Here is a 288,358-nt window from a genome sequence, read left to right on the forward strand (position 1 = left end):
AGTTGTTCTATATAAACACCATGTTCCTCAAGAGTTGCAAGATCATGAAGGAGTGGATGAAGAACCTCTGCATAGCCATGTTCTGTCACAGTGCTGACCTTACACAAAAGTGCTAGCTGAATGGAGTGAAGAGCTGATCGATACTTGGAGTCAAGATTAGCAAGTACCCAATATACGGCACATAGTTTGTGTTTTTTCTTGGAAGTTCCCAGTGGATTAGCCACTTCAAAATCATCAATATATAGCCCAAGAGCAATCCTAAATTCTTCTACATTCAAAAGAACATTTTCTTTGAAATGAGAGCCATCTCTGAATGAGTTGTATCCTTCTGATGGATTAATCTCTCTACACAGCACCTTGTCCAAAATATCCTTATTGCTTAACAAAGCCTGTAGCATTTTCAGTATGGGGACATACATAACAGACTGACTACCTCTGTCAAGAAGAAACTCAACTGGCATTACAACTGGAAATTCTCGCAGTATATAAGATGCTCTCCTGGCAGCTGTTGATAGGGATCCTCCTTTATTGGTGTACTTCAGCAAGACATTACTTTTTGAAACTACACCTAAAATCTCGCTCACTATGGAATTATCCACATCACCAAAACGTTGACTGATTATCCTCTGGACTGCGCTTTGTACTAATGGCTGTGAAAGTAAATGAATCTGGTTGATATGCTGAATTACTTCTTGTGCAGCACTTTCAGATATGTGCAAGATTGCTTGCATTTTCAAAAAAAGTGCAGCCAGGTTACGTTCCAGTTGGATTTCCAAGTCCTGTATGTCATCTACAGACTCAAACTCACCCTCAGTGTCATCCTGTAAAGGGTTTTCCTCCTCTAATTCAGTCAGCTGATCTGGACCTTCAATGTTTGAAATTATTCCAGTTTTAAACTGTAATGTAGCACTCCCACTGTGTACTCTACTTTTATGTGCATTAAAAGTTGCATAAAGACTACTCTGAAAACTGCAGCCTTCATATGGACACAGAACTCTTTGTTTAAGTTTTAAATGGCTGCGTAAATGTTTGAAAACTTCATCTTCAGTGCAGGGCTCAATGAATTCACATAACTGGCAATGAAACGCAACTGTGGGTTTACTTGCCTGGCCAATGTCTGATTGAGAATGCCAAACAGATAAATGAACCTTGAGTGCATTAAAAGATTTGAAAACGCACAAGCAGTCCATATGAAGACATGGTATTGGTTGTTGCAGAGTAAAAACTAGGGATGCACCGATCCGATATTGGTATCGGGTATCGGCCCCGATATTGGAAAAAATAGCTGGATCGGGTATCGGTAAAATTAACCGATCCACGGGCCGATCCAGTTTTCTTTTCTTTTCTTTTCTTTTTTTCCTCCGTCGCAGCAAATCCTTCGTCATTCGTTAGCAGCATGGTGGAACGAGTTGGAGATCCTGTAGTAGTCCAGTAGGTGGCGGTATGTCGTAAAGATATGATCCGCCATTAAACAGAAGAAGAAGAACGAGCTGGAGCGTTTAACATGGAGCGAGCGAAAGAGTCGGGTGTGTGGAGGCATTTCACGGGTTATATTCTCAGGTTCAGCTGCTTTTGTATTTTGAATTCCTGCAGTACTTTGCACTTAATATACCGTATTTTCCGCACTATAAGGCGCACTTAAAAGCCTTTAATTTTCTCAAAAAACGACAGTGCGCCTTATAATCCGGAGCGCTTTATATATGAATTCATTCTGGTTGTGCTTACTGACCTCGAAGCGATTTTGTGTCGTACACGGCGCTCACGGCGCTCAAAGCCGCACCGCTTGCAGCATTACGGCTACCGTAGTCAGGAGAATCACGGAGCAATGCTCAGCAATGCAGGACGAAGGCAGAAGCATCAAACGAGGTGAAAATCATTATAAATTGGGTCATGTCGAGAGCTGTAGTTACACGAAGGGAGTTTTGGTCGGTTCTGTACGCGCCAGCATGCGGGACTTGTAGTTCGTTTAATTACGTATTTTCCATAGCGTTTTACTGAACTATCTGGCGATAAACTGTGACATTCTTGACATGTAAAATCATTTTTTATTCTGAAAAACAACATATGTATAATCCAAGGCACAAGTCGATCGGGACCAGAAAATAATTTATCTTTCGCCATAGACTGCCGTTCATATTTTTTCAAAAGATAGGTCCCATAACCCGGAAGTAGAGGGGGCGGGAGCGGCTCTCTTAATGCGCCTTATAGTCCGGTGCGCCTTATATATGAAAAAAGATCGAAAATAGCCCTTCATTGACAGAGCGCCTTATAATCCAGTGCGCCCTATAGTGCGGAAAATACGGTATGTTTTACATGTTTACAGTGTTTGGTAACTTGTTTTGATTACTGTTTTGTTTCTACTACTACATTTTATTTATTTAAATTTATTTTAAGAAGTTTGATTACATTTTATTTTCAATTTGGATGCACAATTGTTCAAATAACAAATAAATAAGTATTCAATACATTACATCTATGTTATTTTGTCTTAGTTAGGAAAGTCTGGTGCCTTTAGATTCTTCTACATGGTGGAAGGAAGGTATAAGGTGGAAGGTATGCAGTTTATATCGGTATCGGGTATCGACAGATATACAAAGCCCAGGCATCGGTATCGGTATCGGGACTGAAAAAGTCGGATCGGTGCATCCCTAGTAAAAACTCCATGTTTTAGGCGACAGTGTTTTAACAACTGTCCTCTTTTCTCTGCGGAAAAGAGGCACTGCTTACAGTTCCAATGCATCTGCAAGAATGGTCTCTCAATTTCAACTAATTAAGGTGCAGCACTGGTGGTTATAACTCCTTAAAGGAATGGCATCTCACCTCCGGTGCACTGGGTCCACGTTGAAAAAGCAGCTCTTCAGTAGCTCTTAGCACTCTGAAAAAGACAAAGAATATTGTAGTTAAAAGGATTCTGTTTATTATTATTATTATTATTATTATTATTATTGCTCCTATTATGCAGTAGTTATATCTGTCCTCACATTGGCACAGCAGTTGAGAATGGAAAAATACGAAAATGTGAAATGTAACTTTTTAATTTCATTCGACCTTAAAGGTGGTCATGTAATTAATCACCATCTCTCATCTCTGTCAGTCACCCCGTATTCCTGCTGTCTCTCTCAATCACGCACTTAATTGTACACACACACAGGCTCACAGACAGGTCGCGCTGGACCGCTGCTAAAATTTCCCCTAGCTAAATGTGCTAAATCTCGCTAATTGTACAGTGTTCAAATTACGCTAGCTAAATGCGCTAAATCGTGCTAACTGTACAATGTTCAAATGCTAAATCAAATCACGCTAGGCTAGTGTTCAAATGTGCTAAATCGGTTAATTGTACAGTGTTCAAATTACTGCAAAGCGAACACCGCTAGCGCTAACGTTTGCTAGCGCTAACAGTCGTAGCAGTAGTTAAAACACATTAATAGACAAACTTGCTGGATAACTTACCTTATTAATTTTCAAAAGTCAAGTCAGAAGGCTGCCCTCAGTGTCTCGCATTGGAGTCTCGGTATCGGTCTACCTGTGTGCTGGACTGGTGCGTTACTGAGCGGGAGAGACATGTTGCTACAGCGCATGCACACTTCTTCTTCTTCTTCTTTAAATGCGCAGTGGGAGTGTGACTCTGTTGGCCAGTTATTGTTGCGAGTGAGCTTAACTCTAAATGAAGTAATGTCCACTCTTAACATTAAGTATTTTGCGTTTTTCACCATGCAAGTGATTGTTACTTCATAAATGCCAGTTATAACTGCATATTCTTGATAACCTAGTAAAGTTAACTAAAATATGTACATCAGGGTAGCTATTGGATTTAACAGTGTACGGTCTTGGAGATGGCTTCAGCAGCTGCCTTCAGCACCTGGCCTTGCCACCAGCGATAGCGGCCCTCCCCCAGTGCTTTCGGGCAGCTGTTGAGGATGTGCTCGAGTGAGCTTCTCCCGGAGCACAGAGGATAAGCTGGAAAGTCGCCCACGCCCCAGAGATGGAGATTTGCTGGTCTGGGTAGAACATCGTACACGGCTTGAATCATGAACTTGATGCGCTGGCTGCCTGCCAGATCTCAGTCCAGGATACCTTCCTGTCCAGCGCCCCCTCCCGCCTCGTCCATGCTCCCTGCATGCCCACCATCCTGCTGGTCCGCTGCTCCTCCACTCCTGCCCAAACCTCCTTCAGGACTAGCGGGCGTTAGTCCTTTCCGTGTGCCTTCTCGTAGCGAGGCTGAGGCAAAACTCCCAACCCTGCACGCCCCGTTGCCACTGTGACCACCAAGGCCCTATGCCTCAGCCGGGACTCTGCTAACTCCAGGCCTTCCTGGGCTCTCCACTTACTACCTGTTCGGACCACGATGCCCACTGATGCCACTTACGAGTCCTGATAGAGCAAAGCCTCTCTCGTCCGAGAGGCCTTGAACTCCTTGTCAAGGCTGCTGAAAGGGAGCTGGAGTTTGTTGGTCTTCCCGTACAGTGTTGTGCTGCAGAGGATGCGAGGCAGACCTAGTCATCTGTGGAGGTAGCTGCTGATTTTCCTCTCCAGGGTTTCTACTGTCAAGAGGGCAACTTCGTACACTAGCCAAGGCCAGAGTGCTCGGGGGAAGGATGCCATGCTGGAAAATCCATGCCTTAAATCTCCCAGATAAGCCAGACTTGTTTACCGACGATAGCCATGTCTCAAGCTCCTTGATGGTAGTTTGGATAGCTGCTGTGTCCCTGAGACCTTGCCCAGGCTCTTGCGCTTCTTTCTGGTTGGCACAGCGAAACTTGCCTGTCACTTTGCCTTTCTTTAGCACCATAGTCCTGGATTTTGCTGGTTTAAAGCTCATTCTTGCCCAGGAGAAGAGCTTTTCCATTCCCTGGAGTATCCATCGCCCTCCAGGCACCGCTGCTGCGGTGACAGTGAGATCGTCCATGAAGGCTCTGATGGGGTGCTGCCAAATGCCAGACTTGGAATGAGGGCCTCTACATTCAGTTTCAGTTGCCTTGACCACCATGTTCATGGCAAGAGCGAAGAGGCTAACTGAAATAGTGCACTCAGTTATAATAACCTTTTCGAGCCGATGTTACACACCCCGAAGTAACTCTCAGCCTGAGGTTGTTGTAGTAATTCAGGATGAGGTCCTTGATCTTCCTGGGTACATGATGCCGTTCCAGGGTAATCTCCACCAGCTTGTGGGGTATGGAACCGTATGCATTGGAGAGGTCAAGCCAAAGCACAACCAGGTCTCCTTTTACCCTCCTGCACCTCCATGATCAGCTGGGTAACTACTCCAGTGTGTTCTAGGCACCCTGAAACACCAGGGATGCCACCTTTATGGACTGAGGTGTCAATGTAGGCATTCTTGAGGAGGAAGTCTGTCAGCCTTCTGGATAGGATGCTGAAGAAGATCTTCACTTTGACCTTGAACTGCTTCAGCTTGGTTGAATTGTCTTCCTTGGGTATACAGACCACATCTGCTTCCCTTCACTGGTCTGCTGCAGTTCCTCTGTGCCTAACCACTCGCAGGATCTTCCAGAGGATTCTAAGGAGCTCTGGGCAGCACTTGTATACTTTGCAGGGTACTCCACTGGGGATTGGGGCTGATCTGGCTCTGGCAGCAGTAACTACCCCCTGGACTTCCCTCCAGGTGGGCTCACGGGTGTTGAAGTCGACAGTGGGAGATGGTACGTCTAACAGGGCTCTGAGGGATCCTAGCAATTGCTCTCTATCAGGGTCACTCAGGTTATTATGCAGGAAAGTGGTCTACTTCATCCTTAGAGCAGACTAGATGGCCACTGCGCTTCTGCCCCAATAGCTGCTTGGTGAATCTGACTGGATCAGCTATGAATGCAGTTCGCTCCCTGGCTCTCCTCTGTCTCCTATTCCATTCAGCTCTGCACAGTGTCATGAGTTCCTTCCTGACGATGGTTTGGAGCTCAGCCAGTGGTGGTTTCTCCTACTCAGTTGCTGCCTTGTGCTGTGTTGCACTCTCCTACACTGCACCAAGCATTTCATTCAGCCGTGATGGATCTTTAGGCCACGCTTATTCATGCAGACCTCCCCAGTCTGCATCACATGCATCTTTCGGTTGTCGTCATTGTTAATCCATTTGCTAATGTCATAAACATCTCTCCTGTTGGGGAACTCACCCACTGAAATGCTTGGTTCCTTCACAGTGAGAAGATAAATGCCTGAGCAGGGAAAGAGTCTGCTCATATTATGGCCCACAGGGAAGTGTCCTTTAAACCTTTTCTAAAGAATCTTCTTAATGGATAAAGGATTTCCTAAACCGCTCTGCTTCCCCGTCTTTGTCCCTGTTTGCTAGTTATAAGCCCCCACCACATTCTCTAAACCCCATCAGTCAACCAGATGACCTCCAAGCTGCTGGTTCCCAGCCTCTTAGTCTCTTTCCATCTCCAGTCCTTGTGTCAGTTAGCTCCCTGCCTTTCCTAGTGTCAGATAATGCTATAGCTATCAACTCTATGAACCAGTTGCATGTCCCACTTCCTGAGTTGTCCAACCACCTGACTACTAGCTCCATGTCTACTCCAGCCTATGAGGCAGCCACCCTCTCACCTGCACCACAGGTGGTTTGAATGAGCCTGCTTGGTGTCCAGCCTGCTAGCTATGAGCCTCCCCACCATCCTGTTCCAGTTCCTAAGTCAGATAGCAATCATCCTGATAGCCCTCAACCTGACTTATTTAACTCTCTGCATCATTCCACCTCGTCCAAATCCCAGGAGTCACCTTTCAGGTGAGCTAGACCTTCAGGACATCTCCCTCTAGGAAGCCAGGCTACCGACTTCCTCTGGGCTCCACATCTACCAGTGTCCTGGTGTTAGCCTTAGAGCCAGCTAGCTTCCAGACTGCTAGCCTCCAGCCTCTCTTCAGTCAGCTAGATCAGTATCGTTGAGGAAGTTTCTTTCTTAGAGTGAACTCACAACATCAAGTGTCTTTCAGAGATGTTTATTACAATAATCCTCACATATGCATGAAGGTGTCAAGCCTCCCAGAGATAGAAAGAACCTGAAAAAGAGTTGCATTCATCACACAGTCAAGAGGACTGATGGAAACTGGTTCTCTGATTATTCCTGGTTCCACATTTACAGAACAGAACCAGAACTTTTCTTTGTCTTTAAATTGGTGGAAAATTCACGTAAAAACTATTACTGATGAGATTTGTCTTGCTGCTGAAACAACGTTAAACACGTGTTTGTGAAGTGTTTGTGGTGAAGGACTGATCTGTCCTCAGGTTTGGTAAAGCCGTCTGGTCGTCACCACAGAGCTGTTGCACCTGCAAGAAAACAGCAGCAAATGTTTGACTTGATTTTCATCAAATCATCAGAAATACCTTCATTTAGGTTTCTGAACGCAGCATCTGAGCTGAATGAGCTGCTTCACCTGGAGAAGTGGGAGGAGCGATGAGCTGTCAGTCCTGTCTGGCTGAGAGGAGCCGAGGAGGAGGAGGAGGAGGAGGAGGAGCTCTGGGTGGAGCGCTGGCTGTGGCAGAGACGCTCCCGACCACAAAAACACAAAGACTCCTCCAGAGGAGCCACAGGGATCCCCGCCAGAGCTGCGTTCTGAACCACACATTCACACACAGTCAGTCTGACTGCACAGTCTGCAGGGAGGTGCGTTTGTTTCCTCCACTGGCGCCTACCTTCATCAGCAGCCTCTGGTTCTTCATGTCCTGTTTCCATGGCATCACGTACAGTTTGGGGATCATGGGATGTCGGCCTGAGAACGTTGGGATGTGGGAGCGGGAACGTCTGGGAGGGAACATGACAGTTGGTGTGGATTTCAGATTTCAGATATTATCAAGTAGTCCAACAACAGTCTGATTATTTTCACCTCATCAACGTTTATGGTTTTCTTTATTATTTGGAATGAAACTAAATTATTTTCCATTACATCATGATTTATTCCCCAGTTCTTTATTCTTATTTCATGGGTTTAGTCTCTTTTTGAGGATTTTAATTCCTCTTTATCCATCTGTGAGTCCAGAGGAATGTTGTGTTTAATAAAATAACAGTTTTTATTTCACCTGCTCTGACTAAACTTAACATTTTATAAAAACTCAGCAGTAATTAATCAGTTAATAATGTGTGGTTCACCTTGTACTGATGCAGATTTATTTGGCTTCTGTGGTCACGTGACGACCTGACCATTCTGCTGCAGCCATCATTTATGTTTCTGTTGCCCAGTAGAGAAAGAAGTCCTGTAAACTTCTTTTAGTTCCAGGATTATTTGCAGTTCCACTAAACAAAGTGTGGTTAAATCAGAGGCTGCAGAATTCCAGCTGGAGAAGGAAACTTGATTTCTTCTCCAGACTGCTGCTGTTTGTGTTGCGCTTTGCACGTTTGCTCTTATTATCTGCCAGTGTTAATGACAGCATGTTTAAAAAGACTTTGAGATCTACTCTTAAAGCAGAACCTCAGTCGTAGGAACGTATCAAATGTTTGTGCTTTAATTAAGTCCTGGATTCAAAAGAGAAACACATCAATGTGAGAGTTTAAATGTTTAATGAGGAGAATTCATGGTTGATATGATCAAACACTCCTGCAGTGAAGTGCTCTACAGTTAACATGAATTCATGGGTTTAACTGCTCCTGTGTTGCAGCAGGATTTAGAGGATTGTGATGTGACGTTCACTGTGGCTCTATATCCTAATAATCTGGTTTCTCCACAGGCTGGGATCACCTGGAATCAAATGAGGGTTTGGATTCTCCTTGACAGAGAAGATGGCGAGCCAGCATCCATCAGACGCCACTGGACCAGATGGTCCCGCCCTTAACTCTCCATGGGTCCAGTTCTCCAGTGTGGTAGGACTGCTAAAGCCTCACTTCCTCCTCCTTGACTTTTTGTCAGACCTAAAAGCAGACTGAACTAAAAGTGACTGAATTTAGCTGAAGCAAAAAACCTTGAAGGGAAACTTGAGCGTTGTCACATTTTCTAGACATTTGGTCCCAACACACAAACTAAACTGGAATCATCTCTGAGCTTCATGTTTGACGTGTGAAGCTCAGCTGAAACGTCTTTATTGCTGCACTGAAGACTAATCCGTCCACTGATGTCAATTCATTGGAAGTAGAAAGGACCCTGTGTCTCCAGCTGCTCACTGTGTCTCTTCAAACACCTCCCACTCACTTCGATACTGGTTCAATACACTGAAGTCCTCTGAAGGAATCTGTAATGTGTCAGCTGTTTCCAGTGGAATAATCAGTAACTCTACTCACTCATGTCGCTCAGAGCTCCCTGCAGCGTCGGCCATGTTTGTTGACTGTCAGAGTCGCCGTAGAAACCCCCCCAGTGCATCATGGGGCTTGGGTAGGATTACAAGGACAGACCCTGGGAGTGAAGCTCTCAGCTGTTGGTCACAACTGGAGTCTCAGTTAGATTCTACGAGACACAACTGAAGATTTACAATAAATGCTCAGGTAGCAGCAGGCCAGTGACTTTCTCAGCATGTTACTGCATCTTATGACACAAAATGAACTCTTAGCTTGAGGAATATGTGGAATTGACAAAGTACGGAGGCAGCTTTATAGCAAATAAAACAGGTGAGGTGTCAAAAACTACAGTTCCTCTAATGTCCACCAGAGGCTGACTCCAGCAGTGAGTCAATCCCCATAGACCTCCATGTTAAAAACAGCAGAAATAAACATGTTTACAGCCTGGTACTAAAACAGTTTTGGTCTCTACAGCTAATTTATCTTTGACCATATTTGAATCAGCTGGGAGTTAGGTGGAGTCAGACAAGATGGAGACGACCAGAGACGCCACACTGAGCCTCAAAACTTCAGGAAACTTATATTTCGCCCCCTGGCGGCTGGTTGCAGTACAGGACAGTTTCTGTAACATTAACCTGAAGCTGTGAGTGCATAAACGTTAACTTTAAAGAGTCAATTAATTCAAGTTAAGATTGTTCTGCAAGATATTTACTGATATGTTCAGTAGCAACATATTTACAAGTTGCCAAAAACGTCAATTTTCAACATTTCCTCCTTGTGTTAAGAGAGAAAAATAATCATATTGACTGTTAAACATTAATAGTTTCATAGAAATTAAATTTCTAGGAGTCAGTGTTGTTGGTAGAAACTGGCAGTGGAATAAACTGACACTAAATAACTCCCATGTGACCTGAATACATAACCAACAAGTGAATTGAACCAAATCTGATCAGTGACAGCTCTTTAACACAGAATGCATCTACAATAGAACAGAAAAGAGGAATGAAAACAAACATTACAGCAAAAGTGGAAAGTTTATTTCAAAATAGAACTTTATTGTCCAAAATCAAATCAGATCAGTGAATCTATTTCTATATATTTCATATTCACACACAGTTACATTAACACACATATAATTAAATTAAATTAAACAATGGAAATGTTTGGCATGTGAAAATTAACAGAGTGAATTTCAAAATCTTTTTCATTTGTCGCCCTCTTGTGGTCAAATAGTGAACGACAGAGTCACAGACAGGACACACAGCTCTCTGCTCATCCTCACAGAACCAATTAGGTTCTTCTTTGTGTTTACTACAACCCACCATTAATGACTTCTCTTTGCCCTTTTCTGTCTCAGATGATCCGGATTTCTGTCTTCCAGCAAAGGAGTCAGCCAGTTCCTTCAGTCCATAGTTCACAAAAGGATAATCTTTTGAGGATCTTCTTTTACAAATAGGACAGTTTTTGTTTTTAGCTTGTTCCCAGAATTTCTGCAGGCAGCTTGAACAGAAGTTGTGGTTGCAGCTCAGAGACACAGGATCTCTGAAAGTCTCTGAACACGCATGGCAGCTCAGAAAACTTTCAAGAAGAGCAACTTTCTCAGCCATTTTCAAATAGTTCTTAAAGAAGACACTGACCAAAGTTAATTATCTTCAGCGTGTCTCTGATTTTCTCTCAGCCCTCCAAGTAAGTGTTGTTCAGTTCTAGATCTCACATCCTGTAACTCGTCCTGGCTTCAGCGATGTCAGGATTGTGAATGGTCTTCAAAGTGTGCTCTCAATTTTGTCTGCGTCGTTTATCGGTGTTGGGCCTGGTACTAAGGCACTCAGTATTGGGGTTTGGCTATCATGAATAATTAATAATTATCAAAAATAATTATTTATTATTTAATAATTGGATCTGAATTACTAGATCACCTCGGGGCACCACCCTTCTAGGAAGGGAAAAGATAGCCAATTAATCAAAACAGTCTCATAAATTATACTAAATTGTCAATTTGGAGTTCGGATTAATAATTAACTTAATAACTATAACCAAAATTACCATGTTAACAACTAGTTACAGTTGAAGGAATTTGGAGTTCTTGACAGTGTAGAGGTTGGCAACATTCACTCTTGTGCAATATTAAACAGACAGGTATGTTTAAAAGACATTTATTAACAAGAATAAAATTAAACATACAAGCTAACTACAGTGTACTCAATACAGGTGTGTGTGTGTGTGTGTGTGTGTGTGTGTGTGTGTGCCAAAATGGCCGCTGGTTGTGGGTGTGCCAAGATGGCCGCCGGTTGTGGGCGTGTCAAGATGGCCGCTGGGCCTTGAGGTCTTGAACACAAAGGAAACAATGGCTGCTGAGTGGGGGCACTCAGACCATGTGCTGGCCAGTAGATATGTGGAATGTGATAAGGGTTTTATGAGGTGCCAGGTTAGAGGAAGAGTGGTTAGTTAAGCATGCAAGACCCTGAGTCTATGTGTTGCATAATCTAAACTAACATCAAACCACTATACTATAAACAACTCAATAAACTCAAATATCACATTCAATCAAAGTTTAAGTTCTATGCTTTGCTTAGCTTAACTAGGCCCAGGTCATACTACCAGTTGGTGGAAAGTCAATTTCTGGTGTGTTGCTCCTGTGGCTGGCGGTTCCTGATGGAAAGCCAAACCGGGAAAAGTTGAAGTCCTTGCTGTGTTTTCCTGATGGCAAACGTTGGAGGGAAACTGGCCGCTCCTTGAAGTCCTTTGAAGTGGCTTGTTAGCAGCTCGGTGCTAACTAGCCGTGTGGCTCCTGTTGTTTGGGAGTTTAGCCTGCAAACCTTCTGTTTGTTGGCTAAAAGACCTGGTGTAGATTCCTCAGCAGGATCTCGCTTCGCTGCTGTAAGGAGAACAGGCCTGGCACCCACCTGCAGCCGAGCAGCTCGGGGTCTCCACGTGGAGGTGTGGAGTTGAAGAGGTGGAAGAGTAGAGAATAAGAGAGAGAACACTGGCAAAACAGCGCATTTTATATGACCTGATGACCTCAGAGGTCACATGCCACTGTCAGCCAGTGAACTGCTTGGTCAGTTTCACACCTGGAGGATTGTGGGAGTTCTGGTGCTTCCCTTTGTTTCCAAGACATGTGGTTAACTTGGTTATGCATGGTGACCCTTAGGAAAAAGTAGTATACTTGAAGTTTATTTTATTAAGTATACTTGAGTATAAGTATAAGTATAGTAAGTATACTACAGACCATGTACTTGTAGTGTACTAGAAAGTATACTAATTTAATACTTCTTCCGGCTAAATTGGAACGTTTTAAGTATATAAAAGTATACTTTAAGTTTACTTATAAACGTATACTTTAAGTATACTTTTATAAACTAAAATGTAGACTAGAAGTATACTACCAGTACACTAGCAGTATATAGATGAGTGTACTTGTGGTATACTAGAAAGTATACTAATTTAATACTAATTCTGGCTAAATTGGAACGTTTAAAGTATACTTGAAGTATACTTTTATAAACTAAAATGTAGACTAGAAGTATATACCTAGTACACTAGCAGTATATAGATGAGTGTACTTGTGGTATACTTAGAGTATACTTTTATAAACTAAAACATGGACTAGAAGTATATAACTAGTACACTAGTAGTATATTGAAGAGTGTACTTGTGGTATACTTAAAGTATACTTTTATAAACTAAAATGTGGATTAGAAGTATATACCTAGTACACTAGTAGTATATAGATGAGTGTACTTGTTGTATACTTGAAAGTGTACTTTTGTAAACTTAAAATGACCTTAAAAAGTATAAAGTATACTTTTATAGACTTAAAAATGTTCCAATTTAGTCCGAAGAAGTATTAAATTAGTTTACTTTCTAGTACACTACAAGTACATGGTCTGTAGTATACTTTCTATACGTATACTTATACTCAAGCATACTTAATAAAATGAACTTCAAGTATACTAGTTTTTGCTAAGGGTAAGTATGAACTTAGAATTACTGAAACTGAAAAACACAATTTTTTGGTATTTTACTTGTCATTATACTACAAGTATACTTGTAAGTTTGCTTAGCATATCACTTGTAGCATACTATTTATATACTTGAAATATACTTCTTCTAGTATTCTCTAAGTATTCTTAAAGTTAACCCATACTGTGTGTACACTAGACTGCAATGTATTTACAAAATCACAAGACAGAATGTTGAGAACAAGTTTGATATATTTATAGAACATTTCATAACATACCATACAGTGTATTTAGAAATACCTGCTTAAAGATGTGCATCTCAAAAACAAAGAGCTTCTATAAAATCAAGTCCTTCTTTGCTGAAAAATTAAAAAGTTCACATTTACATGTAAAAATGTAAACAAAACAGTGTCTCCAACTGAGAACCAAAGTCCTTCCTTGTCAAAAGACAAAGGTAAAAGAAAAGTGTACATCTTTGGAACCAAAAATAATAAATACCTTGACAGAAACAAAAACGTTACTTTTATAACTTCTGTTCAGCTACTTGCTTGGCATAGCTTATACTGTTGCATTTCTATCTTCTGATTGGTCTCACATCTTGCATGGTGATGTCAGGGAACTTGGCCTGGACATGGACTGTGAGGGAAAAAACACAAAACATTACTTCAGTGTTGTTTCTATTCACCATCCACAATTAACACAATTGTTAAAGAGGCATGAAGGATGGTTTATCAGGTGCATGTCTGAACTTAAATGCAATCAGGAAAAAAAACTCTATAGAGAGAATGCACATACATCACACCCCAATCAGCTAGACCAGGGATGGGCAACTTAAATGATGGAGGGGGCCCCAATTTTTCATCGACACTACCAGAGGGCCACATAGGGCCGCACACTTAACCATATATGATAAAACTGCCATTTTAAATATGTTTGTGTGTGTGTGTGTGTGTGTGTGTGTGTGTGTGTATACATACATACATACATATATGTATATATACATATATGTATATATACATGTGTATATATGTATGTGTGTGTGTGTGTTTATTGAAGCAAACAAAAATAACCACTTAGTTATGTTTTTTTAGTGCAAAAGGCTCATGAGAATGAAACATAAAAATCACCATCCTCTTCAAGGATGTCAGAAACCTGCAGAACATTAGACAAACTTGCAAGGACTAATTTGTGATTTTTTTACACTAAGAAAGAGTTTAACATTTTCCCTGTATACCCACTCTACCTCACCACTACCAGCAGTGGACACTGGTAAAAGTCGCTGTTGTTTGTGTACTTTTGATTTGAGGTCCGCTATGATAGCAGCCCTTGCAGCTTCAGTATACTTCTGGTATTTATCTTTGTGCAACGTGTTGTAGTGGCAACTTAAACTGAAATCTTTCATGGCAGATAACGTCTCTAAGCAGACTACGCACATAGGTTTGCTTTTAAATTCCTCTCTCCTCCGCTCTTAGCCATGGCTCAATGTCTCTTCTTCACTGGTGGAGAAGACCCAGTCGAAGTGTGTACGAGGCGGCGTCTGCATTAGAGGCCATCTATAGTGGCCAACTGTGTCGTTACAAATGATTCAGTGCCACAGAGGACACATTTTTATAATTATCAAAAATTAATCTAAAGGCCACTTTGTGTGAGGTCGCGGGCCGTGTGCGGCCCCCGGGCCACCAGTTGCCCGGCCATCCCTGATCTAGACTGAATATGACAGAGTGGTAACTGATGGAAAACAATGGGCAGCATGCCGGCGGTGACGTCACGTGCAAACAACTGGGCTATGACAAAGTGACAGATTAAATCAATGCTATCAAGGTAACTGGGAAGAAATAAAATGCAACAACTTACCACCAAACATTAAAACCTTTGCTGGGAAAAAGGCTGGACCGTCTGACTTTTCTCTGCCTTTAATATTCCACTTCACCTCCATGTCGTTTTCTCCTTCTTTCCTTGTTGAGAACGGGACCGTTGGTTTTTCTTTGGAGAACAAGATCGTTACCTGCAGCGGTGGACGCCAGTTTGAAATTAGGCTCCGATTGGCTGCCAGGTAGGGAGGCGGGAACATGGACCGGAAGTGCAAGGCGCGACCAATGGCGCGACCGTACAGTTTATGTGCGCGACACTGTGACAGCGAGAGCTGGAGAAGCTTCTGAATTAGCTCATTAGAGCTAACATGGAGAAACGTCGTAGACCTTATAAAAGATATTTGGAGGATTACACAGCAGAGATTTCAAGGACTACCAAGTACAGATGGAAAGCAAAAGTAAGTAACAGATAATGATCATGATGTCTAAGATCAGAACACAGCAGCTAGCTTGCTGCTTACAGTGCAGCAGAGCTTTATGTTCAACACAGTTGGTAGTGGTTCCATTCCATTACTTTCCACAGGCTGCTGGTGATGTGAGGTTAGCTCCAAGATTATCATGTGTCTAGCTTTACATTAAATTACCGTTTCCAGTTGCATATTTATGTTGAACTGGTTTGATATGTAAGAAAAATCATCATCAGTTGAAAATGTCAGACTAAAATATGTTTTATTTTAGTTTATTTGGGGACTATATAAATTACTAGTTGCATTAATTTATAATACGTTTAGTTGAGCAACTTTGATTGAATTCATCAATTTATAGCCTAGTTTTATATATATTTATATATATATATATATATATATATATATATATATATATATAGTACAAATATTTATAGTAATTTAAGGCGAAATGTTGAATCTGGTTTTATTTTCAAAGGTAATTGCTACCCATGCACTATGTACAGTCTCATTTGGAGGCATCTTCCCAAAACATGTTGGGATGATTTTATGTTAAAAATGCACTCAGTATACCCATGGGGAATGAAATGACTTGAGTAATAATTGACATTCATATTTGAACACCCCACCTTTCCAGGACAGGACAGAACTACAGGACAACACACAAGATGACATGAGTCGACCTATTGTTTCCCACAGAGAAGTTAGAGATGATTCAACAGTAGGAGCTCCTCCACACCTAGGCTTTTGGATACAGCCTTTCAACAGGTAAATACGCAATGACAGTTTGTCCATGTTATTACAGACATCCAATCTTGAAATATGTCAGGACATTTTCTGTTGCCACGATACATTCCCCCATGTATCTGGGTAACTTTCTTATCCTGCTTGATTGAATTTTAAGAATCTTCCCTAAACTGTGCTGTCAGCTCCTCTGGTAGGTATAATCATTACCACATGTCATATGCCACGTCACTGATTTATATAATATTCATCAGAGGGCTTCCAGTGACACCCTCAAAAAGTGTCAACAGTGCACACATGTAGTTTACTGTACATGTAGTTAGAGGTTTGCTGTAATAGTTGAGTGCATTCATACCATCTAACAGACAGTTTATCTTAACTGTGGTACATTTTGACCTATCCTCTAGTCTAACCCAGGTGTAGACGAATGACAACATTGTCAGCACAAAGCAAAAGCTACAGTAAATCACCTGCACAATTTCAGTCATCGTTTTATTAACTACATTTTTCATTCTCTTTCCTTGGTTCACATGTAGAATGATAACCAAATCAACACAGAAGAACACTGGAGTAACGATTCCAACAGTGAAGAAGATGATGATGAAGTCAACACTGAGAACCTTACCACAAGCAAACTGGATGTGGACATTTCAGACTAAAGAAGAGATACAACAGTGCAGTATGCTTCAAAGATGATATGTTTAGTTTAATTAATGACTTGGTTATTTTTAAACAAATGTCTTGACATCAAATTTCTGCTTTTTGTTCATGTGCCAAACTATGTTGTGTTTTAGTTGAGGTTCTTACTGAATCAGACAGGCCTGTATGTAAAGATTCACAGTACAAAGTACTTTATATATGAGAATAAAACAAAACAAAACTGTTAATGCTGTGTGGCCTGACATGATTAAAACTAAATGTGTTCTTGTTGAAACAGATGATGATGTGTACTTAACACCGTTGCCAAACTCTTATGAAAGGGACTAGAACTTGATCAATAAAGTCAAGTCAATGTTTCTGTTGTTGTGTATGTTTTTAAGGTACATAAAGATAATGCTAGTGAACACACATACTATTTACTGTAAACTTTTAAAGTCCAGCACTATATGATCTTGAACATGTAAGTTTCTAACAGGGGTAATACCTCAAATTGTGTAGTGGAAAAAAATGTTATTCTGCTAAATTAAATATATGATCAAGTCAATGACTTGATCTTATTCTGTACTTGGACTAAGATATACTAAGTATTAGTACTTTGCGGCAGAAAGTAGTAAAAAGTATACCAAAGTACAAGTATAAGCTTTAGTCTTAAAGTATAAGTGTAAGTCTTAGTATATATATACTTAGACTTAGACTTTTCTTTATACTTTTCAGTATAAGCCAAGTATACTTCACTATACTATTCTTAAGTATATGAAATATAGTATATAAAAAGTAAACTTCAAGTATACTACCTCAATTTTAGTATAAAATAAGTATACTTGTAGTACACTTGAATAAACTTCATTTTGCTAAGGGGAGCTTCCATAGCTCACCCCCAGGTTCAGATCCCAACATCGGTTAATTATTAACGTCTGTATAATTTTTGCTTTTATTACTTTCAGATAGAACATGTTGTGACTTGAAACCTTTGTAACCTGACTGAATGTCTCACTGGTTGGTGTCTGATTATGGCTCATCCACATCGATATATATACACACATCTCTATTTATCCATTTTGTTATTTATACTTTATTTTATTCTTGTACAATAGTTTTAATGTGTAGATATTTAAAGATTATTCTTTCATGTTTTATTACTTTATATTCTTAGCAGGATCAGTAAAATCTAATCTTTGGACTTTGCATGACAGCTTTTATTAGTCTGCACCTGCCCTTTAGTCGTTATGTACTTCCTGACTGTGTTTTTTTCAACAACTCTCAGACATGAACTGTGCTTAAAGATACAACCAATAGAAATAGTTTTTACTCAGGCAGTACTCCCTAGAACCTCATATTCAGTAAATGTGTATAAAAGGACAACTTTAAGAAGAACTGAAACAATACTTTTCACAATAAAATAATAATATTTCATTTTAAGGTCTTGTCTGATGTGCAGTGGTAGATCGTTCCACAATTTGGGAGCAGCAACAGAGAAAGCTCTGTCCCCTCTGAGCTTCCGTTTAGGCCTCAGTTCCTCTGGGAGCAGCTGATCAGCTGACCTGAGACACCGAGCAGAAGTGTAAGGATGGAGAAGCTCAGAGATGTGAGGTATGGCAAGACCATTTAAAGATTTAAAGGCAAATAAAAAGAATCTTAAAATGAACTCTAAAATGCACCGGCAGCCAGTGGAGGGAGGCCAGAATGGGAGTTATGTGCTCTCTCTTACGTTCTCCAGTTAAGAGACGAGCAGCAGCATTCTGGACCAACTAGAGACGTACGAGGAACGACTGGCTGACCGCTAAATAAAGTGCGTTACAGTAATCCAGCTGAGATGTGATGAAGGCATGGATTACTGTCTCAACGTGCTGATGTGTAAGGATGGGCTTAACTTTTGCCACCCGCCTAAGGTGAGAAAAGCTGGACTTAACCACTGCACCAATTTGTTGATCCAATTTAAAATCACTGTCCATCTTGAAGCCCAAATTTGAGACTACTGGCTTTACATAAGATGACAAGGGGCCCGAATCAACTGGTAGGGGTTGATAGGGTTGAAAGTAATCCACTCTGACTACACTTGTTCTTCATGAGCTGTAACAGTAAACATCTTCTACCAACATATCAGAATGAATTAAAGCAACAATACGTTCTCTCCAGAAAATGGACCAAGCAGACTTTTTATCTGAGGATAAACTTTTAGTTCTCTTGTAGCCTATATGTCAACTCCTGAAGTTCATCTTTAAATAAGGGGTCTGCTTGGTTCCTTCACAGTGAGAGGATAAAGGCCTGAGCAGGGAAAGAGTCTGCTCATATTATGGCCCACAGGGAAGTGTCCTTTAAACCTTTTCTAAAGAATCTTCTCAGTGGATAAAGGATTTCCTAAACCCCTCTGCTTCCCCGTTTTCATCCCTGTTTGCTAGTTATAAGCCCCCACCACATTCTCTAAACCCCATCAGTCAACCAGATGACCTCCAACCTGCTGGTTCCCAGCCTCTTAGTCTCTTTCCATCTCCAGTCCTTGTGTCAGTTAGGTCCCTGCCTTTCCTAGTGTCAGATAATGCTATAGCTATCAACTCTATGAACCAGTTGCACGTCCCAGTTCCTGAGTTGTCCAACCACCTGACTACTAGCTCCATGTCTACTCCAGCCTATGAGGCAGCCACCCTCTCACCTGCACCACAGGTGGTTTGAATGGGCCTGCTTGGTGTCCAGCCTGCTAGCTATGAGGCTCCCCACCATCCTGTTCCAGTTCCTGAGTCAGATAGCAATCATCCTGATAGCCCTCAACCTGACTTATTTAACTCTCTGCATGATTCCACCTCGTCCAAATCCCAGGAGTCACCTTTCAGGTGAACTAGACCTTCAGGACGTCTCCCTCTAGGAAGCCAGGCTACCGACTTCCTCTGGGCTCCACATCTACCAGTGTCCTGGTGTTAGCCTTAGAGCCAGCTAGCTTCCAGACTGCTAGCCTCCAGCCTCTCTTCAGTCAGCTAGCTCAGTATCGTTGAGGAAGTTTCTTTCTTAGAGTGAACTCACAACATCAAGTGTCTTTCAGAGATGTTTATTGCAATAATCCTCACATATGCATGAAGGTGTCAAGCCTCCCAGAGATAGAAAGAACCTGAAAAAGAGTTGCATTCATCACTCAGTCAAGAGGACTGATGGAAACTGGTTCTCTGATTCTTCCTGGTTCCACATTTACAGAACAGAACCAGAACTTTTCTCTGTCTTTAAACTGGTGGAAAATTCACGTAAAAACTATTATTGATGAGATTTGTCTTGCAGCTGAAACAACGTTAAACACGTGTTTGTGAAGTGTTTGTGGTGAAGGACTGATCTGTCCTCAGGTTTGGTAAAGCCGTCTGGTCGTCACCACAGAGCTGTTGTACCTGCAAGAAAATGGCAGCAAATGTTTGACTTGATTTTCATCAAATCATCGGAAATACCTTCATTTAGGTTTCTGAACGCAGCATCTGAGCTGAATGAGCTGCTTCACCTGGAGAAGTGGGAGGAGCGATGAACTGTCAGTCCTGTCTGGCTGAGAGGAGCTGAGGAGGAGGAGGAGGAGGAGGAGCTCTGGGTGGAGCGCTGGCTGTGGCAGAGACGCTCCCGACCACAAAAACACAAAGACTCCTCCAGAGGAACCACAGGGATCCCCGCCAGAGCTGCGTTCTGAACCACACATTCACACACAGTCAGTCTGACTGCACAGTCTGCAGGGAGGTGCGTTTGTTTCCTCCACTGGCGCCTACCTTCATCAGCAGCCTCTGGTTCTTCATGTCCTGTTTCCATGGCATCACGTACAGTTTGGGGATCATGGGATGTCGGCCTGAGAACGTTGGGATGTGGGAGCGGGAACGTCTGGGAGGGAACGTGACAGTTAGTGTGGATTTCAGATTTCAAATATTATCAAGTAGTCCAACAACAGTCTGATTATTCTTATTTCATGGGTTTCGTCTCTTTTTGAGGATTTTAATTCCTCTTTATCCATCCGTGAGTCCAGAGGAATGTTGTGTTTAATAAAAGAATAGTTTTTATTTCATCTGCTCTGACTAAACTTAACATTTTATTAAAACTCAGCAGTAATTAATCAGTTAATAATGTGTTGTTCACCTTGTACTGATGCAGATTTATTTGGCTTCTGTGGTCACGTGATGACCTGACCATTCTGCTGCAGCCATCATTTATGTTTCTGTTGCCCAGTAGAGAAAGAAGTCCTGTAAACTTCTTTTAGTTCCAGGATTATTTGCAGTTCCACTCAACAAAGTGTGGTTAAATCAGAGGCTGCAGAATTCCCGCTGGAGAAGGAAACTTGATTTCTTCTCCAGACTGCTGCTGTTTGTGTTACGCTTTGCACGTTTGCTCTTATTATCTGCCAGTGATAATGACAGCATGTTTGAAAAAACTTTGAGATCTACTCTTAAAGCAGAACCTCAGTCGTAGGAACGTGTCAAATGTTTGTGCTTTAATTAAGTCCTGGATTCAAAAGAGAAACACATCAATGTGAGAGTTTAAAGGTTTAATGAGGAGAATTCATGGTTGAAATGATCAAACACTCCTGCAGTGAAGTGCTCTACAGTTAACATGAATTCATGGGTTTAACTGCTCCTGTGTTGCAGCAGGATTTAGAGGATTGTGATGTGACGTTGACTGTGGCTCTATATCCTAATAATCTGGTTTCTCCACAGGCTGGGATCACCTGGAATCAAATGAGAGTTTGGATTCTCCTTGACAGAGAAGATGGCGAGCCAGCATCCATCAGACGCCACTGGACCAGACGGTCCCGTCCTTAACTCTCCATGGGTCCAGTTCTCCAGTGTGGTAGGACTGCTAAAGCCTCACTTCCTCCTCCTTGACTTTTTGTCAGACCTAAAAGCAGACTGAACTAAAAGTGACTGAATTTAGCTGAAGCAAAAAACGTTGAAGGGAAACTTGAGCGTTGTCACATTTTCCAGACATTTGGTCCCAACACACAAACTAAACTGGAATCATCTCTGAGCTTCATGTTTGACGTGTGAAGCTCAGCTGAAACGTCTTTATTGCTGCACTGAAGACTAATCCGTCCACTGACGTCAATTGATTGGAAGTAGAAAGGACCCTGTGTCTCCAGCTGCTCACTGTGTCTCTTCAAACACCTCCCACTCACTTAGATACTGGTTCAATACACTGAAGTCCTCTGAAGGAATCTGTAATGTGTCAGCTGTTTCCAGTGGAATAATCAGTAACTCTACTCACTCATGCCGCTCAGAGCTCCCTGCAGCGTCGGCCATGTTTGTTGACTGTCAGAGTTGCCGTAGAACCCCCCCCCCCCCCCCCAGTGCATCATGGGGCTTGGGTAGGATTACAAGGACAGACCCTGGGAGTGAAGCTCTCAGCTGTTGGTCACAACTGGAGTCTCAGTTAGATTCTACGAGACACGACTGAAGATTTACAATAAATGCTCAGGTAGCAGCAGGCCAGTGACTTTCTCAGCATGTTCCTGCATCTTACGACACAAAATGAACTCTTAGTTTGAAGAATATGTGGAATTGACAAAGTACAGAGGCAGCTTTTAGCAAATAAAACAGGTGAGGTGTCAAAAACTACAGTTCATCTAATGTCCACTAGAGGCTGACTCCAGCAGTGAGTCAATCCCCATAGACCTTCATGTTAAAAACAGCAGAAATAAACATGTTTACAGCCTGGTACTAAAACAGTTTTGGTCTCTACAGCTAATTTATCTTTGACCATGTTTGAATCAGCTGGGAGTTAGGTGGAGTCAGACAAGATGGAGACGACCAGAGACGCCACACTGAGCTTCAAAACATCAGGAAATATATGTATCTCCCTCTGGTGGCTGGTTGCAGTACAGGACAGTTTCTCTAACGTTAACCAGAAGCTGTGAGTGCATGAACATTAACTTTAAAAAGTCAAATAATGCAAGTTGTGATTGTTCTGCAAGATATTTACTGATATGTTCAGTAGCAATATATTTACAAGTTGTCAACAACGACGATTTTCAACATTTCCTCCTCGTGTTAAGAGAAAAAAAAATCACATTGACTGTTAAACATTCATAGTTTCATATAAATTAAATTTGTAGGAGTCAGTGTTGTTGGTAGAAACTGACAGTGGAATAAACTGAACACTAAATAACTCCCATGTGACCTGAATACATAAACAACAAGTGAATTGAACCAAATGTGACCAGTGACAGCTCTTTAACACAGAATGCATCTACAATAGAACAGGAAAGAGGAATGAAAACAAATATTACAGCAAAAGTGAAAAGTTTATTTCAAAATAGAACTTTATTGTCCAAAATCAAATCAGATCAGTGAATCTATTTCTATATATTTCATATTTACAGAATCACAGTGATTCTCGTCTCTGTAACAGTCTATGAACTAGAAAGTAAATGAACCACAATTATCACCATGATGTTTTCACACACAGTTACATTAACACACATAGAATTAAATTAAATTAAACAGTGGAAATGTTTTGCATGTGAAAATTAACAGAGTGAATTTTCAAATGAATTCCATTTGTCGCCCTCTTGTCATCAAATTTGGCTATTTTTAATGTGGATGAAAACATAAAATTTAATTTTACTTGAAACATGATGCTGACATCACTTTTTCAAAAGGCCGTTTTGGTGCCCTGCACTTTTTACCGTCCTAAAACAATGTTACTATAGTAACCAGAGACCCATCAAGCACTCGGACCAAGCGGAAAACGGCATATAATGATGTGAATATTCTTAAAAAGGTTTCATATGCACTATCAACATCACTGTCATTATATACCTTTTCCCAGTTTTGTGCCAGTAAATCATTCTTAAACATACTCATAGTTTCTGTCCTCACTCGTCTGTATTTTAGTTTGTCCTCTGGCTGATTTCTCTGGCAGTTGCTGTTATAAACTGTAAACACTGGTAGGTGGTCGCTGATGTCATTAATTAATAGTCCGCTCATTGTATTATTTTCAATATCATTGGTAAATATGTGGCACAATGGGATGTGATTCTACTAGGTCTGGTGATGTTTGGATGTAAACTCATGCTGTACATTGTATTGATAAATTCGTCGGTCATTTTGTGCTTATTATAAATTGAGCAAATCAATATCGAAGTCACCACAAATGAAAACAACTTTTTGATTAGTTTTTGAGAACATTCCCCCTATCCAGTCCTTGAATGCTTCAATACTGGAGCCTGGTGCTCTGTATATACAGCTGATTATTATATTTTTCTTTTTTTCTTCACATATTTCAATTGTTATACATTCTAATAAGTTATCAATGACAGTTGTCATATTTTCTACTACTGTATAATTCAAGTTATTATCCACATACACAGCCAGGTCCAGGATGGATTTCTGCTGCAGTTTCACAACTGAAATCTCTTCAGACAAGAAGTCCAGAGACTTCTTCATGTCATCGCCCTCCTCGGCTGTCATAGCCTTCTTTGGACCCATGTTGCTAGGTAACGCGAGGGTGCGTCTGCTGTTACCCTAGCCGCCCGCTAGCTAGTTTGTCAACTAGCCGCCTAGCTCAGTTCTTTTCCGTCCGTGTTCCGAAAATCAGCGTCGTTAAAACAGACAGTATTCAAACCAAGGGTGTCCGCAGATAGTCCGATGTCCGTGATCCAAAATCAGTAGCCAAAAAACACAGAAATAGTCCAAAACCAAGCACCAAAACACAACCAAACATTTCTCCAACACCGGAACCGGAAGTGATGTTAATGTTTTCTTCAGAGTCCAGGCTCACAAGGACTGTTTGCGACTCTCTTTATTGAGTATGTAAAGAAGTTAAATCTCTAATTAATCATGTCAATTAAGCACTTTTCAAGTCAACTCGTCCAACCAGCCCATTGATGTTTCATTTATGCAGCAATAAAGCTGTTAAATATATATATAATGTTGGTTAGTTTTCTGTAGTACCACCATATACCCACTAGATGGAAGCAAAGGACCATGTATGAAACTGAGGCTCAGGGACGTGAGAAAAAGGATTGTGTGAACTGTTATTTCAACTGTCCCTCATATTTACAATCCTCTTCTTTTTAACCAACATATGCAAATTAGTAACAAACAAATACAGTTTGAACAAAACACACTTGGACAGTTGTATTTGTAGTTTTAAAGCCTAGTCTTTTAGAGACATCAGCACAAAAACACCAGACACTCTGTTTTCTGACCTAACTACAGGAAGTTAATGACATGAGAAGAACTGACTGGACACACTGAGCATGTTTGTTAGAAGCCAAGAGAGCATCATTCAGATTACAGTATGATCAGAGGATTTACTGAACAACATGAGACTATATTCTGTTAGAATCCATTAAACATGAGCAGAATATTAAAAACATCAAGTTACATCCTAGTGATAGTTTCCCAGTGAAAACTATCACTGTTGTGTGATGATGACTTTACAGAGAAATGAACCTGGAATGATTGTCACAGAAAAACAAACATCTCTGAACATCACAGAGAAATCTCACTTTCTGATTTTGATATCAGAGGTTTTGGCAGAACCAGCTTTATTAATATGGAAATATGGGAAGAGTTTCTCAGTGAAAGTGTCTCTGTAAGTGTAGATGAGGGACATGTCTTCAGAGTTGTAGAAGGACACCTCCCCCCTGTCATAGTCCAGCTGGACTCTGATCCTCTGGAGACTCTTCTTCACTGTCACAGTCTGACCAACACAATTAGTGTATTTTCCACTGCGACGCTTTAAACACCAGATTCCATATTTTGGTGAAGCAGATCTCTCTCCCTTCCTGTCAACTGACTTTTTAGCTAAACCAACACTCCAGTGAGGATGATCTCCCACCTCCACCTCCCAGCTGTGTTTCCCTGAGCTGAAGCCCTCAGAGCCCAGAACAATGGCATACTTAGTGTTTCTCTCTGGGTTGTCAGGAAGCTGCTGCTCTGTGTCTCCACGTCTCACACTGGTCAGATCATCAGACAGATAGAGACAAGGGTATGCAGTGTTTGGGTCCAGAATGACAGGACTGAAGTGGACCTTCTCCTCCATCTTCTTCCAGACTCTGAAGGACAGGTTGCCCAGGTGTTTGGCCACATCTATCAGTGCTCCTGAGACCAGCTGTGGATCTGACAGTGAGCACTGGGCTCTGGCTCTGGTCTGAGAGTCTTTATAACTGCTGAGGAATGGCACCTGGTGTTTCTGCAGCTCTTCTTCAACAGCAGAGATACTGTCTGACAGAGAGGAGATCTGCTCCTGAATCCTCTTCATCTCTCTGCTGACAGTCTTCTCCTTCTGCTCCTCTTCCTCCCTCAGAGCTGCCAGTCTGGACTCCTCTTCCTCTCTCAGGAACTGGTGGAGCTTGTTGAACTCTGCTCTGATCTGCCTCTCTGTGGACAGCAGCTGCTTCTTGGAGTGTTGAATCACCTCATTGTATGTTTCCTCCACTTGTTTGTATTTCTTCCTCTTGTCCTGCAGAGACTTTAAGTCAGATCTCAGCTGCTCCTTCAGGTCACTGACTGCTTGTTCTATAGGAACCACTTTGTGATTCTGGTGGAGAGAAAACTCACAGACAGGACACACAGCTCTCTGCTCGTCCTCACAGAACAATTTAGGTTCTTCTTTGTGTTTACTACAAACCACCATTAATGACTTCTCTTTGCCCTTTTCTGTCTCAGATGATCCAGTTTTCTGTCTTCCAGCAAAGGAGTCAGCCAGTTCTTTCAGTGTAAAATTAATATCCGGATATTGTTTTGAGGATTTTCTTTTACAAATAGGACAGCTTTTGTTATTAGCTTGTTCCCAGAATTTCTGCAGGCAGCTTGAACAGAAGTTGTGGTTGCAGCTCAGAGACACAGGATCTCTGAAAGTCTCTGAACACACATGGCAGCTCAGAAAACTTTCAACAGCAGCAACTCTGTCAGCCATTTGTGACTGAAGTAGTTTCAATAGCAGGACTCACCAATATACAGTCTCTTCAGTTTTCCTCTTAAAATCCTCCAAATACTTGTTTTCCAGCAGAGATCGTACACCCTGTAATGGCGTCTGAGCTCGGTCTCAATCTACTTTCAGTTTCTTTTACGTCTCTCAGGTGGATTTATTACCCGTTATTAAAGCTGCAGTCTAATGGCACCATCTGCTGTCTCCAGCAGATGGTGCCATGATGTTTTACTCAGGTCAATATTCTCATTTCCTGTTTCCTTGTTCAGTCGTGTGTCACTCACATTTTAACAGAGAATCAAATCAGAATTATACAAAGTATTCAGTTCCTTCAGTTTGTAAAAACACTAAATATTAAAAATATGAGGTTTGTGCTTTAGTCAGATTAAGAACTTCCTGAACTGACGCAGAAAGTACAGCCTCTGCTGGTCCTTCTTCCTTACAGAGTCTATGTGGGAGGTCCACTTCAGGTCCCGTGAAATTGTGGACCCTAGGAACCTGAATGAGTCTACTGTAGGGACTGTCCTATTGAGGATTGTGAGAGGAGGGGTTGATGGGGGTCTCTTCCTGAAGTCCACTGTCATCTCCACAGTTTTGAGCGGGTTTAGCTCCAGGTGGTTCTGACTGCACCAGAGGACCAGCTGTTCCACTTCCCTTCTGTATGCAGACTCGTCACCGTCCCGGATGAGTCCAAGGACGTTGGTGTCGTCTGCAAACTTCAGGAGTTTCACAGAAGGGTCCCTTGAGGTGCAGTCAGTGGTGTAAAGGGAGAAGAGCAGTGGGGAGAGAACACATCCCTGGGGGGCGCCAGTGCTGAGGGACCGGGTGCTGGATGTGAAGTTACCCAGTTTCACGTGCTGCCTCCTGTCAGTCAGGAAACTGGTAATCCACAGACAGGTGGAGGGGGGCACGGTGAGCTGGGACAGTTTTTGGTGGAGCTCTGGGACGATGGTGTTGAACGCAGAGCTGAAGTCCACAAATATGACCTGTGCGTAGATCCCTGCAGAGTCTAGGTGGTGCAGGATGTAGTGAAGAGCCATGTTGACTGCATCATCCACTGACCTGTTTGCTCTATAGGAAAACTGCAGGGGGTCTAGCAGGGGATTCCTGATGTTCTTCAGATGGGCCAGCACCAGTCGTTCAAAGGATTTCATTTATTTATTTATTTAATTGTTTATTTAGATAGGGACAGTGCATATTGATGGACATCAGTACAAGTACACAATGTAAATATGCTAGAATTAGCACCATAGCTAGTTTTCATCTATTGTCCCTAGGCAGATACATAAAAAAAAAACACATAAAAGACAAGTAACAAGCATACAACACCCTCATAGTTTGAGATGCAAGGCAAAGCACTAGCAACAACAGTCAAGACAAAGTACAAGAGAACACGTGATCGTCACACATAGTGAAATGTGTGAGGCAGTTTAAAAGTGAGTGCAGCTTTGGTTTTCTAAAAGCCAGAATTTTACATGAGTTTTAAAATTAATGTATGAGGGACGGTCTCTTATTGTGGGGGGCAAGCTATTCCAATATTTATTTCCCTTTACTGACAAAACAGTTTGTCCAGATGTGGTGCGCCTAAAAGGTATTACACAGTCCCCTTTAGTAGAGGCCCTTGTACTACCACCACTCTCAATTCTCTGAAAGAAGTCATTCAGTGGGGGAGGGGCAAGATGATCTATAGCCTTATAAACAAAACAGGCATACTTAAAGTTTTTAAAATTCATTCATCTTCTATACCCGTTTAATCCTGTTAAGGGTCACGGGGGTCTGCTGGAGCCTATCCCAGCTGTCATCGGGCGAGAGGCAGGGGTACACCCTGGACAGGTCGCCAGTCCATCGCAGGGCCAACACAGAGACAGACAACCATTCACACTCACACTCACACCTACGGCCAATTTAGAATCACCAATTAACCTAATGAGCATGTCTTTGGATGGTGGGAGGAAGCCGGAGTACCCGGAGAGAACCCACGCAGACACAGGGAGAACATGCAGACTCCACACAGAAAGGCCAGCCGTCCCATGGATTCGAACCGGTGACCTTCTTGCTGTGAGGCATCAGTGCTAACCACCTCGCCACTGTGCCGCCCGTTTTTAAAATCCTCAAAACTCAATAGTTTATGCTTTTTCAGTATATTACAGTGATGAAATGATAACGCTTTATTATCAAAGATTTTAATGGCTCTCTTGAAAAGTACTTCAATAGGCTTAAGCGTTGTCATGTTAGTTAGTGACCAGTTTGTAAAACAGTACTCAATGTGTGAGAATATCATTGTGTGTAGATACATTCTGGGAGCACTTATACTGAGAGATGACCTGATTTGTTTGAAGTTCTGTAGATTGAATCTAACCTTGTTTGCCACCCTTTTTATGTGACTTTTGAATGTTAAGTTTGAATCCAATGTCACCCCCAGATATTTAAATTCCTTTACAATTTTTAGCTCCTGTCCTCTAAGAAACACATTGGACTGTGTCACCTTTGTGTTTTGTTTAGAAAATACCATGCAAACGGTCTTGCTGATGTTCAGATGGAGCCAAGACTTAGTAAGCCAGTTATCAATGTGGACCATTGCAGATGTAAGAGAAGATGAGATCTCCTGATAATTATTGCCATGTGTGTAAATTACAGCATCATCTGCATACATCTGGATGCTAATATTTTGACATACATCAGGTAAGTCATTAATGTAGAGTGAGAATAAAATTGGACCAAGTATGGAGCCTTGGGGGACCCCTACTGGACAGTCAAGAAGGGGGGATTTGGTGTTACTAACAGAGACACATTGCTTTCTGTTGGACAAGTATGAATTCATCCAGCAGAGAGCTTGTTCAGAAAAATTAAAATATGTTAATTTGGATAAAAGAATTTGATGTTTACAGTGTCAAAGGCCCTTTTCAGATCCAAGAACACAGCACCGACATAAGAGCTTTTATCCAGGGAGCATTTGATTTTTTCTGAAAAAAAGGCAATTTGCTGTTTCTGTGGAGTGATGGGCTCGAAATCCAAATTGCATAGGGTGTAATGGATTACAGCCTGTGTTTAGATGTTTAATCATTAGCTTAGCAACCCATTTTTCTGCAACCTTAGACACAACAGGTAGGAGGCTGATTGGCTGGTAATTGGCCATTTCTGATCTTTCCCCTGATTTAAAAATGGGCTGTAGGTAGGTTGTGGACCGGGGTTAAGTTCTACATCGCCAGCGAGTAGTAATATAATCGTGAGCTGAGTAAGCACAAGACGCCGGTTAGATGGCATTTCAAGTGATCTGGCGTGGGCCGTCGTGTATCCACTGATAAGAAATTTGGAGTACAACAGGTGTTGACTTCTCCGGACGGAGTTGAGAACTGTGATTTCTTTGTGGAATCGATGTTGTACAGACAGCAGGAGCAGAGTCACAGCATATAGTATTGTAAACCACTGATGGAGATGCGATGTAAATTTAGGCTTAGATGATTTAGTTGGTTTGGACAAACAGCACAAACAACACGCAGAATCTGCCAGACTGCATGCGTGTGCGCCCGTCTCGGCCATCTTGCCGGTATGGCATCTTTATATGACCACAGACGTCAGGGCAACTGGTCTGTAGTAGACTCGTGACTGGAGGTGCAGCTGTTGGTGTACAGGGAGAAGAGCAGAGGAGAAAGGACACAGCCTTGCGGGGAACCCGTGCTGATGGTACGGGAGTCTGAGATGTGTTTTCCCAGCCTCACATGCTGCCTCCTGTCAGACAGGAAGTCTGTAATCCACCTGCAGATGGAGTCAGGCACGGACAGCTGGGAGAGTTTGTCCTGTAGTAGAGACGGAACGACCGTGTTGAAGGCCGAGCTGAAATCCACAAACAGGACCCTGGCATATGATCTGGGGGAAGTCCAGGTGCTGGAGGATGAGGTGGAGGGACAGGTTGACGGCGTCATCCACAGATCTGTTTATCTGTAGGCGAACTGCAGGGGATCCAGGAATTGGTCTGTTAAATCCTTAAGGTATGAAAGCACAAGGCGCTCAAAAGACTTCATCACAACCGATGTCAGGGCAACAGGGCGGTAGTCATGGAGTCCAGTATTCCTTGGCTTTTTGGGGACTGGGATGATGGTGGAGGCCTTGAAGCAAGCTGGCATGTGACATGACTTCAGTGAGATGTTGAATATATCCGTGAACACTGAAGCTGATCAGCACAGTGCTTCAAGGTGGATGGAGACACAGCGTCTGGTCCAGCAGCCTTGCGGGGTTCTGCCTCGTAAACAGCCTCTTCACGTCCTTCTCCAGGATGGTGAGAGGTGAGATGGAGGAGGGAGGCTCTGAGCCCACCGGCTGTGAGGGAGCCTTGGCCATTGTTGTTGTCGGGGAGGAGGGGGGCACTAGTGTGAGGGCCTGTGAGGTTTCACAGATACCAGGTGTCACCGTGGGGGGGGGTGGTCGTGGTACTGTCCCATTGTCCTTCAAAGCGGCAGAAGTATTCATTCAGGTTGTTGGCCAGGCGTGAGTCGTTCACAGAGTGGGGGGGGGTTTGGGCTTGTAGTTTGTGATGTTCTTGAAGCCCTTCCAGACAGAGCTCGAGTCGCTGGCTGCAAACTGGCTCTGCAGCTTTTCTGAGTACTGCCATTTAGCTTCCCTCACTGCTTTGCTAAACTTGTACTTTGACTCTTTGAATTTCTCTCTGTCTCCACTCCTGAATGCCTTCTCCTTCTCCAACCTGAGGTGCCTGAGTTTGGCTGTGAACCAGGGTTTGTCATTGTTATAACTCACCCTGGTGCGTGTTGGAATACAGCAGTCCTCACAGAAGCTGATGTATGACGCCACTGCTTCTGTGTACTCGTCCAAACTGTTTGTTGCCGCCTTGAAAGTGTCCCAGTCAGTACAGTCCAAACATGCCCTTAAGCGGTCCACAGCTTCACTGGTACAGAGTTTAAGTTTCTGTCTGTATGCTGGAATCAGGTGGATCATGACATGGTCTGATTCTCCCAGTGGAGCATGGGGGACAGCGTGAAAGGCATCTTTGACTGTGGTGTAGCAGTGGTCCAAAGTTCTGTCTTCCCTGGTGGGACAGCTGATAAATGGTTTATATTTAGGGAGATCGTGGGAGAGATTTCCCTTGTTAAAGTCACAGAGAACAATAACTAAAGAGTCCAGGTTAGTTTTCTCCACGTGTAGAATCTGGTCGGCCAGCGCTCGCTGTGCGTCATGGACGTTGGCTGCTGGCGGAATGTAAACACCGACCAGAATGAATGAAGAAAACTCGTGGGGGGAGTAAAAGGGTTTGCAGTTTATGAAAAGTGATTCCAAGTCTGGGGAACAGTACTGCTGGATCACTGTCACGTCGGTACACCAGCTACAGTTGATGTAAAAACACAGACCTCCACCTTTCGTCTTGCCGGAGAGCTCTGTGTGGCGATCCGCTCTGAAGAGTTGGAATCCTTCCAGCTGCAGCGCAGAGTCCGGTATTAATCCACTCAGCCAGGTCTCGGTGAAGCAAAGGAATGAAGATGTAGAAAGGTCTCTGTTTTTCCCCATTCGTAGCTGGAGTTCTTCTATCTTGTTGCACAGTGAGCGCACATTAGAGAGGAAAATGCCCAGCAGCGGAGTGCGATGTCCGAGCTGACGAAGGCGCACCAGTGCGCCAGCACGCTTTCCTCTCCTGCGTCGTCGCCGGCGTATTGCGTTGGCAAAGGTGAGCGCACCTTTGACCAATATGTCCAAAATATCACCGGATGGAGCAATAAAATCCGGGAATAAGTTTGATGGTGTTGCAGTTCTGATATTTAGCAGGTCATCCCTTGTGTATGTGTTCCTCACACAACAAAAAACAGGATTAACAAGTAAAAAAGCAAAACAAAGTAGAGCGCACCATCTTGCACTTGCCGACGGAAGTTGTTGTGGAGAGAGCTGTGGAGCATGGAGGCCAGCAGGATTAGATTCATGATAGGGGCTAGTTATAATGTGCTGCCAACTCCCCAGAACCTAAACTAGTGGGTAGGTGAAGATGCTGCCTGCCCACTGTGCACTTGTGTATGTACGCTTAGCCATATTCCGACAGGTTGTAAGGTTAGTCTTTCCTAAGGACGTTACACCTGGCGTCAAAACCAGGTTCTGAAATGTTTAGCAGCTGCAAGTGAGGAAAAACGGGTGAATGTGAATTCCATGGCCGTTAACATCATGATTGTATGGGAGGGAGAAAAAGCTAGACTAGCAAGCATCAGGCATAACACAGGGCAGCTAAGAGTAGGAGGAGCCTTGGAGATGTGGACTGACTTGAGCAGCTAGTTATCCCAACCGAGATAGCTAGCACCTGGCTACAACCAGATCTGCTGTTGTGGTCTGAGCCAGACAAGGTAGTCTATTTCATTGAACTTACTGTCCCGTGGGAAGATGGAGTTGAGGAGGCTTATGAACGCAAGAGAGCAGCAGATGCAGAGCAGAATGGTTGGAGGGCCTGTGTGCGGCCGGTGGAGGTGGGTTGCTGTGGCAAAATCCACCGTTGCTCTCCTAAACAAATTGGGCATACGCGCCAAAAGCCAGAGTATGGCGGTAAGCAACATGTCCCTGGCAGCAGAGAGAGCAAGCGAATGGCTGTGAGTAATGAGGAAACATGCTAGCTGGGGAGCTTGCTAAAGGTAAGGCTGGCTGCATAACTTTAGTATTTGCAAATCATAATAGATTTGGTCGGTTGGGTCGTGGTTCAGTCCGCATCAATGGGGTGAACCCCCTACTAAAATTCCTCGAACCTGCGGAACTGGACCAAGAGTTTGTAGAAATACCAAAAAGCACACATGTTCTACAAAGTGTGCCATGTTGGATATTTACCTCTGTAAAGGGAATCTGGTTACAAGATACTACTGACTACACTACAGGAGGCAATGCACACAAAATAAACCATTGATTGTTTTATTTATTTGATGACGTTTTATTTAACATTTACGTCATCAAATTCTATCGTTGTGCACATTATAGAATACATAGAAATAACAAAACTGGCTGTCGTGCATCTAACTCCACAGTGAAACATGTCAACAAAGAGTGTGGCATATTGTTGTAAAGCTGTCAGTTAGTGGAAAACAAGGTCACTGTTTGTTTTCTGTAGTACAGCCATATGACCACTAGATGGAAGCAAAGGACGGTGTATAAACTGAGGCTCAGGGACGTGAGAAAAAGGATTGTGTGAACTGTTATTTCAACTGTCCCTCATATTTACAATCCTCTTCTTTTTAACCAACATATGCAAATTAGTAACAAACAAATACAGTTTGAACAAAACACACTTGGACAGTTGTATTTGTAGTTTTAAAGCCTAGTCTTTTAGAGACATTAGCACAAAAACACCACACACTCTGTTTTCTGACCTAATTACAGGAAGTTAATTACATGAGAAGAACTGACTGGACACACTGAGCATGTTTGTTAGAAGCCAAGAGAGCATCATTCAGATTACAGTACGATCAGAGGATTTACTGAACAACATGAGACTATATTCTGTTAGAATCCATTAAACATGAGCAGAATATCAAAAACATCAAGTTACATCCTACACAAACTAAAAACAACTAAATCATTGATGGCAACCACACCACATCATTCATTTCAGACAGTTGGATTAACAGTTTCTGTGAGCCAAGAAAATAAATCAGTTCTGCTGTAGAATAAAATAAGAACAATCAATCAGACACAATGATTTTAGATTCACTGAACCACTGAAAATCTCATTAGAACATGTTAAAGGATAAAATAACTCATCAGGAGAGGAAAAAAATCTTTCAGACAAAAGTCATGTACTTGTTCTAATCAAATCTGAACAGACTGAATTCAAAAGTGACTGTTAATGTTTTAATTGAGAACAAATGTTGAGGTCTACATTTTTTATTTTCTACATTTGAAATAATTAAAATTACAACCTACCTTCAAGCAGAATGAAAAAGTATTTCAGTGGAAACTATCACTGTTGTGTGATGATGACTTTACAGAGAAATGAACCTGGAATGATTGTCACAGAAAAATAAACATCTCTGAACATCACAGAGAAATCTCACTTTCTGATTTTGATATCAGAGGTTTTGGCAGAACCAGCTTCACCAATATTAAAATATGGGAAGAGTTTCTCAGTGAAAGTGTCTCTGTAAGTGTAGATGAGAGTCATGTCTTCAGAGTTGTAGAAGGACACCTCCCCCCTGTCATAGTCCAGCTGGACTCTGATCCTCTGGAGACTCTTCTTCACTGTCACAGTCTGACCAACAACATTAATGTATTTTCCAGTGCGATGCAACAAACACCAGATTCCATTTTCTTGTGAAGCAAATCTCTCTCCCTTCCTGTCAACTGACTCTTTAGCTAAACCAACATTCCACTCAGGATGATCTCCCACCTCCACCTCCCAGCTGTGTTTACCTGAGCTGAAGCCCTCAGAGCCCAGAACAGTGGTATACTTAGTGTTTCTCTCTGGGTTGTCAGGAAGCTGCTGCTTTGTGTCTCTATTCCTCACACTGGTCAGATCATCAGACAGATAGAGCCAGGGGCTTGCAGTGTTTGGGTCCAGAATGACAGGACTGAAGTGGACCTTCTCCTCCATCTTCTCCCAGACTCTGAAGGACAGGTTGCCCAGGTGTTTGGCCACATCTATCAGTGCTCCTGAGACCAGCTGTGGATCTGACAGTGAGCACTGGGCTCTGGCTCTGGTCTGAGTGTCTTTATAACTGCTGAGGAATGGCACCTGGTGTTTCTGCAGCTCTTCTTCAACAGCAGAGATACTGTCTGACAGAGAGGAGATCTGCTCCTGAATCCTCTTCATCTCTCTGCTGACAGTCTTCCCCTTCTGCTCCTCCTCCTCTCTCAGAGCTGCCAGTCTGGACTCCTCTTCCTCTTTCAGGAACTGGTGGAGTTTGTTGAACTCTGCTCTGATCTGCCTCTTTGTGGACAGCAGCTGCTTCTTGGAGTGTTGAATCACCTCATTGTATGTTTCCTCCACTTGTTTGTATTTGTTCCTCTTGTCCTGCAGAGACTTTAAGTCAGATTTCAGCTGCTCCTTCAGGTCACTGACTGCTTGTTCTATAGGAACCACTTTGTGATCGTGGTGGAGAGAAAACTCACAGACAGTACACACAGCTCTCTGCTCATCGTCACAGAACAATTTAGGTTCTTCTTTGTGTTTACTACAAATCACCATTAAACCGCCCTTTTCTGTCTCAGATGATCCAGATTTCTGTCTTCCAGCAAAGGAGTCAGCCAGTTTCTTCAGTCCAAAGTTCACCAAAAGAAACTCTTTTGAGGATTTTCTTTTACAAATAGGACAGTTTTTGTTTTCAGCTTTTTTCCAGAATTTCTGCAGGCAGCTTGAACAGAAGTTGTGGTTGCAGCTCAGAGACACAGGATCTCTGAAAGTCTCTGAACACACATGGCAGCTCAGAAAACTTTCAAAAAGAGCAGCTCTCTCAGCCATTTGTGACTGAAGTAGTTTCAATAGCAGGACTCACCAATATACAGTCTCTTCATTTTTCCTCTTAAAATCCTCCAAATACGTGTTTTTCCAGCAGAGTTCGTTCCCCCTGTAGTGGCGTCTGAGCTCGGTCTCAATCTACTTTAAGTTTCTTTTACGTCACTCAGGTGGATTTATTACCCGTCAGTAAATTTGTCTCCAGCAGATGATGTCATGACGTCTTCCACAGGTGAATGATCTCATTTCCTGTTCCCTTGTTCAGTCGTGTGTCGCTCACATCTTAGCATTTGAATATTTTTTGATTCTCTTCTATAAAGCATTCAGGTCCTTCAGCTCATAAAAATACTAAACATTATAAATGTGAGGTTTGTGCTTTAATCCTCCAGGGAGGAGTTCATATTTCCAGTTGTCTCAGAGTTCACAGTAAACCACTTTGACCAGTGGTGGCTCATTAATATGGGGTGCTAGGGTGCTGCCCCCATCAAACTTACAGGATAAGAAGTACAGACACAATGAACATAAATTACCCAATTAAACATAATTTTGACATCTGTCTCATACTGTGAGTCTGGCTAATGATTTTTTCAGCATCCCCATTCCACATTGGTTTTATTTGTTTGTTTTTTTTGTGTAAAAGTTCCAGGGGCGAGGCACAATGGCCAAATGAGTGTGTCTGTATGTTCTTCAACCTTTGGCTTGCATGTGACTTCATGCTGGCCTCTAATTGGTCACTTAAAGATTCTCTTCAGGGAGCAGCTTTCTGCATGTTTTTAAAGGGGAAATACTATTTTTTACAACCTGGACCTTGTTTCTGGCATAAAATATGATCATTTACTCACCCATATAAAACTATAAACTCACCCATTTACTTACCAATATAACAATATGGTGTCATTTGGAGTCCTTCTGAAGATATTTAGATCTGCGTATATCCATATAGTGGGAGTGATCGGGGCATGAAACGCATCCTCTAAATAAAGCATCATCTGCCGTGAAACTCATTTCACCAATATTTTGTTATGATACACTAGTGCTATTCCCCTTTGAATCCGGAGTTACCTGTTATCATCATCCAGGGTCTGTAGATTGACCTACTAACCTCTGACCTTGATGATGTCATCTCTGAGCGCCGCATGCACCTGCGATGGTCGGCTTGTTTACCTGTAATTTATATGAATAGTAATTGATCTACAGACCCTGGATGATGATAACAGGTAACTCTGTTAACCTGAAGCTGTGAGTGCATGAACGTTAACTTTAAAAAGTCAAATCATACAAGCTGAGGTTTACTGATATGTTCAGTAGCAACATATTTACAAGTTGCCAAAAATGACAATTTTCAACATTTCCTTCTCGTGTTAAGAGAAAAAAATAATCATATTTACTGTTAAACATTAATAGTTTCTTAGAAATTAAATTTCTAGGAGTCAGTGTTGTTGGTAGAAACTGACAGTGGAATAAACTGACACTAAATAACTCCCATGTGACCTGAATACATAAACAACAAGTGAATTGAACCAAATGTGACCAGTGACAGCTCTTTAACACAGAATGCATCTACAATAGAACAGGAAAGAGGAATGAAAACAAACATTACAGCAAAAGTGAAAAGTTTATTTCAAAATAGAACTTTATTGTCCAAAATCAAATCAGGTCAGTGAATCTATTTCTATATATTTCATATTTACAGAATCACAGTGATTCTCGTCTCTGTAACAGTCTATGAACTAGAAAGTAAATGAACCACAATTATCACCATGATGTTTTCACACACAGTTACATTAACACACATATAATTGCATTAAATTGAACAGTGGAAATGTTTTGTATGTGAAAATTAACAGAGTGAATTTTAGAATGTATTTCATTTATCGCCCTCTTGTGGTCAAACTGGGAACAACACTTATATGTTTTAAAGTGGATGAAAACATAAAATTTGAATTTGCTAGAATCAGAAGAGATCTTATTTACTTTAAGTCATGAACATTAACTAGATGCATTTGTTTATTTAAACCACTTTCGTTTTTTTCTGAATGTGACAATAAATAAGACTCAAGTGCTGAGAATCTTTTAACATTGTCTTATTCCAGGTTTGCAGGTAGATTTTAATATTTTTCACTGCTCTCTCTGAGATGAGCTCAAAGATGTGGGCTCTACAGAATCTTGCAGGAACTCACAACCAAACAGTGCAGGGAACAATTAAATAAACCAAGATAACAGAACAAAAACATGATGCTCACATTGATCATGGACTTTCTCACGTTCACGTAAAGGTACAAATGAAATGAGTAAAGTCCAGGTTATGAGATGCTTCAGGTTACCAGCTGTTAGAGATATCAGCTTACTACCAAGTACATATGTACTGTAGTCACTGCATTTTCTGATGAGACAAAGGTGATATTTAAAATATTTCTTCTAGATAAATAGTAGAAAACACCCTGATAGCAATGATATCATGTACAGAGATGACACTGAACTCATTCAGCAACCCCTCGACGAGAACTGGACCAAGAGTTGATAGAAATACCACAAAGCAACAGAATACTACATGGCATCTTGACCCCTCTCTGTTGTTATGAACCGAATTCAAAATATTAGTTGCTGGGCAAATAGACCATTTGTTCGATACTAATGACTGCCCAGACATATCTGGTCGCACCTTGTGGGAATCACATAAAGCCTACATTAGAGGTCAGATAATTTCATACACGGCACATCCCACAACAGAACTACACAAAGAGCGCACCTTATTACAAATGGAATTTAATAAACTTTCTACCCATAAAGTAGTAAGCAATCTGCTGAAAACCAAACATAAATTCTACGAGCATGGTGAGAAAGCAGGACGAATGCTTGAACATCAGCTCCGACAGACAACTAGCAATTCCCAAATTTCAGAGATTAACACTGGCCCGGGCATAACCACATCTGACCCAAGCCTTATAAACAGCCAATATGAGAACTATTAGTCAAACCTTTATTTGTCAGATGTGGACACGAATACAGCTAAATTACAATGCTTTCTGGACTCTCTTGATGCTTCCACTCTTAATCCAGACATCCAATCCTCCCTTGATCAGCCGCTCACCACCAATGAGATTCAAGCCGCAATTAACTCCATGCAGAGCAGGCGGACTCCAGGACCCGATGGGTTTCCACTTGAGTACTATAAAACATTCTCTTCCAGATTAGTCCCCTTACTTAAATCAATGTATGACGAAACGTTGGAGGCTGGCTGTTTACCACCAACTCTCACCCAAGCGACTATATCATTAATTCTAAAAAAGGATAAGAATCCACTGGACTGCTCATCTTACAGACCCATCAGTCTCCTCTGTTGTGATTATAAAATTCTGACAAAAGCCTTGACTAACCGACTGAACGATGTGATACTAACACTTATTCATCAGGATCAGACTGGCTTTATTCCAGGTCCACAGCTCTTTTTCAAACTGAGGCGGCTCTTTAATGTAATGTATTCCACCCATTCCACACAACAGCCTGATGTAATTCTGTCACTCAATGCTGAAAAGGCTTTCGATAGGGCAGAGTGGGAGTATTTACATGAGGTCATGAAGAAGTTCAGATTTGGGGAAACATTCAGAAACTGGATCAGAATATTATATAGTAGGCCTATGTCGGCTGTAAAAACATCAGGCTCAACATCAGCATATTTCCCACCATATAAAGGCACGTGTCAGGGCTGCTGTTTGTCTCCATTTCTGTTTGACTTAGCCACAGAGCCTCTTGCCATTGCAATCAGGGATGATGGGAGGATCAAGGGCATCACTAGAGGAAACACAATTCATAAGACTGCGCTGTACGCAGATGACTTGCTCCTCTTTGTTGCCGACCCAGGCCAATCTATACCTCACCTCCTGCAGTTACTACAGGAATTTGGGAGTTTCTCTGACTATAAATTAAACTTATCAAAAAGTCTACTTTTCCCCATAAATGATTTCAGCAAATCACTAGACTATGACGTGTTTCCCTTCACAATTGAACATCAGTCCTTTAAGTGCCTAGGTGTACATGTCACCAGTTCATTTAAGTCACTCAAAAAGACCAACTTTGATAATTTACTAGAACAAACTAAAAAAGATTTAGAGAGGTGGTCTTGCCTCCCCGTCTCTCTGGCGGGCCTCATTAACGCCCTCAAGATGTCAGTATTGCCTAGATTCCTGTATATGTTAGTAACAATCCCTGTCTGGCTCCCAAAACATTTCTTTATTAAACTGGATATATTTATCTCATCATTTATATGGAGCCATGCTACGCCTCGTATAAAGAAGATTTATCTGGAAAGATCTAAGTCTGAAGGAGGATTGGGTCTCCCAAACTTCCTCCATTGTTATTGGCCATCAAATATTTCCAAATTGGCATATTGGGTGACGTCGTTCTCTGACAAAAACGGGCCTACCTGGGTGATGATGGAGCTCTCATCACATCCATCGATATCCCCTATCTCTCTGCTAGCAGCTCCATTGGCAGCCCAGACAAATAGTGAGACTTTTTCTAATCCCGTTGTGTCCGTTAGAATCTGGGTACAATCTCACAAACATTTTAACCTTGATCAGATGAACAGCCTTTCTCCTCTTTCATTCAACCATCTCTTCAAACCCTCACAGATGGATCAGAATTTCGCTGGTTGGCATCAGCACAGGCTGATTTTCTTTGATGAGTTGTTTGATGAGAGCTCTTTCCTGTCCTTTGAAGCCCTAAAAGACCATAATATCCCAAGATCTCATTTCTTCAGACATCTCCAAGCACACAGTTTCACCTCCAAACATTTCCCTACTTACCCCAAGCCACCAAACAAAGATTCTGTGTATGATTTGTTAAATCTGAATCCATGGAACAAGGGTCTGATCTCCAAGGCATATAACATAACACATAATATGGACTCTCCATCACACACTAAAACGTGAAGCTTGGGAACGGGATCTGGAAATGGTGATACTGGAGGATGTCTGGGCTGAATGTATTTCCAACATTCACACTTCCTCTATATGTATAAGACACAGACTGAGACAATTCAAAGTATTCCATAGGTTACATTACTCCAATGATAGGTTAGCTAAAATATACTCATCCGTTCTCCCTACTTGTCTTAGGTGTGGCAACCAAGCATCACTGGGCCACATGTTCTGGTCTTGTCCCTCCCTAGTTGATTTCTGGTCCTCTGTTTTTGACTGTCTATCAGTTCAATGCAACACATCCCTCAAACCCAATCCACTCACTGCTATATTTGGAGTCACACCCTCAGAAATATGTACCACTAATGCACAAAAGAGACCAATAGCATTCTGCAGTCTGATAGCGTGCAGGGTGATTTTAATGAATTGGAAATCTAACAAATGCCGCCCTTTAGGAGATGGATTCAGGAGGTTCTATCTCTACTTCAGCTAGAGAAAATAAGACATACTCTGAAGGACTCTGGTGATACATACATTAGAGTGTGGTCTCCCTTTATTGAGGATGTAAAGAAGTTAAATCTCTAATTATTCATGTCAATTAAGCACTTTTCTTGTTAACTCGTCCGACCAGCCCATTGATGTTTCATTTATGCAGCATTGGATCTTTTTTCGTTTTTGTACTCAAGGTCCAAAGGGAGGGAAAATGACTTAAATAAAATTTGTTAAAAAAAACCGAAACAAAACAAAACAATGGTGGTTTATTTTCGGTAATACCACCATATACCCACTAGATGAAAGCAAAGAACCATGTATGAAACTGAGGCTCAGGGACGTGAGAAAAAGGATTGTGTGAACTGTTATTTCAACTGTCCCTCATATTTACAATCCTCTTCTTTTTAACCAACATATGCAAATTAGTAACAAACAAATACAGTTTGAACAAAACACACTTGGACAGTTGTATTTGTAGTTTTAAAGCCTAGTCTTTTAGAGACATTAGCACAAAAACACCACACACTCTGTTTTCTGACCTAATTACAGGAAGTTAATGACATGAGAAGAACTGACTGGACACACTGAGCATGTTTGTTAGAAGCCAAGAGAGCATCATTCAGATTACAGTATGATCAGAGGATTTACTGAACAACATGAGACTATATTCTGTTAGAATCCATTAAACATGAGCAGAATATCAAAAACATCAAGTTACATCCTACACAAACTAAAAACAACTAAATCATCAATGGCAACCACACCACATCATTCATTTCAGACAGTTGGATTAACAGTTTCTGTGAGCCAAGAAAATAAATCAGTTCTGCTGTAGAATAAAATAAGAACAATCAATCAGACACAATGATTTTAGATTCACTGAACCACTGAAAATCTCATTAGAACATGTTAAAGGATCAAATAACTCATCAGGAGAGGAAAAAAATCTTTCAGACAAAAGTCATGTACTTGTTCTAATCAAATCTGAACAGACTCTGAATTCAAACGGGACTGTTAATGTTTTAATTGAGAACAAATGTTGAGGTCCACATTTTTAATTTTCTACATTTGAATTAATTCATTTAAAATTACAACCTACCTTCAAGCAGAATGAAAAAGTCTTTCAGTGGAAACTATCACTGTTGTGTGATGATGACTTTACAGAGAAATGAACCTGGAATGATTGTCACAGAAAATCAAACATCTCTGAACATCACAGAGAAATCTCACTTTCTGATTTTGATATCTGAGGTTTTGGCAGAACCAGCTTTACCAATATAAAGATATGGGAAGAGTTTCTCAGTGAAAGTGTCTCTGTGAGTGCAGATGTGAGTCATGTCTTCAGAGTTGTAGAAGGACACCTCCCCCATGTCATAGTCCAGCTGGACTCTGATCCTCTGGAGACTCTTCTCCACTGTCACAGTTTTACCAGCACCATTAGCGTATTTTCCATCACCATGCCATAAACACCAGATTCCATATTTTGGTGAAGGAAATCTCCCTCCCTTCGTGTCAACTGACTCTTTAGCTAAACCAACATTCCAGACAGGATGATCTCCCACCTCCACCTCCCAGCTGTGTTTACCTGAGCTGAAGCCCTCAGAGCCCAGAACAATGTTATAGTTAATGAATCTCTCTGGATTGTCAGGAAGCAGCTGCTTTGTGTCTCCATTCCTCACACTGGTCAGATCATCAGACAGATAGAGACAGGGGCTTGCAGTGTTTGGGTCCAGAATGACAGGACTGAAGTGGACCTTCTCCTCCATCTTCTCCCAGACTCTGAAGGACAGGTTGCCCAGGTGTTTGGCCACATCTATCAGTGCTCCTGAGACCAGCTGTGGATCTGACAGTGAGCACTGGGCTCTGGCTCTGGTCTGAGTGTCCTTATAACTGCTGAGGAATGGCACCTGGTGTTTCTGCAGCTCTTCTTCAACAGCAGAGATACTGTCTGACAGAGAGGAGATCTGCTCCTGAATCCTCTTCATCTCTCTGCTGACAGTCTTCCCCTTCTGCTCCTCTTCCTCCCTCAGAGCTGCCAGTCTGGACTCCTCTTCCTCTTTCAGGAACTGGTGGAGCTTGTTGAACTCTGCTCTGATCTGCCTCTCTGTGGACAGCAGCTGCTTCTTGGAGTGTTCAATCACCTCATTGTATGTTTCCTCCACTTGTTTGTATTTGTTCCTCTTGTCCTGCAGAGACTTTAAGTCAGATTTCAGCTTCTCCTTCAGGTCACTGACTGCTTGTTCTATAGGAACCACTTTGTGATTGTGGTGGAGAGAAAACTCACAGACAGGACACACAGCTCTCTGCTCATCCTCACAGAACAATTTAGGTTCTTCTTTGTGTTTACTACAAACCACCATTAATGACTTCTCTTTGCCCTTTTCTGTCTCAGATGATCCAGATTTCTGTCTTCCAGCAAAGGAGTCAGCCAGTTCCTTCAGTGTAAAGTTCACCAAAAGAATATCTTTTGAGGATTTTCTTTTACAAATAGGACAGTTTTTGTTTTTAGCTTGTTCCCAGAATTTCTGCAGGCAGCTTGAACAGAAGTTGTGGTTGCAGCTCAGAGACACAGGATCTCTGAAAGTCTCTGAACACACATGGCAGCTCAGATAACTTTCAAAAAGAGCTCTCTCAGCCATTTGTGACTGAAGTAGTTTCAATAGCAGGTCTCACCAATATACAGTCTCTTCACTTTTCCTCTTAAAATCCTCCAAATACGTGTTTTCCAGCAGAGATCGTACACCCTGTAATGGCGTCTGAGCTCGATCTCAATATACTTTCAGTTTCTTTTACTGAAGTCATGAGAGTTACTTCCTGTCAGCAAAGCTGCAGTGTAATATTGTCTCCAGCAGATGATGCCATTGTGTCTTCCACAGGTGAATGATCTCATTTCCTGTTTCCTTGTTAAGTCGTGTGTCGCTCACATCTTAACATCTGAATCTTTTCTGATTCTCTTCTACAAAACATTCAGGTCCTTCAGCTCATAAAAATACTAAACATTATAAAGGTGAGGTTTGTGCTTTAGTCCTCCAGGGAGGAGTTCATATTTCCTGTTGCCTCAGAGCTCACAGTAAACCACTTTGACCAGTGGCGGCTCATTAATAGGGGGTGCTAGGGTGCTGCCCTCATCAAACTTACAGGGAAAAAAAAGTATGGATTCATTCATTCATTCATTTATTCATTCATTCATTCATCTTCTGTAACTGCTTATTCCCGTTAAGGGTCTCGGGGTCTGCTGGAGTCTATCCCAGCTGAGTATAGACACAATAAACATAAATTACCTAATTAAAAATAATGTTGACATCTGTTCACTCATACAGTGAGCCTGGCTAATGGTTTTTCTGCATCTCCATTCCACATTGGTTTTATTTATTTGCTTTTTGTGTAAAAGTTTCAGAGGCGAGGGACGCTGGCCAAATGAGTGTTTATGTATGTTCTTCAGCTTCTGGCTTGCTTGTGTTTTTTACAACCTGGACCTTATTTCTAGCATAAAATACAATCATTTACTCACCAATATAACTTTGGTGTCTTCTACAGAATTCACCCTCACCATTTTAAAATCGCTGCATTGGCTTCCCGTGTGCTTCAGGATTGATTTCAAGGGTCTTCCACCGCAGAGACTGTTGATGTTTTTAAAAAGAGGCTCCAGACCCACCTTTTCAATCAGACTTTTAATTGATTTCATTTATTCCTTTTAATCAGACTTTTTATCATATTTAATCTCTATTCTATACTATTTTAATTATATGCTTTAACTACATGTTTTAATTCTATGAGCTGAAATGCATTTTATCTACATTGTTCATTTTTATCCTATTTTACAGTTTTAGTCCCTCAGTTTTAGCTCCAGTGTCTCCTCATGGGGGCCTACCACACTGGGAGCTGCTTTGCTCTTCTGACGGGGGTGCTGTCCTGTGGGCGGCTCTGACCCGGGTGTCTGGAGGGCTCTGCACCTTGGTTTTGGGGCCTCCTGTCTGCCCGGGTCGGGGATGTCTCTATGGCGGTGCTCCCTGTAGTCGTGGACTGGAGGCCGTCTCAGTGTGGTCGGTCCCCAAAGGTGGCTTTCTCCTTGCTCCAGGTCTCGGTGCCCGGCCATGTCTCTGTCTAGTGTGTACAGTGTGTGTATGTGTCTCTGTGTTTTTACGGGGCTGGGAGGGTTGTCTTTTTGTCCTTGCTGTTTCTAGCGTCTGTGAAGCACTTTGTATTGCTTCTAAGTATGAAAAGTGCCATATAAATAAGATTTGATTTGATTTGATTTGGAGTTGTACAGTGGGAGTGATTGGGGCTCGAAACGCAGCCTCTAAATAACACATTATCTGCCGCGAAACTCGTGCATTTCACCAATATTTTGTTATGATACACTAGTGCTATTCCCTGTTGAGTCAGGAGTTACCTGTTATCATCATCCAGGGTCTGTAGATTGACCTACTAACCTCTGACCTATATAATCATCTCTGAGCGCCGCGCGCATCTGCGACAGTCGGTTCGTTTACCTGTAATTTATATGAATAGTAATTAATCTATAGACCCTGGATGATGATAACAGGTAACTCTGTTAACCACAAGCTGTGAGTGCATGAACGTTAACTTTAAAAAGTCAAATAATACAAGTTGAGATTGTACTGCAAGATATTTACTGATATGTTCAGCAACATATTTACAAGTTGCCAAAAACGACAATTTTCAACATTTCCTCCTCGTGTTAAGAGAGTTAGAGTTAAATAATCATATTGACTGTTAAACATTCATAGTTTCATAGAAATTCCATTTCTAGGAGTCAGTGTTGTTGGTAGAAACTGACAGTGGAATAAACTGACACTAAATAACTCCCATGTGACCTGAATACATAAACAACAAGTGAATTGAACCAAATGTGACCAGTGACAGCTCTTTAACACAGAATGCATCTACAATAGAACAGGAAAGAGGAATGAAAACAAATATTACAGCAAAAGTGAAAAGTTTATTTCAAAATAGAACTTTATTGTCCAAAATCAAATCAGATCAGTGAATCTATTTCTATATGTTTCATATTTACAGAATCACAGTGATTCTCGTCTCTGTAACAGTCTATGAACTAGAAAGTAAATGAACCACAATTATCACCATGATGTTTTCACACACAGTTACATTAACACACATAGAATTAAATTAAATTAAACTGTGGAAATGTTTTGCATGTGAAAATTAACAGTGAATTTTAAAATCTTTTTCGTTCGTCGCCCTCTTGTGGTCACATTGGGAACAACACTTCTATGTTTTTGTCATGAAGATGAAACCCTAACCCTTACTCATGTACTGAACATTAACGAGATGCATTTGTTTATTTAAACCACTTTCATTTTTTTTCTGAATGTGACAATAAATAAGACTCAAGTGCTGAGAATCTTTTAACATCGTCTTATTCCAGGTTTGCAGGTAGATTGTAATATTTTTCACTGCTCTCTCTGAGATGAGCTCAAAGATGTGGGCTCTACAGAATCTTGCAGGAACTCACAACCAAACAGTGCAGGGAACAATTAAATAAACCAAGATAACAGAACAAAAACATGATGCTCACATTGATCATGGACTTTCTCACGTTCACGTAAAGGTAAATATGAAATGAGTAAAGTCCAGGTTATGAGATGCTTCAGGTTACCGGCTGTTAGAGATATCAGCTTACTACCAAGTACATATGTACTGTAGTCACTGCATTTTCTGATGAGACAAAGGTGATATTTAAAATATTTCTTCTAGATTAGATAGTAGAAAACACCCTGATAGTAATGATATCATGTACAGAGATGACACTGAACTCATTCAGCAACCCCTTGACTAGAACTGGACCAAGAGTTGATAGAAATACCACAAAGCAACAGAATACTACTGATTCCCACTACAGGAATCAATGTACACAAAATAAACCATTTATTGTTTTATTTAATCTGTACATCATCAAATTCTATCACTGTGCACATTATAGAATCCATAAAAGTGTAGTTATTGTATTGAGTGTTGTAAAGCTCTCTGTTAGTGGAAAACAATGTCAGTTTGTTTTCTGTAGTACCACCATATACCCACTAGATGGAAGCAAAGGACCATGTATAAACTGAGGCTCAGGGACGTGAGAAAAAGGATTGTGTGAACTGTTATTTCAACTGTCCCTCATATTTACAATCCTCTTCTTTTTAACCAACATATGCAAATTAGTAACAAACAAATACAGTTTGAACAAAACACACTTGGACAGTTGTATTTGTAGTTTTAAAGCCTAGTCTTTTAGAGACATTAGCACAAAAACACCACACACTCTGTTTTCTGACCTAATTACAGGAAGTTAATGACATGAGAAGAACTGACTGGACACACTGAGCATGTTTGTTAGAAGCCAAGAGAGCATCATTCAGATTACAGTATGATCAGAGGATTTACTGAACAACATGAGACTATATTCTGTTAGAATCCATTAAACATGAGCAGAATATCAAAAACATCAAGTTACATCCTACACAAACTAAAAACAACTAAATCATTGATGGCAACCACACCACATCATTCATTTCAGACAGTTGGATTAACAGTTTCTGTGAGCCAAGAAAATAAATCAGTTCTGCTGTAGAATAAAATAAGAACAATCAATCAGACACAATGATTTTAGATTCACTGAACCACTGAAAATCTCATTAGAACATGTTAAAGGATAAAATAACTCATCAGGAGAGGAAAAAAATCTTTCAGACAAAAGTCATGTACTTGTTCTAATCAAATCTGAACAGACTCTGAATTCAAAAGTGACTGTTAATGTTTTAATTGAGAACAAATGTTGAGGTCTACATTTTTAATTTTCTACATTTGAAATAATTCATTTAAAATTACAACCTACCTTCAAGCAGAATGAAAAAGTCTTTCAGTGGAAACTATCACTGTTGTGTGACGATGACTTTACAGAGAAATGAACCTGGAATGATTGTCACAGAAAAACAAACATCTCTGAACATCACAGAGAAATCTCACTTTCTGATTTTGATATCAGAGGATTTGGCAGAAAAAGCTTTATTAATATTAAAATATGGGAAGAGTTTCTCAGTGAAAGTGTCTCTGTGAGTGTAGATGAGAGTCATGTCTTCAGAGTTGTAGAAGGACACCTCCCCCCTGTCATAGTCCAGCTGGACTCTGATCCTCTGGAGACTCTTCTCCACTGTCACAGTCTGACCAACAACATCAATGTATTTTCCATCACCATGCCATAAAGACCAGATTCCATATTTTGGTAAAGCAGATCTCTCTCCCTTCCTGTCAACTGACTCTTTAACTAAACCAACATCCCAGCCAGGATGATCTCCCACCTCCACCTCCCAGCTGTGTTTCCCTGAGCTGAAGCCCTCAGAGCCCAGAACATTGGTAAAGTTAGTGTTTCTCTCTGGATTGTCAGGAAGCTGCTGCTCTGTGTCTCCACGTCTCACACTGGTCAGATCATCTGACAGATAGAGCCGGGGGTTTGCAGTGTTTGGGTCCAGAATGACAGGACTGAAGTGGACCTTCTCCTCCATCTTCTCCCAGACTCTGAAGGACAGGTTGCCCAGGTGTTTGGCCACATCTATCAGTGCTCCTGAGACCAGCTGTGGATCTGACAGTGAGCACTGGGCTCTGGCTCTGGTCTGAGTGTCTTTATAACTGCTGAGGAATGGCACCTGGTGTTTCTGCAGCTCTTCTTCAACAGCAGAGATACTGTCTGACAGAGAGGAGATCTGCTCCTGAATCCTCTTCATCTCTCTGCTGACAGTCTTCCCCTTCTGCTCCTCTTCCTCCCTCAGAGCTGCCAGTCTGGACTCCTCTTCCTCTCTCAGGAACTGGTGGAGCTTGTTGAACTCTGCTCTGATCTGCCTCTCTGTGGACAGCAGCTGCTTCTTGGAGTGTTGAATCACCTCATTGTATGTTTCCTCCACTTGTTTGTATTTTTTCCTCTTGTCCTGCAGAGACTTTAAGTCAGATTTCAGCTGCTCCTTCAGGTCACTGACTGCTTGTTCTATAGGAACCACTTTGTGATTGTGGTGGAGAGAAAACTCACAGAACAATTTAGGTTCTTCTTCGTGTTCACTACAAACCACCATTAATGACTTCTCTTTGCCCTTTTCTGTCTCAGATGATCCAGATTTCTGTCTTCCAGCAAAGGAGTCAGCCAGTTCCTTCAGTCCAAAGTTCACCCAAGGATTCTCTTTTGAGGATTTTCTTTTACAAATAGGACAGTTTTTGTTTTTAGCTTGTTCCCAGAATTTCTGCAGGCAGCTTGAACAGAAGTTGTGGTTGCAGCTCAGAGACACAGGATCTCTGAAAGTCTCTGAACACACATGGCAGCTCAGAAAACTTTCAACAGCAGCTCTCTCAGCCATTTTCTTCGATTTCAAATAGTTCTTAAAGAAGACACTCACCAAAGTTAATTGTCTTCAGCGTGTCTCTGAGTTTCTTTCAGTCCTCCAAGTAAGTGTTGTTCAGTTCTAGATCTCACATCCTGTAACTGTGTCCTGGCTTCTGCGATGTCAGAATTGTTAATGATTTTCTACGTGTGGTCTAATTGGTTAATTATTAACGTCTGTATAATTCTGCTTTTATTACTTTCACATACAACATGTTGTGACTTGAAACCTTTGTAACCAGACTGAATGTCTCACTGGTTGGTGTCTGATTATGGCTCATCCACATCGATATATACACACATCTCTATTCATCCATTTTGTTATTTCTACTTCATTTTATTCTTGTACAACACTTTTAATGTGTAGGTATTTAAAGGTTATTCTTTCATGTTTTATTACTTTATATTACTTCTTAGCAGGATCAAAAAAATCTAATCTTTGGACTTTGCATGACAGCTTTTATTAGTCTGCTCCTCCCCTTTAGTTTTTATGTACTTCCTGACTGTGAGTGTTTTTTTTTTTCAACAACTGTCAGATATGAACTGTGCTTGAAGACGCAACCAATAGAATTAGTTTTTACTCAGTTTTCCCTAGAACCTCATATTTAGTAAATGTGTATAGAAGGACAACTTTAAGAAGAATTGAAACAATACTTTTCACAATAAAATAATAATACTTAATTTTAAGGTCTTGTCTGATGAGCAGTGGTAGATCATTCCACAATTTAGGAGCAGCAACAGAGAAAGCTCTGTCCCCTCTGAGCTTCCGTTTAGACCTCGGTACCTCTCGGAGCAGCTGATTAGCTGACCTGAGACACTGAGCAGAAGTGTAAGGATGGAGAAGCTCAGAGATGTGAGGCGGGACGAGAACATTTAAAGATTTCAAGGCAAATAAAAGAATCTTAAAATGAACTCTAAAATGCACCAGCAGTGGAGGGGTCTAAATAAGGGGTCTGCTTGGTTCCTTCACAGTGAGAGGATAAAGGCCTGAGCAGGGAAAGAGTCTGCTCATATTATGGCCCACAGGGAAGTCTCCTTTAAACCTTTTCTAAAGAATCTTCTCAGTGGATAAAGGATTTCCTAAACCCCTCTACTTCCCCGTCTTTATCCCTGTTTTCTAGTTATAAGCCCCCACCACATTCTCTAAACCCCATCAGTCAACCAGATGACCTCCAACCTGCTGGTTCCCAGCCTCTTAGTCTCTTTCCATCTCCAGTCCTTGTGTCAGTTAGCTCCCTGCCTTTCCTAGTGTCAGATAATGCTATAGCTATCAACTCTATGAACCAGTTGCACGTCCCAGTTCCTGAGTTGTCCAACCACCTGACTACTAGCTCCATGTCTACTCCAGCCTATGAGGCAGCCACCCTCTCACCTGCACCACAGGTGGTTTGAATGGGCCTGCTTGGTGTCCAGCCTGCTAGCTATGAGCCTCCCCACCATCCTGTTCCAGTTCCTGAGTCAGATAGCAATCATCCTGATAGCCCTCAACCTGACTTTTTTAACTCTCTGCATGATTCCACCTCGTCCAAATCCCAGGAGTCACCTTTCAGGTGAGCTAGACCTTCAGGACGTCTCCCTCTCGGAAGCCAGGCTACCGACTTCCTCTGGGCTCCACATCTACCAGTGTCCTGGTGTTAGCCTTAGAGCCAGCTAGCTTCCAGACTGCTAGCCTCCAGCCTCTCTTCAGTCAGCCAGCTCAGTATCGTTGAGGAAGTTTCTTTCTTAGAGTGAACTCACAACATCAAGTGTCTTTCAGAGATGTTTATTGCAATAATCCTCACATATGCATGAAGGTGTCAAGCCTCCCAGAGATAGAAAGAACCTGAAAAAGAGTTGCATTCATCACTCAGTCAAGAGGACTGATGGAAACTGGTTCTCTGATTCTTCCTGGTTCCACATTTACAGAACAGAACCAGAACTTTTCTTTGTCTTTAAATTGGTGGAAAATTCACGTAAAAACTATTATTGATGAGATTTGTCTTGCAGCTGAAACAACGTTAAACACGTGTTTGTGAAGTGTTTGTGGTGAAGGACTGATCTGTCCTCAGGTTTGGTAAAGCCGTCTGGTCGTCACCACAGAGCTGTTGTACCTGCAAGAAAACAGCAGCAAATGTTTGACTTGATTTTCAGCAACTCATCAGAAATACCTTCATTTAAGTTTCTGAACGCAGCATCTGAGCTGAATGAGCTGCTTCACCTGGAGAAGTGGGAGGAGCGATGAACTGTCAGTCCTGTCTGGCTGAGAGGAGCTGAGGAGGAGGAGGAGGAGGAGGAGCTCTGGGTGGAGCGCTGGCTGTGGCAGAGACGCTCCCGACCACAAAAACACAAAGACTCCTCCAGAGGAACCACAGGGATCCCCGCCAGAGCTGCGTTCTGAACCACACATTCACACACAGTCAGCCTGACTGCACAGTCTGCAGGGAGGTGCGTTTGTTTCCTCCACTGGCGCCTACCTTCATCAGCAGCCTCTGGTTCTTCATGTCCTGTTTCCATGGCATCACGTACAGTTTGGGGATCATGGGATGTCGGCCTGAGAACGTTGGGATGTGGGAGCGGGAACGTCTGGGAGGGAACATGACAGTTAGTGTGGATTTCAGATTTCAGATATTATGAAGTAGTCCAACAACAGTCTGATTATTTTCACCTCATCAACGTTGATTTTTTTTCTTTATTTGAAATAAAACGAAATTATTTTCCATCACATCATGATTTATTCCCCAGTTCTTTATTCTGATTTCATGGGTTTAGTCTCTTTTTGAGGATTTGAATTCCTCTTTATCCATCCGTTAGTCCAGAGGAATGTTGTGTTTAATAAAATAATAGTTTTTATTTCATCTGCTCTGACTAAACTTAACATTTTATAAAAACTCAGCAGTAATTAATCAGTTAATAATGTGTTGTTCACCTTGTACTGATGCAGATTTATTTGGCTTCTGTGGTCACGTGACGACCTGACCATTCTGCTGCAGCCATCATTTATGTTTCTGTTGCCCAGTAGAGAAAGAAGTCCTGTAAACTTCTTTTAGTTCCAGGATTATTTGCAGTTCCACTAAACAAAGTGTGGTTAAATCAGAGGCTGCAGAATTCCAGCTGGAGAAGGAATCTTGATTTCTTCTCCAGACTGCTGCTGTTTGTGTTACGCTTTGCACGTTTGCTCTTATTATCTGCCAGTGTTAATGACAGCATGTTTAAAAAGACTTTGAGATCTGCTCTTAAAGCAGAACCTCAGTCGTAGGAACGTGTCAAATGTTTGTGCTTTAATTAAGTCCTGGATTCAAAAGAGAAACACATCAATGTGAGAGTTTAAAGGTTCAATGAGGAGAATTCATGGTTGAAATGATCAAATGAGAGTTTGGATTCTCCTTGACAGAGAAGATGGCGAGCCAGCATCCATCAGACGCCACTGGACCAGATGGTCGCGCCCTTAACTCTCCATGGGTCCAGTTCTCCAGTGTGGTAGGACTGCTAAAGCCTCACTTCCTCCTCCTTGACTTTTTGTCAGACCTAAAAGCAGACTGAACTAAAAGTGACTGAATTTAGCTGAAGCAAAAAACGTTGAAGGGAAACTTGAGCGTTGTCACATTTTCCAGACATTTGGTCCCAACACACAAACTAAACTGGAATCATCTCTGAGCTTCATGTTTGACATGTGAAGCTCAGCTGAAACGTCTTTATTGCTGCACTGAATACTAATCCGTCCACTGACGTCAATTCATTGGAAGTAGAAAGGACCCTGTGTCTCCAGCTGCTCACTGTGTCTCTTCAAACACCTCCCACTCACTTAGATACTGGTTCAATACACTGAAGTCCTCTGAAGGAATCTGTAATGTGTCAGCTGTTTCCAGTGGAATAATCAGTAACTCTACTCACTCATGTCGCTCAGAGCTCCCTGCAGCGTCGGCCATGTTTGTTGACTGGTAGAGTCGCCGTAGAAACCCCCCCAGTGCATCATGGGGCTTGGGTAGGATTACAAGGACAGACCCTGGGAGTGAAGCTCTCAGCTGCTGGTCACAACTGGAGTCTCAGTTAGATTCTACGAGACACGACTGAAGATTTACAATAAATGCTCAGGTAGCAGCAGGCCAGTGACTTTCTCAGCATGTTACTGCATCTTATGACACAAAATGAACTCTTAGGTTGAAGAATATGTGGAATTGACGAAGTACGGAGGCAGCTTTTAGCAAAGAAAACAGGTGAGGTGTCAAAAACTGCAGTTCCTCTAATGTCCACTAGAGGCTGACTCCAGCAGTGAGTCAATCCCCATAGACCTCCATGTTAAAAACAGCAGAAATAAACATGTTTACAGCCTGGTACTAAAACAGTTTTGGTCTCTACAGCTAATTTATCTTTGACCATGTTTGAATCAGCTGGGAGTTAGGTGGAGTCAGACAAGATGGAGACAACCAGAGACGCCACACTGAGCTTCAAAATATCAGGAAATATATGTATCGCCCCCTGGTGGCTGGTTGCAGCACAGGACAGTTTCTGTAACGTTAACCAGAAGCTGTGAGTGCATAAACGTTAACTTTAAAAAGTCAAATAATACAAGTTGAGATTGTACCGCAAGATATTTACTGATATGTTCAGTAGCAACATTTAAAAGTTGCCAAAAACGTCAATTTTCAACATTTCCTCCTCGTTTTAAGAGAAAAAAATAATCACATTGACTGTTAAACAGAAATAGTTTCAGAGAAATTAAGTTTCTAGGAGTCAGTATTGTTGGTAGAAACTGACAGTGGAATAAACTGACACTAAATAACTCCCATGTGACCTGAACACATAAACAACAAGTGAATTGAACCAAATCTGACCAGTGACAGCTCTTTAACACAGAATGCATCTACAATAGAACAGGAAAGAGGAATGAAAACAAAGATTACAGCAAAAGTGAAAAGTTTATTTCAAAATCGTTATTTCCTCCATATGACTGTCGTTTATCTAACTTGACAATGAAACGAGTCATGAAGGAGTGTAGCATATTGTTGTAAAGCTCTCTGTTAGTGGAAAACAATGGGTACTGTTTGTTTTCTGTAGTACCACCATATACCCACTAGATAGAAGCAAAGGACCATGTATGAAACTGAGGCTCAGGGACGTGAGAAAAAGGATTTTGTGAACTGTTATTTCAACTGTCCCTCATGTTTACAATCCTCTTCTTTTTAAAATTAGTAACAAACAAATACAGTTTGAACAAAACACACTTGGACAGTTGTATTTGTAGTTTTAAAGCCTAGTCTTTTAGAGACATTAGCACAAAAACACCACACACTCTGTTTTCTGACCTAATTACAGGAAGTTAATGACATGAGAAGAACTGACTGGACACACTGAGCATGTTTGTTAGAAGCCAAGAGAGCATCATTCAGATTACAGTATGATCAGAGGATTTACTGAACAACATGAGACTATATTCTGTTAGAATCCATTAAACATGAGCAGAATATCAAAAACATCAAGTTACATCCTACACAAACTAAAAACAACTAAATCATTGATGGCAACCACACCACATCATTCATTTCAGACAGTTGGATTAACAGTTTCTGTGAGCCAAGAAAATAAATCAGTTCTGCTGTAGAATAAAATAAGAACAATCAATCAGACACAATGATTTTAGATTCACTGAACCACTGAAAATCTCATTAGAACATGATAAAGGATAAAATAACTCATCAGGAGAGGAAAAAAATCTTTCAGACAAAAGTCATGTACTTGTTCTAATCAAATCTGAACAGACTCTGAATTCAAAAGTGACTGTTAATGTTTTAATTGAGAACAAATGTTGAGGTCTATTTTTCATTTTGTACATTTGAATTAATTCATTTAAAATTACAATCTACCTTCAAGCAGAATGAAAAAGTCTTTCAGTGGAAACTATCACTGTTGTGTGATGATGACTTTACAGAGAAATGAACCTGGAATGATTGTCACAGAAAAACAAACATCTCTGAACATCACAGAGAAATCTCACTTTCTGATTTTGATATCAGAGGTTTTGGCCGAACCAGCTTCACCAATACTGAAAAATGGGAAGAGTTTCTCAGTGAAAGTGTCTCTGTGAGTGTAGATGAGAGTCATGTCTTCAGAGTTGTAGAAGGACACCTCCCCCCTGTCATAGTCCAGCTGGACTCTCATCCTCTGGAGAGGATTCTTCACTGTCACAGTCTGACCATCACCATTATAGTATTTTCCACTGCGATGCAACAAACACCAGATTCCATATTTTGGTGAATCAAATAACTCTCCCTTCCTGTCAACTGACTCTTTGGCTAAACCAACATTCCAGTCAGGATGATCTCCCACCTCCACCTCCCAGCTGTGTTTCCCTGAGCTGAAGCCCTCAGAGCCCAGAACAGTGGAATACTTAGTGTTTCTCTCTGGATTGTCAGGAAGCTGCTGCTTTGTGTCTCCACGTCTCACACTGGTCAGATCATCAGACAGATAGTGCCAGCGGCTTGCAGTGTTTGGGTCCAGAATGACAGGACTGAAGTGGACCTTCTCCTCCATCTTCTCCCAGACTCTGAAGGACAGGTTGCCCAGGTGTTTGGCCACATCTATCAGTGCTCCTGAGACCAGCTGTGGATCTGACAGTGAGCACTGGGCTCTGGCTCTGGTCTGAGTGTCTTTATAACTGCTGAGGAATGGCACCTGGTGTTTCTGCAGCTCTTCTTCAACAGCAGAGATACTGTCTGTCAGAGAGGAGATCTGCTCCTGAATCCTCTTCATCTCTCTGCTGACAGTCTTCCCCTTCTGCTCCTCTTCCTCCCTCAGAGCTGCCAGTCTGGACTCCTCTTCCTCTCTCAGGAACTGGTGGAGCTTGTTGAACTCTGCTCTGATCTGCCTCTCTGTGGACAGCAGCTGCTTCTTGGAGTGTTGAATCACCTCATTGTATGTTTCCTCCACTTGTTTGTATTTTTTCCTCTTGTCCTGCAGAGACTTTAAGTCAGATCTCAGCTGCTCCTTCAGGTCACTGACTGCTTGTTCTATAGGAACCACTTTGTGATTGTGGTGGAGAGAAAACTCACAGACAGGACACACAGCTCTCTGCTCATCCTCACAGAACAATTTAGGATCTTCTTTGTGTTTACTACAAACCACCATTAATGACTTCTCTTTGCCCTTTTCTGTCTCAGATGATCCAGATTTCTGTCTTCCAGCAAAGGAGTCAGCCAGTTCCTTCAGTCCAAAGTTCACCCCATAATGATCTTTTGAGGATTTTCTTTTACAAATAGGACAGTTTTTGTTTTTAGCTTGTTCCCAGAATTTCTGCAGGCAGCTTGAACAGAAGTTGTGGTTGCAGCTCAGAGACACAGGATCTCTGAAAGTCTCTGAACACACATGGCAGCTCAGATAACTTTCAACAGCAGCAACTCTGTCAGCCATTTGTGACTGAAGTAGTTTCAATAGCAGGACTCACCAATATACAGTCTCTTCACTTTTCCTCTTAAAATCCTCCAAATACGTGTTTTATCCAGCAGAGATCGTTCACCCTGTAATGGCGTCTGAGCTCGGTCTCAATCTACTTTCAGTTTCTTTTACCTCAGTCGTGAGAATTATTTCCTGTCATTAAAGCTGCAGTGTAATATTGTCTCCAGCAGATGGTGCCATGACGTCTTCCACAGGTGAATTATCTCATTTCCTGTTTCCTTGTTCAGTTGTGTGTCGCTCACATCTTAACATTTGAATCTTTTCTGATTCTCTTCTACAAAACATTCTGGTCCTTCAGTTCATAAAAATACTAAACATTATAAAGGTGAGGTTTGTGCTTTAGTCCTCCAGGGAGGAGTTCATATTTCCAGTTGTCTCAGAGCTCACAGTAAACCACTTTGACCAGTGGCGGCTCATTAATAAGGGGTGCTAGGGTGCTGCCCCCATCAAACTTACAGGAATAAAGTATAGACACATTCATTCATTCATTCATTCATTCATCTTCTGTAACTGCTTATTCCTGTTAAGGGTCTCGGGGTCTGCTGGAGCCTATCCCAGCTGAGTATAGACACAATAAACATAAATTACCTAATTATAAATAATGTTGACATCTGTTCACTCAGACAGTGAGTCTGGCTTATGGTTTTTCTGCATCTCCATTCCACATTGGTTTTATTTGTTTGTTTTATGTGTAAAAGTTTCAGGGGCGAGGGACGCTGGCCAAATGAGTGTGTATGTATGTTCTTCAACCTTTGGCTTGCTTGTGTTTTTTACAACCTGGACCTTGAACTCAGCTGCACGAGTGCTGACGAGGACCAGAGGGTGGGAGCACATTACACCCATTATCTGCTGCGAAACTCGTTCATTTCATCAATATTTTGTTATCGTACGCTAGTGCTATTCCCTGTTGAGTCAGGAGTTACCTGTTCTCATCATCCAGGGTCTGTAGATTGACCTACTACCCACTGCGCAAAGATACGTTCAAATAACGTCTTTTCAACGTCGTTTTTGCACGTCGAAGTTTGGTCCTCTGAAGGTGCAGACTGTTACAGCAGACGACGTGTTTTCCCGACGTCGAGTGAACGTCCGTTATTGACGTCCACAGTACCTCCATGTAGGAGCCAGTTGTAGTCCGAATGTGGTCTTCTAGACGTCGTTTCTACGTTAAACTTAAACTCATTTTAGACTACAGTCTGGTCTACAATAAATCACAATCCAATCCCGACAGTTTTTTCCCCAATCTTTATTGCAAACGTCAGTCTTAGGCAGCATAAAATGCAGGACAATTTGTGAAAAAGTGGTAAAATACAATAAATAAAATTACCTTCGGTCTGTGAATAAAAATGTAACAATAGCCTACAAATATAATACAAATAGAACAATAACATAATAATAAAAATAAAAGTAAAAAAAAGTGCCCTTATGAAGTCCTCAGTTGCCCGATTATCAAACAGGATGACTCCATCTGCACAAGTAGAAAAAGACAAATGATTAGCGATCGAAACGGCAGTTAACACCGCCAGCTTTTTTAGAATGCGTCTGTATTGCCGGAAAAAAACAACAACAAGAACAGTTATCCCAACAATGGCGGCCAGCCAAAGTCTCACACAGGAATAACTACTATCGCTCTGATAATGATAGCGACCGAACAACTGTTGTTTGCAGTGTTCCCTGCAAACATTTCGACGTCTAATAAACGCTTTAATGTGTACAATTGTTCACGTTAAAGCGTCTGTAAACGTTAGCACGGTGGTTGTGTTCAAAAGCTAACGAGCTGATGGGAAAAGATGCAATGCTAACTGTAGCAACAACTGCTTAGATTAATACGACAAAGCTAAAACTGCAAACACTATAAATGAACATAAAGTTAACTAGGCAGTATGGGTTGACCGAACTTACCTGCAATTTAGTGAACGATGATTTAGACCAGCTGTAGCCTACGGTGCAGACTCGGCCATATTGCTTCCACAGAGGAACACCTGGGCCAATCAGAGTGGCTCTTACGGTGTATGTGATGACACAATGCCTCAGCCAGTTACAGTCGCGAATTCGCACATATTTCACCCGATATGACTGAGGCGCAGAACTCAGTTAAATTTAGCCAGAGACCCTTAAATAAACCAGTAGGAAAAATACGAAAATGTAAAATAACAAAATATTATGTATACAATAAATAAATAATAAATATTTTTTAATCTCAAATCAACAATGAATATGAATATAAATTATTAATCATTCATACAGATTAATCATGTTGATAACAACAAGTTTGATATTTATTTTAAATAAAAAAAAAATACATTCGTCAATTTCCTGCACCTGTCTTAGACGTCCATATGACCTCCAGAAAAGTTATCTAGTCTGACGATCAAATGTTGAACGGCATATTGACGTCTAAATGGGGTCATGGTTAGATGTCGAAATAGCGGACCTAGTTTGCACGTCGTGTAGACGTTCAGACGGACGCAATATAGACCTGATCTGCACGTCAATCAGACGTCTAATGTTTAGTGGGAACGGACCAACCCGCTCAATGAGGCGTCTGCCTCGGTGGCACCTTCCATCAGTCCTAGCAATGTGCTTTCATCCGATTCCTCCGTTTTTGTAACCGTTAGCCGAGCCCTGACGTGTGCATCATTGGTGTACCAGGAAATCTTGCACTAACAAACGTTCCGCATTGTTTGGAATGCAAACTGCGATTAAATGCGTTAATTTTTTTAATGCGTTATTTTTTTTGTAATAAATTAATCGTAATTAACGCGTTAAAGTCCCACCCCTATCATCAACCCCTTGACTAGAACTGGACCAAGAGTTGATAGAAATACCACAAAGCAACAGAATACTACTGATTCCCACTGCAGAAAAATAAACCATTGACTGTTTTATTTAACCTGTACGTCATCAAATTCTATCATTGTGCACATTATAGAATCCATAAAATATAGTTATTTCCTCCATATGGCTGCTGTGCATCTAACTCCACAATGAAATGAGTCAACAAAGATTGTGGCATAGTGTTGTAAAGCTCTTTGTTGGTCGAAAACAATGTAACTGTTAGTTTTCTGTAGTACCACCATATACCCACTAGATGTAAGCAAAGGACCATGTATGAAACTGAGGCTCAGGGACGTGAGAAAAAGGATTGTGTGAACTGTTATTTCAACTGTCCCTCATATTTACAATCCTCTTCTTTTTAACCAACATATGCAAATTAGTAACAAACAAATACAGTTTGAACAAAACACACTTGGACAGTTGTATTTGTAGTTTTAAAGCCTTGTCTTTTAGAGACATTAGCACAAAAACACCACACACTCTGTTTTCTGACCTAATTACAGGAAGTTAATGACATGAGAAGAACTGACTGGACACACTGAGCATGTTTGTTAGAAGCCAAGAGAGCATCATTCAGATTACAGTATGATCAGAGGATTTACTGAACAACATGAGACTATGTTCTGTTAGAATCCATTAAACATGAGCAGAATATCAAAAACATCAAGTTACATCCTACACAAACTAAAAACAACTAAATCATTGATGGCAACCACACCACATCATTCATTTCAGACACTTGGATTAACAGTTTCTGTGAGCCAAGAAAATAAATCAGTTCTGCTGTAGAATAAAATAAGAACAATCAATCAGACACAATGATTTTAGATTCACTGAACCACTGAAAATCTCATTAGAACATGTTAAAGGATAAAATAACTCATCAGGAGAGGAAAAAAATCTTTCAGACAAAAGTCATGTACTTGTTCTAATCAAATCTGAACAGACTCTGAATTCAAAAGTGACTGTTAATGTTTTAATTGAGAACAAATGTTGAGGTCTACATTTTTAATTTTCTACATTTGAAATAATTCATTTAAAATTACAACCTACCTTCAAGCAGAATGAAAAAGTCTTTAAGTGGAAACTATCACTGTTGTGTGATGATGGCTTTACAGAGAAATGAACCTGGAATGATTGTCACAGAAAAACAAACATCTCTGAACATCACAGAGAAATCTCACTTTCTGATTTTGATATCAGAGGTTTTGGCAGAACCAGCTCCACCAATACTGAAAAATGGGAAGAGTTTCTCAGTGAAAGTGTCTCTGTGAGTGTAGATGAGAGTCATGTCTTCAGAGTTGTAGAAGGACACCTCCCCCCTGTCATAGTCCAGCTGGACTCTGATCCTCTGGAGACTCTTCTTCACTGTCACAGTCTGACCAACACCATTAGTGTATTCTCCATCACCATGCCATAAACACCAGACTCCATATTCTGGTGAAGCAAATCTCTTTCCCTTCCTGTCAACTGACTCTTTAACTAAACCAACATTCCAGTCAGGATGATCTCCCACCTCCACCTCCCAGCTGTGTTTCCCTGAGCTGAAGCCCTCAGAGCCCAGAACATTGGTATAGTTAGTGTTTCTCTCTGGATTGTCAGGAAGCTGCTGCTCTGTGTCTCCAAGTCTCACACTGGTCAGATCATCAGACAGATAGAGGCAGGTGTATGCAGTGTTTGGGTCCAGAATGACAGGACTGAAGTGGACCTTCTCCTCCATCTTCTCCCAGACTCTGAAGGACAGGTTGCCCAGGTGTTTGGCCACATCTATCAGTGCTCCTGAGACCAGCTGTGGATCTGACAGTGAGCACTGGGCTCTGGCTCTGGTCTGAGTGTCTTTATAACTGCTGAGGAATGGCACCTGGTGTTTCTGCAGCTCTTCTTCAACAGCAGAGATACTGTCTGACAGAGAGGAGATCTGCTCCTGAATCCTCTTCATCTCTCTGCTGACAGTCTTCCCCTTCTGCTCCTCTTCCTCCCTCAGAGCTGCCAGTCTGGACTCCTCTTCCTCTCTCAGGAACTGGTGGAGCTTGTTGAACTCTGCTCTGATCTGCCTCTCTGTGGACAGCAGCTGCTTCTTGGAGTGTTGAATCACCTCATTGTATGTTTCCTCCACTTGTTTGTATTTGTTCCTCTTGTCCTGCAGAGACTTTAAGTCAGATTTCAGCTGCTCCTTCAGGTCACTGACTGCTTGTTCTATAGGAACCACTTTGTGATTGTGGTGGAGAGAAGAGTCACAGACAGGACACACAGCTCTCTGCTCGTCCTCACAGAACAATTTAGGTTCTTCTTTGTGTTTACTACAAACCACCATTAATGACTTCTCTTTGCCCTTTTCTGCCTCAGATTTTCCAGATTTCTGTCTTCCAGCAAAGGAGTCAGCCAGTTCCTTCAGTGTAAAGTTCACCCAAGGATCATCTTTTGAGGATTTTCTTTTACAAATAGGACAGTTTTTGTTTTTAGCTTGTTCCCAGAATTTCTGCAGGCAGCTTGAACAGAAGTTGTGGTTGCAGGTCAGAGACACAGGATCTCTGAAAGTCTCTGAACACACATGGCAGCTCAGATAACTTTCAACAGCAGCAACTTTCTCAGCCATTTGTGACTGAAGTAGTTTCAATAGCAGGACTCACCAATATACAGTCTCTCCACTTTTCCTCTTAAAATCGTCCAAATACGTGTTTTCCAGCAGAGATCGTACACCCTGTAATGGCGTCTGAGCTCTGTTCAACTGTGTCAGAATCTCCTTTCATTTTCTTGTACATGACTCACAGAGGAATGTTTCCCGTCGTCTCAAAGTTGACACTAAACCTGTTTCTCCACATTTGTTCTCTGAGTTATAACAGGAAACATGTTGTGAGAGGCAGTGTAGAGAAGGAATTCTCTTATAGCCGAGGCACTCCTTAATTAAAATGTCTTTATTACAAAAATGACATGTCCTAACTGGACAACTTTAAAATGCCCACGCGTAGCGGCATGGGGCCTTCTTCTATCAGAGAATTCCTTCCTTCCTGCCTCTTAGATGTTCTACCTTGGACCGAAGAGCACCCAAATCAAACTCAAAAGGAATCGAGCACGCCATTCATCTTGAATCTGAACAGGAAACATGTTGTGCCAACATGTCAGAATCATTTAAAACAACAAGACTTTTCATTTAAGGATAAACTTTTAGTTCTCTTATAGCCTAAAAGTCTCCCACACATTCAGGACATTTATCAAAAACAGTGCCTTCACAGCTTAATCAGTAACCACTGCCACCCAAAAGACTGAAGGACAGTTTCTACCACCAGGCCGTCAGACTCCTCAACTCCCAATAAACTATTCTCTGGACACCGAACATACACCCTATCTGCTGATACACATAACGTACAACACAACTACCACTTCCACTTCCACTTGTCACCTTTATCCACTCCTCTCCTGTTGTAAATAAGCTGTAAATGTAGTCATTTTTGTGCATTTTTTTAGTAATTATCCTGTTGTTTGTTCTTACTATTTGTGCTACTTATAACTTATCCACGACATTTCATTGCACTGTTGACCTTGTGTTAATGACAAATGAACCTGAATCTGATTCAGGCATTCATATTATTTATTGCTGCTGTTCTCCTGTGTCTCTACTTTCCTTGAATTCTTCGTTTCCACTCTCATCCTCACCTCATCCCCTCATCAGCTCAGCTACCAGTTCTATGGATCCCTCTCTGCCTGACTCCTTCTGCATTTCCCCTTCTCAGCTTTAAATGCAGTTTCATCTTTGGTATGTTCTTGTACATCGTTTCATCATATATTTTAGTGACAGAGAAACGAGAGGTGTCAACATTACACTCTATTTATTTAGATAAGGCAGCCGTGGCCTACTGGTTAGCGCTTTGGGCTTGTGACCGGAGGGTTGCCGGTTCGAACCCCCGACCGGTAGAAAGCGGCTGAAGTGCCCTTGAGCAAGGCACCTAACCCCTCACTGCTCCCCGAGCGCCGCTGTAGCATGGCAGCTCACTGCTCCGGGTTAGTGTGTGCTTCACCTCACTGTGTGCTTTGTGTTCACTAATTCACGGATGGGATAAATGCAGAGACCAAATTCCTTGTATACACAAGTATACTTGGCCGATAGACACTTAATCACAAGTCAGTGTTTAACCAGGAAGAGAATCTTTGAACAGATTGACTGACACCAAACCAGCTGTTCAACATTTTTATTTTCCAGTCACTGTAGCAGGAAACACTTTCTGTCAACATGTTGACATGACTGTGTTTATTTCATCCACCTGGACTGAACAAGAGAATTCAGTTAAACGTGCATGAACAGAAAAACATTTATTAGTGTGAATTAGGGCTGGGCAATTAATTGAATTTTGATCACGATTTCGATTCTTGGTTCAAACGATCTCCAAATTAATAAAATCGAGTTGGAACGATTCTTTTGCCACTTTCCGTTGTCTGTGAGGTTTTTCCTGAAAGAGACGCGCATGCGCAATTCAGTCGCTCCCCCAGAGCATTCAACGCGGCCCCACGAGCTCTGTGTGTGTGTGTGTGTGTGCGTGTATGTGTGGTGACCTGCAACTAGGGTTGCCAACTTCCTGAAAAAAAAATAAGGGACACCTCATGGCAGGTCCGGCCGACCCGATTGTCTTCACCCTTCCTGGCGTGGTGAATCTTTTTAGCCCCTTTTTTTGTGAGTCAAACAATTTTTTTAACTCAAAAAAAGAAAATACAGAGGCACTCTGAAGTTGAAAAAGTATCAAAAAAAGCCTTTAATTTAACATGGCAAGGACTGATTAAAAGCACATGAGCCTACGCGTTGCGGCCATATTGGCCTTCATCAGGGCATTTTTTAACTATATGACTCAAACCTGAATTGAATTAGATGCATATTTTTGTGTGACATGAACACATGGAAAACTAATTATTATCCAGCAATTCCCTTTAATACAAAATAACAAAATTCACTGAATAAAATAAGTATCTCTTTTAAACAGAAACCTGTCCTGCTTAACTTAAAATAAATTAATAATAAAACAATAGATATAAAGCAGAACATTCATCCAGTAATAGTGCTAATTTGGCTGGTAAGTTTCTGAAATTACCAGCCAATCAGAATTGCCACATTTATTCCCGTGCAAAAAGACACATTATGAGAGCAACTGAACTCATTTGATCATTTCATTAACTAAAGCTTTAAATTAATCTTACAATGAAGTTGGGAATGTATATCCATCCTGTGCGGGTTCCCATAGAAACTGCGCTCAGCGTCCCGCGAAATAGATGGTCAAGTGCCTCATTTATCACTGGCCGGTATTAATTGTATGTATTATTTATCTATTTAATGTACTCATCTATCAGTTGTACTTGAAAAAAATAATTATATCTTTGTTCATAAAATGCTGCTGACATCCATTGCACTTGCTACTTTCCCATATTAAAAATAAAAAGTTCTTTACATACCATATCTGCCTCTGGCGTTGCCTGGTGGACTACAAATTGGTCTAGGGTTCCCCTAGTTTTGTTGTCCCTTATGCTTCGCATGTGCCCACCACTGGAAGCATGTTGCTTTAGATCAGTCAGTCCACCATGGGCTATGGAAAAAGTGCGCCGGCACACTGTGCAGTGCGCTTTATAGAGGTTATCGCGCACTTTTCCCACCCAGGTGTTATCTTTTTCCCAATCCTCTCTGTATTTCTGCATTCTTTTCTGCTTTTTTCTTGGAGTACAAATCGCATTGTTGCTTGAACTTGGTGTACTGCCCCTTAAATCAGTGTCGGCGTCTGTGTCACTGTCAGTGACGGTCTGTCACCCATGCTGCTTTGTTGTCTTCCGCTATCTTCTCCGCGAGCGACAGTACCTCAACCAATGGGAGGAGCGTATTCTGTATCGTCATACTCGTGTGAAATTTTTTTTTTTTTTTTTTTTTTTGCCGAAATGCCGAATAAATGCATTTTATTTTCCAACTCAAAAAGAATCGTTTGAAGAATCGTGATTTCAATCTTGACCAAAAAAATCGTGATTCTCATTTTTTCCAAAATCGACCAGCCCTAGTGTGAATTTATCTCTGTATCTTTTATTCTCTTGTTCATTTCAAGTCCAACGTCATCACTTCATTCATTGATCTATTGTATTATAAAGTCAGTAAAAGTGATCTGGTTTGTGATTATAACTCAATCCATGAATGTAGATCAAATCATTAGTGTAAAGAACAAATACTGGGTTTTATAAAATTGTTAAATAATCAGAGAAGCTCCAGTGTCATTTTATTTCCAGCAGATGGTGCCATGACGTCTTCCACAGGTGAATAACCTTCTGCTTTTCTTTTAGTGTAAATCAATTTCCTTGTTCCTCCTGTGTTGCTCATTTCTTAATATTTAATCTCTTTTTGATTTTCTTCTACTTAACAAAACATTCAGGTCCTTCAGCTCATAAAAATACTAAACATTAAAAAAGTGAGGTTTGTTCTTTAGTCCTCCAGGGAGGAGTTCATATTTCCAGTTGTCTCAAAGCTCACAGTAAACCACTCTGACTACATTTGTTCTTCATGAGCTGTAACAGGAAACATTTTCTACCAACATGTCAGAATGAATTAAAGCAACAATACGTTCTCTCCAGAAAATGGACCAAGCAGACTTTTTATCTGAGGATAAACTTTTAGTTCTCTTGTAGCCTATATGTCAACTCCTGAAGTTCATCTTTAAATAAGGGGTCTGCTTGGTTCCTTCACAGTGAGAGGATAAAGGCCTGAGTAGGGAAAGAGTCTGCTCATATTATGGCCCACAGGGAAGTGTCCTTTAAACCTTTTCTAAAGAATCTTCTCAGTGGATAAAGGATTTCCTAAACCCCTCTACTTCCCCGTCTTTATCTCTGTTTGCTAGTTATAAGCCCCCACCACATTCTCTAAACCCCATCAGTCAACCAGATGACCTCCAACCTGCTGGTTCCCAGCCTCTTAGTCTCTTTCCATCTCCAGTCCTTGTGTCAGTTAGCTCCCTGCCTTTCCTAGTGTCAGATAATGCTATAGCTATCAACTCTATGAACCAGGTGCACGTCTCAGTTCCTGAGTTGTCCAACCACCTGACTACTAGCTCCATGTCTACTCCAGCCCCCTATGAGGCAGCCACCCTCTCACCTGCACCACAGGTGGTTTGAATGGGCCTGCTTGGTGTCCAGCCTGCTAGCTATGAGCCTCCCCACCACCCTGTTCCAGTTCCTGAGTCAGATAGCAATCATCCTGATAGCCCTCAACCTGACTTATTTAACTCTCTGCATGATTCCACCTCGTCCATATCCCAGGAGTCACCTTTCAGGTGAGCTAGACCTTCAGGACGTCTCCCTCTAGGAAGCCAGGCTACCGACTTCCTCTGGGCTCCACATCTACCAGTGTCCTGGTGTTAGCCTTAGAGCCAGCTAGCTTCCAGACTGCTAGCCTCCAGCCTCTCTTCAGTCAGCTAGCTCAGTATCATTGAGGAAGTTTCTTTCTTAGAGTGAACTCACAACATCAAGTGTCTTTCAGAGATGTTTATTGCAATAATCCTCACATATGCATGAAGGTGTCAAGCCTCCCAGAGATAGAAAGAACCTGAAAAAGAGTTGCATTCATCACTCAGTCAACAGGACTGATGGAAACTGGTTCTCTGATTCTTCCTGGTTCCACATTTACAGAACAGAACCAGAAATTTTCTTTGTCTTTAAATTGATGGAAAATTCACGTAAAAACTATTATTGATGAGATTTGTCTTGCAGCTGAAAACAACGTTAAACACGTGTTTGTGAAGTGTTTGTGGTGAAGGACTGATCTGTCCTCAGGTTTGGTAAAGCCGTCTGGTCGTCACCACAGAGCTGTTGTACCTGCAAGAAAACAGCAGCAAATGTTTCACTGGATTTTCATCAAATCATCAGAAATACCTTCATTTAGGTTTCTGAACGCAGCATCTGAGCTGAATGAGCTGCTTCACCTGGAGAAGTGGGAGGAGCGATGAACTGTCAGTCCTGTCTGGCTGAGAGGAGCTGAGGAGGAGGAGGAGGAGGAGCTCTGGGTGGAGCGCTGGCTGTGGCAGAGACGCTCCCAACCACAAAAACACAAAGACTCCTCCAGAGGAACCACAGGGATCCCTGCCAGAGCTGCGTTCTGAACCACACATTCACACACAGTCAGTCTGACTGCACAGTCTGCAGGGAGGTGCGTTTGTTTCCTCCACTGGCGCCTACCTTCATCAGCAGCCTCTGGTTCTTCATGTCCTGTTTCCATGGCATCACGTACAGTTTGGGGATCATGGGATGTCGGCCTGAGAACGTTGGGATGTGGGAGCGGGAACGTCTGGGAGGGAACATGACAGTTAGTGTGGATTTCAGATTTCAGATATTATCAAATAGTCCAACAACAGTCTGATTATTCTTATTTCATGGGTTTAGTCTCTTTTTGAGGATTTTAATTCCTCTTTATTCATCCGTGAGTCCAGAGGAATGTTGTGTTTAATAAAATAATAGTTTTTATTTCATGTGCTCTGACTAAACTTCACATTTTATAAAAGCTCAGCAGTAATTAATCAGTTAATAATGTGTGGTTCACCTTGTACTGATGCAGATTTATTTGGCTTCTGTGGTCACGTGACGACCTGACCATTCTGCTGCAGCCATCATTTATGTTTCTGTTGCCCAGTAGAGAAAGAAGTCCTGTAAACTTCTTTTAGTTCCAGGATTATTTGCAGTTCCACTAAACAAAGTGTGGTTAAATCAGAGGCTGCAGAATTCCAGCTGGAGAAGGAAACTTGATTTCTTCTCCAGCCTGCTGCTGTTTGTGTTACGCTTTGCACGTTTGCTCTTATTATCTGCCAGTGTTAATGACAGCATGTTTAAAAAGACTTTGAGATCTACTCTTAAAGCAGAACCTCAGTCGTAGGAACGTGTCAAATGTTTGTGGTTTCATTAAGTCCTGGATTCAAAAGAGAAACACATCAATGTGAGAGTTTAAAGGTTTAATGAGGAGAATTCATGGTTGAAATGATCAAACACTCCTGCAGTGAAGTGCTCTACAGTTAACATGAATTCATGGGTTTAACTGCTCCTGTGTTGCAGCAGGATTTAGAGGATTGTGATGTGACGTTGACTGTGGCTCTATATCCTAATAATCTGGTTTCTCCACAGGCTGGGATCACCTGGAATCAAATGAGAGTTTGGATTCTCCTTGACAGAGAAGATGGCGAGCCAGCATCCATCAGACACCACTGGACCAGATGGTCCCGTCCTTAACTCTCCATGGGTCCAGTTCTCCAGTGTGGTAGGACTGCTAAAGCCTCACTTCCTCCTCCTTGACTTTTTGTCAGACCTAAAAGCAGACTGAACTAAAAGTGACTGAATTTAGCTGAAGCAAAAAATTTTGAAGGGAAACTTGAGTGTTGTCACATTTTCCAGACGTTTGGTCCCAACACACAAACTAAACTGGAATCATCTCTGAGCTTCATGTTTGACGTGTGAAGCTCAGCTGAAACGTCTTTATTGCTGCACTGAAGACTAATCCGTCCACTGACGTCAATTCATTGGAAGTAGAAAGGAGCCTGTGTCTCCAGCTGCTCACTGTGTCTTCAATACACTGAAGTCCTCTGAAGGAATCTGTAATGTGTCAGCTGTTTCCAGTGGAATAATCAGTAACTCTACTCACTCATGTCGCTCAGAGCTCCCTGCAGCGTCGGCCATGTTTGTTGAATGTCAGAGTCGCCGTAGAAACCCCCCCATTGCATCATGGGTCTTGGGTAGGATTATAAGGACAGACCCTGGGAGTGAAGCTCTCAGCTGTTGGTCACAACTGGAGTCTCAGTTAGATTCTACGAGACACGACTGAAGATTTACAATAAATGCTCAGGTAGCAGCAGGCCAGTGACTTTCTCAGCATGTTACTGCATCTTATGACACAAAATGAACTCTTAGCTTGAAGAATATGTGGAATTGGCAAAGTACAGAGGCAGCTTTTAGCAAATAAAACAGGTGAGGTGTCAACAACTACAGTTCCTATAATGTCCACTAGAGGCTGACTCCAGCAGTGAGTCAATCCCCATAGACCTCCATGTTAAAAACAGCAGAAATAAACATGTTTACGGCCTGGTACTAAAACAGTTTTGGTCTCTACAGCTAATTTGTCTTTGACCATGTTTGAATCAGCTGGGAGTTAGGTGGAGTCGGACAAGATGGAGACGACCAGAGACGCCACACTGAGCTTCAAAACTTCAGGAAATATATGTATTACCCTCTGGTGGCTGGTTGCAGTACAGGACAGTTTCTCTAACGTTAACCAGAAGCTGGGAGTACATGAACATTAACTTTATAGTCAAATAAAGTCAAATAATACAAGTTGTGATTGTACTGCAAGATATTTACTGATATGTTCAGTAGCAACATATTTACAAGTTGCCAAAAACGACAATTTTCAACATTTCCTCCTTGTGTTAAGAGAAAAAAGAACAATCATGTTGACTGTTAAACAGTAATAGTTTCAGATAAATCAAATTTCTAGGAGTCAGTGTTGTTGGTAGAAACTGACAGTGGAATAAACTGACACTAAATAACTCCCATGTGACCTGAATACATAAATGAATTTAACCAAATGTGACCAGTGACAGCTCTTTAACACAGAATGCATCTACAATAGAACAGGAAAGAGGAATGAAAACAAATATTACAGCAAAAGTGAAAAGTTTATTTCAAAATAGAACTTTATTGTCCAAAATCAAATCAGATCAGTGAATCTATTTCTATATATTTCATATTTACAGAATCACAGTGATTCTCGTCTCTGTAACAGTCTATGAACTAAAAGTAAATGAACCACAATTATCACCATGATGTTTTCACACACAGTTACATTAACACACATAGAATTAAATTACATTAAACAGTGGAAATGTTTTGCATGTGAAGATTAACATTGAATTTAAGAATCTATTTTATTTATCGCCCTCTTGTGATCACACTAGGAACAACACTTCTATTTTAAAGTGGATGAAAACAAATTTTAAATTTGCTAGAATCAGAAACGATCTTTTTTACTCTAAGTCATGAACATTAACTAGATGCATTTGTTTATTTAAACCACTTTCATTCTTTTCTGAATGTGACAATAAATAAGACTCAAGTGCTGAGAATCTTTTAACATGGTCTTATTCCAGGTTTGCAGGTGGATTTTAATATTTTTCACTGCTCTCTCTGAGATGAGCTCAAAGATGTGGGCTCTACAGAATCTTGCAGGAACTCACAACCAAACAGTGCAGGGAACAATTAAATAAACCAAGATAACAGAACAAAAACATGATGCTCACATTGATCATGGACTTTCTCACGTTCACGTAAAGGTAAAAATGAAATGAGTAAAGTCCAGGTTATGAGATGCTTCAGGTTACCAGCTGTTAGAGATATCAGCTTACTACCAAGTACATATGTTCTGTAGTCACTGTATTTTCTGATGAGACAAAGGTGATATTTGAAATATATCTTCTAGATTAGATAGTAGAAAACACCATGATAGCAATGATATCATGTACAGAGATGACACTGAACTCATTCATCAACCCCTTGACTAGAACTGGACCAAGAGTTGATAGAAATACCACAAAGCAACAGAATACTACATGGCACTCAATGTACACAAAATAAACCATTGACTGTTTTATTTAACCTGAACATCATCAAATTCTATCATTGTGCACATTATAGAATCCATAAAAATATTGATATTTCCTCCATATGGCTGTTGTGCAACTAACTCCATAATGAAAAGAGTCAACAAAGAGTGTGGCACATTGTTGCAAAGCTCTCAGTTGGTTGAAAACAATGTCACTGTTTGTTTTCTGTAGTACCACCATATACCCACTAGATGTAAGCAAAGGACCATGTATGAAACTGAGGCTCAGGATACATCCTACACAAACTAAAAACAACTAAATCATTGATGGCAACCACACCACATCATTCATTTCAGACAGTTGGATTAACAGTTTCTGTGAGCCAAGAAAATAAATCAGTTCTGCTGTAGAATAAAATAAGAACAATCAATCAGACACAATGATTTTAGATTCACTGAACCACTGAAAATCTCATTAGAACATGTTAAAGGATCAAATAACTCATCAGGAGAGGAAAAAAATCTTTCAGACAAAAGTCATGTACTTGTTCTAATCAAATCTGAACAGACTCTGAATTCAAAAGTGACTGTTAATGTTTTAATTGAGAACAAATGTTGAGGTCTACATTTTTAATTTTCTACATTTGAAATAATTCATTTAAAATTACAACCTACCTTCAAGCAGAATGAAAAAGTCTTTCAGTGGAAACTATCACTGTTGTGTGACGATGACTTTACAGAGAAATGAACCTGGAATGATTGTCACAGAAAAACAAACATCTCTGAACATCACAGAGAAATCTCACTTTCTCATTTTGATATCAGAGGTTTTGGCAGAACCAGTTTTACCAATACTGAAATATGGGAAGAGTTTCTCAGTGAAAGTGTCTCTGTGAGTGTAGATGAGGGACATGTCTTCAGAGTTGTAGAAGGACACCTTCCCCCTGTCATAGTCCAGCTGGACTCTGATCCTCTGGAGACTATTCTTCACTGTCACAGTTTTACCATCACCTTTCATGTATTTTCCGCTGTGATGCAACAAACACCAGATTCCTTGTTTTGGTGAAGCTAATATCTTTCCCTTCCTTTCAACTGACTCTTTAGCTAAACCAACATTCCAGACAGGATGATCTCCCACCTCCACCTCCCAGCTGTGTTTCCCTGAGCTGAAGCCCTCAGAGCCCAGAACAGTGGCAAACTTAGTGAATCTCTCTGGATTGTCAGGAAGCTGCTGCTTTGTGTCTCCATATCTCACACTGGTCAGATCATCAGACAGATAGTGCCGGGGGTTTGCAGTGTTTGGGTCCAGAATGACAGGACTGAAGTGGACCTTCTCCTCCATCTTCTCCCAGACTCTGAAGGACAGGTTGCCCAGGTGTTTGGCCACATCTATCAGTGCTCCTGAGACCAGCTGTGGATCTGACAGTGAGCACTGGGCTCTGGCTCTGGTCTGAGTGTCTTTATAACTGCTGAGGAATGGCACCTGGTGTTTCTGCAGCTCTTCTTCAACAGCAGAGATACTGTCTGACAGAGAGGAGATCTGCTCCTGAATCCTCTTCATCTCTCTGCTGACAGTCTTCCCCTTCTGCTCCTCTTCCTCCCTCAGAGCTGCCAGTCTGGACTCCTCTTCCTCTCTCAGGAACTGGTGGAGCTTGTTGAACTCTGCTCTGATCTGCCTCTCTGTGGACAGCAGCTGCTTCTTGGAGTGTTGAATCACCTCATTGTAAGTTTTCTCCACTTGTTTGTATTTGTTCCTCTTGTCCTGCAGAGACTTTAAGTCAGATTTCAGCTGCTCCTTCAGGTCACTGACTGCTTGTTCTATAGGAACCACTTTGTGATTGTGGTGGAGAGAAAACTCACAGACAGGACACACAGCTCTCTGCTCATCCTCACAGAACAATTTAGGTTCTTCTTTGTGTTTACTACAAACCACCATTAATGACTTCTCTTTGCCCTTTTCTGTCTCAGATGATCCAGATTTCTGTCTTCCAGCAAAGGAGTCAGCCAGTTCCTTCAGTGTAAAGTTCACCACAGGATGTTCTTTTGAGGATTTTCTTTTACAAATAGGACAGTTTTTGTTTTTAGCTTGTTCCCAGAATTTCTGCAGGCAGCTTGAACAGAAGTTGTGGTTGCAGCTCAGAGACACAGGATCTCTGAAAGTCTCTGAACACACATGGCAGCTCAGAAAACTTTCAAGAGCAGCTCTCTCAGCCATTTGTGACTGAAGTAGTTTCAATAGCAGGACTCACCAATATACAGTCTCTTCACTTTTCCTCTTAAAATCCTCCAAATACGTGTTTTCCAGCAGAGATCGTACACCCTGTAATGGCGTCTGAGCTCTGTCTCAATCTACTTTCAGTTTCTTTTACGTCACTCAGGTGAATTTATTACCTGTCAGTAAAGCTACAGTGTAATATTGTCTCCAGCAGATGGTGCTATGACGTCTTCCACAGGTGAATGATCTCTTTTCCTGTTTCCTTGTTCAGTTGTGTGTCGTTCACATCATCTGAATCTTTTTTTGATTCTCTTCTACAAAACATTCAGGTCCTTCAGTTCATAAAAATATTAAACATTATCAAGGTGAGGTTTGTGCTTTAGTCCTCCAGGGAGGAGTTCATACTTCCTGTTGTCTCAAAGCTCAAAGTAAACCACTTTGACCAGTGGTGGCTCATTAATAAGGGGTGCTAGGGTGCTGCCCCCATCAAACTTACAGGAAAAAAAGTATAGACACATTCATTCATTCATTCATTCATTTATCTTCTGTAACTGCTTATTCCTGTTAAGGGTCTCGGGGTCTGCTGGAGCCTATCCCAGCTGAGTATAGACACAATAAACATAAATTACCTAATTAAAAATAATGTTGACATCTGTTCACTCATACAGTGAGCCTGGCTAATGTTTTTTCAGCATCTCCATTCCACATTGGTTTTATTTGTTTGTTTTTTGTGTAAAAGTTTCAGGGGCGAGGGACGCTGGCCAAATGAGTGTGTATGAATGTTCTTCAACCTTTGGCTTGCTTGTGTTTTTACAACCTGGACCTTATTTCTAGCATAAAATACAATCATTTACTCACCAATATAACTTTGGTGTCTTCTACAGAATTCACCCTCACCATTTTAAAATCGCTGCATTGGCTTCCTGTGTGCTTCAGGATTGATTTCAAGGGTCTTCCACCGCAGAGACTGTTGATGTTTTTAAAAAGAGGCTCCAGACCCACCTTTTCAATCAGGCTTTTAATTGATTTCATTTATTCCTTTTAATCAGACTTTATATCATATTAAATCTTTATTCTATACTATTTTAATTATATGCTTTAACTACATGTTTTAATTCTATGAGCTGAAATGCATTTTATCTATATTGTTAATTTTTATCCTATTTTACAGTTTCAGTCCCTCAGTTTTTAGTTCCAGTGTCTCCTCATGGGGGCCTACCACACTGGGAGCTGCTGCTGGTCTACTGACGGATGTGCTGTCCTGTGGGCAGCTCTGACCCGGGTGTCTGGAGGGCTCTGCACCTTGGTGTATGGCCTCCTGTCTGCCCGGGTCGGGGATGTCTCTATGGCGGTGCTCCCTGTAGTCGTGGGCTGGAGGCCCTCTCAGTGTGGTCGGCCCCCAAAGGTAGCTTTCTCCTTCCTCCAGGTCTCGGTGCCCGGCCATGTCTCTTTCTAGTGTGTACAGTGTGTGTCTGTATGTCTCTGTGTTTTTACGAGGGTGGGAGAGTTGGCTTTTTGTCCTTGCTGTTTTTAGCCTCTGTGAAGCACTTTGTATTGCTTCTAAGTATGAAAAGTGCCATGTAAATAAGATTTGATTTGATTTGGAGTTGTTAGGACGATATTTAGATCAGTGTATATCCATACAGTGGGAGTGAACGGGGCACGAAACGCAGCCTCTAAATAACATTATCTGCCGTTAAACTTGTTCATTTCACCAATATTTTGTTATCGTACGCTAGTGCTATTCCCTGTTGAGTCAGGAGTTACCTGTTATCATCATCCAGGGTCTGTAGATTGACCTACTAACCTCTGACCCATATAATCATCTCTGAGCGCCGCGCGCATCTGTGACAGTCGGTTTGTTTACCTGTAATTTATATGAATAGTAATTAATCTACAGACCCTGGATGATGATAACAGGTAACTCTGTTAACCAGAAGCTGTGAGTGCATGAACGTTAACTTTAAAAAGTCAAATAATCCAACCTGAGATTGTACTGCAAGATATTTACTGATATGTTCAGTAGCAACATGTTTGCAAGTTGCCAAACATGTCAATTTTCAACATTTCCTCCTTGTGAAAAAAAAATAATCATATTGACTGTTAAACAGTAATAGTTTCAGATAAATTAAATTTCTAGGAGTCAGTGTTGTTGGTAGAAACTGACAGTGGAATAAACTGACACTAAATAACTCCCATGTGACCTGAATACATAAACAACAAGTGAATTGAACCAAATCTGACCAGTGACAGCTCTTTAACACAGAATGCATCTACAATAGAACAGGAAAGAGGAATGAAAACAAATATTACAGCAAAAGTGAAAAGTTTATTTCAAAATAGAACTTTATTGTCCAAAATCAAATCAGATCAGTGAATCTATTTCTATATATTTCATATTTACAGAATCACAGTGATTCTCGTCTCTGTAACAGTCTATGAACTAGAAAGTAAATGAACCACAATTATCACCATGATGTTTTCACACACAGTTACATTAACACACATAGAATTAAATTAAATTAAACAGTGGAAATGTTTTGCATGTGAAAATTAACTGAGTGAATTTTCACATGAATTCCATTTGTCGCCATCTTGTCATCAAATTTGGCTATTTTTAATGTGGATGAAAACATAAAATTTAATTTTACTTGAAACATGATGCTGACATCACTTTTTCAAAAGGCCGTTTTGGTCCCCTGCACTTTCTACCGTCCTAAAACAGTGTTACTATAGTAACCAGAGACCCGTCAAGCACTCGGACCAAGCGGAAAACGGCATATAATGATGTGAATATTCTTAAAAAGGTTTCATATGCACTATCAACATCACTTTCATTATATACCTTTTCCCAGTTTTGTGCCAGTAAATCATTCTTAAACATACTCATAGTTTCTGTCCTCACTCGTCTGTATTTTAGTTTTTCCTCTGGCTGATTTCTCTGGCAGTTGCTGTTATAAACTGTAAACACTGGTAGGTGGTCGCTGATGTCATTAATTAATAGTCCGCTCATTGTATTATTTTCAGTATCATTGGTAAATATGTGGCACAATGGGATGTGATTCCACTAGGTCTGGTGATGTTTGGATGTAAACTCATGCTGTACATTGTATTGATGAATTCGTCGGTCATTTTGTGCTTATTATAAATTGAGTAAATCAATATTGAAGTCACCACAAATGAAAACAACTTTTTGTTTAGTTTTTGAAAACATTTCCCCTATCCAGTCCTTGAATGCTTCAATACTGGAGCCTGGTGCTCTGTATATACAGCTGATTATTATATTTTTCTTTTTTTCTTCACATATTTCAATTGTTATACATTCTAATAAGTTATCAATGACAGTTGTCATATTTTCTACTACTGTATAATTCAAGTTATTATCCACATACACAGCCACTCCTCCTCCACTCTTGTTCTTTCTGTTTACACAGTTAAATTCATATCCCTCCAGTTCTAAATCCATTCCTTTATCTGCATTGATCCACGTTTCTGATATTGCAATTATTTTAAATGTTTTTTTAACTTGACCTAGATATTCCTTGATGTTATTGAAGTTTGCATACAGACTTCTGCTACTGAGATGGATTATAGACAGTTTGCTGTCGGTTTTAATGGTCTGATTGTACTGTTCATCTGTGTAATAGCAGCAGTTGTCGTTGATGTTTGAGAAGAAGTTATTGTCCGGGTCTATATCGTGCTCCAAGTCCAGTAAATGATGGTCAGTGTATTGAAATGTTCTCAGTTCCAGCTTTTCATGATCAGCAATCCTTTGAATTATATCCCCGTTGTCTCCAGTTGTAGATGAATGAGTTCTTTCAGACTGAGTCATGGTGATGTGTTGTATGAGTCATCACACCTTAGTCCAGATTGTGATAATCATTCGTGTTTGTCCATTTCCTCGATGTTCCTGATGACCAGTACTTTGTCTTGCTCTGGTGTCCCGTTTAGTTTAATGAATACTTTACAGTTTGATGTCCATGTGTGTTGAATTTCTCCCTGTTTTTTCATGAAGCGACGCTTTTCTGGCAATATCTGCGTTTCGTTTGGTCAGATGCTCGTTGATGAATACGTTTGATCCTTTCAGTTTCCTTCCTTGTTTTAACAGTGTGGTTTTGTGTTTTCTGTTGACAGATCTCATGATCACGGCTCGTTTGTCGCTGTCATCTCTCCGGGGCAGAGGGTGGCATGCCTCCACGTTGCTCCGGTCCATTTCAGTCCCTTTGGATTGTAGGAAGGCAGCCACCTGTTGCTCTACGGAGCTGACATCCTGCTCACCGGCCCCTTCGGACCCATGTTGCTAGGTAACGCGAGGTAGCGTCTGCTGTTACCCTAGCCGCCCGCTAGCTAGTTTGTCAACTAGCCGCCTAGCTCAGTTCTTTTCCGTCCGTGTTCCGAAAATCAGCGTCGTTAAAACAGACAGTATTCAAACCAAGGGTGTCCGCAGATAGTCCGATGTCCGTGATCCAAAATCAGTAGCCAAAAAACACAGAAATAGTCCAAAACCAAGCACCAAAACACAACCAAACATTTCTCCAACACCGGAACCGGAAGTGATGTTAATGTTTTCTTCAGAGTCCAGGCTCACAAGGACTGTTTGCGACTCTCTTTATTGAGTATGTAAAGAAGTTAAATCTCTAATTAATCATGTCAATTAAGCACTTTTCAAGTCAACTCGTCCAACCAGCCCATTGATGTTTCATTTATGCAGCAATAAAGCTGTTAAATATATATATAATGTTGGTTAGTTTTCTGTAGTACCACCATATACCCACTAGATGGAAGCAAAGGACCATGTATGAAACTGAGGCTCAGGGACGTGAGAAAAAGGATTGTGTGAACTGTTATTTCAACTGTCCCTCATATTTACAATCCTCTTCTTTTTAACCAACATATGCAAATTAGTAACAAACAAATACAGTTTGAACAAAACACACTTGGACAGTTGTATTTGTAGTTTTAAAGCCTAGTCTTTTAGAGACATTAGCACAAAAACACCACACACTCTGTTTTCTGACCTAATTACAGGAAGTTAATGACATGAGAAGAACTGACTGGACACACTGAGCATGTTTGTTAGAAGCCAAGAGAGCATCATTCAGATTACAGTATGATCAGAGGATTTACTGAACAACATGAGACTATATTCTGTTAGAATCCATTAAACATGAGCAGAATATCAAAAACATCAAGTTACATCCTACACAAACTAAAAACAACTAAATCATTGATGGCAACCACACCACATCATTCATTTCAGACACTTGGATTAACAGTTTCTGTGAGCCAAGAAAATAAATCACTTCTGCTGTAGAATAAAATAAGAACAATCAATCAGACACAATGATTTTAGATTCACTGACCCACTGAAAATCTCATTAGAACATGTTAAAGGATAAAATAACTCATCAGGAGAGGAAACAAATCTTTCAGACAAAAGTCATGTACTTGTTCTAATCAAATCTGAACAGACTCTGAATTCAAAAGTGACTGTTAATGTTTTAATTGAGAACAAATGTTGAGGTCTACATTTTTAATTTTCTACATTTGAAATAATTCATTTCAAATTACAACCTACCTTCAAGCAGAATTAAAAAGTCTTTCAGTGGAAACTATCACTGTTGTGTGATGATGACTTTACAGAGAAATGAACCTGGAATGATTGTCACAGAAAAACAAACATCTCTGAACATCACAGAGAAATCTCACTTTCTGATTTTGATATCAGAGGTTTTGGCAGAACCAGCTTTTCCAATGCCAAGATATGGGAAGAGTTTCTCAGTGAAAGTGTCTCTGTGAGTGTAGATGTGAGTCATGTCTTCAGAGTTGTAGAAGGACACCTCCCCCCTGTCATAGTCCAGCTGGACTCTGATCCTCTGGAGACTCTTCTTCACTGTCACAACCTGACCAGCACCATTAGTGTATTTTCCACTGCGATGCAACAAACACCAGATTCCATATTTTGGTGAAGCTAATAACTCTCCCTTCCTGTCAACTGACTCTTTAGCTAAACCAACATTCCAGTCAGGATGATCTCCCACCTCCACCTCCCAGCTGTGTTTCCCTGAGCTGAAGCCCTCAGAGCCCAGAACAGTGGGATACTTAGTGAATCTCTCTGGATTGTCAGGAAGCTGCTGCTTTATGTCTCCACATCTCACACTGGTCAGATCATCAGACAGATAGAGCCAGGGGCTTGCAGTGTTTGGGTCCAGAATGACAGGACTGAAGTGGACCTTCTCCTCCATCTTCTCCCAGACTCTGAAGGACAGGTTGCCCAGGTGTTTGGCCACATCTATCAGTGCTCCTGAGACCAGCTGTGGATCTGACAGTGAGCACTGGGCTCTGGCTCTGGTCTGAGTGTCTTTATAACTGCTGAGGAATGGCACCTGGTGTTTCTGCAGCTCTTCTTCAACAGCAGAGATACTGTCTGACAGAGAGGAGATCTGCTCCTGAATCCTCTTCATCTCTCTGCTGACAGTCTTCTCCTTCTGCTCCTCTTCCTCCCTCAGAGCTGCCAGTCTGGACTCCTCTTCCTCTTTCAGGAACTGGTGGAGCTTGTTGAATTCATCTCTGATCTGCCTCTCTGTGGACAGCAGCTGCTTCTTGGAGTGTTGAATCACCTCATTGTATGTTTCCTCCACTTGTTTGTATTTGTTCCTCTTGTCCTGCAGAGACTTTAAGTCAGATTTCAGCTGCTCCTTCAGGTCACTGACTGCTTGTTCTACAGGAACCACTTTGTGATTGTGGTGGAGAGAAAACTCACAGACAGGACACACAGCTCTCTGCTCATCCTCACAGAACAATCTAGGGTCTTCTTTGTGTTTACTACAAACCACCATTAATGACTTCTCTCTTCCCTTTTCTGTCTCAGATGATCCAGATTTCTGTCTTCCAGCAAAGGAGTCAGCCAGTTCCTTCAGTGTAAAGTTCACCTGAAGATCATCTTTTGAGGATTTTCTTTTACAAATAGGACAGTTTTTGTTTTTAGCTTGTTCCCAGAATTTCTGCAGGCAGCTTGAACAGAAGTTGTGGTTGCAGCTCAGAGACACAGGATCTCTGAAAGTCTCTGAACACACATGGCAGCTCAGAAAACTTTCAATAGCAGCTCTCTCAGCCATTTGTGACTGAAGTAGTTTCAATAGCAGGACTCACCAATATACAGTCTCTTAACTTTTCCTCTTAAAATCCTCCAAATACGTTTTTTCCAGCAGAGATCGTACACCCTGTAATGGCGTCTGAACTCGGTCTCAGTCTACTTTCACTTTCTTTTACCTCAGTCATGAGAATTATTTCCTGTCAGTAAAGCTGCAGTGTAATATTGTCTCCAGCAGATGGTGCCATTGTGTCTTCCACAGGTGACTCATTTCCTGTTTCCTTGTTCAGTTGTGTGTCCCTTATGTCTTAAAATTTTAATCTTTTCTGATTCTCTTCTACAAAACATTCAGGTCCTTCAGCTCATAAAAATACTAAACATTATAAAGGTGAGGTTTGTGCTTTAGTCCTCCAGGGAGGAGTTCATATTTCCAGTTGTCTCAAAGCTCACAGTAAACCACTTTGACCAGTGGCGGCTCATTAATAGGGGGTGCTGGGGTGCTGGACCCATCAAACTTACAGGAAAAAAGTATAGACACATTCATTCATTCATTCATTCATCTTCTGTACCTGCTTATTCCTGTTAAGGGTCTCGGGGTCTGCTGGAGCCTATCCCAGCTGAGTATAGACACAATAAACATAAATTACCTAATTAAAAATAATGTTGACATCTGTTCACTCAGACAGTGAGTCTGGTTAATGGTTTTTCAGGATCTCCATTCCACATTGGTTTTATTTGTTTGTTTTATGTGTAAAAGTTTCAGGGGCGAGGGACGCTGACCAAATGAGTGTGTATGTATGTTCTTCAGCTTTTGGCTTGCTTTTTTCTTTTACAACCTGGACCTTGAATTCAGCTGCACGAGTGCTGACGAGGACCAGAGGGCAGGAGCACATTACACCCATTTTAAAATCACTGCATTGTCTTCCCGTGTGCTTCAGGATTGATTTCAAGGTTCTTCCAGCACTGGCCTTTTAACTAAAAGTTAGATCCAAAACACACAGGGAGGCGGCTTTTAGTTATTGTGGCCCCCGATTGTGGAACAGCCTGCCGGAGAACCTCAATCTCTATTCTATACTATTTTTATTATATGCTTTAACTACATGTTTTAATTCTATGAGCTGAAAAACATTTTATCTATATTGATCATTTTTATCCTATTTTACAATTTTAGTCCCTCAGTCTTTAGCTCCAGTGTCTCCTCATGGGGGCTATCACACTGGGAGCTGCTGCTGGTCTACTGACGGGGGTGCTGTCCTGTGGGCGGCTCTGACCCTGGTGTGGGGCCTCCTGTCTGCCCGGGTCGGGGCTGTCTCTATGGCGGTGCTCCCTGTAGTCGTGGTCTGGAGGCCCTCTCAGTGTGGTCGACCCCCAAAGGTGGCTTTCTCCTTGCTCCAGGTCTCGGTGCCCGGCCATGTCTCTCTCTAGTGTGTACAGTGTGTGTGTGTGTGTATGTCCCTGTGTCTCTGTGTTTTTACAGGGATGGTAGGGTTGGCTTTTTGTCTTTGCTGTTTTTAGCCTCTGTGAAGCACTTTGTATTGCTTCTAAGTATGAAAAGTGCCATATAAATAAGATTTGATTTGATTTGACTTGGAGTCATTAGGATGATAGATAGATCAGCGTATATCCATACAGTCGGAGTGATCGGGGAACGAAACGCAGCCTCTAAATAACATTATCTGCTGCGAAAGTCGTTAATTTCACCAATATTGTTGTTATGATACACTAGTGCTATTCCCTGTTGAGTCAGGAGTTACCTGTTATCATCATCCAGGGTCTGTAGATTGACCTAACCTCTGACCTATATAATGATCTCTGAGTGAATAATCATATTGACTGTTAAACAGAAATAGTTTCAGAGAAATCAAATTTCTAGGAGTCAGTGTTGTTGGTAGAAACTGACAGTGGAATAAACTGACACTAAATAACTCCCATGTGACCTGAATACATAAACAACAAGTGAATTGAACCAAATGTGACCAGTGACAGCTCTTTAACACAGAATGCATCTACAATAGAACAGGAAAGAGGAATGAAAACAAACATTACAGCAAAAGTGAAAAGTTTATTTCAAAATAGAACTTTATTGTCCAAAATCAAATCGGATCAGTGAATCTATTTCTATATATTTCATATTTACAGAATCACAGTGATTCTCGTCTCTGTAACAGTCTATGAACTAGAAAGTAAATGAACCACAATTATCACCATGATGTTTAAGGATAAGAATCCACTGGACTGCTCATCTTACAGACCCATCAGTCTCCTCTGTTGTGATTATAAAATTCTGACAAAAGCCTTGACTAACTGATTGAACGATGTGATACCAACACTTATTCATCAGGATCAGACCGGCTTTATTCCAGGTCCACAGCCCTTTTTCAAACTGAGGCGGCTCTTTAATGTAATGTATTCCACCCATTCCACACAACAGCCTGAGGTAATTCTGTCACTCAGTGCTGAAAAGGCTTTCGATAGGATAGAGTGGGAGTATTTACATGAGGTCATGAAGAAGTTCAGATTTGGGGAAACATTCAGAAACTGGATCAGAATATTATATAGTAGGCCTATGTCGGCTGTAAAAACATCAGGCTCAACATCAGCATATTTCCCACCATATAAAGGCTCGTGTCAGGGCTGCTGTTTGTCTCCATTTCTGTTTGACTTAGCCACATAGCCTCTTGCCGTTGCAATCAGGGATGATGGGAGGATCAAGGGCATCACTAGAGGAAACACAATTCATAAGACTGCGCTGTACGCAGATGACTTGCTCCTCTTTGTTGCCGACTGTTACGGCCTGTGGGCTGATTTCTTTAAATTGTTTGGGTGTGTGTTGCTGCGGTGCTGTTCTCTCTCTCTCTCTAGGTGGATGCATGCCACTCCCCCAGCTCACAGAAGTTTCCAATCCCCTAATCAGTGGCCAGAGTTTAAAAGGAGAAGAGAACAGCACTCTGCTGGTTGGGACACACTCTGGTTAGGGACACAGTGTGGCATTGCTGTGGTGAGATTGTTCCTGTTTTGGCTGTTCCTGTCTTTTGATTACCTTTCAGTGGAAAGGTGTGTGTGGTGCGTGCTAAATTGTTATCATTGTGTTTTGGTTTGTTCATCCATCCTGGTTGCTAAGGTGTTAGCATAGTGTTTTGAGTTTATTTAATCATCCTGGTTCCTGTGGAAGGCCAGCGTTTTCAGTTTGTTTAACTGTGCAGTTCCTTTTGCAGGCCAGCTGCTTTGGGTTCACCCTGATTTTGTCCTTTTCTAATAAACGCCTTATTTTTGTTTGCCTATAAAACTGTCTCTTTGTCTTATCTTTCCGTGATCAATCCTGGGAACATTATCTTTTGTTACTCCCCTCATCCCCTGTAACACGGGGTCGTAACACCGACCCAAGCCAATCTATACCTCACCTCCTGCAGTTACTACAGGAATTTGGGATTTTCTCTGACTATAAATTAAACTTATCAAAAAGTCTACTTTTCCCCATAAATGATATAAGCAAATCACTAGACTATGACGAGTTTCCCTTTAAAACTGAATATCAGTCCTTTAAGTGTCTAGGTGTACATGTAACCAGTTCATTTAAGTCACTCAAAAAGACCAACTTTGATCATTTACTGGAACAAACTATAAAAGATTTAGAGAGGTGGTCGTGCCTCCCCGTCTCACTGGCGGGCCACATTAACGCCCTCAAGATGTCAGTGTTGCCTAGATTCCTGTATATGTTAGTAACAATCCCCATCTGGCTCCCAAAACATTTCTTTATGAAACTGGATAAATTTATCTCATCATTTATATGGAGCCATGCTACGCCTCGTATAAAGAAGATTTATCTGGAAAGATCTAAGTCTGAAGGAGGATTGGCTCTCCCAAACTTCCTCCATTATTATTGGCCATCAAATATTTCCAAATTGGCATATTGGGTGACGTCATTCTCTGACAAAAACAGGCCTACCTGGGTGATGATGGAGCTCTCATCACATCCATCGATATCCCCTATCTCTCTGCTAACAGCTCCATTGGCAGCCCAGACAAATAGTGAGACTTTTTCTAATCCCGTTGTGTCCAGTTCCGTTAGAATCTGGGTACAATCTCACAAACATTTTAACCTTGATCAGATGAACAGCCTTTCTCCTCTTTCATTCAACCATCTCTTCAAACCCTCACAGACGGATCAGATTCAGAATTGATGATTTGTTTGATGAGAGCTCTTTCCTGTGCTTTGAAGCCCTGAAAGACCATAATATCCCAAGATCTCATTTCTTCAGACATCTCCAAGCACACAGTTTCACCTCCAAACATTTCCCTACTTACCCCAAGCCGCCAAACAAAGATTCTGTGTATGATTTGTTAAATCTGAATCCATGGAACAAGGGTCTCATCTCCAAGGCATATAACATAACACATAATATGGACTCTCTATCACACACTAAAACGTGTGAAGCTTGGGAACGGGATCTAGAAATGGTGATACTGGAGGATGTCTGGGCTGAATGTATTTCCAACATTCACACTTCCTCTATATGTATAAGACACAGACTGAGACAATTCAAAGTATTCCATAGGTTACATTACTCCAATGATAGGTTAGCTAAAATATACTCATCCGTTCTCCCTACTTGTCCTCGGTGTGGCAACCAAGTATCACTGGGCCACATGTTCTGGTCTTGTCCCTCCCTAGTTGATTTCTGGTCCTCTGTTTTTGACTGTCTATCAGTTCAATGCAACACATCCCTCAAACCCAATCCACTCACTGCTATATTTGGAGTCACACCCTCAGAAATATGTACCACTAATGCACAAAAGAGTGCAATAGCATTCTGCAGTCTGATAGCGTGCAGGGTGATTTTAATGAACTGGAAATCTAACAAATGCTGCCCTTTAGGAGATGGATTCAGGAGGTTCTATCTCTACTTCAGCTAGAAAAAATAAGACATACTCTGAAGGACTCTTCTGATACATACATTAGAGTGTGGTCTTAGTTTTTAGTTTAGTTTATTTCGAACATGTGCGGCTAACATAACAAAGTAAACTGAAAACAAATAAATCCATTAACAATAGTCAAAACAAAAATAATAATGTGAACCCAACATGTCTGAAAAGGAGTAGGATGAAGCATATGCCTATTGAACCTACCCCTTCTCCACTACTCAATTAGTAATATTTTCTCTCCGGATATATATATTTACATTAAAAAAGAAAAGAATTAGAGAAAATAAATAATAAATAAATAAATAATTTTTGATTAAATAAACAAATACATAAATCATTGATGAAGACACTGATTGTTAAAGCTCTTCTTCCTCCCTGTGATAACCATGTGTTTGTACCACTTTATAAACTGGATCATGCTTGGACATTGCTTGAGCTCCACACCCAGTCTGTTCCACAGCCTCACTCCACAAACTGAAGGACAAAAACTTTTTAATATTGTACGTACCCGCTGATGTTTTAAGTTGAACTCACTCCCCAACTCTGTGAAAAAACAGTTTTTGAATATTTCCAGGAAGTAGATTGTTTATTGCTTTGTACATGATTTGTGCTGTTTGGAAATGAACCAGGTCAGTGAGTTTTAATGTTTTTGATTTTAAGAATAGTGAATTTGTGTGGTCTCTATAACCAGCATTATGAATTATTCTTATGGCTCTTTTCTGCAGTATGGATAGAGATCGTATTGTACATTTATATGTATTGCCCCAAACCTCTGCTCAGTATTGTAAATATGGTCAAATCAGTGAACAGTATAGAATGTGGAGTGATTTGTGGTCCAGAATGTGTTTTGCTTTGCTCAGAACTGAAAAGCTTCTTGACAGTTTGCTTTGTACATGTTTTATATGAGACTTCCAGTTTATTTTATCATCAGTTGTTACCCCAAGAAACTTGTTTTCATGTACCCTTTCAACGCCCACCCCATCTACTTGTAACTGTACTTGTGTATTCTTATTGTAATTGCCAAATAACATGAATTTTGTTTTACTTAAGTTTAACGATAATTTGTTTAATGTCAAACTACATTTTCAGTTTGCACATTTCAGTGGTGGTCCTCCCCAGTAGTTCATGTAAATCTCCCCCAGAACAAAAAATATTAGTGTCGTCTGCAAATAATACTAATTTTAATGTACTTGAAACTTTGCATATGTCATTTATGTAAAGTATAAATAGTTTTGGACCTAATACTGAGCCCTGTGGGACGCCACAAGCAATGTCCAAGCATGACGATGAATGTTCCCCCAACTTCACAAATTGTTTTCTGTTGCTTAAATAACTTCTCACCCAGTGCAGTACTAACCCCCTGATCCCGTACCGTTCAAGTTTATTGATTAATATATTGTGATTAATTGTATCAAAAGCTTTTTTGAGATCTATGAAAACTCCAACTGAATGCAGTTTGTGATCTATAGCGTTTGTGATCTCCTCAATTGATTCTGTTAATGCCAGTGATGTTGAGCTGTTTGCTCTAAATCCGTACTGACTGTCAGAAAGTAATTCATGTTTGTTTATGAATTTGTCTAATCTGTTATTGAATAGTTATTCTAGAATTTTGGAGAATTGTGGAAGTAAAGAAACTGGCCTGTAATTTGTGAAGTGGTGTTTATCCCCAGTTTTATACAGCGGCACAACTTTAGCTATTTTCATGTTGTTAGGAAATTTTCCGGTTTGGAATGATAAGTTACAGATATATGTAAGTGGTTCAGAAATCCCCTCAATGACCTTTTTTACAACTGTCATATCAATTTCATTTGAAGCAGTAGATGTTTTGTATTTACATTTATTTACCGTGTCTATTATTTATTTTCCTTCCACTGCTGTAAGGAACATTGAACTGGGATTTCTCACTATAAGGTTATCATTCCAATCCTCAGATAACAATGACTCTGGAATGTTTCTTGCCAGGTTTGGTCCAACATTTACAAAAAAATGATTAAAGCTGTTGACCACATCATCCATATTGTCCTTTTTAATATTATTATCAATAAAATATTGAGGGTAGCTCTGTTGTTTAGCACTATTTTTAATAATACTATTTAATATATCCCATATTCCTTTAATATTGCTTTTGTTATAATATAATATTCTACTATAGTATTCTTTCCTACATATCCTTATAATATTGGTTAACTTGTTTTTATATTTTTTACATTTCTTTTCTGCCTCTTTAGTTCTTTGTTTTATGAATTCTCTATATAGTGTGTTTTTCTTTTTACAGGCATTTTGTAATCCCTTCATGAACCATGGTCGATCATTGTATTTTTGTTTTCTGTAGTAACGTTTTATTGGACAATTTTTATCATATAATGATGTGAATATTCTTAAAAAGGTTTCATATGCACCATCAACATCACTTTCATTATATACCTTTTCCCAGTTTTGTGCCAGTAAATCATTCTTAAACATACTCATAGTTTCTGTCCTCACTCGTCTGTATTTTAGTTTGTCCTCTGGCTGATTCCTCTGGCAGTTGCTGTTATAAACTGTAAACACTGGTAGGTGGTCGCTGATGTCATTAATTAATAGTCCGCTCATTGTATTATTTTCAATATCATTGGTAAATATGTGGCACAATGGGATGTGATTCCACTAGGTCTGGTGATGTTTGGATGTAAACTCATGCTGTACATTGTATTGATAAATTCGTCGGTCATTTTGTGCTTATTATAAATTGAGTAAATCAATATTGAAGTCACCACAAATGAAAACAACTTTTTGATTAGTTTTTGAAAACATTTCCCCTATCCAGTCCTTGAATGCTTCAATACTGGAGCCTGGTGCTCTGTATATACAGCTGATTATTATATTTTTCTTTTTTTCTTCACATATTTCAATTGTTATACATTCTAATAAGTTATCAATGACAGTTGTCATATTTTCTACTACTGTATAATTCAAGTTATTATCCACATACACAGCCACTCCTCCTCCACTCTTGTTCTTTCTGTTTACACAGTTAAATTCATATCCCTCCAGTTCTAAATCCATTCCTTTATCTGCATTGATCCACGTTTCTGATATTGCAATTATTTTAAATGTTTTTTTAACTTGACCTAGATATTCCTTGATGTTATTGAAGTTTGCATACAGACTTCTGCTACTGAGATGGATTATAGACAGTTTGCTGTCGGTTTTAATGGTCTGATTGTACTGTTCAACTGTGTAATAGCAGCAGTTGTCGTTGATGTTTGAGAAGAAGTTATTGTCCGGGTCTATATCGTGCTCCAAGTCCAGTAAATGATGGTCAGTGTATTGAAATGTTCTCAGTTCCAGCTTTTCATGATCAGCAATCCTTTGAATTATATCCCCGTTGTCTCCAGTTGTAGATGAATGAGTTCTTTCAGACTGAGTCATGGTGATGTGTTGTATGAGTCATCACACCTTAGTCCAGATTGTGATAATCATTCGTGTTTGTCCATTTCCTCGATGTTCCTGATGACCAGTACTTTGTCTTGCTCTGGTGTCCCGTTTAGTTTAATGAATACTTTACAGTTTGATGTCCATGTGTGTTGAATTTCTCCCTGTTTTTTCATGAAGCGATGCTTTTCTGGCGATATCTGCGTTTCGTTTGGTCAGATGCTCGTTGATGAATACGTTTGATCCTTTCAGTTTCCTTCCTTGTTTTAACAGTGTGGTTTTGTGTTTCCTGTTGACAGATCTCATGATCACGGCTCGTTTGTCGCTGTCATCTCTCCGGGGCAGAGGGTGGCATGCCTCGACGTTGCTCCGGTCCATTTCAGTCCCTTTGGATTGTAGGAAGGCAGCCACCTGTTGCTCTACGGAGCTGACATCCTGCTCACCGGCCCCTTCGGACCCATGTTGCTAGGTAACGCGAGGTAGCGTCTGCTGTTACCCTAGCCGCCCGCTAGCTAGTTTGTCAACTAGCCGCCTAGCTCAGTTCTTTTCCGTCCGTGTTCCGAAAATCAGCGTCGTTAAAACAGACACTATTCAAACCAAGGGTGTCCGCAGATAGTCCGATGTCCGTGATCCAAAATCAGTAGCCAAAAAACACAGAAATAGTCCAAAACCAAGCACCAAAACACAACCAAACATTTCTCCAACACCGGAACCGGAAGTGATGTTAATGTTTTCTTCAGAGTCCAGGCTCACAAGGACTGTTTGCGACTCTCTTTATTGAGTATGTAAAGAAGTTAAATCTCTAATTAATCATGTCAATTAAGCACTTTTCAAGTCAACTCGTCCAACCAGCCCATTGATGTTTCATCTATGCAGCAATAAAGCTGTTAAATATATATATAATGTTGGTTAGTTTTCTGTAGTACCATCATATACCCACTAGATGGAAGCAAAGGACCATGTATGAAACTGAGGCTCAGGGACGTGAGAAAAAGGATTGTGTGAACTGTTATTTCAACTGTCCCTCATATTTACAATCCTCTTCTTTTTAACCAACATATGCAAATTAGTAACAAACAAATACAGTTTGAACAAAACACACTTGGACAGTTGTATTTGTAGTTTTAAAGCCTAGTCTTTTAGAGACATTAGCACAAAAACACCACACACTCTGTTTTCTGACCTAATTACAGGAAGTTAATGACATGAGAAGAACTGACTGGACACACTGAGCATGTTTGTTAGAAGCCAAGAGAGCATCATTCAGATTACAGTATGATCAGAGGATTTACTGAACAACATGAGACTATATTCTGTTAGAATCCATTAAACATGAGCAGAATATCAAAAACATCAAGTTACATCCTACACAAACTAAAAACAACTAAATCATTGATGGCAACCACACCACATCATTCATTTCAGACAGTTGGATTAACAGTTTCTGTGAGCCAAGAAAATAAATCACTTCTGCTGTAGAATAAAATAAGAACAATCAATCAGACACAATGATTTTAGATTCACTGACCCACTGAAAATCTCATTAGAACATGTTAAAGGATAAAATAACTCATCAGGAGAGGAAACAAATCTTTCAGACAAAAGTCATGTACTTGTTCTAATCAAATCTGAACAGACTCTGAATTCAAAAGTGACTGTTAATGTTTTAATTGAGAACAAATGTTGAGGTCTACATTTTTAATTTTCTACATTTGAAATAATTCATTTCAAATTACAACCTACCTTCAAGCAGAATTAAAAAGTCTTTCAGTGGAAACTATCACTGTTGTGTGATGATGACTTTACAGAGAAATGAACCTGGAATGATTGTCACAGAAAAACAAACATCTCTGAACATCACAGAGAAATCTCACTTTCTGATTTTGATATCAGAGGTTTTGGCAGAACCAGCTTTTCCAATGCCAAGATATGGGAAGAGTTTCTCAGTGAAAGTGTCTCTGTGAGTGTAGATGTGAGTCATGTCTTCAGAGTTGTAGAAGGACACCTCCCCCCTGTCATAGTCCAGCTGGACTCTGATCCTCTGGAGACTCTTCTTCACTGTCACAGTTTTACCAGCACCATTAGTGTATTTTCCACTGCGATGCAACAAACACCAGATTCCATATTTTGGTGAAGCTAATAACTCTCCCTTCCTGTCAACTGACTCTTTAGCTAAACCAACATTCCAGTCAGGATGATCTCCCACCTCCACCTCCCAGCTGTGTTTCCCTGAGCTGAAGCCCTCAGAGCCCAGAACAGTGGGATACTTAGTGAATCTCTCTGGATTGTCAGGAAGCTGCTGCTTTATGTCTCCACATCTCACACTGGTCAGATCATCAGACAGATAGAGCCAGGGGCTTGCAGTGTTTGGGTCCAGAATGACAGGACTGAAGTGGACCTTCTCCTCCATCTTCTCCCAGACTCTGAAGGACAGGTTGCCCAGGTGTTTGGCCACATCTATCAGTGCTCCTGAGACCAGCTGTGGATCTGACAGTGAGCACTGGGCTCTGGCTCTGGTCTGAGTGTCTTTATAACTGCTGAGGAATGGCACCTGGTGTTTCTGCAGCTCTTCTTCAACAGCAGAGATACTGTCTGACAGAGAGGAGATCTGCTCCTGAATCCTCTTCATCTCTCTGCTGACAGTCTTCCCCTTCTGCTCCTCTTCCTCCCTCAGAGCTGCCAGTCTGGACTCCTCTTCCTCTTTCAGGAACTGGTGGAGCTTGTTGAATTCATCTCTGATCTGCCTCTCTGTGGACAGCAGCTGCTTCTTGGAGTGTTGAATCACCTCATTGTATGTTTCCTCCACTTGTTTGTATTTGTTCCTCTTGTCCTGCAGAGACTTTAAGTCAGATTTCAGCTGCTCCTTCAGGTCACTGACTGCTTGTTCTACAGGAACCACTTTGTGATTGTGGTGGAGAGAAAACTCACAGACAGGACACACAGCTCTCTGCTCATCCTCACAGAACAATCTAGGGTCTTCTTTGTGTTTACTACAAACCACCATTAATGACTTCTCTCTTCCCTTTTCTGTCTCAGATGATCCAGATTTCTGTCTTCCAGCAAAGGAGTCAGCCAGTTCCTTCAGTGTAAAGTTCACCTGAAGATCATCTTTTGAGGATTTTCTTTTACAAATAGGACAGTTTTTGTTTTTAGCTTGTTCCCAGAATTTCTGCAGGCAGCTTGAACAGAAGTTGTGGTTGCAGCTCAGAGACACAGGATCTCTGAAAGTCTCTGAACACACATGGCAGCTCAGAAAACTTTCAATAGCAGCTCTCTCAGCCATTTGTGACTGAAGTAGTTTCAATAGCAGGACTCACCAATATACAGTCTCTTAACTTTTCCTCTTAAAATCCTCCAAATACGTTTTTTCCAGCAGAGATCGTACACCCTGTAATGGCGTCTGAACTCGGTCTCAGTCTACTTTCACTTTCTTTTACCTCAGTCATGAGAATTATTTCCTGTCAGTAAAGCTGCAGTGTAATATTGTCTCCAGCAGATGGTGCCATTGTGTCTTCCACAGGTGAATGATCTCATTTCCTGTTTCCTTGTTCAGTTGTGTGTCCCTTATGTCTTAAAATTTTAATCTTTTCTGATTCTCTTCTACAAAACATTCAGGTCCTTCAGCTCATAAAAATACTAAACATTATAAAGGTGAGGTTTGTGCTTTAGTCCTCCAGGGAGGAGTTCATATTTCCAGTTGTCTCAAAGCTCACAGTAAACCACTTTGACCAGTGGCGGCTCATTAATAGGGGGTGCTGGGGTGCTGGACCCATCAAACTTACAGGAAAAAAGTATAGACACATTCATTCATTCATTCATTCATCTTCTGTACCTGCTTATTCCTGTTAAGGGTCTCGGGGTCTGCTGGAGCCTATCCCAGCTGAGTATAGACACAATAAACATAAATTACCTAATTAAAAATAATGTTGACATCTGTTCACTCAGACAGTGAGTCTGGTTAATGGTTTTTCAGGATCTCCATTCCACATTGGTTTTATTTGTTTGTTTTATGTGTAAAAGTTTCAGGGGCGAGGGACGCTGACCAAATGAGTGTGTATGTATGTTCTTCAGCTTTTGGCTTGCTTTTTTCTTTTACAACCTGGACCTTGAATTCAGCTGCACGAGTGCTGACGAGGACCAGAGGGCAGGAGCACATTACACCCATTTTAAAATCACTGCATTGTCTTCCCGTGTGCTTCAGGATTGATTTCAAGGTTCTTCCAGCACTGGCCTTTTAACTAAAAGTTAGATCCAAAACACACAGGGAGGCGGCTTTTAGTTATTGTGGCCCCCGATTGTGGAACAGCCTGCCGGAGAACCTCAATCTCTATTCTATACTATTTTTATTATATGCTTTAACTACATGTTTTAATTCTATGAGCTGAAAAACATTTTATCTATATTGATCATTTTTATCCTATTTTACAATTTTAGTCCCTCAGTCTTTAGCTCCAGTGTCTCCTCATGGGGGCTATCACACTGGGAGCTGCTGCTGGTCTACTGACGGGGGTGCTGTCCTGTGGGCGGCTCTGACCCTGGTGTGGGGCCTCCTGTCTGCCCGGGTCGGGGCTGTCTCTATGGCGGTGCTCCCTGTAGTCGTGGTCTGGAGGCCCTCTCAGTGTGGTCGACCCCCAAAGGTGGCTTTCTCCTTGCTCCAGGTCTCGGTGCCCGGCCATGTCTCTCTCTAGTGTGTACAGTGTGTGTGTGTGTGTATGTCCCTGTGTCTCTGTGTTTTTACAGGGATGGTAGGGTTGGCTTTTTGTCTTTGCTGTTTTTAGCCTCTGTGAAGCACTTTGTATTGCTTCTAAGTATGAAAAGTGCCATATAAATAAGATTTGATTTGATTTGACTTGGAGTCATTAGGATGATAGATAGATCAGCGTATATCCATACAGTCGGAGTGATCGGGGAACGAAACGCAGCCTCTAAATAACATTATCTGCTGCGAAAGTCGTTAATTTCACCAATATTGTTGTTATGATACACTAGTGCTATTCCCTGTTGAGTCAGGAGTTACCTGTTATCATCATCCAGGGTCTGTAGATTGACCTAACCTCTGACCTATATAATGATCTCTGAGTGAATAATCATATTGACTGTTAAACAGAAATAGTTTCAGAGAAATCAAATTTCTAGGAGTCAGTGTTGTTGGTAGAAACTGACAGTGGAATAAACTGACACTAAATAACTCCCATGTGACCTGAATACATAAACAACAAGTGAATTGAACCAAATGTGACCAGTGACAGCTCTTTAACACAGAATGCATCTACAATAGAACAGGAAAGAGGAATGAAAACAAACATTACAGCAAAAGTGAAAAGTTTATTTCAAAATAGAACTTTATTGTCCAAAATCAAATCGGATCAGTGAATCTATTTCTATATATTTCATATTTACAGAATCACAGTGATTCTCGTCTCTGTAACAGTCTATGAACTAGAAAGTAAATGAACCACAATTATCACCATGATGTTTAAGGATAAGAATCCACTGGACTGCTCATCTTACAGACCCATCAGTCTCCTCTGTTGTGATTATAAAATTCTGACAAAAGCCTTGACTAACTGATTGAACGATGTGATACCAACACTTATTCATCAGGATCAGACCGGCTTTATTCCAGGTCCACAGCCCTTTTTCAAACTGAGGCGGCTCTTTAATGTAATGTATTCCACCCATTCCACACAACAGCCTGAGGTAATTCTGTCACTCAGTGCTGAAAAGGCTTTCGATAGGATAGAGTGGGAGTATTTACATGAGGTCATGAAGAAGTTCAGATTTGGGGAAACATTCAGAAACTGGATCAGAATATTATATAGTAGGCCTATGTCGGCTGTAAAAACATCAGGCTCAACATCAGCATATTTCCCACCATATAAAGGCTCGTGTCAGGGCTGCTGTTTGTCTCCATTTCTGTTTGACTTAGCCACATAGCCTCTTGCCGTTGCAATCAGGGATGATGGGAGGATCAAGGGCATCACTAGAGGAAACACAATTCATAAGACTGCGCTGTACGCAGATGACTTGCTCCTCTTTGTTGCCGACTGTTACGGCCTGTGGGCTGATTTCTTTAAATTGTTTGGGTGTGTGTTGCTGCGGTGCTGTTCTCTCTCTCTCTCTAGGTGGATGCATGCCACTCCCCCAGCTCACAGAAGTTTCCAATCCCCTAATCAGTGGCCAGAGTTTAAAAGGAGAAGAGAACAGCACTCTGCTGGTTGGGACACACTCTGGTTAGGGACACAGTGTGGCATTGCTGTGGTGAGATTGTTCCTGTTTTGGCTGTTCCTGTCTTTTGATTACCTTTCAGTGGAAAGGTGTGTGTGGTGCGTGCTAAATTGTTATCATTGTGTTTTGGTTTGTTCATCCATCCTGGTTGCTAAGGTGTTAGCATAGTGTTTTGAGTTTATTTAATCATCCTGGTTCCTGTGGAAGGCCAGCGTTTTCAGTTTGTTTAACTGTGCAGTTCCTTTTGCAGGCCAGCTGCTTTGGGTTCACCCTGATTTTGTCCTTTTCTAATAAACGCCTTATTTTTGTTTGCCTATAAAACTGTCTCTTTGTCTTATCTTTCCGTGATCAATCCTGGGAACATTATCTTTTGTTACTCCCCTCATCCCCTGTAACACGGGGTCGTAACACCGACCCAAGCCAATCTATACCTCACCTCCTGCAGTTACTACAGGAATTTGGGATTTTCTCTGACTATAAATTAAACTTATCAAAAAGTCTACTTTTCCCCATAAATGATATAAGCAAATCACTAGACTATGACGAGTTTCCCTTTAAAACTGAATATCAGTCCTTTAAGTGTCTAGGTGTACATGTAACCAGTTCATTTAAGTCACTCAAAAAGACCAACTTTGATCATTTACTGGAACAAACTATAAAAGATTTAGAGAGGTGGTCGTGCCTCCCCGTCTCACTGGCGGGCCACATTAACGCCCTCAAGATGTCAGTGTTGCCTAGATTCCTGTATATGTTAGTAACAATCCCCATCTGGCTCCCAAAACATTTCTTTATGAAACTGGATAAATTTATCTCATCATTTATATGGAGCCATGCTACGCCTCGTATAAAGAAGATTTATCTGGAAAGATCTAAGTCTGAAGGAGGATTGGCTCTCCCAAACTTCCTCCATTATTATTGGCCATCAAATATTTCCAAATTGGCATATTGGGTGACGTCATTCTCTGACAAAAACAGGCCTACCTGGGTGATGATGGAGCTCTCATCACATCCATCGATATCCCCTATCTCTCTGCTAACAGCTCCATTGGCAGCCCAGACAAATAGTGAGACTTTTTCTAATCCCGTTGTGTCCAGTTCCGTTAGAATCTGGGTACAATCTCACAAACATTTTAACCTTGATCAGATGAACAGCCTTTCTCCTCTTTCATTCAACCATCTCTTCAAACCCTCACAGACGGATCAGATTCAGAATTGATGATTTGTTTGATGAGAGCTCTTTCCTGTGCTTTGAAGCCCTGAAAGACCATAATATCCCAAGATCTCATTTCTTCAGACATCTCCAAGCACACAGTTTCACCTCCAAACATTTCCCTACTTACCCCAAGCCGCCAAACAAAGATTCTGTGTATGATTTGTTAAATCTGAATCCATGGAACAAGGGTCTCATCTCCAAGGCATATAACATAACACATAATATGGACTCTCTATCACACACTAAAACGTGTGAAGCTTGGGAACGGGATCTAGAAATGGTGATACTGGAGGATGTCTGGGCTGAATGTATTTCCAACATTCACACTTCCTCTATATGTATAAGACACAGACTGAGACAATTCAAAGTATTCCATAGGTTACATTACTCCAATGATAGGTTAGCTAAAATATACTCATCCGTTCTCCCTACTTGTCCTCGGTGTGGCAACCAAGTATCACTGGGCCACATGTTCTGGTCTTGTCCCTCCCTAGTTGATTTCTGGTCCTCTGTTTTTGACTGTCTATCAGTTCAATGCAACACATCCCTCAAACCCAATCCACTCACTGCTATATTTGGAGTCACACCCTCAGAAATATGTACCACTAATGCACAAAAGAGTGCAATAGCATTCTGCAGTCTGATAGCGTGCAGGGTGATTTTAATGAACTGGAAATCTAACAAATGCTGCCCTTTAGGAGATGGATTCAGGAGGTTCTATCTCTACTTCAGCTAGAAAAAATAAGACATACTCTGAAGGACTCTTCTGATACATACATTAGAGTGTGGTCTTAGTTTTTAGTTTAGTTTATTTCGAACATGTGCGGCTAACATAACAAAGTAAACTGAAAACAAATAAATCCATTAACAATAGTCAAAACAAAAATAATAATGTGAACCCAACATGTCTGAAAAGGAGTAGGATGAAGCATATGCCTATTGAACCTACCCCTTCTCCACTACTCAATTAGTAATATTTTCTCTCCGGATATATATATTTACATTAAAAAAGAAAAGAATTAGAGAAAATAAATAATAAATAAATAAATAATTTTTGATTAAATAAACAAATACATAAATCATTGATGAAGACACTGATTGTTAAAGCTCTTCTTCCTCCCTGTGATAACCATGTGTTTGTACCACTTTATAAACTGGATCATGCTTGGACATTGCTTGAGCTCCACACCCAGTCTGTTCCACAGCCTCACTCCACAAACTGAAGGACAAAAACTTTTTAATGTTGTGCGTACCCGCTGATGTTTTAAGTTGAACTCACTCCCCAACTCTGTGAAAAAACAATTTTTGAATATTTCCAGGAAGTAGATTGTTTATTGCTTTGTACATGATTTGTGCTGTTTGGAAATGAACCAGGTCAGTGAGTTTTAATGTTTTTGATTTTAAGAATAGTGAATTTGTGTGGTCTCTATAACCAGCATTATGAATTATTCTTATGGCTCTTTTCTGCAGTATGGATAGAGATCGTATTGTACATTTATATGTATTGCCCCAAACCTCTGCTCAGTATTGTAAATATGGTCAAATCAGTGAACAGTATAGAATGTGGAGTGATTTGTGGTCCAGAATGTGTTTTGCTTTGCTCAGAACTGAAAAGCTTCTTGACAGTTTGCTTTGTACATGTTTTATATGAGACTTCCAGTTTATTTTATCATCAGTTGTTACCCCAAGAAACTTGTTTTCATGTACCCTTTCAACGCCCACCCCATCTACTTGTAACTGTACTTGTGTATTCTTATTGTAATTGCCAAATAACATGAATTTTGTTTTACTTAAGTTTAACGATAATTTGTTTAATGTCAAACTACATTTTCAGTTTGCACATTTCAGTGGTGGTCCTCCCCAGTAGTTCATGTAAATCTCCCCCAGAACAAAAAATATTAGTGTCGTCTGCAAATAATACTAATTTTAATGTACTTGAAACTTTGCATATGTCATTTATGTAAAGTATAAATAGTTTTGGACCTAATACTGAGCCCTGTGGGACGCCACAAGCAATGTCCAAGCATGACGATGAATGTTCCCCCAACTTCACAAATTGTTTTCTGTTGCTTAAATAACTTCTCACCCAGTGCAGTACTAACCCCCTGATCCCGTACCGTTCAAGTTTATTGATTAATATATTGTGATTAATTGTATCAAAAGCTTTTTTGAGATCTATGAAAACTCCAACTGAATGCAGTTTGTGATCTATAGCGTTTGTGATCTCCTCAATTGATTCTGTTAATGCCAGTGATGTTGAGCTGTTTGCTCTAAATCCGTACTGACTGTCAGAAAGTAATTCATGTTTGTTTATGAATTTGTCTAATCTGTTATTGAATAGTTATTCTAGAATTTTGGAGAATTGTGGAAGTAAAGAAACTGGCCTGTAATTTGTGAAGTGGTGTTTATCCCCAGTTTTATACAGCGGCACAACTTTAGCTATTTTCATGTTGTTAGGAAATTTTCCGGTTTGGAATGATAAGTTACAGATGTATGTAAGTGGTTCAGAAATCCCCTCAATGACCTTTTTTACAACTGTCATATCAATTTCATTTGAAGCAGTAGATGTTTTGTATTTACATTTATTTACCGTGTCTATTATTTATTTTCCTTCCACTGCTGTAAGGAACATTGAACTGGGATTTCTCACTATAAGGTTATCATTCCAATCCTCAGATAACAATGACTCTGGAATGTTTCTTGCCAGGTTTGGTCCAACATTTACAAAAAAATGATTAAAGCTGTTGACCACATCATCCATATTGTCCTTTTTAATATTATTATCAATAAAATATTGAGGGTAGCTCTGTTGTTTAGCACTATTTTTAATAATACTATTTAATATATCCCATATTCCTTTAATATTGCTTTTGTTATAATATAATATTCTACTATAGTATTCTTTCCTACATATCCTTATAATATTGGTTAACTTGTTTTTATATTTTTTACATTTCTTTTCTGCCTCTTTAGTTCTTTGTTTTATGAATTCTCTATATAGTGTGTTTTTCTTTTTACAGGCATTTTGTAATCCCTTCATGAACCATGGTCGATCATTGTATTTTTGTTTTCTGTAGTAACGTTTTATTGGACAATTTTTATCATATAATGATGTGAATATTCTTAAAAAGGTTTCATATGCACCATCAACATCACTTTCATTATATACCTTTTCCCAGTTTTGTGCCAGTAAATCATTCTTAAACATACTCATAGTTTCTGTCCTCACTCGTCTGTATTTTAGTTTGTCCTCTGGCTGATTCCTCTGGCAGTTGCTGTTATAAACTGTAAACACTGGTAGGTGGTCGCTGATGTCATTAATTAATAGTCCGCTCATTGTATTATTTTCAATATCATTGGTAAATATGTGGCACAATGGGATGTGATTCCACTAGGTCTGGTGATGTTTGGATGTAAACTCATGCTGTACATTGTATTGATAAATTCGTCGGTCATTTTGTGCTTATTATAAATTGAGTAAATCAATATTGAAGTCACCACAAATGAAAACAACTTTTTGATTAGTTTTTGAAAACATTTCCCCTATCCAGTCCTTGAATGCTTCAATACTGGAGCCTGGTGCTCTGTATATACAGCTGATTATTATATTTTTCTTTTTTTCTTCACATATTTCAATTGTTATACATTCTAATAAGTTATCAATGACAGTTGTCATATTTTCTACTACTGTATAATTCAAGTTATTATCCACATACACAGCCACTCCTCCTCCACTCTTGTTCTTTCTGTTTACACAGTTAAATTCATATCCCTCCAGTTCTAAATCCATTCCTTTATCTGCATTGATCCACGTTTCTGATATTGCAATTATTTTAAATGTTTTTTTAACTTGACCTAGATATTCCTTGATGTTATTGAAGTTTGCATACAGACTTCTGCTACTGAGATGGATTATAGACAGTTTGCTGTCGGTTTTAATGGTCTGATTGTACTGTTCAACTGTGTAATAGCAGCAGTTGTCGTTGATGTTTGAGAAGAAGTTATTGTCCGGGTCTATATCGTGCTCCAAGTCCAGTAAATGATGGTCAGTGTATTGAAATGTTCTCAGTTCCAGCTTTTCATGATCAGCAATCCTTTGAATTATATCCCCGTTGTCTCCAGTTGTAGATGAATGAGTTCTTTCAGACTGAGTCATGGTGATGTGTTGTATGAGTCATCACACCTTAGTCCAGATTGTGATAATCATTCGTGTTTGTCCATTTCCTCGATGTTCCTGATGACCAGTACTTTGTCTTGCTCTGGTGTCCCGTTTAGTTTAATGAATACTTTACAGTTTGATGTCCATGTGTGTTGAATTTCTCCCTGTTTTTTCATGAAGCGATGCTTTTCTGGCGATATCGGCGTTTCGTTTGGTCAGATGCTCGTTGATGAATACGTTTGATCCTTTCAGTTTCCTTCCTTGTTTTAACAGTGTGGTTTTGTGTTTCCTGTTGACAGATCTCATGATCACGGCTCGTTGGTCGCTGTCATCTCTCCGGGGCAGAGGGTGGCATGCCTCGACGTTGCTCCGGTCCATTTCAGTCCCTTTGGATTGTAGGAAGGCAGCCACCTGTTGCTCTACGGAGCTGACATCCTGCTCACCGGCCCCTTCGGACCCATGTTGCTAGGTAACGCGAGGTAGCGTCTGCTGTTACCCTAGCCGCCCGCTAGCTAGTTTGTCAACTAGCCGCCTAGCTCAGTTCTTTTCCGTCCGTGTTCCGAAAATCAGCGTCGTTAAAACAGACACTATTCAAACCAAGGGTGTCCGCAGATAGTCCGATGTCCGTGATCCAAAATCAGTAGCCAAAAAACACAGAAATAGTCCAAAACCAAGCACCAAAACACAACCAAACTTTTCTCCAACACCGGAACCGGAAGTGATGTTAATGTTTTCTTCAGAGTCCAGGCTCACAAGGACTGTTTGCGACTCTCTTTATTGAGCATGTAAAGAAGTTAAATCTCTAATTAATCATGTCAATTAAGCACTTTTCAAGTCAACTCGTCCAACCAGCCCATTGATGTTTCATCTATGCAGCAATAAAGCTGTTAAATATATATATATAATGTTGGTTAGTTTTCTGTAGTACCACCATATACCCACTAGATGGAAGCAAAGGACCATGTATGAAACTGAGGCTCAGGGACGTGAGAAAAAGGATTGTGTGAACTGTTATTTCAACTGTCCCTCATATTTACAATCCTCTTCTTTTTAACCAACATGTGCAAATTAGTAACAAACAAATACAGTTTGAACAAAACACACTTGGACAGTTGTATTTGTAGTTTTAAAGCCTAGTCTTTTAGAGACATTAGCACAAAAACACCACACACTCTGTTTTCTGAGCTAATTACAGGAAGTTAATGACATGAGAAGAACTGACTGGACACACTGAGCATGTTTGTTAGAAGCCAAGAGAGCATCATTCAGATTACAGTATGATCAGAGGATTTACTGAACAACATGAGACTATATTCTGTTAGAATCCATTAAACATGAGCAGAATATCAAAAACATCAAGTTACATCCTACACAAACTAAAAACAACTAAATCATTGATGGCAACCACACCACATCATTCATTTCAGACAGTTGGATTAACAGTTTCTGTGAGCCAAGAAAATAAATCAGTTCTGCTGTAGAATAAAATAAGAACAATCAATCAGACACAATGATTTTAGATTCACTGAACCACTGAAAATCTCATTAGAACATGTTAAAGGATAAAATAACTCATCAGGAGAGGAAAAAAATCTTTCAGACAAAAGTCATGTACTTGTTCTAATCAAATCTGAACAGACTCTGAATTCAAAAGTGACTGTTAATGTTTTAATGGAGAACAAATGTTGAGGTCTACATTTTTAATTTTCTACATTTGAAATAATTCATTTAAAATTACAACCTACCTTCAATCAGAATGACAAAGTCTTTCAGTGGAAACTATCACTGTTGTGTGATGATGTCTTTACAGAGAAATGAACCTGGAATGATTGTCACAGAAAAACAAACATCTCTGAACATCACAGAGAAATCTCCCTTTCTGATTTTGATATCAGAGGTTTTGGCAGAACCAGCTTTACCAATACTGAAATATGGGAAGAGTTTCTCAGTGAAAGTGTCTCTGTAAGTGTAGATGAGAGTCATGTCTTTAGAGTTGTAGAAGGACACCTCCCCCCTGTCATAGTCCAGCTGGACTCTGATCCTCTGGAGACTCTTCTTCACTGTCACAGTCTGACCAGCACCATTAGTGTATTTTCCACTGCGATGTGATAAACACCAGATTCCATATTTTGGTGAAGCTAATAATTCTCCCTTCCTGTCAACTGACTCTTTAACTAAACCAACATTCCAGTCAGGATGATCTCCCACCTCCACCTCCCAGCTGTGTTTCCCTGAGCTGAAGCCCTCAGAGCCCAGAACAGTGGCATACTTAGTGTTTCTCTCTGGATTGTCAGGAAGCTGCTGCTTTGTGTCTCCACATCTCACACTGGTCAGATCATCAGACAGATGGAGCCAGGGGTTTGAAGTGTTTGGGTCCAGAATGACAGGACTGAAGTGGACCTTCTCCTCCATCTTCTCCCAGACTCTGAAGGACAGGTTGCCCAGGTGTTTGGCCACATCTATCAGTGCTCCTGAGACCAGCTGTGGATCTGACAGTGAGCACTGGGCTCTGGCTCTGGTCTGAGTGTCTTTATAACTGCTGAGGAATGGCACCTGGTGTTTCTGCAGCTCTTCTTCAACAGCAGAGATACTGTCTGACAGAGAGGAGATCTGCTCCTGAATCCTCTTCATCTCTCTGCTGACAGTCTTCTCCTTCTGCTCCTCTTCCTCCCTCAGAGCTGCCAGTCTGGACTCCTCTTCCTCTCTCAGGAACTGGTGGAGCTTGTTGAACTCTGCTCTGATCTGCCTCTCTGTGGACAGCAGCTGCTTCTTGGAGTGTTGAATCACCTTATTGTATGTTTCCTCCACTTGTTTGTATTTGTTCCTCTTGTCCTGCAGAGACTTTAAGTCAGATTTCAGCTGCTCCTTCAGGTCACTGACCGCTTGTTCTATAGGAACCACTTTGTGATTGTGGTGGAGAGAAAACTCACAGACAGGACACACAGCTCTCTGCTCATCCTCACAGAACAATTTAGGGTCTTCTTTGTGTTTCCTACAAACCACCATTAATGACTTCTCTTTGCCCTTTTCTGTCTCAGATGATCCAGATTTCTGTCTTCCAGCAAAGGAGTCAGCCAGTTCCTTCAGTCCAAAGTTCAACGGAGGAAAATCTTTTGAGGATCTTCTTTTACAAATAGGACAGTTTTTGTTTTGAGCTTGTTCCCAGAATTTCTGCAGGCAGCTTGAACAGAAGTTGTGGTTGCAGCTCAGAGACACAGGATCTCTGAAAGTCTCTGAACACACATGGCAGCTCAGATAACTTTCAAGAGCAGATCTCTCAGCCATTTGTGACTGAAGTAGTTTCAATAGCAGGACTCACCAATATACAGTCTCTTCACTTTTCCTCTTAAAATCGTTCAAGTTCGTGTTTTTCCAGCAGAGATCGTTACACCCTGTAATGGCGCCTGAGCTCGGTCTCAGTCTACTTTCACTTTCTTTTACTGCAGTTATGAGAATTATTTCCTGTCAGTAAAGCTGCAGTGTAATATTGTCTCCAGCAGATGGTGCCATTGTGTCTTCCACAGGTGAATGATCTCAAATTTCCGGTTTCCTTGTTCAGTCGTGTGTCCCTCAAAATTTTAATCTTTTTTGATTCTCTTCTACAAAACATTCAGGTCCTTCAGCTCATAAAAATACTAAACATTATAAAGGTGAGGTTTGTGCTTTAGTCCTCCAGGGAGGAGTTCATATTTCCTGTTGTCTCAAAGCTCACAGTAAAACACTTTGACCAGTGGCGGCTCATTAATAAGGGGTGCTAGGGTGCTGCCCTCATCAAACTTACAGGAATAAAGTATAGACACATTCATTCATTCATTCATCTTCTTTAATCGCTTATTCCTGTTAAGTGTCCTGGTGGTCTGCTGGAGCCTATCCCAGCTGAGTATAGACACAATAAACATAAATTACCTAATTATAAATAATGTTGACATCTGTTCACTCAGACAGTGAGTCTGGTTAATGGTTTTTCAGGATCTCCATTCCACATTGGTTTTATTTGTTTGTTTTATGTGTAAAAGTTTCAGGGGCGAGGGACGCTGGCCAAATGAGTGTGTATGTATGTTCTTCAGCTTTTGGCTTGCTTGTGTTTTTTACAACCTGGACCTTGAATTCAGCTGCACGAGTGCTGATGAGGACCAGAGGGCAGGAGCACATTACACCCATTTTAAAATGACTGCATTGGCTTCCCGTGTGCTTCAGGATTGATTTCAAGGGTCTTCCAGCACTGGCCTTTTAACCAAAAGTTAGATCAAAAACACACAGGGAGGCGGCTTTTAGTTATTGTGGCCCCCGATTGTGGAACAGCCTGCCGGAGAACCTCAGGGCCGCAGAGACTGTTGATGTTTTTAAAAAGAGGCTCCAGACCCACCTTTACAATCAGGCTTTTAATTGATTTCATTGATTCCCTTTAATCAGACTTTTTTTTTTGTCATATTTAATCTCTATTCTATACCATTTTAATTATACGCTTTAACTACATGTATTAATTCTATGAGCTGAAAAACATTTTATCTATAGTGATAATTTTTATCCCATTTTACAGTTTTAGTCCCTCAGTTTTAGCTCCAGTGTCTCCTCATGGAGGCCTACCACACTGGGAGTTTGTGCTGGTCTACTGACGAGGGTGCTGTCCTGTGGGCGGCTCTGACCTGGGTGTCTGGAGGGCTCTGCACCTTGGTGTGGGGCCTCCTGTCTGCCCGGGTCGGGGCTGTCTCTATGGCGGTGCTCCCTGTAGTCGTGGGCTGGAGGCCCTCTCAGTGTGGTCGGTCCCCAAAGGTGGCTTTCTCCTTGCTCCAGGTCTCGGTGCCCGGCCATGTCTCTTTCTAGTGTGTACAGTGTGTGTATGTGTCTCTGTGTTTTTACGGGGCTGGGAGGGTTGTCTTTTTGTCCTTGCTGTTTCTAGCGTCTGTGAAGCACTTTGTATTGCTTCTAAGTATGAAAAGTGCCATATAAATAAGATTTGATTTGATTTGATTTGATTTGATTTGGAGTTGTACAGTGGGAGTGATTGGGGCTCGAAACGCAGCCTCTAAATAACATTATCTGCCGCGAAACTCGTGCATTTCACCAATATTTTGTTATGATACACTAGTGCTATTCCCTGTTGAGTCAGGAGTTACCTGTTATCATCATCCAGGGTAGATTGACCTACTAACCTCTGACCTATATAATCATCTCTGAGCGCCACGCGCATCTGACGGTCGGTTTGTTTACCTGTACTTTATATGAATAGTAATTAATCTACAGACCCTGGATGATGATAACAGGTAACTCTGTTAACCAGAAGCTGTGAGTGCATGAACGTTAACTTTAAAAAGTCAAATAATACAAGTTGAGATTGTACTGCAACATATTTACTGATATGTTCAGTAACAACATATTTACAAGTTGACAAAAACAACAATTTTCAATATTTCCTCCTTTTGAAAAAAATAATCATATTGACTGTTAAACATTCATAGTTTCATAGAAATTCCATTTCTAAGAATCAGTGTTGTTGGTAGAAACTGACAGTGGGATAAACTGACACTAAATAACTCCCATGTGACCTGAATACATAAACAACAAGTGAATTGAACCAAATGTGACCAGTGACAGCTCTTTAACACAGAATGCATCTACAATAGAACAGGAAAGAGGAATGCAAACAAATATTACAGCAAAAGTGAAAAGTTTATTTCAAAATAGAACTTTATTGTTCAAAATCAAATCAGATCAGTGAATCTATTTCTATATAGTTCATATTTACAGAATCACAGTGATTCTCGTCTCTGTAACAGTCTATGAACTAGAAAGTAAATGAACCACAATTATCACCATGATGTTTTCACACACACTTACATTAACACACATATAATTAAATTAAATTAAACTGTGGAAATATTTTGCATGTGAAAACTAACAGAGTGAATTTTAAAATCTTTTTCGTTCGTCGCCCTCTTGTGGTCAAACTGGGAACAACACTTCTATGTTTTTGTCATGAAGATGAAACCCTAACCCTTACTCATGTACTGAACATTAACTAGATGCATCTGTTTATTTAAAACACTTTCATTTTTTTCTGAATGTGACAATAAATAAGACTCAAGTGCTGAGAATCTTTTAACATGGTCTTATTCCAGGTTTGCAGGTAGATTTTAATATTTTTCACTGTTCTCTCTGAGATGAGCTCAAAGATGTGGGCTCTACAGAATCTTGCAGGAACTCACAACCAAACAGTGCAGGGAACAATTAAATAAACCAGGATAACAGAACAAAAACATGATGCTCACATTGATCATGGACTTTCTCACGTTCACGTAAAGGTAGAAATGAAATGAGTAAAGTCCAGGTTATGAGATGCTTCAGGCCGTTAGAGGTATCATTTAGACTGTAGTCACTGCAGGTTGTTTTTAAGGCAGAACTCATGTCAGCGTTGTAACGTCTGCTGTCATAAATATTATATTTACAGGAACGTTGACAGTTCAGGCAGCTTCCTCCAACAGTCTCTGCAGGTTCTTCTGCACCTGGAAGAACAAAACACAAACACATGGAACATTATGTTCATTTAAATAATAAAACATGAGGTCAGTTCAGGGTTTCTTCAGAATCAAACTTAAAAACAGACTGAACCTGACTCCCCTGATGATCAGAAAATAAAACCTGGATCAGATCAGAGTCATGGATGAGGAGTAGAGGGTGTGGTGGTGGTAACCATGGTAATCTTCACTAATCATCATCAGGTGAGGGACAGAAAAACAAGATGAACCAAGATGAATCCATGTGGACAGAGACGATGGACATGTGGAGACATCTTGGTTGTCTTCATCTTCTCTTTCTCCCCGTACGTCTTTGCGTCCTCCTGTTTCTCCTCCTTTTCTTCCTCTCTTTATCTTTTTTCTTCTTCTTGTCCACATGTTTTTTGTTTTTCTGTTCCTCATTTTCTCTTCTTTTCTTCTCATCCTCCTCTTTCTCCCTCTACTCGTTCTTCTTATTCTTCTTTACATCCTTCTTCTCTTCTTCTTGTCCTCCTTCTCCTGTTTCATCTGTTTTTCTATCCCCCACTATCTTTTCCTCCTCCTTTGTCTTCATCTTCCTTTTCTCACTGTACTCCTTCCCTTTCTTCTCCTTCTCTCCATCTTCTCTGTCTCCTCCTGTTGTTCCTCCTCCTTTTTGTTTTCCTAATTTTCCTTTGTCCTCATTTTACGCCTCCTCTTTCTTCTTGCCCTTCTTCTGTCTCCTTCGTCTTCATCTTACACCACCTCTCCCCATAATCCTTTTCTCCTCCTTTTCTTCATCTCTTTCTCTTTCTTCATCTCCTCCTCCTCCTTCTCCTCCTCCTCCTCCTCCTCCTTCTGTTCTGTTTCCAGCAGATTTGTCTGTAAGGTTCTTCAGTGATCTGATCAGATGTCCTGGTGATCTCTTTGTTTACTGGTTTGTAGGAGACGACCGGCGGCTGAGAGACGAGCTCTTCTTACAGATGACGTCTCAGTGAACAGATCACTGACTATAAATGTTTGATTAACGGCAACAACAAGAGTCCTGTTTCACCTGTCACGTCCCTTCACAAGAGAGAAAACCAGCTTTTAGTTGGAGGTTGGTGCAAAAATGTTATTCTGACCACGGATGAAAAAAAAATAAAACCAGTTAGAGCATCCAGAGTGAAAAAAAATGAAGACACTCATCAACATGTGCACAACAAAACTATTAAGCTAGTCAGGAGTTTAGTCTCAAAAGATCGGTCAAGAAGCAGAGAGGGTTAGAGGACATTAAGACTAATGTGATCTATTGAAGCTGGAAGAGACATGAGGACAAACCTTCTCCAGCTTCATCAGGTTGATGGTGATGAGTTCAGAGAAAAGCTCCGTGTTGACGTCAGGAGCCCCGCTCAGGAAGTCACTACTGGGAAAACAACAACAACGACAACAACACGATAAGAAGACGTGAAAAGATTCATCACTGAAGGAATGAAACTATAGAGCAAAGACTATCTGTCTGTCTTCTGTCTCTTCATCTATCTATCTATTTATCTGTCCCTTCATCATCCATCCATTATCCACCTGTCCATCCATCCATCATCCATCCATCTCTTATCCATCCATCCATCTCTCCAACCATCCATCTCTTCATTTATCTCCATCCATCCATCCATCCATCGTCCATCCATCTTTTGATTTCTCTCCATCCATCCATCATCCATCATCCATCCATCCATCATCCATCCATCTCTCCAACCATACATTTTCCATCCATCCAACCATCCATTTTTCCATCCATCCATCCATCTCTTCATTTTTCTCCATCCATCCAGTATCGTCTCACTCCTGGTGGGTGAACTCAGCAGCAGCGCCGAGCGTCGTCAGTCTCTGTTCCAACGAGATGATCTTAAACGCCAGGTAACAGGAAGAGAGAACCAACACACACACTCTGAGAGAACACACACACACACACAAGCAGTCAGTTATTCAGAATGAATGAAGTATAAAATGACTGGTGAATGAATGGATGAATGAATAACTCACAGAAACATGTAGACAAACAGCAGAGTGTTGAGAGAGACATGTTTCAGGGTCCGGCTGTCGATCACCAGCTCTGAGCCTGGAGACAGAACAACAACATTCACACACTGGTTCTCAAAGATGGAAGACTTTAGATTTATGAGCTAATGAGCACTGTTGTTCATTTTATTGATAAATTAAAAATAAGCAGCAGATCATTTCTATTATTCTTATTTCTAAGAATGTGTCATGTGATGTTGACATTTGCTTGCATGGTGCTGCATTAAAATGTTTACACCCATCAGAATTTTCAATGTCTTTGCATGAATATGACTCAAAACATCTGTGGAGTTCTGAAAGAGAACCCAGTTTAACAAATGAACAGAAATATTATATTTGTGTATTTGTTTATTCAGGAAAATGAGGCAATATTACATATCAGAGAAGTGCTCATCTAGGATTAAAACAGAGTCCATGTGTTCAGAAGTGTCTCCATCAATGTAATGAGACTCAGGTGTGGTTCAGTTCCTGGTTTAGTTTCAATAAATCAGGGATTTGTCTCAGTCTGATCTTCACAACACATGTTTGTGGACAAAGGATCTTTCTGATGAGCTCAGAAAAAGAGTTGTTGCTGCTCATCAGGCTGGAAAAGGTTCCATCTCTAAAGAGTTTGGAACCCACAAATAATCCGTAAGAGAGCTAAGTATGCAGAGTTAGCAGCAGACACAGAGCAGAATGGCTGGAAGGCTTATGTCCGCCCGGTAGAAGTCGGCTGCCGTGGATTTGTGGCAAAGTCGGCGATTGCCCTTCCGAGCAAGCTGGGCATACGGGGGAAAAGCCAAAGGACTGTGGTATGCAACATGTCCTGGGCAGCAGAGAGAGCGAGCGAGTGGCTATGGGTACGTAGGAAGCATGCTAGCTGGGGAAGTAGCAAAAGGTAAGGATGGCTGGGTGACTTTAGTGTGTTTGCAAATCATGATAGATGTGTTCGGTTTGGTTCGTGGTTCAGTCCGCATCAACGGGGCGAACCATGGTAGATTGTTTGGCTCGTGGTTCATAAAAGGACTAGGCTAATGATTGAAATGTTTGTTGTTGATAGACATTGAATGGTGAGGAAAATGGGGTTTTGCAGTGGCAGCGTGGAGGGGGGTGACTCCAGGACGCTGGAAGTCACTGTTAAGCCTTCTCGAGGTGTCGTGGGCCTAACTTAACGAAACATCGGTGAAGGGAGGTGCCCACTTGAAAACCCCAATGACATGCTGCATACTACTGTTGTTTAGGCCAGCTTCCTGATGTCTTTATGTTGCTTGGTAGCTATGGTTAGCTGCTGAGCGGGCCATACAAGCCAGCAGTGTTTGGTTAGCTTATGTTTCACAATGTTTGAATTATCCTCTGCTGCTCTGTGGGCCTACAAGCCAACAGCATTAACTTAGTTCAGGTATATTGTAGGTTAATCGTCATATCACATGACCGTAGGTTTGGTAGGGTTTCTTAGTTGAACAGGGCCTCTAAATGTGTTTTGCCTGGGATCTTGGCACAAGGGATTGTAACATCTTATCCTGTGTATTACTGAATGTCAGAACCGCATCCCTCCATCAAACATGGGGGTGCTAATGTCCTGGTTTGGGCCTGTTCTGCTGCATCTGGACCAGGACGGCTTGTCCTCATTGATGGACCAATGAATTCTGAATTCTACCAGTGAACTCTAAAAGAAAATGTCAGGACATCTGTCCATGAGCTGAATGTGAAGAGAAACTGGGTCATGCAGCAAGACAACGAAAACCAAGAACACAAGTGGTTCTACAAAAGAACGGTTAAAGAAGAACATGATGAATGTTTAGGAACGGCCCAAGTCAAAGTCCTGACCTTAATCCAATAGAAATGTTGTGGAAGGACCTGAAGCAAGCAGTTGATGTGAGGAAACCCACCAACATCTCAGAACTGAAGTGGTTCTGTTCTGAGGAATGGGCTAAAATTCCTCCAAGCTGCTGTAGACCACTGATCAGCAGTTACCAGAAACATTTAGTGACAAGGAGGTCACAGCAGATACTGGAAACTGAAAATTTGCAGAAGTTTTGAGTCATTTTTATGCAGAAATGTAAAAAATTGAGTGTCACTGAATGTTTAAAATAATTCACATTAATGTTATTGTTGTTTCATTTTCATTAACAGCAGTGTCAGTATGCATGTCGATTCTGTCTTTTAGTCTAAATGAAAATGCAGCGTCATTAATGTGAATAAAAATAAGACTTTCCCATTAAAGACTTTATGAGAATCGTCCCACCGGCGTGGTGTGCACCGTGCTGCCTGCTGTCTGAGCTCTGCTGGTTCTTCAGTCTGTGCTGCTGGTCAGGACTTTCAGGAGTCGACACACCGTTTGTGTGCTTCAACACGTCCAGGAAGGGAGGAACGGGGAACTCTGCAAACAAGAAGACTTTTATTTTTAGTGAACTGTTTCTATTGCAGGATATTGAGTTGATACGGCCTCCTTCAGTCGGCCCTGTAAGGAAGCACAGAACAAGGAACTTCTTCTTTTTCCTCGCTGCTCTTCGAAGCCATCGCATCAGGATTCAACAGATTAAGTGATGTGCTTCTAAGAGTCGAATTTCTTCTTTTGTGTCTCCTTGTGATGCATTTAACGTGCATTATGTGTAAATATAGGGAACCCTCAGCTCTTTAAAGCAGCATCGAGCAGCAAGTTAAATCCTGTTTCAGTTCAGATTCTTTCAGCAGGTCTTTGACAGCCAGAGCTAAACATGTGACTTTGTTGATACCTGCTATCTTCTCGTACTCTGGGACCTGAGAGTCGGAGCTGCTGCTCTCCTCCATCTCCTGCCTCCTCTGCCTCACTGCTCCATCCAAGTCACTGAACTCACTCTGCAGAGATTCACAGACACAGGTTAGTTAGCGGCAGAACATCTTCTACTATGTTCTATGTTCTATAGAGCTGCTTCAATATCTTCATGTCCTTCAGAATTTTCTGCATTTCTGCATAAAAATGACTCAAAGTTTCAGCACATTTTCACCCAAGTCTTGAATGTTTCTGGTAACTGCTGATCAGTGGTCTACAGCAGCTTGGAGGAATTTTAGCCCATTCCTCAGAACAGAACCACTTCAGTTCTGAGATGTTGGTGGGTTTCCTCACATCAACTGCTTGCTTCAGGTCCTTCCACAACATTTCTATTGGATTAAGGTCAGGACTTTGACTTGGCCGTTCCTAAACATTCATCTTGTTCTTCTTTAACCGTTCTTTTGTAGAACCACTTGTGTTCTTGGTTCTCGTTGTCTTGCTGCATGACCCAGTTTCTCTTCACATTCAGCTCATGGACAGATGTCCTGACATTTTCTTTTAGAGTTCACTGGTAGAATTCAGAATTCATTGGTCCATCAATGATGACAAGCCGTCCTGGTCCAGATGCAGCAGAACAGGCCCAAACCAGGACATTAGCACCCCCATGTTTGATGGAGGGATGAGGTTCTGATGCTGGAATGATGCAGTGTTGTTTCATCTCATTTAAACCAAACTATTCTACTTTGGTCTCATCTGTCCACTAAACATTGTCCCAATAGTCTTCTGTCTTGTCCACATGATGTTTAGAAATGTTCTTCTTGGAGAGCAGTGTCTTTGTCCATCACACCATGGTTGTTCAGTGGATTCATCAACATTAACATCAGCCAATGAGAGAGAGGCCTTTAGCTGCTTAGAAGTTCCCCTGGGTTCCTCTGGGACCTCTCAGACTATTATGGAGTGATCTTTGTTGGTGGACCACTCCTGTGGAGGGAAACAGTCGTCTTCAATCTGTCTGACTGTGGATTATTTGTGGATTTTTATGCAGAAATGTAGAGCACAAAAACCTGCCACTGAAAAATTATCTGGTCTTTATATGGAACATGTGAGCTCGTGGTCATTACATGGGAAGTCGTGTACTCAAAATGTTCAAGTGATTACATCAGCAAGAGAGCGCATATCTTAATATCTTAATGACTCACCAGAGGAAAGCGAGGTGACAGCGGTGACCTCTGACCTCTGAAGCTGTTTTCAACTGAGGACGGGATGGGGCTGCTGCACGGACTCTTCTCCTGTTTATAAGACACAACTAGATACACTGTAGTAGGTTTCTTTGTTGAAAATAGTCTAAGAATCTTTATTTCATTAAAGCTGGTCGACATCAGAAAACTGTTCTTGGTATGATCAATTACATCTTATAGTCATGGTAGCCTGGAGCAGCTTTTTAATGTTTTGTATCAGGGCATTAATGTAATTTACTCAATTTATATATTAACAGAAATGTATTTGGCATATTTCTCTGGGTTGCATTTCTTCCCAAACCTTTTTATTTTACATTTTGTCAGAAAAGAACTGTTTCTGTTCTCACTCAACTGAGGACGAATGTCTTCACCTCCTGAATTTCTCTGACTTGTTAATACATATCATACAAGGTTGAGATAGTTACTTAATTGTGTTTGTGAAAAGTGGGGACGACAAAAGAATTCAACTAATATAGAATAAGTTGATGCATAGTTTAAATTACAGTTTAATCTTTTAAAGAATTGGATTAATTTAATTATAAATGTTGGGGGGAAAGCCAATGTGGCCGATGTTTTTAATTTAGTGTTCAAAATAAGCAAAGGTTTCCCTGCAAAAAAAACAAAAAAAAAGACAACAAGACTTTTGAAGCAGCCATTTTGGGAATGGTCGCCAAAAGCCTCTGGCTGCAGTGCATGGATCAATCCACCAAAACAAGAGGTTTTTCTAGGTAGTGTTGATGATGTGGGTGGTGCACAGGTCTCAGAAACTCATGGATTATATTGATTTATGTGGCGTTGGAGGTTTAAGGTCAAATGATGTGATTAAATAAAGAAGTTTAATAATGTTGGTTCAAGTGTAGCTTGAAAATTGCAAAAAACAAACTTTTCAGAATCTTGGGAAACCAGACATTGTTTGAGTTTGATTAAACAAAGACATCAACAAATGAATGTATTCTTCCTTGAAAACGACACAAATGAAACAGAAGTCTGATCTACCTCCAGATGAAGACACACCGACATCAGGAACTTGTAGGTGTTGTCTCTGGACAGCAATGACACGAATACGTACTGCAAGAACAACAAAAAGAAATAAAAAGACACGTGTCCTACATGTTTTGATCATTTTGAAATAAGTTTCTCTCTCCTCTCTCACCCTGTCGTTTGCAGTGGCGATCACCAGAGCGTTTGGCACCAGGATGGCGGTCTTGGTCTTCTTGATGTTTGTGACGGACACCACGGGGATGGCGATCTGGGACGGGACAAACAGCAGAGGGGAACAGTTGAGTCCTGCAGGAACTAGTTTACCGTGTGTTGGTACCGTTTCACTCTCACCCTGAGGTTAGTTTAACAGTTTGGACACATTAACCACATTAGCAGCAGTTTGTTCCTCTGCCCTGGGTCACAGTCCCAGATGTTGTCCACGCTGCAGCTGATGTGAAATGATCCAAACGTGTCCCGGCGGCAGCGAGGGTCTGCGTCGAGGTAAAGGTCCTCATCCATTCAAATATTTGTGCCATCTGCAGAATGCAACTGCAGGCTGCTCATGTGTGGACACGTCGTCCTGAGCAGACAAACCGCCCGCTCAATAACTGTTCACTAAACACATGTCGGCTTTGGAGGTTGGAGTCAGCTCTTCATGCAGGAGTCAGTGCAGAGGTGTTCTGTTAACGTTTTAAGGCCTCCAGGCTAATTCTGGAGATCTGAAAAGCTCAGGGGAAAATGTGCATATATAACCTTTAAACAACAAAACACTGACGTTGTTCAACCTGATTATTCACCTTTTATGTGCAAGTAGCTCCAGAAGGGCTCCTGAAACTATTGGGAACCGGTGTTGGACTGTGTTTATGGACAGGGAGCTCCACGTTGTAAAATCTAACTAAGATGAAACGTCTTCAATTAAGGCAAACCATCCTTGTTCTTTTGTCTACTAAGATAATTCTTCTTACCAGAAAGTGTTTGAGCATTAAATTCTCTCTGAACCTATTTTCCTTGTATCAACACAAATTTACTTAGTTTTAGTCTAAAATCACTAGTTTTCAGATATCTGGGGGTTCTTTGAGGCTAGATAGATTTACTTGATGATGTACACCTATCAGCCACAACATTATAACCAAAGGAGAAGTGAATAAAATTGACCCAGTTCAATGTTCTGCTGGGAAACTTCTGGACCTGGCATTCATTGGTGTGGATGTTACTTAGACATGTAGCACCCACCTAGACCAGACCAGGCACCCCCACCCCATAGCAATGACACTCCTTGATGGCAGCAAGACCCCTCAAAGACCCCTCCCACTAGCAACATTGTGTTGCCAGACACCACAGGACACCCTCAGAAGGCCCATGTCCATTCTCTGATGAGTCACCACAAGGGAGACCTACACAATATTAGGATTCATTAACAGAGTTTGTGATGGGTAACACCCACATATGTTCAACTCCTCCACCAGTCTTTTAGAACTGAAGACTTGAATTGTTTTTGCCTTACTTTTGTTTTAGAAACAACATGACCATGGACGACTGAGATCCTTTTATTATTTCAAAATGTTCTGTTAAATGTCAGATGACAGCTTCTGCTAAAGGGCGTCTTCTCCCTCCTTCCTCCTCCTCTAAGACTTTTCCTTCCTTCCATACATTTCTAACCTGTTCGGTCGGCACCAACTATTTGTTGGTCACAATCCTCGTCTGGCTTTCTCACCCAACGAATCAAACTTAGCCTCTTGAAGAATCTTTACTTTTTTTAGTTTTTTATCGAGCGTGTTTCTTTTGTTCTTTATTCCTAAATTGTGTAATCATCATCTGGAGCTCGACTATCCAAGTAAAGGTCAAACATTCCCTGTGCTCATTGTTCACCTTTGATGCTTCTTCGTTCCTTACTTCAGTTGTTCTGAAGAGTCAAAAATCTACAAAGACCTTTCAAGATGAGATGTTTCCTGCTCTAAATACTTCAGCGTTTTCTGCAGGTAAATGTGTGTCTGCTACCTTCACACAGCATCAACACAACAAAGACACTCAGTGAAGTCTCGACGTGGAGACGAGAAAAGTGAGTGAGGAACTTCTTCAGGTCGATGTCTTTCAAACACACTAATAACCCAATAATTTTTTATTTATTTTTTTTTAAATCACCTTAGTGTCTTTGCCAAACACCTTGGAGTGGAAGCAGATCCAGTGATCGGAGACAAACATCCGTCCCTGGTAGAGGATGTCTTTCTGGAGAGCGCAGGTGTAACCTGACAGACAGGTAGATGACATGGGGTCACTGAGGGCAATCTGGAACACACACTTAGAAATCTACAAGATCCAAATTATTGTTCCCAAGCATCCAAAGAGTTTATCACTGGGCTCAGGTCTGTGAGCGTTACAAGGTGGTTAACAAACAGCTCGCAGGTATCAGATGTTCAGCTCTAAATGCCTCCTTCAGTATTTAAGGTGGAGCGGACGGGTTGTGATCATTAAAGACTCACTCTGCCTGAGCTGCTCCTCTTTGCTGATCTCCTTGAATATTTTATGGTAGTGGCAGTTGCTCTTCGAAAGCTGAAACACACCAACACACACATGGATTCATCAGTGGAGCTTGGATCAGCAACAGATTCAGTATTTTTGTGCAGTCACACATATCTGAGCTTGTATCCTTGATAGCTGCTGCTGCTGCTGAATCATTCATCTCATTTGAAACTGCAAGAAAACTAAACGTAAATTATATTTCCTGCATCTTTAAAGCTCTAGAAGATGGGATGAAGGACATGAGGGATGATTAAAGCGTTAAGTTTGTATAAATAGTCCATGTACTGTCCTGTCATGTGACATTATTCTGACTGAAATAAGATGAACTCCTTAAAGTAAATAAAGTTGTCTGTTATGACAGTGAATGAACTGGGTGGATATTCAGACGTGACCCACATAAAGATAATCAAACAACCTGGAGCAGACATCAGTTACGTCAGAAACGATATCTGATGATCCTCAGCTGACGTAACGTTTCCAGGTGGAGTCAGATCAGAGGTGACGTAGTGAAAGCTCACCTGGCTGTACTGAGACTTCTTCCTCTCTATCTTGGAGTCTGAGTCAGTCTGAGTCAGCAGAGAGTGATCGAAGGTCTTCGACCTGCAGACACAAGATCAACACAGAGAGGACGGATTTAACTTATACCAATCAGCCATAACATTCTAACCTAATATTGTTTAGGTCTCCCTTGTGGTGACTCATCAGAGAATGGACATGGGCCTTCTGAGGGTGTCCTGTTGTTAGTGTGTATTTTTTAGTTGTTCCTAAAGTGTTTTTGTGTGTGTGTCTGTGTCAGGCTGCATCCTGCTGGGAATGGTTGCTGCCAGGCACCCCCACCCCAGTATGGGGTGGGGGTGCCTGGTCTGGTCTAGGTGGGTGCTACATGTCTAAGTAACATCCACACCAATGAATGCCAGGTCCAGAAGTTTCCTAGCAGAACATTGAACTGTCACAAAATGGTCGATGTTATTTACTTCTCCTGTCAGTGGTCATAATGTTGTGACTGATCGGTGTATTATACAGCCATCAAAGGTGCTACACGTCTAGATTTGGTTCATATTCAAGCAGTAATTTATTTAATGTTATCACAATGTTGCTTTTAACCAGGATTTTGTTCTAGTTCACCATCAAGGCTGAAAAATATAGATTTGTCTTGTTGTCCAATAGACTCTAGAGTTGTCTCTGGGAGTCCATGCAGCTCAAGTGCTGTTGTCAATAAAACAAAAGGACAATACAGAGAAATACGAAAAATCAAACAGGTTGTGTTTTACCTGACTAACACCGGTTTCCTCCTGGCCGTCAGCTCCTGCTCCTGATCGGCCGCCTGCAGAGACTCGCTCACCATCCTCCCATATTTGTGGCGCTCCTCCACCACGTTCTCCACGTCTGAACTATGCACAAAAAGGGAAAATGGGCGGTTACAACATTTACAAATAAGTTATATGTAATTTCACTTAAATGGTTTTATGTTTTCAAAGTGATCGTGATTAAATCGTGTAGGATCTGCAGGATAATCAACATTTAACATTTGTTAATCATGTAGTTGTGAGTCATGTAGATACAGCATTGCAAAAGCTACACCCAAAACACCTTTACCAACACCTTCCCTCAGAACATATTCACTCTTATACCTAGATGTTTTCTTCTTCACGTAATTTGATTTCTATCCTTATGAAACAGTAGAACAATAGTGTCTGAGACTGAGAAAACTTCACCAGCTCGTTACACTACAGTTGTTAGCGAGTACAAATGTTGTCGTGCAGTGGAGGTTAGAGACGTAACTTTGAAGGTTGAGAGACTTGAGCAAGCACCCAACTCCCAAACTGATCAGAGTGTGCACACGACCGTGAATTTCCCCATGTGGGATCATTCAAACACAGCAATTTAGTGAGGTGATAATCCTTTCCATTACTTTGTTATTATCATTCAACAAGCTAACTTGAAGTTGTCCAAAGTGCTGCACAAACAGAGTTACAAAAGGATGCACACAGGCAACAATTAAAAGCTGCTCTCAAACTGAATTAAACATCAACGAATAACAATGAGTTTCAAGACTAATTTCTAAAGGGGCAGTTTCTGCAGCTGTGCAACCAGAAGCAACAGAGATACGATAGAGCCATCCCATTTGGTGATTTGTGGGCAAGCACTAAAATCTTAAACTCAATCCTAAAACACAGTGAAGGGAGGTGAGTAGGTGGGGAAAGTGTTCTCATTTATTATTGGCTGATACCTGCATACAGGACAGAATGATAGACGAATAAAACTGGGTCTATATGAGGAGCCTTGCGTGCACCAGATATCTCAAGTTTAAGGTCATGCAATATTTGATTTAAGTTGGTGTCTTTCTATCTTAGTTGCAGGTAAAGTTGGGTGTCATCTGCGTATTAATGAAATGAGATGAGATGCTTCCTAAGAATGGGTGAGCATGTGTAGGAAGACTCACCCACAAGATGGGAGGTGCTGAGGAGAAGTTCTCGTTAACCTGTGCAAAACTACGTCTTATTTAACAGCAATAGATTCAAGATTCAATATGTTTATTGTCATGTCCACAGTAAAAACGGCAACGACATTTAAGGTGCTGGAAAAACAACATTAGTACACATGTCATCTCTTTGGCTGCAACTCAAAGACCAAACTCACCGATATACTATAAAATTCAAAGAATCTTGAAGAAACAGAATTAAACAGAAGCAATCGAGAAGAAAACATCTGCAGCCGGAGAGTTGGAGCAACATTCAGCCACAAACAAAAAAGATAAGCAGGGAAGTTGGTCTGGAGTCTCTCCGTTGGGAAATGGTTATTCTCCTGCAAAGATCTGCAGGGCCAATCAAATTGTTTGGGGGTGGGGCTTTATGTGGTGACATGCACAGTCATCTGATTTAGTTTATAACAAAACTAAACTTAATTTCCCGTTGACTGGAGCCCTGTCCAGTTACTGAGTCTCACCAGAGTCACATTCTACAACGTCTGTACAGTCTACATACAACCAGGATCCTACATGTCCCATAATGCAACTTATTTTTGCTCCTTTCCAATGCACGTTGTCTGTTAACCAACAAGGTCCACAAACTCTACGTTTGCCAACAATACAAACTCAGTTTTTCTGACAGCCAGTCCATTAATGAATGAATCCTGCTCCTGCTCCTAATACCACTGTATATTTGCTCTGAAGTCTAAATCGGTCTCAGACTCACTGATAATCCCTGTCTTCATGCTTTGAGGTTCCTCTGTTGGACTTCCTGACGTCCTCCTGCGACGTCTGCTGGTTCACACTCTGTTCCGTCATCAGGCTCTGAGCGTCTTCACCGACTGAACGTCCCGAGCGGGAGCTGAAAGGTGAACTGACCCTGCTGCAGCCTGTTCCTCTGCTGGCTCACCTGGCTGTGGGAGTGTCTGCTGCCCCCCCTCCTTCGCTGGTATCACATGTCACAGCCAATCAGACGGCAGGACGCTGTGGTGTGTGTGTTTGTGTGTGTGAGTTAGTAAGAGAGAGCAAAAGAGCATTCTTTGCTCCCTCTAACCTTTCTTATCTATTCATATGAGTGTGTGCAGATATTTGGCAAAAGCTGATTTCCCAGCGTGACCCAGACACGGTGAAATCTGATCCTCCTCCCAGTGAAGTGAAATCACTGCACGTGTTTAATATTTACTGCACAGATCAATTGAAGGCAGAAGACTCGTGCTGTTTTGTTGACAGTGCAAACTTAATTTGCACAGAAAAGGGGCTGGATCCCCTTCAAAACAATCTGTCAATTTAGACATCTGCAGTGAAAGCAGATGCCTCTCGGTGAAATCTGACGACCACTAAACTACAGTTCCATCCATTTGAGCCAATCTGAAGGACGGGGGCCAGAGTTTAGCAGCTTTTCAGTCCGTGTGAGAATGTTTTTAACAGCAGATGTTTAGTTCCTGTGGAAGTTCAGCCATGAATGAGGATATATGATCAGGCTATTGTCCTGTGTGTGTGTGTGTAATCTGAGTTGGCTGATATCAGCCGGGGGTTACTGGGCCACAGTAACAGTCAACAAACACAAAGTCTCTCTTTTTGTGTCAATCTAATTTTGTTTTCTTCCTGCACATCCCGTAGACACAGTTACAATCACTACCACAACACTAGTGGGCCTCATCCGGGACACCAACGACCTGCACATAGGCCCTGCTTTAACAACCGTCCTGGGAAATCCAGTCCCAAGAGGCCAGTTTTAGGCATGCGAGTTCACACCTGGTATTAACATGTGTCTCCAGGTCCGTTCTCAGTTTCTTTGTATGCAAATAATCCCTGACATCATCTGGGGCGCAGTAAAGTATTTTACCAGCTGCTGTCTCTAACGGATCTCTACCGCTGCTCCAGAACCAAGAATAGTGCTGTTTTATTTATGTGCATCATGACTTCGACTTTTTTGTTTGTTTTTTTTACTTATGGTGCTTTTTTCTTGTCAGGAGTGGAGCCAAAGCTGTTTAGCTAACTGACTCGGTCTATTCCTCCAGCCTTAATTAACCAACCACTTAACCAGTGTTAACCTACTGAGACCCTGCGTCCTCATATGGGGACATTAAGTTTTAGGTTTGCGGCAGTTTATTCTGCTTCATTTAGACCTGTCCTCATAACTAGATACTTTAGTCTGCCATCTAGTGGTAGCAAAAGGTCAATACACTAATTGGTGTAAAAACATGATAGCGGCCATTTCAGCGGATTCAAGGTTCAAAACCTCATCAAATTTTATGGTTGAAACTTGTTTATTTATGCTTATTAACTTTTCTAGTTTGATATGACACTCAGATTTAACAATTTCTGTCAATAGTAACAAGCTACAATCCTGGCAAATTAGCCAGTACTCATTTGAGGACATTGGGATTTCATTGTTTGCAATTCTGTCTTTGCACAACATTTTTGTTACACATTTTTATTGTGATATACAGTGAAATAATCCCCGTGTCCACATATGAGGACATAGTTGTTTTCAAAAACTACTTCCTGGTCAAAGATGATGCCACTAATCCCAAAAACCTTGGAGGAATTAAAAATGCATACCAAACAAAAGCTCGGATCGTATTGAAATCGGTTTGTGGTATTGAATTCCGGTCTTCGCTAATATTTGTAGCACACATGTTTTTAAGCGACTGAGTGCCCTTTAAAACATGACATTTTCAGATTTCTTACTAATGAAATGCTAAATACTGGAGGTTTTTTATTTTTTTACATTACAGTTTAATTCAAACTGTTCTAGAGATGTGATGTATTTGAATCGTTTGTGACATATACAGAGACTAAAATAGTCAATTAATAATGGCTGCAGGCGGCTGCATGTGGTGGTGTGTCAACAGACGAGATGCCCTTTGAAACGCAAACACAAACCGAATGAACCGCGGCTCAAAACATGACGTTTAATCTCACAAGATATCGCTTTCAGATCTGTCCGTGTTTTTCTGAATCCATCCTTCAAACTGGAAACAGAAGCGCCTCCTGAATGTCAGAAAAAATAAATTCCAGCTCTCTTGACATCCTCTACATCAGTTCTGTCAAATGCCTGCTAGATGTCTTCCTCTGTATTTGCATCATAGGATTTGTAAACCTGCAACTACAAACAACAACTTGTTTGTAGTTGCAGGGGGTTTTTTTGTTTTGTTTTTTTTTTTTAAAAATGGTTGGCATACTTGATCAACCAGTGATGTTTAGCACTGAAAACCTGAAAGTTCCTGGGGCTTCAGATCAACCAGGAGTTGTTGGGCAGTTAAACAATAATCCTGGAAGTAAATTCAGACCCTGAGCTCCTCAAAGGGTTCTTAGGGTTTAGATGTGGCGATGTTTAGGAGGTACATTTGTCAAAAGTCTTATAAAAGGTCCTCAAGGGAAAGTGTTTACCAGTCACTGATGTATCCGAGAGAACATGACGATGGTAAACAAGAAACGAGCGCTAGTTGCAACACGGGAAGTCGTGTATGCTAAATGTTTGGCGTTCAGGACATGGGGACGCTGCTGCTAGGCAACAGCTGATGTCTGGAAGCCACCAAAGCTAACAGTTAGCAAGCTAATGAGCGATTGAATTTATATAGGAAATGCAAAGGTGTAATGCAAGGATGAGGCTGTTGGAAATATTCGCAATGTCTTCTGACAATAACAACGTCACAACTCAAAAATGCATGGACCGAAGGCAGCAGAACAGTATTATTTTACCACTGAGTTGTAACTTGTTTATCTGTTGTACTTTTTCTTTATTTGGTGGACTCCTCATTTTTTATTTATTTTGTTCTGTTATGGACTGAGTGGACGTTTGCAACTACAAGTCTGAAAATGCAGAAACTTGTGGTGATACAGAGTTAGTTAAGTGAACTAACCTCTGCTGCAGGCTCCACGCTACGCTAGCTGCTACTAGCATGAGAAGAGCATCCAGACAGGAAGAGACTAGCGACCATGTGTTGACGTGACATTGACGACCAGTGGGTGCGACTCATACAGAGTTCCCCAAACGTTTACCTCCACCACTTTAGCTTCTACCATTAAGTCCTCCATTTTATTTTCCAGTAGAAGAAGAGCTCACTCCAGCCCATCCATATTCTAGCAACAATTTTATGTTGTACAAAAAGGTCAACCAGGGCTTAAGAACATCCACTAGCGACCAACTGATGGACGACGAGAGGGTCGCCTCATTTTATGCACCAACCAAGATGTCATCTGTCGTGGTGCACTGTGGGTAATGTAGAAGAATCTATGGCATCACAATGAGAGCAAATCTCTGGTGTTGATTTTGGATCCTTTTAGTTTCAACTTGTCCACAGTGAGTCTGACAATATCACAGAAGTGCACTGATAAATCGACGGATTGATCCTTAAAGGATAAGGCAGCACTCTCTTATAGAAAAAAGACGGTTGGAAATCCATCCATGAATATGAAACTACCAACAAGTTAATTCTGCACGGCGTGTCAGACTGGTAGTAGTCTCTTACCGGTGATATCTGGTGGCGGTCGGACCACATGCACGTGTCAGCCGGCTTCTTGTAAAGTGAAGTGGGTAGTCTGCGCTGTAGGCCTCCATCAGAGCAACAGAATCACCAAACGACACCTCAGACATATACTGCGGGACGTCCTGGGCCCCTGCAGCAGATCTGTGTCCCTCTGTACGGTGGCTCTGTTTGTTTGGTTGGTTCATGGTGTTCAGCATTCGTATAAACAATGTTCTGACCACTCTTCTTCCTTCTCCTGCTGCCCCAAATCTCTTATCTCTGGTCAGTGATTGACAAACGCATGACTTGTGTTTTGCATTTTTTTTTTTTTTTTTTTTTTTTTTTTGCTGCATCAACAAGCATTTAGAAGTAGCTCAGATATGTTTGTTTGCTGTCGTCCACAGAGTCAGACCAGAGGATGTTTCATTTGCAGAGTAGAAGTGGGTCAGGAGGCGTAAACTGGAGGCAGGTAGAAGCTGTTATCTACACCTTGACTCAAAACAAATGCACCTCAGTCTGGTTTATAAGATTATCTACAGAAACTGAAACGCATCTGTGTAATTTTGTCTGTAGGAAAAAAAATCAGACTACTGTAATTTATTGAATCTGCTTGTTTGTTTGTTTGGTCTCTTGTTTCCATTTTTAGTGGTTTTATGATCATTTAAAGTCTATTCGTGGTTATATTAAGGCTCTTTGTGGTGGTTGTGATCATTTTAAGTCAGTTCTGACTGTGTTTCAGTCTCTTTGGGTTTCAGTTTGCCCCCTTTTTTTAATTTTTGACTATTTTAAGTCATTTTACGTCTGTTTGTGGTTGTTTTTTCTCCCCCCCCCCGTTGGGCTTCTGTCCTTATCTTCCATTTTTAGTCTATTTCCTGTCCATTTGCATGTGTTCTTGATGCTTTTTGGTTGTTTAGTGGCTTTTTTTGTTCATTTTAACTCCATTTCTGATTAGCTTGTCGTTTTATTGCCTTTTCAGGTTTATTTGTGGTTGTTTTTTCTATCTCTGTGGTCATTACCAGTCATTTTATGGCTGTTTTATGTTGGAACATCATTGTTTGTTTTGTCTTTTTAGTATTTTTTTGTCTCTTTTTGCTCATTTTAAGTCCTGACAGTTTTGTAAGTCTGATTCTGGTCAGTTAACATATTTGTTTTATCATTTATTTTTCATTTCAAGTCTCTTTGTGCTTGTTTTGTAGTCATACTGGGCCTCTGTGGTCATCTTTAATGTCATAAACTTTTAGTTTGTTTTGGCTCTTTTTGCTCATCTGACCTTTTTTTTTTTTTTTTTTAATCTGTTGTATTTTGTTGTATTTTGGTCATTTTGAATCTCGTCTCCAATCATTTTGTGGTTGTTTTGTCGTCTCTCTAACCCGCCTCTGTGGTAAAAATTTAAATCGTTGTCTTTTTTTGCTCATTTTAGTTTTATGTGCTCCTTTTTACTCACTTCATTTTCATTCTTGACCATTTCTTTGCCTTTTTATGGTCTTCTCGTTTCTATTTCTAACTGGTCTGAGGGTCTCTGGGCCTCTGTGGTCATCTTGAATGGTTCTTTCTCATCTATTTGCATCCATATTTGGTCTCTTTTGGTAATTTTTTTTTTTCTTTTCAAATTTTGCTCACTGCATTTTGAAAGTTTTTAGTCTTTTATGGTGATTTTATGTCCCATTGGGGTTGTTTTGTTTCTGTTTGTGGCTGTTTTAAAGTCTGTGTGGCCTCAAATTTTAATGCTGTGCCAAATTTTAGTCTGTCTTGTCCGTTTGCATGTTTATTTGATCGCTTTTGGTCATTTTTTGTTTCTTGTTGCTCAAATTTCTGTCTGTATATAATTGTACTTTCTCGACTCTGTGGTTATTTTGCAGCTTTTTGTCAGTCGCTGCATTTCCACGCAACAGATTTGTTATTAAACGCAGAAACAAACACTAATTTATATGCACCATTGATAATGTTTTCCTGTTGTGAAGAAGCCGATGAACAACTGAGACACTTAATCCATGAAGTTAGTTCCACCTGAGCTGATGTGCAAACAGTAAAACCAACACTGCAGCGCCCTCCAGCGACCGACCAGTGACACATGTGGAAAGATATTACTGAGAAAGAGAATAAACCTCCTCTGTCCCTGTAGAATATGAAAGACAATAAACAGTGATATGCACCAACATGTAAAGGATTAAATTAACACCAGACTGTTTTGATGTGACTAAATTAATAATCTGAGTTATTTTTTTTCTTTGTCTGTTTTCTTTTCAGGTTAATATTGATTTCTGGCTGCAGCTGTGTCTGTTAGATCCTCAGCTGTCACTCAGCCTGTTTGGGTCCAGCAGCCTTGATCAGAGCTGTGCGTGTCGGCCGCTCTGCTCCACACTGCGGCTGGCTGCCGCGCTGACAACGACCTGAATGCTGATTATTGTGGAGATCGACAAAGGAAACAAGGAGAGGAGGAGATGAACCGTTTCCTGAGAGCTGGGGAGAATGGAGGGCTGCTGACGGACTGCAGGGAGCTGTCACCCAACCACACCGCCGCCTCCTCCTCCTCCTCCTCCTCCATCACCTCCTCTTCCTCCTCCTCCTCCTCAAGCGCCCCTGGCTCAGCCGACAGACACGCGGCCCTGCCCTCGCTCCAGACCCGGGGACCTGGCGGCGGCGGGTCGGAGCCGAGGAGATCCGCACTTAAACGCAGCCGAGCCGGGCGGGAGGGACGAGAGGAACCCGAGCAGGCGGCGGCGGCGGCGGCGGCGGCGGATCAGTCAGCGGCTACTGTCGCGGTGCGCGTCGGGGCGGATAAGCAGCAGCAGCAGCAGCGTCGGGAGGCTCAAGGACGCAGAGTCAGTGGAGAAGGTGTGGAGATGATTTCTACGGTGAGCAGAGACGCGGACGGAAGCGGCAACAACAGCAGCAGCAGCGTCTCCGACGTGACCGCGGCCGCTCCTTCTGCGCCATGCGCCAAAGCCAAGGAGGAGAGGAAGGGGAAGAACGTGATCCGGGGCTGGAAGAGGGAGAGGGACAGGGAGAGAGACGCCGCCGCTCCTCCTGTCCGTACCAGGAAGGAGAAGCCCGGCGATGGCTCGTCTCCTCCTCCTCCTCCTCTTCCTCCTCCTCCTCCCTCCTCCGTCTTCCTCCCGTCGTCCGCCCTGCTGCCTGAGCATCATCATCTGTGCCGCGACGGCCCCGGACACTGCCACTGCGCCGCGGCGGACTCCCGGATCGCGGCAGACAACGTGAACAACAACAACAATAACAACAATAATAACCCGAACTGTCACCGAGGCGCTCTGGATTGTGGCGCTAAAAGCGGCGGCGGCGGCGCTATTGTTGTCAGGCGGCAGCATGACGACACGCCGGCCGCCAAGAAACACAGAGGAGCCGAGAAGGTAAGCGGAGGTTTTATTGTCTGGAGGCCGGGGATGCACGGCAGCGGCAGCAGCTTCAAGGCTGCACATTCTCCACCTGCACAGCTGTGGAGGTTAACATGAAAAGGCATGAAAATCAGATCAGACAGATGCAGGTGTGGAGGCCACGGAGAAGCCTGCAGACACTGAGCAGGTAGAATGTGGGAATGATGGAGGAGGAGGAGGAGGAGGAGGAGAGCCTCAGCCTGTCTGCCACATGATATTTATTTCCTATTGTTGCACGGCTGCTGTCATTGTTCCCAGGCTCACTGTCTGTGCTGATATCCAGCATGCTGATGTGCAGAGATCAGATTTTTTTTCTCTTTAGGACAGGGGGATGAAAAAGAGGAGGAGGAGGAGGAGGAGGAGGAGGGAGGCAGCAGCAGCAGCAGCAGTGAGTCCTCCATCTCCATCCTCCTCTTCCTCCTTTCAGAACCATTTAATCCAGTCCTCGTCTCTGCTGGAGATTTGAGGCGTCCTGCTCAGGCTTTGTTTGCTTATGAAAGACTTATCACCTCAACATGAACCGTCTCAGATTGCTGAGCTTTTAACGAGCCACTCTGAGCTGCTTTTACATCTGAGGGATGGTTTAATTATTATTATTATTATTTATATATTTAAATCAAAAATCATCCACGGGAGAAGATGCAGGTGAGACGGGTGGAGAGGTGAGGGAGAAAAGATGTGTGATAAGAGAGGGAGGAATGGGAAGTGACAGCAGAGGACATGGGGTGAAAGAGTCTGAAAGACAAAAAAAAAAGAAGAAGAAGAAGAAGCAGACGGAGGACGTTCAGGAGGAGGCTGGCAGGATCAGACGAGGCAGGGAAGACGGAAGCTGTGTGGCAGACGCTGCTGACAGGAGGAAACGCTGGCCTGCTTTTGTTTATTTGTTGATCTGAAGGATTCCCGTTCAGTCTGAGGAGGCTGTAAGTCATTCAGCACCAATCTGGCCTCAGCTTCAGAGCTTCAGAGGCCTTTAGAACTCGAGACGTGGATTATTTTTTGATGTTAAAACATTTAATAGAGGCCTGTAGTTTATTCCTGCCTTTTATTTTACATTCACATTAATGCGTCTGCTGTGTCTCTGTCTAACTCGACACGCTCCACCTCTGATGTAGAGGAGGATAGAGGGTATATCAGGACAGAAAGCTTCTGCTCCCTGCAGCTTTCTAAAAAAGACTGGTACAAGTAACGACGACCTGCAGACGTAATCCCGTGGAGGACGATCGCTGCACTTTTTGCTTCTCTTAATTTACGCCAGGGTCGTTTAAGAACATCTACCACGGTGTGTCGGCTGTTTTCAGAATCCTGCAAAGAATCTTCTCTGCATGAAAAGAATACTATTCAGCATGCTGAACAAATATAAAATCGATGCACGTTTGTTTCTGAATGAAATTAAAGATGGCAGACGGATGGCTACCTGCACAGAAAGCTAGAGCTGCAACTTTTTCCTCCGGCTGATCTCTGTAGGAGGGATTCTAGAAACGTAATCAGAACATTTTCAGCTTTTAAATGTCATGCATGTCTCAAAACGTCTGGTTTCAACTCAATGCAGACTAACCTCAGTGCTCCCCAACCAGTGTTTGGGCTGCACAGCCGACTCTATCAGCTGGACGCCGGCTGAGCTGGAATCCATGGACCTGGTGCACCACCTGGCTGATCTGGTCACCTCGTTGGGGAGATGAAGCTTGAGCATGTGTGACAGGACTGATAAGATGGTGAACTATACTGAGTGAAACACTTTCATCTGGTAACGACGATGACTTGTGGTCTTGGAGCCAAAAGGTCAAGGGTCATGTGTAGAATATGAGCCGGTCTAGTGGGTCGCTCTTGGTTGCAGGATGATTCAAACGCCCGGCTAAGGAGCCCGATGCCAATGCTCGTCAGACCCTAAAAGAGATGTTGGCTGATGCTGACAGTAGAGCAGTGGCCATAGGGGTTGGAATCCTCTAAGGAATGGACATACCTGGTAGTCTGGCTTTCTCCAGACTAAGTTCAATTTTTGAACTTAGTCTGGGGAGTCTGCCATGTAATTTCTACTGCACAAGAGGCGTGAACAACGGGCATAGTTCAAATGACTCTGTACGCAATTGGATAGTCATTCACCAATCAGACCATCGATCCGGGTGACGTACTTTGCAGAGCGACGCGAAACTGGGCAAACACGTCTTTCTTTTGTATGAATTCTTCCAGTGCAAGTTTCTGTTCCGTTTTCAAAGAAAACTTGCCTTTGAAATCTTTTAAAACAGCAGCGACAGCGGCGTCGACGGATAGCTGTGCTCTGGTGGCTGCCATGTTTCATGTAAACAACAAGCTGCTTGCCGACTTTACCGTCGCTTCTCTGACGTCAGTGCGCCAGGCGGATAAGCCCGTTTGTGATTGGCTCCAGAAAAAGTGGATCGGCTGCAGGAGAAATGAATGTGTGGGTTTCCAGACTGATCTGCAGGGCGGAAAGAATCCGCCGTCAGATCAGGCTGGCGAAAGCCAGACTACATACCTGGTGGAGCTTGGGTGCGTGGGATGGGACCTGAAAGATGGATAACTTTACGTGGGCAGGGCAAAGCCAAAAGCATACGTAGTGGTCTAGTGGCTCTGATGACACATCAGTCATCTGAGCAGAGTGTTGGAGCGAAACCTAAACATCTAGTAGCTGGTAGAGTCTTGGCAAGGGTCTGCAAAGGGTAGTAAGGGAACTGCATGTTTCAACTGATTTATCACAGACAGAAAAACGTGTTTTCGTTGGTTAAGATACTAAAAAGGACTCAGGTACTCAAGTGTCTTAGTGGTGCCACCAAGGAAGCTTGTTTGGTTATTGGTTTGTTCAAAGACAAACCAAAGACTGCATCTCGACCAGGGCGCTCATGCTACTTTCAATGCAACAGAACTTTCTCCAAGCAACTAAAACATTTCCTGGGCTGATTTTCCACAGTAAACTGTGCAACAACCTGGTCCACTCCACTCCAGTACACTGCAGTGATGCAAATTTAAACTGAGCTGCTTCCGATTGTGATATTTGCAAATATGGTTGTTCTTCTATCGCAGTAGCAGCAAAGCAGATTCAAAATGCTGCTCAACCAGTTAGGAACATTCAGCCCTGCAAGCTCCACCCCCTCTCAGGTCAGGAGCATGTTAGGGGCTGAAATAACTTCCACAGAACTAAATCTAGGCTTCGTACAGACTTTGCTTTTCTAATCACAATGAGTCCTGGGTCACATTAAAGACCACCTACTCAACAGCGGATGCCCTTGCGTAAATATTAAAATATTCTGTCCTTGTTAACTAACTAAACAATAGTTAATTCCAGTTTAGATGTATTTAGTTATATTTAACGTCACTGTTTGTCTTTTTTCTTTTACTGATGGCTCTTAACATTACAGGAGGCCTGTAGGTGAGTATGTGTGTACTAAAATATGTCAGTACACCAACTTCACATTGCTGGCAGTTGATCTAAATTATAATCAACTTGTTTTCTATCACACACAAGTGATAAGCATATGTTGACAAGCCCAGACTTAAATATGCATTCACCAAAGAGGACTAACTACATTTACTTACAGTATATACATATACATATTTTTGATCGACACTGAGGAACCCCCACCCGATCTGGGGGGTGTCGGTTCCAATCGATAGAAACAGCAGAAACTGCATTTTTAATTGCATTATGGCATTTATTCACTCTTTGAGGCAAATATGAGCTTTCAGTTGTGTCCCAGTCACATTTGGATAAAATAATGCTATTTCTATAAATGTCATAGGATCTTTTTTAAAAGATATTTTATTTTCACGGACTCCTTGCAATTACACCACGGACCACTAGGAGTCCGCGGACCCCCGGTTGAGAATCTATGATCTAAAGGAAGTTAGCATGTAGCATGGCAGCTAGTTAACCTGCAGCAAACTTACAGTACAGCAGACATACGGTCTAAAACATGGTCAATACTCGTCACATGGTTCACTAATAAACACACCAACAACTAGAAACAGAACATGACTTACAGCGGATCAGAAACCTGGTGGTGGTGGTGCAGTACCACGCATAGCTACTGACTACAAATCCCATAATGCCCCATATCACAAATGATTAAACTATATCAACAGTTCCAGCCTTTCTGAAGGCGTCACTAGTAGTCACTACACAACTGCGCTGCAAATTATGTCGTTTACATAGAGATCAGATCTAAAGTGGTGGCTGGGGACGCATGTGGAGACGTATTTTAATTAATACCAAGTGTGAATGAAGGTGTTTAAAGATGGATGAATCATCCAGGACAGATGTTGATGAAAGGTCTGAATGGGGCTTGAGGTTCTGATCTCTGCTCTGAAAAGGTTCCTGGTTCCTAAGGGGAAATTATTCCAGCGGAAAATCCAGGCCTCCCGGTCGTGGAGGTGTCACTGAAGTAGGTGCTCAAGACTTTTAATAGCGTCGCCAAAGTCTCAACATACTTATACATTTTCCAATAAAATCTGAGTGATGGTTGATTGACAGGTATGAACCCTTCTTCCGTCTGATTGGATGAACGCATCGCTTGCTATGTTGTGACTGTGGTCTTTAAAGTAAAATAAAAAACATGCCAGCTGTTCAAGAAAGATCACATTTCCAAACTGAGGCTTCATCCTCAGATACTAATGTGACTCTTCGTCTCCTAACCTGGCGTTTATTTGTTCTATTCAGAGACTTTTGGAAGCGCTGAAGTTAATCTGATTAGAAAACGAGCTGAGAGTGTACGACGCGTTTAATTTAAATGGGATCAAAATTGGATTAAACAGTTCCACCCCTGCTGACGAGCACGTGGACGAGTTGTGCCGTCGCGCAGCGCTAAGATGTTACACGGAGCTTATGAGCTGCAGTCGAATGGAAGGAGATTATTACACAGAACCATATATTAAATGCAATTTACAGAGAGAAGTGGCGCTTATCGGCAGTAGACGGCTATACAGACGCTCTGAAGGGTTTATGGTGATCTCAACATTCTGGAGGATTAAATGCATTTTGTATTTTATTTCCTCGTGTGGCGCCGTTGATAATATTGTGTTTTTTTATATATGTGTATCTGTAATTATAATTGTTTATAAGGATTGTGGCTGCGTTGTCTTGTAAACCTAAAGGCTGACGGTTAATCAGTCAGTCAAGGCTCAGACGAGCAGCTTTGATTCAAGGTGTAACTACATTTATTCATTCTGGACGCGTGTCTGTATTTTTTCTGCAGTCTGAACAGTCAGGAGTATAAATATGTCAAAGTGAGAATCCCAGAGAGTTCTGTGTGATCTTTATGAATCAGTTTGACACATTTTTAGTTTGAAGGAGATTCTTCTCTGCTCACACTGAACGGGTCATCGAGCGGTCAACGTGTGAAATGTTGTCTACTGATAATTCAAAGAAGGATTCTAGGTGTGGACTAGGGCCGATGGGCGCTACTGAATCCTTGATTCGTTTTCAATTCAAAGGTTTTGATTCTAGTTTCTCATCTTTCATGCGTCTTTTGCTTTTGTCTTCAGCTCTTCTCTATCATCATACTTTTTAAATCTAATCAACTCCAGTCAGTCCTGACGGTGTTGCCTTCACACGTGGACCGATCTCGTTGCGCGATCCTGCAAAATTTGCTGTGTCAAAACCAGTTTCGTGTGATTTCTGAAGAGATGCAGGGAATGGCGTGTGTTTAAAGACTTGATCCGAGGATTTTAATGCATCGATATCAAGATAAATTTTTGAATTGGAAAATCTTTAAACCCCAGTGCAGACAGAAGGGCTGTGTTACTTTGAGCATTTCTAAAGCTGAACCTGCATGAAGCTGAACCTGCAGGTCTTCCATGCTTCATTTAAGTTCTTTATGGAGATGTTGAACTTGTCTTAAAGGACAGTTCATCTGCTGCTGCACTGAACCTTTTGCACATTGGCATGCTAATGTTTGCTAATCAACCCATCAGGTGAGGCTTCACTTTTCAGCCCTGGATGTTGTTGCTACTTTGTTCTTACAGTTGATCCTGAAGGCAGCAGAGATGTTCGCGTTCTGGATTTTGTTGCAGTTCATTAAATGATTGAGATACTTCGCAGACAAAAAGGGGTCACAAATGTCTGCACCAAATTTCATTCCAGTCCATCCAGTATCTGCTGAGATGTTTCAATATGATGCATAAGAATGCACAAGTAAAAAATGCTCAAATTTAAACTTTAATAACAGCTGAAATGATCAAGATAACAAAAATAATAATAAATAAAAATCAGGTCCAGTCTGGCTGACGGTAAAGGAAAACCGTTGTGCTGCTGCCGAGGCTCAGACTGTCATCTGCATGACAATAAGATGCACTCGAGTTTGTCTGTGAATGACAGCGGCTGCTCTGTCTGTCTGTCTGTCAGTCCTGATCCCTGCAGGCTGAATGAAGATGAAACGCTCTGCTCTCCTGTTGGATGCTTGAACTTGTCAATATATTTGTTATTTCTGCATTTTCTGTTTTTAAACCCTGTTTTTCTGCAGCTTCTGAGTCGTACTGGGTTTTACAGTTTTGCCCAGACTTGGTTTCTATGGCAACATTGACGGCTAGTTGTGATTGGGGGTGTGGTGTCGCATGTAAACAGCCTGAATAAGGTTCAGGATGGAGATAATTATGAGGGGTGTGGCACAAGTCAAAGACTATGAATCCTCCCCATCATCATACATGTAAAAATAAATCAACAGCTGGGTGCAGTGGTTGTTTGCTCTTAATCGTTCAAACGCTGCAAATATTCGCTGGCTTGGCTTGTTTTTTCCTTAGAGTTTTGCTTTTTATTTTTGGTTCACTGCAGACATTCGATGATCCTGCTTTCAGTGTTTTGTTTTTTGATGCCTTTGTTGCGGAAGTGCAACCAAATCCTGCCTTCTGAGTCTTTGAGTTTAGCTCATGACACCCACCCAGCTAGTCCAGCTGTTTAGGTAACTGTAGAAAGGTCAACCTGTAGTAGACGGAACAACTTTAATAGACCAACACGGTTTTGGCTCGTGACCTTCATCAAGGTCATAAAGCAACACGCTGTATTTTACACTCCATTTTTTTCAAATAGTGTATGAATATCTCATTTTAAATGGAAACAACCAATCATGTACATGCACATGTACATATAAGCCAGTGGGGCACACATTCATTCAACACATTCAACATTAAAACCAATAACAGGTGAAAGGAGTAACATTAATAATCTTGCAGTCCAATGTTCTGCTGAAAAATCCGGTCCTTGTATTCATGTAGATGTTAGTTAGACATGTACCAGCCACCTAGACGTTGTTTCTGACCAGGCACCCCCACCCTATAGCAACAACACCCCCTAACAGCAGCAGCCATCTGGAGCAGGATGCTTAAGAACAACTCAAAAACCTCCTCATACCCTAAACTGATCTAGTATCTATGTGGGATGCTCTGGAGCAAGCCTGATCCACACAGGCCCCTCCCCTCAATCCAAAGTTCCCAAAGACTCAACTACCAACGTCCCGGTACCAGACAAGATAGGATACCCTCAGATGGCCGTATCCTGATGCACCCAAACTTTGAACTAAGCAACATTAGGCAGATGGTTTTAATGTTTTGGCTGGTGAGTGTAGACACCAGCTAGGAAACACCATAATTGTGGGATGGGTTTATTATCATGTGTTTTCAGACCTATCATTGGACTAGACTGATGGAAAAAACGTATTTATCGTATAAATGATTTTGATAGCACGGTGGCACAGTGGGTAGCGTTGGTGCCTCACAGCAACAAGGTCGCTGGTTCAAATCCCCGGGGCGGAGGCCTTTCTGTGTGGAGTTTGCATGTTCTCCTCGTGTCTGCGTGGGTTTTCTCCGGGCACTCCGGTTTCCTCCCATCATCAAAACATGCTAGGTGTTAGGCACCGGTCAGGTTGGGCCACAGTGGCGGCGCGCGCGAGTGCAGCGGCTCAGGACTGACCCTCCATGTCTAACCATGCAATCTCGTTATATGATACTTGTATAATATAATGACAAATAAAGGCTCTTTATCTTTATTTATCTTTATATAAAAACAGGTGTTGACGTAACACTGATAACGATAACAGGCCCCAACAGCAAAAACAATTTGTGTTCGTACCAGATTCATAAACCAACACGCTGTCCCGTTCTAGACAGAGACTGTTTATATAGACTGTGCCCTCTGTGAGTGGTTCTGAAGCTCAGGGTGGCGTCTCTGGTCGCCTTCATCTTTGTCTGACTCCATCTAACTCTGAGCTGAGGCTAAAGACAGCGAGCAACCTGAGAGGACATCCAACCTGTCAATCCAAGCAGCCACGCCCATTGATTCTGCAAAACTTCAAACCTTGATATCATTTTGTTTTATAAAAATTCTCACCTAGTTGCCAAGAATGGCGAAATTATCAATAGAGACCAAAACTGTTTTAGTACCAGGCCGTAAACGTTAAAGTTTATGGGGACTGACTCATTTTTGGAGCCAGCCTCTAGTGGACATTAGTGAAACTGCGTTTTTTTGGTAGCTCTGCATTGGTTTTAGGCGTTTAGCATTGACACCTTACAGCTTAAACGGTCCTGGGTTTGAACTCTAGTCCACAGGCGGTTACAGATAATGAACCAATGAATGACAGGATGAATAGGTCGGCTTTATTTTTCAGCCGGCGTGAACACGTCAAGTCAGTCTGTAGAGATGATGCATACGAGAAAACAATTAAATTTTTGTGCTTGTTCCTGGATACTCCTGCACAACGTTGAAAGTTATCTTTGAGGATTTCAATCTAGAGGGTAAAAAAAGACATTTAATCAGATATTTCTTTAGTCATAATATCTCTTTTAAGGAGATTCTGACAGATTTTAGAGCAAAATACAGCGTCCTCCAATTCGTCAATATGGACAGGATGAAACTGAAGCAGAGCAGCTGTGCAGGTCCAACAACTTACGCCTATATGGTGTTAATGATGCTAAAAAAAAAAAAAGAAAAGAAGGAAAAGGTGTTAATTATGCTTCATTAAACAGAGAGAGCTGCAGATGCTGTATTTTTTTCACCTAATGAATAGAACAAAAGTAAAAATGACAACCTTTAAGAAGATAAATCTCACCTAGCCATCTCTTTTATGTCTATGATGATCGCTGACAGGACTTTAAGGTGGACCGTCCTTTTTATTTAGCGTGCTATCATCACACAAAGGTCACCGGGCCTCAGCGGGATTCAAACTTGCGTCACATGTGTCCAGTCTTCGCCGGAGGCTGATAATCGGCGACACTTTGATGTAGCTTATCCTTTCATTTTTCAAAGAATATTGACTGAGGCGAGGCGCCGCCAGCGTGGTCAGACAGTTATCTAACAGCCAGCCAGATGTCTCTCCGTAACACCGAACACAAGGCTCGACATGTCTGACTCTGAACTCTTGATGTGGATTTTTAAAGGAGTTAAAAAAGAAAAAAGAAACACCAGGGATCTGCTTCTTGACTGCTGAGACATGAGACTTAAATTTACAGCTGCTAAACTTTGAGCCGTGATTGGAGAAACTTTACAAGTTTGATTTAAACCGTTCTGTAACTACCTCATTCGTCACAGTACGACCTCAGAGACGCTGTTCAGATCCTGGTGGATTGGATCACATGTGCTCAGATTTGGAGGCGGTCTTTGTGACCACGTTCTTTCAGTGTGAACACACAATGTGTCCCGGCCACATTGACGGGCCGCCCACTCAGCTGACCTCCTCAATAGAAGCAGGATTTTGCTTTTAGTTTTTGTTGAGTAGAGAGAGATCCATTGTTTTGAGACAGCAACAACCTCAAATGATGCCGATATTTATTTGCATACAGAGCATTAAACTGTGATCTATAAAGTAGGGATACTAGCTAATATTGAGTACCAGCTGATCTGAGTCCCTCTCTGATCCTAAATGTCCTAGAGTTGGTCTCCTGTAGCTTCCTAAAGTCTGTCCTTGTCTTCCTTGTCTTCTCCTAGAGTTGGTCTCCTGTGTCTTCCTAAAGTCTGTCCTTGTCTTCCTTGTCTTCTCCTAGAGTTGGTCTCCTGTAGCTTCCTAAAGTCTGTCCTTGTCTTCCTTGTCTTCTCCTAGAGTCGACTGGATTCAGTCCAATAAATCTTTCAGTCAAAGTTAATGTAGTGTGGAGAGGGTAGCTGGTACCTTGTGTTCTCTACTCCAGAAATGTTCTGGTCATTCAACGCTGCCATAAACTCCCTAACCCTCTCTGGAAGATGTTTCTCCTTGACGCTGTCTCCAGGAAACTTTTCTCTTCTTTTAAACGTTCAGTGTTTGTTGTTGTTGTTTGGGTGCAGCCTTTGACTGAGTGGACTCCATGGATTCTGTTTAGATGATCAACTACTACCACCTCACCACACATCCACATTACAATAGTTACTGACTAACAGAGGACTGCCTTCATTTAACACAGAAGACTTGGATTTTTGGCAGCTTAGACGCTTGTCAACAGCCACTAAAACAGAAGAAGAAGACGATGTTGTGTATATTAGACGTGAATGTACATGGACAGGCAGTACATTGTAGTTTCTGCACTGCAGTCCAGTGAAGTGTAGCTGGGTTCTAATCCAGGCCGACTGGTTCCTTTCTGTGTGTAGTTTGCATGTTCTCCCTGTGTCTGTGTGGGTTCTCTCCAGGTTCTCCAGCTTCCTCCCACCGTCCAAAGACATGCTGGTTAGGTTCATTGGTGATTCTAAATTGGCCGTAGGTGTGAGTGTCTCTCTGTGTTAGCCCTGTGATAGACTGGTGACCTGTCCAGGGTGGACCCCACCTCTAGACCAATGACAGCTGGGATAGGCTCCAGCAGACCCCCATGTGACCTTCAACAAGACAAGCGGTAACGGAAGATGAATGAATGAATGTGTACAAGTCAACTTTAGGTGTGCTTTACAGTGTTTCTGCTTTGGTTTTGTGGCTGACAGGAGGTTATTGGTTGAAAACAGAAACCAGACGGGCAGGAGGCGTAAGGAGACGAATCTTTCGAAAATAACAACAGAGTGACCTTGAAAGTCCTTTTTCTTTCTTCTGTCTTTCTTTAAACCTACCTGCATCAGTATGCCTCAGAGCTCTGCAGGTGTGACACAAAGGTTATCCTTTAGTTTATAGTTTTACTGGGAGAGGGCCATTATACCTAGGACGTTATGAGAGCTTGTTATGAGAGGTTTTCTTTAAAATTATAGATATGGTTGAAATGAAAAATGGCTGGAAATTATCACTGATGAGCTTAAAAAGACGTATCATCAGTCAAAGCTCAGCAGTTCTGACTAAAACACCGTTAATGGTTCAGTATATCGATGTTTTTATTGAAGGAAAATTCGTCTCCATTTGTTTTGATTTGACAGATGTTTAAATAGCGGAGAAGCAAAAGTGTCAAGTGTGTGTTTTCAGAGCAGCTCACGTGGAGGCACCAGCGAGTGTCCATTAGCCACGAGCACATCAATGCCAACAGAAGGAAAAGGCTTCATGGTTTGATTGAACGCCTACAAGCTCTGCTCTGCTCAGCTCAGCTCTGCTCTGCAGGCCTGGCAGGTTTTCCTCCGCATTCACTGAAGCCTTCATTGATGCCGGAGAGACTGAAATAAGATGCATCATAATATCACCATCAGAAAAACAAACAAAAACATCTTAGAATCACCCGACGTCTTCCTCTTCTTTCATTTGATTTGCCTGCAGCTTTCCTGAAACATCTGGTTCCTTTAACACTTACAGGAAGCTCCAGCAGCTGATTGGCTCAAACTCAAGCGAGCGTCTCATATCTGTTATCGCTTCTGATAGAAACTCAGGAGAAGTATTTTGGGGATGCTGGATTATTTTTAGCCTGGGGCAGATTTGGTTCTTGGTTGGTTCAGAATATGAGTCTGGTAATGAGTCGTGTTTCAACGGCTCATTATGATTTAACTCCACGGCGCTCAGCTGACGTGTTTGATTCTCCTGTCCATCACCCGATAAAGCCCCGCCCCAAACAATATGATTTTGAAGATCTTTGCTGGTGCAGAATCAGTTCCAGAGAGACTCCAGACCAAGGTTCTGCTGCATAAACCTCTGGTTTCCAGACTCACTCTTTTTAATCTCCCAGTTAACGGTAGCTCTTCCTCGCTTCCTAGGCTCCCAGCTAACGGTAGCTCTTCCTAGCTTCCTAGTCCCCTGCTAATAGTAAGTGTTCCTACTTTCGTAGCCTCCCAGCTAAACGGTATCTCTACTTGGATTCCTAGCCTCTCAGCTAATAGCAGTGCATACCTGCTTCCTAGCCTCCCATCTAACAGCAGCTCTTCCTTGGTATGCTAGCCTCCCAGCTAATGGTATCTCTACTTAGCTTCCTACCCTCTCAGCTAATATCACCGCATACTAGCTTCCTAGCCTCCCAGCTAATAGTAGCTTTTCCTAACTTCCTAGCCTCCCAGCTAACCGTAGCTCTCCCTAGCTTTCTCATAATGAATCCGGTCTACTGCCACCTGCTGGTATGAAGAGTTATTTCCTCGTATGTACCGGCTAGTCATTGGCTATAGTCCTTGTGGTGCGTTCAAGTTCAACTTTGCGGTCCAGACACAGGCCTTTGTTAGTATTTCCGTACCTTAAGTCATTCTAAGTTTCTTTTAAAACTGTCTCATCAGTAAAAGCCTCAGTCCAGATGCTTCATGATGACGCTTCATTAGTGAAACGCTGCTCGCAGACACTTCAGCTCAGGGATATTAATTCATGCAGAATTGGTTCTAACGAGATTATTGTTAACGGTTGACTGTGCCGGGACGACGGCGGTTCAGATGTTCAGTGGCGGCAGCAGGAGTTATTACCGCAGCGAGTAATGTCCACCGCTTCCCCCCTCGGTCGGTTTAAATGCCATTAGAGCTTGTCATTCAGTCGGGAGGTAAACGTCTGTGTTGTTACGATGAGAGGCTGAAAAAAAGGGAGAGCTGGGACGAGCTGAGGAGAGAAAAGATGGCTACCGTTCACAAAAACACAAACAACAGCCTGACAATAAAGAGACAGGGAGGATTTCTGTCTGCGAACAAAAAGAAAACGAGCGTGGCTGCTCACAGGGAATTAATAGGAGGGGAGGAGGAAGGAGAGGAAAGGAAGGAAAGAGGATGAAAAGAAAAAGGAGGAGATAAGTAAGACCGACAATTGAGGAAAGATTAGGACAGGAGGACAGGCGTAGCGAGGAAGAAAATGAGAGGACAAAAAGAAGGTTAACAAGAAAAAGGAGAAAGAAGAGAAATCGTTAAAGGAAAGGGAGGATGAAAGAAGAGCAGGAAGTACAAAGGAAGAGAGGAAACAAAAGAGGAAGGATGGAAAAGAAGAAAATGGGAAGCGCAGAAAAGATGGAGGATAAAAAAAAGGATCAAAAAGATGAGAAGAGGGGATGAGTTGAGAGGAGGAAGAGGGGAAAAGGGAAGAAATACAGAGGAAGAGGTGGAGAAAGAGGTAGGACATAAAGGACAAAGGGAGGTCGGGATAAGAGAAAAGGAGGATCTGAAGACAAAAGAGGGATTAAAGGAGGAAAAGAGAAGAAGGAAGGAGGGGAAGATTTAAAAAGATGATGGGAGGAAGAAGTGGAAAGAGATGGGGGTAAAATGTGGAAGATAAATATGTAGAGATGAGAGGACAAGAAGGACAAGAAGAAGGGGGAGGGAAAGGATGTGTTAGTAAAAATGAAAGAGGAAGAAGAGTCCATTAGCTGAGCTGGATGAGGGGGCGGATGGATGGATGGATGGATGGATGGATGGATGGATGGATGGATGGTTGGATTGATTCAAATTCTTTCTTGGCATTTATAGACAGATACAGGAGCGTCTTCCTGTCGTCTGAGCCGCATAAAACAAATACGAAAAGATGGAGAGAAAAAAAGGGAAAACAGCCGTCTTTGTTTAATTATAGATTTTAGAGGCAGAATTAATGGAAAACTCAGCAGGCTCCCCTGGTACCCCTCCTCCCCCTCCTCCCTCTCCTGATTAATGTGGGTAAATTCAGCTCGGACAGCTGTTTGTGATTCAAGCTCAACACCCAGCAAAATAAATAAAAAAAATAAATAAGAAGACTCCAGTGAGTCGGAGGAGGAAACGCTAAAATCAAGTCTGTTTGCTTTTCATCCCTTCCTCCGTCACCTTTCAGCAGATCCAAGGTTTGAAACTGATTAAACTCTAACGCCTGGAGGAAGAGCCAGACTTCTGCCTCCCACACAAAAATAAATAAATAAAAAGTGTGGCTGAAAGTTGGTCTGGAGTCTCTCCGTTTGGAGATCATTACGTCGAGCCAATCAGATCGTTTGGACGCTGTGGAGTTTAATTTATTTACAAATAACTGATTGGTTGGACGACTATCCAGTTGCGTGCTGAGGTATTTTTTTCTTTCTCTGCATTGGTTAAGATCCAGATGACGTGTTAACACTAGCTAACAGTAGCTCTTCCAAGCCTTCCAGCTAATAATAGCTCTTCCTAGCTTCCTAGCCTCCCAGCTAACAGTACCTCTTCCTTCCAGTGACTTTTCAAGCTTTCTGTCCTCTCAGCTAACAGTAGCTCCTTCTAACTTCTTAACCTCCCAGCTAACAATTGCTCTTCCTTGCTTCCTAGTCTTCCAACTAATAACAGCTAGCTATCTTCTTAGCCTCCCAGCTAACAGTAGTTCTTCCTCTCCCACCCAACAGTTGCTATTGCTAGCTTCCTAGCCTCCCAGCTAGCAGTAGTTCTTCCTAGCCCCCATCTAAGAGTTGCTCTTCTTAGCTTCTTAGCCTCCCAGCTAACAGTGGCTCTTCTTTGCTCTTGGGGTCAAAGTTTGGAACATTTCCCGTAACCTTTATTGACTTATCAGTGTACAAACTGACTGTGGAGCTCGCTTATGTTTAGTGTGAGTCTGACGCATTGTGCAGAGATTCATAAAAGAACACACAGATTTAAAGACTAACCCTCCTAGCGTGGTGTAGCTGAACTGAGAGGAGATCAAACTCTGGAGTCAGGAAGTACTAAGCCTCGTGTAAAATGTCCTGTAGGCTGCTGAACAGTTCCAGACATGTTTGAGACATTCATCCGTTTATTTGTCTATTATTGGTATCATCTGTATCATCAGCCTGTCTGAAGGAAAGTGAGGAACACCAATTCTGTTCTTGCGCCGCTCCAGGGTCCATGCATATTTTAGTGTTGTTTGGGTCTTGGTGTATTTGATGCTCCTTCATGGTTTAGTTAAAGCAGTGACACTCAAATCTTTCCCTCTCTCCTTTTTTATTTCCGTAGTTTCTGTCGTCGGAAGATACTCACAAAACGAGATTATTAGCGACTCAGAGAAACAAAGGAAATGAAATCGATGTTCGCAGAAGCTGTCGAGTTTCAGTCAGGTAGGAGAGCAAAGAGACCGAAGAAGAAAAGAATTAATACGACGAGCGGCGCGGTCGAGTCACCACATGAAGTCCTCACACAAGAATGGACTGAGCTGTTGTCCAGAATGAGTCACGACAGGAGCGTTTTCTCATCTACAGTTAAGGTCAATATCGACTGGTGTCAGCCGCAGCGCTTTTCTTCCAATTTAGAAGAAACACTCTTGTTTTTTTTTATGTTACTTTTCAGACATTGGCGCACATCACTTGCCCAGAGAAGCTGCAGTCTTTATTACACCTCACATCCCAGACGGACTACTTCCTGTCGTGTTCTTGGCCTCGAGGTTGTTCATCATTGCGTTACCGTTGGCATTGCGTTCTCCAAACCCTGTGGAAAGATCGGTTTGGTCCAGCGTTGGACTGAATCTGCTTGACTGCCAGATCTGGAGCTGTTTGGGCATAAAAATCCTCCAGTTCAGTTCTGTTGCCGTGATATTTCTGTGCAGGATTTTTTAATTAAGAGACAGTGTGAGGAAGGCTGATTTGTTTGAGGCGCTGAACTCTCGAGGGAGCAGGCTTGTGTGTTTTTATTCTTGTCTTGCCGGCCGACTGTACTGTAGCTGTTGTTATTCTAGGCGTCTGAGGGAGAAAAAAAAAGAAAAAACTAAAATTAAAACGGCACAACAGAAATCACCGGGGAACGCGATTCTTCTTTTCTAGTTAATTTGCTTTGTGATTTGGTAGAAGTCGTCCCGGGTGGCCTCTAGCTGCAGCTGTGTGGGAGTTAACAGACGGTTTCTGGGAGCACGGAGGATCATCTGTCTTTTTTGCTTTACTGCTATTTTTCATGAGGAATTTGCTTTGTTTATCACTGTTTCATGTGCTGCTCCTCATAATACCTGGATTACATTACTCTGCATGAGAGAAACTAAACCTGATCCTGAAAGAGTTTCCTCGACATAATGAACGATGCCGGTAACAGAGGAGGGAGAAGCGTGAAGCGTTGCAGGAATGTGCTACTTGAAGAGAGACGCTGAGAAAACTAACGGTCCTTGAATGTAAATGTTCCTCGGGGAACAGGTAACCTTCTGATGAACTCGGTTCCCTTACATGTTTCCATCAGAGGAAAATTGGCAAGCCAGTGGTATGCTAAAAAAAAACGCTTGGTGTTCAGTTCATAGCATCAGCCACAAGAGATGAGCAGCAATGATAGGAGGAAAAAACTTAGGCCAAGTTGAACTAATCTCAACTTTGAGGACCAATGGGAACGACTGACTCAGTTGACTGACACATGACTTAAACACAGAGTTCCCCCAAACGTTTACCTGAAGGTAAGGCTTGGAACGCCAGGTGTTCCCAGATGAAGCGGTGTTGGCGTTGACAATATTTTCTTCTAGTTTTATTGGGAAATACTCAAATACTAACTGTCAGCTACAAAGAGATGGACTATGAGATATTCACATTATATGTGGGCGTGACTTATATCATGAGTACATGGCTGCTAGCTACCAAGACTAGCAGTTAGCAAGCTAATAACCGGCCAGTCAGAATCAGAATTAGAATACTTCAAGGAAATTGTTTCGTTGCCACATGGGAAGTAATTTATGGAAAATGTTTGGCCATCAGGAACATTGATTATTGAGAACGCTAAGCAACCATTGGTGTCTAGAGGTCAATGAGGCTAACAAGCAGTTACCTTACTGTAGGAAATGAAAAGGTGTAATAAATATGGGTTGAACGACTTTGGATTTTTTGAAGTCGACTAATATGTGGTGAAAGTCGAGTCAACGTCGACTAGTCGCCGACTTTCTAGTAAGAAAATAAAAATATATATAATTAAAACTCTTCTGAAAACATCAGCAAACACGTCACGACTCGTCAACTCAGAGCTTGGAGAACAAATTCCCGCTTACAAGGACGTGAATGCCACAAGATGGCGCCGTTCATGTGAAGTGTTCTCGTGAATACACAATAAGGGGTTAGGGTTAACTCTAAAACTGAATACCTGCTCCACAGTTCGCCTCTGAAGATGTATTTTTTTTTGCTAAAGAGCCAAGAAAAGTCTTTTCTCGTTAGATTGGACAGCGACCCGTGAGTAGAAGAAGCGTTGATTCTTTATCTGGGAAACCAAAAGCTGGACTCGACAAAGACCTCCTGTTTTTCTCTGTCACTTCCAGGCAGGACCCGTGGAAGTTCTCTTGAGCTGTTAAATCACTCAAGAATATCGTGCAGCGAGATATCTGTCAAACGCCTAATCTTTATTGAGCCGTAATGGCGACGCAGAAAAATCTTTCACCGCTGATTGCCGCTGCTCTCTCAGCAGAATTATTTCCCAGAGCTGTTGTAATTGGGACCATAATAGGCGGCGAAGATAAGAGAGGAGCTCTTAAAGGGCGACGTTGACATGGATTTCATTACGCGTTACCATGGCGATGTGACGGTTAAGATCACTCGTAGGCCTTGGGAACTTAGGAATAATGTGTTATTGGTTTTATGGAACGCCGCTGGAGGCCGGAAACTGTGAAGAAATGTGAAATAAAGCTCAGGGAGTTTTATTTTGTCGTGATGTGAAAATCATTAACGGCTGCCTACCTTTCATTGTTTTTCACTTTATTTATTTTTCAAATCATTCAAAAAACAACAAAATACGATTTTATTATCTGTACATATGTCTGTCTCATTAACTCTGCTGTCAGACTGGATGTGTTTTTACTTTTTTAGAAATGTTATTTTACAAAAAAGCGAAGGGAGATTTAGGCTCTTGTGTCCGATCTCTGTACAGCGTGGCTCCGTGCCCTACGCCATGTGGAGACGGATTCATTGGGTAAACTTACTGACGACTAAAAGACGACTTTGATGCAACTGAAATTATTGCATTTAACACTCGTCCTTGTGTCAGACCTGAAGTTATGTCTATATCTCAAATCTCAGGTGTTTTTGTATCGGACCATAAAATACAATGATAACAGTCTTTCCTTGTTGCAGATTGTTTTGCTAAGTAGTGTTTTGCTGTGCAGAAGTGGCAGCTAATTATCATCTGTATGTCAGTTTCTGCACAAGGTTGAAGTGTTTTTGTTTTTTAATCAGTCAGGATGGAGAGTAGTGGATGAATCTAAACAGACAGGGTGGAGAAAATAGTTTTTAAAGTGTGGGTGCAGTTGGGAGATGATTAGCTGCCATTCATTGTTAGCTAGTTAGTATCTGCAGACTGTGGAGGGAATAATGAACGCTGTGACATTTGGACAAAATGTCTCCTCTCCGATTCTCGTCTCCATTTAGCAGCAGCATCCAATATTCAGATAGTTAGATATGAGTTGGATTCACTTTGGTGATATTAAAATAACTACGCTTCATGAAATAATAATAAAATTGGTCTGAAGTTTTCTTTCTCCGATCTCTAATCTTCCCTCCAGGTGGACACCATGTTCACAGTGCCAGCTCCCCCTGCTCCGGGTCACCCGGGGGCTCCCGGCTCCTCCCTGCCCTCGGCGCCCTCCTTCTCCTCACCAGCCCTGCCCACCTCCAACCCTAAGGAGCTGGCAGTGAGGACGAGGTCCATCGGCACCAACACCCAAGAAGGAGGCGTCTCGGGGGCGCTGGACGGCGACTCTGCCTGCTTGGGACCCTGCCAGCCCGGGACCAGCGTCAACTTGGAGGGCATCGTCTGGCACGAGACGGAGGAAGGTGAGGAATACTCTGGAGACTCTGGACACTCCATATTTGAATCTAAATCACTCTGCCACCGTTTAAACTACATCATTTACAATTACAAGAGACTATTGTTAGACATCGTCATGCTCTCTGCTGCTTGAGTTGTCAGCAGGAGCTCTAGAGGCAGGTACTTTAAAATATCTATTTAAATTGAATTATTTACATGACTAAATTTGACTCAAATACAGCGATGTGTCTTTGTACATGCAGACACAAAACTGTGCAAAAGTGTAAAAGATGATACGAGATCACCTCTCAGATAACCGCTAAGCTCCACTTCTTCCTGCAGTAATGACAATAAAAAACAGGTTTGCAGACACTTTTAATTTGCTTACATTAAATCACATAAAGAATTGTTGCTGGAAGCCCAATGCTGCAGGAGTCTGGGGCTGATTTATCCTGTAGCGACCATGTGTTTGGGTCCTATGGGTTGAGGTTGATCAGTTTGGGATCTAGTGAATTTGGAGGCCAGGTCAACACCTTGTGCTGTTCTTCATGTTTTTTTTTTTTAGTTGTTCCTAAAGTGTTTTTGTGTGTGTGTCTGTGTCAGGCTGCATCCTGCTGGGGATGGCTGCTGCCATCAAGGAGTGTCATTGCTATGGGGTGGGGGTGCCTGGTCTGGTCTAGGTGGGTGCTACATGTCTAAGTAACATCCACACCAATGAATGCCAGGTCCAGAAGTTTCCCAGTAGAACTTTGAACTGTCACAAGATGGTTTAAATGTTATTCACTTCTCCTGTCAGTGGTCATAAAGATGTGGCTAATCAGTGTGTTAGTTCCGCTTAAATGTACAGCTGCACTACTTTCTATGAACTCTCTAGGTTCTGTGTTAATGAGAAACTGATGAACACATTACAGTGATTTGTTCTCCTGATAGGAACCGGTTGTATTTTTTGTTAAATCTTTCACCGTCTGAGCAGCGTTTTAGTCCTTGGAAAGTCTGAGGCTGAACGATGTTTGCTGTGAGCGTGTTGAAATAAGCTGAGAGGTTGAACAGACCGGTGAAGAAGAAATTGACTGAAGATTGCACCAGAAATACATTCTGCAAAGATGTGAAAACTCTCAGGTGTTAAACGTAGGAAAAGAAAATACTTTAGTGGGACATTGGACAGACCTCAGAGTCTCCAGCAAAAAGTTGTACTTCCCCCAAATCAAAGCCTCTGAGTTTTTGCCGTCCAGCAACCGATATCGTTAAACCTGTTCTAAATAATCTCTCAAGCGTGTCCACCAAAAAAAACGCTGAAACACGGGCAACTAGACTTGTAGAGTTTCTTGAAGACGTTTCATCCAACCAGCTTCTTCAGTTCTTCTCGGCTCAAAAGGCAAACATTGCCAAATGAAAGCGTCGCCTCGCTACAGTCTGCGTGGGTTTGAAAAACATATGTTGCAAGAGAAAGTAGATGATTCTTATTTCTGTCAGCGTGGACCTTTCAGACACTTTTATCCTTTCCAAACAAAAATAAGCCTTGCTACTTCTGAAGCGAGGCTGGAGATCCTCCTGAGAGCAGAAGTAGGGACCATAAACCCGTTCAACGCTACAAAATGACCCCGGGGGAGTTCCAGGCCTCGGATCAGACGCCCCGATGAGTCACCCTGCGATTTCGCCCGCCGCCGCTCTTTGATAGGCCGTTAACGAGAACAGCGCTGCAGCTTCTCAGTGGAGGTGTAATGTTTTACTGCAGGCTGCTAATGAGTGAATCCCATCTATCGGTGCCCATCTCGCTCTGCCAGCCGCCGGGCCTCTGAAGCTGAGCATTGAGTTTGGCCGAGAGTCGTTTGTATCCCGGCCCAGTTTTAATTAACTGGAGCTGCTCTCCCAAAATAACCAAGAAAATACAAACCGAGCGCGAGGAGGAGGAGGAGGAGGATATGTCGCAGGCCAAGAGAGGACAGAGAGGGAGTAAAGCTTCTCCTTCTTCAGACTATGTTTGTGTGAAAGGACCCTGAGAGATGAAGGAAACTGGACGGCGGATAAAACTTCATCTCTAAGAATAAACTGCAGATTATGACTGTTAATAAAAAAAATACCATAAAAGATATTTCCTCTAAAACTGCTTAAACAATAAAAAGAGTTGTTATAACTTTGTCAGATAATTAATAAACAGCAGTTCTGACAATTAAGTAATAAATCATGAGTTAGGTGATTAGGTCATCTGTAGATTAATTAAAGATGATAAATAATCATGTTGCAGTAGAAAACAATATGTCTTCATTCAGTGGCTGCGTTTACATTGACACTAGTTCTTGCTCCAATGATCAGATGAACCAAGCAACGTTGGAGACAAGGATGGATGGATGGATGGATGGATGGTTCATGGATGGATGGATGGATGGGTGGATGGATGGATGATTGATGGATGGATGGATGGATGGATGATTGATGGATGGATGGATGGATGGATGGATGGATGGATGGATGGGTGGATGGATGGATGATTGATAGATGGATGGATGGATGGATGGATGGTTCATGGATGAATGGATGATGGATGGATGAATGGTTAATGTGTGGATGGATGATGGATGGATGGATGGATGGATGGATGGCTCATGGATGGATGATTGATGGATGGATGGATGATTCATGGATGGATGGAATTAATGGATGGTGGATAGATAGATGTTCATGGATGGATGGATGGATGATTCATGGATGGATGGATGGATGGATGGATGGATGGATGATTGATGGATAGATAGATAGGTAGGTAGGTAGGTAGGGATGGATGGATAGATAGATAGATAGATAGATAGATAGATAGATAGATAGATAGATAGATAGATAGATAGACAGATAGGTAGGTAGGTGGGTAGGTAGGTAGGTAGGTAGGTAGGTAGGTAGGTAGGTAGGGATGGATGGATTTGAGCAAGTGAAGGAAGCAGAAGTATTATCATATCTGAATGAAGACAAATAAAGAGAAATAAACTGGACTTTGTTACCGTATTATGTAGAGACAGAGAAAGATGGAGGGATGGAAGGGGGAGAGAGAAGTGGAGAAAATCAAAGAACAGAACAAAAAGAGTCTAGGAGGTATTTTCAGTTTGCCGCAGGGATGGACGAAGAGGAATGAAAAGATGGAGGGTAGGAGGGAAGAGGAGGAGGAAGAGGAGGAGGAAGAGGAGGAAGGAGCAGACAGAACGCGATGCACAGTGTTTGAGTCGAAAAGAGAGAGAAAGAACGACAAAGAGATTGTTCAGGAGGCGGAGGAATAACTGGAGCCCACTGTGTTTAGTGGCGGAGGGATACGACGAGGGAGGGAGGGAGGAAGGGGAGGGAGGAAGGGGGGAGGACGCAGGTTGCATGTTAATTAAAGTGAATACTAATTGGAGAGACAGAAAGGAGAGGAGGAAGAGAGCAGCATTTCAGCTTCAGCCTTCCTCCTCCTCCTCCTCCTCCTCCTCCTCCTCCTCCCTGCAGGAGACCAGACTCTGATGAGAACTAATCAAACTGTGATTGGCTCAACTCTTAACAAAGCTGCAGAATCTGTCCGTCCGTCTGTCTGGCTGCTGAAGATGACGCCAATTACCAGTAAATAATTAGTGTTAGAAAGTGATCTCCATCCTGTGAACACATGAAACAGTCACATGTCACGACACATGGAGAAACCTTTATCTGATTAGTTTGATGAAGAGATGCTGGAGTCATTCAATGAATCCACCAATTATTTTCTTTCTTTTAATTATAATAATATATTTAAACATGAAATAATTAATGAAACATTGGGATAATATTGATCACTAAGTTCATATTCATTCAGTGCAATTAGGAAACATGTTGTTTACTACGATTCTCAATGGGGTTAAGGTCTGGACTCTGTGGTGGCCAATCCATGTGTGAACATGATGTCTCATGCTCCCTGAACCACTCTTTCACAATCTGAGCCCCATGAATCCTGGCATTGTCATCTTGGAATATGATCCATTGATGGAATAACCTGGTCATTCAGTATATTCAGGTAGTCAGCTGACCTCATTCTTTGGACACATAATGTTGCTGAACCTAGACCTGAGCAACTGCAGCAACCCCAGATCATAGCACTGCCCCCACAGGCTTGTACAGTAGACACTAGGCATGATGGGTGCATCACTTCATCTGCCTCTCTTCTTACCCTGATGCCCCCATCACTCTGGAACAGGGTAAATCTGGACTCATCAGACCACATGACCTTCTTCCATTGCTCCAGAGTCCAATCTTTATGCTCCCTAGCAAACTGAAGCCTTTTTCCAGTTAGCCTCACTGATTAGTGGTTTTCTTAAGGCTACACAGCTGTTCAGTCCCAATCTATTGAGTTCCCTTCACATTGTATGTGTGGAAATGTTCTTACTTTCACTATTAAACAGCCCTGAGTTCTACTGTTGTTTTTTTTTCCATTTGATTTCACCAAACGTTTAAGTGATCACAGATCACCATCAATCAGGATTTTCTTCCGACCACATTTCTTCCTGGAAGACGATGGTTCTCCACTATCCTTCCAGTTTTTAATAATGCGTTGGACAGTTCTTAACCCAGTTTTAGTAGTTTCTACAATCTCCTTAGATGTTTTCTCTGCTTGATGCATGCCAATGATTTGACCCTTCTCAAACAGACTAACATCTTCTCCACGACCACAGGATGTGTCTTTAGACATGGTTGTTTAAGAAATGAGAAGCTACTCATTGCATCAGTTGGGCTTAAATAATTAGTTGTCAGCTGAAAGATAATCACCAATGCAGTAATTATCCAATAGGAGACTCCTACCTGTTTGATTAGTTAAATCCGGGCAGTGTATAAATGCTGTTCTTAACATAACCTTTTCTAAATCAGCAAAGACTTCCCTGCAAACAAATCAAGGGTCTGTCCATGAAAGCATCCATTTTGGAAGTGGCTGCCAGAAGCGACTGACTGACTGCAGAGCATGGATATATCCACCAGGTGGCAGATATACAATATATGTTGTTAGCTGCAGTTTGACTAAATGTAATTATTAAAAGTTATCGAAAAATGCAATGACTAAAAATATTTTCATTTGAAGGCATAGACTAAATCCAGAATGGCTGTCGTAATTAACACTGGTTTGTTGGTGGTGCAGAGGTGCCATGCTAGCCATTAGCATTCATTAGCATCTGCTTTAGAGAGTCTTTGTTGAGAGTTGAGCTGCTGTCTTGTTGTTGTTGTCGTCTAAAAGCCAGCGTATCTTCTCTGTTGAGATGCTAGTGAACAGCGTTTGTGATGCTGTGTGCGTTCATTTTGGATCATCTTTGTTTAAAGAATTCACATTCTCCTTTTCGGCTCCAACTGCAGGCTGTATGTGTATTGTTGCAGACAGTCAGCTGCAGAGGAGACGTCAGATGATGTTTGGAAAAGGCTAGAAAGAAAATGAACAGCGAGATAATGCAAACAGTTGAGAGTAGGAATGAATAAAGGTAAACACATTCATTTTAAATTCTTTCATTAGGTTTGTTTTGGTGTTGCAGACAGTGCAGAACATTTCATTCCTCTGTGTGGGTTGGACACCAGACGTTTCAGTTCAGGGATGCTCTGATCTGATCTGTTTGCTTTAACGCCCGCGAAGCAGAAAATGGCACAAAATGGTGTTTGTGTCAAGAAGACGGACTTTGAAGGATTCTGAATGTCACCACGTTCCAACGTCTGCATCAACAGCAGCCACATTCACCGCGACAAGTGATGGGTTTCCTTTTTTTCTTTTTGGCTTCTTCCCAGAAACGAGTCAGAGTCATGTTCACTAAAAATAGAAACGCTGTCACATTTCAGACCCAGAAACGCTTCAGGGGAAAACCTTCCTCCTCCTCCTGCTGCTGCTGCTGATCCTGCACTTTACAACTTATCTTTCTAGATCTGTTTATCTGCTTCAGCCTGAGATTTAGAGATGCTGATTCTGGAGTCCAGACTGATCAGTTCTGGTTCTGTTGGTGAACACATCTTGATGTATTTATCTTGTGATTTGAACTGAACCAACAAAGTGTTTTCAGAGACCCATGCGCTGCCCTCCTTGGAAACCTCCAGTCTAAATGATTTGAAGCCAAGGAAGTTGTATAGTAGTTCTTCCTAGCTTCTTAGCCTCCCAGCTAACAGTTATTGTTCCTACCATAGCTACCCAGCTGTTGTTCTTCTTAGTTTCTGAGACTCCTAGCTAGTAGTTCTTCCTAGGTTCTCAACTAATAGCCCTTCCTAGCTTCTTAACCTCCCAGCTAACAGTAACTCTTCCCAGCTACCTAGCCTCCCAGCTAACAGTAGCTCTTCCGAGCTACCTAGCCTCCCAGCTAACAGTAGCTCTTCCGAGCTACCTAGCCTACTAGCTAACAGTAGCCCTTCCCAGCTACCTATCCTCACAGCTAACAGTAGCCCTTCCCAGCTACCTAGCCTTCCAGCTAACTCACAATAACAATGCTGCTTTGTCAAAAATGTTATGCTGCGAACCGGATGCCATGTTTCTAACAGCTGATCAGTGGTTGATTTAGTTTGTTGAGCCTCCTCTAATCTGATAAGCTTGATTTAAGACTAAACCTGAAATGCTTCTGATTATTTCCAGTAAGGTGTTCAAAGATTTAAGGGTGAAGTTGTGGACTGATCACATCCGTCCACTTCATTACCTGGAGCTTTCAGAGCTCCTGTCTGATCACATCTCCGTGGCGGCCGTCAGGCGTAATAGAAAAGCGAGGAGTCGTGTGTTGCAGTCAAACCTCGTTTCAAAGCCGTAATGCGTCTAAAATGTGATTTGCTCGGCGATGCTGCAGGCGCATGACAAAGAGGAGGTTAATGGCTTTGAAATGTCAGTCTGAGAGAGAGAGAGACGTTTATTTCAGATTAGAGTTTAAACCTTGAAGACTAAACGTTTCTTCCATGCACGATCCCGACAGGACTGTAAGACTGAAGCTTCCTCCTCCTGCAACAAACAATTTGAAACGATATGAGTCTCTTAAAAGTGCAAACTCCCTTTTTTTGTGTGTCCTTCAGGTTGTCACAGCTTTTCATTTCCAGGTCGTTAACTGCTGCTGTTTTCAGATGTAGGTTCGTCAGACTGCGCCGCGCTCATTTATCTTTTATCGTGTTGTTTTATCAGCTCTATGAAGACGTGCCGTAAAACCTCCTTTAACTTCATCTTTAACCCTTACACTGATATACAGGCCTGGTAATAAACCCAGAGGAAGAAAGAAAGTACTGACTGAGTCCTGATTGTTTCCAGGTGTGCTGGTGGTGAACGTGACGTGGAGGAAGAGAACCTACGTCGGGACTCTGCTGGACTGCACCAAACATGACTGGGCTCCTCCGAGGTAACGTCAACTTTTACTTTTTATTCTCATGTCGATGCATCGCACTGCACAAGGCCTCGAACGACAGGATTCAGGAAGTGATGTGTATTTTTAAAAGATAATCTATCGGCTGCCTCTCTGTCGACATCAGGGAGGCAGCCATCTTGTTTGAATAACCTTTATTGAGCTGCTTTCTGACACTGTGTGGTCTAACTTTAACGCCAATCAAACCTCCGACGTCAGTGAATAAAATTAAAACCAGTGACATGTTAAACTGAGACGATTCTGTCAGAGAAATGCAGAAATTCTGACATTAGACAGAAAGAAAGAAAGGAAGGAGGAAAGAAAGCAAGGATGAAAGAAAGAAAGGAGGAAAGAGAAAGAAAGGAGGAAAAAGAGAAAGAAAGGAGTAGAGAGAGAAAGAAAGAAAGAAAGAAAGAAAGAAAGAAAGAAAGAAAAAGCAAGGAGGAAAGACAGGAAGAGAGACAGAAAGAAAGAAAGAAAGAAAGGAGGAAAGAGAAAGAAAGAAAAAGCGAGGAGGAAGAGAGACAGAACGAGAGATAGTGAGAGAGAGAAAGCAATATAAATGAAAGAATGAATAAAAGGAAAATCAAAGAAAGAAAAAAGAAGGAAAGATGGAAAGACTTAGAGAGAAAGAAAGAATCAAAGATAAAACGAAAAAATATGAAAAAATACAGAGAATGAAAGGAAGAACGAAAGAAAAAGAGAATGAATGAAAGGGAAAGAAAGAAGAAAATAGAACGAAGAAAGAAAGAATGAAAGAGAATGAAGCAAATAAAGAGAAAAGAAAGAAAGAATGAGAGAAATAAAAAAATAAGGACAAAGAAAGAAGGACAGGTCCGTCTGAACAGTGTCAGGTCTGGTTCTTCCTGTTCGATGCATCATGTTTAACCAGGTTATTGTTCATGATGATTGTTTATTGGATTAACTGAACAGAGCCTCTTTATTTCTTCAAACGCTGTTAAAGTGATTCAGATAAATAATAATAATAAACCAACTGTGGGCTGTCGCTGGTTGTTTCCATCCCAACGGATGCTGAGTGCTTTTTGTAATTGCTAAGTGGAAAATGTGACCGTCGCTCCTCACTCGGCTGAAACCTCTCAATTATTGCTCCTGAATGTAAATGATTGTTGTCATGACGATTACAGCTTCATCTCAGAAACCAGGGGACGACTAAATTGCTTTTTTTTTCTCTCTCTCTTTTTCATTTGGACTCTGACGTTTGAATGTGTCTTCATTATATAATTCATCAGAATAAAACGCTTCCACTGTGATGCCTCACATTTGTGGATAAAAATACATTTCAGATTATTAACGGCGGGAAAGCATCAAAACAAACATCCTTGAAATGTCAGAGGAAATGTGCAAAATTTCACTTCCAGCTGCTTCGGTGACATTCAGAAAAAAGCAATTAGAAACATCACAGGAAGTGTTAGATCTGATCTTTATAAAATCACAGAGATGGAGGAGAAAGTCTGAAACATTAATAAGGTGCTTAATACTGGAAACTTTCCAAGGTCGGGATTTATCCTCTGAGTCCTGATAGAATGCAATGGAAAACACAGAAAGAAAGAAAGAAAGAAAGAAAGAACAAGAAAAAGAAAGAAAGAAAGAAAGGAAAAGAATGAAAGAAAGAAAGAACACGAAAAAGAATGAAAGAAAGAAAGAACACGAAAAAGAAAGAAAGAACAAGAAAAAGAATGAAAGAAAGAAAGAACAAGAAAAAGAATGAAAGAAAGAAAGAAAGAAAGAAAGAACAAGAAAAAGAATGAAAGAAAGAAAGAACAAGGAAAAGAATGAAAGAAAGAAAGAAAGAAAGAACAAGAAAAAGAATGAAAGAAAGAAAGAAAGAACAAGAAAAAGAATGAAAGAAAGAACAAGAAAAAGAATGAAAGAAAGAACAAGAAAGAAAGAACAAGAAAAAGAATGAAAGAACGAAAGAAAGTAGGAAAGTAAGTAAGATTGAAAGAAAGAAAGAGAGCCTGAAAGAAATAAAAGAACGAAAGAAAGAGAGAGAGATGAAGAAGGATGGTTTTTATTTTTCTGTGATGGAGTCATAAATTAATGGTCCAGCCTCTAACCAGGGTTTTTAATATCACTCAAAGATTTGGTGGTAGACGTCATCAGCTGACTTCAAAGCTGAAGACATGTCCCTGATGTCTGACTGGAAAGGTTCACAGGAGGCTGCACAGAAATCCAGAAATCTGGTCTCTGATGGTTGGGTTCAGGTTGGGTTCAGGTTGGGTTCAGGTTCAGGGTGACCACGGGAACAAAGACAAAAGAAAAATACTCTTGTTTTTATCAACACATATGAAACAACACGAAAGACAGGATGAGAGAAAAAAAGGTTAATAAGGGAATAAGAGTAGGATGGAAAGAAAGAAAGAGGAATCCCCTTCTAAGTTGTCTCTCCTTCTTCCTGTCCAGGTTTTGTGAGTCTCCGTCCAGTGACCCCGAGCTTCCCGGGGGCCGGGGCCGTGGGAAGAGGATGCGGATGGCCATGGCCGAGCGTTCCTGTGTTGATCCGACCCCCACTGCCAAAGTCAGGGGCCTGTCCCAGCACAGGAGCCGTGGAGGCGGTGTGGCCGGAACCGCCGCCTCCATCCACAGCAAGGGACGGAGAGGCAGCCTCAACCTCATCAACAGCAACTGCAGGGCGCCTCCTTCTTTCTTCACGGTGGAGGAGGTGAAGCCTCCCAACAGCGCCTCCTCTCTCTCCTCCGGGAAGCGAAAGAACAAACCGCCGGCCGACCTGGACCTCAGACTGGTCTCCTCGGACGACGTCAAAAATGGGAACGGGAAGAGGATTCGAGCCAAGTCCCGCAGCGCTCCGTCCACGCCGCAGGGCAAATCAGACCCCTCGTTCATGGATCCAGGAGGAGGTTGCGCCTCCTCACCGCCTCCGCCGCCCATCCTCATCGACTGCCCCCATCCAAACTGCACTAAACGCTACAAGCACATCAACGGGCTGCGCTACCACCAGACGCATGCACACCTGGAGGCCGAGGAGCCGAGGAAGCCGGAGCTGGAGCCCATGAAGGACGGGGAGAGCGAGGAACGGCTTTCGGACTGTGAGGACGGCATCGGCACCATGGCGTTTGACCTCTCGGAGACAAACAACGGCACTAATGCCAACAGCTCCTCAAAGAAACCTGCTCCTCTGTACAAGGTGACCACAGTGGGGTCTCCCAAGAACAGACGACTCCTCCTCAGCACCGACCACAGCCCCACAACCAACTCCAAAACCAGAAGAACCTCACTGCTAAAAGATGGCCTGATCGACGACCTCAGCAATCTGCCCATCATCTCCAACATGACGGTGGTTCTGGAGAACTGCATGGTCCCAGACAGGAACTCCTCGGTAGAGATGCCCAAACTGGAAGCCGAGGGTTTGATCGAAAAGAAGGGCGGCGCCTGCGATAAGGGCAAGAAGGCCAACGGGAAGGTGGAGAAGCTGTGTAAGTCCCGGACCAACCGGCCGATCGCTCCTGCCCCTGCTCCACCCAAATTGATCGCCATACCCAACACGGCGTATCCGACCGCCACGGCTGATTCTGTCACGTCGCAGTCTCCCATGGCCGCCGTGGGCCTGACGAGCAAGAGCCTCCCCCTGAAACCCATCAAACCAAAGCTGAGCATCGTCGTGGAGCCGAGCCTCATGAAAGCCACGCTGGTTCCCTGCAGCAAGGAGACCAGGAAGAAGGAAAAACGGAAGCTGAAGGACAAACACAACAAAGACGCACCGACCAGGACGCCCAACGGCGATGGCGGCGCAGTCAAAATGGAGGACGTTGGGTCTAAAATGTGCGTGAAGGAAATTTCCGGGAGCCTTCTGAAGGAGCACCTCAGTAAACAGGATGTGATGAACGGACTCACGGAGAGCCAGGAGAGCAGGATGGCCAGCATCCGCGCCGAGGCCGACAAGGTCTACACCTTCACCGACAACGCCCCGAGCCCCTCCATCGGCGGTTCGTCGCGGCTCGATGCTAGTGGTGGTTGCCTGGCGACGGGAGACGGCAGCAGCAAGAACAACAGCCCCGCCTACTCTGACATCTCGGACGCCGGCGACGACGGCGGATCCTCCGAATGCCGCTCGGACGGGCTCAGACCCAAGTCTGGTTCCTCCGCTTCCTCTGAGGTGAGCTCCACCAGCAGTAGCCACGGCAACGCTGGTAAAACCCCTCCCACGGTGCCCGCCCCTTTATCAAAAGACCCCCAGTCCCCGTACTACCACGGCTACGAGCCCTACTACCTGCAGGGGTACATGCAGTCTGACCGGCAAAACAGCAGCAGCGTTGCTTTCCACAAAACCAACGCCCACGACGGCAAAGGGAAGGACAGAAAAGAGGAAATGAAAGAGGACGATAAAAACTCCTCACACGAGTTCTCGGACTCTAAGAAAGGCGACGGCCCGCCTCAGTCTCAGCTCCAGCTGGCGATGAGTCAAACCCAGACAGCTTTGGCCCAGTCGCTTTACTACGGCCAGTACTCCCGAGGACTTTACATGGACCAGAAGCTGCTACTGGCGTCTAAGTGCTGCGACCAGACACCCAGCAGCGCCAAGCAGAGGGGACAGGGGGTGAGAGACAGTGAGGACGTCAAACACATGGTCGGTAAAGGTCCGGACGGCGCCAAAGGCTGCTGTCCCAAACCCGTCCTGTCCTACGTGGAGATGAGTGACAGAGGAGAAAGGGCGATGAAGGCGGTGCACGGCAGCCTGGTGGACCAGCACCAGGTCTCAATGAAAGACTGCGATGACATCAAGTCGCCCTCCTCTTCCTCGTCTTCGTCCCTCCACAACCCAAACAGTCAGACAGATCTGGACTCAAATGTTTCCTTTTCCAGTGTAAGTTTCTCCCTCTGTCTATAACCTGCCGCCGCCGCCGCTGATGGTGTTGTTGGTGTTGCTTTAATGAGTGTCACAAAGAGATTAACCGCACGCTGTGTACAGAACCCATAGGTGCTAATAACAAAGACCGGGAGGCTGCTTCCGTGGCGCTGTAGCTCCACTCTGACATGCTACGTCAGTGGTTGAGATCATTTAGTTGCTGTAAAGAAACAAAAGAAACCCTTTCTTATATGTACATAAGTTTTGGTTTTGATATGAGCTGCTTTTTCAGGACGATGCTTGTACAGATTTTTACCCATGTCATCCCACGATGCAGTTAACCGCTAACTCTAGCCATGCCGGGTCATGTCAAGAGGTTGTGTGAGACGAATGAAAGCTGTAACAGACGAGGTTTGGCCTAAGTTCTCATCGTGTGTGAGCTTGAGTCGTGTCGTTTGAGAGGGACGGCGCTCACGTCCCACTTCTGAATGGCCGCCTGCTGTTGAAAAACGTCGTCATCCTCCATCAGCATCACATCCCAGAGCCAGTGATAGATGCTCTGTCTATGGCTCTGTTCACACGAGTGCACAGTGTTTCCTCTATAGTGATTCAGCAGCGGTGGGCCGCCGGCCGCAAGAAATTCTCCACCCTGCTAAAAAGAAAACATTAGCATTAGCATGGCTTTCCCTTCAAAATAAAGAAAACAAAAACATTTAGGCTTATAGAAATAAAAAGGAGTTTAGTTTAAGCCCTGCAACTGGCCATATAAGCAAAAACTGGGACCGAGACGTGGACTGAAGTTGAGCTTACCCCCACCACTGTTAACAAAGAATTATAGGGGAAACACTGCAACTAGCACCAACACTTGTCCCCATCGATCTAGCCCTCAGACGGCCCGGCCTGGGCTCACCGCCTCGCTCACAGCAAATACTCAGAGCTACAGAGTCAACACGGGGAGGAGGCAGAGGAGGGTGAAGCAGACAGTGGAAAAGACTGGGGAGCTACCGTGGAGCCTGCCGGGGCCAAGATGACCTCGGGAGGGGATAGAGGAGGAGGTGTAGGTGCAGATTCTAAAAAACCCAGGGTGCACGGATCCCACGATGTCCCGCCCGCCATCGACGCGGAGGATTCAGACAGGCTGGAAGGGCTGGAGGATCCGAGCCAGGAGCCGATGGGAGGGTTCTCCGAGGAGTCCCAGAGCGCTCGGGCGGCGGTTTCTCCTCCAATTACCCCTCAGCAGCCCTACATCCAGTACCAGCACGCCTCCTATCAGCCCTACTTAGCCATGTGTGAGGGCGGCGGGGGCTCCTACAGAGGGGTGTCCCCAACCTTGGTCCACAATTACCCAGGTAAGAAAGTCTGGAATGATGACAGGTTAACGTGGCTTAGCACAAAGACTGGAAACAGAAAGACAGCTAAAGCGTCATGTGTCAGTTACTATGTTTGCAAGTTGCTCAAGCTCCCTGCAGCTTAAAAGAACAGAAATTATCTACGGGGAATGATTTCCTGATGATATCTTCACCCGTGTGTGCCAGATGTAGTCGTTAAATACAGTAGACCTTTATGAGTAATATCATTGTCCGTCAAGGTCCTCAGTCATCCAGGTGACGGTATCACCAAAAAACAAAACTGAAACAAAGACAACTTGATTTGTAGAGTTCCTTGAAGACTTTTCGTCGCTCATCCAGGATTATTTAGGACTGAAGACATGGATGAAACGTCTTCAAGAAACCCTACAAATCCAGTTTCTCTTGTTTCAACGTCTTCTTCTTTTAATAGGAACGTCTACAAGTGTTGAGCACCTGAAAATCGCAAGACTAGAGTTTGTTAACAACCAGATACTTGTTGTGGTCCAGTCTTCCTTCCCCAGAATGATACTCTCAGACTACCAGATCTGAAGAAGCTAATTCTTGGATGAGTGGCGAAACATCTTCCAGAAACCCGACAAGATTCCAGTTGCTCTTGTTTCGGCTTGGATCATACCGTGATTTTGTAAACTGAACGTGTGCATATTTCTCTGTCCTTGTGTTGCCTATGTGTGCCTCCAGGTTTCCACTACCCTCTGTACGGTAAGACGGCGGGTAGGGAGGAGTCCGAGGTCACTCCGCCCGGCAGAGGAGGAGCGGTGAGCGGCAAGCAGAGCGGCGACTCGTCCTCGTCCACGGCCATGGAGCTGCTGCAGCAGCAGAGCCATCAGTACCACGGGAAATCACCAGCTGTAAGAGACACAACTCTGACGTCTTCCACACACACAAAAACATCATGGAAGAATTAAAAGGGTTAAAAGTTAATGCTTGACATTGTAAACAGCTGTAACTTAACTAATCAAACAGGTAGGAGCCTCCTATTGGATAATTACTGCATGGGTGATTATCTTTCAGCTGACAACAAGTTATTTAAGCCCAACTGATGCAATGAGTAGCTTCTCATTTCTTCAACAACCATGTCTAAAGACACATCCTGTGGTCGTGGAGAAGATGTTAGTCTGTTTGAGAAGGGTCAAATCATTGGCATGCATCAAGCAGAGAAAACATCTAAGGAGATTGTAGAAACTACTAAAACTGGGTTAAGAACTGTCCAAGGCATTATTAAAAACTGGAAGGATAGTGGAGAACCATCGTCTTAGAGGAAGAAATGTGGTGTAGCCTTAAGAAAACCACTAATCAGTGAGGCTAACCGGAAAAACAAGGCTTCAATTTGTTAGGGAGCATAAAGATTTGGACTCTGGAGCAATGGAAGAAGGTCATGTGGTCTGATGAGTCCAGATTTACCCTGTTCCAGAGTGATGGGGGCATCAGGGTAAGAAGAGAGGCAGATGAAGTGATGCACCCATCATGCCTAGTGTCTACTGTACAAGCCTGTGGGGGCAGTGCTATGATCTGGGGTTGCTGCAGTTTAAAACTAATCATTAGTCGTCAAGGTGAGAAGTAGAAACTAAAACATTAGAGCTCTCAAATTAAAATGGCAGCTGGTATGAATTTAAATTGATCTTAACTTGGAAATGTGAGTTAATTAGACAATAAAATGAGTTTTCTTCAGTGGAGGATGTGACCTAATAAGTTGTTTTAATTTAATAAGTGATTATTAGTTATAACTTACAGCTTTTTGAGTTGAACCACAAGTTTACTCACATTTTTAAGGCACTTGAAAAGTTTTATAGTGTACAAACTACAAGTCAACGCACTTTTGAATAATCAAACAGATTTTAATGAACAGAACTGATTTTATTTCACTGCAAACCAGAGGAACGACTGAGTAACTGTCCATTAACTTTAAGGTATTTTAACCTCAGTAGAACTACGACCTCATCCTCCAGTATAAATCATCCAACCATCTCTAACATTATTTAAACTAAAGCTGAACACCAGAACCTTCCTGGGAGCAGATTTAGTGCAGGACTGTTACATTAGAATGCATTCACTAGTGTACCTAATGAACTGGCGGGTGAGTGTATTTTAAAGCTATTTAATGCAGCTACACACTGAACATCCAAAGAGTGTGACCATGTCCAGCAGCATGAATCCATTCATGTGTATATTATGTGTGTGTTTGTGTGAACGCAGCCTGGAGAGAAGGGTTCACCTGAGGGAGAGCGAGAGGCGGAGCGAGAGAGGAACCACCTGTCGTTCGCCCGACACCTCCACACGCACCATCACACACACCTGGGCATGAGCTACAACCTGATGTCAGGACAGTACGACATCTACCAAGGTATCACGCTTCCACCTGTAGAGTGATGCTCAGAGTTTTCTGTAAGGTTTTCTTTTGTTGGTGTGATTGTGTCTCTGCGTTCCTTTAGGGTTGAGTTCCAGGTCGCTGGTCTCCAGTCAGCAGGTGTCAGGACACTCCTCAACTGGTACGTTTGCAAACTTTTGATAATAAGTTTGACAGGAAACGCTGATCTCCTAATAATAACTGTGCTGATGTTGCTGGTTTCATCTCTGGTTACTGGAATAAATCCGTTCTCACTGAGCATCTGTCTGCTCCACGTTTGAGGAGTTTCCAGGAGGAACAGAAACATGGAGGTAGAAAAACAAGAGGAACCAAGATGGAATCAATGTGGACAGAGACAATGGAGACGTGGAGACATCTTCGTCGTCTTCTAAAACTCTAGACATTGAGGACTTGAGGAGGACAAGGAGGAGGACAAGGAGGAGGACAAGGAGGAGGACATGGAGGATGACATGGAGGAGGAGGACATGGAGGAGGAACAATACTTCATCTTCTTCTCTGCCTTTCTTCTAATCATCCACCTTTCCTGTTCTTGTCTCCTCCTACTACTTTTCCTCATCGTTCTCCTTGCACTGATTTCTTCTCCTCCTCCTTTTCCAGTTTCATTTAGTTCTCCTCCTCCTCCTCCTTCAGTTCTGTCTCCACCTTTTTAGCTTCAGTCAGGTTTATTTTTCTGATCTTTTGCTACAGCAGGTTTGGAGACATTCTTAGTAAATAACAATCTTTTATTCAGTCTGTTCTAAAACTTTTCCAGACTAACTTTCAGACGAGAGCGGTGTCCTCTTTTAGGGGCAAAACCTGCAGCACAATCATTCCCATTTTGACTATAATACTGACAAAACAGCTTTAGTAATACATTTATTTTTAAGTTCACAGGGATGTGGTCACTACAACAGCTGAACAAATGTACAATCCCTAAGGTTAGCCTTAGAACCTAGTTTAGTAGCAGACAGACGTGGGTTGTTTCCAATCTCAGCTTCTGAATCTACATTTGCAAGACGTCAGAATAAAGTCAGACAGAAAACGTCAGACCTGGCTCGACTTGGAAAAGCTGATCGTAGACTTAGATGTTAATCACAAACAAGGGGAATTGTTTGGTCACAGTAGCACATATAAGAAAACACTCTTGAGAACCACAAGTAAAAAGAAAAAGTTTACAAAATAAAATAAAGGGTGGAACAGTGGTGTCCTGTAGCGTTCACTGTGGGAGTGGAGCTGGATCAATCCCTCCACTGTCCCTCTATAGTCTGGTGGAGTGGATGAGATGGATTGTCCATGATGGAGAGACGTTTGTCCAGTGTCCTCCTGTGACTCACTGAGACAAACGTCTCCAACTCACTGCTAATAACACGTCCAGGCTTTCAGATCAACCTGTCAATTCTGCTGATCCTTTCTGCTGGTTCTACTAGAGTCTACTCAGGTCCTTCTTGTCCACAGCATCACCGTTGTCCCTCCTGTCCACTCTGCTGTTCACAGATCTTTATCTCGTCTTCTGGTTTAGTGTGAATCCTGCATACACAGATGTCCCGAATGTGCCTGAAACCTCCATGTCTTTATGTCCTGTGTCTCCACAGACAGCGAAGGGAAGAAGTAGGACCATGTGACCACGTCTCACATGAGGAGCAGCAGATTTATCAGACATCAATTCCATGGTGTTGAATAAGCTTCGCCTCGCTGAGAGGCAGAGAACAGACAAAAAAAAAAGAAAAAAAAACTAAATAAAACTTTCGTTTCTTACTAATGAGGACCATTAGTTTTATAAGTCATCACAGAGGAGCAGATGGGACGACAGACGGGACGGAGAGCAGGACCGGGACCTCTCTGACGGAGGAACACATCCACAACCACTGACGTCTGAAGCTTTGAGTTTTGCAGAGTTTTAAGAGAAGCAGGCGGCCGTGGTGTTCAACTTTATAAAATGCACATTTATGGTAGTGTATTATGATGACGATATGACTGAATGTACTGATGATGACTATCCCAATAATGTGGATTGTTTTTTGTTGTTTTTAAACTCCCAATGGTGGGGGCAGAAACGACACTAGGAAGCTAAAAAGTATATTCTTATCCTTATTATTCTCATTCTGATTATTGAAGTGGTCCTCCTCCCTCCATAGTGCTCACGCTACATTTGTATTACTAACCTGTACTTGAGCGTAACCATGTTGATTGTATTGTCTTTATGTGAGAGTAAACCTTCACATCGACCTGCCCAGTGCCATGTAGGAGCCCAGTGGTGTATATATCCTGTACAGATTCATGGCAGAGCACTAACATGCTTTATTGTACACTATGTCGATCTCCATCAGCCATGCAGGGGAGCAGAGGGCCCGAGCGGGGGGCGACCGGCGGCGTCACTGTTTAGCACATGTCGACATTTGAAGTCTCAGCCCCAGTTTGTACCGCGTCTTATTATTATTGGACCAAAACGTCTCAACGAGGTCTGGATGACAGAACAAGTTCCAAGCCCACAGTTTTGTTGCTCTAGAGCAGAGGGGGTCTAACGGATCTCAACGGGGTCGGACCAGTAACACAACAGTGTGCTAACCTACAAATAACAACAACTCCAAATGTTTCCCTTTGTTTTAGTGCAAAATAAGTTCATTATGAAAGTTTTTGCACTTTGCAAATCCATCCCACGGTCCAGATTAGACCCTCTGGAAGTCGGCTTTTGAAATGATTACACACCAGCAAAGATCTGATCATCTCAGCAGCGTCTAAATGAATTTACTTCCAACTAAATGTCTCGTATTTAAGTCCAGATGACTCTTTTTGGCTCTGGCTGCGTCAGGCTGGGATGCATTGGGTTTAAATTTGGTGCAGATATCACTCACATGTCTCTGACGAAGAATCAAAGTAATCTGAAATGTGTCCGTGGTCAGATCAATGGGTTTGGGCTGATTCTGTATGTAGCTCAGCGTGCATCTCTTTGCTAAATCAAGCATTCGCACAGCGGCAGTCTGACGGAGCTGCAGCTTGTAGTATTTTTTGCAAAAACAACTGTTCCGTAACTAGTTTGTTTGCAAAAATGTGCATCTTCTTGTTAAAACTCTCTGACCAGCTCCTTCTGTCTACATTAGCTAGCTAGCTCATTAGAGGTACCAGCAGTGAAACACATTTTAAGTTGTGTAAAAAAACAGCTTAGCGTTCAAGTCGTGACACTTCTGCCACAGAGGCTAACAGTTAGCGACGTAATGAGCAAATAATTTAATGTAGGACATGTACATGACTCCAAAAACGTCCAGTGACTGGCTAGGTTGCTAGCTTGCTAGTAAAAAATATTTAGCTACAGTTTACTGACCCAAGTGTTTTCCAGTTTCTTATATTTAAAAAGGATAATTTCAACGCTCAACATCTTGGCAACAGGATCTAAATCTGACCATTTAACGAACAAAAACATTTTTTCATTTCCTGCATTAAGTTACTCACTCGTTAGCTCGCTAAAGCGGTAACCACGTCAGTAAAAGCCAGGAATTTTTTCGAAATTTTGCATCAACGCGTTGGAGTTTGCATGTTCTCCCTGTGTCTGCATGGGTTCTCTCCAGGTTCTCCAGCTTCCTCCCACCGTCCAAAGACATGCTGGTTAGGTTCATTGGTGATTCTAAATTGGCCGTAGGTGTGAGTGTCTCTCTGTGTTAGCCCTGAGATAGACTGGAGACCTGTCCAGGGTGGACCCCCCCTCTAGACCAATGACAGCTGAGATAGACCCTTCACATAACAAGAGGTTACAGAAGATGAATGAATGAATGAATGTTTGGAGGAGCTAAATCTGTCCATTGAACAAACAAACATCTGTTACTTGCTCGTTAGCTCGCTGACTGTAAGTTTCCTAGCAGCGACGTTCTCACGACTCACGGCTGATGTTAACGCTTAAACATTAAACATCCATTATGACGCGTGCCATGACCGAACCACGAATGCATGAGTTAAATTTGAAGTTCAGCAATTAAACCTCAAAGTAAAAATGGTGCTGAAATCAGACGTACAAACTGGGGCTTTTCATCACAGTGTCTCCCTCTGGAGGATAATTCCAGCGTTAATTCGACCGTTTGCTCAAAATTAAATGAATCGTGATGTTTTCACATTAACATTGAGTTGTGGAACAAACATTGTTAACAGTATTTTGAAATTAATCAACTTTATCATGCTGCTCGTTACTTCGTTGAGGAAAAATCATAAAGTTTGACTGTTTCTGTTCAGATACTTGAGACAAAAATTCTATAAATCTGCAACAACAATAATGCAAAGTGGAATTATCCTTGGATTCAAGTGTACATGTGTCAGTGATGACAGTGGGGATGCGTACATGTCTGGAGTCTCACGACCTTCGACCTCTGCTCCCATGCTTCCTACAAGCCAGCTAGCTCAAAGCAGAGCCTCTGATAGACACGGCAGTCAGGGTTCACCACTGGAGCCGGACGCCAGATCTTTCCAACAAAGACTTCACAAACCAAGCGCACACGTTTCACTTTGTTGTGATTTGATTTGGCTCAGAAGGCCTCTGTCTGGCATCGTCACTGTCACTTTGCCCGAGCCACAAACCGTGTTATCGTTTGAAAATATCTGGAGCTTCTTGTTGTCTTCATCTAAAATATCTGATTGATTGTAGGACTATCCAGATGCTAGCTTAGCTTAGCAGAGCAGCAGTAGATTCTGTCCTCTGACTCTAAAGAAATTCACATTTTATTTGACCAGACTACCTGAATATATCAGCTAATTAACTCAAATAAACGATCCTTGGTTGTCGATAATGGCTGACGACACCTTGTCTATCAGCGGCTCTGCCTCACTACACAACTCCTTACCTGCATAGTATCCGTGATCATTCTATTACTTGAATATAGTGCTATGAACTCTGTTTACAAAATGCTGTCAACTTTTGGGAGACACAGTGTTGTCTTATAAAGGCTGCTTGGTATGTTCAGTTCATCCAGCTGGTGAATCCAGTCAATGACACACTGAAACCGTCTAAACATGAAACCTGCTGTTGCTTTTTTATACTGTATATGCCTTAATTCATATGTTTGGCAATCATGATTAAAGGAAGTTTATATATAATCTTTTATGTCTGTGGAGTTTTTCTTCTGAACAGTGGTCTGTGATATATATTAACTAGAAGAAAAAGTTGTAAAAGTTCTATATTATTTATAGGATTCATTTTACAGTATTTTGGCCTCAACTCTGGTAGGAATGAAAATAAACTTTTAAAATACATAAATGAATATGAGTACATATAAAGCTAGACATTAATATTTTCTTATATATCTGAGATTCCTTAGCGGAGGGATCACAATATTAGAAGACGCAGAATGATTGAAAATGTTATAAACAAGAAAAAATTTGAATTGAAGACTTTTCTTACTGTATATTTTGCATACTGTAACACAATGCGGCATTACTTTAAAGGGAACAGGACCCATAATATTACTGAAAATCAAACTAAAAGGACTAAAACAGAATGAAGTGGAAGCTGTGAGAAGAAATGTGTAGTGGAACTACTTTTGTTGGTGGATTTTATCATTTATCAGTGTCCATGTCACCTTCATTTATTATTTACTGGGATTTATTAATGTATAATGGCAAAAATGGTCAATGGATTTATATTTTTGTAGCCAGTAATTAACGGTCTAGTGGGCTGGATTGTTTTAAAAAAGTATAATCGTCTTCCAGGTGGAATAAAAACAAGTCTTAACTTTAATTTGGTGAATTCAACAGTTTCTTTTTTATTGAAGAAGAAGAAGAAGAAGTTTTATTGTCATTGTCTGGTAAAAACAATGAAATACAATTTAGCAGCTCTCAAGTTCAGCAGCTTAAGAAGCTTGAAAATAAAATGAATTACCTTATAATTAAAAATAGTTTATTAGTAGTAGTAGTAGTAGTAGTAGCATTAATAATAATATATTATTATTTATTATATGTTATTATTATTATTATTATTATTATTATTATTATTAATAATTATTGTTATTATTATTATTATTAATTTGATTATTATTATTATTATTATTGTAGTTCCGCCTCCGTCCACCAGAGGGAGCTGAGCCGCTAACCCGAGTCTGCCTCATCGTCACTTCCGCTTTTAAAACCAAAATGGGTGGCGCCAAAGCTTGACAACAAAGCGGCTGTTTGCTCCCAGTAACGGACGGTTTGTCCTCCCCCTCCTCCTCTCGGTTAAACTAAACACAAATGTTTTACGTCGTCGACACAAAGTTTAATTCCGAATTAAACGACGACGGTGTGAAAGAGAGTTTCTTAGTTTGATTTAAAATAAGTTTTCCGTTGGAGCCGTACAAATGTCAACATGGCTGCGAAGACTGACCAACTTCTCATCGTTGTGTCCATCCTGGAAGGTGAGCACTCCACTAACGGTCGTTACACACAATATAACAGCGGGTTCTTAACTAATATTTAATGTTTTCACTCCTTTATTGTCATTTAAAAGCTGGTTAATGGTTGTTAATGGTTGTCATTAGTCTCGTGTTGACGAGCTGCTCGGTAGTTGTCTGCTACTGTTCAGCTGTGTCCGTTAAAGCCTCCCTGATTTAAACTAGCCTGCTAAGCTAACAGCTAACACTGACACACAAGCTAACTAATGAAATCACTGATTATATATAGATATATACTCTATAATGGAGACAAGGCTGATGTTGGTGTTGAACACTAAACATGACTGATTTTACCTTGACATTTTACAGAATGCTTGATTATATTAATTACATTAATTTAATTTAATTTATTTATCTTTGACATGTCCTCCAGCCCCCCAACATTTAAAAAAGCATTTAAAGGATTAAAGTCCTTAAAAATGATTAAATGTTTGTTGAACAACGGTTTATGCAGAAAAAACAGAAACAAATATTAATCTGTAAAGTTTTTATCACAGTTTGTTTCTTGCATGTGGACACTTTTGTCCTCAGTTACTCAAGAGTTTACATTAAACAGTTTACTGTGAGAGAAAGAGCTGGAGAAATGAATCAATCAACGTATATTTATTACTCAGTACAACTTATCTTTTACATAAAGTGAGTTTACAGCCTTTTCTAGGAGAACAAACACTATGAACAGATTTCTGAGTTGCAGATCTTGTTCCATAATCTGTTATTTTTGCATCTTTCATTGCTTTTTTCAATCAAACACATGACACAGAAATATTCTGCAAGAAAATGAATCTTTTATACATGTGTTAAGGAAACATCTTCATCTGCCTCTACTGTGTAGAAATGTTCTGGTCATCCAACGCTGCCATAAACTCCCTAACCCTCTCTGGAAGATGTTTCTCCTTGACGCTGTCTCCAGGAAACTTTTCTCTTCTTTTAAACGTTCAGTGTTTGTTGTTGTTGTTTGGGTGCAGCCTTTGACTGAGTGGACTCCATGGATTCTGTTTAGATGATCAACTACTACCACCTCACCACACATCCACAGTACACTAGTGACTGACTGACAGAGGACGACCTTCTTGGTTAGACACAGGGTTTTGGTTCTTCTTCTTCTTGCTGCTGCTGGCCAACCACCATTAAAACAGACGGTTGGTTTATAGCTGACTGTTACGGTCAGCACGGCTCAACAGACACATAACACATTAAGGGACGCCAAACAACAATCGGAGTACCAAAAAATGTGTGTTTTATTAAATTCACAACCAAAAGCAGGGGATAAACAAACTCAAAGAACCAAAAAGGACTGTAGGTGCCGGCCAAAAGGAACAAAAGAGAGATTCGGACCCGAGGCCAGCCCACATAGGGCCGTAGGACCCCGACCTCATCCCAACTAACTTAAAGTGCTTTTAAAGTAAACCTTACAACGTGAACAAAAACCGAAAACAGGACTACCGGTCACCTACAATCCAAACTAAAATAATGAAGAAATAAACCCCCTGCTAAAGGGACAAAGAAACATGAATACTACCACCACCCGGCGCTGTCGCGACGTGCGATAGCGATGGTGAGTAGTGCCAGAATGAGTAGGTGCGAGCGAGCGCAGAGAGAGAGAGCGAGAGCCACCTCCCTCGCCTCCTTATATAGTCTCCTCCCCTACCTGGGCACAAATTATATTCAAGTGCTCAACAGGCCAGGGGAGGAGTCACCAGGAGGAGACGGGAGAGCAGCCGCACGTAACACTGACCTAAAATAAATAACTGAAAAAGACCATTTTATAAATATCTGGACTGGGCCTGATGCTGCTTTTCTCTTTTTAAAAGCTGTGTCCCTCCCTCCATCTCCCCCCTCCTCCCCCTTCTTCTTGTGAGTGTCTGTGTGTCTCTGACAGCTGCAGACGACTCATCTGTGATCATGGCCTCACTGTGGCTTATGGTTATCTACTGTTAGTGGGGGGGGGGTCTTTGAGGGGAGGGGCCTCTGTGGATCATCCCACAGATACTTGATCAGTTTGGGATCTAGTGAATCTGGAGGCCAGGTCAACACCTTGTGCTGTTCTTCATGTTTTTTTTTGAGTTGTTCCTAAAGTGTTTTTGTGTGTGTGTCTGTGTCAGGCTGCATCCTGCTGGGGATGGATGCTGCCATCAAGGAGTGTCATTGCTATGGGGTGGGGGTGCCTGGTCTGGTCTAGGTGGGGTGGGGTGGGGGTGTCTGGTCTGGTCTAGGTGGGTGCTACATGTCTAAGTAACATCCACACCAATGAATGCCAGGTCCAGAAGTTTCCCAGCAGAACATTGAACTGTCACAAGATGGTTTAAATGTTATTCACTTCTCCTGTCAGTGGTCATAATGTTGTGGCTGATCGGCGTTAATGTCAGTCATTTTCCAAGCTTCACCTGGGGCCTGTATGGTATTATTTCTGTCATTCTTTGATTGATATGATGAAGGGTTTCTGTTCTTTGTGGTTAAATCATCTTTCCTTTAATTCGCTTGTTGCTGCAGAACTTTAAGACTTTAATGAAGAATCATTTCTGTTCCAGGTCGTCACTTCCCAAAGAGTCCCCGGCTCAGTCTGGTGGTCCAGGCGAGCTTCGACGGAGAGCAGCTGGCCACGGACCCGGTAGATCACCGGGAGCAGCCGCAGTTCAGCACCGAGCTGGCGTGGGAGCTGGACCGCCGGACGCTGCACCAGCACAGGTCAGAACTGATCACTGTCTGGTCTACAAGAAAATACACATCCACTAGAACCCAATCAGTCGTGTTGCTCCTCTGCTCCTCTGCTCCTCTGCTCTAACGTCCTAACGTCCTAACGATCATGTGACGTGTCCTCAGGCTGCAGAGGACGCCCATCAAGCTCCAGTGTTTTGCTGTGGACTCTGTCAGCAAGAAGAGAGAGAGCGTCGGCTACATCGTCCTCGACCTCCGATCGGTCCAAGAGGTCAAACAGGTAAATGTTGAGACGCTCAGACCTGGTCTCACCTGGTCTCACCTGGTCTCACCTGGTCTCACCTGGTCTCACCTGTCCATCGACCTGGTCTTAATATAAACGTGTCTCCACATGCGTCCCCAGCCAGCACTTGAGATCTGATCTCAGTTTGTGTGTCTGTAAATGAGCAGCGCCATCATGTGGTCACAGCTGCTGTCTCTAATGGATCTCTACCTACCGCTGGATCAGAACCATCAACAGCTGCTGGTTGACTTGGAGACATGATCCAGATGTTGGAACCAGATGGAAAGACTCTCACATGTTAAGATCTGATTTATTTTAGAGACAAAGACTCAGATTAGACCTGAACCCTGGAAGCTTCATCCTCAGAGGAACCAGGTCACTGGTGATGAAGGAAGGAAGGAAGGAAGGAAGGAAGGAAGGGAGGAAGGGAGGGAGGGAGCAGGGTTAGGAAGGAAAGAGGAAAAGTGGGAAGGATGGAAGGAAGGAAGGAAGGAAGGGAGCAGGGTTAGGAAGGAAAGAGGAAAAGTGGGAAGGATGGAAGGAAGGAGGGAAAGATGGGAGGAGAGGGAGGTGGGAAGGAATGAATCAAGGAGGGAAGGAAGGGACGGACGTAGATTGGAAAGGAAACCAGGAAGGAAGGAAGGAGGGAAGGAAGGAAGGAAAGAGGGAAAGATGGAAGGAAGGAGGGAAAGAGGGAAGGATGGAAGGAAGGAGGGAAGGATGGAAGGAAGGAGGGAAGGATTGAAGGAAGGAAGGAGGGGAGGAAGGAAGGAGGGAAAGAGGGAGGGAAAGAGGGAAGGATGGAAGGAAGGAGGGAAGGAAGGAAGGAAGGAGGGAAGGAAGGAAGGAGGGAAAGAGGGAAGGATGGAAGGAAGGAGGGAAAGAGGGAAGGAAGGAAAGAGGGAAGGATGGAAGGAAGGAAGGAGGGAAAGAGGGAAGGATGGAAGGAAGGAGGGAAAGAGGGAAGGAGGGAAAGAGGGAAGGATGGAAGGAAGGAGGGAAAGAGGGAAGGAAGGAAGGAAGGAAGGAGGGAAAGAGGGAAGGATGGAAGGAAGGAGGGAAAGAGGGAAGGAAGGAAAGAGGGAAGGATGGAAGGAAGGAAGGACCAAAGGAAGGAAGGAAGGAATCTTCCATCCTCAGAGTAATGTCTCTCCTGAGTTGATTCTAGTTCAGATTAGTTTCTAGTTTAGTTTGGTTCAGAATCTTTTAAAAGTCTCTCATTACTAATGAACAGACATCACTGATTCATGTGATCATTTCTACTAGTGGTTGAATGAAGGAGTTAAACTCCTCTTCCTCAGATCAGCCCTGTTGAGTAGGTGGTCTTTAATGTGACCCAGGACTCATTGTGTGTTCACACTACCAAATGAAGGTGTAACCTCCAGCTCCTGTAGCTGGTCCAGAGTACTGACTGAGTCTGGTGTGTCCCAGGATCCTCGCTGGTTTCCTCTGCTGAGCAGTAAATACACCAAACAGAGACCGGCCCTGCTCCTCAACATGCTGCTGGAGAACGACACCAAGGCCACCAAGCCTTCACCTGATAGGTTCAAAGCCAGGAAGGCCCCGCCCCGACAAGGTGAGCAGCTTCCTCCGTTAGTCGTTAGGTGATATAATTTAATCTGATTAATCTGATGCTTCTAATGACTGAGCTTTAAACTGATGTGGTTCTCTACAGGCTGTCCTCTCTGTCTCTCTGGTAAGATGTCATAGATCAGAACCAGGATTTAAAAAGTCCTCCTCACACAGGACTGAGTTTAGAGTCTAGACACTAAAACTATGATGAGGACCAGGTCCAGGACCAGGTCCAGGTCCAGGTCTGATTTAACATAATCAGCCTCATCTGTCTCTTTACATCCACATGTTCCTTTACTCTCTTCTTCAGATTATATATATATATTCATGGTGTCCCTCTTTTCCTCTGTGGGACTCTGGACCTGGATGAAGTTGTAATTTACCCAGAGTCCTTTTATTTTAATTTAAAAGCAGAATTAGAGGACGACAGAGTTGGCTCTGACTATGTTTTTAGTCTAGATACTGATGAGGAAATGATCTGCTACGAGGAACGACCACAGGTCTGTAAATAAAAACTCTCTGGTCATGTTCACTGTCACTGATTGATCTGATTTAAACTGATAAAGAGTAGAAACAGTTCTGTCTGAGGAGGGTTTAGAAAAACACTGAATCAAGTGAAGTGACCTGAGTTAATGTCTTAGTCTGAACAGTAACATGTACTGTGTGTGTGTGTGTGTGTGTGTGTGTGTGTGTGTGTGTGTGTGTGTGTGTGTGTGTGTGTGTGTGTGTGTGTGTGTGTGTGTGTGTGTGTGTAGTCAACCAGCTGATCTCTGCTCCATGTGAAGGTTGTGACACCAAGTTAACGGTCGACCATTAGTCTGAACAAGATAATAACAAGTAGAGTTAATAAAGTGTAGAGCAACTGATCAGCTGATTCAGGAGAAGACATCTCTGTGTGATGGTGTGTTTCTCTTCCTAGCCTCGTAGCCTCGTAGCCTCCTAGCCTCCTAGCCTCCTAGCCTCATAGCCTCATAGCCTCCTAGCCTCCTAGCCTCATAGCCTCATAGCCTCGTAGCCTCGTAGCCTCCTAGCCTCCTAGCCTCATAGCCTCCTAGCCTCCTAGCCTCCTAGCCTCATAGCCTCCTAGCCTCCTAGCCTCCTAGCCTCATAGCCTCATAGCCTCCTGGCCTCCTAGCCTCATAGCCTCATAGCCTCCTAGCCTCGTAGCCTCGTAGCCTCATAGCCTCATGGCCTCCTAGCCTCGTAGCCTCGTAGCCTCCTAGCCTCCTAGCCTCCTAGCCTCCTAGCCTCCTAGCCTCATAGCCTCCTGGCCTCCTAGCCTCCTAGCCTCCTAACCTCGTAGCCTCGTAGCCTCATAGCCTCCTAGCCTCCTAGCCTCGTAGCCTCCTAGCCTCCTAGCCTCCTAGCCTCCTAGCCTCGTAGCCTCGTAGCCTCCTAGCCTCCTAGCCTCATAGCCTCATAGCCTCCTAGCCTCCTAGCCTCCTAGCCTCCTAGCCTCGTAGCCTCATAGCCTCCTAGCCTCCTAGCCTCGTAGCCTCATAGCCTCCTAGCCTCCTAGCCTCCTGGCCTCCTAGCCTCCTAGCCTCCTAGCCTCTCAGCTAACAGCAGCTCTTCCTAGTTTTGTGATCAGTATCCACCAATAGCTCTTCATCATCTGCTGCTTTAAAAGTGTCTAGATGTGTTCACTGCTCTGCTGTTGTTTCATGACGGATCTGTTCATGTCAGAGATTGTTCCTGGATGTGACCTCTGTTACTGACTCCTCCTCCTCCTCTCCTCCTCCTCCTCTTCTCATCCTCCTCCTCTGCTCCTCCTCCTCCTCCTCCTCCTCTGCTCCTCCTCCTCCTCCTCCTCTGCTCCTCCTCTGCTCCAGGTTCTCCTTCAGTACCTGACCTGCTCCCAGACCAGCTGGAGGCCTCACTGATCCCAGACCAGGGCTTCCATCAGGTGGGACCTGCTGATCACTGCAGAGACATGTTCGTCCTGTCCGTCACCGTGGCCTTCGCTACCAAACTAGAGCAGGTAACCTGTTCACCTGTTCTACCTGTTGGTACCTGTTGTTACCTGCTGACTCCAGGTCATGTCTCCAGGTCATGTCTCATGTCTCCAGGTCATGTCTCATGTCTCCAGGTCATGTCTCATGTCATGTCTCCAGGTCACATCCAGACGTTTCCAGCATCTGGAATCGAGTCTGATAACAGAACATGTTTCTGTTTCTCTTCTTTGCTCGTTTGTTTTCTCTGCTCCTGTTATTTTTCCACTTAGTGATAAACTCAGAGCATCAGGAGGTTACGGTCGTCTAAACATTACAGCTTCAACTATTAACGGCTCCAACAAGCATCAGAAAGTTAAATTCTTTATTTCATAGAGCACCAGAAACATTAGATGACAGCTGATGAACAGAACTACTTCTTTTTAAATGTTTGTTTTTCTGCTGCAGCTTTTAAACGTGAGAATTCACTGAGTTTATAGAAAACTTAGAGAACGATTATAGTTTGTTTAAAGTCTAGTAAATGTCCAACATCCAGGATCCAGGAAGGAGAACGCTGCTGAAAACCTCCTGACTCTAGAGCTCCCCAGTTGACTTTACGTTTTACAAACAGACTCTAGATGCAGCAGGTTTCAGATCAACATGTACGAAGGATTAGACAAGTCTGGAATAAAAAGAAGAAGAAGAAATAACTTTCCTGCAACCCTGAAAAACATTACACTGATTCAAAACATCCTCATCGACAAAAATCTTCTCAGAGAAGTTGCCCCAGACGTGTGAAGCAGTTTTAATGTTTCATCTTTTAAATTAATCTTCCTCCTGCAGCTGATCCCCAGCACGATGAAACTCTCGGCCGAGGGCTCCGACTTCTTCTTCTACTACTCTTTACTGGGGAACGACATCACCAGCGAGCCGTTCCACGACCTGCTGAGTCCCGACTTTGAGCCGGAGCGCGCCTCTGTGCGCATCCGCAGCAGCAAGCAGGTCCTCCAGGCCTTCCTGTCCCAGCAGCCCAGTCTACAGGTGAGACTCTGGCTGATGGACGGTTTATTACTCCTCACGTCCTGCGTAATGTCCCCGTCTTGTCGTCCTCCTTTAGATCCACCTCTGCTGTGGGAATCACTCTCTGGGCAGCACGGACGTCTCCCTCTCGCCGCTGGCGGCTGCTTCTGTGGACGTGGAGAACAAGGCGGCGACGGTGGAGGGAGCGTTCGTCCTACGACCTCCGAGACGCGTGAAGCAGACGCTGCCGGCTCTACCGGCCGAGCTGCAGCCGACCGTGGGAGTCGCTGTTACCCTGAGGAGGGAGGAGGTCACGCTGCAGGTACAGACACCGTCCAGAAAAATGTCTTAAAAGACAAACTGATAAACGTGTTGGACTCACAGATGATCTGTCTCCAGCCTTTAGGGAGTAAAGAAGCTCCTGGATCTCACTCTGTCTCTGCTCCTGCTGAACCTCGAAGCTCCTCTCCGCTCCGAAAACCTCCCGACTCTCCTCCACCTCCCCCTGGTCCTTCAGGTCCTCCTCTCCCTCCTCCTCCTGCCTCCCACACTGAGAGTGAAGCTGAAAGTCTCCTGGAGGAGCTTCAGCACCTTAAAGCGGAGACAGGACTGGCAGGTGGAGTAAAAACCAAACATCGTTCTCAGATCAAACGTCTTCAGAGTTAAACGTTTGTTTGCTCGTTTCCAGCTGCAGATCTGGACGTTTCTCCTCCTCTTCCTCCTGCTCCTCTACCTCCTCCTGCTCAGCTACACTCTCATCCAGAGACGTCAGCAGAAGGAGGAGCGTCGTCCGTCAGCGTCTCCGCTCCCAAAGTGTCCATCCCGTCCTCCGCCCATCACTACTGCTTCTCTCTGGACCTCCGCAGCCTGGGGAACCTCAGCTTGGTGCATCCCATCGCTGCTACTCTGAGGTGAGGCAGTTCTCCTCCTCTGGTCTAGACCTGGAGACCCAGTCCTGGTGAAGCAGTTGTCCTCCTCTGGTCTAGACCTAGAGACCCAGTCCTGGTGAGGGAGTTCTCCTCCTCTGGTCTAGACCTGGAGACCCAGTCCTGGTGAGGGAGTTCTCCTCCTCTGGTCTAGACCTGGAGACCCAGTCCTGGTGAGGGAGTTCTCCTCCTCTGGTCTAGACCTGGAGACCCAGTCCTGGTGAGGGAGTTCTCCTCCTCTGGTCTAGACCTGGAGACCCAGTCCTGGTGGAGCAGTTCTCCTCCTCTGGTCTAGACCTGGAGACCCAGTCCTGGTGAGGGAGTTCTCCTCCTCTGGTCTAGACCTGGAGACCCAGTCCTGGTGGAGCAGTTCTCCTCCTCTGGTCTAGACCTGGAGACCCAGTCCTGGTGAGGGAGTTCTCCTCCTCTGGTCTAGACCTAGAGACCCAGTCCTGGTGGAGCAGTTCTCCTCCTCTGGTCTAGACCTGGAGACCCAGTCCTGGTGAGGGAGTTCTCCTCCTCTGGTCTAGACCTAGAGACCCAGTCCTGGTGGAGCAGTTCTCCTCCTCTGGTCTAGACCTAGAGACCCAGTCCTGGTGAGGGAGTTCTCCTCCTCTGGTCTAGATCTAGAGACCCAGTCCTGGTGAGGGAGTTCTCCTCCTCTGGTCTAGACCTAGAGACCCAGTCCTGGTGAAGCAGTTCTCCTCCTCTGGTCTAGACCTAGAGACCCAGTCCTGGTGAGGGAGTTCTCCTCCTCTGGTCTGGACCTAGAGACCCAGTCCTGGTGAGGGAGTTCTCCTCCTCTGGTCTAGATCTAGAGACCCAGTCCTGGTGAAGCAGTTCTCCTCCTCTGGTCTAGACCTAGAGACCCAGTCCTGGTGAGGGAGTTCTCCTCCTCTGGTCTGGACCTAGAGACCCAGTCCTGGTGAGGGAGTTCTCCTCCTCTGGTCTAGACCTGGAGACCCAGTCCTGGTGAGGCAGTTCTCCTCCTCTGGTCTAGATCTAGAGACCCAGTCCTGGTGAGGGAGTTCTCCTCCTCTGGTCTAGACCTAGAGACCCAGTCCTGGTGAGGCAGTTCTCCTCCTCTGGTCTAGACCTAGAGACCCAGTCCTGGTGAGGAAGTTCTCCTCCTCTGGTCTAGACCTAGAGACCCAGTCCTGGTGGAGCAGTTCTCCTCCTCTGGTCTAGATCTAGAGACCCAGTCCTGGTGAAGCAGTTCTCCTCCTCTGGTCTAGACCTAGAGACCCAGTCCTGGTGAAGCAGTTCTCCTCCTCTGGTCTAGACCTAGAGACCCAGTCCTGGTGAGGGAGTTCTCCTCCTCTGGTCTAGACCTAGAGACCCAGTCCTGGTGAGGGAGTTCTCCTCCTCTGGTCTAGACCTAGAGACCCAGTCCTGGTGAGGCAGTCCTCCTCCTCTGGTCTAGATCTAGAGACCCAGTCCTGGTGGAGGAGTTCTCCTCCTCTGGTCTAGACCTAGAGACCCAGTCCTGGTGAGGGAGTTCTCCTCCTCTGGTCTAGACCTAGAGACCCAGTCCTGGTGAAGCAGTTCTCCTCCTCTGGTCTAGACCTGGAGACCCCGTCCTGGTCTTAACTCTGTGGTCTCCTGGTCCTGGTGCAGGTACTCGTACCAGTTCTTCGGCAGCGCTGCTCCCATCATTACCAACCCTCCCGTGGAGCTGCAGAGGAACATGGAGGTGTCTCTGCCTCAGTCCTACTGCGCCTTCGACTTCGCCGCCCTCCCTCAGCAGCTGCAGGACACCTTCCTCAGGTAGGACGGCGGGTTTCTGTCCCGTCAGAGTGTCTGGTGGTAACCATGGTAACGTTTACTAATCATCTAATAAATAAATGAGCATCAGGGGGAACAAGATGAACCAAGAGACGATGTCTTCCTCCTCTACTGTCCTTCTTCTTCTCCTCATCATCCCTCTTCTTTCTATCTTTCCTTTTTCTCCCTTTCCAACTTCTTTTTCTTCACCCTCTCCTTCAACTTTCCTCTTCTCCTTCTCCTCTTTCTCCCTTTTAATCTTCTTCTCCTTCTATCTCTTCGTTATTTGTCTCCATTTCCTCCTACTTCTCTTCTTCTTCTATCCTCCCTCATTCTCCCTCCTCTTCTCTTGCTTCTATTTCCCATATCATCCTCCTCCTCCTTCTTCTTCTTTTCCTCCTCAGCCTCTAACTTCTTCCTCTTGTTCTCCAGCTTCTTCTTCTATCCCTCCCTCATCCTCCTCCTTCTCCTCATCCTCCCTTATCCTTCTTCTTCTCCTCCTCCTCCCTCCTCTTCTATTGTTTCTATTTCTTCTCCCTTATCATCCTCATCCTCCCTCTTGTTCTTATTCTTGCTCCTCCTTCTTCTTCTCTTTCTTCTTTTCCTCCTCTTCCTCTAACTTCTTCCTCTTGTTCTCCACCTTCTTCTATCCTCCTCCTCCTCCTCTTCTTGTTTTATCTCCAGTAGATGTGATGCTCCTCTTCATCAGTACCCGTCTCCAGTGACTGATGTGTTGCTATAAACTCGTCTCCATGGTAACCGTCTATCTCTGATCACAGTGACTGATCAGGATGAGGTCGTAGATGTAGTTGTTGTTAACCCTGTGACCAGCAGGTGGCGCTGTGTCCGTCGGACTGAGGCTCTTTGTGCTGCAGGGTTCCTCTGGTGGTGGAGCTCTGGGACAGAGACGCGTCCAGCAGAGACCAGCTGATGGGACGAGCCTCCGTCCAGCTGTCCCGCCTGCTGAGCTCCGAGAAGAGTCGCTTCCTGTCGCCGACGGGGCAGCAGAGCTGGAGACGGACCCACCAGGACCGAGTCCCCGTGGTCCAGACCCACCGGTAGGACGCGGCTCTGACGGGACGGGTCGGCCGACGGTTGTCTTACGTGTGTCTAACAGCTGTTTGTGTGTCCGTCAGTCACATGGAGCAGGTGGCAGAGCTGAGTTACCTAGCAACGCTGGAGGACCTGGGATTGGTCAAAGCCACCGAGGTCATCGTGTCGGAGTCACAGGTGAGAAGACAAAAAGATAAACCTCCTCATCTTCCTCCTCCATCTTCTTCTCCACTTTTTTCTCTCTTCCTTATTCTAGTCATCTTCCTCACATCCCTCTTCTTCTTCTTCCTCCTCCTCCTCCTCTTCTCACTTTTTATTTTTATGATTCATTTATTCACATTTTTAATACCTTTATCTCTCTGTAGATTTATTAATGTTTCATGTTTTTATCGTCTCTTATCTCCAGGATGATCTTCCAGCCCATGGTCAGCCGTCGTCCCACCCTGCAGCCCCCAGGCCCGTGGGCCCCGTCCTGCCCCCAGCTCCTCCTCTGGGCCCCAGAGACACCCTGGAGTACCGCACGGCCCTGGAGCTGGAGCTGTGGAAGGAGGAGCAGGAGGATCTGTTTGACGATCAGGTAAAACACCAGGAGTCACTCGGTGGGACGGACGGACGGTCTCTGGGGGCCCCGGGGGGCCGTCACAAAGAGTTGTCCCGGGTTAAATAAAACTATAAATGTGTTTCAGTTGAGGAAGAAGGAGCTGAGCCACATGCAGGCGCTGGCAGAGGAGTGGAGGAAGAGAGACAGAGAGAGGGAGGCTCTGGTCAAGAAGAAGGTGAAGAATCTGAACCTGTTCATACGTTGCATGTTCTGGATTAATGTCTCCTCCTCCTCCTCCTCCTCCTCCTCCTCCTCCTCCTCTCATCTGTCTCTCCCTGTGGTTCCAGGAGGTGGAGTATAACCTGTTGGAGGAGCAGCTTCAGAAAACTCTGTCTGATCTGGAGAGGAGAGAGAAACACCTGAGTGAGGCCGAGCTGGAGGTCAGAGCTCCTCACATCATTATGTTCAGTGTTGTAGTGATAGTTATAGTTATAGTGTTTGTTTTATTCATTTATAAACGTGACTCAACGTCCTGTTGGATCATCGGTCGAGTTACTGCAGGAAATAAAAAGGAGAAATCATCTACAGGGACTTTATTTTAATTTCTTTCCAACGTTTCTTCATAAAAATGACTCAAAGCTGATCATCAGCTGATTAATGAAAGTAGACATTAGAGAAGCTGATAAACTATTTAAACATAAATATTACAGTTGGTTATTTATTTATTCAGGAGAATCAAACTTTTTTTCATATCTGTGAGTTACAGTAGTTAGTTTTCAGTATCTGCTGTGACCTTCTGGTGCAGAAACAACTAAATCATTTACTAATGAGGAGATGTTTTAACCTTTATCTCATTAAAGCTGTTGTTTTGTTGTTTTGTTTATTTGTTGCTTCATCTCATCTGGTCCTCAGACCAAGAGGCTGCAGAGGGAGCTGAGGGCCGAACACGACCTGACCCAGAGGGAGCTGCAGGAGAACAGCAGGAGGCTGCAGCTGGAGCACGACCACCGGGTGGCGCTGGAGAGGGACAAGGTCCGTCTGATGGAGGAGGAGCGAGGACGGCTGCTGCAGCAGGTGGAGACCAGGACGAGGACGAGGACGAGGACGAGGACGGTGCTCGTTGGGGTTTTTAGTGAAGACATTAATTAAAATTTGTTTTGTGTTTGTGTGGAGCAGATTGCAGACGGAGAGTCTCGGTACAAACAGCTGGAGAAAGAGTTCCAGATGTTCAGAGAACAACAGAACGTCAGACCTGAGTTCAGGCTGCAGTCAGAGATCAACCTGCTGAGTCTGGAGAAGGTTCGTTACCTTTAAATGGATTAAAAATAAATAAAGTTTAACAGCTTCAGATATTTATTTTAATTTTCTTGTGACAAAAGTTAATGAACTAAATATTTTCCATCACTTTCTTTTTCCTGCTCTGACTCTGGTCAAATTAATTTAATTATTAATTATCATTATTATGTACAGTCGGATAGCAAATAATTATTATTCTTTAAAGATCATAAATTAGTGTCATTTCTTCTCCAAAGGTTTTAGATAATTTTAATCTCTAGTCACTAATGTTTTAATGAATTAGTTGTTATTTTTAAGGTGGAGCTGGAGAGGAAGCTGGAGTCCACCACTAAGTCCAAGCTTCACTACAAGCAGCAGTGGGGGCGCGCCTTAAAGGAGCTGGCCCGCTTCAAACAGGTAACGATGATCTGTTCATTACAAACTAAAATGTTTTGATTCTAGGGTTATTATTTATTTAATTAATCTATGATCTGTAAAAGATTAAAACATGTAAAAGGAGGAAAAGAGTCATAGCTCCTGCTTCATCCAGTGACGTCTTAAAAATGACGCCACTGGATGTAAATATATGATTATAACAAAAATAAATAAAGAAATACAAAATGAAAATTATTTGAAATGAATAATGAGTAAAATAATAAAATTAAAATTAAACTAAAATAAATATGATAAAAATCACAATTGGAAAAATAAACAAAAATATTCACGTCATGGAAAAAACTAAAATTAGAAAATCTTCATATTTAAAATAAAAACTAACCAAAAAACAAAAAAAAAACGTTTGAAGAAGCTTCTTTAATCTGCAACAAGTCATGTTTATTTATTTATTTATTCATTCATGCACCATGACCTGGATAACTGAAATAATATAATAAAACATAAACTGACAGGTCTGAGACGTCTGAGCCTCAGTAAAAAACGTTCTGGTGAAAAAGTGAAAGTTTCCATTAAAACTAGATTCCTCTGTAGGTTGATAGTGGTAGTAGTAGTGGTAGTAGTAGTAGTGGTAGTAGTGGTAGTAGTAGTATTAGTAGTAGTATTAGTAGTAGTAGTATTAGTAGTAGTGCTTTAAGCAGGTGGTTGCTGAGCGCTGAGTCGTCTCTTCATATTTCACAGCAGATACTTGTAGTTTCTCAGTTTTTCAGCGTTGGGTCTCTGTAGGACTTTAATCTGCTGCTGAGACGTTTGCTGAGACGCTGCTGAGACGTTTGCTGAGACGTTGCTGAGACGTTGCTGAGACGTTGCTGAGACGTTGCTGACAGTGTTAGGACATTTAACAGCTCTGTTTAAAGACGCAGAGCGAGCAGAGGAAGCTCAGATCAGTCAGCTCACATCTCACCACGACTCCAGACTGAAATCAGAAATACTGTGAGGACGCTGACGGGCCAAGTGATAACAGATCAGTCAGTTTAGTTTAACTGGTGGTGATTCATCAGACGTTAGAGGAGAAACTGAATGAAAGGTCAAACTGTTCGTTAATAAACATGTTGGAGACAGAAACAGGAAGAGATGAAAGTTAAAGTCTCTGCTTCTAGTTTCTCATCTTTATTTCATCTGAATGTTTAAATATTTAAATATAAAAACATCTGGAATAAATAAAACAGAACAACTGATCAGCTGATCCAGCTCAGCTAGCTCCTTAGCCTCCCAGCTAATGACTCCAGACTACTGCCCCCTGCTGGTCTGGAGAGGAACTACCTGATCTCTACCTGATCACCACTGGCTCTGTGGGGCGTTCAAGTGCAACAGACGTCTGTCGGTGCTTCAGGACTCTGTGACGGTGGCGTGTGTGTCCTCACTAGTGTATAAAGACACTGGAGTGTTTGAGTATGAGATGGAGAGGGAGAGAGAGAATAGAGAGAGAGAGAGAGAGAGAATAGAGAGAGAGAGAATAGAGAGAGAATAGAGAGAGAATAGAGAGAGAGAGAGAGGGAGAGGTGTGTTTTTACACCAAAGACTAATATTTAGTTGAGGAGAAGTAGACAATGAAATGTGTTAGAGCCATCAGTCCTTAATGACACACACACACTCCCTCTGGTATCTTTATGAGGACCCTCAGCACAGAGAGGTCCTCACAGAGATAGACACACACACACACACACACACACACACTCTCTCTCTCTAAGTGGAGCTTTAGTCGACTCAGACGACGTAAACACACTCAGACCTAATAACTGTTACTGATGCTGACCAGCTGGAGGACACACTCTCTCTCTCTCTCTCTCTCTACCTCTCTACCTCTCTCTCTCTCTCTCTCTCTCTCTCTCTACCTCTCTACCTCTCTCTCTCTCTCTCTCTACCTCTCTACCTCTCTCTCTCTACCTCTCTCTCTCTCTCTCTCTACCTCTCTACCTCTCTACCTCTCTACCTCTCTCTCTCTCTACCTCTCTACCTCTCTCTCTCTCTCTCTCTACCTCTCTACCTCTCTACCTCTCTACCTCTCTACCTCTCTACCTCTCTACCTCTCTCTCTCTCTACCTCTCTACCTCTCTCTCTCTCTCTCTCTCTCTCTCTCTCTACCTCTCTCTCTCTCTCTCTCTCATCCTTTCATCCTCTCTCTCCTCCTCCTCTTCCTCCTCTTCATCATCTACATTTTTATCATGTTGATCCTTCTATCTCTCCTGTTCTTTCTTTAACTCTTCTCATTTGTTTTCTGTCTCTTTTACTTTTTTTGGGGTTTTCCTCCCCCATCCTCCCCTCCAGTCTCCCCCAGTCTCTCTCCCCCATCCTCCCCTCCAGTCTCCCCCAGTCTCTCCCCTCCAGTCTCTCCCTCCTGTCTCCCCCAGTCTCTCCCTTCTTGTCTCCCCCAGTCTCTCCCCTCTTGTCTCCCCCAGTCTCTCCCCTCTTGTCTCCCCCAGTCTCTCCCCTCCAGTCTCTCTCTTCCTGTCTCCCCTAGTCTCTCCCCCCCAGTCTCTCCCCCCCAGTCTCTCCCCTCTTGTCTCCCCCAGTCTCCCCCAGTCTCTCCCCTCCTGTCTCCTCCTGTCTCCTCCAGTCTCTCCCCTCCCGTCTCCCCAGTCTCTCCCCTCCAGTCTCTCCCCTCCTGTCTCCCCCAGTCTCTCCCCTCCTGTCTCCTCCTGTCTCCTCCAGTCTCTCCCCTCCCGTCTCCCCAGTCTCTCCCCTCCAGTCTCTCCCCTCCTGTCTCCCCCAGTCTCTCCCCTCTTGTCTCCCCCAGTCTCCCCCAGTCTCTCCCCTCCTGTCTCCTCCTGTCTCCTCCAGTCTCTCCCCTCCCGTCTCCCCAGTCTCTCCCCTCCTGTCTCCCCCAGTCTCTCCCCTCCTGTCTCCCCCAGTCTCTCCCCTCCTGTCTCCCCCTGTCTCCTCCAGTCTCTCCCCCCAGTCTCTCCCCTCCTGTCTCCCCGTCTCTCCTCTTGTCTCCCCGTCTCCCCCAGTCTCTCCCTCCTGTCTCCTCCAGTCTCTCCCTCCCAGTCTCTCTCCCCCAGTCTCTCCCTCCTGTCTCCCCCAGTCTCTCCCCTCCTGTCTCCCCCAGTCTCTCCCCTCCTGTCTCCTCCAGTCTCTCCCTCCCAGTCTCTCTCCCCCAGTCTCTCCCTCCCAGTCTCTCTCCCCCAGTCTCTCCCCTCCTGTCTCCCCCAGTCTCTCCCCTCCTGTCTCCTCCTGTCTCCTCCAGTCTCTCCCCTCCTGTCTCCCCCAGTCTCTCCCCTCCTGTCTCCTCCAGTCTCTCCCCTCCTGTCTCCCCCAGTCTCTCCCCCCTGTCTCCCCCAGTCTCTCCCTCCTGTCTCCCCCTCCTGTCTCCCCCAGTCTCTCCCTCCAGTCTCCCCCCCCCAGTCTCTCCCCCTCCTGTCTCCCCCAGTCTCTCCCTCCAGTCTCCCCCCCCAGTCTCTCCCCCTCCTGTCTCCCCCAGTCTCTCCCTCCAGTCTCTCCCTCCCTGTCTCCCCCATCCTCCAGTCTCCCCCATCCTCCTGTCTCCCCCAGTCTCCCCCTCCAGTCTCTCCCCCTCCTGTCTCCCCCAGTCTCTCTCCCTCCAGTCTCTCCCCTCCTGTCTCCCCCAGTCTCTCCCTCCAGTCTCTCCCTCCTGTCTCCTCCTGTCTCCCCCAGTCTCTCCCCTCTTGTCTCTCCCCTCCTGTCTCCTCCTGTCTCCCCCAGTCTCTCCCCTCCTGTCTCCCCCAGTCTCCCCCTCCAGTCTCTCCCCTCCTGTCTCCCCCAGTCTCTCTCCCTCCAGTCTCTCCCTCCCTGTCTCCCCCATCCTCCAGTCTCCCCCATCCTCCAGTCTCTCCCCTCCTGTCTCCCCCAGTCTCTCCCCTCCTGTCTCCTCCAGTCTCTCTCCTCCTGTCTCCCCCAGTCTCTCCCTCCCAGTCTCCAGTCTCTCCCCTCCTGTCTCCTCCAGTCTCTCCCCCTCCTGTCTCCTCCAGTCTCTCCCCTCCTGTCTCCCCCAGTCTCTCCCTCCAGTCTCTCCCCCCTGTCTCCCCCATCCTCCAGTCTCCCCCATCCTCCCCTCTCTTAAGTGCCACATCATTGTAAAGAAAACACAGAGTGATTTATGCCCCCCCTCCTCCCCCCTCCTCCCCCTCCTCCCCCATTAATCATCCCAGGGGTTGTGTTGAGCAACCAGCGAGTCAGCCTCTAACTATTCAGATGTCACTCTCTCTCTTTCCTCTAGAATCTCGCCCCGTGTTTACACGACCATCGGTCTCTGGCGCTCGGCGGCTTTTTAAAGTCGGGTCTTGTTTGGTTTTTCTCGGCCTCTCCGCGCCTATTCATTCTCTCCTCTCAGCGCCTCGCATGGCGTGCTGTTTAGCTCAAGTCGGATCATAAAAATTCTTGTCCGAAGGAATAATGTGCTTTTCCACGCAGGAGGCGCAGCCGGCCACAGAGCTGAGGTCGGCCCCCGGCTTCGCCTTTTCTTTTTTTTTTGAATCTCCAAATATTGGGACAAGGAGCTTAAGCCGGTCCTTTCACAGGGAAAATATTGGGATAAAGAGATTAAAGTGTTGCAGCCAGGAGCTAAATCTGGCGTTTCTAAAGGCTGAGGAGGAGGAGGGTTAACTAAATTTGGTGTTTTAGCAGCTGGTTGTAAGTGGAACTAAACTTTAAGACAAACACGCTCATCTCTGTGAATCCAACAGTGACACTAAACATTCATTTACTAAAAAAGAAGCCGCTGTTGTTTGACTGATGGAGAAGAAACGTGGCGGCTGAAAAAGGACAAAGCTGAAACCACAGTTCCTCCAGCGGCCACTAGAGGCCGCCGCGTCTGACGGTACGACGATCGTACGGGACGTAAAATATTAAGGTTTAAAGTTAAAGATGATTAAAGGCTTTGAGTGACAGGTGGGCGTCCTCACAGGCTGCTAGCTGTTAGCGTTAGCTTCACCTCCACCTCTTGTTGAAGGGAAGCTAGCTCCTAGCTTCCTAGCATCCCTTCAACAAGACGTTGAGGTGAAGCTAACGCTACCATTAGCTGGGAGGCTAGGTGGTTTAACCAGAGACGTCTCTCCAGGACATTTAAGATCAGATCACTCTCCGTCCCGAGTCCTTTTCCATAAACCTCGGTTGATCCCGTCCCTGGGTTCATGTCCCCGCGGGCCGTCCAGACTAAAAGAGTCCTCTCTCTCATGACGCAGCGAGTCTGTTTGTACAACGCTGTCGAGCAGCAGATGTAACATGTCGTCTGAGGGAATCTGAGCGTTACTGGTCCCAGTGGAGACGCTCTGATGGTTCCCACTGGTCATTCCTTGAATATTCTGGTGTCGTTCCAGACGAGGAGGTCGGAGAGTTTCAGGACGACGGATTTCAAGGAATATCAACTTGGTTTTTAGTCTGACTGGAGTAAACACTCAGAGTTAAATGTGAAAAGACGACTGGAGATGAAGTTTTCCCAACGTTTCCAGTGGGAACGGACTTCACCACAAACTAAACATAGCTCAGAGGACGAACTGGTGGAGGACGAACTTATTAAAGACCAAAGAAAACACGTAACGATGTGTCGTCGTCTGATCACGTTTAATTCATGAAGCTACTGATGTAAACACCGTCTCAGTTTTATCCCTAAAAGGTTCTCTGGTGATAAAACCTGAACCCTGAACTCCTGCAGGTGGCGAGCGGCTCAGAGACCTTCATGTGTGTCCACGCGTGAGACGGGACGGAAGTGAGACGTCCTCCCACAGTTACTCTAGAAATACAGGGAGGAGGAGGAGGAGGAGGAGGAGGAGGAGGAGGAGGAAGAAGAGTCATTCTTGGGTCATGTATCCCACACATGAGTCTGAACCTGCTTCCTTCCCTCCTGGACGTCCTGTCTGAGCTCACAGCCCTGGTCCTCTGGTCCATGTGTTGGAGCCTCTAGTGGACGTTAGAGGAACAGCAGCTGTTGTTTCTTCATGTTTTAACCTCAGACGTCGTCGTTTGATTCAGATACGAGACGTCGGGGGTCGGGCGTCGCTTCCTGCGTTTGTCTTCAGCTCGTCTCTGTCGTCACACCTGTCCTGGGTCGTCCCTTAAACGTTGAGACAGTTACAGAGAAGACGATGTCGGATCTGTTTGATCCAGATCGTAGTAGTCATCGTAGCATCTCGTGTCGTGACATAATTTTGATTTAAAGCTGGAGATGAGAACTACGTAGCTGCACATGCTAACAGTAGTAGCCTAAAGCCTCGTCCACATAGTCCACTTTATGTCTCTAGTGGACGTCCCAGGCCCTGGTTGCCAAGGTAACCCAGTGAAACAAGCAGGACATACAGATACGTGAGTCTGGGTTCTGATAGCAGCGTGGTGGACGGCGTTTCCTCCACTTCCAGATGTTCTCAGATCGTCTCTAAACGTCTCTCTGTTTCCTTCGTTCCCGTTGGAGCGTCTGGAGTTTTTGTAGTTTTTTCTCAGCCTCCCCCCCTCCCTCCCCCCCTCCCTCCCGCTCGAGGCCTCGCTATCACCTCGTCCTCTAATTGTTTCAGGACTCGGCCCTCAGGTTGTCCTTGGCAGCGGGCACCAGAGAAAATGTTTGGCCAGTTTGTTTTTGTAGTAATTAGCCTTAAAGCGGCCTGTAATACGGGCTGCTAATGGTCCACAGAGAGCCGGGCCTGTGTCAACACGCCGCCGTGTGTGAATGACGTCTTCGTGAGAGATTGGGAGTGTTTGTCTGAGGAGGTGATCGGCCGTGTGAAAACCGAGCTCTCTGTTGGTTTTCCCGTCCAGAATCAGCGGCTGCTCCGCTCTGCTCTGCGTCAGCGCGACCAGACGGACGCTCACGTGTTTCACATGATTCATAGAAACTGCTGTGTCTGATCCAGGTGGCTTCACCTCAGCTCCAGGTGGCTTCACCTCCAGGTGGCTTCACCTCAGCTCCAGGTAGCTTCAGCTCCAGGTGGCTTCACCTCAGCTCCAGGTGGCTTCACCTCGGCTCCAGGTGGCTTCACCTCAGCTCCAGGTAGCTTCACCTCAGCTCCAGGTGGCTTCACCTCCAGGTAGCTTCACCTCGGCTCCAGGTGGCTTCACCTCGGCTCCAGGTGGCTTCACCTCAGCTCCAGGTAGCTTCACCTCAGCTCCAGGTAGCTTCACCTCAGCTCCAGGTGGCTTCACCTCAGCTACAGCAGGTCAGGAAACATCACTGACCTGCTCTAACGTGGTGTAAATGTCTGGGACCTCATGAGACGCTCACCTGAGAGGAAGGTGACCTGGTGGCGTCTTTTATTATTGGTTTCCCCGTGAAGTTGGAAGAATAAAGTGATGAGTTTGTAGATGAACAGAGCTGCAGCTTTTAGTCCAGACATTATTCATTTGTCTTCAGTTTTCTGATCAGACGTTAATATAAAGACATTATAATAAATGTTAGTGTAGTGTTCACTGGGCCGTTCTCAGGTCAGGACGTCCAGCAGGTTGTTGGTTTCTAACCGTTCTAATCTGAGCCGCTGACAGATGTGTGACCTGCAGACGTTTCTCTCAAGTCTTCTTTCTGTTCTCACCGCGTCGCCGTGTGAATTTTCTCCTGAAGCATTTTTTCTCAGGGAGGTTTGTATGAAAATGTGAAACCAGACGAATTCATCAGCAGACTTGTCCTCGGTGTAATTAGGAGGAACAGATTCTTGGCTCTTTACTCTCGGCTGATAGGTGGAGCTGTGTTGTTGTTTCTGCAGCGGGAGCAGGAGAACGCCATGACGCGTCTGAAGAAGCAGCAGGCGGAGCTGGAGGCCATGAGGCTGCGTTACCTAGCAACGGAGGAGAAGGAGTCGGCCCGACACGACAGACAGGAGCTGGACGACATCAGGAATGAACTCAACAGGTGAGACACGCCCCCTTCCCCCCCTCCCCCTCTGAGAGGTTCATTCAGTGTTTGAAGAGTTTAATTATTTGATTCAAACGTTTGTTAAACTGAAATAAATCAGAGACAGACGACACTGATCATTTAGAGGAACGGCTTGATTTTATTTTTATTTCAGTTTTAAGAGACTTTAAAAAAACTTCCATCAATTATTATTTAAACATGATAAAAATGTTTTTATGTTTTTATTACTTAAACATCTTAAATGTCATCAGATGTTAAATCTGTTAAAGGTAGAGGGTAAATAGTTTAAAAATAAAACTTTTAAAGATTATCTCTAATTATATTTTTACTGAAAACAAAACAAATCAAACTTCTACTTTTCAAAATGTGTCGTCTGATGTTTATAAAGTGAAATTAATATAAATGTAATTATATTTTTAAATAGATATTAATATTTATTGTTTTTGGTCTGAAAATATAAATTAAATTAATATATTTTCCTTTTATTTGTATTAAATCCTTATAAACGTAGAGTAACCTGCTGTTAACTGTCACATTTATAGTTAAAACTTCTTCACACAGAAACAGTTTTACCTGGAGACTCAGAGTTAGAATCTCACCTGAGGTTCATGTTGTGTAGAACAGTTTTTAAAGAGTTTCTGTTTCTGCTCAACATCTGAGTTTTAAAGTCAAGTCGTCAGTGAGCAGCGTTCAGAGATGATGAGATGATCAGACGTGTGTCAGCAGGTTTATTTATTAATGTGTTCATTACATCAGCTGATCTATTATTAACAGATAAATATACAGCTCTGGAAAAGATAAGAGAATGATCAGTTTTTTTATGTATTTATTAAAATGAACATTTCTGTTTCATTCTATAAAGTCCTGACAACATTTCTCTTAAATCTGAAATTAAAATATTTCCATTTAGATCATTTATTGGCAGAAAATGACAACTGGTCAAAGTAACAATAAAGATGCAGCGTTTTCAGACCTGGAATAAAGAAAAGAAAACATTTGTTAAACAACACAAGACTAATATTTTAACTTAGGAAGAGTTTAGATCATTATTGGTGGGAGAATCTCAATCTTTAATCACAGCAGTGGTTTTTATAATCTTCCTCATAAAATCAGATTTGGTTCAGGTGATCAGCTGATCAGTGTCTCAGGAAGTAGAGTGAGGAGGTTTGTGTTGGAATCAAACAAACACTGGGACGGACTAGAGATGCTGATCTAAGAAACACTGGTGGGAGTGGTCTCTTCATTTTCTCCAGAGCTGTATATATATTTATATTTATATTTATATATTTATATATTTATATTCATTATTATCTGAAGCTGTCAGTTAATCTGAGTAAAACACAGAAGCAGATCATTTATAAATCACATGACGTCTCCTTGTGAACAACCATCAGAGAAGAAACCATCAGAGTTCTTTAATAGTTAAAATGAGAAAGTGTTTAGTGAAGATGAGACGTTAGAGCAGCGTCTCTTCTCTGGTGTGTTGACTTCACTGTTTGTAGGGAAGTCTCTCTATGATCCTAAATGTCCTAGAGTCTCCTGTAGCGTCCTAAAGTCTGTCCTTGTCTTCCTTGTCTTCTCCTAGAGTTGGTCTCCTGTAGCGTCCTAAAGTCTGTCCTCGTCTTCCTTGTCTTCTCCTAGAGTTGGTCTCCTGTAGCGTCCTAAAGTCTGTCCTTGTCTTCCTTGTCTTCTCCTAGAGTTGGTCTCCTGTAGCTTCCTAAAGTCTGTCCTTGTCTTCCTTGTCTTCTCCTAGAGTTGGTCTCCTGTAGCTTCCTAAAGTCTGTCCTTGTCTTCCTTGTCTTCTCCTAGAGTTGGTCTCCTGTAGCGTCCTAAAGTCTGTCCTCGTCTTCCTTGTCTTCTCCTAGAGTTGGTCTCCTGTAGCTTCCTAAAGTCTGTCCTTGTCTTCCTTGTCTTCTCCTAGAGTTGGTCTCCTGTAGCTTCCTAAAGTCTGTCCTTGTCTTCCTTGTCTTCTCCTAGAGTTGGTCTCCTGTGTCTTCCTAAAGTCTGTCCTTGTCTTCCTTGTCTTCTCCTAGAGTTGGTCTCCTGTAGCGTCCTAAAGTCTGTCCTTGTCTTCCTTGTCTTCTCCTAGAGTTGGTCTCCTGTAGCGTCCTAAAGTCTGTCCTTGTCTTCCTTGTCTTCTCCTAGAGTTGGTCTCCTGTAGCGTCCTAAAGTCTGTCCTTGTCTTCCTTGTCTTCTCCTAGAGTTGGTCTCCTGTAGCGTCCTAAAGTCTGTCCTTGTCTTCCTTGTCTTCTCCTAGAGTTGGTCTCCTGTAGCGTCCTAAAGTCTGTCCTTGTCTTCCTTGTCTTCTCCTAGAGTTGGTCTCCTGTAGCGTCCTAAAGTCTGTCCTTGTCTTCCTCGTCTTCTCCTAGAGTTGGTCTCCTGTAGCTTCCTAAAGTCTGTCCTTGTCTTCTCCTAGAGTTGGTCTCCTGTAGCTTCCTAAAGTCTGTCCTTGTCTTCCTTGTCTTCTCCTAGAGTTGGTCTCCTGTAGCTTCCTAAAGTCTGTCCTTGTCTTCCTTGTCTTCTCCTAGAGTTGGTCTCCTGTAGCTTCCTAAAGTCTGTCCTTGTCTTCCTTGTCTTCTCCTAGAGTTGGTCTCCTGTAGCGTCCTAAAGTCTGTCCTTGTCTTCCTCGTCTTCTCCTAGAGTTGGTCTCCTGTAGCGTCCTAAAGTCTGTCCTTGTCTTCCTTGTCTTCTCCTAGAGTTGGTCTCCTGTAGCGTCCTAAAGTCTGTCCTTGTCTTCCTTGTCTTCTCCTAGAGTTGGTCTCCTGTAGCGTCCTAAAGTCTGTCCTTGTCTTCCTTGTCTTCTCCTAGAGTTGGTCTCCTGTAGCTTCCTAAAGTCTGTCCCTGTCCCTGTCCTTGTCTTCTCTCCTCCAGAGGAACCTACAGTGACATAGTTTTGTTTGTGTCAGAACTGAAACCAATGAAGCTGATGAAACCACAACTAATTCTAGATTTTATTTTCCAACAGATTAAAACAACAGGAAGACAGATTAGGCCACGCCCCCTCTGTAGCAGACTCCGCCCCCGGCCCCAGTCTGAACGAGAGCGCTGACGAGCACCTGAGCCGCTTGTTGGAGGAGAGAGACACGCTGCTGAGGACGGGAGTCTACAGCCACGAGGACAGAATCATAGCAGAGCTCAACAGACAGATACAGGAAGTGATGAGGGACAGAGGCAAGCTCTGACCAATCAGAGGGAAGAGGCTCTGACCAGTCAGAGGGAGGAGGCTCTGACCAATCAGAGGGAGGAAGCTCTGACCAATCAGAGGCAAGCTCTGACCAATCAGAGGCAAGAAGCTCTGACCAATCAGAGGGAGGAAGCTCTGACCAATCAGAGGCAAGCTCTGACCAATCAGAGGCAAGAAGCTCTGACCAATCAGAGGGAGGAAGCTCTGACCAATCAGAGGCTGACTCACCTGAGGAGGCTGCAGGTGAACCAGAGACTCCTCTAGACGTTACTGTTACTGATCATTAGACGGAGCAGGTCAACGCTTCAGGACCTGGAAGAGAAAATGATTTTATTTGATTATATTTAAATTTAGAAAATAAATCACAAACATTATCAATATTATCATTATTGTCACATGTGACCAAGAAACAACAAATCTTCTGACGGCTCTCTAGCGCCACCTGTAGGCCAAAACAGGAGCTAGCTTAGCTTAGCATAAAGACTGGAAGTAGAGGGAAAGCATTTCCAGCCTCTATGCTAAGCTAAGCTAAGCTAAGCTAAGCTAAGCTAAGCTAACGATGGACTGGTCCTTTAACAGAAACAAAGCAGCGTTCATGAAGAACTGGTTTCCTTTCAGACAACATTCAGACTTCATGTTTTTAAATCTTTATTAATGTGTTTATTTATATTCCTGTAGAACTTGTTTATCTTTAGCTGGTGTGTTGAGTTCTTCTGATTCGTCTCTAAAAGTCTCCAACGTGTCACAGTTTAAAGCGTCGTCCTGATGGTTCTTGTTGTTTTATTCTTTAAACTAGAAACAATAGATGTTTTTCTATTATGTCTCTAAGTCAGTGAACGCACCACAGCTTCTCTGAGTCTAACTGATCGATCCAGTAAATATTAACTTTAATTGATTTAATCTATAAAATGATTTAAATTCAGATTCTCACAGAAATAAATAATCTGAATAAATAACAGAATGTTTTTCTTTCTTTCTAAATAAGGTCATGTTGTTAAACAGCAGGTGGCGCTGTAGCCTCAGAGAAGCTCCTGAACATTAACTTATTCTTTAGTCTGTGTTTGTTTCATGCAATAAATTATTTTTGGTATAAAACTGTGTTTTTATTTTTCTGCTTCATTAAAAGTCTTTAATTCAGATATTTATTTATATCAGATAAAACTATTTAATATTTAAATAATAAGATCATATCTGATATTATCACCTTTAAATATTTGAACAAATAATAAACTGTTTTATTTATTTATTTATTTCAACTGTTGATTAAATAATTAAACATAAAACGGCTTCAGTTTAAACATGAATAAATAAATAAATGTTAACAGATGCAGCATCAAGAGGAAGAAACAGGAGAGAAATAAAATGTTCTTAAATGTTTTATCATTAACTGACTTTAGAACTGAATCTGATATTTTTACTGTTAATTATTATTTTCTCCTTTAAAATATATAATATATAAATTCAAGAGTTGAAATAAAAACAAGTAAATTTAATGGAAGTAAAAGTTAAAACTAATCTTGTGGATTTTTATGTAATTAGTGTTAAAATAATAAAAACGTCTTTACTCACATGAACTGATGCGTCTGGAAATAAATCATCAAATTAAATCTGGAAAACAAAAAATAAAACACGTGTCATTAAATTTCTCTCTTCAAAATCCTCTCAGCTGAGTGTTTGGTCACATGACCTCTACAGGTGATCACAGGTAAACAGGTCAACACTCAGATTAGATTATGTATTTAATGATATATTAGTTTGATAAACAGTTGATACCAGATTATATATAATATATTGTGTATATTACTGTTATATTGTGAACCTATAGATCATAGATCTAATCGTATTGTCTACTGTATAATAATATAATCTTAATTTAGATTTGATTAAACTTATAATTTAAATAATTTGTACTTGTATTATTTTCTAGATAGAATATTATATTAGCTACTATTAAACTTATATTATCTACTATACTTATATTATTTACTGATACATATTATATTATGTATTATTATTAGATTTACTACTTATTAACTTAGAGGTAAATATAATTAGATATTTATCTATTCAAACTATAAATTAAACATTATATTTTCTACTTATTTTATATTAAGTTATATTAAATGATGTTATAATATCGTGTCAGGATGACGACGAGTGGAGTCGTAGATGTTTCATCAAGTCTTCAGCTCTAACAGACAATAATATAACTTAATATAAAATATATAAAACAAGTAGAAAATATAAGAATAATTACTGTTATTAAACTAAATATATATATATAGATATTTATCTACTTAAACTCCAATAACAGTTTAATATTTATTTAGTTTAATAAGTAGATTTATAAGCAGTAAATCTAGTACTTCAGTAAACTAACAATAATTAACATGTAGAGTTTAAGACTTGATGAAACGTCTCCATTCGTCTTATTTCATCTTTAACCAGGTGACGTATCAGACGTGTTCAGGATCATCATCACCACAGGAAAACAAACATCCTTTAGTTTCCTGCTCTTTATCTAAACTACTGCTACGTGTGTCTTCATGTCTTCATGTCTTCGTGTTTCCATTAGAAGGTTCAGGTTCGTGTCCATCAGACTCATGTTTTCTTGGATTTTCTCACAGTGAAACTCTCCCTCTTCTTTCCTCCACATGTTTCCTATTAGAACAGAAAACCTCCACAGCTTCACGTCTAATTGCTTTTGAGAGTGCGACCTCTCCGCTGCTTAATATTTGCCTCCTCCCCCCGACAGGAAATTCCACCAAAAGCAAATCATTAAAACCATTAAACACGTTTAGGTTCCCCTTCGTTCTCTCCGTCCTCGTTCTTCTTATTTGGATGTGTTTCCTGTAACGTTCTGTCTGTGGTCTGGATCCAGCGCTAACAACGATGCTACCTACTAATCTATGACTCTTCCTGATTTACCTCCATGAGGCTGGACGTCCCACCGCTCCCTGATGATCTGACCTGACTTCATCTTTTTACCTGAGAAGGAAACAAACTGTCAGAAACCTCTTGTTTAAACCTGATTAAATCTTTTTATGGTCATTTCATTTATTCTTCCTTCCACTCAGGTTCCCATAATTATTAGTTCATGTGTTATTTTATAGCGTGTGTCTTGATGCTGTTTCTCCTTCTTCCATAATGTGTCCGTATGTTTGAGTCTGTGAATGTTTAGTGTTATTTAGGTACAAGTCATAAATCTCCTTCCTGCACATTCTTCACATTTTAACTTGTTCAAACAAATAAAACTCAAAACAGTTTTCCTCCTCCGTCTCCGTTTGTTTTTCTTCTTTCACACTAACTGCTTCTAATTAAAACTATCGCTGCTGTAATCTCATTACGTGTAATCTAATCTGGACTCATTCACATGCTCGTCAGCCACTAAAAGTCATGAAACTTCTCACTGTGCGATCATTTGTTTGGCCTCGGGGGTTCAGATCCGGTTTCCCACGGTATAAAAACCTGGGTGATTGATGCGTGGACGCTGCCGCGGCGTTTGTTTTGGTGAATTCTGACGAATCCTCACAGGAATAATCTGAGGAATCAGACGGGAGACTGACAGAGCTGGGGTCAGGGCAGAGCCGGGACTGGGCTCCAGATTATTAGCCTGAAGTAGAGGCAGCTGGAGACCCAGTCAGAAACCACTTAGCTTAGCTTAGCTTAGCTTAGCATAAAGACAGGAAGCAGGTGGAAACAAACTGCTCAGCTCTGACTCTAATTATCATGAACGTCCTGATTCTTCAGCTTCCTCAAATTAATTTGATCTAAAACTGTTGTTTGATGTAAAGCTGCTACAAACGATTAACTCACGACTAAATAACACAAATAATACGTTTAAAATGAAATATATGAACGAAGAAACCATTTTAAAATGTACCTGGTTTGGTCGGAGGGTGCTAGCCATTAGCATCTCCATTAGCATCTCCATTAGCATCTCCATTAGCATCTCCATTAGCATCTCCATTAGCATCAGCTGTAGAGTCTTTGTTGAGCTGAAGGACGACGAGGTCTCAAACCGTTCCACCAGCTGATCTGTTGGCTGTGACCAGTTGTCATCGACCGTCTCGTCTTCCTGGTTTAACTCACGTCTCTGTTTAAAGAACTCAAACACTTTCAGACATTCAGGTTTGACATCGTGACATGTTTTGGTCCAAGAGCTGAAGATGAAGAGAAAAGTTAAAACAAACATAAAATAATCCAATAAGTCCTGATTGTGATCAAATCATTCATCAAATAAAAGCACAGAGAGCGGTGTAAGAATTAAAACTGTACTTCAGCTTTATTTCCCATGGAATAATGTCTTTTTGGTTCTTTGTCATTCGTTTAAAAAAAGAGGGGGGGGGGGGGTCATGCAAACAAGATGGAGTCAGAGTGGATTCATACGAGTCTTTGTGTTTGACATGACTGCTGCTGCTTTTCTTCTCAGTCTCTATCAGAGGACATGATTATCACCGTGGAGACGCCAGGAGACGTTTCACTCTCTGTTCATCTGTGACGACTTCAGACGAAGGACGAGGTTTTAAACATTCGTCCCTCAGACGTATCTGAGCAGCAGCTGCTCACTCATTTAAAGTGTCAGTCACACACTCACTGGACAAAACATTAGGTACACTAGTGAATGCATTCTAATGTAAATGATGTCAGTACAAGAGCACGGCTTCAGAAATAAAAAAACACAACTGAATCAACATCTCTGGTTCATGGAGACCAGACTCAGAGCAGCAGTGTTTTCACTAGTGTACCTAATGATCTGGCAGGTAAGTTAACGTGTTTGTTTGTCCCAAACCATGAACGTCTGCAGCTGTAAAGTCACATCTACTGGAAACAGGAGCAGGAGTCGTCAGGTTCTAAAGTCTCTCGTTGTGGATCCTGTCAGACGTGAACAGAGAGTGAATCTGCTCTGAGCTCCGCTAGAGTCTGGTCTCCGCTAGAGTCTGGTCTCCGCTAGAGTCTGGTCTCCGCTAGAGTCTGGTCTCCGCTAGAGTCTGGTCTCCGCTAGAGTCTGGTCTCCGCTAGAGTCTGGTCTCCGTTAGTTCCTTCAGTCCCACTGACGCCTCATATAAAAGTTTTCTATGTACAACACTCTGTCTCTGAGAAGAGACGCTTCACTGGGACACAGACAAGTCTTTACTTTAGGAACACAAACACAGAGCTCCTGAAACGTTTTAGACTCGTTGATGGACTTTACATTTGAACATTTCTCTCTTTTATAAAGAAGAATTAATCTGAATTAATCTGAATTAATCTGAGTTAATCTGAGCAGATGAACTGAATTCTTTCTGTCTGTGTGATAAAAGTAAAGTCTTTTCTTCGTCGCAGTGAACAATCCCTCTGAGCTTCAGTCTGACTGCAGGTTTACATCACCTTCACCACTCAGTTGGTCTTTGGAACTATTTTAGTATTTTTATTATTATTATTATTCTTATTAAAGCTTTTTAACTCTCAGGCACAAAAACCTATTTGGTGACGTGACAGCTGTGCTTTTACTCATTAATACAAAGTGTAACGACACGAGACTATTTACACATCTGAGGCTGATTCAAACTGAAGCTGTAAATATATGTGACGACATTAAAGATGAGAAGGTGTTCTGGAGGTGACGTCTTTGTGTCTTTGTGTCTTTGTGTCCACTTCATATTTCTTTATGAATTATTTCTATAAGAAATTACGTCCATTATCTCTTCAGTCTCCGTTAACTTTACACCAGAGCTGCTAAAATTAAATTATCAACATTTAAAAACAAAAGTGCCAGAAGCATGATATGAGCAGGAAGATAAATAGAATCTGTTTCTTCTGTTCTCTCTCTCTCTGTCTCCTCCTCATCTTTTAGTTTTGTGCTGTAGAACTCGTTGTCGTTGGTGTCGTTGTGCATCTCAGTCTGTTTGCTTTGGTCGCGCCGTACTTTGGCATCGCTGCTGCAAAAAGATAAAAATAATAAGAAGAAGAAGAAACCGAGAAGTAAAGCTACAGACAGACAGAACGTCCGTCTGGGTTTTTTGGTATTTCACTGTTTTCGTCCCGGTTTGGAGAAAAGAGTTTTCTTTGGATGGAAACCTGTCGCGATTCCCAAAAGTCTCCAATAAATATCCTCATCACATCAAAAAGCTGCGTCTGAGCGTCTGACTCCTCCGTCGGGAAGTTCTGCTTCTTTGTTGGAAGAAGAGAAAAAACAAAAAACAAAGATCTTTGGTTTGGATGAATCAGGATTCTCTCCAGCTGGATGAGTGTGTCTTCAGCGTCGCTCCCGTCCACAGGTCGGTCAGTCAGTCAGTCAGTAAACACCACGCTCACATTAAACACCAGACTCAGACGATCAACTCGTCTCTGTCCACAAAGAAACACCAGGACAAACCTCCGTCCTTCGTCTCCATCACACTCCTACGCTGCACCAGACACTAAATGTGACGATATCTGATCAGGCTGCTGAGAGAAATCTGTTGTTTTAGTAATTTAGAGTAATTAAATGAGTAACTAGCCTGTAGTTGAGTTTCTTTATTCTAATCTGATCCTCACACGGTTCCCTTCAGGTCATATTTAGTTTTCATATTTTAAACACGGGTACAACTAAACGTCTAAATGTCTCTGATTGGCTGAAGGATTATCCAATCAGAGTGAGGTACCAGACTCTTTAATCTCTGATCTCCTTTAAATTTTCAAGTTCACGTTTAAATTGATATTTTAATTAAGTTTGTTTTGTGTTTGTTTTTAACGTTGTGTTGATTTGAAATATCTGCTTTAATATTATAATTATATTAAAGACAAATGTCAGTTTATCACTTCCTATCACTGGTTCATTTTAACAGTAGCCTGTAGCCGTGTTTAGTGTGTTAGAGGCAGATTAATCAACAGGAACCATGTGATCAGTGTCATAATGAGACTAATGAATCAGTGTTTCCTGATCATCTGGTTTATATTTCTGCATCTTAACGTTAAATATTATCTCCTAAGAGAGAAGACGTGTGAGTGGACGGTGCAGGAGGACGAGGAGATGATTTCAAACTAATCACAGATGTCGTGAACATCCGACACTGAAGCGTAAATCATCTGAATCGTCTCATTAGAGATTAAACCGACTTCAGACCAACAGTAAACAGACTTACTGTACGGCTCAGGTTTTTGTCTCAGGGCATTTTTGTGCCTTTAATTATCTCCTCTAACAGTTTTGAGTCGAGCTTAGTGAAGCTAATTTCCAGAGGCAACAGTTCCAATCTGCAAACCATCTGCTGTCCACGTTGTGAACTCATTAACTGCAGCAATTGATCGAGGCCCAGAGTTTCCCTCTGAGCTCTCTGGTGTCACTACACGCGTTTAATAGAAGGCAGGGAAATAAAACCAGTGAATTAAAAGCTAGAAACAATGCAGCGTTGTCCCTGTGTACTGTAGCCTGGTGAAGACGGCGCAGGAGACATGTCTCCGTGTGGACAGAGGCTTTAAACCGTGAGAAAAGGGCTGATTGATGTGAAGGTGGTGTCGGTCGGTAAACAGTCGGAGGTTAATCCACCTCGATGGACTCACTGCTCTCGTTCACTGGTTTACACTCGTTGGGGAGTCGCTGGTGGCGGCTGAGCTGGGTGGCCTGGGTGAAGCTGCGGTCGCAACGCTCGCACCTGAGAAACACACACACACAGGAGACGGTGATTAGATCAGGGTAGGTCTGATAACACACACACACACACACACACACACACAGACAGACACACAGACACACACACACACACACACAGACACACAGACAGACAATCACACACACACACAGACGATCACACACACGTTCTATAAGTCTGTAATGAATCTCAATCATCCAGGTCGTAGTATATCTAAATAAAAACAAGCTGACATAAGAGCATTCATCTACGTAGTGTCTTCAGGCCTAAAGGTCTGGTGGAGAGTTTTGGTTTTTAGTGGGAACATGTGAGCCAGGACTCTGTCCACCTGCACCTGAAGGACATAGGACAACCTCCTCTTTGACCAGAAGATTGAGACATAATCTGCCATCGATCCTGAACATCTGTCTCCAAACAGTTTCATCAGATCAGATCATCTGGCCACACTAGTCATGTGATTGTCTGATGGACTCCACCCTCAGATGTTCCAACTTAAAGCCCAACTAGGACGTGGTCTAAACCAGACCGGTCCTCTCTGGGTGACTGGTACACAGTAATCCAAGACATTTTGTTTTAATAATATAAAGAATCACTATCTCCATGAAGTTGTAGGAAACTAAATTTGATTGTTTTTCTTCCTTTGGCAGACGGTAAAGTCTCCACATGTTCTGTTTCAATGTTGTGAAAAATGTAAAAAATAGAAAATGATGTAAAGACACGTCTTCAATAAACACAGGTTCCCTTGTTTGGTCTTTCTGTAGTTATGAGGACCATTTATTCTCTTAAACCAAACCTGAACCGTCTCCGTCTCTAATCGTAATGTTTTCTCTAAAACCAAGTCTTAAACCTCAAACAGTTGTTGGGGTCCAGATAAATAGCCAACGTGACCTCACAAGACTAGTGTTCCACCAGAGTCTGGCCCTCACAACTTAATAAAAGCGGCCTCACACACACACTCTCAGACGTCCCTGTTAACTCTAATACCCAGTGACAGTACAAAGTGAGTGTGAGGCCCGGCGGAGCTGTAATTGTTGCCCTGATCTTCACAACCTGACCGACAAATTACACACACAGTCCACCTGTCAATAATCTATCTGGCCGGCTGAGGAGGGTATTCCCATCTCACACACACCCAGCCTGATACGGCAGCGTCACTGTCACCTTCAATAGGCACCGAGAGGAGAGGGAGCTTTTAGTGGGAGCTGGAGGGAGGGGGGGGGGGGGGGGGGCTACAGGGGCATTTAAATGTGTGTGTGTGGGGGGGGGGGGGCTACAGGGGCATTTAAATGTGTGTGTGGGGGGGGGGGGGCTACAGGGGCATTTAAATGTGTGTGTGGGGGGGGGGGGGGGCTACAGGGGCATTTAAATGTGTGTGTGGGGGGGGGGGGGGCTACAGGGGCATTTAAATGTGTGTGTGTGGGGGGGGGGGGCTCTTCAAAGAGAGAGCTTGTTGAGGTATTGAACCTAACGGGCCTGAAACAAGACTAACATGCTGTTAGATTGGAGAGAGTTGGTCACAGCAGGAGAGACTTTTCTAACACTGAAGCCGTGAATCAGTGTCGACTGAACATCGTTCATTTAGGAGATCTTTAAACTGAGGCTCATTGTGTGTTTGTGGTTTAAACTTTAAAATGTTTTTATTGCCACATCAGATTATTCAGACATCATCCCTCGTATCTGTACGACCTCTCTAACGAAGGAACTGATTCATCTTCACAGGTCTTTTCTGAAAATAAAACCTTCACCTTTTCAAGTCATTTCTCACATACGCTGAAAACTACCGGCTGTCCATTTGGTTTATGTCAAACTATAAAATTAGTGACAAACTGTGACTGTGCTGCTTCAATCGTCTAGTTCCCTCAACAGCTGAGACAGATTCATGTGTAAAACTTAATTTAAATAGAAATTTATGAATGAACACTTTTCATAATCATAATGAATTATGAGTAAAACTGATCCATAAAACCAGAGACGGTTAAACAGGTAAACAACAACGGAGCGCTGCAAACTACAGATGATTCAGGCATTTCTATAAAGATGGCTCCAGTCAAGACAGACCGTTCATAGTTATTTATTTTAGGTCTGTCATAAACCTAAACCCCCAAATCATGTGATTTTGAAGAAGAAGAACTATTTCTTGTAAACATTGTGTATAGATTTTTGTTTTTTTAGTTCTCTATTTTGTTTATTGTTGATTTCAGCTTTTTGTTATATTTTATGTCTGGTGCCTGTAGAATGCTGCTGCAACGGTGACACTTCCCAGTTTGGGATTAATAAAGCATCTATCCATCTATATCTATCTATACTCTGTAAAATAGTTTATTCAAGATCGGATCTGGACTCCGACTGGCCGATATTAAAAGATCAGGACCAGATCATAAAACCTCGATGGGGACATTCCTGCTGTTAAAACACTGGAAAAGAGAAAGAAACTGTCCAGAAACAACTATTAGTAAATAAAATCACTGCAGCTCTGGGCCACCACACTGTTCTCCATGACCAGCGTCTCCAGATGGTCGTTTGAGTGTCTCTTAACGACTAATGTGGGAGGAGTCAGCCAGGTAACCATATTTGGTAAAGTCAGAGCCAAATAATCGTGTTCTTAAAACTGAGGAGTATTTTCCAGTAATGAATGTTTACGTGAGGCCTCGTACAGACCAACCAACAGGACTTGGAGCAGATGGAGTTTCCACGTGAAACATCCTCATTCTGTAAATTTTCTTTCAGCACGAGAAGAGAAAACAGATCGTTGACTGCTGTGCCCTTCAGGTGGACGTTCTTGTCCTCATTTGTCTGTAAATTGAGAAAACCACAACAGCCCTTGACATCAAAGCTGCTGTGAAGCTCCTCTGTCACAGCGACTTATCCAGCAGGACAGACACGGGACTGTTCTCCAGCAGAACAAAGAGACGCCTGCAGTCCGCCGGCTATCGACCAGCAGACGTCTCTCGGCCGCCGCCATCTTCTTCTCTCAGCAGGGAAACATGACGCTGAGCAGCTTGTCCTGACAAAAGTCACAGAGATGTTTTAATCACTTTCCCTCAAGGATCAGTGAAGTTTCAGCTTCTCTCTCATCTTAATCTCTTCTGTCCAGACACAAGGGGAAGTGATTGTGTTCAGTCACAGATTGACAGGAGACATCTTGGTCGTCTTCTAAGACTCTACACATTCAGGACTGGAGGAGGACATGGAGGAGGAGGACATGGAGGAGGAGGACATGGAGGAGGAGATAATACTACTCTCTCTTTTTCTCCACCTCCACCTCCTCCTGCCATCACTTGTTCGACTTCTTTCCCTTCTTCTCCTCTTTCTCCCCCTGATCCTTCTATCCCTAACTTCTTCTTCTCCTCTTTCTATTACTTCTTCTCCTCCTCCATGTTCTCCACTTGCTCCTTCTCCTCCTCATTCTATGTCTTCCTCATTCTTCTCATAATACATTTACCAGAGAATCAGATTATGTTATAGAAGTGAATACATTTGTCTTAGATCTAGTTTTTGCTTCTGTCCGTTCCCAGCAGGTAACTAACAGGTGAGATGTTTTGGTGCTTCCTTGGAGACAGAGAAGACAACAGAAGACAACAGAAGACAACAGAAGACAACAGAAGGCAGCGGTCTGACAGCCCAGCGAGCTCCAGCGCCTGAAAAGCTGCCGACCACACAGAATCGCTGCCTCCGTCTTCTCAGCGGGAAAATAAAGTTCACAGTTCTCCCGGTGACAAAGTGACAGTGGCAGCTTTAATCTATCCGCCGCGCCGTCCGAAAGGAGATAACTCCCCGAGGCCATCGATCCGCTAAAGATTTCTGACGCCCGTCCATGATTGTCTTTGTCCCGCTCTGGCTCCGCGGAGACTCTGAAGTGCTGATGAAAAGGTTCGGGGGTTTCCCTCTGATTGCTTATTAAGAACGCTGATTTGCTTTCAAGCGGATTTCTTGTCGCTTCACTTTTACGCCGTGATCTCTTGTTCGTTCTCTCTCAGTCTTCTCACCCTTTCACTCTCCGTGTCGATGACAAGTTCGGATTTCTCTGATTGCTTATTAGGAGCGTTAATTTGTTTCCTCCAGCGTTCCCCTGATACACGTCCTCTACATCTTCCTCTGTTTAAATCCCTTATTTAGCGTTCTTCACGTTCTTTCATATATCGTCCTCCCCCGTCCTCCCCCGTCCTCCCCCTGCCCTCTCTCTCTGGATGCTGACCTCTTCATCCACTGGGGGAATCCTTATTGTCCTCCATGGCTGATGGGACGACAGCCTGACAACAGCAGCTTCCAGAAACCTCTAATTGCAGCGTGGCTTTGCCTCTAATTATTTCAGCCAGTGGAAAATAAATAAATATAATGGAAATGAGCGATCGAGCTGCTCCTGTATTTACACCGGCCATTTTACTGAAGCTCTCTGATTTACAACGAGAGAAAAAAAACTCAGAGATAGTTTGTTTATCAACGTCGCAGGTGACCAACAGTAAAGCAGAGAGAGGTCAGAGGTCAGAGGTCAGAGGTCACAGGGGACGTGACGGGAGAAGGGACAGATCATGAATAATGGAGAGAAATAAGATTAAAAGATTAGAAAGTTGTTTTTCTATCAGCAGGAAAAAGACGTTTTGTGGAACTTTAAGCAAAGTTCTGACGTGATGAGAAAATATTTAAGTTCTTTGTTTTACTTTTTTTTTTTCAGTAATAAAACCACTGAGGGACAAGGTGGATGTACAGTTATTTAAAAACATATCAGTTCATTGATTATAACATGCTAACTACATTAATTAATAATTTCATGGTTCACTTTATTATAATGTTAATTTATTCAGTCAGTTCTTAACTCCTGTGTGTAATCCCTCCATCTGTCCTCTGATTATGAAGTGAATATCCTCATATTAAAGCTGAGAGTCGTCACGTTATGAACCGTTCTGTGATCAGTCAGACACCAAACGTTATCAGCTGATATTCCACCTGAACACTTTCATCAGCGACGTCTATAACAACAGATCAGATAACGGTCTGCTGTGTGTCGGCCCCGAGGCCTCAGAGAACGTCCCACCTACTGGCTCCTTACAGGCTCTGTACCAGAAGATTTAATTATTTATTTATAAACCAGAGCTATATCTGTTGCTTTCCGTTGTTCCAATGGTCCAGACTCAGTATTAATGAGCTCAGATATTTATTTGACCTCTTATTTAAACCACACATTGAAGTGGTTTCAGCTCTGATCAGTGATTGGCTGTAAAATGCTGACAGGTATTAGTTTAGTCTTCAGCTACACGTTGTGGTTTTATTTGTTCAGAGTGTTTTCTGCCGTGATGCTGCTCTGATCTTATTGAACCAACGATGAGCACCGATGTCTTCTCTGATAATTATCAGGATTTCTTAGTCGTTTAAAGTCAATAGGAGTCATTCACACTGAAAACAATCCATGCTGCCTTTGACCCTGAGAGTCCATCGATCAATGAGCTTCATGTTGTCCTGGACACAGTTTATGTGGGAGTCACAGACTTTACTCTAATAACAGAGATGAGACCGTGTTCATCTTGTGCCTTTAAATGAATTTAAATGAATCAGTTTTCATTCAGTAATCAGTCATGTCTGGGTGTTGTAGCTGACAGATCTGCAGATAGGGGGGAGGAGGGAGGGTGGTTGGTTGGGGTACTCACTGTTACTTACTTGAACGGCTTCTCTCCGGTGTGCGTGCGGATGTGGTTGTTGAGCGTGGTGGCGCCGGCGAACGCTCGGCCGCAGTATCCGCATTTGAAGGGTCGGTCGCTGGAGTGCGTCACCACGTGGTTCCTCAGCTCCGACGGCTGAGAGAAGGACTGGGAGCAGTGGCCACACTGGTACGGCCTGAAGGGGGACCAACACAACGACAAGAGGGTGAGGGGTTTGTTAGATTTTTAAAGAAACAGCAAACAGCAGCAAACAGCAACCTCTGAAAACTGAAGCCCAGTGTCAAAAGCTACAGTTCCTCTAACGTCCACTAGAGGCTCCATCAGTGAGTCGATCCCACAGACTCTATGTCAAACACAAACATATTTCTTCATTCATGACAACTGCATGAGAATTTTTAATTTTAATTACATGAAAGCTTAAAGTTAAGGATAATTAACCACCGTTCTTCAGCCTCGGCTCCACTCTCGCTCCACCTCTTTAAATTAACTCTTAATTAAACAGAGTCAGACGAGATGGAGACGACCAGAGACGCCACACTGAGCTTCAGAAGAGCTCGACTTAATCCCTGAAGCTCTGCAGCACCTCTGTGTGATCACCTGCTCCTTTAACTCTGCACAATCTGTTTTATTTATGGTTGTAAATCATTCAAACAGAATCATCCACTAAAAGATGCAGGTCTAGATAGTGGCCAGTTAAGACAGTAACAGTATCCTACACTACTAACACTGGTTTAATTGTGTCCATCTTATAATTTTGCTTCTTTTACATCTTCTCCTCTTCTGAACTAAAGCTTTATGTAAAACTAATATTGATTGCTGTATAAATTTAAAAAGTCAAACATGCGGCGACACAGAAACCGGCAGACTCAGACACTGCTGCGGTTACCATGGCAGCGTGACCCTCATCCACAGCGCAGGCCTGGATCATGACTGGACCATACATCACTCTGTGTGCGTTTGGCCCAGTTCATAGTGGGAGTGAATGAGACTGAAACAAACAACCAAACAATAGCAGAGCGTCTGCTAATAGAGTGTCCTGCTTCCACACAGCAGCAGATCTAATCTCACTCTCTTTCCATTTGCTTAGCTGAACACGGCCTCCTCCTCCTCCTCCTCCTCCTCCTCCTCCTCCTCTGCTGCTGCGTTAACGCTATCGACTCGTTTTAACCTCGAGGACACGTCCACTGTGATCACTGCTCGGATCCTGTTATCAGATATTAGAAATATTTTAAAGTACGTGGTGAAACAATAGAATCGCAGCGTCGTGACAGAACTTTTACTCAAGTAAAGTCTTGATAGATTTATTTTATTGGTCTTAACTGTTTAAATCAGGTGATAAAGGGAGATGGACTCAGACCATAAAGGGTTAACACCAGGCTCCAACCAGTTCACAGATACTGAAACTAAAAGTCAAGGTTTGCCAAGAACAAAACTGAAAATAAGAGTCACTAACTGTCGTCGGCACAGTTCATATAAATCTTATTTATCTAGACTAGGGTTTAATATTTTTCCCGAAAATTAGATGAATCAGATCCCGGGAAAAGATGGGTGTTTTTTGTTGTTGTTGTTTTTGCCCAAGTAATGTATCGACATCATTCAGATATGCGTTCCCAGCATGTTTTATATTATTTGTAACATTATTAGGGCAAGAAACACAGTTTATGTCCATATCAACAAAGTTTGCAAAGATCAGTTCTGCTGCGTGATCAAGTGAGCTGCGTGCGTGACAGCCTATCTGCCAAAAAGCAGCTACCGTATTGGTGTAGAACGATCACGTGACCAACCGTGCCACCACTCGCGACCAAGATCTTACTACGCTCTGAAGAAACTAGTTCTGCATAAAACATAGACGCATCGGCAATCGACTGGAATTTTTGCGACGAACTTTTTTTGGGTAGCTTAGCATGACTCGTTATGTTTTATGAACTAAAGATTGTGTAGATGCCAGACTGTGGAGCGGGATGAAACGATAACAGGGTTCACCTTACGGCCTAACAAAGCTGGCTGCAGACATCATTAGGAGGTTGGTAGCCTACTGCTGCACTGAATTCAACGTTAACATAACAACAATAGAAGCGCACGTGTAACAAAAAATAAATATATATTTCCCGTTTCCCGTCATAACCTTTCCCGGGAATCGGGAAATAGTCTTGATCAGATTTCCCGGGAATCCCGTTTCCTGGGATTAAACCCTAATCTAGACGCTGTCGTCTTTATCAGGTTCTTATTAGGCAGCGTCTGAACACAGAGCTGAAGGATTTAATAACGTTCACACTGCTTTACGTTAGGAGTTCATGAAACTTTCTGACCTGAACCGTCTAGAAATACAACGTCTCCACCACCATCAGAGGGAAGGGTTTGTTGTAGAGGTTTTAGCTGCAGCAAAGTTCAGGCTCAGTGTTTTACAACGTCAGAGGATGTTTTAGTTTCAGTAAAATACAGTAAACGCACAAATTGGACAGTTTGCCCAATGAAAAGTAAGAATTAATAAATCAGTATCATTAACACCAGAGTTAAAGTTTTATCATTTATTTTGCAGAATTTATGGAATTAAAATTAAAAGTATATATAATTAAAAATACATACATTTTTGCACGTTACAAACGAATTTAACCTGACAGAGAAAACAGCTCCCGCAGCATGTGAAGCTACTCGTGTTGTTCTCAAATAAAAATCTTTTCAAATCCTTGTGCTCTGCCCATAAATGCCTGGTTCTCCTGAAATCATTTTGGGAAACGTGTGGACGTACCTGCTTTACCTACAGCTTCCACTGTTCTCGCCAGTGAACATGTTCCTGGTGAGTTTTTCTGTATCTGAGTCAGACTGTAAATCCTCCCGAGGCTCGTTTTATGATTTGTGACATTGGCTTATGTAAATAAAACAGATGAATTTCAACATTACGTTCTTCTGTGTGAGTACAAACGTCCCTCTACGTATATTCAGAGCCGCACTTGTTTATTCCGCTGAGACAAACACTGAACCGCTGTGTTACTTGTTAGAGCGTCTCTGATTCCCGGCTGCTGCCTGAGAATAAAGAGATTCTCATTCTGAAACCAATAAGACAAAACTCTGACATCAGTAGCTTACAAATAGGTAAAGAGCCCAGAACTAGAGTAAAACAAATAGACCAACATCTTCACTGCTCTAATAAATCACAAACACCTACAGCACCCTGAGAGGATGTCGACAGCACACACACACACACACACACACACACACACACACACACACACACACACACACACAGGAAAGTAATAAGAGTAAAATAGTGTAATACAAAATCGAAAAATTCTCACTTGCAGTTTTCCACATAAAAGGCGTCTCGCCGTGGGGGTCGCTTCATTTATCAGCCGGCCGGTCTATAAGCTCACGCCTCAGTGGGCCGCACCACTATTTATTAGGTGGGTTTTCTATGAAGAGCCGCATTGATTGTGAATAGTTTAAGTTGATGAATGTGTGGATATTATTTATTAAGGCAGCAGGCCGGGAGATTAATGCCCAGTTATTGTTTATTACAGTGGAGTGAGGAAGAGAGGGAGGAGGAGGAGGAGGAGGAGGAGGAGGAGGAGGTGAAGCATAAACACCTCCATCACACACACACACACACAGGTACGTGCATATGCAACCTAAATATTTGCACACACAGTAACATGTAAATATGATCCTACATGCATGAATTAACACACACATGGTCTGAGTTTGGCACCGAGGCTCAGATTTACTGCACAAGGTCAGAAAACCCTTCAGGACAGAACTGGCTCAACGTTGGGCGCAACGCAACGTCACCTGTCAGACGCCTGGTAGAGTGATGGCTGCTCTGAACGGTGAGCAACATGAGGTACCTGTGACTTCCTGAGTCACATGTCATCATCTCACAGGTGTCCACACACAGCAGCATGTAAACACCATCAAAGCCTCTTGTCAGTCTTCTACTAGTTGGACTTACAGCTTCAGATTTTCTCCAACATTCAGCAAAAGGAGAAGCTCAAAGCCTGTAAACCAGACCAACGTCCCCCTGCAGACCCAGGACGCTGGTCTGGAGTCTCTCTGTTGGTAACTGATGATTCTCCAGCAGAGACGCTGCCTGGAGGCTTCTCTCAGATCAACATGCTCACATTGAACCTGCTCCATTACGACGGACAGATCTGACACGCTGTATGGCCTTACACTGGTGGGTATTTTTTTATGTAAAGCAGTTTGAAAAGTCTTGTTTTAAAAGTAGCATATAGATAAATATAGTACATAAAGTAAAAGTACCGTATATTCCGGACTATAAGACGCTACTTCTGTCACTTGCTTTGGACCCTGCGGCTTATACAACGGCGGATGGATTTTTACAGCTAACGGTCACCAGGGGCGCACTATCATGTCATAGACGATGACACGAGGATTAAGAACTGACTTTTCCGGTTATTTTGATCCAGTAAACGGCCGTGTTACTGCACTTTTGCTGCCGTGTTACAGACAAGCATTTTTACAAACAAATTAAATTTAGCCATTTAACGTTATTGCCTCATCAAGCGTTGTAAGCTTTGTTTTTTGTTATACTGCACTACTACGGTACTATGACTGCACCGTTGTATTATTTGTGCACTGCACGAATGCTGTTTGTAATGTCAAAGATGTGAAAGTTTGATCGATTGATTGATTGAAAGATTTATTGTGTTTGTCAAATGTAAATAAATGGGACGCTTTGCGTTTCCAAACAGTCATTTCTGTCCCGACAATCCCCTCCATGGTAGAAGAAACTCTTACGGTAATTAAACATTAAAACACCAGCGGCTTATAGTCGGGTGCAGCTTATATATGGCACAATCTGTAGTTTCCCCAAAATTTAGCTGGTGCGGCTTATAGTCCGGAAAATACGGTAACCTTGTCATAAATGTCATCTGAGAGCAGAGGACTTGAGTTACTGAGACGTATCAGCTGAAATATATAATAAAACCCAGATGGAGAGTTATCAGTAAGTATTGAGTCTAGCTAGGACAGGCTGTATTGTTATTGGCTCTATTCAAATTAAACTAAATTAAATTGAATTAAAAGCTGAATATGAGCTGTTTCACCAACTACAGGACGTATTTAATAGATGTAAAACTGATGAAAAGTGATGAAATGCAACCTTGAAATGTCAAAAATCTTAATTTTTACTTTTATATTAAAGAATTAAACACTAGAGAAGCTGCAAACACTTGTTCTATGAAATAACCTGATTAATAATCGATCCCTCAACTAATTATTTCTCTTTTGTCCTCTGTGGAGCGTCTGTCTCTGTCTCGGTGGCCGTCAGCGTCCTGCAGTCATTCAGTCTGACTGTGTTACCGTCTGCTGACAGCACCGACAGCCAGATACGTTGAGAGTCAACATCACGACAAGTTCACAAAAACACAAAACAGACGCTTCGATTTGGTCCACAGACAAACTAATAACACTGGGCTGGGATGGGAGTAGGGCTGGCTGCCATGTTGTTCACACTCAGCCTCGTCTGCGTGTGTGTGTGTGTGTGTGTGTGTGTGTGTGTGTGTGATGTATAAAATTAGTCATTTTCAACACTTCTGCTAAAATACGGCTCAGGACAATAAACCTTGCGTCGCCTTTCAACACAACGTGAGGTAACAACAACAGAGTCGGTGTCAACGTGTCGCTGTGTCCACACCTCTAACACATGAGCTGGTGAAAGACGCAGAGTGTGTGTGAGACCTAAACTACATCCAGCTATTAACGCAACATGGGAATGAAATGTCCTGGCCCACGCTCATGGTTTTATGTCAGCGGAGAGGTCGGAGGTCAGCTAGGTGGCTCGGTGTGGGGAAGGCAGGGGCCCACGGACTGCAGGGGAAACCGTCAAGAGGAAAATGTGAAGGTATCTAGAAATAATGACAATAACGTCTCACTGTCAGCTGCACTGTGGGTCTACACCAACTCTGTCACAGAGCAAGAGCCTCGACGTATAAATGGAGCCCAGAGCTTTTACCTGAAGAAGGTGGACAGAGTTTCAGGTTTACAGAATTAGAAAAACATGGCTATTTTCTAATATTCAGATTTTTTTTTACAACATATGATTTATTTAATGTTCTGGTGCAAAACAACTCCACTGCCTTTCTTCAGCTACAACAAAGCTGTAGCTGAAGACGACGTAGTGTAACTGACACTGGGATGTCTGTCGGTACATTTAACTCTCCAGGAAGTGTTCTTGTTTTGTTTTTGTGTGTTTTAAATTAATTTCAGAGTCTCTGTGCTCGCAGCGTGTGGCGATACAGGGTGAAGTGCGTCGATTGACCCGTATAGACGCAGCCTAATCCATACGGAGTTATATTTGCGCCGTGAGGACGTCTCCTCTGTCCTCCTCGTATGAAGACTTTATTCCCTCCAGACCGGCAGCTATAAATCACAGCTCACACCTCGTCAATACGCAATCAATGGCTCTCAGAACATACGTAAACACACTGAGCTATACGTCCAGACACAAATAAAATCACTGGCAGACCCCCTCCACCCCCCCCCCTTCACATGCAAACACTAAACTCATTTTCCTCCATCCACCACTCAACATCTATCCATCTCTCTTTTTGTTTATCTCTCTCTTTCTTTGTATTGATGGACCTTTTAGAGCATAAAGCCCACATAATGTCCTCTCATCAACACAGACGAGTACAGAAACACAGAAAAACAGCCAATATCACGTCAGACTTATCTGGAGGAGGAGGGCTGGTCTGATGATGTGGAAGAACAGGAGAAAAGGGAGGAGGAGGAGGAGGAGACGACGACGTAGAAGAAGATGTCCTGTCCCGTCAGACTGGGTGTTTCCGTTACCCACAGTTGTATAAATATACACCGATAACCGACTCTTGAACATCTGAAACTCTCGGAGCTCTGCCGTCACTAAACATGTTAAATCCACTCCCATGCAACACAAAGTAGACTTTTAAAATAATGGCAAACATGACAGATAAAAATAGACTTTGGAGAAATTTCTACAAGCCCGTCCATCACTATGATGGATCATTATCCGGCGGCTACGAGTGGATAAAAAGAAACAATCATTTTTCAACACATCTGTGTGTCCGGCAGGGACAACACACATCTGTGTTAGTGTTAAATGCAAATACGTCTTGACTGTCGGGTGATAAATCTCTTAAACGTCAACGGTTTAGCAAAACAGAAAAACATTTTGACTTAATTGTGTTTTGAGACATTTCTCAGCTCACGGAGCAGCAAGTGGGGCCTTCAACAGAAACATGAGACAGCTGCACGTTGCATTTTAACCTCCATAAATCATTTATATTTGGATTCCCGCAAAACATTTATGTGCATTTGCTCGACCGTCATGTTCTACAGACGCACTAGAAACAACAGCTCGTTTGTTAAACATGTGCCGTCAGTTAGAGTCCTTGAGACGGAGGAGGACACGATGGAGCTGAACTATACAATAGTTGGAGGAAGTCTACAGTTGGTTAAAGCTTAAAATGTTACTAGGAACGTTTGACTTAGACCTGGACAGAGTTTATTCATCCACAACGAAGGAGGAGGAGGAGGAGGAGGAGGAGGAGGAGGAGGTGTATGTAACAGTACATCTGCTGTGACTATGTCCAACATAAAAGTCTCAAACTATTTAATCAGCTCAGACTTTTCTCAGGTTTTCACTCGTGCCTGGATTACTCCAGCGAGTGTTAAATGTTTAACTGTATTCACGGAAAAACTGAGAGAAGCGAGCGCTGAAGCCAAACCGTGGACGAGGCCGAACGCGATGCCAGAAACAAACGACAGCATTAGCATTTAATTCCTCTGTAGGTTCAGCTGTGTGATGATACACACTTTCAATCAGCCGTAAACCCTCTGAGCTCTCGTATACAAGATCATATTCATATACAAATACGTGACTCATAAACAACATCAGTGAACAGACCTGAACTGTGAACGCCGGAGATCAAAGTGCTGAACAAAAAAGCCCCGTTCTCCCTAAAAGCATAACGATTAAACACCAGCGCAGTAAACACATCAATCATAAAAGCTGTGGTTATTAATTTCGTCCACTGCTGTGGGTTTGTGCGGCATTGCTTTTGTAGTATGTAAAGCCTACAAGTTAAAACATAGATTTTTTTTCCTGATTCATCACTCATCACCGTCACAGAACTTAAAACAGTATCCCGCGTCCCGACACCAGTTTGAAAGCGAACGGAGAGAACTTCCAAGGACTCATTGACATAAACAAACCTCTGATGATGGATTCTGTTGAAATGACACACGGAGAAAAGAAAAGACACAGAAGAATAAAAAGTGCAGAAAAAGAAACGGTCAGCAGAAAGAAAACTGAAAGAGATGGAGCTGAGAGGAGGTGTGTGGTGGGATCTTTTTTTTTTAGGCTGATATAAAGAGCCATCAGTCTTCAGCTCCAAACGTTCCCATCAAGTAAACATCAATAAATATGTATGGAGGGAGGGAAGCACTAAGAAATCAAGAAGAGACGGAGACAGAGGTGACAAACCTTTATTCTTATTCACACTGAAACCCAACTGGTAAAATGTCTAAAGACTGAAACGACTCTAAAGAGACATCACACCACAGGCCTCCAGACGGATTGACTGATGAAGACTATTCTTCCAAAACACAATCTGGTGGTTTTTCAGTGACGTTCCTCAAACATTTCATAAGCGTTCAACCACCAGTGAGAACCGCCATCTCCTCAATGAATGCTAGAACCACAACAACCACCAAGAGGACGTCCACAGCCTCAGTGGCAGCTGAAACCACCTAAAAGACCCAGAAACATTCCTCAGTGACTACCAGGTCAACCTCAAGCACTACGTCCCAAAACAAGCTGAAACAACAGCAACAGGACTCGTATCTTGAAGACGTTCCACTCTAGTATTTAGTTCTGAAAGATGGGTGGGGACTTTGTTCTGCAACGCAAACCCACAAACCTTCTTGATGACAACTAATATCTCTGGTTAGGGATAATCCAGGCATTTTTAAAATGTTGTAGTTACTGGTTTTAGCTCTGCCACAAACCAAAACCATGGCCCTGTTGAGCCAAAACTACTTTTCTCCGTCTTCTGTTTTAATGGCTGTTGGCTAACGTCAAAGATCCCAAAAGAAGAAGAAGAGAGAGGAAGAGGAAGAGGAAGAGGAAGAGGAAGAGAGATAAGACACTACATTAACTTTGACAGAAAGATTTATTGGACTGAATCCAGTCGACTCTAGGAGAAGACAAGGAAGACAAGGAAAGACTTTAGGAAGCTACAGGAGACCAACTCTAGGAGAAGACAAGGAAGACAAGGACAGACTTTAGGAAGCTACAGGAGACCAACTCTAGGAGAAGACAAGGAAGACAAGGACAGACTTTAGGAAGCTACAGGAGACCAACTCTAGGAGAAGACAAGGAAGACAAGGACAGACTTTAGGAAGCTACAGGAGACCAACTCTAGGAGAAGACAAGGAAGACAAGGACAGACTTTAGGAAGCTACAGGAGACCAACTCTAGGAGAAGACAAGGGAGACAAGGACAGACTTTAGGAAGCTACAGGAGACCAACTCTAGGAGAAGACAAGGAAGACAAGGACAGACTTTAGGAAGCTACAGGAGACCAACTCTAGGAGAAGACAAGGAAGACAAGGACAGACTTTAGGACGCTACAGGAGACCAACTCTAGGAGAAGACAAGGAAGACGAGGACAGACTTTAGGAAGCTACAGGAGACCAACTCTAGGAGAAGACAAGGAAGACAAGGACAGACTTTAGGACGCTACAGGAGACCAACTCTAGGAGAAGACAAGGAAGACGAGGACAGACTTTAGGAAGCTACAGGAGACCAACTCTAGGAGAAGACAAGGAAGACAAGGACAGACTTTAGGAAGCTACAGGAGACCAACTCTAGGAGAAGACAAGGAAGACAAGGACAGACTTTAGGAAGCTACAGGAGACCAACTCTAGGAGAAGACAAGGAAGACAAGGACAGACTTTAGGAAGCTACAGGAGACCAACTCTAGGAGAAGACAAGGAAGACAAGGACAGACTTTAGGAAGCTACAGGAAACCAACTCTAGGACATTTAACATCAGATCAGGACTTAGGTCGGACGATACTCAATATTAAAAGATCAGGAGCAAAACTCTTACGTAATCCCTGAGGGTTGGTGATAAGGATGTGTTGAACCCTCTAAATTACTATAAACACCTATAAGAGCCCAACTGCCCAGGAATCTTTGTAATGTCCACAAGAGACCACTAATGGATCTCTTGGACTTTCCCAAGAACGACAAGACGTACTCAATTACGTCCATAACCACCGACAGGACCCCAAGAACCTCCTCAGAGGCCATGACAGCCAAACCTAGGGCCTGTAGAACCCAAGGAACGGTTCTAAATGACCACAATGATGAGTCAGACGAACACTTGTTACCAGAGGACCAAAGGTAATGAACAGTAGAAACTCATGAACTATATGATTTTATCTGATATTTTGTCCAAACAAGTGATTTTGGCAGTTTGACAAATTATTTGTGGGGTTTTGGTTTATATCTAATAACTAACTCGGCTAAAAAGGACCTTATATTCCATAAATCGGGGTAAATCAAACAGCAAATATCTAAATTAGAACAAATGTGAGGTAAATAAAATATTCCATCACGCTTTAATGCAGCTGACAAGGTTTTGACTACACAGCTGTGGATAAACTAGTTAGTTTTGAATGTAGAGACTTGTGAGAGGGTTGTAAAACAGACTGTCATGTTGTCGTCCTGTGGGCAGCAGAGAAGCCTGTATGATGATGATCTGGTCTGGATCCCTGTACTGGTCTAACTCCAGACCAGAGTTACAGTGTGGCCTCGGACGCTCCAGGACTCTGGTTCTGTTTTGGCTTGTTCAGCTGAATTTTATCTGCTTCTCTGTCCCATAAAACCTTCCTATTGACAGGCAGCTCCACATCGACCCTCCCTCCCCACCCCTCCATATCCAGCCCACATTTTTCTTCCCTATGAGTATTAGTTTATTGAATAAGTGGCATCTGTTTTCCTGGCCCCGTCACCGTAAGGCGAGGTATTTCTCACTGACGCACAGCGCTGATTTATTTGCCGCTCTGACTCTCCCCCACGAAAAAATAAGGCTAAGCAAAAAATTTCCAATACATGCACACACACACACACACACACACACACACACACACACACTGCTCCTCGTCCTCCATCCATGCTGAATATAATTAACTTGGCAGATGTTATACAGACTCAAAACACTTTTACACTCATCCACAAACTCCCACTTTCTGTCACAAACGAATGTTGTGATGATGGGACAAACTGAAGCGTCATCTTCATGGATGCTTGTCTCACCTGTCGGGGTTCTGCGGACAGACGTGCATCTGCAGCAGGATTCTCTGGGTGAAGGTTTTGAAGCACTGGCCACACTTCCACAGGTGCCAGTCGCTGAACTCGCTGCTCAGCTGGCTGGTGGAGGTCGGGCTGGCGAGGACTCGCTGGTTCTTTGACGCCAGCTGGCTGAAACTGGAGTCCGACTGAATCCCGACGCCGACCTTATCCAAGAGGGAGAAGCTCCGGGGGCAGGGAGAGTGGGGGAAGACCATGGAGCGCATGAGGGTGGCGGTGGGGGTGGAGGAGGAAGACGACGACGACGATGAAGAGGAAGAGGGTTTGCCGTTTTTGCTGAAGGACTGGAGGGACTCCTGTCTGCTCATGGCCTCCATCACGGTGGCTGGGACGTTTACTGGAGGCAAACCAGACAAATGTTAGCCACACACGCTAACTAAGGCAGGAAGTTGAGAAGGTTTTGTCCCGTTTCACACCCCTGCTCCAGATAGAAGCAGAGATGAACCTTGAGAGAGTGAGACAGAGATGGTTTTAGATACGTTCACCTAAAAAAAGAAAAAGAAAAAGGAAAAAGGAACTCCTCATGTCTCAAGATCACCAGGAGAAACATGACATTGCTGATGATTGGCAGCGTGATCCAGTGCTTTAAGGTAGCCCTTTACTGGGATTAATTCCTGCCTGTCTGCCATTCTTGATAAAGAAAACAAATTCTTAAGATTTTTTTAATTTGTTGGGGCGGTGGGAAAGGAAAGCCAGGTCCATGTTGTCCTAACTGAGAGCAGAGCTGCCTGGTTAGCCCAGAGCAAACTGTAGCTCCTGGTTCCTGTGAATGGATTTATGGCTCTAGTTATGGCTGCGTGGAGTCTGTTTGTTGGTACAGTGGCAAACGGTAACTCTCTCACTGACCATGGAAATGCTGCACAAACTATGGCTCAGGACTCAACCTGGGCCCCTGGTATTACCACAATTACTACAGTTGCTAGAGCTGACCTCATGGTGGTCATTTTTACAACAGTACGCAGCAGCTATTTCAGTCATTATTACTGTGATAACTACCAGACTAGAAGTATTACACACATTACTACATGTCTACTCCTGATGCTACAGATTTAAAAACAAGAAAGTGCAATCTAACTGACTGACAGATTTTTATATTTTGACTTGTTTTCTAAAATCACATTAGTAGAAAGAAAATCAAGTCTAATATTATTTTCTCTCTTTAGTTTTAGGCTACAGAACAAAAGAAAAATCAAATAACAGTTGTTTTCTTTCAATTTCTGTCTCTGGCTTTACAAACAAACTTGAATATAACAAATACCATTTACTCTTGTTTTTAAACCATGTTCATAATCTCATTTATCTGGTTTCTGTTTTTTTAGATGATAAATACACGAGGCAGATAAACTGGACATATTTAAGATAAAGTGTTGCTGGTGAATAAAACAGTCAAGTACAATGACATTAACAGGAAGAGTGACTTTATATAAGAGTGTGTAAATTAGGTTTTGAGTGAGTGGGCTGATGCCCGCTGTCCTCACTTGACCCGGCAGTCGGCTGTGTTCTGTTCTGCGGTCTGAGCGACTGACAGACCTGGACTCCATAACACTTCATCATGTTTGAAATGACATTAAGAGGGCTTGTCTTACTTTAACTCACTGCGGATGGTTTCTTTTTTCATTCTGTGAAACGGGTTCAGGACAGCCTGCATGTGGACTGGCAGGAAGTCAAACTGTTGCACTTTGACACCAGAGAGAAAATGTTTTGTCTCCTGTTACAGAAAGGAATGTTTTTTACAGTTATTCTATACTTAAACACATATGAACCGTGGCACATGACGGTTATTGTGGCAGGCAAAGACAAATCAAGTCATTTAGTCAGGAAAACCTCTGCTTCTTTTGTATCTTTAAGAACACACCATGCACTAATCCAACACGGAACATTTGTCTTCTATTAGTTCTGTTGTTTCTTCGTGTCCTTTCCATTAAATAAATAAACAGTCTCTCTAAACATCTCTGCAGTCGGGTCGTCATAACCGTTTTCCATCCTTCATGTGCTCACCTCTGCCGTCAGGCCACCAGGCTCCATTGATCCTCTAATAACCTTATGAGGAGATAATTACACCATTTGTAAGTTGCCTGACGGCGCTATCGACGGCCACGTTACTCGCACCGCTCGCCCATGCTTAATTCATTTTGCTACAAACCTCAGACAAATACAAAAAATGCATGTCGATGCGGTTTGGGTTGCTCCTGAGATGCATCATCTGAATGGGCGAATTATGTAGATGCAGTTTGCAACACGGTGGAGTCTGTGCTTCCTTTCTCTTGCAGACGGGTGTGACGTGAATACAGACTGATCAGACCAAGTACAAAGTTTTAAAAAGCAACTTTTCAACCTGACGCAGGAGAATGAAGGATACTTCCTCATCCTCCTCCTCCTCTTGTTGTCATTTTTCTTTGTCATTTACTTTCACACTAATCAACATGCAGAAGAAAGTCTAAAGAAATTGATCTACAAATCATTATGGTGTGATGAAGCTGCACAGTTAAAAACCAACTATGATGTCTTAAAACAGAGAAGAGGAACCCAGGACTGAAACTCTTCTTTATTGGGTTTATTTCTGGGCGGTCAAACTTACACTGTGGACTGATTCACTACATTATTGTTCTACTAAGAACTAAATCAACTACGTGTTAGTCAGCCTGAGAAGTTCCTGACTTCCCTCACTCTGTCTGTAGCTCTCAGCTCCAACCCCCTGATTCCTACGGTGCCAAAAATAACACCCAAACACAGCATCTTACCCTGGGAAACTCCTGGCATGATTCAAGCGCTATCACGTTCCCTTTTAATTACTACAGAGCAGATCAGCAAACCGTGAGCCTAAATGCAGGAAAAAGCTCCGATACACAGCATATTCTTGTGTTTTCCTCCAGGTCCATCCACATACAGATGGGTAACTGTAGTCAGAGAGTCACATGAGTAAAAGTTATAATAAAGAAGGTCAGCTTCATCCTCTGGACTCAGTGGAGCAGGTGACTGAGAGGAGGACGTCAGCTAAACTGTCAAACATCCTAAACAACTCCTCTGTTAGGACCTTATGAATGTCCTTCATCCAGAGACTGATGGAGCTCTAACAGTCAGACTCTTTAACAGCAGCAGTTTCCTCCACAACTAAAGCACCACAGACGCCCTATTCACAATACATCCATTTATATTTTATTCATCATTTCAATTTATGCAATAATCTTTGTTTTCTAAAGTACAATACATGTAAATCATCTTTTTTAACTTGTGATATTTTTAACTCTACTTTCTTAACGGTGGTTGGTTTTTCACCAAACTGTAGTTAGTTCGTAACTTAAGCTTGGTATAGTGACTGGAAATATATTTACGTCTCTTAAATAATTCTAGTTTTTATCTATCTAATGTATTCTTGCCCGGCTGCTATAAGACGTCCTACAGAACCTGCACCCAAAGAGGAGGTGTTAGCGAATGCTCTGTAGACTCCAGTGGAAATTCTGGTTTCTGCGTCAGTGACTTATGAGACGCTTTGTAAACTCTGTGAAACGCTGCCTATGACAAAATATTAATTAGGTGTTCCTGTTTGTACAACTGGCACAAGTAAAATATAAAATGCACTAGACACAGGTGAGGGACATGGTCCTGGTAAAGGGCCGAAGGAAGAAGGATCGTTCATGGACCGGCTTGCAACTCTAAACTACCTGAACTGTAAATTTCCATTAAGTTTTATCTTAAAAACAATAGTTTTATCTTCCTGCATATTTCTGTCTTTTTAGGGTTTTGCTTTTTCGCTGCGTCTAATCATGATAAACTTACAAAATGTTCCAGGACAATCCTTCCTGATGTGTTCATTGTTGACTTAGATCTACATGAGATTTGTTGAAATGAAACACGTCAAATATATTTTATATTGTTAAATTTGTACGTCAGAGGATTTTAAACTTAATAGTAAACGGTTTAGACTCTACTGTTGTGTCTGTGTGTGTCTTCCTCTCTTTACTGGTATGAAGTACACATCAGATCATGTTGCCAAAGCTTTGTTGGTAATCAATAATCATAACATTAGCACGATTATAAAGTCTTATAAAATCAATAGAGGCAATTATAACAATGATAATAACACTACATCAAATGAAGAAGAGAGGTGACTATGAAGTAGAGAGGAGGATCGTCTCTCCTTTTACTTCTTTCTCTTTTAATCCTTTGCTTTTCTACTTCCTTGAACAGGACTTGTCTCCTCTACTACTTCTTCTCATTCTTTTAATGTCTCGTGGCTGATTCATGTTGGAGAACAAGAAGTATGAGGAGCAGGAGGAGGGAGAAAGACAAGTCTTTTGGAGATCGTTCTTTGTCTCTCGCTGCACATGTTGTTATCGTTAGGCGGCGGCCGGGCTGCAGAGCGTCAAGCCGAGAGGCTGTGATTGGATGGAACATGCACGGGTAAACAACCATGGGGTGTGTGTGTGTGTGTGTTTGGAGGATGGGTGTGTTTTCTTTGTTGTGTGTTGGCCCGTGGTTCAGCTTTCTGTTCATCTATAATGTGAGTACATAAGCACATGTATGGAGAAATGTCTGTTTATCTGAATTAGAAAACTCTTCATCATGTTTAACAGCGCAGTTCATACATTAGGATATTCTTCAGCTGATTAAAATTTACATTTCTTAGAACCGAACATGGCATGTAATTAGTTAATATGTGGAATTTGTGGAACTTCCTAATATTTGGGATCATTGGTTTATATGATGGTCTGTTAGAGGAGAGTTCTACGGTTTTGCTGTTGGTCCAAATCTCTAGGCTGAAGGCCCCGACGCACCAAATGCATATGAACACACCACAGAGACTACAGCTAACTACTGCTTCCTATTGGCAGGTGGCAGTAGGCTGTGATTATCATTTAAAAGAGAAAACAGGAAGAGCTACTATTAGCTGTGAAGCTAGGAGGGAAGCTGAACCCTCTGTGTGAACTTTTGTTGTTCACTTTCATCACTTCCTGATCCTCTCCACAATCGTCTGATAAACCACCAGCAGAGGTCTGACGAGTGGCAATGGTGCAGGACACGCTGCTAAACTAGAGTTACAGACAATCAACAGCAGCTCTAAGAGATCCAGCTTCAACTTATTCTACCAACCAGTTGTACTGGTCAGTTCCCAGTCTGAACGTCCTCAGTCAGTCCTCTGAAATAGTAAAGGTCAGAACTTTAAATGTCAGCAGTCCCACCGTCTCCACTGCAGAGTCTTGACGTCGTGTTCATCGTTTGTGGGCACCGTCAGCAGATAGCGATGCCACGGAAAACCCAAATGCAGTTACAAGTCTTTAATTTAGAGCAGAGCTGCTGTCTTTCAGTTTGTAGAGGAAGAGTAATCTAATTTCACTTCATTTGGAAGTGTACAAACATTTTTCACTGCAGGGTGGAACAAAAGCAAATCCTCCAGTATTTGTTTGCCCTTGTGCCAGTGAGTATGTTTTGTACTTCTGAGGACCAAATGCGTGCACATGGGTACAGATTATTTAAATTAATCTAAAACTGATGACACGCTGTCGATTTTTATTCTTTCAGTTTAAAATGAAAAGTCTGAATAATATTTAGGATTCCTCCTCTCTCACCTAAAAGAATTTAATGTGTAAGAAATATAATGAATAAATACATGTGGAGCAAACAGCAGTTCAAAACAACAGAACACTGTCTATTGTTGTTTCAGAACCATGAACGCTGCTCTTAGTTGTTTTTACAGACTGCGTGAACAACACAGTGACATGATAAAACCTGTCAGGCTGTTTATTTACTCATTGATTTATTTTTCAGTGCCCTACATGTTACTTTGGAGACTTCCACAAAACTTTAAAAACCGTTTAACAAACAAATAAGAACTGAACTCAAACCTTTGGATTTAAGACAATTTAACACTGTTGATTTATAATAATCAAAGTCATTAATTAAACCATTTTGACCAGAAATACACTCTGAGGATGTCTTGATCGGTACAAGCAGATTTAGTTTTTTATTTATTATTTATATTCTTTATTTTGTTAAAACTATTCAGATCTACCTGTTTTTTTTTTTATTGTTTTAGTTTTATTGTTATCTATTTTATAAGAGGAGGGAGGAAGGAGACAGAAACTTGGAGGCAGATTTTCTTTTTCTCAATTCATCACATATTGGTTTGATTTTGAAGTGAACTGTACTTAACACAGTTGGAGTCTATAAGAAAACAAGAAAGAAACATGTTTCACGTCACAAGGGGAGGAAATGTTGCTTATTTAACAAACCTGCAAAAAACAAGATGCATTTAGTCTAAGACGCATTTAACGCCAGGTGTGAACAGGATCGAGATACTTTACTTAGAGCTACAGGTTAAATTGCTGCTTATATGGTTAAAAAGGCAGCACAGGACCTTATAAACATAGCAATACTAATGTGTGTGAGCAGAGCCGGCCTCGGTCCTGTCACGATGAACGATGTCATGTAAAAGAGTCGTTTCGTCTGTAAAACAAACCGGTTTGTGGCCAAACGTCTCTAATTTGCAATCAGCACGATCTCATGTCTGTGCGACTCTGCGAAAGACGAGCTCCTAATTCAATTCGATTCAATTTAGATTCCGCAGATTAAAACTCCTTCTTCATGTTATGGTTTTTTGGCTTTTCCATTTTTTTTTTCTGCTTTATAATCGTACAAGAAAAAATGTCAAAGTTTGTTTTTTTGCCCTGCAGGGAATTACTCTGTCAAATCCACGCAGAAAAAGAACAAATGTTTGAATGGAAACGATATAAACGGGCTGACTGAGCAGAAAACTAGATGAGATGTAAACAGAGAATAATTAGTGACAGAGAAAAAGAGAGGATGGACAGAGGAGACACGGAGGGAGGAGGACAGTCTTTCGTTTCAGTTTTTTAAATATGTTTCATGTAGAGTCAAACGTCTCTTCATGTTTTTCTGATGTTAGTTTCTGATTCTTATGTAGATTTGACTTTTCTGGTCCTTTAACTGCAGCTACTTAGAAAATGTTGAGGTTAAACTATGACCAAAGTACAGGGAGCATTATGCACATTACAGGACATAAAACTTTATATTTTGCAATAGAAATAATAACTTTGGAAAAAATAAATTAGGATCGTTTTAAATCTTCATAAATTAAGCAGCAAAATTAAGCTGAACTCATACATTTGGTTCTAAGACATTAAATAACATTTTATCTTATGACAAGAAAAAATAAATGTAACACTCAGTGAAAAAGCTTCACTGTGTTAAGGTAAATATTATTCAAATATTTAAATCTTTTTGACTAGAAGTGTTTTGTTTGTTTGTGTTTTTGTGATAAGAGCAAATATACCTTCAGTTTCTGTACTGTCATTTATTTTGTAGGAGGAAAGTTAACTGTTGAGCATATAGGCCAAAGCTGGAGTAACTCTGAAGCTTATTGTTGCATCCCTGATCTAGGCTAATACTAGTAAGATAACAAATCTTTAATATTAAAAACCTCTGATGGGGACTGGGATCGGCCAACATGAAATAACAAATGACTGGGATGGGATCGGCACGAAAAAACCTGACGGGATTTGTTGTGACACTGAGTTTTGTGTGGATCTCTAAAATAACTAACGTCAGGCCGGAGATCTATAAATAAATAACATGTGTGATATATTTTCAGTAATATATATATATCACATCCCCAAGTCATGATGCAGACACAACTAACAGCTGGTTCTGATAGAGTCGTCCATTAAACATATATCTATTGTTTGTTTTGCAACATAACCTCAACGTTTTCAACTGAAATAAGATCTACGGGGAGTTAAAACATAGCTGTGACTATCTGGAACAGAGAGAAAGAGGATGAGAAGATGACGAGAGGTTAGTTCTAGCTTAATTTTACTAGAGGACAGAGGGATAGAAGCAGGGAGCGGGGCATGTAAAGAGCAGAGTGTCGACACAACGTGCCCACATTTTAGCTAATAGAAGATTTCTCACAGACTTGTTTGAGCTGGCTCGGACGGGCAGACAAATAAATCAGATAGCAAGAAGTTTGTAGTAAAAAAATAATAAAATAAAAAAAACCTGCATCATTGTTTTTGAGGCGTGCCAAAGAATTCCTTCCAGTTTAAATACTGTCGGTAATAAAATGTGAGCAAAGTCCAAAGAAAACTGTTGTTTTTAACGGCAGACAGAGCGGTCACACAGAGGAAAGGTTTGGATGCTTCTAGTGTTTACATCTTAGTCACACTTCAATCTGAAACACTGCTCGCTTTAACGCAGGACAGCTTCCAGGTAGAGGATGAGTGCGACACGTTGACACTTTAAGTCTATAAAGGATGGATATTAATGTGAGGTCTGAACTGGAAGACAAAGAAAGAAAAATAAAATATTTTGCAGTGTTTTCTCACAGTTTTCATCCTGAGCGATGCACTGCAGCGGGATTCCAAAGAAGGAGGTGTAGGAGTCGTTGTACCAAACCAGCAGCTCGGTTCCTCTGGGGATATCCATGCATGCTCTGTAGAAGATACAGGACCTGCAACAGAGACACAAAAATAAATGCACCCGAGTGTAATGAGTGTAATGTCCTGTCAGGTTCACCATCTGCAGATTATCTGAGGAAGAAACCTAAATAATCAAAAGTCCGTTCAGGATAATTCAGCAGTGATGTGGATCCAGTTTCAGAAATAACATTTATGTCTTTTATGCAAAAATAATCGAGAAAATATGACCTGTAGGTGTTAGAACATCCTCATGACCTCTGACAAGGAACAACATGAGGAGGTCAGTGACTCTGTCCAGGTCTGATGTTGGAAAAGCTTCCCATCTGATAACAGCTCAATTTCTGACCAAACCCAAATGATTTATGGGAAATATCTGGTGTCTCTCTTCAGACCAGCTTACGACTGCGATGTTGTTCAAACACGCAGCCTACGAGCTGACAGTTCCCCGGGTCACACCGCCACTAAAACAACACCTCGTCCGCCCAAAAACATCATTCTAACAACATGAGCAAACTCCACATTTTAAAACCACATTTTCGTATCGAGCCCAGACTATTTTAAAACACTTTCCCACATGCTTTTCTCCCACCGGGACCGTAGGGTGTCAGGCAGACCAGATCATGACTGAGGGGTCACAGGTTCAACTCTCACACAGCCCTCTTGTTTTCAGCCAACAAGCCTTTCAGACAAAAAAAAAGTGATTTGTTTTTGCAAATAACCACTGAAAGTGAAAAGAAATTTAATCCAAACTGCTTTGAAAGTCCAGTTTCCCTTTCCATTTAATGAAGTTTGACATGAAGCTACAAAAACACCTCTTGATGCAATGAAAAGTCCTATTTGAACCTTGAACATTAAAGCCAACGTGAGTCCACAAACACACAAACATAATCAGTTGAAGGCCCTCACCTAAACCTCGTCTACCTTCAAAGAAGACACTGATTCATTCTGATTTCCATAAAAACCGTCCGCAGACAGAAAATAAATCACAACTTTATTCTTTTCTGCCAAACCAAATGTCAAGGGAAGGAGTGAGAAAGAGAATTTGAGGAGGACGAATAACGAAGCTGAAAAAGACAAACGGAGAGAAAGATTAAAGATGACAAAAAGAAAATCCAAAGAGAGGAGAGAGGGAGGTGGGACGTCAAGATGTGTGACACGATGCTTTATTTAATCAAGTCAAGACACACCAAACTAAAATACAAGACGAGAGGAAATGAAAGAAAAGAGACAGACCTACTACCTTGCCAAAACATTAGGTACACTAGTGAATTCATTCTTGTTTTACAGACCTGCAGTAAATCCCCCTACATGAACCCCGTTGAAGGGTGAATCTGAGGACAGCAGGAAGAGAATCAGCGTAGAAAGTAAAAATGAACTGTGTTATGTGTTATTATTATATTCTGTTTTTTCTTTGAGTCTCACTTGTTCCAAAAACCTGGAAAAAGGCTTAACTTCCAAAAAGTTGCACTTGAACACAAGACCACGGCCAACTGGCACACGTATTCACTTGACAAAACATTAGGTACACCAGTGAATGCATTCTAATATATAATAACAGTCCTGCAACAAATCAGGAATCAGGACAGCAGGAAGAGAATCAGCGTAGAAAGTAAAAACATGTTATGTGTTCAGATATTTCTATATTCTTTTTCTTCCGAGTGTCACTCCTTCACATCCAAAATGTCCCCACGTTACATTCTAATGTAACAGTCCTGCACTAAATCCTCCTTCATGACCGTTCTAATGTTGAGTTGATGTTGAAACAGCGTCGGAAAGGCTAGAAAATCCATGGCAAGAACAGTGAGAATTCACTTTTTATTTCTTGAAGGTTTAAAGAAAATGATAATTTCGTTTATACAGCCATATTTCTAACGACGGTAATTGTAGAATTATGGATTTATCTGTTTTTCATGGAGAAGTTCTCAAGCTGAACTGAGCCCGTCCAAGATCTGTGTTTGGAAGTGTGTGTGTGTGTGTGTGTGTGTACTTTATTAATTCTTTCCACACCAGGGGAGGGGTGAGGTGGTCTTGCACCCATGTGAAAACACAGCCAGTAGGGACCAGGCTATAAATCAAACATACTCAATGACCTCCCAGGATAAAAAGACAGAGAGAGAGAAGGGGAGGGAGAGCACAAACACACAGCAGCTTGTATGTATTTGAAACAAATGTATGTGTGTTGGAAATCAAACACATCAGGTATGAAAAACAAAGACCCCTGAGGCCTTACAGCAGCCGGCCGAGATCGGGGCAGGATCTTCAGCTGGCTGGTCTTTCTTCTGTTTTGTACATAAAGGTTTTAAATGATAACATACATGTCTGCCCATATGTTCAGTGAGAGGTTATAAATCAGAGAACACAAATACTTCACAAGGTGTAATAATGTGTCCACATTTATATACGCACATTTTAACCTGACAAAGACGTTCACAGACGTTTACAGGAGATTAGACTGTCCTTTAACAAGTCAGAGCTGCAAATAACCACGACCAGCGACTAGCAAAACTAGTCAGGAGGCCATTTTGGGTCTCTTGTGCCAGATATGAGGTCTGCTGACCTGTGGCTGCTGTATCGGAGCCACGGGTCATATAAACACAAGACGTTTTTAATTTATAAAAAGGGTTATATTTGTTCTGCTGTTATGTGTCCTTAATGTGTAGCTGGACTACTTTCTATCAACTATCCAGGTTCAGTAATCATGAGGAACTGACACATTATAGTGATTTTGTTTTACCACTTATTGGAACCACACTCTGACTAGAAATGAGTCAGAATGAGTATTTTTTGAAGCGGCTTCAGACAGTTCCTGTGACGGAGGACTTATTGCTTTTGATAGGAACCTCTTTACATCATTGCCTGTAACTGGCCGGAGACTAAACACTCATCAACTGCATTTCAGCTGAAGGGGAAATAACCTGATTTTTCTGGACAGGAAGGAAGAGACACTTTCGATAACCTGCCAGCTTGGACTAGTTTTACCTGTTTGTCTGAGACATCGTACTCTCCAACACAAGCTGTTGCAGTCTAGAGGGAAACTTCACTGCGTTTGTTGTTGTTTTTTCCAACAGGATGTCCAATGAGAGGCTGGGCAGTTTAAACTCTATCTCTGAGTCCAACGTCATTCATCTGTTGACATATAAACACTGGCAGGGAAGCTCCATTGCTGTCATTCTTGTGCCATGACAACATTTAATGTGCTTTCGCATTAACAAGCTTTGAATTGTTGTCAGTGAGCTGGCCACGCCCATTCTTTGTTTTCATACCAACTCAGAGGTGATCTGATTCTATTGCGGAGCTCAGGGTTTTAAGATTTTTTTTTTTTTCTGGTGAGTAGATTAGACAATTACAACCACTGAATGAAGACAAGTTTTAAAATGTTTGTGAATATGTAGTGTAGAGCCGTAGATTAAATGGATTAATCAAGAGATTATTGATAATCCACAGGTGTCATTTGCAGCTGAACTACTGTGACTTCAGCTATGACAGAAGTGCAGTAAAAGCTTCCATAGCCTCAGGTAAGTGCTTTTATGTTTATAAGAAGGAAGTTATTGCTTGTATCCTATGCTAAACTACATTTATTTTCATGCACAATAAATCTCTAAAGTTTTAGTGTGACGCATGTGTTGGTTGGTTGTAGGAATGTGCCGATCAAGTTTTATTTTGTCCACTGATCTGATCCCTATCATTTATTATTCGGTATCAGCTGATACGACTCCTGATCTGATCTGAAATAAACAAAATATCCTCCCTGGTTCATAACGGCTTTTCTTATCTTACTTATCTTCTCCTAGATCACTTGTGCACTGTGTACAGTAAATACTGTAGGGCTGTCAAAGTTAATGCAGTGCAGTCACCAGGAAACTTTTGTCTTCCTTTAAATATTCAGTGTTCAATGTGTTGTTGTTTCAGTGCAGCCTTTGCTTAACCCCCATTAAAACAAAAGCAGAAGAAGAATCCATTCCAATCATTTTAAAAACACCTGGATCTGCCCGATACCGATCTCCTGATTTCACTAAAGAGGAAAAGGCACAAGTAACTATTCTACATCAACAGAACTGTAGTGAATATTTTACAGAACTAGTACTTAGGATATTCTTACCACTAAAGTGACTCTAATGCCAAATGCTTCTCCAATTAATACTTAACAACAACAATGGACAGCTTTGTGAAATACCTAGTGCAGTACAGTGCTTTAAATATTGTAAATATTTGTATTACAGTAATATTATTACTGTAATACTGTAATAATAATCTTCCCTTGTTACAGCCGCCACAAACTTCAGTTTCTGCCTGGTGGAATTTCTCTCTCACAGGATGGCAGCATCAGCGTCTGGTATGTCTAGTATTACTACATTCATAGTTGATGCACACAATCAAACAGCAGACAAAGTCAGTGGCAAGCTGATCCAGGAATCTATCATACAAGTGAAAAGGCAAAAATCTGATTCATTCAGGTCAAAAGCAGCTAAAATATTGTTACACATTTCTGAATTTGAGACAAATCACACTAATAATTTTACCAATAACATCAAACAAATGATAGACCTGGCATTATGTGTTTCTAGATCAAAGTGGTTTTACTTTTAACATGATCTACAAATTAGTGACACTGCCAGAAAGAGGAAGATGAAATTTGTGACGTTTTAATTTTGTGTTCCTGTTTTCAGCATCTGAACTCAGGATTGTGATGTTTGGAAAAAGCCAGAATGAAAAGACGACACTAAGTAACTTCATCACTGGAAGAAGAGACAGTTCCTATCTAAAATTAAGCAAGCAATTCACTCATATTCATGGAGAATGGAGGAAGAAGCCATTCACATTAGTGAAAACACCAAATGTCTTCAGTCTGCCCGTGGAAAAACTGAGACATGAAATGAAAATGTGTGCTGTTAGTTGTCCCCCTGGACCAAATGTCCTGCTGCTGGTAGTGGAACCTTCTGACTTCACTGAGAATGACAGACAAAAAATTAAGCTCATTATGAGTTTCTTTGAACAAGACGCTTTTAAATATTCAATGGTCATCACAACAAAAGATGACAGTGGAGAGAATCTCTCAGTGAACCAACTCATTCAAGACTGCAGACAAAGACAGCACAGAATCAACTTTGATGGAAACCATGAGTCTGACTACGATCATCAAGAATTGATGACACAAATGGAAAACATAGTGAGTGAAAATAGGGGACAACACTTAACATTTACTGAAAAGGCAGGTCCAATCCTGGAGCTGGAAAATGCAAAACGCTCTCTAAATCTGCTACTGTGTGGGAGACATGATGCCTTGAAAACCTCAGCAGCTAATGCCATTGTGGGTGGAGGAAAGTTTGGTCCACCTGCTGATTCATCAGAGTGTGTTAAGGCAGAGGTGTGTGGTCTTCAGGTTTCCCTGGTGGAGCTTCCTGCTTTGTATGGAAAACCTAAGAATGAAGCAATGAAGGAATCCTACAGCTGTGTCTCCCCTTGTGAACCTGAGGGTATCCACGCCTTCGTGCTGGTCCTACCTTTGGACTGTCCAACTGATGATGACGACAAGAAAGAGCTGGAGACCATCCAGAACATTTTTGGGCACAGAGTCGATGACTTTACCATTATTCTTTTCATTGTGGAGGAAAAACCTACCTATACAGCAGCCATGAAGCTACTCCGTGAAAACAGAGACATCCAAACGCTTTGTCAGAGCTGTGGGGAACGATATGTTGTCTTCAACATCAAAGACAAGCAGCAAGTCTCTGAGGTGTTGCATGCAATGGAAACAATGAGAGGGATTGGATCCAGAGGCTACACAAAAGATATATTTCCCAAACCCAAACCGGTTAGAAGAAGCAAATCTTTCTTGACAGGATCAAACTCAAACTATCAGAATAGAGACAATTTCAGGATAATGTCCATGAGAGAGCCACTCAGGATGAGACAGAACAGTGAGCTTCCCAGGATGAGACAGAACAGTGAGCTTCCCGGGATGAGACAGAACAGTGAGCTTCCCGGGATGAGACAGAACAGTGTGCTTCCCGGGATGAGACAGAACAGTGAGCTTCCCGGGATGAGACAGAACAGTGTGCTTCCCGGGATGAGACAGAACAGTGAGCTTCCCGGGATGAGACAGAACAGTGAGCTTCCCGGGATGAGACAGAACAGTGAGCTTCCCAGGATGAGACAGAGCAGTGAACCTCCTGGGATGAGACAGAACAGTGAGCCCCTCAGGTTGGTGTTGATTGGGAAGACTGGTTGTGGTAAGAGCGCGACAGGAAACACACTAATGGGAAAAGAATGCTTTCATTCTAAAGTCAGCCAAAGATCAGTGACCAGAGCTTGTCAAAAAGTAACAGGAGAGATTGACGGGCGTCCGGTCACTGTGGTCGACACACCTGGTTTGTTTGACACGACTCTGTCCAACGATGAAGTGAAACAAGAGCTTGTGAAGTGCATCACCATGTTGGCTCCTGGACCTCATGTGTTCTTACTAGTGGTCCAGATCGGCCGCTTTACGCAAGAAGAAAAAGACACTGTGGCGCTGATCAAGACGTTTTTTGGTAAGAAGTCAGAGGACTTCATCGTCATTTTATTCACGAGAGGAGATGATCTTAAAAATCTGAAAATTGAAAGCTACATCGAGGAAGACAGTGAAGACGTTCTCAAAAAACTGATCACTGAATGTGGAGGAAGATACCACGTCTTCAATAACAACGAGCAGAACAATCGTTCTCAAGTCAACCAGCTGCTGAACAAGATTGAGTCGATGGTTAGGAAAAATGGCGGTGGCTACTACACCTCCGAGATGTTCCAGGAGGCGGAGGCTGCTATTCAAAAGGAAGTACAAAAGATTATGAAGGAGAAGTCGGGGAAGATACAGAGAGATCAGAAGAACCTGGAACAAAAACGTGAGGAAAGAGTCAAGAAGAAAAGATCAACAGAGCTAATAGCCAGATTTGAACAATTAAGAGCAGTGAGAGCCCAGGCAGTCAAAGAGAAGAAGGAACACATGGGTAAGGAGGAGGAGAAGATGAAGACAGCAAGAATAAAGAGGGAAGAGGAAGAAAGGAACAAGAAAAGGCAGGAGGAAATCGAGCAACATGAGTGGGAACAAAAAGATGAAGCGCTGCAGAAACAGATTAGATATGTAATAGAGCGCAGAGCAGTCGCTGACAGGATGTTACTGTTACGGAGCAGAGAAGACATGAGAAAAGAACGAGAGGCATGGGAGCAGGAAAGGAAGCAATGGTGGGAAAAACGATATCATGAGGATGAACAGAGACGGGAGGAGGAGCAAAGACGACTTAAAAAGCTCAGAGAAGAATACGAGCAAGAAATTGAGAGATATGAAATTCAAAGAAAAGAAGAAGATCGACTGAGAAAAGAACAAGAGGAAAGAGAACGGAAAGAAGTCCAAGAAAACTACAGGAAGCAACTGGAGGAAATAATGAAGAGAAATGAAGAGGAGGCCAGAAAACATGCTGAGGAATGCAACGATTTCAGACACAGGTATGGCAAAGATGTTTCAGCTGAAATGGAAAAGTATGGAAAGGAAATTGAGGAGATGAGGCAGAAGCAGCAAAAACAAAATGACTTCATGATTAGTCAGCTGAGGAGAAACAAGGCGTGTCAGAAAGACTTTGACAAGCTCCAGCAGAAACAAAAACAAGAGATGGACACCCTGGAAAAGTCAGTCTGTCTCCACAGCAAAGAAGATCAACGCAGGGAAATCGATGCGCTGATGAAAAGACATCAGGAGGAAATAAATAACTGGATACAAGAGCATGTGACGAAAGCCACAGCAGACAAGACGTGTAGTATCCTATGAGATGTTTTGGGTTTCAAAATGACGGCCGATATTATTTTACCTTATGCTTGTTTATTTGTGTACTGCTGAGATGTCGTTACTTCATTTAACTAAGGTTTGACGTTGAAAATATTAATAGTGAGATAGACGTAAGAGAAAATTCTGCAACTTAATCAATTAAAGTGATTACAAAAACAAAAGTTAAAATGTGTAAATGCTCAGACTACAGGAGTTAGACGTCAGGGCCAGACCTCGCTTGATATAAAGGGTCAGCTAAAGTTATGTGGAACCAATGACAACAGTTTTAGTTTTAAGTAAAATTCTTTAGAAACTGAAATATCTTTTAATAATTTCATATTGAACTGAATCAATTCAGGAAACCAGTAACGATATCCAGCCCTAGCATTAAATTATCCAAGTAATATTCTGTGGTTTGTTGTTGTGTTACTATTTTTCAAATTTTGTAATTACAAAGAGTATGTCCTTTCTCCTGAAACGAAATATGGCAAGACTTTAAAACTCATGTAGTCTGGACTAAAGTCACAATCTACTGCTGAATGAATGAACACAATGGTGAATGTGGCTATAGGTCACTGACAAACATGTATTGTAATATTAACATATTTACATATTTTTATGATTGTGTCGTGGGTGTCTACGAAACATTTTATTTGTATTCTTTATTTATTTGTATTGGTAACAGATCAGTCTGCGATATAATAGGACAAGGAAGAGCAGCCACAGTAAGCTGTTAGATGAGGAGCTGCACTACTACAGTACTGCTGTTCACAGGATTATAGAAGATAGAAGATTTCCATGACTATAGTATTAAACTGCATTAGTTTTTCACAAATGTACATATTATTTTTAACACAAATTTAAAAAGGCAAATGTGATCCAGAAAAAAAAACTGATGATAAAAGACTTTTGTGTACATAAAATGTTTTTTTCATTTGCTTTGTACTGCTGTGATCAAATTTAACAAGTACAAACTGTGAGCACCTTTTGACTTAATTTAATTTCAGTTGAATTTATATTTATTCTTCATCTGTCGCTCATCAGCGAAATTAATTTGATGCCTCAATGGTATGTTCTCTTGTTTCTTGTTAAGCATTTTAAAACTGTATGCAGCTAAATAGTTTCAATCATTCTGTGTTGTTCTCTGACAAACCAGTTACGTACTGTATGTTGATCTAAGGATTTATTGACTACTCAGAAAATAGTTGATTTAATAATCGATAACTGCTAGATTAATCGATTGGAAAAATAATCGTTTAATGCTGAAATCAATGAAAACTTAATAAATGAGAAATTTATTGAAGTTTAATATTCATTCCTACTTACACACACTGAAGTAAACATATAATTTCTTTCTCTGTGACGACTATTTGCTACTTAAAGACTAATTAATCTCCTTCTCGCCATTAAAATATTTGTTTTTGACAGCAGCAATCAGCTTGTGTAATAGTAGCAGCGCAAGTGTCAGATTTCATCCCAGTGACTTACACGTTGGCTTAAAGTTTGAACTTCCTGTTATGGACAAGTTATACTGGTTTGCCTTTTTACTGGCAACAGCTGATTGTAGCAATTTCCGGTAACTTGTGTCTTAAAGAGCAACTGACACAACAGACTTGATTATTGTGTGTGTATATACACACTGTGTATTGTATATGTGTGCTAAGATTGAAGGAAAGGGTAAATGTATTTTGATTAAACTCCTGATATAAACAGTTGAGAAATATGGCATAGAGATGGAGAGATAAAGAGATGAATAGAAAAAGAAGGCATGCACTTGACTCCTTGAACAGGTACTGAAACATGGCAGTGATACAACGCTGCTCCAACTCTAAACAGACTAGTTGTCTGTTTTATTGATAACATTTCCATTTACCAACCTCAGTTGATCCATTACCTTGACTCTTTGCAAGGAAACAGAATTAGATTTTATAACTTTTATCATCTGGGCCTTACAAGTCATGCCAAGGTATTACAGTGTTTCATGGTTGTCATTCCAGCACAAGGCGGTGCCTCCAGAAGTCTTGTGAAATAATTTCCAGGTAAGTTACTGACTTCTTTCACAAGCTTTGAGGACAACTGACTCTGTTAGGATTTCATTGGTGAGTACTCTCAATAAATATAATAAATTTGTCAAGATGCATGGGTTAATATACTGTTAAACTGTTTAAAATTGCCATTGACATATTAAAGTTAGTATTATCATTGTATAGTTTTATTTACGTTGTATTCTGGGAACTGAATTGAAATATTTACTTATGTTGAAGTCATTTCAGTTTGTGTTACACTTATGTGTATTGATAGTTCATGTCTGCCAACCAAACTGTATAAAATCTAAATATATCAGTATTACACTTTTCACATCTGTGCTGTTACTGTTCTATCATAGCACAAAAAATGTGCAGTTGTTCTGCTCTAAGAGCTAGATCTTAATCAATCACCTTGACGGTCGATAGATACAAGATGTTTAATCAGATAAAATAAGTGCCTTCAGTGATATGGTAGAGAACAAAACATAATATCAATAGACCTTAAAGTTCATGCCTGCGCCATGTATTTGAAAAGGTGTATTTTAACCCAAACCATGATCACTTCCTAAACCTTATCCAAGTATTTTTTCCCTAAATCCTAAACAAAAGCAAAATATTTGAAAAAGTAATGGTTCTACACGGTACTCGACCCCCAGTCTCTTGAATGAAAGTCTAGCTGTGTTTACTCTCAAAAAAAAAAAAAGAAAAATGAGTTTTTTAAATCTTGTGACAACTTCATGATCTGCCATGAGACTGGGCTGCCTTTCAAATGCTTCTTGTACATTGTTATTCCAGGGACATAAAAACATTGATTACATTTCGGGACTTTATGTGCAGTCATTCCTGCTTTACAGGATCACATGTGATGACTGTTCACTTCCTGATGAATGCTAAAGAGATCGGTACATGCGTCAAAAAGGTTCTACATAAACTATTGGCTCAACTGTAGGTTGAAGAAAATGATGTGACGGCTCAGTTTCATTGTTCAACATCTATACTGAATTACTGCAGCTAGAAAAGTATGCAGTAAATTATACGTTTTTGCATTTAGTGTAGTTTTCAGAGATTTTATGTCACTTTATAGTTAAAGGTTAAAGTCAGCTAATGCTTTGTAAACATTTAGATATTGATCTAGATATTAATCAATATCAAGTCACGTCTATATATGCTATGCTGACTTCAGGGATTCTAGATTTCAATCAGTAGTACCAGGCCAATTCTCCATTTGGCCAGTTGCATAACTTAAGTGTGCCACGTTGGGTTTTTAACTTTTACTTCTTTTATAAATCTGGCTAAAAAAACAACCGATTTCCACTACAGTAGGATGTATACACAATTCAACCTTTTGCCATTTTATTTAGCCTGTATAATATCAAATTCTACCATTGTGTACATTATAGAATCCATAAAAATGTTAATATTACCTCCTCATAGCTGTTGTGCATGCATGTTTCTACCAAGAGAAACGGGTCAGCAAGCATGTTAGATATCAGTGCAAAGCTAACTTTCTGTACAAGATGGCTGTATTGTGTGTATTATCCGTAGTACCACCTGTAGCTCACTAGATGGAGGCAAAACACCATGTATGACATTTAGGTACGTGGATCAGATTCTGTCAGGCAAGTCACCATGTGGTGCATAGTTGATGGAGAATCATGTGGATAAACTATAAAGGTTCAAAGGTAATAAAAACAATATCAGTACTTTCTGAATTAAAAAATATTGTACAGAGATCATTGGGTGGAAGGGGTTAAAGAGTTTTCTCACTTTTGTTGTTTGGGTTCGGACTTTTTCAGTAAACATTGCAATGTGCCACAATGTTCCAGGCATATGAATGAATTGTTGCGGCCCGAGGAAAACATAATGGATGAATTGGAGAATCCATTATAAAAAGCATTGCTTGTGGGGAAAGAAATCTTATTTCATGTGTGTCTTTGCCTTGTAACGTTTTGTGTGTTCTTTCCTTAAACCCCGCAGACACCAACGGTTTCTCCAAGTGAAATTTTCCTTGAGGTGAAAATATGGGAGCAACTGCAGCACGTGGTGAGTTTAGTAGAAGGGCATTAAGGCGTAAAAACAATACAAACAACTTATCTGAGATAAAACTGAGACAGACTATGTAACACACCTAAAGCTTAATTCCTTTCACGCTACAGTCATCTACCAAGAATGTCACCTTGCAGGTATTTGATCAGAATGTGGTTCAGTCAAGGTTTAACCAGGCAGAAGTTAAAGACATTTAATAACTCAATTTCTGACAAAAAACATTGAGGACAACAATTAAAGTGAGTTAACTGAAATCTGTGATATTTAATTTTAATACTGATTCTGTTTTTCTACAGCATCTGAACTCAGGATTGTAATGTTTGGAAAGAATCAACATGAAAAGGCATCACTAAGTAAATTTATCACAGGGAAAAAGGATTTAGAAACCTCTAAAATATCGAAGAAATCTATTGCCCAGGGAGAATGGAGGAAAATACCTGTATCAGTACTCAATACAGCCGACGTCTTTAGCCTGTCTCTAGAAAAACTGACGCATGAAATAAAAATGTGTGCTGTTAGTTGTCCCCCTGGACCAAATGTCCTGCTGCTGGTAGTGGAACCTTCTGACTTCACTGAGAATGACAGACAAAAAATTAAGCTCATTATGAGTTTCTTTGAACAAGACGCTTTTAAATATTCAATGGTCATCACAACAAAAGAAGACAGTGGAGAGAATCTCTCAGTGAACCAACTCATCCGAGACTGCAGACAAAGACAGCACAGAATCAACTTTGATGAAAACCATCAGTCTGACTACGATCATCAAGAATTGATGACACAAATGGAAAACATAGTGAGTGAAAATAGGGGACAACACTTAACATTTACTGAAAAGGCTGGTCCTATCCTGGAGCTGGAAAATGCAAAACGCTCTCTAAATCTGCTACTGTGTGGGAGACATGATGCCTTGAAAACCTCAGCAGCTAATGCCATTGTGGGTGGAGGAAAGTTTGGTCCACCTGCTGATTCATCAGAGTGTATTAAGACAGAGGTGTGTGGTCTTCAGGTTTCCCTGGTGGAGCTTCCTGCTTTGTATGGAAAACCTAAGGATGAAGCAATGAGGGAATCCTACAGCTGTGTCTCCCCTTGTGAACCTGAGGGTATCCACGCCTTCATGCTGGTCCTACCTTTGGACTGTCCAACTGATGATGACGACAAGAAAGAGCTGGAGACCATCCAGAACATTTTTGGGCACAGAGTCGATGACTTCACCATTATTCTTTTCATTGTGGAGGACAAACCTACCTATACAGCAGCCATGAAGCTACTACGTGAAAACAGAGACATCCAAACGCTTTGTCAGAGCTGTGGGGAACGATATGTTGTCTTCAACATCAAAGACAAGCAGCAAGTCTCTGAGGTGTTGCATGCAATGGAAACAATGAGAGGGATTGGATCCAGAGGCTACACGAAAGATATATTTCCCAAACCCAAACCGGTTACAAGAAGCAAATCTTTCTCAGCGGGATCAAATTCAAACTATCAGAATAGAGAAAGTTCTGGGATGGTGCCGATCAGTGAGTGCCCCAGAACGGATCAGAATAGTGAGTCCCCCAAGATGGTCCAGACTAGTGAGACCCCCAGGACTGTGCAGAACAGTGAGATCCTCAGGATAGTGGTGATTGGGAAGACTGGCAGCGGAAAGAGCGCCACTGCAAACACTATTTTGGGAAAAGAGTTATTTCAGTCCAAAGCCAGCATGAAGTCAGTGACCAGATTTTGCAGGAAAGAAGAGAGTGAGATTGATGGGCGGCCAGTTGCTGTGGTCGACACGCCTGGTTTGTTTGACACGACTCTGTCCAACAGTGAAGTGAAACAAGAGCTTGTGAAGTGCATCACCATGTTGGCTCCTGGACCTCATGTGTTCTTACTTGTGGTCCAGATCGGCCGCTTTACGCCACAAGAAAAAGACACTGTGGCTCTGATCAAGACGTTCTTTGGCAAGAGGTCAGAGGAGTTCAGCATTGTAATATTCACGAGAGGAGATGATCTTAAAAACCAAACTATTGAGAGTTACATTGAAGAAGACAGTGAAGACTATGTCAAAAAACTGATCACTGAATGTGGAGGTAGATACCATGTCTTCAATAACAACGAGCAGAACAATCGTTCTCAAGTCAGCCAGCTGCTGAACAAGATTGAGTCGATGGTTAGGAAAAATGGCGGTGGCTACTACACCTCCGAGATGTTCCAGGAGGCGGAGGCTGCTATTCAAAAGGAAATGAAGAAGATAATGCAGAAGAAGGAAGAAGAGATACAGAGACAAAAGGAGGAACTTGAACGAAAACATGAGGAAAAAATACAAAAGGAGAAGCAAAAACTAGACCAAGAAAGAGCAGAAAGAGAGAAAGCACTCAAAGAAAAGGAGGAAGTCTTTAACAAAGAGATGGAAAAGAAGGAAAGGACAGAGGAAAAACGAGCACAAGAGCAAAGAGAGAGGGAACGTCAAGAAGAAATTCAGCGGAAGGAGTGGGACCAAAGAGAGAAGCAAAGTAAATCTAAATCATTAAAAAAAACTGCAGGCACAAAGTTGATGGAGAACGAAGACGACATACAAAAAGAACGTGAAGCCTGGGAGAAAGAACGAAAAGAATGGTGGGAGAAACGACTAAAAGAAGATCAACAGAAACAAGAGGAGGAGCTAGCCCGACTGAAAAAGCTCAGAGAAGAGTACGAGCAGGAAAGAAATGAATATGAACGCAGGAAAAAGGAAGAAGATCGAATCAGAAGAGAACAGGAGGAAAAAGAATGGAGAGAATTACAAGAAAACTTTCAAAAGAAAGTTGAGGATATGAATAAGAAAAACAAAGAGGAGGCCAGAAAGCAAGCAGAGGAGTTCAACGAATTCAAAGACAAATATACGACGGATTTTGCAACTCTGGTCGAGAAGCATGAAAAGGAAGTGGAGGACATGAAGCAGCAGCAACAGAAGAACAACGAATGCATGATTAAACATCTGAGCGTGAACAGGGCGTTTCAAAAAGACATCGATCAGCTGAAGAAAAGACAAGAACAAGAAATGAACGACCTATTACAAACCGGTCCAGCTCAAGACCAAATCGACTTACTTAAGAAAGCACACGACGCACAAATAAACGACTGGATACAGAAACATGTCAAGATGGCCACACAGGGGAAAAGCTGCTGCATTTTATGACAAGTTGAAATAAAGTGGTTGTTAGTTAAGCTTAACTTAGCAGTGATGGTGATGAATGAACAGAAAGTGAAACCAGCAACTTAACTGATAGACAGGGAGTTGGGAGCCCTACTGATTTTGTCAACAAACATAAGAGAGATAGACGAACTCAACAGCCCCACAAGGGGGTTAGATAAAGATAGTTGGGTATCAGTGTTTTTATGTGTAAGTGCATGTGAGGTGCTTGTGTATTTTTTGTGTAACTGTATTAATCTGGTCTGTCGAGTCACAGCAGTCAAAGACATTTCTGTCTTGTGATCTGATATTATATCACTAGTATCAGTGCAGTTTCATGTTGAGTGATGGCCTCAGATAGAAGATTGTGTCGTGCGTGTGGGAGTATGAGGGCATCAAGTTCATAACATATTACATCTGCTACTGAATAAAAATCACCTGAAATAAAAAATTTAGAAAGCAGGATGAAGATCGAAAGAGAGAGAGGGTGAGACTAGAGTTACTGCTTGCTTTGATTGATTGTTTGACCAGTAAAGTTCGCACTTATTTTTCATATAGAATTTCAGGCTGTTGATAAAATGTTTTGTAAAAGGATAGTTCATTAAATGTGAACCCTGCCATAATGTACTGCTTTGCACTAAAACAAGTTATTTATAGATAATAGTGCCGTTATGTTACTGGTCCAGTGCGCTTGAGATCAAATTAGGCTGAATGTGGCCCCTGAACTAAAATGAGTTTGACACCCCTGGTTAACGTCCATCCATTTGAGCTATGCACAAAAATATGTATATTACAGGTCACAGTAATATTTGACCATAATAATGTAAATTAATCCATGTGAACATTGCGCAAAATTTCAAGAAATCAGAAAATTACCACAAACCCCAGCTGTCCAAATAAAGAAAAAGATACATGTGAAACAGATTGTAGTTCCCACATCTAAATGCACAAATAAGTTTTGTACCATCACGTAAACATAACGAACCAGTTACTCTGGTTTTTGTGTGCATACATGTATCTAGCTTTTTTGATTCGTTGGATTTCTTGGTAATGGAAGATATAACTGTGAAGAAAAATTAAATACACTCCCACAAAACAAGCCTATGACTCTAATCACTGGGTGATTTTTTTTTTTATAAGCTTTTGTGATATTTCACCTTTCACCTGTGTGACTCGAGTTGTGGACACACGTGTGCAGAATGCAGACAGCAATCTGAAATCTTGATAAGGTTTTTACAAGCCAGAGAATCTTGATTTCTGAGGACACCAACAAGTTTCTTAGAACATTATTAAAGTTTCTGAGGCTGAGATGTTATTCACATGCCAACACATATACAGTATACTTGAAAAACCAAGTGCATTTAAGAGTCTCATTCTTTCAAGACACATTTAAAGGTAGATTCAGGTGTTCCTGAGAAAAACTGAAGACATTTATACTCAACAAACACAAACTCTTTCAGTGATCCATGAGAGGCTCTATGCCCCAATTTCACAGACATGCATTGGCAAAAGCAACAACGCCAATAGAAGATTACACGCTGGGTGATTTTTAATAATCTATTGTGACATTTCTTTCACCTGTGTGAAATGACTCGAGTTGTGGACACACCTGTGCAAAACACAGACAGCGATCAGAAACCGTGATAAGGTTTTTACAAGCCAGACAATCTTGATTTCTGAGGACACCAACAGGTTTCAACGCAACGCAACAACGGCAATAGAAGAGAGCAAACGACGACACAGCAAGTATCGTACCCTAGGTTTGCTAGGAATAGAGTTGGAAAGCTGTAGTTTCAGTTGCTGCTAAAGCAAAGATAACATGAGCCAGGAAACCGGCTCTGGACAGCGATCCTTCACAACTGTCCTACTAAACCTAACAACAACAGTACATCTTGAAAAAACTCTCCGAGATCCATGTCCCCTTCTTGGACTTTAGCATGTTGGCATTACCCATATCTACTGTCTACCTTCTTTTCTTTTGTCTATTGAGATTCTCTTAAGTGCACACTGCCTCTTTCCTCACATTTGCATTCTGTTAGATAGAGTGATAAAGTGAGATGCTACACATGATGGTATCGTAACATCTGCCATGAGAAGTGTGTCAGACAGACAGTCACTCAAATATAACCATTTATCTAAAATCATACCTGAACAGGGCCCTGCTGCATTTCCCAAACTACAGGTGAATTATTAGCGGGTTAACTTTGGAACTTAAAATCAATCCTGTCTTTGCTCTGTTTATTAATATTTTGTCTTGGGGGGGGGGGTTCTGGGAGTTCTTCAGTGGACTGCGACGTAAAACCTACAACAGCTACTTTCAGTTACTCTATTTTAACTCACATAAAATTATGTGGACCCCACGAACATTAGGAATTTACGGCTCACCTGCATGACACAACAGACAATTAAAGAGCAAACCATCTGATGATCATGTGGGCAAAGAACATTGTAGTGACTTGAGGTAAAGCACCAGCACACAACATCTTAGTGACTACTGACTAGATTAAGATCTAAAGATAAAACAAGGGGGGATTATATATGGTGGGTCTGTATTAAGTCTGGAAGAAAGTACATCTATCTATAAATCAAGAAGCGTCTGTGTGTCTGTCTGTCTGTCTGTCTGTCTGTCTGTGGCACGCATATCTCGCGAACCGTTGGCCCGGTTGATTTGAAACTGGGCAGGTGCCTCGCTACGGGCACGAAGATGTGCACTGCTAAGTTTGACGTTGATTGGATAAGAAATGTAAAATATATCGGTAAAATAGGTTTTCTCCGCTCTAACTGATGACAGTTCTAAATTATTGCGCTGGCTCAAACGCTAGATGGTAACCATGGCAACGGAGAGTCAACGTTATTTTACAGTTTATTCATCGCAACAGCAAGACAGACAAAACATGAGTGATTTTATCATCTATCTATAAATCAAGAATTACTTTTAACTTATTTGGTGAGTTTGTGTGTGTGTGTGTGTGTGTGTGTGTGTGTGTGTGTGTCTGTCTGTGGCACGCATATCTCGCGAACCGTTGGCCCGATTGATTTGAAACTGGGCAGGTGTCTCGCTACGGGCACGAAGATGTTTACCAAAACCAGCCAACACAAAGACAGCTTCTTTCCCCAAGCAGTCACTCTGTTGAACACTATTTATTTATTTGTAAATGTACATAGGCTACTGTATTTCTGATTCTGATTCTACATTTGTATTTTGTATGTTACTATGTGTATATACAATTAAAACCACCAGTAAAAACACTACAATTAATGTCTTTGTGGGGAGGAGACATGGGTCACGACAATGGTCACAACTGAAAAATCTTCTTCAGCTCCCACTATAGGAATACATACTTCCGACCGGCACTGCACTAGTGTATGTAAAGGAAGAAAAAGAGAAAGAAAGAACATTGCTAATTTGGCATTTTGCTGACAGTAATATTGATCCTAATAATAGTCATGAAAACAATGATAATGGTGATGGAAATGGTGGTAAGTAGTATAGTAATATATGATATAATAGTGTTCAATAATACAGTATTTGTGTAATATAATAACGACGGATTAGTTAAGTACTGGTAGCTACTGACAAACAAGTGTATAAAATTAAAAATAAAATCAGGTAAAAGGGTTTAAGGACCATCGAGGCTTTGTTATGAGACTGAACATCTCGTATTCCTTCTAAAAACAGCCTCCAGCCCCTGAGGAGGGAGCCTGTTTATAAGAAACCTGTCAGTCATATTGTAATTTGTAGAGACACAGGGAGGATAGTGACATGCTCCCACTCCCCCTCAATGCTTTCTACTCCTAGAGGTGCCACAGAGTGACTCTGCTCGTAGAAACAGCAGAAAAACTTGTTCTCGTTGTTGTTACTACTTGTTTGCTTGCTCTTGTGCCAGCAACCGACTTGCATTATATTTTCTGACAGATGACGCAGGCGTTTACTGATACAGTCTTTGGACAGAGTCTTTATGCCAAGTTGCCACCAAGCATAAAGAATGCTAGGAATGCTGGGTAATTTATCAGTGACTCAATCAACTATAGATAGCTGATGCATTGTCGTCAGACATGTATGGGGCACCACCTCCTAATGCAGTTTATAAAAGGGTCAACTCTCAGATGCAGTGATTCAGAGTGGATTATATATATGGGCCTTCATCTGGTGAGTACACTCCATAGAAAAATAATACAACAAATATACATAATCTATCCATGTGTTTGAAAAGAAAACTGTATCCTTGATTTAACAGCGATTGTTTTTATATAATAATCAGGTGCGTGACAGCAGTGCAAGCTAGGTAAGAAACATCTAAACACTATTCATGTCTAACACTCAAGGAAAAGTTTGTCATTTGTCTCTCATCTACTCGAGCATTGCCACGGCTGTTAGAATATCCTGATGCTGTATTGCCAGTGACATTTTACCTCCACATAAAATCGCCAGGTTGAATTACATGTGTCCCTATATTTGGATTATCGTTCTGCCACTCATGATAAAACTGGAATAAGTCGTCTGGTGTTCTTCAATCCAACAGACAACAAGTTTATCATCACAGTGACATTATGGCGGCAGCACATGGTGAGTCGTTTATATGAGAATGCAAGAAATAATCCTGATAGTCAGTATTAACACAAGAATTAAAAACCAACGGGAATAGAGAATATGAGTCAACTTCATTGAGGCTGGAATTTTAAGGTTGTTATAAATAAGAAGAAACAAATATTTAATAATCTGTTGATTTTCTGAGAAGCTGATTCATCCCTTTCTGTAAATATGATCATAATGACATATTTTAAGATATGTATGAATGGAAATTTTTTAATGATACTGTTCAACAAAACATTTATTCGGGTTAAGGAACATATTGTTTACTATATTCTGTCTGATTTATTGCATTATTCATCTGCTAAAGGTTGATTTAACCCACTTAGAGCGTAATGTTAACAGAAATCTTTGTGGTTTAGTTTTATTGGCATATACGTGCAGAAACAAAACGCTTACAACTTATAAATGGAAACCAGTGTTGCCATTAGCATCTGTTTTGGAGAGTCTTTGTTGAGTTCTTCTCTGAAAAACAACCATCAACCAACACATCACACAAAACTATTAATTAAAATACAGATATGTCAGTTTCTAAACTATTTTACTACACTAAAACTAATTTTATCATTGGTTCTAAATTTGTGCTATTTCCACAATAATTTCCCTTTAGTTTCTGTGCCTTTGCTTTTGTCGAGCTCTTCCCTGTCGACTTTTTAAATCAAATCAACGAGTGCTCTCAAACTCAGAGCTTCTATCATGCTTTAGATCTCCTTCACACATCAACTAATCTTGTTGCAAAGTCTCACTAGATTTGTCACGTGAAACCAGTCTTGGGAGATTTCCAACGAGAGGATGCAGGAAATGTCATATATTTATTAACATTTAACGATGAATCAAGGTCAATTTGAAACGGAAAATAGAAAAAAATTAAACCCAGCCCGAGTATGGACGTAAGCTTGTTGCAATTTGTTACATTCAAATCTACGCAAAATGTAAATAAACAGTTTTATGCTTGAATGACATAAATGCATAAAGGATTTTATTACTGAGCTCAAGTCATTGGAAATAACGCTATAATACTTTTTCATTGTTTTACAGCATCTGAACTGCGGATTGTGCTGTTTGGAAAGAGTCAGAATAAAAAGACAATACTGACCAACTTCATCACACAGAAAAATCTTTTAATAGATACTCTTTCTCATCTTCCCATAATATCCTCACACACTACAGTTAGTGAAGGAACCTGGTGGCAAACACAGGTGAAAGTAGTGAACACATCAGACGTCTTCAGTCTGTCCGGTGATAAAGTGAGACATGAGATGAAGAAGTGCGTGGCTCTTTGCCCCCCGGGACCAAATGTTCTGGTGCTGTTAGTGAAGCCTTCTGAGTTCACTGAAGAGGACAGAAAAAAATTTAAGTTCATCCTGAGTTTCTTTGGTCAAGATGCTTTTCAGTACTCAATGGTCATGTTGCCACACACTGAGGAGGTGAGGAATTCAGCCGTGGCTCAACTGATGCACGAGTGCAGAATTTGTCACAGAATCAATGTTGACAGAAAAGACCTCTCAAAAGATGATCGTAGAGTGCTCTTTGAAAAGATGGAGAAGATCGTGAGCGACAACAAAGGAAGGCATCTAAGCTGCACTGGAGGAGGTGCCCCCATGGCAGGACCGACAACTTTCAAACCTCCTCTCAACCTTGTGGTGTGTGGGAAATTTGGAGTCTGGAAGACTTCTGCAGTCAACTCCATTCTTGGAAATCGCAGGTCTGGTCCACCTGCTGAAGCATCAGAATGCGTTAAGAACGAGGTGGAGGTGGCCGGTCGTTTAGTGTCCTTGGTTGAGATGCCTGCCTTGTATGGAAACCCCCCCGAGGCAGTACAGAAGCATACATCTAGGTGTATCTCCCTGTGGAATCCTGAGGGCGTCCATGCATTCATCCTGGTCCTACCTGTGGGTCCCCTCGGTAGTAAAGACAAGGGAGAGTTAGAAAGCATCCAGAAAGCATTCGGCTCTCGAGTCAAAGACTTCACCATGATTCTGTTCACGGTAGAGTCAGATCCTACAGATCCAGATATTGTTAACTTTGTAAAGGAAAGTAAAACCATGCAGGAGCTCTGCCAGAGCTGTGGAGGACGCTACCTCATCTTCAACATCAAAGACAACCAGCAGGTCTCTGAGGTGTTGCATATCGTGGAAGATATGACAGCTTTAGGATCCAAGTGCTTCACAAATCAAATGACTATCAAGCCTCGAAAAAGTATAAGACAAAAACCTGAAACAAGTGTGGCAGCAGGTGATAAAACTCAGAGCAGAGAGTCACTCAGAATGGTGATGATTGGGAAGACTGGCTGTGGAAAGAGTGCAACTGGAAACACCATTCTGGGCAAAAAATCTTTTCACTCCAAACCCTCCATGAAGTCAGTGACAGAGATTTGTTTTAAAGAGATGGGAGAGGTTGACGGGCGGCTGGTGGCGGTGGTCGACACGCCTGGTTTGTACGACACAACTCTGTCCAACGATCAAGTGAAGCTGGAGCTTGTGAAATGCATCAGCTTGCTGTCTCCTGGACCTCACGTGTTCTTACTGGTGGTGCAGATCGGTCGCTTTACAAAAGAGGAGAAAGACACAGTCCAGCTGATCGAGGAGTTTTTTGGCAAAAAGGCAAAAAACTTCATCATCGTTGTATTCACCAGAGGAGATGATCTTCAAGGTGAAACGATTGAGAGTTACATCAAAGAATCCGGCGATGACTTTGTCAAAACTCTGATTGATGACTGCGGAGGAAGATACCATGTCTTCAATAACAAAGATAAAGACAATCGTGCACAGATCACACAGCTTTTAGACAAAGTAGAAACAATGGTGAAAAAAAATGGGGGCGGCTGCTACACATCGGAGATGTTCCAAGAAGCCGAGCAAGCCATACAAAAGGAAGTGAAGAGGATCCTGAAAGTAAAAGACGAGGAGATGCAGAAAGAGAAGGAGGAAGTCGAGAGAAAACACCAAGAAGAAGTTGAAGCAAAGAAGAAAAAAATTGAAGAAGAAAGAGCAGAGAGAGACAAAGCCCTAAAGGAAAAGGAAGAGCACATTAACCAAGAGCAGGAGAAAAGGAAGAAAGAAGAAGAAAAGAGAGAAAAGGAGGACAGTGATCGGATAAAACAAGAAGAGTATCTGCGGATGCAATGGGAACAAAAACTTGAAGCTCTGGAAAAGAAAATAAGATCTGAATCTGAAAAAAACGTATCTGCTGACAGAAAGTTGATGCTACACAGAGAAGAGATGAGACAAGAACGAGAGGCTTGGGAGAACGAGCGCAAACAGTGGTGGGAAAAACGCCGTCAAGAAGATCAGCGGAGACAAGAGGAGGCGCAAGAACAGCTTAGAAGGCTCAAAGAAGAATACGAGCAGGAAAGAAACGAATATGAACACAAACGAAAACAAGAGGATCGAATCAGAAGAGAACAGGAGGAAAGAGAGTGGAGAGAAATACAGAAAAACTATGAGAAAAGAGAGGAGGAGATGAAGAAGAAAAATGCAGAGGAGGCCAGAAAGCAAGCTGAAGAGTTCAATGACTTCAGACAGAAGTATAGCATGGACTTTGCAGCTCTGACTGAAAAGCATAACAAGGAAATGGAGGACATGAGGGAAAAGCAACAGAAAAAGAACGACCTCATACTTCAACATCTGCTGATGAACAAAGCCTTGAAGAGAGAATTTGACAGATTGCAGAAAAAACATGAAGAAGAGATGACTCTGCTCATGGAGAATGTTTCTCAAGAGAATGTGGATCTTCTGGAAGAACACGTCCTCAAATTAGAGAATGCACATAAGGAAGAAGTCAGTACTTGGATAGAAGAACATGCAGAGAAAGCCGCAGCAGATAAGTCCTGCAGCATTTTATGAGCTGCTGTCTTCGTTCTGAATGAACAGCTGCATGGCTTCACAACATGCAACTGAGATCGCTCTTGGTTTTAAAGTTACATACATAAAGATAAATACATTAAGATTTCACTTTTTCTTTTCCTACTGATCTTCTGTAGTTTTATCATATACAGTAGTTTAATTACTGTATATGATTCAAGGTATTTTGTTCAACTGATATTTACACATTTACTCTTGTAACCCATGAACTGCCAACTAAAAGCATGAAGAGACGTTAGCTAAACATAGAAACTTCGGTTAAGGGATATGTTTTATTAAATATGTACTTATGTTCATATAATGCTTTATCTGCCATTAATATCAATATGTCCAGATGTCTTATTCTGCAATTTAACTGCATTCATTATTGTAGAAGATGGATAATGTATTTGTAATTTGATGGTGACATGACTTCAGCAGTCATTTGGTTAAAAAAAATGTACCTGATTAAATGAAAACAAAGTTTTTGTTTCTTGATGTGAATAATTTGCACATTAAACAATTCATCAATAAATATGTTGATTCAATGCCAGACTGATTGTAGGTTTAAACAATTCTTATCAGAATAAGAGTCTAATAACTCTACAGCTGAATTTCATTATGGGGCATGTTTCAGCATATACAGAGAAAACACCTCTGCTTCAACTGGATAGTCCTCCAGACACAGAAGGCTGGCACAGAGTTGTGATGCCCTTCCCACTTCGGTAGAATTACTTTCACTTGCGCTTGGAATGACGCAGCGAGAAATTCTTCTGCAGAAATTTTACATTTCAAAACTTTAAAACTGTTGATTGCTCTCAGGTCCATGACAACAAGCCTTGATTGACGCATTGTAAATGTAGTACAGGCACCGTGACAGCCATGTACTAACTGAACATGGCTCAACCAGCAACAGCTACAGGTAAGTTAAGTATAGTGACTGTAACACAACAGTCCAGCACTAAATCCTCCTTTATGATTGTTGTAATTGTTAATGAGTCAGAAAGGTTGTGATTCAGATGGATGATTGTGGAGGATGTAATTTGTGGTGTTGTTAAACTGGATTTAATTAAACATTTAAGTGTTTCAGTTGTTGTTACATTAGGATACATTCACTAGTGTAGCTTATAACCTGTCTAGTGACTATATGTCATATAATGTACACATCATAAATATATGCACACATATATTTAATTATTTTTGATAGACTACAGCCGTTAAGTTATGTGTTAAGACAGGCAATAGAGCAGCATCTTCCATAAATTCCTCCTCCTTCAATTTTGACACCTCAGTTTCTATTGCATGTCTCAGCAAGCCATGACAATGAACCAGTATGCACAAAAGCAAAATCTCTCCCAGGTGGAATAAAGTCAACATTATAATAACATATATAAAATAAAAAGGCTCATTGAATAAATAAAAATAATATTCATTCCGTACATAACAAAATACTCACAGGGGTGCAACTGAATGTAAAATGTAAACAGAAAAGACGGAGCAAAGATAACAAAAGCTTTGTTATCACAAGCTGTGTTAAGAGAGGTAGACGGGCGGGGTTAGGTGAAGTTGAGCGAGACTTGGGAGAGGAGAAACAGGCTCTCTAAAAACAGTTTGAGTGCAACACAAACAATATCAATATATACAGTGGCTTGCAAAGGTATTCATACCCCTTGAACTTTTCCACATTTTGTCACATTACGACCACAAACATGAATATATTTTATTGTAATTTTATGTGAAAGACCAACACAATGTGGCACACAATTGTGAAGTACAAAGAAAATTATACATGATTTTATTTATTTTTTACAAATAAAAAACTGAAAAGTGCGGTGTGCAAAAGTATTCAGCCCCCTTTTCTCTGAGTGCAACCAATTGCCTTCTGAAGTCACCTGATGATTGCTGAAGGATCGAATGTTGACCTAATGACTAAATAGAGTCCACCTGTGTGTAATCTAATCTCAGTACAAACACAGTTGTTCTGTGATAACCTCAGAGGTTTGTTAAGAGAATATTGGGGAGAAAACAGCATCATGAAGTCTAAGGAACACACCAGACAGGTCAGGGATAAAGTTGCGGAGAAGTTTAAAGCAGGGTTAGGCTATAAAAAAGGTTTCCCAAGCTTTGAACATCTCACGGAGCACTGTTCAATCCATCATCCGGAAATGGAAAGACTATGGCACAACTGCAAACCTACCAAGACACAGCTGTCCACCTAAACTTACTGGCTGAACAAGGAGAGCATTGATCAGAGATGCAGCCAAGAGGCCCATGGTGACTCTAGACGAACTGCAGAGGTCCACATCTCAGGTGGGGGAATCTGTCCACAGGACAACTATTGGTCGTGCACTGCACAAATCTGGCCCTTACGGAAGAGTGGCAAGAAGAAAGCCATTGTTAAAAGAAAACCACAAGAAGTGCCGTTTGATGTTTGCCAGAAGCTATGTGGGGGACACAGCAAACATCTGGAAGCAGGTGCTCTGGTCAGATGAGCCCAAAATTGAACTTTTTGGCCTAAATGCAAAATGTTATGTGTGCTGGAAAACTAATACTGCACATCTCTCTGAACACACCATCCCCCCTGTCAAACATGGTGGTGGCAGCATCATGTTCTGGGGGTGCTTCTCTTCGGCAGGGACAGGGAAGATAGTCAGAGTTGATGGGAAGATGGATGGAGCCAAATACAGGGCAATCTTGGAAGAAAACCTGTTGGAGTCTGCAAAAGACTTGAGAGTGGGACGGAGGTTCACCTTTCAGGAAGACAACGACCCTAAACATAAAGCCAGGCCAACAATGGAATGGTTTAAAACAAAACATATTCATGTGAATGGCCCAGTCAAAGTCCAGACCTAAGTCCAATCGAGAATCTGTAACAAAATCTGAAAACAGACTTTCACAAACACTCTCCATCTCCATGAGCTGACTGAGGTGTTTTGCAAAGAAGAATGGGCAAAATTTGCAGTCTCTAGATGTGCAAGGCTGGTAGAGACATACCTCAAAAGACTTGCAGCTGTAATTGCAGCAAAAGGCAGTTCCACAAAGTATTGTCTCAGGGGGGCTGAATACTTTTGCACACCGCACTTTTCAGTTTTTTATTTGTAAAAAATAAATAAAATCATGTATAATTTTCTTTGTACTTCACAATTGTGTGCCGCATTGTGTTGGTCTTTCTCATAAAATTCCAACAAAATATATTCATGCTTGTGGTCGTAATGTGACAAAAAGTTCAAGGGGTATGAATACTTTTGCAAGCAACTGTATCAAAGTGAACTAGACTATTAATAAACTACGGAATCACGGTGACACTGTTTGTATCATTTATCAATAATAAACTGTTTCCGATCTAATTAACTGTATTTATTTGCATTTTTTAATTTTTTTAGAAAAAATACTGTTTCTGACATTGATTATGAACCTGATTTACTAGCTAGAACTAAATGTCTAAAATATCTTGACAAATGTACCCTGAGTGGTAAATAGATTTAAAGTTAACCTGACAGAACATACTTTAATATGTCTCAAACAAGGGCAACTGGACTTGCAGAGTTTCTCAACTGAATTGATATTTTTCATTAACTCTAAGCGCCCCATTACTGATGACATGATTACTGTACCCAAGGAGTGACTGTCAATGCACATAATACTGATAACATTGTAAAATGTTGTTTTCTTCTTCTTTTGCAGCCAAAGAGCTGAATATTGTTCTGCTTGGAGGTTCTGATAAGGACAGGACAGTTCTAGGTAACATCATTACAAGACAAAAAGCTTTTTATAGTCCAATAGTGTTACCAGACAAGAAGTGTGTGCATGCACGTGGAGAATGGGGCGAAAAGTTGGTAACAGTAGTGAAAACCCCAGAAATTTATGATCGCCACCTTTTATCAGTGATAAAAGAAATGATGAACTGCACGAGTCTTTTAACACCTGGACCAACTGTGTTTCTACTGATTGTGAGGCCTTGTGATTTCACTGAAGAGAAACGGCACGCACTAAAGGCGATTTTGAGCTTCTTCGGTCAAGATGCTTTAAACAACTCCATGGTTATAATAAGACAAACACAGAATGAGGAGAGTTCCTCTGTGGATAAAGTCATTGAAGACTGCAATCAAAGGCAGCAGACAATGAAACTTGATAGAAATGAACTTCACAACAACAAACTTCATGAGCTGATGGTAAAGATTGAGAACATGCTGACTGGAAACAGGATGCATTATTCCACTGCAGCGAGTGAATATTCCTGTTTCCATCATAGCCACTTAGATGACACCTTGAGGAATGACAGCCTGGGGTTTGGAGAGGCGATTGCTTTTGTGAATAATCTGTCCAGAAACTCTGCACAAGTACATATTGTGTATGACAGAAATACAAAAACAACAACACAACTAACAGAAAAGAACAGAATGCTGGAAGAGGCTAACAGGAAAATATCAAACCAGAGGGAAGATGTGACAGAAGGCGATTGGAAGAAAAATGAAGGCTGGTGGGACAATCTTAATACCCAAGGTAAAGAAGTTAAACATGAACTTCCAAAAAAATTGGGTCTCAAAAGAGAAGAAGAGGATACATTGAGGGTACAATTAGAGGAAGACTATAAGAAAAGACTGGAGAGTATGAAAAAAGAATATGAAGAGATGATGAGGAAGAAGAATGAGTATTGGCATGATGAAAAAATGGAAGAGCTAAAGAAAGAGAATGAAATTCAGATGGCAGATCTGAAAAAGAAGAACCATGAATATGTAAGAGATCTCAAACAACAACATGAGGAAGAACTGATGGATCTTAAAGAGGAGCAAAACAAAAAAACAAACAATCTGAAAGAAAACCACATCAAAGAAAAGAGGAGTCTAACACAATATTATGAGTTCAAAATAAATGATTTGAAGCTAAATCACCTGAGAGAAATAAAGATTCTGCAACATGACCACGACGACAAAATAAGATGTCTGAAACTCGAGCAAGATGAGACCAACAAAAAATTCACAACTCTAAAAGAAGACCACCTGAAGGAGATTACCGATCTGAAGCAAGCATATGAAAACACAATAACAGCTTTACAACAACAGCGTGAAAGAGACAGAGAGTCTGAATCCAAACTACAAGAGCTGATACAGAATTATGATGAAAACCTAAAACTTCAGAAGCAAGAACATGAAGACCTTATGAGACTTCTGAAGCAAAATCAAATTATAGATATAACTAAAGAGTTTGTGCACATTTCTGAAAGCATAATGACACTTTTTGGCCGAGACTTCTTCAGCAAACTGAAGCAAGATGGTGGAAAATTAACAGACCTAAAAAAGGAATATGATGAGAAAATGAGTAGAGACAAAGACCACGAAGACAGAATAAAGTATCTGAAGGATCAACATGCCAAAGAGAACATGGATCTGAAACAGGAGTACGACGAGAAAATAACAAATCTGAAGAATGATCACGTCAAGGAAATGAGGGATCAGAAGCAAGACCACGATAAAAAGATGGCTGCTCAAAAGCAAGAGCATGACAACAACATAACCAGCATAAAGCAAGACCTGAAACAAGAGCATGAAGACAAAATAAAAGACCTGAAACAAGAGCATGAAGACAAAATAAAAGACCTGAAACAAGAGCATGAAGACAAAATGAAAGACCTGAAACAAGAGCATGAAGACAAAATAAAAGACCTGAAACAAGAGCATGAAGACAAAGTGAAAGACCTGAAACAAGAGCATGAAGACAAAATAAAAGATCTGAAACAAGAGCATGCCAATGAAATAAATAATTTGAAGCAAACTCATGATGACAACATAGCAGATCTAAAACAAGAGAATGACAAGAAGATAACCAGCATAAAGCAAGACCTGAAACAAGAGCATGAAGACAAAATGAAAGACCTGAAACAAGAGCATGAAGACAAAATGAAAGACCTGAAACAAGAGCATGAAGATAAAATGAAAGACCTGAAACAAGAGCATGAAGACAAAATGAAAGACCTGAAACAAGAGCATGAAGACAAAATAAAAGACCTGAAACAAGAGCATGAAGACAAAGTGAAAGACCTGAAACAAGAGCATGAAGACAAAATGAAAGACCTGAAACAAGAGCATGAAGACAAAGTGAAAGATCTGAAACAAGAGCATGAAGACAAAACGAAAGATCTGAAACAAGAGCATGAAGACAAAATAAAAGACCTGAAACAAGAGCATGAAGACAAAATGAAAGACCTGAAACAAGAGCATGAAGACAAAATGAAAGACCTGAAACAAGAGCATGAAGACAAAATAAAAGACCTGAAACAAGAGCATGAAGACAAAACGAAAGATCTGAAACAAGAGCATGAAGATAAAATGAAAGACCTGAAACAAGAGCATGAAGACAAAGTGAAAGATCTAAAACAAGAGCATGACGACAACGTAGCAGATCTAAAGCAAGAGAATGACAAGAAGATGAACGATCTCATACAAGAGCAAGACGACAAAATAAAGGATCTGAAGCAACAACATGAGGACAAAATAAAAGATCTGCAGCAGGACCATGAAGACAAAATGACACGTCAGAAGAACGATCATCTTGAGGAAACAAAAGATCTAAAGCAAGAGCATGAAAACAAAATAAAAAATCTCATTCAAGAGCAAGATGACAAAAAAAGGGACCTGATTCAACAACACGAGGACAAAATTACGGACCTAAAGCAGCAAAAAGAGGACAAAATAACAGAACTGAAACAACACAACAATGACACAATAAAAAATCTGAAGCAACAACATGTCCAAGATATGAAAGATCTGAAGCAGGACCATGAAGACAAAATGACGTGTCTGAAGAATGATCATGTTGAGGAAATAAAGAATCTGAATCTACGTCATGAAGACAAAATACAGGATGTGACACAGCAGCATGGAGAGAAAATTAATCATCTCAAGCTAAATCACCTTGAGGAAATAAAGGCTCTAAAACAAGAACATTTTAACAAAATCAAGAATCTTGTGCAAGAGCAGGGCAACAAAATGACAGAACTGAAACAAGAAAACAACGACAAAATAAAATATCTGAAGCAAATGCACGTCCAGGAAATAAAAGATCTGAAGCGGGACCATGAAGACAGAGTGACACGTCTGAAGAATGATCACGCCAACAACATTGCAAAACAGAAGCAAGAGCATGAAAACACAATAAAGAATCTCAATCAAGAGCAAGATGACAAAACAAGGGACCTGATCCAACATCATGAAGACAAAATAAAGGAACTAAAGCAGCAGAACGAGGGCAAAATAACAGAACTGAAACAACACAACAATGACACAATAAAAGATCTGAAACAGGACTATGAAGACAGAATTACACGTCTCAATAAAGATCATATAGAGGAGATAAAGAGTCTAAAACAAGAAAATGAAAACAAAATACAGAATCTCAATCAAGAGCAGGATGACAAAGCAAGGGACCTGATCCACCATCACGAAGAAAAAATAAAGGAACTAAAGCAGCAGAATGAGGACAATATAATGGAACTGAAACAAGACAACAATGACACCATAAAAGATCTGAAGCAAAGGCATGTCCAAGAAATAAAAGACCAGCAGCAGGACCATGAAGACAGAATGACACGTCTGAAGAAAGATCATATAGAGGAACTAAAATATCTAAAACAAGAACACACCAAGAAAATAAACGATCTCACACAGGAGCAGGACGACAAAATAAGAGACCTGAAGCAAGAAGGTGTGCTGCAGTGGAGAGTCATATTGGCTTGTTTACTATTAACACTATTAACCCACTGCTTAACATTAAACTAGTAGAAATATGGCAGTCTGAGAGCTGTATGTGATGTTATAAGGTCTATCACAGTAGGTTACATTAGAATGTCTGTCTAACTACAATATAAACTACTATTATTAAATGTGTTAAATGTTATCTCAAGAAATATTTGAGGGGATATTTTATGGTTTTGTTTAAGGTTTTGTTTATTTTTTGTTTGTGATTTTTTTATTATTATTATTACATGTAGTATAATTTTATAATTATTTGAATGAAATGTGTTAAATGTTATCACAAGAAATATTTGACGGGATATTTTAAGGTTTTCTTTGCATTTTTGTTTGCGATTTATTTTGATTACATGAAAATGGAGTGATATAAAATTACATGTGTTAAATGTTTTCAAAAGAAATATTTGAGGGGATATTTTAAGGTTTTGTTTATTATTATCCATGACTGGATTTAGCGACAAATAGCAGCAGCCTGTGCAGTTCATATGCATGAATATTAAATATAAGTATCAGTGATTAAACTGAATTTATAGTAAACAGTTGACTTTCAATCTAACTTTGCTAACCAGCGCTTATAAAGTTAAGCTAGTTCACGTTACGTCTAGAGTTTTCTCCTTCGGCTTTGACCAACTCTCTTTAAATAAGTGTAAATCTTTATGATATAAAAAATCAAGAGCACAAACATTGGGTTTTAAAAAGTGGCGGTGTGTGGTGAGGGGTTTGGAGGAGCAGCAGGAAAAACACAACACAAGTACAACATATTTTGAAATGTACAAAAATACTTTGGATTCGTTATGAGACCATGGCAGAGTAAATAAACACTGTATGGGAAACCCTGACATGAATATAGTGTAATATTATAATTGTTTTAATTAAATGTGTAAAAAGAAATATATGAGGGATTTTTACTTTTATGGTTTTTTCAAGTTTTTATGATCTGTTTATGATAAGATAAAAATGTATTATAAATGATTAATTTGTCTGTCTGCATGACCACATGTATTTTTGTAAACAGCATAAAAGCTGAACTTTGAGCAACAGAAAAAAAAAGATGAATGTGAAACAGTCAAGTTTAAGAAACAGGAAGTACTGGAGTGATTTTTATCAATAAACCTTTGTTAACTACTTTATGTGCTCTGGTCCACATGGTATTGGTTTACACACACATTAACACACTCCCACGATCAACAAGGACACTTTTAGTCCAAATGTTAAGAGAATGAAGACTTCTTTGTTCTTACCGATACTGTACGACCATCATGTTCTGTTCCCCACAGTGTCTGGCGCAGCGAATGTACCTCATCCAGCTGGACTTACTGGGATCATTACCGTCTATAAAGTGCTGTAACGTCCCCTCTGCATCATAGATCTGGAACACACAATTACACAGCGTCAAAGCTTTTCATGATTAACTCATTCAGCACTTCTAGATTATACATGAGATAATAACTGGTATGAAAGTAACTTGACTTGAGTTTTCTTGAATTTGTTTAATCCAAGGGGCTTCTTCAGTTTTAAAAGACTGGTCTGGGGGTGGTGCACACCTGATAGCACTCAACACTGAACTGCAGTTACAGTATGTAATTCAGATTAAACTGAACAGTGTCTTTTTTTCATAATTAATGGTACTCTGACTACCCATGAATGGAAAGAAACTCTCTAGACCCATGAGACACATGAAAGGCCCTGATCATGTGAGTCTGAGATGTCCCAGAAATACATTATCATTAAATAAACCCCATCAGGTCTCATCTCCGTCACGGATGGAACACAATGTCAAATGTAGAGGTGTTTGCATAAATAAAGGTGTGCTGTGGTTATTGCATCATTTACTGAAGCTTTAATAGATGGGTGTGCCAGTTCACTATGTACACTAGTGAAAACAGCCGTGCACTGAATCAGGTTCTCAAACTGAGTGCTTGTTTGAAAGAACAGAGAGGTGTTGATGCAACTGTGCTTTCATTTTGGAGGCTGTGTGTTTTTTTAGTACTATCAGCTGTATTGTACCGACACATGTACCGATTATTTTGACATTTCAGTCAGTTGTGTAGCCTAAAAAACACAAGCACAAGAAACTACACCCTCCAGAATGATCGTCCAGTTGAATTACGACTTTTTTTGCTGCTGTTTCAACATCAACTGAACATTAAAAATGAACTGCCAAGTGTGTTTATATTTTAAAAAAACAGCCTAGAAATGTCTCGTTTTGTTAAATCCTAGCTTCCTTCTCACCTTGTGTCTCTTCCTGACCGCTTCAGTTTTCACTTTATCTCTGAAATCCTTGCTAAAATGAAAGCGGACGCGGCAAGTCTCGCGAGATCAGGAGTCTCTCAAATTACCGTTTGAAACCAACTGACGCTAATCCACTAAAATGAGACAGAAAATGACACAATGCTAGTTAGCACTGTTAATATAATTATATTAATTTAGTCTCTTAACTTTAACAGTTACTAACATATTGTGAGCACTATTAGGACGCCATTGCGTCACATTAAATTGACCGAAAACTGCACCATATTCATTTTAACATACTTCACTTTATGCTAGTTAGCTAGCATTTGTGTTAACTGTCAAAGTAATCAACATAATATACAATTACACATTAAAACTCAAATTACTAAATGCACATAGTCTCTTTGTAAGTTCCTAACATTTAAAGAATTGAGGTAAATTAAATGTGGAACCCAGCCGTTAGCTACCTCTCCCTCCCCTTGTCCTTCAACGGCCGAATATCATCAGGGGAGGCGCCGCCATCTTAAGTTTCAAGTTCATTTTAAATATTTGTTCAAAACTTCGCCCGTTCGGACCTGATACACCAACCAAACACAGTTTAACTTTAAATTAAAGCTAATTTCACTATTACGACTAAACCCCGTATGGTACATTTTAAAAGAAAGATTTTAAACGGCTGCATTTAGTTTGGAGAAAAAAAAAAAAAACCGAGGTACTTCATTCTGTATCACTCCGCTGCACTACATCGCCACAAAAGAACGTCACGCCACATCCGCAGAGTTAAATAGTCCCTCCAAACAAAACCAAATATTTTTTCAGTTTCAGGGTAAATATTAAGAAATTAAGCTTATAAAAATTAAATTCAACACATTAAAAAATAATAATAAAATATTTCCTAACTTATTCGCTGGTGTGCACTATTTAATGCATGTTTATTTTGTTATTCATCAAGCTAACCTATGTCATTTAAATTTTAAATCTATTTTAAACAGATTACTTGGTGTTTTTTTTTTTTTGTGAAGTTGTACATGTGCAAAGAGTCTTTTATCGTTGTATTTTAAATATAGCTGTATTTTAATTTGTGGGTAAAGTACATTTTCTTTGCCTGACTTCAAAGTAAAGGCATATAAATAAAAAAATTAACTGCACAGCTAAAAGAATAAAGAAAAAAATAAAAGAAAAAATGCAAGCCAGCTCCTAAGGATGTGTGGTCTCTTCAGAGAGACGTAGAGCTCATATACTGTATAAATAGATAAGCAAAGCTGAGAGATTTAAAAAAGTCCCTGCAGACGCGTCACACCTGATTTCCTCTAAGATTTCCCTCCAACAATATTTATTCCCATGTTTAGAGCTCTCTGACACCTAAAGCCACACTTTAAAATGCAAAAAAAGTTATTTGAGCGTCAATGGAAAGTATCACTTTAAGAAATGTTTATTAAAGGAGGACGGAGACGACCTTAAACATGTCATGGAGCTGATAATATACAACCTACAGTTAAATAAAAATCTGCTCCACTGTATTTATACCCAGAGTTTAGGTTAAAGTGATGAACTGTAAAACTGTAAGTAGAGTTAAGTGTATTTATGGTAAATCAAAGTCGAAATGATGTTTATTTTTCGAGATGAATCACATAATTGTGTGATCGTGTTTCTTAAAAATCAACCTTTGCGTCTGGAGATGATGACCGGGCCTGCACTCGCAGCGCAGACAAAGCCAAATAACTCCCGTTGATTTGAAATGTTTAAAACAAGCTTCTGCAACTAATCATTAGCCTCTTATCCGCAGTCAGGCTGGAGCTGTGATTATTACGGGCCTGCTGGGTGCTAAACGTTATACAAACCTGATTTACACCTGCTCTAAAAGCCTCGCTGCTGCGTCTGCCAGCTCTGACAACTAAAAATACTCTGTCAGAGCAGCAGTGGAGGTTTGCACTTTAAATTCGATGCATGAACCTGAAACATAAACCAAACAAGAGGAGGAGGAAGAAGAGGAAGAAGTCTTATTCTTTCAGCTGCTTGGTGTAAGTTAGTTCTTCTCTGGAGGATCTAAAATATTAACGTTTAAAAAGTTGGATTGACATAAAAATGGAAGCTGGTGCATTTTATCTTTTAAAGACACAGAAACTATTTAACATGCTTCTATTTTGTTGCACCTAGATTATTTTAATGGCCTTTTTATCTGTGTAAACAATAAGATAAGATAAAATAATCCTTTATTTATTCCACAGTGGGGAAATTTGCAATGTTGCTGCAACTTCACGACTTCAGACTTCAAGCTGCCAGGTTCTAGCAGGTGTCCTCTGACTCCCAGTATGTATATATATAATATTTCGAATCGATTTTAGATCTTTACTGATTACTTTAAATGCTTTAAATCCTTTCAGCACCATACATGCCAGTAAATACCTTGAGATCTTTGGGCAGAGGTCTACTGTTTGCTCCAGGGGCCCCACAGCTGTGGAATAAAATCACGTCAGCTGTGATCTTTTGTAAACTCTTTAAATTTCCCCCTTAAAACGTGCTTTTATCTGAGAACCTTTCCTGCATTTTGTTGAGGAAAGTTATTGGAAAAAGTCGTCAAACCACTATGCTGTTGAAGTATGCTAACCACATTAGCATATAGTTAGTGGAGGTAAAACCCAGCCGCTAAGCTAGTTTCTAAGGCTAAATAATTTGTCAGCACTACAGTTAAAATTAGGAAAACGTGAATTATTGTGTTGCAGTTTGATTTAAATTAGTCTGGAGTCCTGTGCTTAACACTCTCCACCTCTGCCGCAGAGATTCAGGACAAGTCATGCAGTATGCTGCAGCTTTGTAAAAAACAATAAATAAACATTTTCAGGTTCTCAGCTCAGATCAGGTATATAAATCTGTCCAAAAATGGCGATTGTGACCAAAAATTTTCCTAGATTTAACATTAATGGTAGCATTGTTTGTATCCTCTGTTTCATTCATGTGTTCGGTTAGTTCTGCTGACGGCCGCCATAAAAAGACCAGTTTTCTGCAGCGAGCAATTTCCCACAGTGATCTGCAGACCTCTGAGATAATTAAAACTGATGCAGTGCTCCTTTAATGATTAAAAATTGATCTTTGTCTTTTTTTCTTGCCAATACTTTCTAGCAGACAATATAAGACAAGAGTGGAATTAAAAAAAAATAAATAAAAGACAAAGAATCGCAAATTTACTTTTTCTTTTTCTACTAAGTCAATGTTCGATAGTTACGGTCACTTCCTGATCCAGTTTATCTTGGTTTTTGTTTATAGGGTTCTTTGTAACTCTAGCTTTTTTCACATTTCCAGAAATAAATTAAATAAAACATTTCAGTCTAACCTATAGGAAGCTAGAAAGAGTTATTATTAAGTGGGAGGCTAGGAAGCTTGGAAGAGCTACTATTAGCTTGGAGGCTACAAAGCAAGGAATAGCTACCATTAGCTGCGAGGCTAGAAAGCTAGGAAGAGCTACTATTAGCCTGGAGGCTACAAAGCAAGGAATAGCTACCATTAGCTGCGAGGCTAGAAAGCTAGAAGAGGTACTATTAGCCTGGAGGCTATGAAGCTAGGAAGAGCTACTAATAGCTGGGAGGCTAGGAAGCTAGGAAGAGCTACTGTTAGCTGGGATAATAATGAAGCTAGGAAGAGGTTCTATTAGGTAGAGAGAGCTACTATTAACTTGGAGGCTACAAAGCAAGGAAGAGCAACCATTAGCTGAGAGGCTAAGAAACTAGGAAGAGTTACTATTAGCTAGGGAGAGATGCTATTAGCTCAGAGGCTAGGACGCTAGGATGAGCTACAGTGAGCTGGGAGACTAGGATGAGTTACTTTTTCCACAGCTGTGAGCTGTTAGATAAAGAGCTGCACACTTCTCAGCCCAGTAATAATCGGTTTTATTAAAACAACATGAGTTTGATTTGTGTGACCTCTAGATTTAACCACAATGGCTGCTACCTTCTCTAACTACAGGTCTCACCCAATCAACCTGGACTGAAATACTAGTGATTTAAGTTTGTGCCTTATGACTAATAGTACACGTTAACTGATGAAAACTATGTGGAAAAGAAGTATAAAAGAATCAACTTTGACATGAAGATATTGTCTGCAAAACAAAACGATTGATGAAACAATTAAAAATGAGTAAATAAATCAAGAGAAAGCCGACGACTTCACAGCTAATAGTGATCATAAGCAGTTAAAAACGAGTCGATCTCCCTCAGCCTCCGTCTCTGTGTGTGTTCATTATTAATCCATCCCTCCATCCATCCATGGCGGTGCAGTGTGGCTGTATTGAGGAGGCGTTGAGAGTGTTTATAAGGTGATGACCCGAGCCAATAGCCGGCCTCTCTGCTGTCCATACAGCCAACAAACAATCGATGCTGTAAATGACTGCGAGAATCAAAGGAAACAGCCTCATTTATTATTCTCTGTATGTAAGCACTTTAACGTCTGTCACCGCCGCTCTGTCTGCAGACTCTGCTGCCTTTATCTGAATCTTTCTTCTGTCTTTTATTTTAATGTGACCCACTTTTAACTGACTTTCTGTTGTTTAGTTGCTGGATGTGTGCACAAAGATGTTATTAAGACACCACCACCACACAAGATCTCACTGGAAATGGATTGGATGGAAAAAATGAAATTTTGTTTAGGAAGCAAGAAAGGGCTACTGTTAGCTGGGAAGCTGGGAAAGTAGTAAGATTTACTGTTAGCCGAGAAGCTAGAACGCTAGGAAGAGTGAGAGAACACTAGTGTTAGCTGGGAGGTTAGGAACTTAGGAAGAGATAGTGTTAGCTGGGAAGCTAGGAAGAGTTACGGTTAGCTGAGAAGCTATAACGCTAGGAAGAGCAACCATTAGCTGGAAGGCGAAGAAGCTAGGCAGAGCTAGTGTTACCCGGGAGGCTAGGAACCTAGAAAGAGCTAGTGTTAGCTGGGAAGCTATGAAGCTAGGAAGAGCTACTTTTAGCTGGAAGGCTAGGAACCTAGGAAGAGATAGTGTTAGCTGGGAAAGCTAGGAAGAGTTACTGTTAGCTATAAAGCTAGGAAGAGCTACTCTTAGCTGGAAGGCAAAGAAGATAGGCAGAGCTAGTGTTGGCTGGGAGGCTAAGAACCTAGGAACAGCTACCATTAGCTATGAAGCTAGGAAGAGCCACCATTAGCTGTGAAGCTTACACTCGCTTTTCTCATTGGTTCTTGTGAAAGTACTGAAAAATCATCCAGCTTTAAATCCTAAATATAAAATATGTTTAATATTAATCGGGCGATGAATATGTGAGTGGTTCAGGAGATTTATGAGCGGATCTGTAAAACTTTACCGGATAATCTGAAACAAAACCAGATTCCTCCTGTGGTCATGAATCAAGGGTTAAATCCTGTGAATTACGTTTTAAAATTCTACCAAATAAATCCCAAATTCAAAGTGAACACATATAAATTCCCACAACTTGGTTCAGTGATTTTAGATTTCAGGCTGTGTTTCAATGACCTGCTGGTACATTTTAAATGTGCGTGACCCTCTGCTGACTGTACAGTAAGCCGCCTCAGACCTGCAGCTGCTTTCCAGCCCGAAGCCGGTCTGTCAAAAGCGTTTTTGCCGCCTGTGTTTATCAAATCCATCGCCGCAAAATTCCATCTGAAGACAAACGGCCAAATATAACATGTTGTTTAGTTCCGCGACCAGAAAACGCTGCAAACACTGCCGGGACCCGGCTACGCTTCACAGCTCCGGCTGTCATTTTTCCATCTGAGCACAACAATCGTGACAAACTTTGATTTTTTTTTTCTTCTTCTTCTTCTTCTTCTGTTGTAGCTTCAGTTTCTTAAAGCTCAGTAAATAATCCTTGTTTGACCTTCAGTCTCTTTTGTGACAGATGAAGTTTTCAGCAGCGTTGTATTAACACACCGAGACCCCACATCTGCTACTGAACCTCAACACCATAGCTCAAAAACTAGATTATTAATGAATTAGTTCACGTTTGGGAGTTTTCTTGAAGTCTTTTCTAATTTCAAACTATTTTAAATTCTTGTCAAAAATCTTAAACATACCTAAAACCAGAGGACTTGCTCAGGTAAAGGTTCGTGCATTCAGGAAGACGCTAGCATGTGTCGACCAGAGATTATGACCGTTAATGAAAATCAGAAAGTTGCAGCGATGACAGAAGGAAAAGACTTTGGAGACGTGTAGTTGGACTAATCTCCACTTTGAGGACAAATGGGAGGTTACTGACACATGTGGTGAAGACAGAGTTCCCCAAACTTTTACCTGAAGGAAAAAAACTCTCCTCCATTCCTTTAAAAGTATGTGACCTCCTTGTGCAGCTAGAACCGCTAAACATTTCCGGTAACTGCTGACCAGACATCTACAGCAGCTTGGAGAGATTTTAGCTCATTCCTCAAAACAGAACCACTTCAGGCAAAGTTGAACTCATTTCAACTTTGAGGCAACAACCAGTGGAAGCGACGGATACTGTTCCCCCAAAATTCACCATTTTGGTTCCTACCACCAAATAAGGCTCAGATAAAAAGGATTAAAAAAAAGATGACACCGATGTTAATCTTAGCAACATCCTCCTAATTAATTGGGTCGTTAACATACCTTAGTCATGTGAGTTTCCCACAGATGTTCCAGACAGAAACCACCTATTATTTAGAACTGAAAGTAGAGAAACAACTTCGAGAAACCTCTGACAAGTCAAGTGTCCTTTGTTTAAGATGTCGTAGTGGAACAGCATCCACCACTTTGGTTCCTGCAACCAGATCTACCATGATGATAGTGTGTAAAGGGTCGGGTCGAGTCGGAACCCAAATGGAGTGACAGTGGCGTCGTTGACAGTAATCTCTTCAAATAGCTAGGTCTGTCCATAGCATAGACTGTATATAAATATGGACTACACGTCTCCACTTCCTCTCACTGGTCAAACTGACGCTATTTTCCTGGGGATACTGATGGCGCCATCTTGTTACTTTGGAGCCAGAGTCTGCCCCGCCCACACTTCCTCCAGACTCACTCATGTTTTAGTTTAATTAATAGTACGCTCTGCTCTACCTCCACCAGTTACAAGGAAATGTTGGATTATACTTTTTTTTTAATATCTTTGTTTTTTCTCTCACAGTCCCACAGGACTGCTTTGCGGAGGTGTTGGCATGGCAACTGGTAGTTGCTATTATGTCACATCCTGTTTATATAGCGTCATAAAAAACTAAAATTAAACTTATCCAAACAATTGACACTTGAGTGCATCAGTATTATATTAACTGCCTAAAACAACAAAAACCATCCTTGAAAAAATATATATTTGACATTTAGTGTTTTACTTTGGCCCAAGTCCCGCCCACTAACATGGGGGGTGGAGCTTATGACCTATACTGCAGCCAGACACCAGGGGGAGCTCCACATGATTTGGCTTCAACAATGAAAGAATCAATTTAATGCAATCAAACGTCTACTTAAACAAAGCTTCAGCCTTTTCAGTTTCTGCTGACATTGGTAAGAAAGTTAAAAGACTTCAACAGGTCATATTTAAAACCATTTTAATTCCCCTCCAGTCATTTAAAAGTATGTGATTCCCTTGTGCAGCCACTAAACATTTCCAGTAACTGCTGATCTGGCGTCTACAGCGACATCAACCAGAATTTAAGCCCAGAGATTTGTTATTTCAGATTAATCAGAAGTAGCAGCGAGTCTCAGAAAGTCTGAACAGAAGCAGAGGACTGGAGGTAACACACTCACACCCGTCGCAGGTTGTGTTTGTCTTTAGTCGAGTGGATTACAGCTCTCTCTCTTTGAGTCATTGATCTTTGCTGTCAGTGCTTCACTTAAAGCTCCGTCACTGTCCACGCACCGAACAAAGACATGGTGTTACTTGTTGCCCTCTGGTCTCAATCTGTAGGCCGTCTGGTTGATGAAATAATCATGGAATAATTTTTTAACTTTTTAAAACCTCAAACTTTAGTAGAAATGTGGTCATTTTCTGTAGAATCTTTATTCCAGAGCGCCACAAAGCGACCTGCGCAGCCTCAACCAACAGCCGACTCGAATTAGCCCGACAGCGTTGCGACCTTTTTGACCTAATTACAAAAGCAAATCTTCTCCTTGTCTGAGCAGAAGCTGCAGAGATACGCCGTGTGCGTTTGCGCCGACAGGAATGTGGTTCAGTTATCAGTTAAAGACACTTAACTGCAGCTCTGAACCGACGCTGGCATGTAAATGGCTGCTCGGTCATCGCAGGTCGACGTGTTTGAGACGAGTGTGTTTAATGTGCGTCGCTAATGCAGTCGAGTTATCGCGTCTGATGGAGGTGTTACGACACTTAACACTCAGAATCATAGAGGAGCGTATTTAAATCTATTTTAACCGACAGCAGCTCAACGTCTACTTCTGATTTGTTTGAAGGTGAGTTCTTGTAACTCTAAAGTACACATCAGAACAGCTTCTACCAAGACGACGGTCAGTTTCCAGTCATTGGACAAACGTTGCGCCAGAGGTCATCCTCTCTAGTTTTTGCAGCATGTCCTGCATCGTTGGTACTCATCAGATCTCTGACTTTTTAGTTTTTTTAGATCTAAAATATTTCAGGTTGTGAGTCACCGGTCGTTTGCCGGTGTCGGTCCTAGGTTTTGCTGCGTCTCCTGCACCACTGGTCTCATTATTTAAGGTTGCGATTGAAAAAGACCACGGTCAGCCATTTGGAGGCACTGGGCCAACATTGGGCCAATCAGATCTCTGATTTTTATTTTAGATCTTAGCTCTAAAATATTAAATAATAATAATAATAATAATAATAATTTAACCCTTAATTGTCTCGCAATGGGGAAATTGCAGTTTCTGCTGTTTAACCGGCTGCAGCCTCTAAGGACAGCGCCCAGGGAGCAATTTGGGGGTTAGATGCTTGCTCAGGGCACCTCGGCCATGGACACGGTGGGAGGCGAACCTGGGACCCCTTGGTCCCAAGCTGCACCTCTAACCACTACCCCACAGCTCCCCAAAGGTTGTGATTCAGCCATTTGCTGGTGTTGGGCCGGCGTCGGTCCTAGGTTTTGCAGCGTGTCCTGCATCACTGGCATCAATTATACGTGCAGCTTTTTAGATTTTCATGTTTTATTTCAGATCTCGAGTTAAAATATTTAAGTCCTAGTTTTTGAGGCGCGTCCTGCATCGTTGGCACTAATCAGATGTCTTTCTTCTTAGACTTTTATTTTAGATTTAGATCTAAAATATTCAAGGTTGAGATTCACTAAGACAACAGTCAGCTGTTTGCTGATGTTGAGTCAATGTTGGGATGGCGTTGGCGTGTCTCATGCAACGTTGGCACTAACCAGATCTCAGTTTGCAGCCTTTTAGAGTTTCATCTTTTATTTTAGATCTAGATCATCTTTAATAAATAAAGTGTAAACCAACTGTCAACTAACAAAGTCAGCTACGAAGACTTGTCCATCGTTGCTGGTAGTTCTTTGATGCTGGGCTGATGTAGCCTGACAAAACATGGTCTCTGATTGGTTCTCCTTCCTCCACACACAAAGCTCAAACTGACCAATCAGCTGCAGCCCAGGAGACGTTCAGACTGTCTAGTTAAACGTCCCTCAGAACGTCAGACAGAGTCTCTTTCTCTTTCCTGAACACACCGTTCTTCTTCCTGTTCTTCTTTTTCAGTCTAAATCCTGTAAAACTGTTCCTGAGAGCCGATCAATGCTCACACGCTTCTGTTCTACAGCTAATCAATGAAACTCCACTAATTCTACTGTTATCTGCTCTCCTCATCTGCCTCCCTCCTCCTCCTTATCTCACCACGTCTCCTCCTCCTCCTCCTCCTCTCCTCCTCTTCTCCTTCACCTTGTCTTTCTTTTTCTAATCCTAAGAAGCGAGATACCTCTTGTTGAATTTGTTTAGCGTCTCTATTTCCTGGTGAACTGAGCTGAACAGATTGGTGTTTAACGGAAAAGTCTTTCAGTCGTTTTTAGATCCTTGTTTTGGTTTTGGGACAGATTTTCTTTCACAACATTTACAGGAAGTTTAATAGTTTAAAGCCATTTAAAATACATTCTTATATCAGTATGCGCAACCTTGACTTGAAATTTAAATCTTTTATATTCCACATCTGCTTTAAATCCTCCCAGACTTCTCCTTCTTCTTCCCTATAAGGAGACACACATTCTCCTCATGGTTGTCACTCTGAGAGTTACATCTCCTGTAACCACAGGATTAGTCGGCCTTGGTTAAATAAAAACCAAAATAAAGCTCTGCTCATTCATCCTGTCTGACGCGCTGCTGTTCACTCCACCACATCTTTCACTTTTCTACAACACAACATGTCGTCGAGGGCTCCATATTTCAGAGAACTGTTGCTGCCATCGCTGCCATCGCCGCCGCCCGCCGCCGCCTCGGTGCCCAAGAGCAACAGTCGGGGCCTCCACGTTTCAGCCGGAGCTGCTTCGCCATCTGAAACTTTTCAGCGAGCGGGCGAGTCGACTCATAAATCAGCGGGGTAATAATCGTTCGGAGAAACCGATAATATTTGGATAACCGACCCCGAAACGGAGCGTTGCCGTCTGGAGGCCGAGTCGCTGCTTTCTCACACAACAGTGAGGACGAGAGAGGAGCAGCAGAGCGTGACGCACCAACACCACCCGCAGGGTTGAAGCCCCCCCCTCCCCCACGCCCCCTACCCAAAGAACAACCTGGACCATCACCTGGGCCACCGCTTCAACGCTGGGATCAAAGTCCTCCTAAAGAGACCTGAATGACACCAACGATCGACCCCATCATCTTTAGTTTGGGCTCATGGAAGTTTTACTCCGGATGTATAAAACGGGAAGAGATGAGCATATACAATGAATGTTGGAGCTGTAATGATGATAGGAGGAAAAACCTATGTGATATAATTTGATGTTCGTGTTTTAAAGTGACTTTTACTGTGTTTTAATGTAGTATTTTCTAATGAACCTCTTCATTGTCTTGGTTTTGTTTTTAAATGTGCTCTATAGATAAATTGAAGCTGACATAATCTCAACTCGAATCTCAACAGGAGCAGGAGGAGGACAGGTCCATGGATATACCACAACCTGGATGGTTAAGAAGCTGTACAAAGATTTCTCCAAACGTTTAACTCAAGAATAAAAAACCCTTTCAGCCCAACTCACACCTTGAGTTTGTTAGATGAATGGCGCCAAGGTTAAACTGATCGTCAACAAACACCGTACCGAAACACTGGATCCTCCACACTGATATCGGGCTTAGAGAGTGGGACGAACCCAGATGAAGACACTGAGACAGAAACTACAATGACTACTAGTAAAGAAGTGATGAGAGATAAACAGTTGTTTGTATTAGATGAAAATCTTTCAGCCCCGTTCACACCTCGAGTCTGGAGAATATGACGATATCATGAAGAACTCTCAAACAAGTCAAGTTTCCTTTGTTTAAGTTGCGATCGTAACTAAACACCATCGACCATTTTGGCTCCTACCACCAGATCCATCATGGTGATAGCGGCTTGAAACCAGACTGAGCTTCCGTCCACACACAAGCCAAACTTTTTAACTCTTTAAATCAGAAACAACCAGAACCAGAAACTGGAACGACGATGAACGACAAGAAATCCCAACCTGGACAAACTAGTTCCTGCTTTTCCCCTGAAAAGTTCTGGTTCTGTCCTGGAGGTGTGGAACCAGGATGGCACCTCCAACAACTCACAGCAGAACCGTTGCAATAACACGACTACTTTTTAGCTTTTTTAACTTTTTTTTTTTTTTTTAGCAAATATTTACTTTATGAGGACGAGAGAAAGAAGAAGAATTTTTATTGGCGCACATCCATCCCTGCAAACAAAGAGTGGGGAGCACGCTCGGAGCAGAGGGCAACCCGCCGTGGACGTTAGGGGGAAAAGTGCTGTTCACTCAAACCCCCCCATTTATGGAAGTGGTGCAGACGTAGATGAGTTGGACGAACGGCATGTAATATATTTGTTTTCGCAGACCTTTTTCATTGCTTTTCCATTTTAAATGTTTTACGTGGTGTCCCAGCGGTTTGGGTGCATACCATACAGGCGATAGTTGGCCGGACCTTTGCTCTGATCTCCCTTTTCCACATTTTTCTGTCTTTCTATTGCGACAATCCAATAAAAGCAAAATAAAAATATATATATAAATATAAACTCTGTTAATCTGTTAAAATAAAACTAGACGGCTGATGTCATCTCGTTTCTGGTCCAACGTTCTGGTTTCTTCTGCGTTTGTTGCAAACCTGTAGAAGGGTTTAATTTAGATTTGTTTGTATAAACCGTCACGATTCAAGATTCAAAATCTGTTGGACATTCAGAGTTTCCTCTAAACCGCATTCTTCTTTTCTTTGTCTTGAACTTCTCTCCATCTTCTATGTTGTTTGTGTTTCTTGTTCATCTTCCCGCGACGCACCGCTGTTTTGAAAAGTGCTAGATCAATAATAAAGTTTGCTTTTCTCCATCCACCCTTCGCCAGCTGTCTCAAAAGACCCAACCCAGAGAGTCGTCTGACTGTTTCATCTCCAGCTTTCATCCTCTGATCTGATGCTACTACCCATCTCTAACAATCAGCTGATTCCTGCCCTCCTAAAATAAAGCACTGCACATGATTAACGTCCAGACATGTGACGACGAAGCGAACACGTCTGTGCTGTAGCTAATCGCAGCATGTGAAGGCGGGAGAGGAAACAAGCAGCAGCTCTGACACTGGAAAAACACTCTGATCAAACATACTGCAGGATTATGGAGAGACTACATACATGTACGTATGTTATTCTAACATGGAGGAGCTGGTGGAAAACCCCCAGCCTTTGTTCTCAAACCCCTGCTGTCGTCATGCCTACAGGGTGATGTCACACAGAGCGAGAAATGAACTAAGTTAACACGACTCCTGGAAAGAGCTTCTGTCACACAAATTACAGAAGATGGACAGCAGAAATAAAACTAGACAGACCTATCACAGCTTGGGTCTAGGTCCGAACCCATGACGGCTCTCTGGACCAAAGAGAAGTGCTAATATCACCTTAGCATGCTAACTTGCTAACCTTTGAGAAGGAGAACGGTTGGTCTCCAGGCTCTGGTTGCCTCTCTTGGATATTTCTAAGTGAAACTAGCAGAACGTAAAATTATTGCTAGTGAAATGATGGAGCTAGCTAGAAAATAGAGTCAACAACAGCGGGGACGCTCCATCTGGGTCCACCCGACCATCCAAGCTCGCTGTCAGCATTTTGGATTTGAGGCTAGGAACCAAAATGGTGGATGATGTTTTTCTTAAGTTTGGGAAACTCTGTGTTTGAGTCATGTGTCAAACAACTGTATCTGTTGCTCCCACTGAGCCGCTGTAGTTGACTGATTAGCAGTTACTGGAAACATTGCTGCACAAGGAGGTCACAGCAGATACTGGAAACAAGGGTTCACTTAGTTATGAATTTGTTTGATTTGGTTCTCTTAAGTTACTGATGGGAAGTTTGTTTTTTGTTTGGAAACTTGCACAACTTAATCTATTCACCTGAAGTAAAGGAAGTTGTTCAGATTAACCTGGGCACCGTCTTAATGTCACAATTATTGATTTAATTGTTAACGAACAAAAGCCCTCCAGACTTGAGGTGTTAATTGGGTGGAAACGTTTGTTTTATCATTTTTATCCAAGCCCAGTCTGGTGGTAGGAGCCAAAGTGGTGGACGATGTTTCCGGTAACTGCTGATCTGCCGCTGTAGGTGGCAGATCAGCAGCAGCAATATTTACTTGCTGTTTTTGCTGCAAATATATACAAATGATTAATTTTCTTGAACGAACAAATGCACACAGGTTTTCTTCATCAACTTTCAGGACTTTTTTAGGTCATTTTTAGGCAGAAATGCTGAAAAGTCTTGTGGCAGAACAACTTTTAAGCTGCCCCAATACATATGCGTCATGAGAGGGATGTCTGGAATAACATGTATGACCTATTAGACCTCAGATAAGTTGCGGAAAATATTTGGACAGATGGTTTTTAACAGATTTCATCAAACTGCTTCCATTGTGAGATCTTGAATTCTCTTTTATTATCAATATGCCTGTTTATCTTATTGTATTTTTTTGGTTTAGTGACGTTTTCGTCAAAAAGTCAAAGATATTTATTATCACTGAAAACTGGGAAAATGTATTAAACCCTTCAGAGAAGCCGGATGTCATTTTTCACCACCATTCATGATCGCCTCACCTCATAATGAAGTGACTAACACGCTGGTGTCAAACCAACGATACACAAGTTACGAAAAAATCACTGCAGCGTTTACTGGACGCTGTGACCGCAGACCGCTGAAAAACACAACAGAGTCAATGGGTATTCTGCAGGGAACACAAACCCGACACAGCAACAACCTGAAAATTGAAAGAAAACAGCTCATGATGCAAAAAAGAAAAGATGGCAACAAGCGTTTTGGAATTTTCTGAACCCCCATGTGTCCCATCAACAGCCCACTCTATCAAAATATTTGGCCTCAAACTGGGCAGCTCCAGTTTTTCTTTCTTTTCTGAAGGCCTGCTGCTGTTTTAGGAGACTCTGACAGCTCGTCCAGTCTCTGATCTGTCCAAGAAAATAAAAAAAGACTCCCAGTAAAACGCGGCAGGACGAGGTCAGAGCCGAGGCATCGGGCGGCTCCTCTGTTTTCACTGCACATTCTTTTCAGTCAGGACGGCCTCGGGGTCGGGAACGAGAAGAAGCTCCGTCCGATTCCCTCAACTCACACAAAGATTTTGGTATTTTATATTTATAGCAAAAAATAAACAGAAATGTCTGAGATGCCTGAAATGTTCAAATACTTCCACAACAACGTGATGATCGAGAATGAATGAAGAGCAACTGATCAGCTGATTCAGGAGAGGACAGCTCTGTACAAGGGTTTGTAGCTCCTCCTAGCATTCCAGCTAACAATAGCTCCTCCAAGTTTCTTAGCCTCCTCGCAAATAGTAGCTCTTCCTAGCCTCCCAGCTAATAGTAGCACGTCTTAGCTTGATAGACTCCTATCTAGTAGTAGCTCTTCCTAGCTAATAGTTGTTTGCCCTAGCTTCCTAGCCTCCCAGCTAATAGTAGCTCCCATTAGCTTGCTAGACTCCCATTTAGTAGCTCTTCCTAGCTAATGGTTGCTTGCCCTAGCTTCCTAGCCTCCCAGCTAATAGTATATCCTCCTGGCTTCCTAGCCTCCCAGCTAGCAGCGCTTCCTAATTCCCTAGCTTCCCAGCTAATAGCAGCACTCCCTAGCTTCCTAGCCTACCAGCTAATAGTAGCTATTCCTAGCCTCCCATCTAATAGTAGCTTCCTTTAGCTTGCTAGACTCCCATTTAGTAGCTCTTCCTAGCTAATGGTTGCTTGCCCTAGCTTCCTAGCCTCCCAGATAATAGTATATCCTCCTGGCTTCCTAGCCTCCCAGCTAGCAGCTCTTCCTAATTTCCTAGCTTCCCAGCTAATAGCAGCACTCCCTAGCTTTCTAGCCTCCCAGCTAACTGTAGCGCTTCCTAGCTTTTTAGCCTCCAAGCTAAACTCTGCTTAGCTTTCTAGCCTCCCAGCTAGCTGTGGCGCTTCATAGCTTTTTAGCCTCCCAGCTAATCTCTGCTTAGCTTCCTAGCCTCCCAGCTAAGAGTAGCTCTTCCTAGCTTCCTAAACCTTAGTAGCATCCTGTTTTGCTTTAAAGGCTCTTTATTTAACATGAATGGGGTTAAAATAAAACATTTATAGACATATTTATAGACATATTTATAGATATCAGAATAAAGTCAGTGCTCAGACACGTCCAGCTCCACAGATAAAGAATATTCCACCTTAAAGAAGCTCTCCCCTGGGAGGAGATCAATTTGTCGAGCTGTAAAATACTGCAGCACCAGGAAACACCTCCACCGTTCCTCCCGGCCGTAACGCCAAGTGTCTTAATTAAAACTGGCCCTTCCTGGACGCCATAGACAACATGACACAAGGCCCCTGATTGGCTATAGGACACACATCTCTTCCTGTTTTGGGGGGCGTCAATAAGGCAGTTTAACAACCAGTGACTTTTAATGGGATCTGTGTGTAAAGCTCCTCCGTCAATAGGCCTAATGACCGGCTGTGGCCCGGAGGCCGATACTCTGACCACGGTTAGAGCCGGGTTATCGGATCACCGCTCCTCCAGGGGAGACTCAAAGGCTGGTCTGAGGCCCCGCGGAGGGCCACAGCTCCACTGTGACGGGGTCTGAAGGAAAAGGAAAAGGATCTGAGGAGTAGAGGTGTGGTGGTGGTAACCATGGTAACCCTTTACCAATCCTCATCAGGTGAGGAGTTTCCAGGAGGGACAGAAACATGGAGGTAGAAAAACAACACAATATACTTCTCCTCCTCCTCCTCCCTCCATCTCTTATTTCTCCTCCTCCTCCTCCTCCTCCTCCTCCTATCGCTTACTTTTCCTCTTCCTCCTCACTTCTCCTCCTGCTTCTCCTTCTCCCATCCCTTTTTCTTCTTCCCTTCCTCCTTCTTCTCCTTCTACGTCTCACTTCTCTTCCTCCTTCTATCTTCTTTTTCTTATGTTCTGTTTCTCCTGCTCCTCTCTTCCGCATCCTCTGTCTATCTCTTACTTCTCCTCCTCCTCCTCCTCCCCATCATTTATTTTTTCTCTTCCTCCTCCATCTCATCATCTTCCTCCTCCTCCTCACTTCTTCTTCTCCTTCCTTTCCTTCTCCCATCCCCTTTTTTGTCCTTCTCCTCCTTCTTCTATCTTCTTCTTCACACCTGCTCCTCTCCTCCTCATCCTTCTCCTTCTATCTTTTAGTTCTTTTCCTCCGCCACCTCCTCCTCCTCCTCCTCCTCCTCCTCCTCCTCCTCCTCCTCCTCCTCTTTCTCCTCTTTCTCCTTCTCCTCCTCCTTCTCCTCCTCCTCCTCCTCCTCCAGGTCAGATGTTCCACAGCAGCAGAACCGTGATGAAGAGCTAAGGAACTTATTTTTAATCCTGACTCGACGCTGCTGCTCGTGCTGGACTTGGCCGACGACCAAGGCCTAAATGACCCCCCTCGCCTTCTCCTCCCTGACCTCTGACCTCTGCATCCCCCCTCCCCCTCCTCCCATCTCTCCCCCCTCCTGTCCTGCTGCGGTCAACAACAGAGAGAGAGACTGATGTCCGGTCAACCGACGTCTGACTGACCTTTACCAGCTCGGCCGCGAGGGACTCATCTATCTCCCCGTCACCCAGCGTCCCTCTCTCTCTCCCCCCTCCCTCCCCCTTCCTCCCCCCTCCCTCTAATGCTAATGCAGCTGTTTATAACTGCCACATTGACTTTCTCCTGCCACTGTATGTAAATACAATCTGCTCTGATCAATGGACTGAGAGGTGACATGACGCCGACCACCGGCTCAGAAACACACGGACGTTTAGACGGCGGCGAGAAACTCACGACACTGGGAGAATTAACCACGTCACTCATTCACTTAACCACACACATTCATTCATTCAGTCATTCATTGAACCTATTTCAAACCATCTGGAGAACGACGTCGAACGCTTCTGTTGATCATTATCCTTTTAGAAAATACTGGAAGTAATAAAAGATTTGGAGTTCTAGAGAATGACAGAAAGATGCTGCAGCTTTTTAAATCACGTCAGAAGAAAGAAAATTAAGTTTAATATTAACTTTTCTCTTTTTAGACGCCAGAATAAAAGAAAGGTTTATGTTTTATTTATTTTTTTTTGCTCTTTTGTTTATGGATTTATGAATAAAAAAAATGAATGATAACAGTTGTGTTTTTCACAGTTTTTCAACTTTAAATACCAATAAATAAATAAACAGAGACCCAGACTGATATTTATAACATTATTCTGAACTACTGAATAGAAATGATTAAATCACTTCTGATATTATTATTTATTATATTATTCTTCAGTATCTACTACAGAAATAAAACATTAAACTACAGTTGTCTTGTCGTACTACAGTATAATTTTATATATTTAAAACACAGTAAATAACTAGAAAATCATTTATAGTTTATTTGGAGCCAAGATGCAGAAAACAGATCTAACTTGAAACCTTAATGATCGTGTCTGGTCGTGGGTTTGATTCCTGGACACTACAGGAGGGTGCACAGCCCCCCCTCCCCTCCTTACCTCCCACAGGTGTCTGCTGTTCCTGACGGTTCCCGACTGCAGCTTGTCCAGCAGCAGCGGGACGCCCTGAAACGGGCCGATCCAGGTTCCCTGAGGGATCCGCTGAGCCGCACAGATCCCGTAACCCAGACCAGGAACCGTGCTGGTGCAGAGACAAACCTGTAGAGAGAGAAAGAGAGAGAGAGAGAGAACCAATAACTCAACGGTCCCGGTGGTTCTAGTCCCGATGATCAGGACGTCCCAAGAGAACGACAAAACGTTTAGAGACGCACCGACAGAAAATCCTCCACAGCTCAGCTCAGATTTAAATGACAAGGATTTCTATTTAACGGTCATTTAATTATAAATCACACTTTTAAATATTATTTCTTTTAAAATATATTTTTCTCTGTTTACATTTGTTTTTTGTAGTTTTATTTTTACCCTATTATTAAATCTTTACTTCTCTTCAATCAGAATTTCAAAAAAATGACAAATATTAACCTCAACCTTTTAATTTAAAAAATTTGTTGGACCTGCAGACTCTCTGACGATATCTACTAAATAAAAATAAACATTAGATTTAACGGAGATGAATAATTATTCTCATCATCGTTTAAATCTTCTGATTAATTTATATTTTTTTCTCAGTAAACTGTGAAAAATTTGAACAAAAAGTTACATTTCTTCATTTGTTTGATCAACATTCACACAGATAGACATCTCTACAGAACGTGGGCGCATTTATCTGCTCTACTCCGATCAGCCACAACATTATGACCGCCTGCCGAGGCCCCGGCTCTGATGTGTCCGAGCTTCCGTAGGAGGTCAGAGGTCAGAGGTCAGTGTTCTGACAAAAAGAGGAAGAGAGGAGGAGGAGGAGGAGGAGGTCAGGAGTGGTCCGAGGAAGGAATAGAACCAGAGTCAGGGTCCAAGACCAAGGCTCATTGAGTCTGACCCGTGAGGTTCTGGTGCTCCTCCTTCCTTGGACCACTGTTGACCTCCTCTTCTTCCTCTTTTTCTTCTTCTTCCTCTGACTATGGCATGCCAATTATCCAGGTAGTATGAAATTAAAAGTAGTCTTTTTATTCCTCTACCCTCCTCTTTGTCCATGTAAAGAGGCACAAGATGTAATTTTCTTGCCCCACTAGCAGCTCAGAGCTATCAGAGTCACCTGAGACAACACCGATTCTGCAGCTTCAGGTTTGAATTTGAGACAATAAGACAACACAGATTTATAATTTATATGCAAATAATGTAAAGATATATTCTTAAATTAAATTATTGAATTAAATGTGAGATTTGTTTCTCACTGAGGTAAAACCAGAGAGATCCTGGAGGCTGACAGAGATCATAAGGTTATTAAAGCTTGTAAAATCTAAAGTGTCACCTCTCTGGGCAGGTCTCTCAGCCAATCAGGGACGTCCGGCAGGGTGACGGGGGCCGGGGTGCTGCTGGTGCCGACGAGGCGGCGCAGGGAGTGCAGAGGGCCGTGCATCGGACACTCGCCGTTCCTGTTGTCTGCGCACATGTCGCAGCCTGGGAGGTCGAAAAGGAAAAAGAGATTTTAGAGCAAAGACGAACTGGACAATAAACACAGACGGCTCTTATTTTATTATCAGGTTCATGTTTGCGCTCTTTGAATTACTGAACTGTGTCAAGATGCCAAATGAAAACTGGTCTTTTTATAAAGTCTAAACGTCACATTTGAAGATTACAAGTCGTTCAAGCAGAAAAAAAAAATTAACCTTAAGCTTTAATTTTTTGATTTTTAGCAAAGATGGATTAATCATTCTCATCATGATTTAAATCTTCTTGATTCACTTGTGTTTTTCCTCAATCTAACTTATAATATTTTGCACATAAAAAAGGAAATAAAGAATTCAACCAACATTATAAATACATAAATCTTCACATATTTAATTTCTCCATGCAGACGTCTCTTTAATCAAAATAAAACCTCAACTATAAGTTTTAAAACTCTGAAGGACCTGCAGTCTGTCTAGATACATCTAATTAATAAAAAACATTAGATTTAGCCAAGTTGAGTAGTTGTTATTCTTGATTTACTCATATTTTTCTCTATAAAACGTAAGCAATTGCTCAAAAAAAAAATTAATTTAGAATGGATTTATTTTTTTCTTCTGTCCGACCAACATTCAAAACACTTTTGAGAACAGGACAAAAACAAGAAAGCATTGAATTTTCACTCTTAAATCTGTCGGCCCTTCGTCCTTCAGACTGAGTGAAAAAGTAAAAGTGGAGGAGGAGGAGGAACGAGGAGCGAGGAGCAGGATCTTGGCCCTCCGCTGTGTTTTTCTAGGTTAAATGTGGCGAGCAGCGTATTGCTGGGAATTAGCGAGTGTCAACATTTACTCAGAGATGCAGTCTGACAGTAATGGATGTTAATTGACTGGAGCAACATAATGAGAGATGATTATCTGGACAGAAAACTCCCACAGAGCTCCGTGGCTGAGAGGAACGCAACGTTAATGTTGGTTTTCCCCAAAATGAAACCTCCAGCTGTTTGATAGACTGACAGCTACTTTTACACCGTGATTGATCGAAGCTAATTAAATCATATTATCGTGTCGTTTAGAAACCTCAAACTGAAACGATGGGTCACGGTCAAGTAAATGGGAAAAATTCTGCATGCAAATATAATCATGGGCCCAGAGGAACACAGCTGATGGAGCTCTGAGGTAGAACATGTCGTCTCATGATGTTTCAATCATGTACGGACACAAATAAAACGGTAAAACTACTGTTGAATAGAGCTAACGGAAGGAAGATAGGAAGAGCTACTGTCAGCTAAGAGGAGAACTACTGTTAGCTAAAAGGATAGGAAGAGCTACTGTTAGCTAAAAGGATAGGAAGAGCTACTGTTAGCTAAAAGAATAGAAAGAGCTACTGTTAGCTAAAAGGATAGAAAGAGCTACTGTTAGCTAAGAGTATAGGAAGAGCTACTGTTAGCTAAAAGGATAGAAAGAGCTACTGTTAGCTAAGAGACTAGAAAGAGCTACTGTTAGCTAAGAGAATAGGAAGCTAGAAAGAGCTACTGTTAGCTAAGATGATAGGAAGAGCTACTGTTAGCAAAGATGATAGGAAGCTAGGAAGAGCTATTGTTAGCTAAGAGACTAGGAAGAGCTACAGTCAGCTAAAAGGGCTAGGGCGAGCTACCATTAGCTAAGAGGATAGGAAGCTAGAAAGAGCTACTGTTAGCTAAGAAGCTAGGAAACTAGGGAGAGCTTCTATTAGCTGGGAGGCTGGGACTCTATGAAGAGTCACCATTACCTGGAAGGCTAGGAAGAGCTTATATTAGCTATGATGCTGGGAAGGAGCTACTACTAGCTAGGAGAATAGGAAGAGCTACTATTAGCTAGCAACCTAGGAAGAGCTACTAGCTAGGAGGATACGAAACTAGACAGAGCTTCTATTAGATATTAACCTAGGAAGGGGCTACTATTAGCTAGGAGGCTAGGAAGAACTTATATTAGCTAGGGGGATGGGAGGCTAGGGAAAGCTTCTATTAGCTGTGAAGGTAGGAGAAACTACCATTAGCTGGGAGGCTAGGACAAGCTTATGTTAGATATCAAACTAGGAAGGAGCTACAGTTAGCTGGGAGGCTAGGAAGAGCTACAAACCATCGTACAGAGCTGGTCTCTCCTGAATCAGCTGATTGGTCTACACATTATTCTCCATCATCAAGTTGGTGTGAAAATATTTGAATGTTCAGGTGAAGAGGAGATGGTGGACGGGTGTAAACCTCTGAGAAAATATTGTTTCCTAAAAACCGTCTAGACTCTTCATCGTTGTTTCCCTCCTGTAGGTTTAACCTGAACATCTCATATCAACTAAACTAAACTCATTTAACAAACCCATCGCTATGATTCTAATTCTCTCCAATGAATCTGAAGTGGAGCCACTATGTGAGGCGACCTCAGCCATTATATCTATTTATATGATATACTGGAGCATTAGCACATGTTTAATCATCCAATCTTTAAATAAATGAACATACATGGCAACATACAGATGATTTACTGCAACAGATTTAATAAAACACCTGATTTATGGGGATATGTAGCATCAGCAGAGGCTCATGTCTGTTCCTGCATCGCCGCTGATGTTATTTTCATGTTTCAAAAATCAAATACGACAGTTTAGATGTTAAATATTTAGATTTTAATCAGTTTTCTCTGGTTTCTTCGCGGTCGACGCTGCATTTTAGAGCCACAGAATCATCTTCCAGCGGCTCGTTCTGCTCGGAGCCGAGTCGAAGCTCGGAGACGTTGGACCTATTTTCTTCCTCTGCCTCAGACTGATGAACTGGCTGTGAACTTGTTATGGCGTGCTCTCCTCGCTGCCCATCATTCAAACCCACTATTCTGTTACATCCATCGCCAGTGTTTAGACAGCTCCGCTCTGCCTCTGATCCCCGAGACGTTTCCACTGGAAACGAGGTCTTCTCGCTCTTCACCTCCCTAAAAATCTCCTGTTGTTGTTGTTTTTATTATTATTATTATTATTTTGTAGGAGCTGTATTTAATTTTGAGCATTGTGATCTTCTTCTTTAAATTCTAAACGCCTCCATTTCCGCGTCTACATTTGTCGTTTCCTGACTCGCCGCCGATTCCAGCGTCAAACAGCGAGGAGGTCGAGGTTCAGTAACAAACCCGCTGGACTTCTGCTCGGCAAAAAAAAAAAAAAACATCACACTTCATAAAGACTGCGGACGTTAATAGCGCCGTTTGTTTCCAGCACAGCTGTGAGTCCAGATGAAGAGGGACCACACAGCGAGGGATGAATTCACATTTTAGCTTCTAGTTTTCTTTGTTAGCTCTTTCCGAGGGCGCGGTGGAGACCAAAGCAGAGTTATCAGACAGTAAACATGCGGTAAACACAAACACTAATCCAACAGGATCGTTGTGTCTACAGCTCGATTTGGAAAAACACAACTATCAGCCAACGTGTTACGTAAAAACTAATATTTATATTTGTTTCTTTTAGTCCCTCTGCCTCCTAGTGGCCATAAATCAACTGGTGCAGCTTTAATTTATCAAACCAAAATATAATAATGTCAAATATAATTTTCTGCAACTTTTTTCAAATTTTTTAAGAACATATTAAAGTTACCAGTAATATCCAAACATATAACCTCTTGTAAAATCCTGAATTTAATAAAATATAAATCAAATAGAACAATGATGGAAGAGCTCCTTATTTATATTTGTGTATATTTATATTTGCTTTCTTTTCAAAGAAATGTAATATTTGTTTTATCAAGATTTGTTGCATCAAAATTATCAATAGTTTGTTCTTCTGCCCCCTAGTAGTCATGAAACTTGTGGTGCAGCTTTAATCTATCAAATCAGAATAAAATACTTTTCCTTTAGATTCTTCACATAAAAAGCAAAGATACGTGTTTAAGAAGACAGTACGTCCAGTGTTCACTTTGGGGAATTAAATTAGATTAAAAGAGTTTATACTTGTCAATAGTTTAAACATTAAACCTCTTTTTAAAATCCTGACTGTGTACTATAATTGAGGATTTCATATTTTGATCTTTATCTACTAGTGGTGTTTGTATTTCTCACTATTTGGTTTCTTATTTATTAAAGACATATAATGTTTTTTTTCTTTTCTACATCAACACAGTGAGAAAATATTCTTCAGTTTGTTCTTCTGCCCCCTGGTGGACATAAATGTCATGATGCAGCTTTAACCCATCAAACCAAAATAAAACAATTTTCAGTGTCTTCTTCGCATTAAAAAGACAGTTTGTGTCCAGGTTGAAAATCCTGAATATTGTTTATTTATTTATTTATTTTATTTTTTGAACAAATATCTTTTTCAACTTTTATTGATGAAAGTGATTTAGTTTTTTTGCCTAAGACGGTCAAATTCAGTCATTAGATGTCGTAAAGATTTGACTGCATAAAGTATAATTATTCTTTTCGATTAACGTAATGAGAATATATAGTTGAGTTTCTCTTTATGCCCCCTAGTGGTCATAAATTGAAAGGTGCAGCTTTAAACGGCTAAATTAAATCATTTCCATTAGTTTTTCTTTCACGTGAAAGTCTCACAGTTTCAGGCATAAATTCAATAAATCTTGTTTATTATTCTCCATCAGACGTCACCATGTCGTAACTCTGCCTGACGTTATTTCATGTATTCATTTACGTTCTCGTCTTTGTAATCCTGGTGGAGAATAATCAATCATTTTTATTTGATTTGATTTGTTATGTTTAAATCTGGCAAATCTTTTTTTTAGATTTGATAAACTAAAGCTGCACCAAGAGTTTTATGAGGAATAACTTTTATTGTATTTGATTTTTTGCTCGAGTCAGACGTGAAGATCTTTCAGCCCTCTTTACTTCGTCAACTTATAACATTAAACAAAAATCGGATTCCTCCTCCGAGACTCCTCGTTTGAGATAATCCAGGCAGCAGTCGGCGTGTGGTGCATTCACAACACCATTTAATAGTCTGTAAATGCCAGTTTTAATGAGACCGGGACGGTTTACTGCAGGTTTCAGTTAGATAAACACATGAAGGAGGTAAATGACCGCACGTCTTGCAACCTCGGCCTCAGATAAGCTGAATAAGAACGAGTTAAAGATCCGTGAGGGTTTGTTTGTGAGTCTCTACAGAAACCAACACGCCAGCGCTCACTGCTCTGCCTCTCTCTCCCTCTGTGTCTTTATTAAATGACAATAAAACTGTCAGCTGACGTTAACTCCAAACATAACTTAACAATTGATCTGTGTTTCTTATCAGAGCAGAGAACAAACCCGGCTGTCTGTCTGATCACTTCCAGTCACAAGTTTTACAGCTGGAACAAACACAGAAAACCTACAGAACGTTTAAATCTGAAAAACACACTCAACGATTTCCTCCTCTGCAGCTTTTAAAACCACTAGATGATAATCTGTCTGCAGGTTAAAGACAGTTTAATCGTTATAAACATCATATAGATTCATGGAGGTTTGATTGTTCATCATGTCTGTTACTAATCTGGATTATTTTAATCACATCTCCAAACTCCACCAACCAGAATGTTTAAAGAACATGTGGACGTGTGTTCTGCTAAAACAGTTTGAGTGTCTGGAGGATGATTTTATCAGCAAGTCTGTTTAAATAAACTAAATAAATGAGTGCTGCATTCTGGGAAATGTAGGACTCAGTGTTTTCTGAAGAGTTTTTCTGAAACTAGGAACTTTAAAGTCAGAATACTTCTGTGACGATGTTGTAGATGTGAATTAAGATCTGCTTTTATTTTATTTTATTTATTAAATTAATAAAAAAAAGTCTCAATATATAAAATCTATGAAAAGTAAAATCTCACATGTGTGAGTTAAGGTTTTATATTTTATTATTATTGTTATATTAATTATTTATTAATCTGTGTACTGATCGCTGCTTCAGTCTGGATCAGCTGTTAAAACACTTTCATCAAACATTATTTAATTTAAACACATTAAAACACGTGTTATTTATTTATTTGCCAATAAAAAGCTTAATGCATATAATTTGTTTTTAATAATAATAATAAAAGTTCAAGTAATAATGACTATAATACTACATATATATGTTATAAATGTTCACAAATGTATTAACACAGTCTGCAAATAACATATATAATATATGACCCACATTTTATAATAATAATAATAATAATAATAATAATACGATTGACTGTATATACATAGGTAAATAAATATATTATAAACTATTATTAAATTATAATAATTGATAACAGTAATAATCTATATCAATACAATATAAATATAAAATATACAATATTAATTGAAATTTAATTAAAAAAAAAAATTTTTTTGGTTATGTCACAAATAAAATAATTTTATTCATATTTTATTCTGATAACAATTATGACAAAAAATAATAACCTCGAAATGTATTTAATGTATATTATTTAAACTATTAACTGCTATAAATATAATACATATAATAGTTTTTATTACTACAGATATTTAAAATTAAATATATGCGACAGTAATAATACTAATACTAATACTAATACTGCTAATAATACTACTACTAATAATGGTGTAATTAATAAGGGAGGTCAGACAGTGAGTCATGGGGGAGTCATGGTGTGACTGCTTTATCTACACCCCCACTCTGCTCCACACACACCCACCCCAGAGACCTCAATACGGCCGTGTTGGGATGATAAATAGCGGGCCGGTAGGCCGGTGGATCGATCCCCCCCCTCCTCCTCCTGTCTCTCTCTCTCTCCCTCCCTCCTCCCCCTCCCTCTCCCCCTTCTCTCTCTCTCTCTCTCTCTCTCTCTCTCCTCCACAAACACAAAACTATATACGGCAATTAATTCCTGCTTGTCCCTCCATCCCTCATCGGTCCTGCCGGCGCGCATCGACTCAGATTACTGCTGATGGTCCGTTTTATCACCGCGGAATACACACACACACACACACACACTCACACACATCCTCAGACGGAGTGTGTGTTAAGGATCGCCGTCTGAACCCTGAACAAGTTACGACTCTTCTCACTGTATCTGGATTATTATTTAACAGCAGCAGAGACACGATGAGATTTAATCCTGAAATAGACACAAAAAAAAAACAAATATTTTAATTGTAAAGTCTAACCTGCTCCATGAGCCGTGGAGGAAAAAAATAGATAAATAAAAATATTAAAGTCTGAGAAGTTTTAGAAAAATTAAGAAATAATAAATATTAGATAAACAATTATTTATAATAAAGATCAAATAAACCAGAGTCTATTATTAAAGCGCAGCAGAAATGAAAGCGTTCAGCTGAGATAGTTCTCTCTCGTTGGGGCTTTGGTGCCGTTTCTACCGGATTAACGGGCCGCTGAGCTTCTTCCACCGGGTGTGTGGAGGCTGTCACCCTCTCGGTCCGACGGGACGGGACGCGACGCCCCGGGACGCGACGCCCCGGGACGCCCCGACCCGGGACGCCCCGACCGCTCTGAAGAAACGCACCTCTGACTCGGACTGAGGAGATTTTAAACGGCGCGTCTTTTACGCAGGACGGAGCTCCTCGATGTGTCCACGCAGCAGAGACCAGAGTCTGACGGAGACTTTAACAGTTTTATTAGAAAATAAAAAATGTTTTAAACCTATTAAACTTAAAATTAAACTCGAATTATTTGATTAAAAATCTAAAAATCGTTTTGTTTTTTTCTTTTGAATCAAATAAATGTTTAACTTGAAGCTGCTGAGGAACAGGTGCAGAGAGGAGAGGCCGTTCTTGTTTTAACAGAAAATCTGAATGGACTCTGGTTAATATTAAGTGTGAGCGGCAGGCCTGCTGCTGTCTGACCTCTGACCCCTGACCTTCCTCCTCCTCCTCCTCCTCCTCCTACTGTCCAACACAGCAGCTGTCAAACTGTAACATCAGCTTCATCACGTCGTCTGTCAGATTAAATCTCTGCTTCAGAAAACGTAGAACGCGTTTAATCATTTAGAGACGGACAGAAAGCAAAAAGTTTTACGCACAAAAATTAAATTTAAATTATAAAGAACTTTATTTCTGAGCTGATTTATTTAACAGATTCTGTATTTTCTTGTTTCATAAAGAAAAATATATTAAAGTGGATAAATAATAATAATAATAAAAGTGATCGAAGGTAAAGAAACTTATATATTAGAGAATATTAACAGGATTTAATATAAACCTAGAGCTGTATTAGGGACATAAATACATTAATATTAATTAATTTACATGAATTTCTTTGCACAGATAAATAAATTAATTTAAATCCCTGCAGAAGTGCGACACAGACGAAGGTCAAAGGTCACCATGAGAGGCTCATTGATAAGGAGATGATAGGACTGGGTGTAACTGATCAGTGTGTGTGTCGGTGTGTGTCGGTGTGTGTCGGTGTGTGCTGGTGTGTACGTACGGTTGTTGAGCTCTCCCGTGTGGTTGCTCAGCGGGATGATCTCCATCCTCTGCTGTCCGTACAGGTAGTAGTCCAGCTCCTCCGACGTCAACTTGAACCTCGACCCTTTGCTTCCGTCCTCGCTGCTGCATCCTCCTCCAGCTCCAACGCTGCCGACGCCGCTCTTCACGCTGGACGACACCACCCCAACCCCCCCACAGCTCTGCTCTTTGCCCTGATGGAGAAGCCCCGCCGCTGGGTTGTGACCCTGCTGGTTCTCCGGAGGAACCACCACAACCAGATCTCCTCCTGCTCCTCCTCCTGCTCCTCCTGGTCCTCCTGCAGGCCCGGTGCACACCGGGGCCAACGCCTGGCCAAAGAGAGCGATCTGCTGGGGCACAGGCAGCTGGGACAGCCCCGCAGAGGTGGAGATGGAGATGGAGGAGGACGGGGTGAGAGCTGCTGCCACCGCCGCCGCCGCCGCTGCTGCAGCTGCTGAAGAGGAGGCCACCGAGGAGGAGGACGTGGAGGAAGAAGAAGAGGAAGACGCGCAGTGTGTGGAGGCCAGGAGGTGGCCGTGCAGGCGGCTGGGGCGCAGGGTGTCCATGGGGATGGAGAGGCGGTCAGGTGGGGGAGGAGGCGCCAGAGGAGCCTTGAGCTGAGCCTGAGGGAAGAGCTGCTGCCAGTGCTGCAGGTAGGACGGGTCCACCTTCAGGAAGGCCGAGCCGCTCGGGTCGCCCGGCTTCAGCATGGCTGTCCCGCTCAACGCTGGAGGACGGAGGAGACAGAGGACAGAGAGACAGAGAGAGAGAGGTGTCAGTCATCAGAGTCTGATGAAGTTTCTGATCTTC

At 41.9% G+C, this 288,358-nt stretch overlaps 21 protein-coding genes across 22 annotated transcripts; 5 read left to right on the top strand and 16 right to left on the bottom strand.

The window, feature by feature from the left end:
* Positions 1–7,221: 7,221 nt before the first annotated feature.
* LOC311492851 (uncharacterized protein) lies at positions 7,222–9,371 on the bottom strand (the record flags this gene model as incomplete). The annotated part of the gene is made up of 4 exons (XM_084551269.1): positions 9,210–9,371; positions 7,634–7,742; positions 7,375–7,553; positions 7,222–7,267 (listed from the first exon to the last, which is right to left on the bottom strand). Exons 1-4 carry the CDS (start codon positions 9,242–9,244, stop codon positions 7,222–7,224), a joined length of 369 nt encoding a protein of 122 aa, XP_084407395.1. The 5' UTR covers positions 9,245–9,371.
* Positions 9,372–20,106: 10,735 nt separating this feature from the next.
* LOC311493270 (sperm-associated microtubule inner protein 10-like) lies at positions 20,107–22,093 on the bottom strand (the record flags this gene model as incomplete). The annotated part of the gene is made up of 4 exons (XM_084551832.1): positions 20,107–20,212; positions 20,320–20,495; positions 20,576–20,684; positions 22,059–22,093. 4 exons carry the CDS (start codon positions 22,091–22,093, stop codon positions 20,167–20,169), a joined length of 366 nt encoding a protein of 121 aa, XP_084407958.1. The 3' UTR covers positions 20,107–20,166.
* A 3,208-nt stretch (positions 22,094–25,301) lies between these two features.
* LOC311492474 (nuclear factor 7, brain-like) lies at positions 25,302–26,717 on the bottom strand (the record flags this gene model as incomplete). Its single annotated transcript, XM_084550766.1, has 1 exon — positions 25,302–26,717. The coding sequence occupies one exon, from the start codon at positions 26,715–26,717 to the stop codon at positions 25,302–25,304; it is 1,416 nt and encodes a 471-aa protein (XP_084406892.1).
* An 8,035-nt stretch (positions 26,718–34,752) lies between these two features.
* On the bottom strand, positions 34,753–36,159 carry LOC311492447 (nuclear factor 7, brain-like; the record flags this gene model as incomplete). Its single annotated transcript, XM_084550729.1, has 1 exon — positions 34,753–36,159. One exon carries the CDS (start codon positions 36,157–36,159, stop codon positions 34,753–34,755), a length of 1,407 nt encoding a protein of 468 aa, XP_084406855.1.
* A 6,631-nt stretch (positions 36,160–42,790) lies between these two features.
* Positions 42,791–44,203, bottom strand: LOC311492445 (nuclear factor 7, brain-like; the record flags this gene model as incomplete). The annotated part of the gene is made up of 1 exon (XM_084550727.1): positions 42,791–44,203. The coding sequence occupies one exon, from the start codon at positions 44,201–44,203 to the stop codon at positions 42,791–42,793; it is 1,413 nt and encodes a 470-aa protein (XP_084406853.1).
* Positions 44,204–48,556: 4,353 nt separating this feature from the next.
* LOC311492448 (nuclear factor 7, brain-like) lies at positions 48,557–49,936 on the bottom strand (the record flags this gene model as incomplete). Its single annotated transcript, XM_084550730.1, has 1 exon — positions 48,557–49,936. One exon carries the CDS (start codon positions 49,934–49,936, stop codon positions 48,557–48,559), a length of 1,380 nt encoding a protein of 459 aa, XP_084406856.1.
* Positions 49,937–51,664: 1,728 nt separating this feature from the next.
* Positions 51,665–53,864, bottom strand: LOC311492449 (sperm-associated microtubule inner protein 10-like; the record flags this gene model as incomplete). The annotated part of the gene is made up of 4 exons (XM_084550731.1): positions 51,665–52,049; positions 52,157–52,332; positions 52,413–52,521; positions 53,830–53,864. 4 exons carry the CDS (start codon positions 53,862–53,864, stop codon positions 52,004–52,006), a joined length of 366 nt encoding a protein of 121 aa, XP_084406857.1. The 3' UTR covers positions 51,665–52,003.
* Positions 53,865–55,926: 2,062 nt separating this feature from the next.
* LOC311492443 (nuclear factor 7, brain-like) lies at positions 55,927–57,342 on the bottom strand (the record flags this gene model as incomplete). The annotated part of the gene is made up of 1 exon (XM_084550725.1): positions 55,927–57,342. One exon carries the CDS (start codon positions 57,340–57,342, stop codon positions 55,927–55,929), a length of 1,416 nt encoding a protein of 471 aa, XP_084406851.1.
* Positions 57,343–61,333: 3,991 nt separating this feature from the next.
* On the bottom strand, positions 61,334–62,818 carry LOC311492444 (nuclear factor 7, brain-like; the record flags this gene model as incomplete). Its single annotated transcript, XM_084550726.1, has 1 exon — positions 61,334–62,818. One exon carries the CDS (start codon positions 62,816–62,818, stop codon positions 61,403–61,405), a length of 1,416 nt encoding a protein of 471 aa, XP_084406852.1. The 3' UTR covers positions 61,334–61,402.
* A 5,185-nt stretch (positions 62,819–68,003) lies between these two features.
* Positions 68,004–69,894, bottom strand: LOC311492520 (sperm-associated microtubule inner protein 10-like; the record flags this gene model as incomplete). Its single annotated transcript, XM_084550811.1, has 4 exons — positions 68,004–68,049; positions 68,157–68,329; positions 68,410–68,518; positions 69,860–69,894. The coding sequence occupies 4 exons, from the start codon at positions 69,892–69,894 to the stop codon at positions 68,004–68,006; spliced, it is 363 nt and encodes a 120-aa protein (XP_084406937.1).
* A 2,720-nt stretch (positions 69,895–72,614) lies between these two features.
* LOC311492703 (nuclear factor 7, brain-like) lies at positions 72,615–74,027 on the bottom strand (the record flags this gene model as incomplete). The annotated part of the gene is made up of 1 exon (XM_084551067.1): positions 72,615–74,027. The coding sequence occupies one exon, from the start codon at positions 74,025–74,027 to the stop codon at positions 72,615–72,617; it is 1,413 nt and encodes a 470-aa protein (XP_084407193.1).
* Positions 74,028–79,700: 5,673 nt separating this feature from the next.
* LOC311492702 (nuclear factor 7, ovary-like) lies at positions 79,701–81,265 on the bottom strand. The gene has a single exon (XM_084551066.1). It carries the CDS (start codon positions 81,143–81,145, stop codon positions 79,733–79,735), a length of 1,413 nt encoding a protein of 470 aa, XP_084407192.1. The 5' UTR covers positions 81,146–81,265; the 3' UTR covers positions 79,701–79,732.
* A 9,981-nt stretch (positions 81,266–91,246) lies between these two features.
* On the bottom strand, positions 91,247–92,860 carry LOC311492475 (nuclear factor 7, brain-like). The gene has a single exon (XM_084550767.1). The coding sequence runs from the start codon at positions 92,738–92,740 to the stop codon at positions 91,328–91,330; it is 1,413 nt and encodes a 470-aa protein (XP_084406893.1). The 5' UTR covers positions 92,741–92,860; the 3' UTR covers positions 91,247–91,327.
* A 9,979-nt stretch (positions 92,861–102,839) lies between these two features.
* On the bottom strand, positions 102,840–104,345 carry LOC311493616 (nuclear factor 7, brain-like; the record flags this gene model as incomplete). Its single annotated transcript, XM_084552349.1, has 1 exon — positions 102,840–104,345. Exon 1 carries the CDS (start codon positions 104,340–104,342, stop codon positions 102,840–102,842), a length of 1,503 nt encoding a protein of 500 aa, XP_084408475.1. The 5' UTR covers positions 104,343–104,345.
* A 2,860-nt stretch (positions 104,346–107,205) lies between these two features.
* gramd2b (GRAM domain containing 2B) lies at positions 107,206–124,277 on the bottom strand. The gene is made up of 14 exons (XM_084552140.1): positions 124,007–124,277; positions 118,333–118,452; positions 117,580–117,661; positions 117,022–117,091; positions 116,684–116,787; positions 114,714–114,809; positions 114,557–114,628; positions 113,522–113,611; positions 112,306–112,408; positions 111,816–111,950; positions 109,556–109,631; positions 109,356–109,460; positions 108,851–108,935; positions 107,206–107,560 (listed from the first exon to the last, which is right to left on the bottom strand). The coding sequence occupies exons 1-14, from the start codon at positions 124,219–124,221 to the stop codon at positions 107,519–107,521; spliced, it is 1,395 nt and encodes a 464-aa protein (XP_084408266.1). The 5' UTR covers positions 124,222–124,277; the 3' UTR covers positions 107,206–107,518.
* Positions 124,278–126,397: 2,120 nt separating this feature from the next.
* On the top strand, positions 126,398–164,417 carry znf608 (zinc finger protein 608; the record flags this gene model as incomplete). Its single annotated transcript, XM_084552106.1, is given in 10 exon segments — positions 126,398–126,419; positions 126,422–127,371; positions 146,070–146,340; positions 153,552–153,639; positions 156,067–158,485; positions 159,351–159,816; positions 160,516–160,685; positions 162,031–162,178; positions 162,267–162,323; positions 163,774–164,417. Coding segments are annotated over 10 exon segments (4,611 nt in total). The 3' UTR covers positions 163,794–164,417.
* Positions 164,418–168,304: 3,887 nt separating this feature from the next.
* Positions 168,305–194,114, top strand: cep120 (centrosomal protein 120). 2 transcript variants are annotated; one of them, XM_084551068.1, is made up of 20 exons: positions 168,305–168,549; positions 171,114–171,270; positions 171,406–171,520; positions 172,955–173,099; positions 174,928–175,076; positions 175,870–176,067; positions 176,144–176,368; positions 176,446–176,662; positions 176,735–176,957; positions 178,590–178,739; positions 179,612–179,794; positions 179,873–179,966; positions 180,196–180,366; positions 180,476–180,565; positions 180,678–180,770; positions 181,243–181,404; positions 181,507–181,629; positions 181,924–182,022; positions 189,702–189,847; positions 192,816–194,114. In XM_084551068.1, exons 1-20 carry the CDS (start codon positions 168,501–168,503, stop codon positions 193,030–193,032), a joined length of 3,006 nt encoding a protein of 1,001 aa, XP_084407194.1. In that variant the 5' UTR covers positions 168,305–168,500; the 3' UTR covers positions 193,033–194,114. The 2 variants fall into 2 exon arrangements, with proteins under 2 accessions (XP_084407194.1, XP_084407195.1); XM_084551069.1 differs by lacking the exon at positions 178,590–178,739.
* Positions 194,115–200,142: 6,028 nt separating this feature from the next.
* On the bottom strand, positions 200,143–288,258 carry prdm6 (PR domain containing 6; the record flags this gene model as incomplete). The annotated part of the gene is made up of 8 exons (XM_084552297.1): positions 200,143–200,647; positions 206,297–206,473; positions 217,620–218,010; positions 226,016–226,140; positions 258,550–258,677; positions 277,632–277,790; positions 279,001–279,149; positions 287,529–288,258. 8 exons carry the CDS (start codon positions 288,256–288,258, stop codon positions 200,533–200,535), a joined length of 1,974 nt encoding a protein of 657 aa, XP_084408423.1. The 3' UTR covers positions 200,143–200,532.
* LOC311493544 (GTPase IMAP family member 8-like) lies at positions 229,301–235,160 on the top strand. The gene is made up of 3 exons (XM_084552253.1): positions 229,301–229,623; positions 230,376–230,441; positions 230,776–235,160. Exons 2-3 carry the CDS (start codon positions 230,423–230,425, stop codon positions 233,904–233,906), a joined length of 3,150 nt encoding a protein of 1,049 aa, XP_084408379.1. The 5' UTR covers positions 229,301–229,623; positions 230,376–230,422; the 3' UTR covers positions 233,907–235,160.
* Positions 235,403–249,563, top strand: LOC311493151 (uncharacterized protein; the record flags this gene model as incomplete). Its single annotated transcript, XM_084551713.1, has 4 exons — positions 235,403–236,002; positions 237,908–237,973; positions 238,273–241,122; positions 246,715–249,563. The coding sequence occupies exons 2-4, from the start codon at positions 237,952–237,954 to the stop codon at positions 249,561–249,563; spliced, it is 5,721 nt and encodes a 1,906-aa protein (XP_084407839.1). The 5' UTR covers positions 235,403–236,002; positions 237,908–237,951.
* On the top strand, positions 250,324–258,850 carry LOC311493569 (uncharacterized protein). The gene is made up of 2 exons (XM_084552296.1): positions 250,324–250,482; positions 253,245–258,850. The coding sequence occupies exons 1-2, from the start codon at positions 250,458–250,460 to the stop codon at positions 257,333–257,335; spliced, it is 4,116 nt and encodes a 1,371-aa protein (XP_084408422.1). The 5' UTR covers positions 250,324–250,457; the 3' UTR covers positions 257,336–258,850.
* Positions 288,259–288,358: the final 100 nt, after the last annotated feature.

This window comes from Chelon labrosus (genome assembly GCF_963514085.1).
Source record: "Chelon labrosus genome assembly, chromosome: 9".
NCBI lineage: Eukaryota > Metazoa > Chordata > Actinopteri > Mugiliformes > Mugilidae > Chelon > Chelon labrosus.

Coding starts and splice junctions, on each gene's coding strand:
- LOC311492702 (XM_084551066.1), bottom strand. CDS start 81,145: ATGGCTGAGAGAGCTGCTATTGAAAGTTTTCTGAGCTGCCATGTGTGT.
- LOC311492475 (XM_084550767.1), bottom strand. CDS start 92,740: ATGGCTGAGAGAGCTGCTATTGAAAGTTTTCTGAGCTGCCATGTGTGT.
- gramd2b (XM_084552140.1), bottom strand. CDS start 124,221: ATGCTGAACACCATGAACCAACCAAACAAACAGAGCCACCGTACAGAG. Junction 114,810..116,683: donor TGTTTGGCAAAGACACTAAG/GTGATTTAAAAA, acceptor GTCCCGTCCCAG/ATCGCCATCCCCGTGGTGTC. Junction 114,629..114,713: donor TCGCCACTGCAAACGACAGG/GTGAGAGAGGAG, acceptor TTGTTCTTGCAG/TACGTATTCGTGTCATTGCT.
- cep120 (XM_084551068.1), top strand. CDS start 168,501: ATGGCTGCGAAGACTGACCAACTTCTCATCGTTGTGTCCATCCTGGAA. Junction 171,521..172,954: donor CGGTCCAAGAGGTCAAACAG/GTAAATGTTGAG, acceptor GGTGTGTCCCAG/GATCCTCGCTGGTTTCCTCT. Junction 179,795..179,872: donor CCCGTGGTCCAGACCCACCG/GTAGGACGCGGC, acceptor TGTGTCCGTCAG/TCACATGGAGCAGGTGGCAG.
- LOC311493569 (XM_084552296.1), top strand. CDS start 250,458: ATGGCTCAACCAGCAACAGCTACAG. Junction 250,483..253,244: donor TCAACCAGCAACAGCTACAG/GTAAGTTAAGTA, acceptor CTTCTTTTGCAG/CCAAAGAGCTGAATATTGTT.